Source organism: Furipterus horrens, unplaced genomic scaffold (assembly GCF_987537825.1).
Source record: "Furipterus horrens unplaced genomic scaffold, mFurHor1.1.pri manual_scaffold_6, whole genome shotgun sequence".
Taxonomy (NCBI): domain Eukaryota; kingdom Metazoa; phylum Chordata; class Mammalia; order Chiroptera; family Furipteridae; genus Furipterus; species Furipterus horrens.
In genome coordinates, this window is record NW_028327176.1 from 26,369,583 (window position 1) to 26,646,327 (window position 276,745).

Here is a 276,745-nt window from a genome sequence, read left to right on the forward strand (position 1 = left end):
CACCAGCACCATGACTGTCTTTCCTGATGGGCCCGCTGGTAACTCTTCTTTCCGTAGTAGCCAACAAGGATAGGAGCCATACTTTGCTGTCTCCCCATCCCAATTACCTCCACCCAGCCCCACAATGTCCCAGGACACCTGAATCCTCAATATTCAGGTAGTTGGGTACTCAACCCCCACTACCATCACCTCCGCTACCCGGGGGTGACCTGATGCATACCTACTTTGAATCAGCTCAAAACCTCCCTCACCACCCAGAGCTGAAAGAGGATAAAACTCTCCCTCAGTTCCCACACAAACTGAGCACTTGCTAGGTGGCAGGCATCTACATAAGGCTTTTCATGCCTTAACTTATTTTGCGATAAAACAGGTCTACAAATTCCTCCCACCCACCCCTTAAAACCGGGACTCCCCGCCAAGCCTTTCCTTCAGCATTGCTCAGCGTCATGGAGCAGTTACTCTTTCCTCGGTGTTACATCTACAACCTTTTCTTCCTCCTATCATTCCACTGTTACACTGCCTTGTAATTACTTACCAACGGGCCTACAGCTGTTACTGGACCAGAGTATCTTGGGATCAGGGCCCAAGTCATACTCATTTTTGCATGCCCTGTAATTGGCATATAATAGGCACTAAATTAATGTCTCTCTAGTTAAATTGAATTGTCTACCCAATTCTCTTTTTAAAATTAAAAACAGAATTCCTCATTAGAGCAGCTCCAGAGTAAAGGAGATAGTCCTAAAGAGCAAGAAAGTAAGGAAATGACAATTTGGTAAATCGTCACCAGGTTTCACCTGTTTCTAAGCACTGCTTAATTTTTCCTAGAACAGTTGCTCTGAGCCTCCTCACCTTGATTCTTCCCTCCAAGATTGCTGGTCTAACCCCTGAGGCCCTCATTCTGAACTCTGGGCAGGATCTCCTCCCAGATCTCACCCAAGAATAAGAATGTGTCCTCTCTGCCTTTAAATCTCTCTAAAATTACTGACAAAGATGTGAGGGAGAAGGGGGGGCCTTATAAAATCTTCCTGGGATGCAATTTGGTGATGTGTATCAAAATTTTACAAGTACATAAACTTTGACCCAACTATTGAACTTCTAAAATTTTTTTCAAAAAAAAGAATTGAACAAGTGCACCAAGAAATCCACTAAGATGTTCTTTGCAGTGTTGTTTATAAAACACACACTCTGAGCCTTGTTTCTGTACCATCTTTACTTCCTAAGTTTTGGCTGCTCTGGCTTTCTTTCAGTTTCTTTCTTCCTCCTCTTTCTCTAATATTCTGAAAGTCCCCACATCCTCCCACCTGAAAGTCCCCTCCTCCATGTCCCTTGCCCCATTCTAATTTCTTCAACCTTATTCAGATTCTCCATAAGCCACTTAGAGACAACTACATTGGCTGCCTTGGAGAGAGAGCATCCTTGTGAAGGGCACACAGAATAGAGCTTGTGAAAAACCCTTCCGGGGGCGAGTCAAGAGCAGCTTAGGCAGCTTGCTGACTCCTGGCTTCCCAGTCTAACTCCTGCTCTGGCCATACCACTCAGCCTAAACCAAGGCAAAATTTTTCCTCCTGAGTTCACCTAAAATAGATCGGAGTTTTTCAAAAGCAATTTTAGTGGGCTTCTTTTTCTTAAGGGGAAGGGAGATAAATTCTGATATATAAGAAGGAAGGAAGGAAGGAAGGAAGGAAGGAAGGAAGGAAGGAGCAGTTGGTATGTTTCCTACTTTAAAACAGCCCTGGCTCCATGCCCTTCAGCTCCGAATATACACCACTTCTCTTTCCCACCAGGACAAGTGGTCACCTTGGGTGAATAATGGAAATCCCACCTTTCTTTGTGGTTGTTGTTCCAAGTAATACTGTATTTTATTTTATTGTACTTCTTCATTTTTGAAGTTACTCCCTGATCATGTTTTAAATGTTTTTTCAATGATACCAAAGCGTATACAGTGAAAAGACTTGCACCCTCTCATCCCTAACCCAGGCAACCAGCTACCGTTCCCAGAGACAGACACTGCTCCCCGGCCAGCATGTATAGAGATGTGCATGTGGTAGCACACTGTACACCCTGTCTCCCTCCGTGCCTTTTCATTTAACAATATATCTTAGAGATTGTTATGTAACATTCATGAAGATTGGCCTTATTCTTATTAGCTCTATGGGTGTGCCATCATCCATACACCAAGTCCCTCATTGGTGGACATTTAGCTTGTTCCCAGTCTTTTGCTATTATGAATCTGCTGCAATAAATATCTCTGTAGGTTTCCCTTTATGTATCTGTTAGAGAACATGCTAGAAATGGAATTTCTGGATCCAAGCAAATGTGTATTTAACCTATATATTTGATTACTCATTAGTAAAATGGGTATCATGATAATAACACATTCTTCACACAGTTATTGTGAAAATTAAATGCATAAAGACGAAGTTCTATATGTGTTATCATTATTATATTTTCATAGTTAATGACCAGTGTATTTTTCCCGTGGGAACTGTCTATTCACATCTTTTGCCCATATTTCCATTTTTTTCTGAAATATAAAAGCTCTTTATATATATTTAGGAAATTAACCCTCTCTCATTTATGTAGCAAATATTTTCACTAGTTTGCCCTTGTCTTTTGACTTTATGGCATTTTTGCCATGTAGACATTTTTAATTTTTATGTAGGGTTAAATATGTCAACTTTTTCTTTTATGACTTTTGAACTTTAGGTTAGGCTCCAGAAATGTCACATTTCTTGAAGTATGAATGAATCAAAACTAGAACTCCTTCTTGTTTTCACTCTCTGCCTTTCTTCCCCTTGCTCCCTCCTCGTCCTGTGAATAAGTCAAAGTTGTCTCCTAATACCTCCTCAGCAGCTTTTCCACATTCAGTCTCTCCTTGCATTCATCTGAAGTCCCTCAAGAGTAACTCCAATCAGGGCACTTCCCTGCTCAAGAGCGTTCAATAACATCCCATCTCTGATGGCAATAAGAGCAAGCTTCCCTTTAGAGGCATCTGCCTAGGTGACACCAATGTACTTTGCCAGCTGATGATCCCTCTAAAATCTCCTATCCTTCAGTCCAATCCAACCCCACTTTTCAGTGTTCTCCAAATAATCATAGTGTGACTTTCATCACACTGTGTCATTTACCTGTAAAACCTTCTGTCCATCTCTGCCTACCCAAATTCTCATCTCTCAAGACTCATCCCAAACAACCCCTCTCCATAGAGTCTCCACCAAGTCCCCAAACATCAGGTGTAAGCTCTTCTTCCCTTGCACTCTCAAAGCACCTTGTTTCTTCTTTTCCTGAGACATGCCCCTCGAGCTGCCTTAAATAACCCAATAAATATTGGGGCGGGGGGGGGGATATGAGCTGTGCTTTAGTCATCTCTGCATCTGCCACAGCTCCTTAGTCTTTTGTTGAAATAAATTGCAGACACAAGTAATCAGATTGATAGGGAGAAGAGATTATGAGAAAGTTACTATTCTCTAGCTAAACCATAATATCCAGACATCTGGGCTGGAGGCTGCAGGCCTGTCTTCTCCGGTCAGTCTCACCTGCTGTGTGAGATGGTGGGGTTTAGTTAACTTTCTTCCAATTGTTAGGTAGATTCAGGGGTTGTGATGTTACCACAAGCCAGTTTTTCTCCCCAGCCCTCAAACTCACTTCCTGTGTATTGGCTCCATTATCAGACAGGCTGTTCCCTGTGGCGGCAAGATGGTGGCAGCAGCTCAAGTGGTCTCCCACTTCATCTCAAATTCAAGTTCAAAGGGAAAAGGCAAATGCCTACTTCCTAGCAGGCAGGCCTACTTCCTAGCAGGCAGGCCGAACAAAGGTCTCATTGCCTTTCTCTGTCTCCTAGTGGTTTAGATGCCCACCTCTGAGCCAATCATTCTGACCACGAGAATGTATTGCTCAGACTGGTATCAACCCTGAACACATGTCCACTCTGAGAGCCAAAGGTTGAGTGGATTCTAGGAGCACATGGGTGCAGAATTCCACAGGAGGAAATTAACATCCAGTTACCAAAAGAAGGAAGAATAGATGCTGCTGACCAAAACCACCAAATATCCGCCTCACGGAATGCAGAACACTACTGCCCTCCTGGAGGAAGGAGATGGGCCTGAAGCCCCAACGCTGAGCTGTTTCTCTCCTTCCTGCCACTCTCCCCTACCCTGGAGGCAATGGGTCTAGCTTCCAAACACAACATGGTCCCCCAAGGTTTGTGGCTCAGCCGCAGGACCAGTGCGAACAGATCCTAACCAAACCCCAGACCAGGCGATGGCTGGCGTGGTCCAGCCGGCTCCAAGTTATTAGAACCAGGAGTCCCAGCCTTAGTCCCAACAGTTGTAGGATTGTTTATCTTTGTTGGGGAAAAACTGCAGCCAGAGCCATAAATCACTGCCCAGCTGGATGGCTGCACTGAAATGTTTGTTTAAACAATGAAATCTCCTGACGGACTAAAAATATAGGATAGATCACCCTGTCCTTCTCGGGCCTAGTCTCACAGGCTGGAGCCTGGGGCCTGTGAGGGGGCTCAAAACTGACTTCCCACACTCACTCTCCATTCCTCCCACCCCCAATATCAGCCCTAAAGAATGAAGCCACAGCATAGCTAATCTGAAACAGCAGATAATGCAAAAGCCATGTCTATCAATCTTTGAAATGCAATCTCTGGAGTGGTTTGCATTGGACGTGCCTTCCTAATGGAAGTAGCATTTCTTGGCTAATGTGCACAAAGAGGCTGCTTAAGGGGTGGTCTCTGGCAGGACGCTGCGGGGAGCATGAGAGATCTGGCTCTGCCCTGACTGCTCTCTGGGCCTCAAGTCCCTTACTTCTTACATGAGAGAGTGAGACTTGGTCTTTATGTTTTCTTCAGCTCTTGCCTGTTCAGTGGGTTTACATTCCCAAAAGAGGAGGGGGCAGGGAAAGGAGAGGGAGAGGAAGAAGAGGAACATGTTGATCTCAATGATTCCCTGAGATCCCTTCAGGCTCTGAGGTCCCTTCCAGCCCCGAAGTCCCTCCTGTGATGTCTGGCCCTTCAGAGGAGAGAGGGGAAACCTCTAAGGGCCTCCCAGGGGACCAGCTGGCAGGCCCGTAATCAGAACCCTGATACACTCTGAACAGGAGATAAAGGGGTGACCACCAATGGGTGTGGATGACATGGGCCACGTCAGATGGCAGGACTGGGGCCTGTGCCCAAGCAGTACCTAGCTCATAGAGGAAGGGAAGGCCCCTGTCTGAGCAGATGGGGCCCAATGAGGGGAGGAGAGCATCCAGAGAAGAGCAACTTCCTTCTCAGCCCTTTTGTTAAAAACAAAAAAAGGTAGCAGAGGCCTGAGCCTTTCCAGTCTGAGGGCTGTAACCCTGGCTCTGTGATGGGAGCCATGACAGGCCCGTGATAGAGTCTGAGATGCAGGGTATTGAGTGGTCTGGACGCTGGTTTGCCAAATACTGTCAAGGCCATATTACTTGTTGCTAATACGGGAGGCTTTGGGAATGCAAAATGAATAAAACCAGGGTTCTCTGAGAGTTTGGGATGGGATATTCCAAAGGGGTGAGTGATGGGATTTACAACAAGGATTGTGTAGGAGACTGGGAAAGAATTGTAGAGGGATTTACTAATGGTTATATGAGGGAGGTATAAGGGGTAAGGTCTGCAGTGGGGGTTGTACTATGGGGAGTATGATGGATGGTTGGGGGGCTCAGTCAGCTCTACAATGGGAATATAATGAGGTGTGTGATGGAAGGTGTAACGGGGATGTGAAGGAGTGGAGATTGTTAGGGTATTGTGATGGTTTATTAACAAAGCAGCCTTTCCTGACAGCCCAGATGAGATCACATTCTTCTTCTTAAAATGGTCTCAACAGCACTTTATGTTTATCATTTATAACACGTACCACAATTGAAGTGAGGCCATCGTTTTATAATTATTTGCCTAATTCTTGTCTCCCTTACTAGGCTGTCAGAGCTGGGGAAGGAGTAGCCTTGTAGGACCTTAAATCTTGTTCACTGTTAGACCTCCTCACTCTACCACAGCCCAACACATAGCCCAGGGCTGGGCACATAGTCAGGTCTCAATAAATGTTAAGTGAACAATAACTACATGATAATAATCACGTCCCCAAATCCTGCACAGCAGCTGGATGTCCTCTGAATAAGGAACAATTTTGCATTATCCAGAGTAGGCTGACTTCTGTTTGAAGGGAGGTTTCGCCATCTGGTGGTAAAATGGAAAAATACACCGAGAAGGCTCTTGCTTCCTGCCCCAGCTCCAGCTTTCACTGGCTGAGGGGCCCGCAGCCAGCAGCCTCCCTTCAGCTTGGGTCCCAGCCCCCAGCCACACAGAAAGCAATGTCACTGGCTCCAGCTTTCCCCACTGCCCTAGGATTGGAGCAAGACGGGGCTAGAAATAAAGATCATGGAGGCCCTGTGCTGAACTGCCCCTTGGTCAAGTCATAGATCCCTCCAGCAACCTTCAGGTCTCTGCACATCACACCAGGCAGCCCTGCCTGCCTTGGGCTGGGCTCAGCCCCACTTCCCCCTAACTCTGAACTTAACCCTTCATTCTTGGAAGCGACTAGCCTGAGTAAGTGGGTGGTGCAAATGAAGCTTTGATCCCATGGCTTCCCTGTGAAAATTTCTCATCCCCTGAGGTTTGACTTGGACCAAAACTTGTACAGAAGTAGGACAGAGGGAGGCAGCTTTAATCAGGACTCACTGACCTTCGTGTAGAGCACAGGTGCTGCCATTTGTGTGAGAACCTGGATTGATCCACCCTGGGCAGTGGGTGCTGGTGAAGTTGTTTGCAGATACAGGACTTCTTCCTGCCTCCTCTCGTTGACAGGTGAGCGCACTCCAGAACACTGACCCTCTCCCTCTCCTCTGTCCTGCCCTTGACACCAAACATCCTTGGACTCACATTACAACTGGGCCCAGATGTTTTAAAAGTTCAACATTCTGGCCAAACTTATGAAACAGAGAAAATGGAGCTTTACATACAATATAAAGAACTTAGTTGCTTTACAGCATCACTCATTCAGCAAATATTTGTTGCACACCTACTGTGTGCCAAATACTATTCTGGGCCCTAGAAAATTGGCCACGGAGAAAACGGGCAATAAATAAACAAACAAAAACAAAAACAAAAAAACCCTCTCCTAGGGAGCTTACCTCCTACTGGAGCATCCTTTAATTACATAGCATTCCCACGGAACTCCTCATCCTCAGCTATAAACTGGGGTAACGCCATCCTCCCGGCTACCTCACAGAACAATGCGCATATGGAATGTTAACAGGAGAATTGCATATTGAAAGGACTGGTTCACAGGAACACAGATACCCTGTCAGTTGAGTTAATAATACTCATATGTGTTTTATACTTGTCTTTTTATGATTCCATGTAACGTTTTGTTTTCACTATTGCAGTTGGATGAGGGGCAGCAGCAATGCCCCCAAAACCATCTCATAAAAGCATGCCAGCTGAGTCCAAACAATGCCTCTGCTGAGCAAGCCCAGATGCACCCTTTGCCACACCCCACTCAGGCCCCTAACCTATTCGACGTGCGCATTCTGGCCAGGGATGTCCCGCTATGGACACAGGAGCACCTCTGAGTGTCTTCCATCAGCATGCTCCCCAGTGGATACACAGCATCCCAGGCAGCTCACAAGTAATGAAAGATTTCCTTCTCTCCAACAACATCACTCTCTGTGGGTGCCCAGGTGGCCCAAGTCAAACACGGCTCCTAATGCAACAGTTCTCACGAAGGTGGGGAAAACTCTCCCCCAGCACATATGTCTTTTTGCATTATTCTCCCAAAACAGTAGTCTGATTTCTTCCATTTCACCAAGCTGCTTCTTTTTAGTAACTTTTAAACTGTTCCCCCAAGGCAAAGTTGAAGGACACAGATTGCAACTCAGTAATACCACCTGACAGCATCCTGGTGGAGCAACCCTGACTCACTACCTGAACTCCAGTCCTGCCCAACCTCAGGGTACATCCTCACCCCTGGCCGAAGGGACAATCAGGGCCAAGAGAGATTGCCCACAGCCTTGTCTCTCACCTTCTTCATTCAACTTTGGTCCTGACCATTGGTCCCAAATGTTTCATCACCATTTCTCTCAAGGGGCCCACAACATCTCACCCATGTGTTCTACAGTTCTCGTCACAGGTGTGTAGGGTCAGCCTCCGCAGGGGACACTTATTATAGATAATAGGTTAGGTAAGTAGAAAGGACCTTAGATTATTAACACAAGTAAGTAAAATAAGATGAATCAGAGTAAAAGAACAATGGGTGGATTAATAAAATAACTCTGCCAGGTTGAAACACACATACTCACAGCCCTTTCTCTAATGAAAACATAAAAGTGAATGTCCTGTGTTTAAGGTGACAAAACTTGTATCCTTGACAGGGAAAGTACTGGAAGGGCTAAAAGGGATGGTAAGAGCCACATCAAACAAGCCTGGCCTGACAGAGCACAGTGGGCCATGGACCTTCAGATCCCCTCACTGGGCCCACCTCAGGCCAAGGGCACAGACACTAGACATGAGCATGTGCGTGTGTCACAGAACAGAGAAAACTGCATTTATCAGAACGCCTCTCAGGGAGAGGTCAGAAAGAAGCTGCTTGGGTGGAGGTGTGAGCAGGGGGTGGCGAAAGTCAGACCACTAAGGGCAACAACAGACGTTCAACTGACACAGAATGGAGGTTCAGCTAGGCTCTAAGGAGACAGGCTTTTTTGTGTGAGTGGTGGGATGTGCACATTTGGGGCCGGAGTGCAATTCGTTCAGGACAGTGGAGGGGAGGCTGAGGCTGCACAAAGAACACATGTGGGAGGCAGACTTCTAAACAGAGGAACAAAGATAAGAATGGCATCAGAGACCCTGCAGGCCATGCAGGCGTGACATAATTTAAAAGCTGAAAGAAAGAAAAAAGAACTGTCATCCTAGAATTCTATGCACAGTAAAATATTTTTCAAAAATAAAGGAGAAATATAAAAATTTTTTCAGACAAACAAAAGCTCACAGAATAGAATATCACAGTAGGTCTCTGTTTATGAGAAATGTTAAAGCAAATATTCCAGGGAAAACAAATACCTATCAAACAGAAACTGGGATCTACACATGTACACACACACACACACACACACAAAATCGGATCTCCGGAAAAAGTTGCAATCAGAGTAAATACAAAAGATTTTTTTTCTTCATTTATAATCATTGCAAAAGATAATTGATTGTCTAAGCCAAAAATAGAATTAAAATATTGTCTGTTTATAGCATAAAAGTGAAGTGGCTGACAATAGCCTGCCTAAAAGTTAAAAGGAAAGAATTGGGATTATGTTGTTGAAGGTTCTTCTATGATAGATGAGGAAGTATAATGTTACTTGGAGATAGGCCATGATTAATCAAATATGTATATTTTAAATCCTAGGGCAACCTAAAATTGTGATTAATTAAATATGTACAATTTAAACCTGAGGGCAACATGAAAATTTTTAGAGTATAAATAATAATACAATAGTGGAAACAAAAATAAATGATAACAAATTCTTAATCCAAAAGCAGGCATAAAAAGAGGAAAAATTGAAACAAAGAACAGATTAAACAAATAGAAAACAACCAGAAAGATGTTACGTTTTGATCCATATGAATAGTCTAACAATCAGATTAAAAGACAGAGATTGTCATCAGATAAAATAGTGAGATCTAACTATATGCTGTCTACAAGAAACCAACTTTAAATAGAAAGGTATGCATAGATTAAAAGAAAAAGATGGTAAAAGATACACCATGTAAACACCCACAAAAAATGTAGTAGTTATATTACTATCAGCCAAAGTAGACTTCGATTCAATAAATATTACCAAGGATAAAGAAAAGTGCTCCTTAATGATAAAGGGGTCAATTCACCAAGAAGACACAATAATCCAAAAACTTTAAGCACCTAACAAATAAATGAAAGCTTGCACATACACGAGGCAAAAACAGATAGAAGTGAAAGGAGAAATAGATGAATTCACAATTACAGTTGGAGGCTGTAATTAAGTCATAAAATAAGTAGAAAAACAGTAAGAATGTAAAAGACTTAAACATCACCATTAATGAATTTGACCTAATTCAATTTATAGAACACTCTACCCAATGATGGCAGAATTCATATTCGTTTGAAGTGCATGTGAAACTTTCACTAAGACAGACCATTTGGGGAGGCATAAAACAAATCTCAACAATTTTAAAAGACTTGAAAGTATACCAAGTATGTTCTCTGACTAAAATGGAGTTAAACTATAAATTAATAACAAAGACCTACGTGAAAAATCCACAAATATTTGAAAACTAAATGCCTGATGGGAGTATTTACTAGGTTATTGTTCTTTGGTATGAGATAAAAGCTCCCTCTCCACCACCTCACTAAAACCTGTAGTAAAACTTGCATGGCTTACTAGTACGTTAACCCAGGGGGTGGCAGCCAATGGCCCACAGAACAAATCTGGCCCTTGGCCAGTTTTTGTCTGACCTGTAAGCTGAGAATGGCTTTTACAATTGTAAGTAATTTTGAAGAAGGAGGAAAAGATGGAGGAGAAGGAAAAGGAAGAGGAGGAACAGCAGCAGCAGTCTAAAACAGTCTAAAATATTTGCAAACCACCTCCCTTAATCTTATAAAATGAGTTTGTGTTTCCTCCTCTCTTTTCTGAAAAAGTCTGTGACACGCTAGTATTATTTTTTCTTTGAATGTTCGTTCACCAGAGAAGCCTGGTGTTTAAGGTTTTCTTTGTGGGAAGGTTTGAAATTATAAATGCAATTTCTTTACCTGATATAGAGCTATTCAGGTTTTTATTTTTTCTTTTGTCAGCTTTGGTAATTCACCCCTTTGTGTTAATTAAAAGTTTCCATCTGGTATCATTTTCTTTCATATCTCATGTAGTGCGTTTTTTGAAAATGCCTTGATTTCACTTCCATTTTGAAGGATAGTTTTCTGCTGGATAAAGAATTCTAGGTTGAGTCCTGGCTGGTGTGTCTCAGTGGCCTGAATGGCGACCTGCAAACCAAAGAGTCACTGGTTTGATTCCCAGTCAGGGCACATGCCTGGGTTGCAGGCCAGGTCCCCAGTTGGGAGCGTGTGAGAGGCAACCACACATTGATGTTTCTCTCCCTCTTTCTCTTTCTCTTCCCCTCTCTCTAAAAATAAATAAATAAAATCCTTCAAAAAAGAATTCTATGTTGACATCTTTTTTCTTACAAAACTTTAAAGATATCATGCTCCTGCCTTTTGGCTTTCATTGTCCCTAAGGAGAAGTCAGTGTTCATTTTTTACTTTCTGTATATGATGTGTCTTTTTCTTTCTCGTTGCTTTTACAATATTTCTCTTCATTATTAGATTGTATCAATTTGATATGATGTTTCTTGGTGTGGTTTCCTCTGTGTTTATTCAGTTAGGGTTTGTTGAGATTCTTGGATATTTGAGTTTGTAGTTTCCATTATATTTTAAAATTTTCAGACATTTTCTAATATATTTCTGCTATACTCACTCTTTTTTCTCTTTCTAGAACTCTAATTACAGGTTTATTGGACTGCTGATATTCCCACAGGTCGCTAATTTTCTAGGGGCTGCAGTTTGGATAGCTACTATGTTTGCATATTGATAGATAATTTCTTCTGCAGTGTCTAATCTATATGCTATTGAGCTCATTCAGTGAATTTTTGACTCTGGATATTGCTTTTTTTTCAGTTCTCAAAAAATATGATACTTTAATTCTTTTTAATTTTATATTTCTCTTCTCATTACATTCATGTTTTCCTTTAAATCCCTGAACATCTTCATAACAGCTTTTTATAGTCCTTCTGTGCTAATTTAATAATCTCTGCCATTATGGATCTGGTTCTTGTGATTTTCTCCTGCTTATGAGTCATGTGTTCCTGCTTCTTAGCATACCTAGTAATTTCGTTTTGTTTTGTTTTTGTTTTAATAGTAAAAATTAATCATTTTTTAAAAACTGTTTTTCTATTACAGTTGTCCCATTTTTCCCCCATTGCTCCTCCCCACCCAGCCCACCCCTTCTGCCACATACCTAGTAATTTTGATTGGATGCTGCCAGACACTGTGACATTGGTGGGTGTCTGAATTTTGTTGTCTTTCTCTGAAGAGCGTTGAGATGAGGGGGAGGGTCAGATAGGGCTGAGTTACTTACAGATAAGCTAAATGCTTTCGAGGCTTGTTTTTGTGCTTTGTTAGGGTAGGGTAGGTTGGGTAAAATTTCCCCCTAACCCACACCCCCAGGATTTTCACCCCCTGAAAATATTTTTGAGTGCCACAACCAGAAGGGCACTACTTGCATGTAGTGGTTAGAGGCCAGCGATGCTATTCAATATCCTACAATGCACAGGACAGGCCCCCAAATGGAGAATTATTCTTCCTTAAAAGGATTGATTGTGCCAAGATTTAAAAACTCATGTCCAGAGTAACTGGCCCTAGGACCGGTGTTACCTTCCTACCAGGGTCTCTATTCCATCCATGCCCCAGACATTCAACACTGCCTCTCTACTCTCCAGTCTGGCTAGTTGGAATGTGACCATCTCCCAATCTGATGTGAGCTCTGGAAATTGTGCAGCTTCCAGTTTCCTGGTAGTTGTTTTTCCAGTAGTTGCCCTTTGCCTGGCTTACTGGAATCTTAACTCACATACAAACATTTTAGTAGTTAGTAAAGTCTCAAGGGAACCCATGCAAATTGCTGAGGCTCCTTCTCTGCATAGCTTCCTCCTCTCTAGTACTGTTACATTAGTTCCAGCCACCTGAGCCTTCCTGACCTCTACTCTCTGACATTGCAATTAAATGAGATCTCCAGGCTGTTGGGGTTGCCCCTTCCCTGTGCTTGGTCTATAGAGTACTTTCAGGCAGAAAACTTGGGTCATCCAAGAGTTCTCCATGCGTTTCTTCCATTTCTGTGGGTCTTGAAAACCAAGGCACTAACTGCCTTTGATTCTGAATATCTTTTCAAGAATGTTGGTATAGTGAACAGACTTGAAAGATAGAGATAGTGTCTCTCTCTCTGGAGCAAAGGGCAGGTTTGTGTACTGTCCAGTGTTATAAAGATAAGGTCTCCCTGTAAGGCAAAGGTCAAGTAGGCTTGCTCCCCATTATAAATGATTCTGGTTCTCCAAGCTCATTGTTACTCTTCTGTAATGCAACTTACTACATGTAAGTGTGTCACCCGGACCTCTTCACATCGCCCCATGCGAACTGGGACCAGAGGAACCAGTGCAAATGCTGAGACTCTGGCCATTGCTATTGCTGTAATAAAGTCCTTTGTGACTTAGGAGTCTTGTTTCTTCTGCCTGCATCATAAAACAGTATAAAGATAATTTTATACTGTTAACTTGTAAGTAAGGTAAAATCTCAGACTCCTTCACAGTTCTTGACACCTATTTTGTACTAAGCACCATGCTAGGTTCTGAATATAAGAAGTGGACCACACACCAGAAAAGACATAATCTGCTCTCCTGCAGTCTATACTCAGTGAAAGACACAAAGATTCTTAAAGACAAACAAACATATAATTTTTAAACAGCAACAAGTATTTAGAAAGAAATTACAAGAAAATGACAAGGGGACAATTTTAGATTAAATGGTTGGGGGATGCCTCTCTGAATAGGAGACATTTAAACAGAGCTTGAAGAATGAGAGAGAAAAAAAAGAAAGAAAGAAAGAAAGAAAAACAGAAGTAGGATGAGCAAGGAAAATATTATTCCAGGCAGAAGAAATAGCATCTACAAATGTCTTGAGGCAGTGAAAACACAGTGAGCCATAGTCATGGTGGTGCTAGGCAAGGATGGAAAAATAGGCAAGGTCTTAATCAGAGGTTCTCAACCCTAGCTATACTTTCACATCTACTCCAGGAATTTATCTAAAAATCAGTACCCCAGGCCCCATCTCATTTAAATCAGAATGCTTGGGTGGGGGGGGGGGCTCAGCCACTGATCATTTAAGAAAAATATTTCAGGTGATTCTAATGTGAGACTGGGGTTGAGGACCCCTGATCCGGACCCTGCAGATCCTTGCAGAAGTTTGGGTTTTATTGAGCAGTTTGATTGCAAATCAAAGTGTAATAAAAAGCCACTCAAGGGATCTAAGCATAGAAAAGACATTGGTTTTGATTAATTTTTTTTAAAGACTATGGCTGCTGTGAGAAGAATGGGCTAGTGGAGGTCAGTAGTGGGAGCAAGGAGAAAAATGGGGAACTTATTGCAATTGTTCAGGCAAGAGATGATGGAGGCCTGGGTCAGAGCGTGGTCATAAAGAGAATATTGGGAACACTGGGAATTGAGGCGGAATAAGTAGGATGAGGCCAGTCCCTGAGTGCTCTGCCTCAGGCCCTTTGTTGATGCTGCTCCTTCTGCCTGGAAAGCTCTTTCCCTTGCTCGTCCTATGTCTACTTCATCTCATTCTTCAGGTTCAGTTAAAAAAGTACCAAGTAAAGGGAATTAGACTTTATCCTGTGGGTATTGGAGAAAGGAGGATATTTTAAAAATCATGAGTTCAGGTTACATCCAGATGAAGATAACAAAAAAACATGACTTGAGACTTAAACAAGCAGCAGTTTCCTTTTCTCACATAAACAAGGAATCTAGAAGTGGTAGCATTTGTTCAGCTGCCCGGTGAGGTCACGAGCAACAGCCTGGTCTTGCCCTCACAGTTGCAGAATGGCTGCTACAGCTCTTTGCAACCACATTTGAGGCAACAAGGAAGGAGGACAAGTGGCACCAGCCACAGGCGTCTCTCTTAACAGGCAATGACAGACTTTCCCAGAAATCACTTCCACTCATTTTTCACTGGTTATAACTATGATTCCCTTCCCTACAGGGAGAGAAGAAAAGAAAGGATTTTAGCTTTTTCCACGGGTTATCATGCAAGACAGCAAGAACTGCTGGAGTTCTTGAGCTAGGGAATATCATCAAGGGGGTGTTTGAGGAAAGTGCAGCCTGGGGGCAACGGGAAAGTGGAAAGGAAAGAATTGGAAATGGAGACAAGTTAAGAGGCTATTGCTGTCAGTCAGTGCGATAAAGATAAGAATCAAAATGAAGACAGCAGAAATAATAAAGGGCTTAATTTACGGGGTATGTCTACTCACAGCTATAGGCATAGATATATGTGTTCCTGTGCTGACATATAAATGTGAATCATTTTTTCACAGAGAAATTTATGTAAATAGACATACATTTCTGCATATTATCCTTGTTTTTCACTGTGCCACTTATTCATTCATTCAGCAAATACTAAGCCCCAGCTTTTTTCAAGGCAATGTGCCAGGCACTTTGGGGGAGCACAAACATGAAGCAAGGTCTACCCTCAAAGAGCTTTGAAAGCAAGGAAACACGTCCCCAGAGAGCTAAAATGCAAGTAAGTAATATTATAAATAGCATAAAGTTATAAAAATTCAGAAGAGAACTTTGTGACTTTAGCTGGAGAGATAAGGGAGAAGGTGGCATTTGAACTTGGTCTTAAATACTTAATAGCATGGGGGAAGGAACATAGGCCGAGGGCAAGTGACAATGGAGAATTCTAAGCTAATTGGCTAAAAAGGGAGGTGAAAAATAAGCCTGAAAGAAAGCTAATGTAAAAAAATTTGATTTTAGCCTGGCTGGTGTGGCTCAGTGGATAGAGTGCTGGTTAGGGCACATGCCTGGGCTGCAGGCCAGGTCCCCAGTTGGCGGCATGCAGAGGGCAACCGATCTATGTGTCTCTCACACATTGATGTTTCTCTCCCTATCTTTCTCCCTCCCTTCCCCTCCCTCTAAAAATAAATAAATGAAATTTTTTAAAATAAAGATGAGACCATTCTTTCTTTAAAAAAAAAAAAATATATTGCATTTTCTTTTGTAGGCTGCCAACTATTTATTGGACTCTTACCAAGGGTCAGGTACTGTGCTCGGTCCTGAATCCCTACACATGATTGTGTACGTGTGTGCCTGTTTGTGAACACATGTATGTTTCATAGTGTGCACATAGCTGTGTCTTCCTGTTTTAATAGTCATTTTCTTTGTGTATACATTTATAATCTCTGTGTCTACATGTGGCCAGCAGATGGCACCATAAAATCATAACTAGCCAGGACAATTCTACCTCTTCCAGCCAGGTAGCATCTCAGACCCTATCAGGCTTTGGAGAGATCCCCTTGTAAAAGCTGAAGATTAGTTTATTTATTTCCGTCATTAGCATTGCTCACCATTGTATTCCCATGCCTAGCACAGAACCTGGCAAATGGAAATAATATATATATACAACAAGTCGATGAAATGCTAACATGCCCCGTGGGAGAAATAGGAGATGGGGAGAGCCAGGGAAAGAGGTACAGAGAGAAGGTGGCCCACCAGTAAAGACCCCACAGGAAATGGAATTCCAGTCACCCCTATAAAATCACAGAGGGGTTAGCAGAAGGATGTGTGATAAAACAGTAAACTCAGCCATTCTGTCACCCCAAGACACCCCCTTCCTATAATGTGGCATCTAACCCTGATCCTCCCCTTCAGCCTACTGAGTACTAGGACCTGAGGGAAATACCATCTCTGTTCTCTAGGTGCTTACAATCTAGACAAATAAAGTTTATTTTTAAAAATATAACAACGAATATAATTTTCCCTCTGCCTATCGCTAAGAAAGTTTCTTCCTGTCCCACATGAGAAGTACACACAGAGCCAGAGGAGGGTCCAGCTGGGTCTATTCAGACACTTCTGCCTCGTGCCCCTGCAGCCCCTGGTACTTCCCCAACCCTTCCCCACCCTGGCTGCCTTAGGAGACTGTCTTTCTCTGTCCCACATCTGGGCTAGGGCAGGGCCTCACCCTTTCAGAGCCCAGACCTGGGATCTCTCCCACTCACCCTCCCCATGCAGCAAGCACAGGTGCCCCTCCTTGGCCTGTCCAGAAAGAGGATGTCCTCTGCAGACAATAACTACCACTGTGGTCATTTCACACAAGAGCACAGATACCATCTTCAGCACTCACTTACCTCCCACAGAGGAACCAAGACTCTGCGTTTTGCAGCAAAAACCTTTGACCAACAAAGAACTACTCAATGGGACCAATTTCAAGTTGGCTGCACATAGGAAAGGCATGGAATGTAAAACACTTTAATGGTCTGGCTGCTTCCCTTTTTCTCCACAGTGCTCCCCATTGCCTCACTGCTTTCTCTAAGCTGCCAGCAGCACGTGGTGCTGGATTTGTCATGCCATTGCCGGTCAAGGCCTCCTCGTGGCCCTCTGAACAATCCCACATGCCTCTGTCTGGCATGCAGGCCCTCCACAAAGCAGACCCCACCTCCTGCTCCAGCCCTTTCTCCCATTACTCCTTTGTACCCACTTGTGCCACACAGACTCGGCATCCTAGATGTGCACACACGTTCCCTCCCCTGCACCTCTGTTGTGGTTCCTTTGCCCTGGGAGGTCCTCCTTCCCCACCTCCACCTGGCAAATGCCCATCTGCCTTTCAAGGTCCACTTCAAACGGTACCTTCTTCCTAAGGCGTTTTGTACTCCACTCCAACCTGATGTAGCCTCTCCCTCCTCTCTTGGCAATTATTATTGTCAGCTTCACTATGCTAATGCATTCTTTTTTAAATGCCCATTCCTTTTATTTGACTCTAAGGTCTGCAAGGGAAAAAACTGTCTTTTATTCCCCCAGTACCTAGCAACTTCTCTGACATGTAGTAGGTGTGCAGTTAATGCAGAAGAGGTGATACACCTGAGTGTTTGGTTTGAGACACAGGCCCAAGGAACCATGAACTCTAAGAGACACACAATATGGATATCCTTTCTATGAGGAGAGGAAAATAACACTGAGCACTTATTAGGTAACTTTTGGCCTTAATTCCATCCCCATCAGGCTCCTGGCCTCCTCAATCCTCAAGTACACACCACTTTGAAAATATCTCCCCTTCTTCCCTCCCTCCCCTCTTCTCTGTCTTTCTTCCTTTCCCTTCCCTTCTCTCCCCCACTATTCCATAAAACCCTGGGATTGCTGCCCACAGAATTGTGGGAGAAAAATAGAGGGGCTGAGAGAACACACCCCCTTCTGAACACAGAGATGAGGAAGTGATTATCAGAGGTCACTGTCTTGGTCAGTTCCTGATTCTAGAGCAAAGATGCCAAAATCTGTTCCCTTTTCTTGTGAAAAATGTAGTGGTTTTGACTTCCAAAATTCCCAGAACCAGTACTGTTACTCTGAGCTGTCTGTTTCTGTCTGTCTGTCTATGTGTGAAGGATCTGCTGAGACCTCCTGGGCCTGCTCCTCATTTGTTCAGGGGCAGCCTTGGAAATGATACCTCATTCCCTGCCCCTCCTCAGTTCCACCACCACCCACCCACCAGGCCCATCTGAGGAGGAGCAAGTGCATTAGGACAGGACAGCCTCTGGCCTCCTATCTCCTCCCAGGGCCTTGCAAGAGAGTCCCTTTTCAGGCCTAGGTCTGGCTACTCAGAAGCCTCTTGAGAGGGTGGAAATTTAAGCTAGTAACTTGGACTCCAGAGGTGATATGGATCCATTTGGGAAACTGTCCCTCCCCTGCTCCCAAGCGTGGAGTCATCCCACCCCAGGGGCAAACAGACAGCCATCAGCATCCTTGCCCTCAGCCAGGGCACCATCTTCTGTGCCCCAGTCCTATTTGGAACGGGGACATGGCACCACTTCATGTGGCATCAGACCCTCCTGAGTCCTGAGTGGAGAAAAGAAGAGAGCCTGCATGAGAAATATTGGAGGTGGAGGTGGGGGAGGGTGGGATAGGGAAACAGGTACATATATACTGAGCCAAGCCCAGAGACTAAAGCCAGGGTAAGAGAGTGAGAATGGGCCTTGGATTAAGGATAGGATCAAGATGGGAAGGTCGGAGTGATATGGGGAAGTAATGGTGCCCAACTCCTCTTCTCTCATGGGGTGAGAGATGGCCGGACAGGGCCTAAGTTGCAGATTCTCTGCATAATAGGAAGCAAAGATTAGAGCTTTCTAGCAGGATCCATATTTGGCCTGTTTTTCTTTTGGTCTCTGCTTCTGTTTATACTATGACCACTCAGTTCCTTCCTCTTTCTCTCATTCATTCATTCAATGACATTTAAATAGTGTCTTTACTATAAGGTATGCAACTTCTAAGTCAGTGGTCAGTCCTTGACCTTGTGAAGCTATTGTCTAACTGGGGAGATAAATTTATAAGCAAATATTTGTGATCCAGTGCAAAAGGTGAAATAATGTATGCTGTAGAAACAGATGGAAGTTGTAGAAGACAGTGGGTGTCAAGGAAGAATTCACAGAGAACAGAGGATATTTGAGCTGAAAGTGGGACTCACCTGCAGGAGAAGGGAAAGGAGGACCTTCCATGGTGATGAAAAACAAAAAGTTGGAAAGTATAAGTACTCAGTTATTTGAGTTTCAGAGTATGGGACAGAAGGTAAGGCCCCTCCAATGCTGTTCTTGATTGAACCAGGCACCCCACAGAAGTGGAGGCTGAAGGAGAAGAGAGACCCTGAGTCAACTAGCTCCTGTTGTAGCCCCATGGGCCACCCTCCTAGCAGAGGTTTCATGGGTCCCAACTTAGGGTCCTCCATCCACCATCCCCATCCTCACCCCGATTATGTTTTGGTCCTGTCCAGGGTTAGTGAGGGGTGGTTTTCCTAGGCTATGCTGACCCCAAGGAGGTTTTCTACCCCATCCTCCTGCCTCCACACTCTGGAACAGTGGGAGATGGCCTCATCACTCCGGCCCAGGTCACATACAGTGGCTCGCTCTCTACTACCCTGCACCCTACTCCCAGGTCCTCATACTGCATCACCTAGCTGCCCAGGTGTCAGCCTCTCCCTCCAAGCAAACTCCCTGTCTTGCTCCCAACGCCTGTAGTAACTAAAGGCCTGCACAACAAGCCACAAAGGCCAAGCCTAAAACGATTGAACATTATCCAAGGCCAGGTGTAGGCTGGCGCTAGCAGAGACCTCACTACTCTGTGCCTCTGCATTCTCCTACCCTGGGGCCCCAGGCATGTGTGGGTGTTGAGCGCCATCCCTGAGGCTGAAGGCCTGATGATGCTTGATCAGCAGGAATGCAGGACCCATCCGCAGGTGGTCCAGAGCCAGGTTAAGTGGCCAGGAAGCTGGACTGGGCCAAGGAGTATGCGGGGGAATCCCAGATGCTGACAGTGGTTGGGTGTGCGCTGGGCCGGGAGCACTGGCAGCCCTTGACAGCGCCCCGCAGCGCCTGCTTACGGTCCCACGGTCGCCCTCCCGGCCCCGCCCGCCCCGAAGCCTAGCGAGGCGCCGCGGGAGGAATTCCAGCCATTTCCTCTGCGCCGCGCGGTATGTAGCCTGCTCGCTGCCCGACCGCAGCGCAGCCCCAGGTGGGGGCCCGGCGGCGCAGGCCAGTCCTCTGGCGCGTCTGGCAGCTGCCTCGTCCTCGCCGACCTACTCAGGATTCCCAGCCCGTCGCCCCTCGTCCCAGGCGACCAAACAGGCCTTTCCAGCAGCCCCGGGCCTGCCCGACACCCCGGGCTCCGACTCCTCCCCGCGCAGTGCCGCCGGAACCGCTCCCCGTTCCGTGCGCCCCCCCTCCCGCCTCCTCTGCCCTCGCTGCGCCCCCTCTCCAGCCACCCCACCGCGGACCCCTGGAAGTCCCCAGAATCCGAGTTTGAAACTGAAGTTGGCCCTTGCTACGTCATCTCGGGACAAGTCCCTCAGCTTCCCTAAGCCTCAGTTTCTCCTTTTGTGAAAGGGTAGCTCTAACAATAGGGCTACCCCATTTGTACTGCCCTGGGTTAAAAGAGAAAAGGAACGCTCTGGGCAAGAGACAACGAAGTTTTCTTTTCTCCAGGTATCGCTGCCCTTGCTTTCTTAGATCTTCCCGCCCACCCCGCCACGGCCTCCTCTCCAGTCGAATTTGCGGGCGGAGCAGCCCCGGCGCTGTACAGGTAGGCACCGTCGTAGGCGGCTGCGCCCGCCGGGGCCTGCTCAAGCCTGCTGTCTCCCTGTCTAAAAAATGCCTGAAGGTCCCACAGGGGAGGCTTCTTTAGGATTAAGCACTGCCTTCGAGGTTTTTGAAAAGACTAAAGGCCGGTTATTAAAATTTTTATGTAATGTCACTGCAGTCTGAGAGCCGCCTGGCACGTGGTGATTAAGGGACGTTACTAGGAGGATGGTGCGCAAACGTAGACTTGGGGGTCTGAACACAGGGTGGGCCAACACGTGCTCTCTGGCTTTACTTGGAAACTGCAGAACCCCGGAGAGGAAACAGTCTTTCAGTGTTTAACCCTTTGGGTGAGCAGCGAGGAAAGGGAGAGCCAGAGCCCGGGGCAACTGGGAGGGTGGGACCCGCGCCCCCGCTGCCCACACCTGCCTCACCCACGCCCAAGGCTGCCGTAAATGCCACATGAGGTGGGGCTGGAAAGCCCCGGGTTTCACCAGGCCTAACCACCGCCTGCTTTGCAGACGCCGCACGGAAGAGCCGCTCTCCTTTGGTGTTTCCCCCCAAATGGCCCCTTGTTTTGATTTTGTAACTTCCACTTCAGCTAGAGACCCAAGGCCGAAAATCAGCCCTTGCAGCAAGATATGCCCCCCTTATTCCCCACATCCGCTACAGCCACAGACCGCAGGAATCCAGGTGAACGCAGGGCCAGAAACACAGGTGCTATTAATATCTCCGTCCAGGGGGGAGAGGGGTCTCACTTAGCCCCTCCTCACCCACCCTCCTCTGAGCCCAGCACTTCCCGCCATCGCAGCGCTGCAGGTGGGTCTCCCCGCGGGGCGGGGGAGGGCGGACTTCATCTGTAACAGGCCTGGCTTCCTCTTCCTTACCCGAGACCCCTTCACTGCCCAACCTGAGGGTTTTCCTTCTACTCAGGATACACCTCCCTACCTCCCAATCGCAGACCTCTCCCTCCCTTTCTTGGTACCTATTTTTAGAAGGCCTTTCCTAGGGACCCGGTGCTGTGGCAGGTCTTTAAGAAAGGCTGACTTCTCTCTGGAGATGGATGAGGAAGGCTGCCTTTGGTGGGAAGGCAACAACCGAACTAATATTTACAATGTTAATTTTGATACGATTTTTTTTTTAGTAGCAGTTTTTGTTTGGGGGAAGGAAATAGGCTGGAGGCTAAGTAGATCTAAAAGAAGGGAAAAGAAGCTACCAGTATGTGCAAAGAGGATGGAGCCCACTAAAAAGAGGCTTTCCCAGCAGGCTGGCTCCCAGGAGCTCAGTGGGGCTTCCTGAGCCTGTGGGCAGCTAGAGACTCCACTGGGAGAAAAGGTTAATGAGTACCACCACCTGGGGCTAAGGCTACAAAATTGTCCACAGGAAAAGAGAGATATGATCTCTTGGAGAGAGAGTAGAAAGAACAGGTTTGAAGATACATGAAACAGATCTGAATCACCAGTTTTCAAATATGTTTGTAAAAATAAGCTTTAACTAAATAAATAAATCCCTGTTTTAAAACATAGTGGATAATCCTTCTAAAAATGGAAGTCATAGCTCTCTTCCTATGTAGGAGCTTTCTCTTCAGTCACTGTGCTAAAGAAACACTTTCCAACTTGTATTTTACTGAATCCTACTTAGAATATACTATTAATCCCCCATCTTAATCATGAGGAAACTGAGGGCAGAGAGACTAATTAGCCCAAGGACACCAGCTAATGGAGGAAAGGTTTGAACCCAGGGATCTGACTTTAGTGGTCAGGTGTTAACCTCTGCTGTGACATAATTACCCTGTTGGTCTCTGACCAGAGATGGAAATGATTCCACTACAATCTTCAGGGGCTCTTCACAGGGAGGAAGACCTTCCTATAACTCTCCCTGACTCCAGCAGACCTGAGTGATTGCAGCCTCTTTGAACTTGATGGCTTTCCTGAGGGGCCCATGCACCCTACACCAAGACGCCATAGGAGCAGGATTCCAAATGGACTGGATGCAAGTCACCAAGGTCAGAGTCAGCCCTGGATCAGCCTTTCCTGTGTGATGTCAGGACCACAAGGAGCCCCAAGTGGCCTTTTTACTGAAAAATCAACCATAAAAGAACCATTGTGCTTAACACAGAACCAGATGTGTGCTTAAACTTACAGGTCACCGGGCCATGGGCCAAGGTGACCCAAAGATATATTTTGTCTGGATTTCCTAGCGTTGTTTTGTTGTTGTTGTTGTTGTTGTTTTTTAATGATTTTATTTATTTTTTAGAGAGAGGGGAAGGGAGGGAGAAAGAGAGGGGTAGAGAAGGATGTGTGAGAGAAACATCAATCAGTTGCCTCTCACATGCACCCCAATCAGGGACTGGCCCACAACCCAGGCATGTGCCCTGACTGGGAATCAAACTAGTGACCTTTCGCTCTGTGGGATGACGTTCAACCAGCTGAGCCACACCGATGAGGGCCCTAGCATCCTTTTTTAAAGTTGCGTCAACTACCAAACATTTAACATTGGGAGATTACAAGGAAATATCTGGCTTTTTTAGCTCTCCCCCAAGATCTGAAGATCTGGCCTCATGGGCATGTGTTCTCCACTCCACTACAGTCCCAGCCATCTCATCCTGTCTTTTATCCCCACCCTACTGCTTGGCCCATGGGCATTTGAATTTGCTGACCCCCGTCTCCCTCACTAAAACGCAGATAGTCACTGAAGAGGTTAACACATCCCAGTATGGATATCTTTTTCTGAGAGCTGGTTAAGAGAGATTAATGGTGGCAAATTAAGGTGAAGGTAGGAGATAAAGTATGACTCCCCCAGATAAGGTGTCAGGCCAAACCAGAGCAGGGCAGAGAATATTTCTAGGGTCCTAAAAGACTACAAGATGAGAAATTGGTGTTCAAACGGCTGTCACAAATGTGCAACAAAATATCACCTGTTTCCCAGAAGCTCATCCTTTTGTTTAAGCAAACACCAAGCTTTTATTAGCATCCTGGGCTCCCTTCCCTGAACCTGCTGGAAGTGCCTTGGGTAGTGTCCAGAAGCAAACCCCTGGAGGTGATTAGAGGGCTGCCTACTCAGGCTATGAGCGAACCCGAAGGAATGGGTCTGGCTTTTGACCAGGACAGAGCTAAGCCCAGAAGAGAAACTGAATGAAGATGAGGACGAAGTGATTAACTGGGGTCTGGGCAGCCAGGAACTGAAGCACGAACTCATTCACCAAGATGGTGAGCAGCTGTGTTTTCTGAAATGTGGATTACATGAGGGAAAACCATCTTCCCTGAAGTTGGAAGCTTTTCCTGCCAAAGCAGTTTATTGTGTGGGCAGAGAAGGGAAGAGGTTTTGTATGGAGTTACGTAACGGATGAGATGGCGGTAGACAGACTCTCTGATAGACCTCAGGGCTGCCTCAACCTTCCCCAAAAGCACATCTGGGAGGGTGTTGGCTCTGTGAATATTTGAACTAAGTCTTTTTCTATTTTTTGGCAATAGCCTATGTGACAAAAAAGTAACCCTTGTGTCAACATAGCCCCAGATGTGTACTTTGAATGTGATGAAGTACTTTTAGGGCTTTTAGAGAAATGGCCAGTTCAGTAATCAGACAGGGAAATCTATCTGACCTCCTTTAAAGCCAGTGGATGAGATGGCAGAGTCAATTGTCACAATTGCTGGGGGCAGCCTTTGGAAAAGGTGAAAACTTAGCTGGAGAGGGAGAGTTGTCAGGCTGGGTCAGGGCACACTCAATTCAGAGAACCTCCCCTAACCTCCCCTAACTTCCCCTAACCTCTCCCCATTATCAGGTGGGAAGGGGCTCCTGAAACCTTTTCTGAACCCAACACTTAGTCTTGTCACCATCATCTGTCTTGCATCCAATGGGTCTAATCTCCTGTGTCCTTGTCCCTGTTTATGTTGGTCCAGAGGTCTCCCTGGCTCCCAGATCATCTCATCTCCAGCTCTCTAATCCCCATAATTTGCTATTCTGTGGCCTTCTCCCTCCCTTCCCAAATCTTGAAACTCTTCTTCCATGACCACTGGAGTTTAGAATCCATGTTTCACAAAAATCTCCTTCATCCTCCACTTATTCTCTGAGCATTATCTTCTTTTCTTTTGGAGGACACCTGGTTCTTCCCTGAGTTCACTGTTGTCCCCACAGCCTTCTCAACCAGGGCCAATTTTTCTCTCACAGCCCTCATCATTAGGCATGGAGGGGAGGTCAGGGTCTTCTTACTCCTCATTGTCACTTTTAGAAGTATTCCCTCCCTCTTGTGTAAACCCTCACAGCCTACATTGAATTTCATGTCCTTAGATTATATCAATCATTGTCTCCTCCTGACCCTCAGGGGTCATGTTTCAATTATTCAATTATTCAATTATCCTGGTTCATCATCTCTCTCTCCAATATGGTCTTCACTCTTGGTGATTTTAATATATACATAGATGACCCTTCCAACACCCAGGGCTTTCAGTCACTTGAACTCTCATCCAATGATTCACCCCCCACCCAACTCAACCCACAGTTGGCACTCAACTCATAACTGCATACCTCTGTAATTTGTTTCATGCATCCCACTCTGATACCAACCTCTTATTTTTCAGTTCACCTCCTTTTCCAATTCCAACCATCCTTTGACCCCCAGCAGGACCTCCAATCTTGATCCCACCACCCTTCACTGTGGCCCACCTCTTTGATGTTCTCACTCTTGTAAAGTTCATGATTGGTCATTACAATTATCCCTTCTTCCACACATCGTCAGCTCTTTGCCTCTTATCTGTCATACTCACCTGGCATGATAATAGACCTAGTCAATGTCAACTCTCTGACTACTCCACACCTGGCTATAGAAAAACACACAGCCCACTTAAAATTCATGATGATATAACTCACATGGGCTCTTAATGATGCCCAATGGCCATATTTCCCTGCTCCATTCACTCACCTATGCTTTTAGGTGACAGTTTTATACCTTCTTTCCTCTTCTCAAACCCTTAACATTTTCTTCCCATGCTCACGCTCAGCTGCTAATTGTATTCTTTTTCCCACTGGGAAAATAGAAGCAACCAGAAGAGAACTGTGCAGATCCCCACTGTCACAATTATCTCCTGTCTAGCTGTTGCATTTTCATGCTTTTTCTTTCTACCTATTATCAGAGATGACCAATCCATCAAAATCAAATTCCTCCACTATGTGCTCAATTGAATCCCTCTCACCTACGCAAGGACCTTACTTCAGCAATTCTCTCTTTCACCATATTGTCACTCTTACTGGAGCATTTCCATCAGCATACACATGCTACTATTTCTCACATCTTAAAAAACAACAAAGCCTTTTAACAACTTCACTTCCATTGGCAGCCGTTATCCCATTTGTTTATTCCCCTTTAGAGCAGATTTCTCAAAGGAATCACTGTGCTTGCTCTGTCCAGTTCTTCTCCTCCACTTCTCTCTTAAACTAGCCCCAAATCAGGTTTATAAGCCCATCACTCCACAGAAATTGTCTTTGTCAAAGTTACCCTGACTTACATGTTGCTAAGTCCAATGTTAATTCTCAGTACTCATCTTATTGATTAATAGCATCTGATGTAATTGACCACATCCTCCTCCTCGAAACAGTTTCTTCCCTGGGCTTCCAGACATCTGACTCTTGGTTTTTTCTCCTATCTCACTACTCTCACCATCTTGGTATCTTTTTCTGATTCCTCCTCTTTTTCCTGACCTCTCAATGTTGCCATGTCCAGTGCTAAGACCTCAGTCCTTTACTTTCCCTTATCCATCTCAATGGATGATCTCATACAAATATGTGGTTTAAATACCATCAATACCCCTCATGCCCCCTATTTGTATCTCTAGCCCGGACCTCTTCCCTGAACTCTAAACTCATCTATCCAACCCCAAACTCAAGATGTTTAAAACTGAACTCTTGATATGCACCCTCAAACCTGACCTGTGTGAACAGCCTTTCTCCTCAGAGTTGATGGCAGCTCTATTCTTCCAGTTGCTCAGCCAAAAGACCGAGTCATCGTTGTTTCCTGTTTTCCTCTCACATGCAGATCAGATCAGTCAGGAATTAACTCTGTCTTCCAAAGACATCCAGAATCAAACCATTTCTCCTTTATTGCTGCCATCCTTGTTGAAGTCATCATTACTGTCACCTGGATTACTGCGCTAGCCTCCTGACCAGTCTTCCTGCTTCTATTCTTGCCCTCAGCACAGCAGCCAGAGTGATCTTTTACAGATGAACCTTAGATGCTGTCAGTTCTCTAATCAAAACGCTTCAGTAGCTTTCCTCTTCCATCTCTTTTAGGGTTACTTTACAATAGCTCCTCATTTCTCTCAGCGTAAAGACCAACGTCATTACAATGGCCAAAGGTCCTGCATTGTCTATCCACTCTGCCTTTCATCTGCCTGCCTTTCTCTTCTGATACTCTCTTCCTCACTCATTCTGGGAGTCCAGCCTCCTTACTTGCCCTCAAACACACTGAGCATGTTTTCACACTGAGGTCTCTGCTCTACCTGAACACCCCACCTACACACTCTTGCCCCAGAAGTCTACTTGACTAACTTTTTCACTCACTTAATCTTTAGATCTCAATTTCTCAATGAGGCCGACCCTGACCACCCTGTTTAATACTGAAACTCCCCCTTGCTCCTATACCCCAACACTCCTAATCACCCTTAACCAGCACAACCCTGCTCTTTTTTGATCCCGTGGCACTTACTGCCTTATACTATATAATTTATATATTTGTTATATTTATTGCTTATTGTCTATCCTCCTCCTGCCCCATAGGGATCTTTGTCTGTTTTGTTCACAAATATATTCTAATTGTCCAGAACAGTAGCTGGTATATGGTAGAAAGAAAATACATATTTTTTTGAATGAATGAATGAATGAAAAATATCCAGACAGAGAGGAATTTATTTCCTTGGCTCTCAGAAATGGTCAGGTTTGCCCCAGCTGGTGTGGCTCAGTGGGTTGAGTGCCAGCCTGTGAACCAAAAGGTCCCTGGTTCAATTCCCGATCAAGGCACATACCTGGGTTGCAGGCCGTGTCCCCAGTTGGAGGCATGTAAGAGGCAACCAACAGATGCTTCTCTTGCACATCGATGTTTCTCTCCCTCTTTCTCCATCCCTTCCCCTTCTGTCTAAAAAAAGTAAACAAAATCTTTTTTTAAAAAAAAAGAAAGCAAGCAAGCAATGGCCAGGCCAAGAGCAAAGGGGAGAATGGAAGTAGAAAGAGCAACTGGAGCTGACCATAAACATATGATTCATGAGAAAAGTCAGGTGAAGTTGAAATGAACAAATGATGTACTTATAACGACCAGATGGGTAGATGGATGGATAGGTAGATAGATGGATAGACAGGATCTCCCACATGGTAGGTCATAAAGTGACTTTATTTACCACATATAGAATAAGTAAAGGCCTGGGCAAATGACACTGACCCAGTTCTCTTCATGGCCAGTTGCCTTTTAGCTGCTCTCCTGGCCCTAAGTGAGCCAATCTCATGGTTTGACAGAGAGGCACCAGAGAATAAAGGCAGGACAGGACCCTATGAGTTGAGGTCTTTGAAAAAGGAACTCTCTTCTGTTCCCCTAAGTGCCTTCTCAGTGGAGGATATTGCAGTACCAGATATTCAAGGCAGTCACCTGGTCCATCCCATCAGAATTCTGCAATCGTCGGATGCAGAGGGGTTAACAGCTCTGCAAGCATGGCCACCCGTGCCCCCCCCTCCCCACCAGTTCACTGGTAACAGGCCTTCCGGAGGCCATGCCTTCCTCCCACAGGGACTGCAGCCTCAAGGCAGACTGTCAACATATTCCGTCTCCAAAGATGCCAGTGTGATGCAAGGAGCTTCTGCACCCAGGGTAAACCGAGTGAAAGGAGGCTCCTAAGGCCTTGCAGACATTTTGGTTAGAGACCCTGGAGTGTCAGTGGACTGGCTGCCCCAGGGGCTTTAGACCAGAGCGACTCTGGGGCAGGAGGCGTTACCTGTCCTGAGGAGAAATAGAGTCCCAGAAGCCTTCACAGTCGAGGTTTCGCCTCACAACATGCCTAAGTAAACCCAGGCATCACTTAGTTTTCAAAGGGCTCGGGGCAGAAGCTCCAGAAGATCCCTCTTGACCAGGACATGATAACAAGACCCCAGTTCACAGGAGACACTCAAACCATCTTGCGGTGCCCTATCCAAAAAGGGATGTGCTCAGCTGTACCTTGCAGCGAAAGGAATGTATGTTGGAGGAACATGTTGATGGAAGTTATCTAGTGCTGAGAGGGAGGCCAGTAGGTATTGAAATAGGGTAAGCCTGTGTCCTTTTCTCCGTGAATTTATTCATAAGGAAGATATTCATGTGTGACATGGATAGGGACGCACTGTGTGGTTCAGAGTAAGCACAAAACAGTAGAAGAAACAGCGCTCCTGTAGAAAAATATAATTTAAATCAGTTGAAATATTTATTCAGTCTCATGAGAAAAGGTCAAAGGGAGTGAATAAATTCTCAACAGCTGGTCTAACATGTCTTTTTCCTACTCACGGCTGCCCCATTTTATTCCTCTTCACTCTGCCCAAGCTCAGCTCATGCCCCTTCCCACCCTCTGCATCTCTCTCTGTCTCTCTCTCTGTCTCTCTCTCTGTCTCTCTGTCTCTCTCTCTCTCTCGATGCCTTTCCTCTCTCCCTGGACATTTTCTTTCTTCCATTCTCAGTATGCTGATTCCTGGCCTGCTCAGGCTTTTCTGAAGTCCTAGCTTTTCATGGTTGTTATTCTGATCAGCAGAGCAGCAGACCAGCTAAAATGGAACTTTCTCTAGACACTAGTCAGGTAAAGCTGTACGCACGTAGTCCTGTGGAGGTACCGTGTGATCCTATGCCTTTCTTCCATGTCTCTTTTTAGACTCCAGAAGGTGGTGGCTTTAATACCCACATCCATCCGTATATTCATTCTAGAGAAAAAGCGAGCGAGATAGGGAGACAAGAGGGAGACGAATCAGAACACGTCTGGGGAAGGGAGGAGGCAGAGGTCATCTTGATCTGCTCTGTGTACTCTGCTCAGATGCCCGTACTGGACAGCGCCCAGGTTATCAGTGGCTCTTGGCACATTCCTGTGTTAGAAAAAGAAAGCTGACCACAGCTGACAACAGGTTAAGACACAAAGTCAAAATAGAGAGGATTTTCTGGACCTCTGGACCTAGTAAGAAGCACTTAATGTGAAGGCAGGAACTGAGAGAAGAGAGAAAACATGGAATTATATTTCGGATTTTTTTCTGATTACAATCAATGATCTATGGTCAATGTAGAAAACAGGAAAACAGAATAATTCAAGAAGGGATGGGGAAAAAAATTTGTGATACCACCACCCAGATATAATCAATGTTAATATACTATTTACTTTTCCAATGTTATTTCAATGAATAAATATTTTTAAATCAAGTTATAAACAAAATTTTAGAAATCTTTTTCATATAACAACACATCATAAGTATTCCCCAAGCCATTAAATATTATTCTACGATATGATTTGTTAAAGCTATATATGATTTTTTGCTATGGATATGCTATCATAGATTTAATCTTATATAGACGAACATGTAAGCTGTTTATGAGCATAGAATGTTAACTGTTGCAAGGTTATCTACACAACCCATTTTCAGACATGCTGACCTCTATCCCTTACAAGCAGATAAGGATACCTTTAAAGTTCTACACCCAAGAACTCGTCTGTCCTTGTGTTCTTCAGAGAAAGCCTGGCATTAGGCCGTGAGCATCCTTACCTCTAAATGCCATTCTTGAGCCGATGGAGAGAAAATTGTTTTATTCTAAGTCAGAGAATTGGCTCCATTCATTCAATGCATTATTTCTAAAGATATATATTTTTTGTGCAACTTCTGAGGTAGATATTATAGAGGAAAATATACTGTTTCTACCTTTCAGAAACTTGCAATCTTTTGGTTGACAAATAATAACTGTGAAAGAACTGGGTATTAACATAGACTGTGTGTGCTAACTGCTAACTCTAGTTCAAATCACAAGGGCTTCAGGAGGTGAGAAAAGTATAAGCACAATGTGGAAGTGAGTCATCTGAGAAGACTCCATTGAGGAGGTGGAGCTTGGAGACAGGGTGGGCAAGGAGCATGCCATGTGGAGCACAGCAGCAAAGGAACAGAGTTGAAGCACAGGAGCAAGAAGAGGACTCATCTGGCTACAGCTGAGGAAGAAACAGTCAATCAAATCAGGTCACTCCTATGTGGGGCACATGGGCAGAGGACCAAGGTGATGTTTGATAATTTTTTTAAATATAAATATCAATGCGTTAGGTATGTCCCCTTGTATTGGAGGTGTTACACCAAGAAAGGAAACATGGAATCAAATTCAAGCTGGTTTTTGTTTTATTATTTATTTATTTACTTACTTAGGTTGTGGTGGGTATGATTTATAAGCAGAACTTTTCATGCCTTTAATATCGCTTGTATACATGGCAAAGTTGAAAAGGGAAACTAGGATTTCCCAAGAGTCCTTGACCACAGAACTCTATCTATCATGAAACATCTCTCATGAGACTTAATTAGGAACTAGGGAGCCACTAAAGATTTTTGAGCTGGAAAACAACACGGGGAAAACAAACTTTTGAAAGATTAATCTCATGGTAAAATTCAAGGTGAACAGGAGATGGGTTCAGCCAATACAATTCAATGACTGGATCAAAACTTAAGTGGAGAGGGTAAGAGCATACTGGAGTGGAGAACAGAGAGCAAAAGCATTGATCGAAAGCAGTCTTTTGTTGGAATCTGGGAAGATAACAGCAGTGTCAGAGTTCCTGGGTCTTACAGGAGTTTGAGCATTAATCAGGATTTTGATTGCAAGGCACAGAAATCAACTTGGGCCAGCAAGCAAAAAGGGAATGTTTTTAAGGAAATAGGGATGCTTCATAAAGAACTGGATCCATAAAGATGCTTCATAAAGAACTGGAGAGCTGGCAAAAAGGTTCCTGTCTATCTGGTCTCAGCTTCTCTTTATGTCTGTTTTATAGTCTTTATATTTTATCTCTCTCGTCTCCTCACCTCTCCCCTTCCTTCTTCCCTCTCTTCTTTCTCCTCTCCTCCCCGCCTCTCTCCCTGCTGTCATGTGTGGGAGAAGATGGCTTCGCCACAGTTCATACAATTTCACGTTACACTAAGTTTGGAGGTCATAATTCCAACCATAGCAGAAAGCAACTATCCATTTCTCCTTTCCAATTTCAGATTTCCAGTAGAAACAATCATGGGACTCATTCCACTCTGACTAGGGGGCAGATTTTAAAATACTAACATGGCTGCAGAAGACTTATCCTCTCAATAAGTGTGGGGCCACTTACCAGGAAAAGGTGTCGGCTACAGAGTGGCACTGTAACCTTGAGTTGGAAGTATGCTTCTGGCCGAGTTGAGCTGGAGCAGACTACTGTTGAATAAATGGGGGCTATGAATTTTTAAGGCAATTCAATAGGGAGTTCATATCCTTATCTTTTACCCAAACTCCTGCAGTTCCCAAATCCTGAAAGAATCTGCGGATGAGGGAAGCAGGATAAACAGTGATTAAGAGCATGTGCCTGGGGTTAAATTGTCTGTATTTTGGATCCTGGCCTTGAGGGCTTCAGCAAGTTACGCAACCTCCCCAAGCCTCAGGTTTCTCGCCTGTAAAATGGGTATCGTGAGGATTAAACTATGTGTGTAAAGTACTTAACACAATGCACTCTATAATGTTAGCAACATAATTTTTTAATGAAAATTAACTCATGGGGCTGAAATTTATATCAGCAGGTCCAAATATCTTTGATAGACTGAGCAAAAGAGAGGTGAATTGGCAAATGGGTGCGTGCTCAGCTTGCTTCTCCAGCTAGCCCCATGAAGGTAGCCTCTGGAATAGGAGGGTTGGAAAGAAAAGTAAGTCACGATGATCTTATGGTGCCAGCGCCATAACTGTAGATATCACAGTTCATTTGTTCCAGTCACACTTCCTTTTGTTCTTAGAGATTTGATATCTACCTTCCTATTAAATGGTCATGATTTGGGGAAGACAAGAAGAGGAATTGCTTTCAGCTGGCCCTGCTCTTTAAATAACCAGGGTACAACATTTTTTACACACAACAGAGACCATGTGTAAAACATTAGTAAAATTCAGATATAAATCTAGTTTTTGACCAATGCAGAGCTAATCAATATGCTTTTTTACTCTCTTTGAACTTTGAGTTTTCTGGCAACAACAAAAATCCCAAACCTCATCCAAAACCATCGTCCAGACGCCCAGCTTCTCGGCTCCCCTCCTTCGTGTCACATACTGTTGACAGAACTACTCTCGTTACCACACTCATTCCAGTGGTGATTCAAATTCTTCTGCAGAAATGGACTTGAAAGACAGAAAATTGCTCTTGTAATCACTTAATAAGGAATCCTGGACATGGAATACAGAGCTATGAATGTGGACTTACTCTTAGTTTTTATGGGTGTATTTTTCCTGGTTATTTTCATTGAAACTCATGATGAACTAATTTAAATAGCAAGGTAAACTGAGATGGAAAATTACCCATAATAAGAATTTTGGTGAAAATATAGACTGGCTTGGTTTTAAGTACATCAAGTACTTTGTTTAAATTGCAAGTTCGCATGTATTTGAAACATGTTTTGTTTAAATGTGTCAGTTTTAGGCAAAATTAAATTATTCTGTTCCTTTCCAAAAATCAAGAATTTGCTTTGGAAAAAAATCATACAGTTTGATGTACAAAGCAGAGGGGTATGGAAAGTATGAAATGGGTGAGAAAGACCCACCCAAGGGCTGCAGCCAGCTTTCCCAGAAGACTCATGACCATGCCTCAATATTGTCTGGCAAGTCTTTCCAACAGATTTTACTATAATTCACAATCATTAGAAGCAACTGCTGCTGTTACCAGGACTATCTTTACCTCAAAAAAAGAGGAAAACTCAAGACTTGAAAGATAACCCCTCTCTATCTAAGAGAGAAACAAGCCCCTTTGTCATAGGAACTGAAAACATCAGTTCTCAATATCATACATCTTTTGTAAACCCCCCCCTCAAAAAAGTGGCACACACAAGAGAGGTGGTTGGACGCAACAGTGATAAGTGGCTTAGGCTGGGTTAACTATAATCTACAAAAACCATTCTATCTATGGCAAATCATTAGAACAAATGAATTCTTACCCTTGTCAGATGTATAAATATTTCTATAATGCAGGGGTTTGTTTTATAACTTGGAGAGTGTCATCAAAGGCAGAACTAAGAGTGTTCCTTCCTTTGAGTTGAATGACACCTTTTCTACTAGGGTCATTATTGCTTCATAGTGCCCCAGGGATGAAAGGACTTTGGGAAGTCATTTGCCTTGCATCTCAACTAGCAACATCTCCATTACCAAGGAGAAACTGGTCAGAAAGGCAGAATCTGGGTCTACTTCCCTTTTACTGACTCTGGTCTGCATTTTGACAGGCTCCCCAGGCGATTCATATGCACATTGAAGGTTAAAATATGCCACTCTGGGTCGGTCATTCCCTTGCTTCTGAGCCAAACTGGGCACGATAAATACACAGGTCTCATTCAGCCTATTTCAGGTCCTTTATAGTTTGTCCTATTTGAGTCATTGAGAAGAAAGGGGAAATAGACTTATTCAAGGAAGTTTTCCATAGCATAACAAAGTTAGCAACTTCTTAAATATGTTCAAATATTGAAGCCCTGCAGATTAGGTCAAAGGAAAGAGAAGCAGAAAATGGAATTGGTTCAAATAACAAATTCTGATAAAGTAAGGGTAGTACAGAAGCTGAGTTACAGAAGGGATGGGAGGAGCAATTTCACCAAATTGCCAGTTCCAAAATATCATCTCTGTGCTGTGAGTGATTTTCAGCCCTGGAAAATTAAAGGCTTGAGTCTCTTGCTGTATTTCATTTCAGATTAGTAATTTTTTATCTAGTACTTCCCTGCAGCTTAAAATGAAGGCCCTGCAACAACTAAAGTAAACTTATCTGGTGATTTGTATGTTCATTCTTTTATCCTGTCGGTTTCAGATTTGTAACATATCTGGAATCTGAACAATAGAAAACTCTCGGTGGGTTATTAGCAGATGAGAAACTTAACTGCACATGAGAATCACATGCATAACATTTTTTAAAGAAGAAGAATTTTTTAAAAATTTGTATGTATTGATTTTAGAGAGACAGGAAGGGAGAGGGGAGAGAGATCTGTTCCACTTATTCATGCATTCATTGGTTCATTCTTGTATGTGCCCTGACTGAGGATCGAACCTGCAACCTTCGTGTATCCGGATGATGTTCTAACCAGCTAAATTGCCCGGCCAGGGCTTAAAACAGCATTCTTGAGTTATAATTGACATACAACAAGCTCTGCATACAAGCTCTGTAATTGCTTGAGTTTTGATATATGTTATGTACCTGTGAAACTTATCATCACAATCAAATTAATCACACCCAGAATTTCCCCCTGCTCCTTTATAATCCCTCCCCTCATCCTGCAACAACTTATCTGCTTTCTGACCCTGTACATTATTTTGCATTTTCTAGAACTTTAGGTAAATGGAACCATACTCATTTTTGTTTTTTGGTGGTGGTTGTTGTTTTTTTGGTCTGACTTCTTTCATTCACCATAGTTATTCTGAGATTCATCCATGTTTTGAGAGTTTGTCCTTTTTATTACAGAATAATATTCCACTATATGTATGTGCCACAGTTTGTCTAACCTTCATCATTAAAAGACATTAGGGTTGTCTCCAGTTTTAGACAATTATGAATAACACTGCTATAAATATTTATGTACAAGTATGAGCATATACATTTTCACTCATCTATGTAAATACTTAGAAGTTGGTATGATAAGAATGCATCTAACTTTCAAAGAAGCTAATAAATTGTTTCCCAAAGTGGTTGTACCATTTTGCTTGCCCACCAGCAATGTGAGTTCCAGTTGCACCACATCCTGTCCAGCAATTGGTATTGTCAGTATTTTCATTTTATCCATTCAAATAGATGTGTAATGATATGGTATTCATTTGCCTTTTCCTAATGACTACTGATGTTGAGAATCTTTTCTTGTGCATATTTGCCATCTTCACATCTTCTTTTATGAAGAGTCTTTCAAATCTTTTGTTTATTTTTAAAATTGGCTTGTTTCATTTTCTTAATTGTTGAGTTTTAAGAGTTTATTATATATTCTAGATATGTCCTATATGTCAGATATATGATTAGAAAATATTTTTCTTCGAATCTTTTTATTCCTGTAACAATGTCTTTCAAAGAACAAAATAAAATTTTGATGAAAATTTATTAATTTTCTTTTATGAATTGTGCTTTTGGTGAAAGTTCCAGAAATCTTTAACCTAAGGTCACGAAGATTTTTTTCTATGTTTCCCTCTAGAAGTTTTATAGTTTTAGGTTTTATATTTAGGACTATGATCCATTCTGAGTTAATTTTTATATATGATGCAAAGTTTGGAATGATGTTTATTTTTTTGCATATGGATATCCAGTAGTTCCTCCACCATTTATTGAAGAGACTGGCCTTTGTACCTTTTTTGACAGTCAATTGATCATATATTTGTGGTTCTGTTCTAAATTCTCTATTCTGCTCCATTGATCTAGTTGTCTATCTTTCTATTAACGTAACATTGTCTTGATTACTATAGCTTTATTATTAGTCTTGAAACCTAACTTTGTTATTTTACTAAGGAAAATAAGAATTTTAGAATAAGCTTAAATTTTAGAATGCTTGTCAATTTCTGGATTATAAAAGCCCAGTGAGATTTTGATTGGTATTGCTTGAATCTGTAGATCTACTCAGAGATAATTTCTAATCCATGAACACAGTGTATCTCTCCATGTATTTAGGTCTTCTTTTATTTCTCTCAGTATTGTTTTTCAGTTTATAGCTCTTATGCTTCTTTGATGAGGTTTGTCTCTTAAGTATTTGATACTTTTATGTTCTTGTAAATGCTAATGTTTATATACTTTTAATTTCTGTTAAAACTACTAGAAATGTAGTTGTTTTTTAATATTTAAAAATATCCTATAGCCTCACTAAAGTCATTTATTATTTCCGTAGCTTTTTTGTAGATTCCATATAATTTTCTACATAGATAATTATGCTATCTGAAAATACAGTTTTACTTCTTCTTGCCCAGTCTGGAATCTTTTATAGTTTCTTTCTTGCCATACAGCACTAGCTAGAAGTAGTACAATATTGAATAAATAGAGAGTGTGGACAACTTTGATTTGTTTCTGGAAAGTGATCAGTCTTTTCCATTAAGCATGATCTTAGCTTTAGGTTTTTCATAGATGCCCTTTCTCAAGTTGAGAAGTTCCCTACTTTGCTGACAGTTGCTTTTTTAAAATTAGAGATGGAGCTTGGATTCTGTCAAATCCTTTATCTGGTTCTATTGAGATATTTATATGGTTTTTCTTTTAAGTCTTTTAATATGGTAAATTACATTGGTTGATTTTCAAATATCAACCCAGCCTTGCATTCCCGAGGTAAACTTCAGTTGGTTATTATTTATTATCTTTTTAATATATTGTTAGGTTGTATTAGCTACAATTTGCTTAAGAATGTCTGCATGCGGTCCCTGCCAGTATGGCTCAGTTGGTTGGGCATTGTCTTGGGAACTGAAAGGTCAGGACACATGCCTGGGCTCCAAGTTTGGTCCCCTGGGGCATGTACAGAAGGCAACCAATTGATGTTTCTCTCTCACACTGATGTTTCTCATCCTCTCTCTCTTTTTCCATCCCTTTCCCTCTCTCTAAAATAAAAAATAAAATAATTTTTTAAAAAGAATTTTTGCATCTATACTCATGAGAACTATTGGTCTCTGGATTCCTATAATGTTTTTCTCTGATTTTGGTATTAGAGTTATGTTGGTTTCACAGAATGAGTCTGGATACAGTCCCTCCTCTTAATTTACATGAAGTGTTTGTAGAATCTTTATTATTTCTTCCTTAAATATTTGGTAGTAATCACCATCTGGATCTGAAGTTTTCTTACAGGAAGATTTTTAACCACTAGATTCAATTTATTTAATAGATGTAGAGCTGTCCAGGTTAGCTACTTTTTCTTGGATAAGTTTGCTAATTTGTGTCTATCAGAGAATTTTTCCATTTCCTCTAAGTTTATCTTAATATTGCCTTATAATAATTTGAATATCTATAGAATAAGTAATGTTATCATTTCTCTCATTTTCAATATTTTTGTTTTATATCTCTTCTTTTTTTTAAAGATTTTATTTATTTTTAGAGAGAGGGGAAGAGAGAGGGGGAAGAGAGGGAGAGAAATATCGACGTGAGAGAGAAACATTGGTAAGTTGCCTCTTGCATGCCCCAAATTGGGTGCCTGGCCCACAACGCAGGTATGTGCCCTGACCTGGAATCAACTGGTGACCTTTCAGTTTGCAGGAAGATACCCAGCCCACTGAGCCATGCCAGTCAGGGCTGTCTTCTCTTTCTTCTTGTCCTGATCAGTCTGGCTGGAGGTCTATCAATTTTATTGATCTTCTCAAAGAACCTGCTTTTGGTTTCCTTGACTTTTCTCTATTGTTTTTCTGTTTTCTATTACACTGGTTTCTTCTCTAATCTTTATTATTTTCATTCTTCTGCTTAATTTATATTTAATTTGTTCTTTTTCTAGTTTAAGGTGGAATCTAAGATCATTGATTTGAGACCTTTCTTCTAAGTATTTAGTGCTATAAATTTTCCTGTAAATATGTATGTAGTTTCAAATATTTTGTAATTTTCCTTTTGATTTCTTTGACCTGTGGGTTATGTAGAAGTATGCAAGTTTTTCTCAAATAATTAGATATTTCCCAGTATCTTTCTGTTATTAATTTCTAGCGTAAATACATAGTGGTCAAAGAATATAATTTGTCTGCTTTGAATATTTTAAAATTTCTTAAGTCTTGTTTTATAGCCTAGAATATAATCTATCTTGGAATTTCTTCTGTGCACACTTGAAAAGAATGTGTACTCTGACATTAAGTGGAATGTTCTTAAAATATCAATTAAGTTAAATTGGTTGATAGTGTTGCTCAAGTCTGCTATATCCTTACTAAATTTTTATCTACTGTTCTACCAGTTCTTGGGAGAAGAGTATTGAAATCTCCAGCTATAACTGTGGGTTTGTTTCTTTCTGTTTTACACTTCTAAATATCCACTGCCAAAGCCACACATGATACCAATTAATTTAGAATCTCTGGGGGTGTGACTCAGGCATCAGTGTTTTTGTTAACTCCCTGAGTGATTCCAATGTGCAGTCAAGTTTGAGAACCACTGACTTATGCAGTCCACGTAATGGATTCAGCAGATTCTCAAATGCATTATCTTATTTAACCTTCATACCTGTCTTTGAAGTAGTCATTATTCATTCCCATTTTGCATCTTGGACACTTCTTCAAGGTCATACAATTGATCGGAGAACCTAGCTGGAATTTAAACCCAGGTTTCCTAGCTCAAAGTTTAATGCTTTTAAAATATATTGTTCTATAAGGTATGTTAATTGACTTGAAATTTATCTTTATTTCTTCTATCTTATCCCCCTAATACACTGTTTTGGATTGTGGGCAAGCGCCATGTCTAACCAGACCTTATAATTTTCACTGGACCTACCACAGTGTCTGCACCCTGGAGATGATTCTCAAGCTTTTCTTTTTTCTCTTGGAAGATCTAAGTATATGGGTTCATTTGACCACATAATAGTCATCACTCTGCCTTTTTCATGGTCCATGCACAACCTAAGGTTTAAGTCAGGCTGTGATTAACCATGACATAGGCACTTCTCCAAAAACCTCAGGCTACAGATTGTCAGCCTGTGTCATTCCATTAATACATGACATTGGCAGCCAGGGAGAAGATTTTGCCCTGAGCTACCCACACAAGTTTGGTGCAAGATTATGAGGGAAGAGCATCTTGGGGTGGATGCATCTCCTATGTGTAAAGGCTCTTTTGTTTGAGTGCTTTCAAGTGCTGGTACATTATGGTTAATTAAGTTGGCCAAGGATTTATTTAAAAATAGGGAATTATTTGAATTATTCCTCCAGGTGAATGGCTTAGCTGCCTCCAGGGAAAGGATCAATAAAAAAAAAATTTTAAAAAAAGCGAGGGTGAGGGGGGCAAAAAGAGAAAAAAACTAAAAAAGAAAGGACTATTAATGTTTTAAAGATAATGTGCATTCCAAAGACATATACAGAATGATTAAGGAACTGCATCTTTGTCTCTTTTTCTCTCCCCCTATCTCTTGTATTTATTTAATTATTTTTTCTTTTTTCTTTTTCTTTTTAGTTCTCAGGTAGCCTCTCCCTCAATATAGACTAATGAATTGATATTTGTTCCTTTTCATAAATATTCAACTATGTGAATACTTCCCCCAAAACTGCCTTTTTGTACCTATCTCTTTGTTATCTTCAGATGCCCTCACCTGACTCGTATCATTATCAGTAAGTCACATTCTGAGTTCAAGACTTGATAGTTGCTGATGTGACTGCCTCTGTTTTGAATGTTTTCTCACTTATGGTCCAAAGTAAAAAACAACCTCAAGTTAGGGAGCATGGGCATTTTTTTAAAGGAATTTTTTATTACTAAGACAAGTCTACAATAACACTAAAGGTGTTTAAAAATTAAAACATCGCTCATTTTTTCATCACTTAACACAACCACTTTCTCTTCTCCCAAAATTTCCTTCCAGTCTTCAGTCGGATAGAGAAATATTTTACATAATTATAAAATCCACATAATTTTTTTTGTTTTCTTATTTAATATCAATTAATAACACTTTTGTTGATCTTGCATAATAGTCTTCCTTTTTAAATTTCTTATTTATTGATTTTTGAGAGAGAGAGAGAAATACCAATTTGTTGTTCCACTTATTTATGCATTCATTGGTTGACCGTTGTATGTGCACTGACCAGAGATCAAACCCGCAACCTTGGTGCATCAGGACAATGCTCTAACCAACCAAGCTACCCAGCCAGGGCACACAGTCTTCCTAAGTATCATTTTTTGTGGCTGTATAGTTTTCCCTAGATATGTCATAATTCATTTAACCTTTCTTCTGCTACTGTACATCAAGTTGTTTCCAATTTTAACTGTTATAAGTGATTCCCCATAAACATCTAAGGACATATGAAGATTTGTCCACTTCTTCTTTTGAATTATTTTCTTTGTAGGAATTTCCAGGAATATTATTACCATGCCGAGGGGTTTGAATGACGTTAAGGGATGATGAGCCCTTAAAAAGGCAGTACCACAGAGTTCATAGCCCATGTCATATCTTGATTTTCAAAATTAATTATAATACAGAAGGGCCAAGATACTTCCAAAAGCATCACTCACTGTCCAGCCTCATCTCACAGAGTGGTCCAAGCAATGCCAGATTAATGTATCTCCATGATCTTATTCTTTAGTGCACTGAAGACCACTAAAAAAAAAAAACCAAAGAAGAAAGAAAAGAAAAAGAACAAATTCCTCCCACATTGTAAGTGATGAGCTTTGGGAATATATCTTTAGAAGCTCCTGAAGAGAACCATGGGACAAGTCAACAACACACTTCCTGAGATAAATTCTGTCTTAGAAATGAAATGAAGGCATAGAGTGTGTGTTGCAGGAGGGTGGTGGGGAGGGGGTGCGGGTCAGGTATGATCGGAACGCCAGTGGCACAGTTGTCCCTTGCAAACTGGTCTCTGTGAGCTGGGTCAAGGCAGCCAAAGCCAAACACAGACAGCAGCTGTTGAGGATGTGAAGTCTCTGGCCAGAGTGGATAGGGAGCTGGGTGTGGTCACCGGAGGCCAGTTTCCACCCCACCCTCCAGGCACAGTGACAGACTGAGAAGAGAGAACTTCCCAGTGCTGCATTCCAATGCTCCTTTCTGGGCTTAATGGGAATGCCTCTGACAAGTCCAGAGCCCAGCTGAGATTCCCCGCTTGCACTGCACACGTCTCCCTAAAGAGTATCCACCCCTGGAAGACCCCAAGCCTTCTGAGAATGTCATGCCCAGGGAGCCAGGATGCAGGACTGACCTGAGTCTACTGCATGGTCTCGGCTATAGCCCTGGGTATAAAGTACAAGTAAATCCCACCACCGTGGTCCTCAGGGGGCTGAGCCAAACTGCAGGAGCATGTGGGTCTTTCCTACATGGCACCAAGTAAGTGCCGAGCCACATGGGCAACACCAGCCCAAGGATTTCCCAGGATGTTTGACAAGAGCCCACCCAGCTACATCACTGTGCAAGGAATCCGCATTATTCATTTCAACATCACTTTTCTTGGAAACCCTGACTGCTCCACTCTCCAGAAATAATACATCAAACTTTTCTCTTTGTGGAAGTCATACTGTGAAAACTCCCATAATCAAATTTCCCACATTAGGATCCCTGCTGATAATTATGTAACAACAGAATCAAGAGGGGAAAAGAGTGGGTCAGATGCTGGCATCTTTTATTCCTTTCTGTCTGTCTCAACTTTTTATCATAAAACTTTTCAAACACACACAAAAGGAGAAAGGATGAAATAATGGCCCCCATGTCCCCACTATACAGCCTGAACAATCTCCACATGGGCCAGTCTTGTTTCATCTATCACTCTCCACCCCATTCTCATCCCCCGACAAATATGCGCACTTTTTTTATTAGCATTTTGAAAAGCAAGTCCCAGATACTGTCATTTCACTCATAAATACTTCCGCATGCATCTCTAACTAACAAGGACTTACTTTTTTGACATAACCCCTGTTGGCACTAGTATTTATTAACTACTGGTATTTGTTTAGCATTTAATTTTTAGCGCAAGGTATTACAGTAAGACTCTTGACACAGTTAATTTCATGAAATCTCAGGTCATCAGAGAAACAGCTTGGAAATTCACAAGCACCATGAGAAAGAAATGCCCTGGCTTTAAGAACATTGCTATTTGCTCATGAAGAAAACTGCTCAACCAAGTCAAGGTTAGCTGTGGCAAGGCTGCGGTCTGGGAGCTGGCAGAGCTTAGAACAGGAGGCATGCCAGAGCCTGACTGGCTTCATCCCCCTGGGGATTCAGGGTAATAAAAGAGTACTGCTTCCTCATCTGAAAACTGCCTTTTTTTTTTTTTTTTTTTTTTTTAACTACCTTATTCCTACCACTTGAAGTTACATTGTCAATAGAGAAACACCTGGCTTCTTGAAAAGATTATACCTTCTATAAGACATCATTCGGCAAAAGAGTTTCAAAAATCTAATCTACGTTTCTACTCATTGGGTGTCTGTGCATAGGGAGCACAGGGAAATATGGTTTCAGGCAAAAGCAACCTCAGTAGAAGTATTTCTGTTTGCTATGCAATCCCTGCACTTCATCTAAATATCTATGCTCAGGAGATTTAGACAGAGTGGCTACATTGGGTTGACTTACCCCAGTAAAGGTGGGGACTGCATAAGCAGAGCCTTGGGATGAGTCTTTGCCTAAAGGACAGACTGATAAACCCACTGTCAATCACAAAGATCTCACACAAACTTTGGGCTTCTGCCTGTAGCCAGACCTTCTAACCCTGACATCCTATACTTAAAACCAAGGCTAGCCCACATAGGCAGTCACAAGGTACCACTGATGTTCCCTTGTGATTGCCCTCCTGCAAGTTCTCACCACTGTAACAAGATTACTACACCACTTCTGTCTTGGACTCTGATTGGCCCAGTTTGGATGTGATTCCCTCTTCAGGTCCAGTCAACTGTGGCTGGAGATTAGGACAGGCTGTATACAAAGAAACTGCCAGGAGCTGCAGTCGTGGGTAAGGACTGTGCATAAAGAGGGATGGATTTTGTGAGCCCGGCCACGTCTATACACAGTGCCCACTAAAAACAGAGCTGATTTTATGTGCTTTGATAGATGTTCCCTGCACCTGAACTGCCCCTCAGATGTCTATGTGGCTTTCCCCTTTGTCACCTTTACTTTTTTCAGGTCCCTGCACATTATTACCAGGAAGGCCTTCCCCAACCACCTACACCCAGTAACACACCCACTGCCACTCTCAAGCCCTTAACTCTGCCTCATGTGTCTTTGTAGGTACTCCTTATCACAACCTGACACATAGCTAATATTTGCTGTCTGTTTTGGTCACTATGGTATCCCCCAAATCTAGAACAGTGCCAGGCATACGGCAAGGATTCAACACATTTGTGCAGAATGAATGATCTCCTTAAGAACAAGGTCTTGTCTTCTACCACACATGATTGATTAGAGTGGGCACTGATGACAGATGAATAGAGACTCCACAGGAAATTTATGAGGAGATACACAGCAGCTTTCCAGAGGCAGCACTCACCCCAAAAACCTAGCAGATCTAATAGGAATGTCTGTTTATTAAATATGTATCCTCAGTGACTGCTGTAGAGATTGTGACCATCAGCTCATACTCTGCTCTTGCCCATCAGGGTCCATGTGGACCTTCCCAACAGCCTAACTCTAAACTTTCAAGCACGTCCACTTTAAGAATATGTGCCTTTCAGAGCTATACCACTGGAAGGTGTGCCTTCAACAACAGAGAGGTTTATTACTTTCTTCCCCCACAGAAAAACCACAATAATATTTCCTTCTTGACTGCAGCACTGAGTTCCAAGTTTCATTAAAGAACCGGCCAGATGCTTCCTCCTAGCTTGTGTGGGAAGAAGTTAAGATAAAGAGCATTTGAAACTCTACCTCTGCACACCTGCCTCATACCTTATTCCCTTCTGACAGGTCTTCTTGTTTCCCCAAGTTCAGGGATGTAGGGCTATGTGTGACCTGCCTCCCCAGACAGCTGGGGCTCTGGGAGCCCCTTAGCCCCTCTCCTTCTGGTATTAATAATAGATGGTTCTTATTGAATTGTGCACCTGCCATAAACCAGGCCCTGCACCATGCAAATTGTCTCAAATTCTTCACCCCCAAATGGGAAAAGAGCTGTAACCTGAGTGTCTGCCATAATAGCAGAATCTATTTTTTTGCCTCTGTCCCTGAGAAACACTTTCCTCCAGTATATTTGCAAAGAGGAAGCTGGTCTCTTCATCTCCAAAACCAGGCCAGGCTACAGCCTATTCCTCTGCTTTTACCTGCTCTTAAACGCCACACTTAGCCAAGGTCTCTGCTCTTGAAGTGTGTGTGAGTCCTGCCATGTGCTTTGCTACTGCCATCATCCCTTGACCTGACACTGAAGTGGCTTCAGTCATGCAGTAGGCAGAATAATGGCTCATGAGAATGTCCACATCCTGGAACCTGTGAATATGTTACCTTACAAAGGACTTTACAGCTGTGAGGTGGGGAGATTACCCTGGATAATATGGGTGAGCACCATGTAATCGTGTGTCCTTATAAGGGAAGAAGGGAGACAGGAGAATAGCGTCAGAGAAGGAGGTGTGGTGATAGAAACAGAGATCAGAGGGATATGAGAAGGGGCCAAGGAAGGCAGGTAGTTTTTAGAAGCTGAAAAAGACAAAAAAACAGATTCTCACCTCGAGCCTCCAGAAGGAATGCAGCCTTACTGACATGTGGATTTTCGGCCCTCTGACCTCCAGACCAGTAAAACAGTAGGTTTGTGGTATCGTTAAGCCACTCAGTTTGTAGGGACTTATTACACCAGCAGCAGGAAACTGATACAAGATTGGATGCAGGGAAGCCACGTTTGCCTTTGCTGTCTTGCCCCTTAATTCCACACATCTTACACGTATGTGTAAACCGCTTGATTGAAAGTCTGGCAGTAAGGAGCAGGCAACAAAAGAGCTGCGTATTAAATATGATTGCTTCCAGAGCCCAAGAGAAGGCAAAAGCTTTAGCAGGTTCTGCTCATGGCACACCCCATTTCCCAGCCTTGCTGACCAGCCCCAGTGCCTACCCTCTTTTTCTTCTTTTCTTCTGTGAGCCAGCTTTCTCTTCTGCATGGCAAAATTCATTCATTCAGCGAGTATTTACTGAGTAGCTACTGTGTCCCAGGCACTGTTCTAGGTGCTGGAAATAGAGCACTGAACACAAAAGAGAAATAATACAAGCTATCACAATGCTTACAATTCATGATACCCCCACACTACCCTTACCCCCTACCTTAAATAGGATAATCTGTAAAATATGAATAATCCACAGCAATACATCTCTCAACATATGAGCTACGCAATTAGGAATCATGCCATGTAATTAGATGACGCCCAGAATAATCCCTGCAGGCTTCATTTCTCCAGTTCTTGTTCTTGTCAGGGTCCCTCTGCTAACACCAAGTCAAGATATGCGTCCTCATTCTTCCTATGGTCTTCTGATCTCCTGTGAGTAATTCTTAGATCATACACACGCACACACCCCAAAGACAAACCATCAGTCTCAGTCTAAATCCCTATTAAAGAAGGGAGGGAAGAATCTTCCTAAAGGCAACATACTCTTCCCAACTGAATAAAGACAGGCCTTTACTTTTGTTATGCAGAGCTGCTCTGATTCTCATTTTCTCAGACCCCACCTGTAAATTGTGCTCAGGGCCCACCTGTGCATAGGAAATGCTGCCCACTACTGTGTCTTTACAAGTGGAAAGATCTCTGCTCATTACCATTATCCCCTGCTACCCAGAGAACCCGTAGAAGCTGGGTAAAAGTATTTTTTTTTGTTATATTGAGTTACATCAAATTCCTACCCAGGGCTTCCTCTACTAACAAATTGTGCTAGGAAGTGAATCTCTGCCTTCTGTCCTTTTTCCATGGCAGGCCCTCAAGAGTTATGCAACTTTTCTTCTTCTAGTTATAGAAGGGAAGGCTCAAGGGTAAGTACCTCCTTTGAATCTCTTGTAAATGATCCTCTCCTCCTCTCAATGGCCTTTTCCTAACAAAGGACAGACAGGCACCATCAAGCAAATACTTTTGATTAAAACAAATGTTAACCCTCTGGGCACTGGAGAATTTCAGAAGGAATAATTGTTAGCTGTAGATACTAATTAAGCTTACCACCATTCACTATACTATAAAGTGGTTGCAGAGTAATTATTAAAGTATAAGTATGAATACATTGATTATGCATTTACCGGGTGCCAGGGATTTTATTAAATGTTCTTGTATTAGCTCATTGAGTCCTCCAGTGCAGTTAGGACTTAAAACAAAAAAATTTTTTTTAATTTATTGATTTAAGAGAGAGAGAGAGAGAGAGAGAGAGAGAGAGAGAGAGAGAGAGAGAGAGAAACATCCATTTGTTGTTCCATTTATAGGTGCATTCATTGGTTGATTCCTGTATGTGCCCTGACTGGGAATCGAACCCAAAACCTTGGCATATCGGGATGACACTCTAACCAACTGAGCTACCCCACCAGGGCAGAGGTTAGGATTATTTTTACCCATATTTTATGACCGAGGTTAATTGATGCTATGGGGGTTAAGAAAATTACTCCAAGGTCACACCTCAAGTTGATGGCAGAGGCAGGGCTCAGACATGTGTGCCTGCTGGTCCAACCCTAACCACTCTACTATACTGCTGAGCTGTATTTAGTAACTGGAAAGCTTTTCAGAGTGATACCTTCATCTCCATTTCCATTTTTAAGTGAATATAATAAAAGAGGAAAGGAAGGAAAAGACAGATTTCCTGAGCAAATTTGACCACCCTGACAATTAGAGATAGACAAGAGGAAACCTGAATCCAGACAAAATAAATACTTCTAAATTACAGCTAATTGAGCAATGGGTGGGCCTGGAAATTTGTGGTTTAGGGTCAAGGGCAGTGTAGGGACTGGTGGCAGCATTTATTTTGAAAATGTCAAGGGCTGCCACCTCCATTTAGATGCCTTTAATAAGCGAAAGTCTAAAATACTCTAAAGAGAATCCCAGCAGACGACAAGCCAAGAATCCTTGGCTTACAAAAGGATGGAGGCTGCTTCTTCCCAAGTCACCATGCACAGAAGCAAAACTTGGCAGAATCTGAAACAAAAGGATTTTGATGTTGTTCCTACCATTGCTTCCACAGAAGGAAGGAAGGAAGGAAGGAAAGAGAGAAGGAAAGAGAGAAAGGAAGGAAGAAAAGGAAAAAGGAAAGAAAGAAAAAAGAAAAGAAAACAAAAATTAGGTTACATCTACTACTTCTGAGCACCAAGACTCTGCTGGGCACCCTTGGAAGAGAATCCCAACCTGCCCTGTGCCCAGGGAAATCAGCCTCTTTGGAGTCAACCCTCAAAAGACCCAAGTGCAGGGCCCAGATTTTTCTACCTCAACTTCTTTTCTGCAGTTTTGTTTCTTGAGGAAATTTTCCACATAGAGTCAAGCCACTGCACTGACACCATTTTCATTGAGTAATCCCTGGTGATGTCACACCAGCCAGGCACTAGGGGAAGCCCTGCTTTTACGGGTTGGCTCTTAATTTAGAAATTTTTATATTCTGACTCCCCTCCCATTTTTGCTGGACTCCACTGCTTTTGAGCAAGATGCCTGAGTGGTGAAGTGTTGCCTGCTTTTGCAAAAAGGAATTCCTGCTGGTTGAGAGGCAAATGGCTGAGTGAAGGCAAGATGTGTGTCCTGTAATAGTACATCTTAATTGGAGAGCTGGCAAGAGAGGAAGGATGTGTGGGCCTGGTGTGGGCCCTGTGGCTTCTGATGGGGTTCACGGGGCTCAGCTGCTGAGAAGATGGACTGGGGACGGTAGGCCCCACAACCTCTCCCTGGTGCCGCAGTCACGGGTACCTGAGGAGCCCGGCGCCTCCTGCGTGCCACCTGGGCAGCCGCATCTAACCCGCATCCCCACCTTCCTCCCACGCCTCCCGGCGGCTCTGCGCAGTCAGGCGGCAAAGGCCAGCTTGGCAAACCTCGCCTGTGAAAGCCTAATCCAAACAGCATGTCCGCTGAGCTCAGCGGGGTGACTCATGTGCAGTGATGTGTGAGGCCAGCAAGTGGAGATTAGGATCTGGCCCGCCCGCCAGCCTACCCGGCACTTCCTTTGATCAACTGGGATGGTTTTTAGTTCTGCAGAAGCAGCTTCCTGCCAGCGGCAAGCACCTCTCTGCGAGGCTGGAGCCACGTCTGTGCTGACCTACTTGTTGGAGGGGAGGCCGGTGTCTCCTGATGGCATAGGGACTGACACCATGGGCTCACAGCCCGCACGGAGCCACTTTCGCAGAGGTGCCCATGATGACATCAGAAGCTTGCTCCTCAGCCAACACCAGCAAGGCCGCGCGTGTGAGCAGCCTGGGTTCTGAACCTGTTGCTGGCGTTGGTTAGAATCACGGCGTAGTAAAGAAAAATAGGGCTCTCTCTAGGGGACTTCATTTTTTGGTAAACGGGGGCCTAAAGGACAGTGTCTGGCACAAAATAAAGCACTCTCTGGGTTCTTCAGAAGTTCTTTCTCACATCTGTTTTGCTCGAAATGGAACACATTCAGAGTATATTACTTTCTTGAACTTTTTTTCCCTGCTTGAGTGGAATGCGTTTGGCTCTAAGTTCTTCCAAACCCCCTCAATAACCAGTGCCAAGTGGAGCACCTGAAAGGAGGTCTCGTTCTCTCATTCCCTCTCCTCTCCTCTCCTCTCTTGCTCTCTCCTTTCTCTCACTTTTCCTGCGAGTAAAGGAATGATTGTCAGCCTTGGCTGCACATGACAATGACCTTGGGGGCCAGGGGAAGGATGACAGTACACTTTAAAGATCCCATACCTAGGCTCCACCCCAGAATAATTCACTCAGTCTCTGAGGGTGGAATAAAACATCAAAGCTCCCCACTGTGCAGGCAAAGCTGGGAATCATTAAAATGTTCTGGTCCCCTGGCATCAGCTGTTAGCCCTCAGAATGGTTCCTCTTTCCCCGGCTGTCTTCCCAACCACCATTTAGTTTGAGGGCCTTCTGGAGAGCGGTGTGTACTTTAACCAGGTTAAGGCAAGATGTTATCTGGGTGAGATAACTAGCCTATTTATTAAGAAAAATTTGTTCATCTGATTCAAAGTATTTACCATACCACTGAGACTTACTTAGCACAGAGGATGAACTTAAGAAACTGGAATGCAGACTAGATGAGTCTCACAGGAAAAAAGCAGGGCTTCTTCAGCATGCAGAACAATGACCAGTCCCACGGGAACTTTGGGGACGCAGGTTTGTATGTGGTGATGATGGGTTGTGAGCAGGACTTCTAGATAAAATAAGGACCACTGGTTAAATTCGAATTTCTGATAAACAACAAATAATGCAATATCTGGGACATACTTATACTAAAAATTATTCATTGTTTACTGGACATTCAAGTTTAACTGAGTGTTCTGCATTCTATTTGCTAAATCTGGAAATCCCAGTTGTGTATGGCAGGCCCGAGAGAGTAGCTTCTCAGGTATTGAGGGAGTGGTAGCTCTCACCTGGGTGGTGACTGCCCTCCAGGGGGCGTTGTGGAAAATGTGTAGGCATTTGGGGCTGTCCCAATGACGAGATCGCTACTGGCATTTAGTGGGTGTGAACCAGGATGCAAAACTACTGCTGTAGGTGGAAGAGTTCCAGTGAAGACTGTCTTATCTAAAATGCCAAGAGCACCCAGACCAGTCCCACCTACCTTGCCATTTTACTGAGGACTGACCCTATCACCTTCACAAGTTGCTCCCTAGAAAGCAATGCACTGCCCTCTCAGAGAAGTTCAGAACCTGTCCCCAAGAAGGAGCCAACCAGGCAAAGTCCCAGGTACTTTCCCCAATGCCTCCTATAGCCCAACAAAACCATACAGCTGGTCCAATGAAATAAACCCCTGAAACTAACCCGAAGCCTTCATAACTTACAAAAAGTATTGCTTCCTTCAGGAAGCTTTCCGTGACTGCTCCAGTCTTCACTGATCTGTCTCCTCAATCCCTAAAACCATTATTCTTCTAATAGTTACATGTATGCCAGCCTCTGAATTAGTTTCTCCAACTAGCCAGGGAACATCGGGGAAGTGAAATCAAGTACTGGGTGACCTTAGTCACATTACTGATTTCTTGGTTGGTTTTGCTGTTTGTTACACTTTATCTGCTTCCTTCAAACTCTAGTGTGCAATGAATAAATAAATAAGTGAAACAACAAATCGATGTTTCTCTCTTCTCTCTTCTCTCTCTATCTTTCTCCCATCCTCTTTCTCTCTGTCTCTCTCCCTTCCTCTTTCTCTAAAATTAATTTAAAAATAAATAAATAAAAATTTTTAAAAAACCAACTCTGGTGCAGCTGAAATTAAATGTACAGATAAGTGAGGCAGATAAGGATGGAAAGGGAGATGAGTAACCACATAGAGGAAGGGGAAGACCAAGAACCAGAGATAAAGATAATTTTGTAAATGGATATTAATTTTAAGCCTGGGCTCCCTGGCAGTCAAAGCAAAAAGGGAAATACAAGATTACATCACTCTTGTTATCTGAAGAAAAAAAAAGGAAACAATATTACCTCATGATGAAACAATCTTTCTCCTCATGCTAAATTCTAATTGCAACTTGTCACATAGATCCTTAAAGATAGGACTCTGAGAAACATAATGAGTTTTCAGAAGATATGAAAAAGTGGGGGTTTTGTCTATTTTTTAAAAAAGATTTTATTCATTTATTTTTAGAGAGAGGGGAAGGGAGGGAGAAAGAGAGAGACAGAAGCATCAATGTGTGGTTGCCTCTCACACACACACACACCCAACCGGGTCCCCAGCCCACAACCCAGGCATGTGCCCTGACTGGGAATTGAACTGGCAACCCTTTAGTTTACAGGCCTACACTCAATCCACTGAGCCACACCAGCCAGGGATTTGTCTATTTCTTATGTTTGCTTTACAAAAAATTTGAAAGTATAGTATTGAAACTTGGCTCTGTGAAGACGTTTTTTATAAGGCGCTAAGCTAATATATTTTAAGTGTATTGGTTTCTAGTGATATGATTAATAAAGGGGCACTCAAAGTTTTTAACTGACTAGAGCTTTTATGAAGGCTTCATGTGTGGCTCCCCTAGGGGCTTCTGACAGACTTAAGGAAAAGGTGGGATGCTGTATAAAGTAGGGTTGTGGGGAGGGGTAGAGGAAACACAGCTGGGAATAGCCACATTTCACTTCCTGTCCTACCCCCCCCCCCCAAACTAAAGCTGACAGTTGGAATTACCCACCCTGCCCAAAAGGCACTTCCCAGCCACATCCCCAGGAAAAGGATAAAGGAAAACAGTGTGTCACCAGGGCCCCCTCCCCAGGGGTAGGATTCTGAGAAGGACCGAGGGACTGCCTGACCTTGAGTATCATTCTTTAATGAGTACTGCACTTTGGTGTTTGCTGGCTTCTCTACTAAAGGCAGGGAACAAATAATTAGATGACTCAAAAAGAGTTTCCTTTTTTTGGTTTTATTTGGAGCTTTTTTTGTTTTTAAACCAACTCCCCACATGGGTGGGAGATGAACACAAACAAAACAAACCGCAGTCCCCTTTCTGCCAACCCCTCCACCACAGCCCCACGCTGGACAACAGCTGGGAGAGGAAACTGCGGCCTGGGGCTTCGAGGGGTTGCTGACTGACGCACATTCCCTCCCTCTATCCCCATCTCAGGTGCCAGTCCTTGTGCCTGGTGGCTAGCAGTGACAAAATCAACATGACTCACCATATGTCAGGATCCATAGCTACCAAAAGTCTGAGAAGCAGGTCTGGGATGAGAGGTCAAGGTCAAAGGTAAAAGTCTCTGACACAGGCTTTTGTCTTTTGCTTTTAGATGGGAGCAGCCTCTGTCTCCTTTCAGCTGGTGCAGAAGAATGGCTGGAGTAGGCAGAGCCGTTGCAGGTGCTGGTGGAGAGGCTGCTTCAGCAGGAGTGAGTGCTCTTCTCACTCCCAGGGAGCTCCCCACTCCCGCCCCTCCTCACAGAGGTGAGGGGCACAGCCAAGGAAAAGTCCTTCCCGCCTTCCCTAGGTTGTGCTAGCCTTGCTTACTTAGTGCTGGAATGTATACTGGACTCATTTTCAATTCTCTGTCAGGCCAGCAGCATTGACCCAGGCCCTCCTTTTCATATGGGATTAGAGGAAAGGGATTTAATTGGGATTTTTTTTTTTTTCTTTTTGGCTCCCCAGCATCTGAACTCCCTTCCCATGTTTAGAACACCTACCATTCTATGAATCTTGGTGCCCTAAGCAAAAGCCCCAATGGCCAGATATTCTCTTTTCCAGTCCCCTTTGCAGCTAGGACTTAACCAAGAGTTGGCCAAGCAGGTGCACCTGCTCCACATGGAATCCAAAGTTACTGGCACAAAGAAACAGGGACAGTGGAGAATCCTTTCAAGAGGGAACCTTCAGGACCACAAGACTATGCAGGTCCCAGGGCGGTGGTGCTTGTGGCGGTACCAAGTGTCCAGGGTGGAAAGCGGCAGTGCAAGCCGTGCTGCAGTGCAGGGCAGTGGCCACAGGGGTGTCCTCCTCTCACCCGTTCTGCGCGGTTAGGGATCATGCCTATGGCCTTGGATGTGATCCTGAGTGCCTGGTTCTTGTGCTTTCTGAGCCTGTTTCTCCAGCTTTCTCAGTGGTTCTATGAGTTACTCCATAGCATTTCAACAAATTCCTTTTCTGCTGAACTCAGAGTTGGTTTCTGTTGCTTGCAAATGAGAACCCTGACTTAGTCCAACTACAACTGGTTTCAGTCAATCGCTTGCAGATGCTTTTTTTTTTTTTTTTTCCCCTTCACTGCCTGCATTCTTTATGCCTCTGCCTTCCTGGCAGTTCCACAAGTAATCCAGAAAAGGAGGAATGAGCATGCAGAGAATTTGACCACAGCTGGGAAGTGAGCCAAGAGAACTCTGAAGAACTTGAATATAAGATCCCTCACTTCGTTAGGTGGGGTGCATGCAGGATTAATGAGACAGAAGGCTGTGAGCTGTTCATCATATTTTATTTCTTTAATCTCCAACTAGATTATATGATGATTACCCATGGCGCTTAAAGATCCCATGAGGGCGTGGACCAAGTCTGCCTTGTTTTCCACAGTACCTGTGTCATACGGGATATTCAGTAAAGACTAGGAAAGGAATGATGATGGAAGTTTGAGAAAGAGAATTCAGAAGTTTAATCTATCCTTAGTGTCTCTTTAAAAATATAATAGTTTCAACTATGTGGGAGCTAAAGATTAAGCCTGTGAGCTGAGCCAACCCTGCAGATATTTGGTGGTGTTGACTGAAGAGCAAAAGCCTGGAGCTTTAGCCATCAGACTATGAAAGACAGAGACGGCACACTACAGGCGGGCAAAGCCAGACCAGGGTCCAGCCCAGACAGAATGCCGATCCATTTCTTCTTGGAAGGGGGGCCCGGGAGTGCCTGCAAGCTGAACTGAGAGGGCTCTTCAAAAAGTATTTTGAATCAATTTCAAATGCATTGACAGTACTTGATTGAAACCCCAGATCGGGGGGTGGGGGGTGGGGCGTGTTGGGCGACATTAGTTTGAATCTAGGAAATCAAGGGCCGGTTTCCCCATCAGCTACCTTACCCATAAGAGAACTTCCATGCATGTGTTGTCGTGAGGCTGGTTTTGAGCAACACTTGTATTTGGATTTGGGGTCACAAGGATGCATGCGCTACACACTGACTCTAGCTCTTCTTCTCGTTTGTGGGTTGAACCAATGAAACCTGACATTAGGCCAACCTCTTAACTAACTTGTCCAAGTTTTCATTTCCCATATTTAAAAAAAAACCCTAGTTTTTAAAACAGAGAGTTTGGACTATCTCACCCACGTATTTCCTATCTAAAATACAATACTACTGTGATTTCCCTTAAGGATAAGAATCACATGTTCTTCTTAAATATACCCTTCCGTCCAAGCACATTGCACAGACAGCCTGCAGTGTGGCAGTGTACCGGAAAAGCCTGGGCCAGACTCCTCTGAGAACTTTCTCAGGCCAGGATGTAGGGCTAGAAGTGACAAGTTAGAAGTGGGAGAATGCTGGTGTCCTTTGACCTGCAGCTACGATCTGTAACCAGTTACAGGACCTTCTAAACTGCTCGTATCATGCATAGGTTTGCTGTTGGAGCTGAATTTCCAAGGCACCCACTTCCAGCCCAGGCCTATCTTTAACTTCACATAGAGCAGTAGAAGATGGCTAAAGCAAACATGTCCGGTACAACCTGGGACTAGCAGAAGAGAGAATTGTGAAATTTCATACACATGTATGAGTATATATGTTTTAAACCTGTACTGTGCCCTTTGGTTTTAAACTGTGGAATCTACGGAGACTATTTTTGCTTGGTGGGCTTAGAATGATAAGCAGATCTGAAGATCCTAAGTGACAGTAGGCAGGAAGACAGAAGGGTTATCTTAGATCCTCTGCTTCCTCCCTCGGGGAGAGGGGAGAGGACTCCAGAGGAAAGAGAGATGAGAAGGAAAACAAGTAAACCCCAGCAGGGAGGAAAGAGAATGGCCACAGACCGACTGCCAGCAAAAGTCTGATGTCCTGCATTGATTGCTCCAAGCCGAGGAGGCAAGTCTTCCCAAATCCAGGTGCCCCAACATGACTATGAAAGCCACACCCATGAGCCCACAGAATGCCAACACTGCTGCAGAACCAGTGAGATGCCTTGGGGCGCTGCCCAAGTTTCTGGAGGCACCGCTGCAAAAGCTGCCCTTCTCCTTGGTGGATATTTGAACACAGCATAGGATGGCTCACAGCTGCCACAAAGAGCTGCAAATCTGCTTTTATTTTCTTTAAGGGAAAGTTGATTTCAGAAATTTGATCCTAGGGCTAACGAACAGCCAATTCCTCCTCCCGCCAGCAGCCTGCAGGACTGACTGAGCAAGTGCATAGAGCTTTGATGTCAACAGAGGTACGAAGGGCAGGCCCCGGTGGAAAACTGTGAAGTCAGCGTTTATCTGCCGGCACTCCTCCCTTCCCCCTGGCTTCCCCTTTCTCCACCCATTTCCCCCCTATCAGCTTCCAGCTTCTCATGGCCCAGGGGACCCTGGAACATAGGAAAACCAGCCATCAGTCTGCTTTTTTTTCCCCCAAGTCTAAAACAAACAAAGGCATGCATTCCATACATTTCCTCAGAAAAGAGATTGCATACAGAAACCTGGACTTTTGTGCTCTCTCAGTTTCACCCCAAGTTTGAAACTGTCTTCCTGCCTCCTGGGGTTTCACAAAGATTCAAAAGTGCCTCTGACCAATACAGCTGCTTGGTTGATGCCGCAAGTTTAAGCCACAAATTATAAAATGATAAATCTCTGCTCAAGTCTCTTCCAGGAAAGACTATGTTGTCAAGATTAAGTTACAACCTCATGGACGTATGAGTGCGTCTAGCTGCTGACTAACCCTCACCCTCATTTTCCTGCTGGAGATGATTTTTCTTTGTGCACTTTCTCTGTTTCTCTGTTTCTGAACAACTTGAAACAAAGAAAAGGACTGAAGGCAAGAAAAACGTCGGAGACTTTTTGACCCAAGGAGCTTTTCACATGCTGTATTATGTAAAGGCTGCTTTTAGTTTGTGAGAACCAAAGGAAGTTTAATGAATATCTTTTTTCTTGAGCATGTAACTGCCAGACAACCCTGCGAAATATCTTCACGTGGGCAGCTACACACTCACTTCAGCCTCTAGTTGGAACGTGCACTGTTTGCTAAATCAAAGCTGTTTGAAGGAATTTGGGTCTTAAAGTATTTGCTCAGTGATTTGGACAGGGTTGCAACATGAATTACTGTATTTGTTCCCATGAAAATCAATTCTTTGGAATTCTCTTACAGGGTCTTGTCTAGTGACAAGTCATTAAGCCACATGCATGCTTTCCTACAATGACGCTCCTCTCTGCCAGAGCTTGGGCAGGCAGAAGAAAGAGAGATGAAACGTTTGCTGGAGGCACCCTTCTTGCCTCTCCGCAGGGTCTGTCACACTGACCTCATTTTGACGGCCTGGGGCTGCAGGAAGAAACTCAATGGTCCATCATGTTACTCCAACACAATGCCTTGGTCACACAACTATGACCCAGTTTCTCCTAGGACACTCAAGTCTTGAGGACCATCAGACTGAGAGTCATAAGCACTTTAGTATTTACTCCTAAAGTCCCTGTTGTTTATTTCACACCTCAGATCCTTGGGTTTTTGTTTTCTGATGTCATTTCATGGTATTGCCCACGCCAGCCACTGCAGGCCGCGCCACCACTACTTCTGTCTCTTTTTCTGAAGTCACCCTGCTGTCATTATTGCTGCTTTTTCTGGGATACTTCAAGTTGTGGAGAGAGCTCTTTTCCTGTGATTATAGCTTTTTCTTCCAATTTTGACTGGTCTGGCGTCTCTATGATTATAGCTCATTGGGACTCCTGAGGCTAGAGGCGCTTTTTTTTTTTCAATGCAGCCTTGTTTTTATTTTTTATTTTTAATAACATATTATAACATTTTTGCACAGAGGTATAAAGATGAATGTTACCAATGATGGTTATTAATCCTACAGTCCACATAACCCCTGCGAGTATTTTAAAAATAAAAGTAAAATATACACAGGAAGAAAATTGAAACAATTAAGAAAGGCACGAAAGGAAAAATAGAAGTTTCCTCTTCTGCCTCTGAATCCCCTTCCAAATTGTAACCACTATTACTATTTTTTGTGTATCTTTGTTACTACATATTTATGTGAATCCTTTAACAAAATTTTACATTAAAAGGTTCTTATTCTTATTTTGCATTTGCTTTTTTCACCTAAAATGCTCTCTTAGAGATCTTTCGATCTGTGCACTGCAGCTGTAAGCCCTACTTTTAATGTCTGCGTTGCCTTTGTTAGACGAGAACGTGCCCTCCAAATGAAAAAAGGCACTCAGTTAATATAATTCCTGGCACCTTTCTGTCCCTTTACCTTCTCTACTCCCTGAGTCCAGACTGACTTAGCTTACTTAACAGGTTTGGAAGAATAACATAGACATGTTAGGTCAACTCTGCCCTTCCTCCTTAGGATTTAGTTGCCTGTAGGGCAACTCCCCCACCAGTGAGGAGAACTGAATGAATGTCTGCCCGATTCTGGGTTTCAGTAGTGAGAAACCTGTCTGTCTCTCACTTAATGTGAGCTAGCACATGGTACCCCATCCAACCTTGCCTTTCATCCGGGGTGTTTAGGTCTTCACCCGCCACTCCTTTGTTTTATTTCTCAATTTGGGAAAGGAGGCTGCTGTTTATTGGGCCTACTCGGGATGCCCTATTGTTCCTTACTCGGGATATCAAAATTTATTTAATCAGTTTCCTAATGATGGATGTTTAGGTAGTTCTAGCTTATTGCTTAAACAAACAACGCTCTATCAACATCTTTATACGTACAGCTGGCTGTGCTTTCTGCAAGCACATCAATGGGAAATACATTACAACAAAAGTGCTGGATCAAAGGTATATGCCTCTGTGCCCCAAATAAAGGCGTGTGAAGAAGCCCACCCCCAACCTTAGTGGGAGTTGGGAAAGGGGTGCCTAGGTAATATATTAATAATTATAATGGCTATAATCAACATGTTTATTTCTTGCTGGATGACAGATTCTGTGCTAAACACTTTACATATACAAAGGTTTTTTAAATCCTCATAACAGTCTTATGAGGTGTGACTATTATATTGAGATCAAAATTGTTACTTAACTAGCCCAAGGTCATAAAGCTAGTAACAAGTAGAGTTGGAATTCAAGTCCATGTTTGTGTGATTTCAGAGCCTATATTTGTGACCACCTGACTAAACGGTGTTTCCATAGCATAGAGTGATGGTAGCCTGGTTTAGCATTTGAAAATGTGTGAGGACCATGGGTGTAGGACTCAGCTCACACATGTACAGTGACGAAAGCACAGGATCTGTAGTCAGACTCTATGGTTTCAAATCCCAGCGTGGCCTCTTAACAATGTTGTGATGTATGCCTCGGTTTTGTCATCTGCAAGATGAAGATTGTTAAGAGAATTAAGTCATTTAATATCTGTAAAGGCCTAAAAACAGTTCCTGGAATAGAGCAAGTCCTTTAAAATTGCTTGCTAAGTAAAATAAATTCATTTATTTCACAATTATGTTTAATTTCCAAACAAATACAAATATGAATTCATATTTGTATTACACTAAATAATTCAAATAAAATAAATATATATTTAATAAAAAGTGAAAGCCCCACCTCCACCCCCCACCCCCGCTTCTCCTTAAGCATCTGCCTCCACTTGACCTCATTTAATTCCACTCCTCTCCTTAGGGGTTAATGAATAGTGTCTGTGTTTCCAGACCTTGCCACACACACACACACACAGTTTTATTTGTACACAACTGGGATTATACCACTGGGAGAAAAGTTTAACATAGTGATTAAGTAATGGATGTTGGAGCAAGACTATCTGAATTAAAAGTCCTAGCTGGGTGACCTTAGACAAATTATCTAACCTTTCTGAGACTCTATTTTCCATAATGGGGAAAGAACTGGTACCCTTTCTTTGTGTGTGGAAATTAGGTGAGTGAATATATATATAGCTCTTAAAATGATTCCTGATGAATAAAAAATACACAGTGCGAGTTCTCATAATTATTTCTACATGTGTTGTACTGGGACTTGCTCTCTCCCTTACCAGTCAGTGTGTCTTAGGGAGTATACCACAGCAGTATACTGTATATAGATTTGCCTCATTCTACAAGTGGCTAGTATGGTGTTTCATAAAACAATCACACTGTAGTTTATTTAGATGTGCCCCAATGTGGGCTGTTTCTAGCATTTGGCCCTTTCTCATCAGAGAATAGAGTCTATCAGCACAAGGTTCACCTATCATCAGTATATTCCACTTTGTTTATTTAACAAACACATATGTTGTTTATTACCTGTCACACAATGTCCTAATTATCTCTAAAATGTTAACTAATTTAATATACATATGACACTACTGAAGTAGGGGCTATTTAATCCCCACATTACAGATTAGGGAACTGAGGCACAGAGAGATTAATTTACCCAAGATTGCAGAGCCAGGAAAGGAAGCGCTGGAAGTCCAGTCTGACTCCAAAGTCCATCCTCTTAACCTCTCTGCCCACACTCTGCATCTTTATCCTTTGTTCTAAGACCTGTGACATCACTTAAATAAGACCCTGAGCCTCACCTTGTCACATTTTTTATGCCCATGTTATGAGTGGGAATTCAGCCTCTTTGGGAATATGCTTAGGAATATACAGGTAATCTAAAAGACAACATGACTTGCTAAATCAGCCTGACTCCTTCAACTACCAAGAGCCAGTGTTTCTAAGGACTGTTCCTGACACGAGCCCACCAGCACTGGGAAAGTCGTTCAAATGAGATCCCAGCACATTGCCTTCAGAGGCCCCTAGTCTGGGGTCTCAACTCTGCCTCTCTGTGCCAGGCTGGCCCCTGAGCAAACTCACAGTGCAGGTCAGCAAGCAACCCTAAAATAAGCAAACATGTTTGTGTTTTGCCTGGTTATGGAACAGTGCATATCCAATTAGGTGGTGCAAAACTCGTGTAAATAGACTCTTTCTGATTCCTGCTGTGTAGGCGTCTTTTACAACTGGCTTGGCCAACTCAAATTCCTAAAATACTAAGGTTCAGAAAACCTGGTCAAAAGTTTGCTAGTAAAGTATAAAACCTAGTTTCTCAGTCCTCCTTTACTGCCTCATCCCTACCCTCAAGCTACTTTAGCTTTTAGACATGTGTATAATAAATGTCTTTTTCTTTAAAGATATGAGTGAGATATTTCTTTTGGAGTATATCCAGACAATCTGGCAAATCCACACTTGACATTAGCCACAGGGAAAACATATTTTAATAAAAACAGAGGAACAAGATATAAAATAGGGCAGACTGTGGGCCTACCCTCTTTAGAAATCAGAATATCTTTTCAAATGAAAGACATCATAAAACTGAATGGGTTTTTAAAAAATGTTTTGCTTTGTGAGTAAGAGTTTAAGTTTTCATTTCAAAAGTTACTGCTCACCCTAACATACTAAAACCTGCATTTTTCCTTGTATAAATAAGCTTTTATCTCTGGGTTCTATCCTCATAGAAAGAACATACTTAAGGCCAGTTTTCTACCCATCTCGAAGCTTCAGTTTTGGCTCAGGGAGCCGCCTCTCCTGTTCCAGCTGTGACATGTTGAAAGTAGAGCTGGCAATTGTGCACAGCTTGTTATACTTTTTGAGCTTTTGCTGTGGCTCTAGCCCTTTAAGTTTTAGGAAATGGTGGAAGGTAGGGAGAGAATGGGAAGGTGGGAGAGCTGTGATAGGTACAGGAAATGGGGTCTTCTCAGGAATTCCTTTCTAGTCCTTTACTCTTCACATCGCATCTTTACCACATGTCTAGTGGTAACAACTGTAAACCTACTGTAAACCTACTTTTGCTCCAGCCTGTATATCCTGGCAGAATTGCTAAGACCAAAAACAGAAGTTAATTGGAAAAGAGATGCTCCATTTTTCATTAAAAATATCGATCTCACACACACAAAAATCAATTACCATGTCCTCCTGTCCCAGGAGCATCTAGTGGGAACTGTCCTAAGCCCTGGTCCCTGCTGAAGAAGTAGGTCTAGCACCATGTTTTGTGTCACATGATCCATCTCTCTGATTTCTGATCTTCTCATGGCTGATTGGATCAGAGGTGGGCACCTCATTTAAGGGCAGTTAATACATAGATTGACTACATTCCCGCGATCTGAAGCCAGGTTTGACAAGACATGCTGAGCCAATCAGAGTCCCTTCTCTCAGACAGGTGGCATGAGAGCAAAGAGAGAAGTTACCAGTTAGTATCAGAGCAGAAGGGAGTTTGTTTGAATTGTATTTATAATGATGAAATACCATGAACACCAATGAATTTCTATTGGTGAGGTCTACAGAGTCACTTCAAATTGAGGACTAGTTTTCAGCCCTAGTTTCTCTGAAGCCACCCCCTTATGGTTCCTGTTTTGGGGTTTCTAAAAGCTTCCATTATCTTATCATGTTTTTTCTTAAAGTTCTTATACTTGAGCTAACTGCAATGAGTGCTTGATACTTGTAGCCAAAATACATAAATAACTAAACCAAAATAAAACATTATCAAATAGACAGGCAAAAATAGAGCCAAAATAAAGGGGAGTAAGGAATCAGGAAAGTCTAAAGTAGAAACAGCAGGCATTGGTGACTTGGTTAAGCCTGTTGATGTTGCAAATAATATTATTGAAACTAACTCAACTTGATTTAAAAAAAAGGAAGAAATTCATATATTTATGTAAAGGATGGTAAAAGAGCTCAAGGACAGCCAGGATTCTTTAAAACTAGTGTCTGTTCCTCAAAATATTCATCATAGAGTCATTACCATATGACCCAGCAATTCCATTCCTGGAAAATATATGTGCACACAAATACTTGTACACCAAAGTTCATAGTGGCATCATTCATAATAGCTAAAGATTAGAAATAACTCAAATGTCCATCAACTAATGAATGCATAAACAAATTGGTATGTCCATACAATAGGATATTATTTGGTCATAAAAGGAAATGAAGTTCTGATACGTCACTACAAACAGATAAACCTTGAATAAGTGAAAGAATCTAGACACAAAAGGCCATATATTGTCTAATTCCATTTATATGAAATGTCTGAAATAGGCAAATCCATAGACACAGAAAACAGATTAGTGGTTGATAGGGTCTGAGTAGAATGAGGAGTAGAGAATGACTGCTAATGGGCCTGAGATTCCTTCTGGCAGAGATAAAAATGTTTCGGAATTAGACAGTGATGATGATTGCAATACTCTGAATACACTAACAACAACTGAATATAGTAAAACATTGTATACTTTAAAAGGCTGAATTTTGTGACATAAATTATATCTCAATGAAGATGTTATTATAAAAGTTGTATATATGAAAACAGGACAAAGCAAAACAACCAAATAAAAAAATAGTGCCACAGTGCCACAAAGTAGAAAACCAGGAAGAAACCATATAATTCACTCTCTCTCCTTCACCTTTGCGTTCCTGGGGACGTCTGCTTCATTCTTGTCTCTACAAATCAGCTTTCTTCATGCTCATAGTAAACTGATTATGAACCCTACAATTCAAAACTTACATGTTGTGAACGAAACTAAATAGATGGTCATTTATCCTTGTTCTCTTCTTTCTGGGCATACAACTGGATTCATTTCCCAGCATCCTTTGTGGTTCTGTAGCATCAGTGATGAGTTATGATCAGTAGAATGTGGGCAGAAGCAATGCATACCATTTCTAGGTGTGCACCCCTTCATCCTCTCCCTATTGCTTTGACTAAGGCCTTAGAAAAGAGCTGAGCCACTAGATGGAAGGAGCCTAGGTACTTGATTAAATTTGTGGAGTATAGCATTTCCCCATCTCCATTCCCTACACTGTGCTATGATATGATTGAGAAATAAGCTTAAGCTCCTAAAATTTGGGGATTGGTTGCTATAGCAGTTAGCCTACTCTAACTATATATGTCCTCAAGACTAACTCAATTTGATTGGCTGGCTCCCAAGTCCAATAGAAATCATCAGGTAAGAAAATTGTATTGGCCCAAAGTGAGTCAGGTGGTCTTCTAAGTTTAGTCAACTGAAGTGAGTGCATGAGGTCACAGAACATAACCATAGTCCCCTGGGGCCATATTAATGGAAGTGAGTGGCATTTTTTAGAGAAAAGATGTCTACTATGGTGGTTAAGTAGGAAGGGTTGGTGTGAATTAGAAAGATGAATATGTGATGCCCAGAGCAGCTTTTTGTTTCACTCCCCAACATGTTCATAGGTATACAGTCATGTGCCGAATACAGTCACATACTGCTTAACAATGGGGATATGGACTGAGAAATGGATGGTTAGGTGATTTCTTCACTGTGCTAACATCATAGAATACAAACAAACCTAGGTGATCTAGCCTGCTACACACCTAGGCTACAAGCCCGTGTGGCATGTTACTGTATGAAACCACATGAGATTAAATCAAGTTCAGGTGCAAAACAACAATAAAATAAAATATTTTTAAAAAGAAATGGACAAAGATTAAAAGAATAAAACTATAAAATCAAAAGTTCAAGTACAAGAGAAAGTGATACACAGTCAATAGCTGTGGTAAACATGAGATGTGTGAGGTTACTGCCAATGTAATGTGGCACTCTGTTTTACAGCAAACTATTTTTTTATGAGTGGAAAGAGTACACTCTAAAATAACAAAAAATTAAGTACATAAACAAGTACCATAATCATTTATTATAATTTCCAAGTATTATGTACTACACATAATTGTATGTGCTATACTTTTATAGGGTATATATAAATGCAGCTCTATATATACACCAACATCACCACAAACACGTGATAATGTGTTGTACTGTGAAGTTACATAAAATGTCATTATATGGTGCATGACTGCAGATATCGATGAGGATATGAATATAAATTATATAGATATGCATATTCTACTTCTTAATTCTAAAGATAAAGTTCCTTTTAGGCACTTTGAAAGACACACACACACAAAATCAAGTCACCATTTTGTAATACTTCCTATCTTCCTTTACCTTCCAGTTATTTCCTTCCTCCATTCCCGATAGGCATGATAATGTAGTAGCTAAGAGTGGTTAAATCTCTAAAATGAGACTAGCTGGATATAGCCTTGCTTTACCACTTTCTGGCTCTGTGACTTTGGGTAAATTATTAAACTGCTTTCTGTCTTAATTTTCCCATCCAAATGGAGATCTTAATAATAGCACTTATCATGGAGGAGTCTCATGAAGATTGATAAGGTAATATACATGTTCAGTGTTTAGTATAGGGCCTGGTACATAGTGAGAACTTGTTTACTGTTTGTTATTATGTATGTGAAACTGCATTCCATGGAAGGTGGATTGGCCTGGTACATAGTGCGAACTTGTTTACTGTTTATTGTTATTATGTATGTGAAACTGCATTCCATGGAAGGTGGATTTTGTCTTTAGTGAGAATTGTTTTTATGTTCTTGAGGATCCAAAAGAAGTAGCAACCAGTTGTTTTGGGGGCCATCCTGAACCCATGGAGGAATCCAAATACAGATGTTTTAGGTGGAGATGCTGAGGTTTCTGTTTAATAATGCAAACAGCAATTTTTATTGGGAGCAGGTATACCTCTGTCCAGATAATTACAATGTCTCTGTTGAAGGTCAGAAATAAGAAGTTAGGGGCCCACAACTTGTATCAAGACTACCAGAAGAGACTCCGTTCAGGAGGGTGCGGCAGGCTCCAGCACCAGAGTGGCCGGCTAAGAGCTAAGGAGAGGGACTGTCAGGCAGGAAGAGGCCCTGGAAAGAGCCATTAGAGGGAACTTTAAGGGCAGTGATATCAATATCCGCTTTCAAATTTTCTTTCTGCACTGTACTTTTCTTATGTAATCCTGAAGACTTCCTAAAGTTTGTTAAAATTGCAGCTTTATGTTAGCTGCTTCTTGGGTTTTCACATTTCATGTAAGGTAGATATTAGAGATTGACAGGCAGCTGGAATAGCCATCATGAACTGGACAGAGGTGATTGGAAGAGAGTCCTGGAGCAGGCTTGCTGAAGTGTAAGGTGATCACTGGAAACCAGTGTGGATTGGTGAATATGTAAACACTGCTGGAGGTGTTCAGAAATACCTGGAGAGATGATTGAACTTCTTGTGGTCATGTAAGGTGGAGAAATGAGTTATAGAATATGCATATAAAAAGAAGGTAATCCAGTAAGGCTGGACAATCTCCTTTCTTTCTCTCTCTCTCTCTCTCTCTCTCTCTCTCTCTCTCTCTGTACACACACACACACACACACACACACACGTGTGTGTATACAGATATCCCCTGCTATCTGAAAATGGAGTGCTCCTATGAAAACTTTTTTAAGCCAGAATGGCATAAAGTGAAGAAACAATTACCATTAATTTATATGGAAATATTTTTGAGCATTCCCAGACCCCAAAAATAACCTGCCAAATCATACCAAATATGCTTAATAGCATCCAATTTGAGCTCTCTTAGGCTTTTCTGATACCTTAGGACACATCTTGCTAACAGATGCACAAAATAAATCGAGATAAAGCACAGATGCTCACAGACACAGTTCAAAGCTATGGCGCTTGCTCCCAGGGAAGGAGTTGGCAGGGCCACTCTCACTCCTCTGGGTGGGCACTGCTCCCATACCAGCTGCTGCAAAACAAATGCTGAAATCATTTGTGCTTTTCACCTTTTTCTCTTATAAAAATGAAAATCCTCTTTGGCTTTCTTTGTGTTATTAGAAACAGTTACTATAAGAGGTCTTTCATAAAAGCAAAGTGGCATGACTCAAACTTTTGAAAAGTGAGGGATACACATACATATAAACACAAGGTGTGTTGTGTGTGTATGTGTACATAGAATATACATCACCATTGGGTTTAGAGTATGTATTTTTTCAATTAGCTTTATATCATAAGCCTTTCTTAGTGTCCTCACATAAGTACATAACAAGTACATAATGAATAATGGCCTCTTAGTAACATATGGTATGATTATGCTGTGATTTATTTAATTAGTTCCAATCACGGGACTTTTTTTCAGTTTTGAACTTTTGTAAATAACACTGCAATGAACATTCTTACAGTCTTTGCATATTAAAAATTATTTCTGAAGATAAGTTCTCAGAAAAGTATTTTCTCTGGCACATGGAATGAGTAGTTTTAGGATTTTTATATAGATTGGCAAGTTGGCCCCTGAAAAGATCATACCCAGAAAAACACCATAACCACCTCAGCCCCCAACCCCCAGAATTGTATGGGTGTCTATTTCACTCCATCTTGGTAGGTGTAACTTGCCCATTTGGGGAAAAGAGGCTTAAGGTGACCAACACAGGAATGCATTTGGTTTTTACCAAAGGATTTAACCAAGAAAATAAGTCTCAATTTCCATGTCAAAAGAATTGCCTTTTCTTACCTCCACAATCGTCTTTCTTTAGCAGGTTTGGCTGTGAGGAAACATCAATATTCCTTACAGAGAGAACTCTCTAGCTTATTCTTAATTCTCCCCTTTCTTCTTTGAAGGTAAGGTAAAATGATCCATTTTCTGGAGACGTGATTGAGGGAAAGCTTTGTCTCTGACTCAGAGTTACCCTGGCAAGTAGGCATCCTGGCTCTCATTAAATGCCAGGTTACATACCATACTTACAGTGACCATGGTTTTAAATACAATTATGGGGAATATTAATTGAAAAATGTGATGTTGGCATGGAGACCATTTACAGGAACAGACTGACTTATCTACTGTCCACTAGAACATGAAAAGTTTCAGGGTGGATTCAATGTCATAGCCATAAGAGGACTGTTACAAGTGATGTGCTTACAACCAGCTGTCCTGGCTCTCCTGTAAGTGCACCCCTCAGTTCAAGGATAACCATGAGCAGCTAAGAGTTCCCAGCACCCAACATGGGCAAGAATGTGTAGGGCACAGTACACTTGGGAATATCTACCCTTGTGCTGGCCCTGTTCCTTGTGGGTCAGGGAAGGTGTCTATGAATGCTGTTCAATTTCTCTGACTATTAGTTCATGGGAAGTCATTCTCTGTAGACACTAGGGCTCTGTTCTGCACTTTAAAAACTTGACATCGCAAATCCTCCACTGAGCAGATATAAAAACTAAGCAAGAAGTTTAGATATATCTCCTGAATCATACTTAAATCATAAAAGAACCTGAACTAGTGCTGTACATTTCTTTTTATTTGTCTTTAACAAGACTGATGGTCAAAGTAATGCATGTGCATTGTAGAGACAGAAGAAATACAAAGAATAAAATAATAATCACTCAGAATTCCACAACCGGATATTACCACTATTAACATTTTGGTAGATTTTTTTACCCATGCTTTATTCATAGATCTATATATAATAATCTCTTTGTAATACTGAGCTCATACAGTGTTATTTTATAATCTTTCTTGTTGTAGGTGTTATCTGATTTTGCACCATTAAAAATAATATTGTGAGGAGAACTTTTGGTAGATATATCTTTGTACATTTGGGCTAATTTCTCAAAGTGAAGTTGCTAAGTTAAAGATAGTCATATTTTGGGGCTTTTGGTAAATGAAGTGTTCACCATTTTACACACCTATTAGACTTATATAAGACTTTCTGTTTATTTATTTATTTGGATTTCAAATAGATTTTATTATACTATTTGGAATATGTCATCTCATAACCAATGCAAATATGAAATCCTTAAAGAGTCAGGTTAGGCCTTGAATATCATGATATAGGCTACTTTTTGTAGACAGTAAAGTCTCCCAACAACATGACACTCAGATTATCTCTAATAAAAGAAAAGATGAAGGGAAGAGCAGATTATATGAAAAACAGTAATAATTGCTGCCATGTATTGGGTACTTCTTATGCAAAGTGCTTTACAAATAGTAGCTCATTTTATCCTCTCAACAACCTTTGGAAACAGGAATACTTATTATGGTCTTGTAAAATGTAATTCTTTTGATTAAATACTGGTTCATAAGTAAGTACTGCTTCATCCTCTACACTAAATAGTATTTTAAAAACAAAACTTTCCCAATTTGATTTCTGGCAAGTGGTAGCTCATTTTAATTTGTACAGCTTTTAAAATATTTTTGTTATTATACAGAATTATTGGTGACTTGTATTTCTTCCTTTGTGAAATGCCTATTTGTGTGCTTTGTTGTGCCTACATTTCCTGACCTGCGGTGGGGCCCACATGGCAAGTCTGGTTTTGTGCAGATGATGAAGAATGGCAATTGCTCCACACTGATGAGAAGATGCCTTTCCCACACCTTCAGCCCTTGGAGGCCCCAGCGCTCTTCCACAGAAATGACTTCTTGCTTATCGGTGAGAACAGCCCAACTCACACCATGGACTCTCTGTACCTGAGCCACATCTCACCATACAGCCTTGTACAAAAATGATGCCATTTTGAAATAAAGGTTTCAGGTAGGAGTTGATCTCATGTCATTTTAGTTCATAGATTAACAAATTCATAGATCCTCCCAAAACTTCAACCATCACAATTTAATTAGAAGGGAAGTGGCCAGGGAGGCCTTATCTGGAAATGACCATTCAGTTAAGTACAAGTTCCCAGGTACCCAAGACTTGAAAACGCCTATTGTGACTGGGAGGACTTTGCTGATGAACATCATTGGCCTATGCAACCAGAAATGCTGTGCTATTACAGACTATTCACACCTTGATCAAGCACTCTATGTGGGAAAAGCCAAGTTTTAGACTAGGAGGAGGGTGATGAATGATACAAAATGCTTTTTGACCACCTATCTGGAGACACATACATACATACATGCACATAAAATTATTAAGAAATCATTAAGAAAAAACCTTAAAGGGAATGACATGACCAAAAGCAAATTATTCCTTTTATATTTCTTCCTGTCTTTTTCTAAAAGTAATTCCAGACTGCCTAAAGATAAATTAATACAGTATTGCCCATATAGTTTACTCCTCTGATGAACCTATGATAGGCACTTGAAGACTGACTTCTTCAAGTTTGCAGATAAAAAACAAAAACAAAAACAAAGAACTGCTTCTTAAATCCATTGGTAAAGCCTTATGTGCTTTAATTACATCCATGAAGAACCAGAAACTAGAGATGGGAAACCTCCAGGTCTTCAATCTTATTATTATAGTCCAAGTGTATTGCACTTGAGAACCACTTATGTCTTCCTTTTTGTTTTTAAGATTTTACTTATTTATTTTTAGAAGAGAGGGGAAGGGAGAGAGAAAGACAGGGAGAGACACATCTTATCCATTACCTCTCACATGTCCCCAAATGGGGACCTGGTCCACAGCCCAGGCATGTGCCCCGACTGGCACTCAATCCACTGAGCCACACCAGTCAGGGCACCACTTATGACTTCTTAAATTTCTAGTTACAATTTATGTCTTAAATTCTTGTTCTTTACAAAGACTTCTGACATTTGGAGAGAGAAAAATTGAAAAATAAAAAGAATAAGTCTCATATTTTATGTTTATTATTTAAATCAGATGCTATTTAAACTGTATGCTTTTATATGCTATAATGTTTTGATACAATAACCCAATATTTCATTATTTGGTTATTGGATTTAAAATTTGGCATTTTAAAGGACCATAGATAAGTGAATTTCTAACAATGTGCAATTGAGATATCACTTAATAGTACACCTAAAATTCAGTTTCTAGTTAGTCACACTTTGTTTGATTGGGTCATCCACAATAGTTTATTGAGGTTCTACTGTCCAATGAACAAATAAATACAGATGAAGAAGATTTGACTTGACTCTGTGTGGGACATAAATTAGTAAAAAAAATATAATATTCTGAGAATAAGAAGTAAGGATGGCCCCTTACAACATAATAGGAGTGACAACTCTACCTAAGACACAGAGGCAAACACGCACAGGAGACCTCCAGCCAACATGGAGGCTTAGACTGACACGCTTCATCTCTCTCCACAACTAAGAAGGAATACAACTAGCGCAAGACCAGAAATAACCAGAAGTTCCAGAAAATAAATGGAAGTCCAACGTATGAAGTTATAAAGAAGTGGTGCTCGTCCAGATGAATAGGAGTGGTGAAGCCGGGGCGGAGAGGTCAAGCTGTGTTGGTGGTGGCAACAGTGGTGATGGCAGCAGGACGCCAGTAAGCACAGGCATCCATATTTAAGGGGAGGTGAGAAGCACCTGGGTAGCACCCCCAGCTTCAGACCAGACCTGTCAGCTTTCGATTCCAACACCGGGGAAGGCAGACACCCATTGCCTTGAGCTGTGAGGCCCAGAGGGGTGGGGACAGAGGAAGAGGCTCCTGGTCTCTCAGCGGAGAGTGAATGGCAGTAATCAATCTTGAACCCCCACCCCCACACAAAATGCCACAGCATGGTGAGAAGGGTCGCCCAGCTGTGATGAGTGCACGGGGCTCCACCCCCTATAGCGTAGGAGGTGTGACAGCCCCCCCCCCCCAGGAAGCAAAGGTAAACACAAAACTGTCCGGATGGCACAGATCATGATAGAGATCGAAGTGACACAGCTGACCAGACAGCAAATATCTAATCTAATGAAGCAGCAGATAGGAAATCTTTCTGAGGCTCAGTTCAGAGCTTTGGTTATAAAAATGCTTACAGACCTAACAGCAGATCTAAAACAAGACAGGGAGGGAATGAAGGCTAGTCCTGCTGAAATGAACAAAAGCACATACGAAACTAGTGTTGAGGGAAAGAAAACCAGGGATCACATCAACAAATCAGAACATAGGGAAGGAACAAACAGTCAACCAGTGCAGAAAAAGGAAACAAAATGTGACGAAAATGAGGAGAGGCTCAGAAACCTATGGGACAGCTATAAGTGGGCCAACATCCAAATCATAGGGTTGCCAGAAGGTGATGAAAAAGAACTAGAAATTGAAAAATTATGTGAAGAAATAATGAAGCAGAACTTCCCGAACTTGGGGAAGGAAATAGACTTACAGGTCCAGGAAGCACAGAGAGTTCCAAAAATACTGGACCCAGGGAGAACCACACCAAGACACATTATAATCAAAATGTAAAAAATTAAGAATAAAGAGAGAATCTTAAAAGCAGCAAGAGAGAAGATAATTACATACAAAGGGGTCCCAATAAGACTCTCAGCTGATTTCTCAAAAGAAACTCTGCAGGCAAGAAGGGACTAGTGAGCCCTGGCTGCTGTGGCTCAGTGGATTGAGTGTCGGCCTGCGAATCAAGTGTTGCTGGTTCGATTCCCAGTCAGGGCACGTGCCTAGGTTGCATGCCAGGTCCCCAGTTGGGGGGCGCATGAGAGGCAACCACAAATTGATGTTTCTCTCCCTCTTTTTCTCCTTTCCCCTCACCCTAAAAACAAATAAAATAAAATAAAACAATGAATGTAAAAGAAAAAGGGGGGGGCTGGCAAGAAATATTCAAAGTAATGAAAAGCAAAAGCCTACAACCACGATTACTCTATCCAGCAAAATTGTCATTCAGAATAGAAGGGCAGAGAAAGTGCTTCCAGGACAAAGTAAATATGAATGAGTTCATCAGATCCAAACCACTGTTATAGGAAATGTTAAAGGGACTTGTTTAGGAGAAAGAGGATGAAAACTATGAACATTAAAATGAAAACCGTATCACAACAACCAACAACAGAAGCAAGGGAACCAAAACAAAGGCAAACTAAGTAGGCAACGAGAGTGGGAAAAGAATTATAGGTATGGGGAACATTATGGGGGTAGGTCCGCAGGGAGGGGGAAGGGGGGGAAAGAAGGGACATGGTACAGGAATTAAGAAGCATAGCAGGAGGCAGTGGAGTAGACAGGAAGAGGTTGAGAAGAACTATATGCACAACCAATGGGCATGGACTAAGGGGGTGGGGACAACTGGGAGGGGTCACTGGGTGGAGAGGAACAAAGGGAAAAGAAATTGGGACAACTGTAACAGCATAATCAATAAAGCATATTTTAAAAAGAGCATGAAAAGTTATTTAAGGAATGGTAATTACATTAGCTTATAGTACAAACTAAAGAGTGGAGTGAGGGGGCAGTAGTGGGATGTAGTGGGGAAGAAGCATCCAGCACATAACTTGGTAGAGAATCTAGGAAACCAGGTTCTCCAGCCCAAGGATGAAGTAGGAGGAAGGATGTGGTAGTGTTACAGAAACAGGGGAGTCCAAAAATCCCTGGAGTTTGCGGCTGGGGGATGGGGTGAAGGAAGCAGCTTTCAGAATGCCTCCAAATGCCTGAGGCTGATGGCTGGTGTCTTTCATTATGCAAAATTGCTTAAATGCTTCCAAGGCCTCAGGTGGATGGGAGGAGCCTTGAACCAGGGGACGGTATGGAAAGCACACAGAGCCTACGTGGGGTTCAGTGAATGGTCAGAACTGTTGGCAACACCCACTGCATCAGAGGACGCAGTCAGGGATATATAGGCAGCTGCGAACACTTTAGGGGGCGGCGCGCTCTGGGGCTGTCTCCCTGCTGGCGGGTGTTCGCAGGGGTGCTCTGGAGGAGGAGAGGAGATCCACGCGGTTTACAGAAAGAAGACAGTTTGCAAGGAGGCTGAGAATCCCGGCGGTTTGAGAGTTGAAGGGCACCACAGCACAGAAAGGACCTCCCCAATCAGATTGAATGATTGGCAGCCGCTGGTAAAGCTGAACTGTGTTTGGGAAGTAGGGAAACGGTGTTTCTGACCTTCCTAAAACTGGCTAGGTTTGGTAGGGGGGAGGCAAGGATATGTGTAACTGTTAAATAAACAATTTTCTTTTCACTCAACTGAAGTATTAAGAGTTGTAATTCTGGCGGCGGGCAATTGGGCCCCTAACTAAAGAGCCCGTGGGTTTGTTTTCAGTTGGAGCAGCCCAGGGGTTCTGTAACAGTAGCCCTGGCTTGCAAGCATACTCAGGTGTCCCCAAATCTAAAAATGTGCTCCCTTACCATACTTTAACCCAAGTTAATTTTCTGCTTCTGCTCTTCATTGTCCATTCACTTAACAAGTACTGTATTTATTGAGAACTTGTCATATGCCAGATACTTTTCTTGGAGCTGAGAATACGGCAGTGAACAAGACAGACAAAATCCTGCCAAACTTCTTTAAACTGTAGCCTATATTTTCTCCTTCCACTTTCACACTACCCTCTCAGTCTTTACACCCATGTAACCTGATTTCTTTTCCCACCATCATCATAAATAGCTTTCTAACGATCTGTGGCCTTCTAATCTATCAGTTTTTTTCCACTGAAGAACATAATTGTATGCTCTTGAGGCTCATTTTCCTGGTCTGAAACAATGGAGATAAAACCTATATCCTTTGGCATTTTAAGGCAGGTCTTTAAAAGCTGGAATGGTTTTGTAAATTGCATTTAGGTTGCAACATCAACTCACAGATGCTTATACAGTGGAACCTCAGTTCTCCAACTTACTTGTTCCTGAAGGCTGTTTGAGAGGCAATTTGCTTGAATACCAAATCTCCTTTGTTTGTTATTTGAGAGACATGTGACTAATTGTACAGGTATCAGCATGAAAGGCTGGTCAAGAACCGAAGTTTTGTTCGACACCCAAGACATTTTTTCAGTAAACAACTTGGTCAAGAACCAAATTATTTGAGATGGGAGACATTCGAGAACTGAGGACTGACTGTGATAGACAATATTCAATTACAGACCTGTCTGGTTCAAACCCTTAAGTAAGATTGTCATGATCGTGGTAGCAATACAGGCAGGTTGGGATCAGCATGCTACATGGTTGGGAGCTAAATGGCAGTCTATCCACCATTTTTAGCCTCGTGCCGAATTTCAAACAGCTGACTTACAACCTTTTTGAAATATTTTATTTGCAAATAGAGAACTTCCAGCGTTATTAATTTTTAGAGCTGAAGTTCCCCAATTGGCTGCTTTCCATTATAACATTGCTATTTAAAAGTATTTCCCTGTGGAGTTTCAATTTTGTGAGAGGCTGCTATGAATTCCTTTGTGGGGAAAAAGTATATAGTTATGGTGAAGAGATGAAAATTATCAGTTATTATTTTTAAGGCTTGCCCAACATGCAGTAAATGTGCTGAAGCTCTAGCACATAGAAACTTTATTGGCTCTACAATCTCAGTAAGTTTAGGCCCCACATCATGTCGTAAATTCTGGGTGAGCACTAGGAAAACACAGTTCCACAGCCCAGGCTGGGTCTCTTCTCTTTACTAGTCATGAATGGCACTATCAGAGCTACCAAAATTACCCTGGGTCCATATTAGTTCACTCACTCATGCATCCATGCAGCAAATCCCCCTAAATGAAGCATGCTTTGTGATTCCCAGAAGATAGATTTCAGCCTCATAAGCTCTTGCCAAAAATTTACATACAGCACTGCTAATTGCTTGATTCTTTTCTGAGGTAAGTCTAGAAAGTCTTAGTGAAAGATAACACTCATGCCCAGATTGGTAAACCAGTTATTTAATAACCATGATATTTTAAATCTGTCTCTAAAGATACAGGTTGTGGGCATGTGAATTAATATGCTCTGCAACATACTTTGTTTTTGCATCTTTAATGTTTTTTTTTAAGATTAACACATTTATATCATTAAAATAATACAAAAGTGAACCCCCCTCTATCTCTCCCTGCCTTTTTCTTTTCCCACTCAATTTCATTTCCCAGAGGCAACTACTTTTTTTTTTTTATTTTTTTTTTAACACTTTGGGATATATCCTCTCACACTCTTTTTTGTGTCTATTGCAATAATTTAAAAATTATCCCTGGGTATTCTTTGTGGTTAGGAGGAGCTAGAATAACCTTGCCATTTAGCCTCTTACAAATTTTGGAACTTTTTCATACATTGCTTGTGTTAAACATAGAATAAAAACAAAGAACCATTTTTTCCCACTCAGATATAAACTTTTTATTTTAAAGGCCAAAGAAAAACATTTCAGTTTTTTTTTTCTCTATCATACTTATGTTTATGTGGACTATAGGTTCATGGAATCTATACAATTCCATAACTATTGGGTTTAGTTTGTAAAATAACATTAAGACAATGAAATAAAAGGAGTGGAAAGGCCAGTATACTTAAAAAACCAAACCTAACTTAATTACTCTGATAACACTTAAAATGTTTGAGGGAGAGAAAGTCAAGAAGCCAAAAGGAGTTTATAGTTTACCTTCCAAGGTCATCTAGCTAATGAGAACAAACCAAAGAAATCAGTACAGGAATCTTTTTTGACTCCAAATCTTAGGTCAAGGCTTTGACAATAGGTGTTGTGTATCTTCACAAGCATTCTGAAACCCCTGCCACAAAAACTCATTTTGACATAAACGGGAAGGTAATTGCAGTCAAGATTCTGTGTATGAAGGGAACACTTAAATTTTTTATTATTTGATATAGCTATATTTAGCCTTTTGCAATAATTAGATTCTTGGAAAAATGGTACATATTATGTTGTACCTTTACCTGAATGAAATTGCATTTAAAGGACTCAAAGTGAAGGACAAAGGGAGTCCTGTATTTAAAGTAATCTAAAGATAAATCCTATGTCAGAGTGAAGAATCTAAACTACTCAGTAATTTGTAACTGGCTGGTATTTTGGATTTTTATGTGTTTGATGATCATGGACAGTTATATTTTCACTTTGAGGGATTTATATTAAATCTTCCATTTATTATGGTATTCTTAAATAGTTTATAAGATCTAATTTTATAGATGTTAAGCAGAAAAATTAATACTGGCCACTTTAAAACAATTTGGCACTAGTTGTTGAAATCATGTATTCAAATTGACTAGTTTTCAGAGTTCTATGTTTGTTAAATATTCAGTAAATATTTATTGAACATCTACTCTGTAATAGCCACAGAGTATATAAAGGTGAGCAAAAACAGACACTATGCATGCCCACTTATAGTAATAACAACAGCTAATACTTACTGTTCCTACAACATAATGGACCTTGTTCTAAGGGCTTTATGTGTAACATTGGAACCTCCCAGTAACTCTAGGAAGTAGAAATGATATCATTCTCATTTTACAGATGAAAAAAATTAGGCACAGAGTGATTAGGTAATTTGTCTAATGTTCAATATCCAGTAACTAGGGAGTTGGGATTTGACTCTAGGCAGTAAGAACCCAGAGTGTGCAGTCTTAACCACTGGGATGTACTTACTAGGTAGTAAGTACATTCTAAAAACTCCCCTTGTAGTGTACAATGTAATGGGTAAGATACATTAAATAATCATTCAAGTAAATAAACATTTATAACTCTTATAATAAGTGCCATGCAGAGTAGAATGGCAGAAGCTACTATTTGGTTCATTGTCACCAAAATGTTTCTCTTTTCCTTCTAGTTACAGAGTTAGAAAATATTTCCTTGCCTTACCTGCCATTAAATGTGATCATGCAACTAAATTCTGACCCATGGACTATGGATAAAAGTGAGCTACACACTTTTGTGCCTAGAACAAAAAAGCTTCCTGATTGATGCTCCATGTTCTTCAACCACTACTTCTATTCATTGGCCGAAAATAGTGGAGCTCAAGATACAAGAAACCTGGGCCCTTGAATTACTTCATGGAGCCGAATGCCTTGATGATCTGCTTTGGGTACTGGTAAGAGTGAAAATTTTTTCTTATATTAAACCAAATGAAAGTTTGGGATTGTATGCCATAGCAATCAGACTATCTTGATTAATAAAGAAAATGAGCCCTACCATTGCTGGTGTGGCTCAGTGGACTGAGCGCTGGCCTGCAAATCGAAAGTTCGCCAGTTTGAGTCCCAATCAGGACACATGCTTGGGTCTGTCACACATCAATGTTTCTCTTCCTCTTTTTCTCCCTCCCTCCCCCTCTCTCTAAAATAAATAAATATTTTTAAAATTATTAGAAAAAGAAAATGAGACCTCCTTGAAGTTAAATGCTATTTTAAGGAAAAAAGAACTAAAACATGTGACCTTGAATTCTTCATTGGTTCAGGAATAGCGTGAAAACAGATTGGAGGTTGAGTTATTTGAGAGCCCTCTTATGTCATGGCAAAAGATTTGCTACAACTGTTGCTTGTGACAATTTAGAAGGCGGCACACTACTTATGTAAGTAAGCTTGTAGCTCTAGAGGAAGTTTTGGGAAAGAGAATAATAGTGTGTGTTGGCTACTGTTTGCTAACTTGAGTAAAGCATTACAAGAAAGAGAAAAGATCAAGCAAGAATGGACTGATTTGCAAGCAGAAATAAAAGGGAATTAAAGAAAAGTCCAGAAATTTTGGGGTTAAAAGATTAGGAAGCTGACTACTTCTAGATATCCAGATAGAAAACAAAGTATCTATTAACAACTTTGAGTAAGGTGCATTTAGACCCAGATTCACATCAATGATCTGATTAAGAGTGTTCTCTTCTTATCCAAGTCTGAAGATAGCCCCTATCAAATTGAAAGAGAGACAAAGAGAGGAACTGGGGAAGGAAAGCAAAGATGTAGATCATCCTTGAGAATCAAGTATAGGAAAGAACTTTGGGTGTGACTACTGGCACATGTTGCTGACTGGAAGTAAACAAATCAGAGGCCTATCAAGTTTTTGAGGGATCATGTTGTCAAACAAATCCTTTGATTACTTGAGTTGGAAAGTAAACTTTGGATCTCAACTTCGTACCAGTAGGAAGCAAGCTGAGCAGTCTTTAGGGAAGGCATATTCCCCAACACCCTTTTGTAGAATAGCAAAGCCAGGGACCATGGAGTACAATGAACAAGGGAATCCTTGGAAAGAAGAGTGAGATTTAACTGAAGAATTTTCCTTACCGTTCACAATACTTATCCCAGCAGGATTCCGGAATTACTGTGGACACATGAGTGCTGTATTTCTCCTCCTATTTGTTCTTATTATGATTGAGTTTTTATTTCATAAAGGTCCTTGCCTTTTTTTATTATAATTATGAAATATCCTTTTGGTTGGCTTCACTATTTAGGATGAGCATGGATTATTTTTGTAAAAATAAGAATAACTACAACAGGCATAAGGTCCATGGGTCTCTTCTAAGGCTCTAGGCAAGCATGTCCTTCCACTGCAATCTCACTTATACTGAAGTTATTGCTGGCCGTCTTCATTTAGCAATAGATTCCAGGAATACACCAATGACCCCGAACATCCTGTAGTGGAGGTGCAGGGCTATAGGTTATAATGTGATATGAACATATGGCTGTCACTTTAAGTATGTGGGTGTTGTGGCAGAAACAAAGTTTGAAACATGAGCCAGAAGCTAGTCTAGGGAAAATTCTTCTAATCATCAGATATGTATAATTTTAAGTGAAGGGCAAGAAAATTTTGGTTTTCATTGATGTCAAACCACAATGGAATTCTATCCAGTCAGGAATATACTTAATAATGCAGTATGTATAATTTAAAATTCACCATACATTTTATTTCTTTTTAAAAACGGGAATCAAGTGAAATAGAATCAGTCAGAATTCCTGAAGCAGTACTACAACAGCCTGTACATATGAAGTGATTTTTTATGCTCCCAGCTATCAATAATAAAGATGAATTAACTATGCTAGAAATTAAAAAGTAAATTACCTTATTAAAAGGTTATTTTAAAAATCACTGTCATATTCATAATACTGATCTCCTAGGCTTGCTGTGCCATTGAAATTAGGTTAGGTGTATAAAGCACTTGAGTAGAAAACCTGTCATATATCAGGATCCCAGCAAAGGATATCTATTAAGAAAAAAACCCCATCATATTAAGAGATAATCAAAGAGTATGCAGCCAAGAAATTTAGGGAAAATCATTAGAGGTATGTTAGGCAGTTAATTAAATGTTGTATCTCTCAATTTTGTAATGTCTGTAGTATTTACAGGCTTCTTAAAATGTGTAATTTGTTGTGATTTCTTTTCTCAGTCTAAATAAATACTCCATTTAACCTAATTTGTATTTGTAATATTTGTATTCATTTTTCACAAAGGGGTCTCACAAATAATAAAACCTTCAGGCCCCACAAAATGTGGATCTTTCTCTGAATTAAAAATAATACATATAGCCCTGGCCTGGTGACTCATTTGGTTGGAGCACTGTCCCTTACACCAAAGGGCTGTGGGTTCGATTCCTGGTCAGGGCACATACCTAGATTGCAGGTTTGATCCCCAGTCAGGGCATGTATAGGAGGCAACCGATCAATGTTTCTCTCACATTTGATGTTTCTTTCTCTCTCTTTCTGCATTTCTCTCTAAAGTCAATAAAAACATATCCTCCGGTGATGATTAAAATAATAATAATAATAATAATAATAATAATAATAATAATAATACATATACATCAATACATCAATCCAAGTTCCTTTTCTTTTAATTGACCTAAGACAAAGGGGGTTGTATGCAGTTACATAAGAGCAGTAGTCAGAATCAAGGCCTTCTTAAACATTAAGTGGTTAGACTTAACAGAAACTTACAGGAATGAAAATGTCCATAGCAGGGGAAACTTTGGGTTAAAAATTTAATTTTGAATAAGGAACTTTAGGAACCATTTTGTCTGTAACCTGAATTTATCTTGGCTGCCTTATGGCCAGTCTCCACATAATATAGTATTAAGAAGGAACACAGGTCTGATAGCCAAAAAAGACATGAAAAGTAATTTAGATTTTCAGGGGAGATTTTTTAAAGAGGCATCAAAGGGGAAAAGTATACTGCAAGACAGCAACAAAATGTTTAACAATCCTTTCAAACATCTAATTTCTCTCAGTCCCTGTCATTATGACAGTTGCTACCTCTTATTTCTCATCTCCCTTCTTCATTCTGTTCCTCTCTCCTGCAACTCTGTGTAGAACAACTTATTCTTCCCTTTCTAGCGGAGTTCTTTATTATTGTATAGATCAATTTAATTCCTGAGCACGTTAAGTTCTCCTCTTTATTACTCTGATCCACACAACCAAGTCCCAGGAGGGCCTTCAGAAACCTCAGGAAGGTCTTTAGAAGGATGGAATAGGGGTGGGTGGGGGAGGGAGGAGGAAGATAAAAGCTGTGTATTCTTCCATATTTTGGTTACAAGTCTAGTCCTCCCATTTGCAAATAAATAAAGTGAGGCCCAAATACGTTTAGTGACTTGACATTCACCTGCTGAGTCACATGGAATTGAGCCTAGAACTCAGGTTTACTTCATTTCAACCCGTCGTTAAAAGACTTCCGTAGTAGGCAATCCTATTACCATATAAGAGGTCGCTTTACACCCCTGGTATTATAGAGGGAACACCAGCAGGAGTTAAGAAGCCTGGGTTCTTGTTATGCTTCTACCAGGCTCCACGACCATGGGCAGGTCATGGCCGTTCTCAGGTTCAGTGTCCAACTTAAAGGGGAGGCAACTTGAACTCTTGGGTCCTGTCCAGCAGCAACATTTCATGCTTCTGGTTGTCTTGGGTCCTGTGGCTGCAGCAGTGGTGGCCTTGAGCTAGTCAAGAAGACTTGCCCCTATTTGTCCTTCATCCAACTGGGGCAGAGGGTCAACCATGGGAAGAAGGGATGCTTACTCGGTTGCCCCTTAAGTGTCCTAGCAATATACAAGGGGGTGACCATCTCCTGATAGGGGGGTGCTCCTGACTTGGGCTCCCCAGGGGCTGCGAAGGGAGCGAATCCCTTCATGAAGATCCCAGGCCGGAGGCCCCACCTTTTCCCACCCATTTGGAACCAGCTTCTAGACCCACGTCCGAAGTCCTCAGCAAGCCCAGTACGCAAGCGCAGCCACAGTAGGAATCCCAGTCTGAGGCAAGGTGAGAAGGAAGGGTCTCCAAGACCCCGCCTCCGTATTGTCACGTGGGAGGCGGAGTCGGAAACGTGACGGCGTGCGCGGGGGCGGAGCTAGCGCTGTGCGCGGAGTTAGCGCTGTGCGCTGGCGCGGGGGCGGGGCGCGGCGCGGTGCTCACGGCTGCTGCCTGGGAGGGAGGTTGGCCAGGCGGCAGAGCGGCGCGGCTCTCAACCTGACGGGGAAGTGGCCCTGGCGGCCGCGACTGACTACCCCGAGGCGGACGGACGGACCAACGGACAGACGGACGACGGGGGCGGAGGCTGGGAGCCGAGCCGGGCGACTTAAAGAGCGAGCGGGTCAGGCTCAGCGTCGGCCACTCTGTCGGTCCGCTGAATGAAGTGCCCGCCCCGCTGAACCCCGAGCCCGGCGCTTTCCCCGCAAGATGGACGGTTTCGCCGGCAGCCTCGGTGAGTACGGCAGGGAAATCCTCCCTCTCGTGCGCACGGTGGAAACCTTGTTCCTTCTACATCCAGCCAAGGCCCCGCTCTCCACCCTGCCCCTCGGGATGGCAGTAGTTCCCCTGCACATGTTCCCCTCGAGGCTGCCGCCCCTCTACAGGCTCCAGTGGATTCCGAACCCCTCCCCCCTTGCCCAGCCCTCCGGTGTGAGACCCTGCTTTCCTCCCAGCACCTTTTTCAGTGCCTGGCCCTCCTCTCCCCAAAGGGGGAACCCCTTCTCTCGGAGAGGCCCCAATAACTTAACACCTCTCCGCATACGCTCACGGCTCCCCCCACAGACCCACCTTCATGGTTGGGACACCGCTTCTCACACTGACCCCTCTTCACAGTATAACATTCCTCCCATTTTTCCACACCCGAACTCTCGGAGTGAGGACACCCGTTACCCACGCAGAGGCTTTCTTTTCGTGTAGGGACCCCGTTCCTTCTCAAGAAGGGGGCACCCCCGCCTCCGCAGCCCTCACTTTAAATGTGGAAACTTCTTGCATCTCTCCGTAACTGGCAACTTCCCTTCACTTCTCTGAACATTCTGCAGTGGTGAAGAGAAGCAGAAAAACTGAAGCATCGTTGGCCTAATACAGAAATGGGAGAGGTGCATCTGTGTTGGGGACCCTCTTTAAGAGGAATGAAAGCAGGAGTATTTTCTGGTTCTGCAAGCATGCTCGGGAGAAGTAATCCTGCCCAATGAATGCATAGGACAGGGGGCCTCTGTCAGGGAAAGAAAGGATTCTCCATTTTTGGAATATGTTGTGTTTGTGGAATGGAGAAAGGGAGAGGTTATTAAGTAGGCTCAAGTATCCTTTGTGTCCCCTTTCACCCAAATAAAGGTAGTAAATTTTGGAGCCGGCTGAGGGAATCAGAACTCGAGACTGGTACTTGGGGCCCTATCACCTGTGTCTGGAATTACTGTTCTTTGAGGCCATGGAAAGCTGGTCACTGTAAAGATTGAGCTCGATTGTTAAGATGGTGAGAGAAACAGTTTCTGCTTTGGCTGAGACTGCGGTTATGTGATACCTGCTGCTGGATTTGTATTTTGAGTATTATATTTGGAGGTAGCTTGTATTCAGATGCCTTTCTTTTGCATTTCTTGATAATAAATCCCTAGTTGGTTCATGTTCATGGATCAGTACATGATCTGGCCACAGGCAATACTTTATTCAGACATGTTGGGATTAGATGGAGTTTTTAATATAAAAAAGTAAGTCCAAGAGTAATTGACTCATTATAAGTATTAAATAGTAAAAACAATAATTTTGGCCCTTTCTCTGGGAAGAAAAAAAAGCACACATTAGTGTGTGTTGAGAGTGAAATCCTAAAATAGGCAACTGAGTGTTACTCTTTCCTCTCCAAAGGCACCTGTTGTCCATTATCTAACCTTTGATGTCTCATATATTATAATTCCTTACATAGTGGGGTTGTTTCATTCTTGGGCTCCTTTTAAAGAGACATCAACTTTTCACTGCCCCCCCCCTTTGTTTTTTTGCCTCCTGCCCCAGTGTATTTGCTAATTGGACTGATAGACTTGGCTTATATGGTCACAAATGGGTGATCATATACTAGGGCAAAAATTGAGTGTTTTTAGGGGTCTTGCAGGGGGCACTGAGCTGTCTGTTCTGTTGACTCCTCAGCCTACAGGAATGCTCACAGTAGGATGAGTTGTTCTGCTTCCCTCCTGTTGCTTCTGAGGACTTCTGGAAGGCTGGCCCAAGCGTCCTCTTCCGTGCGTGTTGTGAGGAAGTCTTTCTCACCAGTTGGGGCACTAAGGTTTATTTTGACATTGTGGATATACCTTGTTAAATAACTTTATCCCTTCCTACCAGTTCATGAGGCAACTTATGTGAGAGACCGAAAGATGCTGAATTTCAGTTAGGGCTCCCATATTTCATAAAGAGCGTTAGAGCTCACCCCAATATTGGATGTTTTCTTGTTCATTTGATGCCATCCTGGGGTAGGACATTGATGCACCATTTTCCCTTTGTTTCACTATAGTGTTGATCAGGAACAGGGGTGATGCTGGTCTCTAAAGAGAGGAACCTGTGTCAGCAGAGGGAGTGTTTCTGGAGCTGCTCCTGAGGAAGATACTTCTCAGCAGGAGCACGGTGCTTTCTCTTTCTCTCCCCCTTGTAGGAGTAAAACTAGGCCCCATCTTAATTGAAACCTTAAAGGGTTGAGGTGGGGGAGGGGTTGTGCTGGTACATTTTACTGGTAGCCTTTAAACAGAGCTTTCTTTGCTCAGCTCTTGCCAAATTGCTTGTTTCTGTTCCCTGCAGTTCGTTAGTCTAGAGCCGAGAGTCACATTGATCTTTATTTTATCAGGAGAGCCATGAATGTAAAGGCAAGCACTGGTATTCTAGTAGATGCCTAAAAACTTTTATTTAACCAAACAAGAATTCAAAACATGTAAAGATCTTCTGAGGTCACAAGTATTGAAAGCGCTTTATTTATTCTCAAGGAAGTGTACGTGCTAGACGGGCTCTTAAAAAATGTGAGAAAACTATATTTTTATAAACAAAAGTTAAGTGCTTTATAAACAGAATGATTCTAGATAAACTGATTATTTAAGGGAATCTTACGGTGCATCATTTTGCAAGTGAAAAACAAAATTTAAATTGTACCCTTGATTGCCGATTGTTTAGATAAGAAAAACACTTATGTGCATTTTATAAAATATCTAATGACAATTAAAACTATGTGTAGTGGTTTTTGAAATCATTGAGAGGAATGTTATATGTGCCACATTGAAATTATATATCTTTTGGATAACTTTGGTTTTACGTAAAAACAACTGAAGGATGCTTTTAATTCTGCAGCTGATGAATTTCAGGCAGCTTGGCTGGCAGGTGCTTGTACTCTGGAATTTCCCTTAGGTTAATATCCCTTAGTTTATGAATTAGGGTAATTAAAAATGGCAACACTTTGGAAACAATTTTTAAAAAACTTATTGGGAGTCAAGTACCCTAAACAAACTATCTTGATGTCTGCCTCCAAATTGCTATATACATATACACACATGTACAAATTGTATATACAGTATATATTTTAAATCTCAGGTATATGTTCAAAAGTGGGAAGCTATTGACATGGCTTTTTTTATTAATTTTCATAAGGCAGGGGATAGGCGCATTTCATGCTTAGTCTTTTTAACATCTTTTATTTTTCCCTAATAAAGGCTTTAATTTTAAGTTTTACCTTGGGATTTACTAGAGGTTAATAAGTCTTTACACTTTAAAGACAACATACAGTTAACTATGTCAGTTTTAACTGTTTCTGCTCTGAAGATTAAAAAAAGAAAACGAACAAAACAACTTTTTTAAAGAAAAATTGTAATGAATGAAATTGTAGGGTTAATTATGCATAAGAAACAACATTTTTGGTTCAGGGTATGTGAACAAATAGTAGTAGTATACTTCAATTTATGAAATATCTTTAGAAAAGTTTTTCACATTTTAAGAACTTCAGTTGTATACTCTTGCTTTTTTAAAGGAACAATGCAGTCTGATTTTTACATACTCTATCTAAAGCATTCTTTATATATTTAGTCACATAAAAATGTTTCTCATGTAATAACATTGGGGTTTTTTTCCTTAACTTTTAATTTCTTATTGGTTGTTTCTTGTAGGGCTGAAGATAGGCTTAACTTATATAACATGACATGAGAAGTAACTCTTACATGGTCAATAATAATACCTATAACATGAGTTAGCTAGAGTATATGCATGTAGATTAACACCTATTTTGTGACCTGTACTATGTTTGGTTGTTCTTATGGGAAGGACAAATATATGACAGGCTTCTTGCCTTTTAGCAGCTTACGCTCTGGTTTTAAATAGATACCTAGAGATGTTGAAACCTAAGGGGGGAAGCACCATTTAGAATGCTGTACCATTAATGTATCAAGCATGTAACTTCTGAGAGAACATTTGGAGATTGCTAAGTTTGTCTCTACAGAGTCTGGCTTTTTAAAACAATGGAGTAGTTTATTTAGCAGTTCCAATGTTAGGGAATAATATTACTAGGTCTCTCTCCGTTTAAGTTTGAATAACATGTAACAGTACTCTTATTAATTTTATGTATATGAGTCCATTTCTGTAACATGTAAAATTTCAGTGTTCATAAGAAATTTGAAAGAAAATTTTGATTTTAAAATAGATTAAATCTAAGATATTATAAAAGTAAGGAAATAATTTACTTCATCGGCTATTGCCTTAGTGTGGAAGATTCCCAATCTATAATATATTTCCAAATCTGCATACTGTAGTTGTAGCTGCCTCAGACTGTTGTGATGCCTTAACTTTGCTTATTGATACATAGTTTACAGAAAGCTTTATCTCATTTACCCTGCACACTAACCTGGGGAGCAAAGAAGCTCACCTTATATAGATGAGGAAACTGAGGTTCAGAGAGTTTACAATTTTTATAAAAGACTATTTGAATCCATATTTTTTCTTCTACTTTATTTGGGGGATGAGTGGGAGACATTTGTCAGGTTTGTATTTATATTATTTTAAATAAAGCAGTACAAAAGGAGAAAAGAATAAATTATCTTATTTCTAGCTCATGTGTATGCATCTGACATTAACATGTCGATATACTTGTTTTTAGTCTTTTTCTATGCCTACTTTTTTTTACATAGTTAAAATTATACTGTAGATAAAAGTTTACACTCTGATTTTTTGCATTGGACCCTCATTTTCTTTTTTTTACTTGAACTCAGATTTTTCTGATGGAATCCTATATTCTTTTCTCTACCCTATTACTGACTTTTCTTAACCCACTGGTACATCAAATCAAACATACCTGAATCTGAACTATTTTTCCTCTAACCCAGCTTCTTTTTCTTATTTTCCACTGTCTTTAAGTATTGCTCAGGATTAAAATCTCAGAATCATATTTGATTCCCTGCCGTTTTTGCCTACCACATTAAATCTAAGACTTGTCAATTTTTGTCACTTTTTTCCATCCCTTACTTGCATTTTTCACCACCACAGTTCAAATACTTACTATTCCATGTTTGGATTATTGATAGCTTCAAAATTCTCCACCTGTTCAATTTATTGTGGGGTATGGGTCGGGGAGAGGAGCTTCAAATTAATTTTCCTAAAGCAGTGATTTGATTGTGTCATTCACTCTCAGATAGCTTCATTGCCTTAATAACTAACTTCAAATACTTTAGCCTTAGTCTCAAGGTCTTCTGTTATTTCTTTCAGCTATCTTAATATATTCTGGCCAAAATGATGTATTTCTTGTTTCCTGAATTTGGTTGGTATTTTTTCATCCCTGTGACTATTCTCAGTACCCATCAAGGCACAACTCAAATATTCCTTTGTAAACACCCTTCTTTATTTCTTCCTTTTATTCCCAGCCAAAAGTTTTTACCCTTGAACATAGGAGCATTCCTCAGGTACTTATCACAGAATATCTCTTCTTATAAGGTATAAATAATTATTACAAGTCTTAGAATTACTATAAGTCTCATTACTCCAGCAAGTATAAACCTGTTGAAGGCTGACACTCTCATGTGTCTCTGAAATCTCACAGCAGAGCAGTGGCGATTTCATGATCTAGTAAAATCTGGGGAAGAAATTAGTTGCCAGTATATAACTGACAACTTATAACCTTCACTTTCACCATTGTTTCATAAGAGAAATAACTTTGAAGATCAAAAAATTATCATACAGTCTCAGAATTGAGTCCTTTAAAAAAATTAAATAACTCATTATGTTGTTCTTATTTTTCTCATTTCACCTAAAATGAGTGAAAACTTTGTTCCAAACTTTGTTGGCAATCTGATCAAGAGCTCTGTGCCAGGTTTTCGGTAGTGTTTTTCAAGTGCAGATCTCATGTATGACCTATTATTATGGAGTTAGAAGTTGATTTCTTTGGGATCAAGACAAACGCTAAAAAGGAGGAGGAGGAAAGAAAGGAAGAAAAATTATTAAAAATTGGTGATTCACGTGATATTGCTTCAAGACGCTTTTCTGTTTTATATTTTTGCCTTAGAATTGCAATGTAAAATTTATTTCTTACTCCGGTTAACAATCAGATGAAACATACACTTGTAATGGCTAATCCCTATCCTTAAGAGACTAGGTGAGAGGCTGACAATATAGATGAAGAGGTGGATGAACAATCAGAAGTAGTTAAATGAATTGTCTCTGTTTTTGAAGTTTTTCGAATCTAAATATAATTAGAATATAGTTCATATCAGTAGCAGCAAAAATATATCTGTAGTTCTAAAGTCAGTTAATTGAGGCAAACTCAGTATGCAGAAATGCGGTTTTATAAAACTGATAGGATAGGATATGTTATTTACTTAGCAAAAAAAAGGGGTTTTTTTTGTAACATAATTCATGATATTGTGTTTTTTAGCTTTCCTAATGAAGTTGTTTGTTTCTTGACTGGTTCTCCCCCTCATTAGCTATTTAAAATGTATGTAGTCTTTAAGGCATGGCTCAAGCACACATTTTCTTCCTGGAAGCTGGGCCTGACTGATGATTCTAGTCTTGCACGCATACATACCATTGCACTGTGGTGCTCCTAAAGTGGAGGAGACTGAGCACTTTCACCTAAAGGATCTGGGAGTGTAACCAAAACTTGGAGTTTATTTAGCTTAAAAATTCATATGATAATTTTGCATCCATTGTAATGAGAATTGATTCTAAATCGAGGGAATATCTCCATGAAGGAGCAAGATGTTTGCATAGTCTTAAATATCTCCCTATATGTTGCTTATCAGTTGCAAGGGGAGAAAATAGTAACATTATACAGTGGTGAAGTCGGTTAACACCTTGAGTTCCTGATCAAAATAAATAGCACCAGTGAACATTGCATGCCTCTGAATGTGCTGCCCCGAGAAGATATCATTACGTAGTTCTCCAGCCAGGAATGGATAACCTGAATCTAATCATGAGGAAACATTGAATTCTAAATGGGGAACATCCTATTTTTTAAAAGGGTGAGGAGACTGTACTTTTAAAAAATGTTATAAAGACAAAGAAAGGCTGCGGAAATGTTCCAGATTAAAGGAGACTAAAGAGACATGACAACTACTTGCAGTACCTGATCCTAGACTGGGTCTTGTGTTAGAGGGGATAATGCTATAAAGCACCGCTTGGCAAAATGAAAAGGGGGATAATAGATGAGGTAAGAGTATTGTATTAATATTAAGTTTACTAAAGTTGATAACTATCCTAAGGGTTATGTAAGAGAATATTTTTATTCTCTGGCAATACATACTGAAGTATAACAATCTCAAATGGTTTAGGATAAAATTGTGTTTTATATGTGTAAGTCTTATATATGTATGTATGTATACATAGCCATATGTGGAGAGAGGAGCGAGCAAGAGAGGATGGGAGGATGCTTGAGTACAAATAAAGTGAGTAAAATGTTAAATGTAGGTCAATTTGGTAATAACTATTGATGTTCTTTGTACTATTGTTCTTACAGCTTTTCTGTAAGCTTGAAACTACTTTCAACTGAAAAGTTTTAAAAAGTGATGTGAGCTTTGCATTCTACTCCATAATATAGCATTTTAAAAATATGGAAATAGAAATATCTCCCATCCCAGAAAATTCCAGGCAAACTCTTGGGATAAACTGTGGCTCCCAGGAATATGTTCCATGTATATCATGTGGTTTCCTTTTATCCCTAGGACTCAGTTTGGGAAACATGCCTCTAGGCCAGAAGCAGCTGTGGTTCAAATTTAGCCGACAGACATGTTTTGTTTGGCCCTTTTGAGTGTTTTAAAGATTGGGAAATTTCACATAAAAATCTGTATCTTTGGTTTCCCTTGGAAAAAAAAAAAGGAATTATCTTCCCACTCTGGGCTTGCATTCCATAGATGATGTATATACTCATTAAGTGGTGTGTCAGGTAAGCAGCTTCAGTCCCTTACCTTACACGTAATTTGTTTCAGGTATTTATCTTATTATCTGGCCTCTACCTACTGACCCATGTTTGCATCCTCTATCTAACCCATGAAGTGGGAGTGTCTGTCCTCTTCACGCTCTTAACAATTTCAGAATTAAATTGCTGAAATGATTGATGTCTTCTGACCTGCTAACATTTTAGTGTGTATATCCTGTAAACAGGGAAATTTGACATAACCATACTACAACCAAGAAAAACAGGAAATTAATAGTTACATTACTACTATCTAACCCTCAGACCCATACAAGTTTTGGTACTTGTCTTATGTCTTTTATAGCAAAAGAATCCAGTTCAGAATCAAATGTTGCATTTAGTTGTCCTATCTGTTTAGTCTGCTTCAATCTGGAACAGTTTCCTTAGTCTTTCCTTGGGCTTTGTGATCCTGCCACTTTGCGAGACTACAGGCCAAGTATTGTAGAATGTCCCTAAATTTGATGTTCCTTCCTGATTAGATACGAGTTATGTATCTTTGGCACAAATGCCACAGAAGTGAAGCTGTGTTTTGTCTCATTGTATCCTGTCGGGTGGCACACAATTTTGATTTGTCCCATTGTTAGTGCTGTCCATTTTCATCATTGTATTAATGTGGTGTCTACAAGGCTTCTCCATTATAAAACTACTGTAAAAAATTTTTGTAATTAATATGTATTCTGTAGGCAGTGCTTTGAAACTTTTATAATTGTTCTGTTTCTCATCAGACCTTCAGTTTATTGGTTTATTTATGTCTGGATGGACTCAGATATTCTTTTTATTTTTCAATGGGTCATGATCCATTACTAGTTAGTTTGAAGCCCAAATTGGCTTCATTTTGGCTAGCGGGTACCCATTCATACTGGCTTCTGCATTGTTTTTGACATGTTCCCATCATTTTTTGAGGACTGTCTTGCTTTTTGACACAGTGAGACAATTCATGTCCACAATTCAGTCCATAATCCCATATATACTTAGTATAATTTTAAGTAGGGTTCAAGTTTTGTTTAATTCATTTCAAGTTAGTGAACTTTTTTTATGATTCTTTTATAATTTTATAACTATAATGTATCTTACAGTTAAACATTGTGTTAAACACAAGGTCTAGATCATTAATGTAAATTAGTTTGAAGGTATTTACTGTCAATGAGAAATCATTTCTTTTAACCTTAACTCTTTCTAAATTTAAACAATCAGCAATTGTTCTAGAGAGCAAGGGATCGTTAGGTGGGGTGTGTGTAAGGGAGTTGGTTAAAAGAAGATATATTTAACAGCAAAATTAGTCATTTTTTTTCCTTTTAAAGTGTGATTTTTTTCTTTTCAGCAAATACAAATATAAACTTCAGTGCATCGTTATGTGGACATCTGGTCTTCTTAAGCTGTGTATATAGAACATAATTTAACTTATTCTTGTTGACTGATGGTAGTTATTATGAGCATTAGACATGGGTCTGTGTTGTAATATTTGTGTAGGGCTGTTTGCTCCACACATTAAATGACTTTAGACAGTTATAATTTCCTTCCTTGCTGTTGTTTGTCACATAGTGTCGGTGTGCTTTACCCTTTTCTCTCTTTATTATTTTAAAAAAACATCTTATTCATATTTGAGCCTGTATCTCTTGAAAGATAGGACTCTTCTTTCATTATCAGGCCTAAAATTTGACAGTAATTTCTTAACATCAAATAAACAAGTATCCCTGACTTTCTCATATGTGTCATTTTACCGAGGTTTGTTTAAGGATTTGAACAAGATTTATACATTGTATTTGGTTGCTGTCTCAAGACTTTTAATCTATTTATTTCCCTTCCCCTTTTTTTTTCCCTTTGCAATTTGTTAAAGAGACTAGACATTTTGTCCTATAGGGTTTACCGCAAGTGCTGATTGTATCCTTTGGTGATGTTTAACATGTTTGTCTTCTATGTATTCTATAAATTGAACCTTAATGGATTTTTATATATTTGCTGTATTTCTGTCTGCTGCAATTAACTACTTCTTTTCTTTTCTTTTTTTTTTTAATGCTCAGATTTTCCCGTCTTTGGCCTGTGGGAGCATCTTCAAATTGACTCCTGAGTTCAATCCTAGTGGTTTTTGTGGGCTTTCTTGCTTTCTGACATGACGAGATGTTCAAACTTTTCTTTCACACATGCTGGTCTAATTCTGCAGTTAGTTATTTCTTTAAGAAGTTCTGGTTCCTTTTGGCACAAGATGGTATTTTAGATTCTAGAGGTGCTCATTGTTACTGGATTGGTTATTATTTCTAGTCTTTCAAAAAAAATTTCCAATTTTAAATCTGCTGTAGGGCTTGGAAACCAAATAACAAAGCTGGTTTGACTTATATGTACAAGGATTGTTTTGAACCTCAGAAAGGAAGAACCCAGAGTTCAAGAACTATATGTATTTAAATTGTGTGGTGTCACACCTACAGGGACAGGATCATAACTAATAAATATTGCTAATGTTGATGATACTGTGAATAACAGGATATGAGATGCTCCTCAGAGTAAAATAATACATTTCTGAATGAGGACCGTAATATAAAGGCACGAGCTATTAGTTCACAAACTTGATGATACATATATGTTTTATATTATAGACCACTTATGCGCCCTGTGTTTTCTTTTAAGGTTACCTTTTCTTCCACTTCTTTTGTTAAGATTAATCCTTGGATCAGTGAGGTGTTATTATATTATAGAGTCAAATTACACTGTACTACATTTGCAGTATTCCATAACAATGCACTTTTTTTCTTAAACATTTTTTTTCCTGAGAATGCACCTTTTCTGACTTTACAAAATTGATGACTTCCTGTTTTAAAACAGAACTGTTTAGTGTTGATATCTGATATTTTTCCTTAAATTATTTTTTTACTCTTGCGTACTGTTCTCAAAGTGTCTAATGCTGATGTTTAAATGACAGTAATATCCTGGTCTTTGACACATCAGAGCAAATGGCAAAATTGGTTTGCATTTTTCTTTGAGCCATTTGTTCCAGAATCGTGTCATAACTGATTTCTGTTGATGAGTGAGTAGGAGGTTCTTTTTTTTTTCTTTTAAAGTTTGAAGGATATCCTGTTTTCAGTTCAGTTGAGGCATCGCCTTTATTTTTTTTTTTTTACTGCTTTGTGTACCTCTTGGCATTCATCTTTAATTTTCTCCAGTTGTGGTTAGTGTGGATGTCTTTGGCACAATTTCTTGATTTTTAAGGATCTGGTATTGTGTATTATTTGAGATAAGGCATTGGGAAACAAAGTTTAGAATAAAGGGCTGATTGGGAAAGTAATCAATATTTCACTTTTCTTGAAATTTTTGTTTGTGAATGAAATTTAATGATTATATGCACACTGAAACTTCTTGGTTCATTAGTGCATAATTTAATTGGGCTAAGGTTATAGATTTGAGTCTCATATAGGTCATTTTTTGTTTGTTTCTTGGTCATAAACATGTTCAGTAAGTAAATGGGTTTTGATTAGCTTCTTTGGATCACACTGTATACTAAGTGCAGTGGTAGATTGGTGAATGAGACCCTCGAAATCCCTGCTCTCATGAAGCTTATAATTCTGTGGGGGATTCAGGCTGTATTTATTCAGGAAGTATTTATTGAATGCTTGGTATGTGCTCAGTAGTCTTCCAGCTATAAACAAAGCTCTTATGGAGCTTATAATGTAGGCCTTTAAAATACAGTGTAATAAGAACTGTGATGGTAAAGTATAGGAAGCTTTGGAAACATGCAGGGCTACCTTAAATCTCCACCATTTAGCCTATTATGTTTTTTCAAATGCATGTCTTTGTTTAGAGTATAAGCAGAAAAATAGAGATTAGGTCACAGTGGCCCTGTCAGCTCTTGGAAAGAGTTTAAAGGAAGGACATTGACTTTTTTCCCCTACTCCTGTACACCTGAGAAAATGACAAACTATCGACCTATAGAGCTCAATTAGGTTGCATTTTTTTTCAACCTATGGAGGGGCTATTGTCATATGTACCCTCCTGGTATCATTCTAATTTAAGGCGATGAATTCAATGACTTCTGTCCTCTCTGTTGCCTATTTAAGTGTTAAGTATTCTAAGATACTTGCTTTTTCTGTGTCTTAATATGGAGTATATATATGTGTCCAGTGATTGTTTAGTCTATGATCTACAGTTTATGTATTTGCTTTAGGACATAGTAATCATTGATGCTGTAGTTTTTGGACATTTCAAGACATTTGGTTCACATTGATAATTTTTGAAAAGAGATAGCAAGGCAAGGGCCTTAACAGGACCTGGCTGTGTCAGACAGTTTACATAAATTAACTAATAACTTTCTAAAGGACCAAAACATCTTAATTTTAGCTTTAAAAATACCCTCAAAGGTAACTGTTGGGTAAATGGAATAAGATTGAACCTGTTATCATAACTCTTCATATGAGGATGATTATAGTAATTATCTGTGGCAGCTTTTTGGTGACTGAAATGACCTATCTCCCAAAACTAAAATCTAATCAGCGAATATTTATTCAGCAACTGCTACACACCAGGAGTTGTTTTCATATGGGGACTATATCAGTGAACAAAAGAAACAAAACTCCCTGCTCTACTGAAGCTTATATTATAGTGAGGGGAGATAGACAATAATGCAGATATTAAATTATTCACTCTTAGGACATCAGTGACTCCTGTATAAACATTGATATCTGCACTGTCAATTAGAAACATACTATACTACCCTTTTTGTCATAGCATAGATGGTGCTATAACCTATGTGAGGTTTGGTTGTATCCACAGAAACTTAGAGCAAAATAATCTTTAGGGTGCCAAAACAGGTAAGTAAACATTGACATTTGTGCTAATGCTACTTTGTTATCATACATCTTAGTCACTGTATCAGATCTTACAAGGTTTTGGAATCTGTATATTTTCTTGGGTATTCATTCTCAGATTCTTAATTTGTCTTTGTTTCATTTATATTTATGATTTTCTTGCTTATTAGTACTTTTATATGTTTGGGCATGTATTTTTTTTTAGTTTTTCTTGTGGAAGAATTTGATTCTACTTCTATAAAATTTATTTTTTTTCAGGTTAATTATTGTAGGTCACTATTTGTCAACCTGAATTCAGGACCCCTATTCAGTTACTAAGGAAAATTCCCAGGATGCTGTGGACGTTTCAAAACAGCTGTTTGTGGGTGGTGGTGATGGTAGAGGCAAACAGTGGCTTGTGTGACTAGGATGAGGTCACCTTTTTTACTTTCTGGCCCTCTTTCTTTCCGGACCTTAATACCTACTTTGGTACTTAAAGCAGTTCAGGCTGTTTGCTGTGCTCTGAACAGTTGTTTAGTAGTAGCACCTATAAGATGATGTTAGATGTTTTTGATTAAGACTCACAGCAACAACAAAGAAGTTGTTTCAGTAGTTGGAAAACCATTGATATAGTTTTAAGTGTTGTGACCTACCTTAAGCAATTGTTTTACTGTCTAGAAAATAATGGAAGAGGGAGAGAAACAGTGATGTGAGAGAGAAACAATGATCTGTTGCCTTACAAATCCACCCAACTGGGGACCTAGCCTGCATCACAGGCATGTGACCTGACTGGGAATTGAACCGGCAACCTTTTGGTTCACAGGTCAGCACTTGGTCCACTGAGCCACACTGGCCAGGACTTATTTTGGAATCTTACGTGGATCCTCTCTTCTTGGCCTCATTTCTTATCTTGTTTCATCTTATATCATTGTTATATTATGTGTCACGTATATCCAAATATTGACAAAATTGCCATATACCCTAGGAAAAATGAGGGAGTTTTAAAACCATCAGATAAGATAAAGACACATTCCTAAGAGCTGTAGAGAAAGTGTCTTTCGAGCATGGTTTTGAAAATTATTTTCTTCGCCTGCTTATTGTCTGCTTATTTGTTCTTACCTTTCATTACTGATGTTTTGTGTATCCTTGGATGGGCCCCTCTGCTATTTTGTATTATTGGACTTCTTTAAAATTTAGTGTATTCTGTTCCTTTGGGAATTTTTCTGGCATTTGGTTATCAAATGAAATGCATTCTTTTTTTCAAAGTATATTTTATTGCTTATGCTATTACAGTTGTCCCAGTTTTTTTCCCTTTGCTCCCTCTACCTGGTAGCCCCCTTCCCTACAACAATCCTCACCCTTAGTTCATGTCCATGGGTGGTACATATAAGTTCTTTGACTTCTCCATTTCTTTTACTGTTCTTAACATCTCCCTGTCTATTTTGTACCTATTAATTATGCTTCTTGATCCCTGTACCTTTTTCCCTTCCACCTCCCTGCTGATAACCCTACACATTGTCTCCATATCTATGATTCTGCTCCTGTTCTAGTTATTTGCTTAGTTTGTTTTTGTTTTTTAGATTAAGTTGTTGATAGTTCTGGATTATTTTTTGTTTTTGTCATTTTACTGTTCATAGTTTTGATCTTCTTTTTCTTAAATAAGTCCCTTTAACATTTCTTATAATAAGGGCTTGGTGGTGATGAACTCCTTCAGCTTTACCTTGTCTGGGAAGCACTTTATCTGCCCTTCCATTCTAAATGATAGCTTTGCTGGATAGAGTAATCTTGGTTGTAGGTCCTTGCTTTTCATTGCTTTGAATACTGCTTGCCAGTCCCTTCTTGCCTACAGTTTCTTTTGAGAAATCAGCTGATATTCTTATGGGAACTCCTTTGAAGGTAACTCTCTGCTTTTCTCCTGCTGCTTTTAAGATTCTCTCTTATCTTTAACCTTTGGCATTTTAATTATTATGTGTCTTGGTGTGGTCCTCTTTGGGTTCAGCTTGTTTGGGACTCTGTGCTTCCTCGACTTGTATGTCTGTTTCCTTTGCCAAATTAAGGAAATTTTCTTTTGTTACTTTTTCAAATAAGTTTTCAATTTCTTGCTCTTCCTCTTCTCCTTTTGGCATCCCTATGATTTGAATATTGGCACTTTTGGAGATGTCCCAGAGCCTTCTTACTCTTTCCTAGACTTTTTTTTTTTGAATTCTTGTTTCTTCACTCTGTATTGTTTGATTGTTTATTTCTTCCTTATGTCCCAATTCATTGAATCCTGGCTTCCTTCCCTTCACTATTGGTTCCCTGTGGATTTTTTAAAATTTCACTTAGTGTAACCTTCATTTCTTCTCTTACGTGTTTGCCGTGCTCAGTCATTTCTCTGAGCATCCTTATCACCAGTGTTTTGAACTCTGGATCTGATGATTTGGCTATCTCCATTTTGCTTAGCTCTTTCTCTGAAGTTTTGGTCTGTTTTTTCATTTGGGCCATATTTCTTTGTCTTCTCCATTTGGCAGCCTTCCTGTGTTTGTTTCTGTTAAGTGGAGCTGTTTTGACTCCCTGTATCGGTGCATCTGTTACATTGTAAGGGGCAGAGCCTTAGGTATTCGTCAGTGTCCCGGGATCCATTTCACTGCTTTGTATGTGGGGGAGGGGTTAGAGAGGGAACAATGCCACTTGCTCAGCGTTCACCTCTTTTCCAGGCACTTTTCCCTACTTCTGAAATGCATTCCCGATAGCAGATTCTCACAGTCATTTGTCTTAAGACATCACAGAACATCTCATTATCATATCTAGATTTTAGTGAAAAAGAATAGAACTACAGAGTAATTTTGAGATTTCAAATTTTTAAAATCAGTTTTATTGAGCTATGCTGTCTTTATAATAAAGTTTACTAAACTTAAGTGCATAATGGGGTCTTGAAAATTTTATATAGTTGTGAATCCACTACCACAATCGAGATATAGAACATTTTTCTATTAATCTCAAAAAGTTTTCTTGTATCTCTTTGCAGTCAGTCCCCTCTTTACCCCTAGTTACTGGCAGCTGCTAATCTGCTTTCTGTTACTACATTCTCTTTTCTAGAATTTCATGTAGCTGAAATCTTACACTCTGTAATCTTTTGTGATTTTCACATATCATAATGCTTTGAGATTCATTTATGTTGTGCATTTCAGTAGTTCCTTTTTATTGCTAAGTAACATTTTATTAGTTTACCTACCAGATCATGGACATTTGGCTATTCTGAATAAAGCTGCTATGAACATTCACATACATGTCTCCCCACAATCACTAACCTGCTTTCCAACTTTATGGATTTGTCTGTTTGGTGTTGATTTATTTTTAAATTGTGTTATTTATCTTAAGTTTTGAGAGTTCTTCCTATACTCTTGATGCAGGTCCTTTATCATGTGTTTTGTAAACATTTTCTTCCAGTGTCTTTTGAAGAGTGAAAGTATTTTATTTTAATGAAATTCAACTTTACCAATTTATTTTGATAAAGATCTTTTTTTCCTTTTATAGTATGTATATACATTGTGTGCCCTGTTTAAGAAATTTTTGCCTCACTCAAGCTCACAAAGATTCTAAAAGAAAACCATTTTTTCTGCTCACAACACTTTTGACACCAAAGTATGAGTTTTCTACACCAGGCAATTCTGGCAATTCTGACACTACCTGGAGTTGATGTAGATCTTACAGGTTAAGGTTTCAGTCCCACAAAACTGCATCCCACTCTATATGCCAATTTCAAGTTTAGGTCTCAAGTACTTCTGACTGACCTGTTATCAGTGGGAGATTCCCACAGGCCTCTCCTTGGGTTTGATAATTTACTAAAATGGCTCACAGACTCAAGAAAAACACTTCTTATATTACTGGTTTATTATAAAGAATACAACACAGAAATATCCAAATGGAATAGGTGCGTTGGACAAGGTACGTGGGAAGGAATGTGGTGCTTCCAGGCCCTCTCTGGGCATCTCATTCTCCCAGCCCCGTGATATGCTCATTACCTTGGTAGCTCTCTGAGTCCCATCATTTAGGGTTCTTGTGGAGGTTCTTTTACACAGGCATGATTGATTAAATTATAGACCAGTGGTGATCGAGTCCATCTCCAGTTCCTCTGAGGGGTGGGTTGGAAATTCCCACCCTCTGATGTGGTTGATTCCTCTGGCAAGTAGCTCCCACCCTCCGAAAGTCATCTTTTTAGCATGGATTCAGGTATGGGTGAAAGGAACTCCTCTCATCCCTGTTACTCAGAAAATTCTAAGGGTTTTAGGAGTTTTATGCCAGAGACTAGGGGTAGAAATGAAATAGGTATTTCTTATATCACAGTTCCTCTTCTGTTATTTTCTTCTAGAAGTTTATAGTTTTAACTCCTTTTTTAAGGTCTGTGATCCCTTTAGAGTTAACTTTTGTTCATGTATGAGGTAAAAATCAAGGTTCATTTATTTGCACATGGGTACCTGTTTTTCCAGTACCATTTGTTAAAAAGATTAGCCTTTCTCTATTGAATTGACTTGGCATCTTTGCCGAAAATCAGTAGACCACATGTGTTGATCTGTTTCTGGAGTCTGTATTTTGTTTCATAGATTGCTTTATTTATAATTAAGCAAATAGCACACTATCTTCCTTGCTATAGCTGTGTAGTAAAGATTTCAATTAAATTTTTTAATCTCTGAAAAATAATTTAGAGGAAATAAACATAACTTTATACATTAATGGCAAAGGTATTTCAATAATTGTTAACATTTTATATTTATTTTAGAGTTTGCTTTTTTAAATTACTTTAAAAAAATATCTTTCTTGATTCACTAACAATTTTAGGAGTTAGAGCAGGCATTATTATCTGTTTCATAAATGAGGACGCTATAAGATTTAAGAGAACTAAGGTTGAGATGGTACATTTAGTGTGATGAAATAAGAAATAAAACCCAAGTGTCATGCCTTCAAAAATCTAGTATGCTTTTCTACCACACCACACTATTTCCATATGCTACTGTTCTCTGAAGTTGAATATTGGAGAATGAGTGTTTTATGAAACATTTAATCACTAAACTTTATTTAATTAAAATATAGAGCTATAGGAGAACCATGAATTCATTTTTCTTGGTCACCAATATCACAAGACACATTAGGAAGTTAAAAGGGGCTTTATTTTACTTTTTTGGTGGTGTGTTTTACAACCAGAATAGGTATTTGTGGTTTCATTTTAAATAAGAAATGAAAGAAAGAGGCAACAACTTTGTTAAATGAAAGCAGAAAGATTCCTTCTTAAAAATCTGTTTTGAGAATTGAGGATATTCTTTCCAAAATAAGAACAAGAATAGTAAAACTTAAATCTTAGAGTTTCTGTGTGCGATCTCTTGTAATGCCAAGCTTACTGCCTTAAGTCTCTTCCCCAAAACCCCAACAACCTGCGGTCATATTTAGGAGGTTTTTGGAAGACTACTGGTGAAAGATGGTGACTGCTGGGGTTTGGTAGTCGTTGTGAAAGAAGTGCTAACATCTGTAATGTATTTGAAGAGCCTATGAATGTGCTGTTGGATACCTGTAAGGGATGAGGAGAAGGAGTGAATCACGGATAACCACTAGTTTTTTAGCCTGATCAACTTGGTGCTATTTACTTGGTGTGGGGAAGACTTAGATGAATTAGTGCTGCACATGGAGGAAGGGAAATCAGAAAGAAGCTATTATAACTTTTTTTAAAGGTTTATTTATTTTTAATCTTCACCTGAGGATATGTTTATTGTTATAGAGAGAAAGAGGAAAGGTGTGGGGAGGGGGAGAGAGAGAGAGAACCTTGATGTGACGGGAAAGCATTGATTAGCTGCCTTCCGTATGTGCCCTGAATGGGTACCCATCCTGCAATCCCGGCATGTACTTTGAGAATCAAATTGGCAACCTTTTGGTTTGCGGGACATTGGCCAACCAACTGAGCCACACTGGCTGGGGCTAAAGTTTTATTTTTATAAAAAGTAAAATCACGTATCAGTTGGAAGATAGAAATAAGATGAGATTACTCATGATCATCCTACCTTCCTAAACAGTCATTTCCAGTGTTTTGATGTGTATGTTTACAGTCTTGTAGAGGGAATGGCAAACTTTCTTTAAAAGCAACCATTCAACTCTATTGTAGCATGGAAGCTGCCATGGACAATATATAATAAATATAGTAAATGAGTGTGTGTTTTATTTCATCGTTTTCAGGTTTTTTTTCCACCTTATTAGAGACCCTGAGATTCCAGGTACAGTGTAAAATAAAAAAACATTCAGCATTTTTCTAATCAAGAGGAGTGATAGGTGGAACCCAACAGGAGTAAAAGTATTTTCCGGGCCCTGACATAGTGGACAGTATGGCTGGGAGGCTGTGGGAAGTAACACGTTTGATTGGTTAGACCCATTAGCCACCTGAGAGCATGCTTCTTAGCAAATAGTACATAATGTGTACACAATTTATTCTACTTAAGGTAAAAATAAAAGGCACTTTGGGGATAAAGAATAAAAAGAAGAAAAGTATTTAGAGTCACATCTATTGTGTAAGTGTTTAGATTGACATTGGAGAAATTTCTTTGGGAAGATTGTTGCAATTTTATTTCTTAGGGCCAAACCGAACCTAATGCTGTAATAACTAAAATGATTTAAATTCTTTTAAGTTTTGGCCTTTTTACGTCTCTGAATTTTCTTAAAGGGATATTGTTGATATACTCTGGTTTAGCTTTTCACATGTTCTTAATTCATTAAGAGTCATTGGATGCACTCTTTATTTTTAAATGTATTGATCTTTATTGTCAGATGGTTGTAGGATTACCCTTCTGCCATTTTTAGGGCAATTTATGTTTTTCTGATTTAAAATTCTATTTATAATATATTATTTTTATAGTCTATACACACAAAAATATATCGTAAACATTTTTCTGATGTTAATGGTTTACTTAAAACTGGAATGTCCTGCAGTAGTTGAAGAAAAGTAAACTTAAAAAAAATAATATTAGACTATATTTATATTTTTTATAATTATTTTTCACTTTACCTTTTCTGTTTATGTTTTTATTACTGACATGTTGAACTTACGTACTATGAATACAAATCCTTTATCATACATATATGCCATTAATATTTTCCTCCATGTTTTGGCTTCCCTAGTTATTTTCTAAATGGCGCCTTTTAATAAGTAGGAATTTTAAATTTTTGATGAAGTCTAATTTATTGTTCATTCCCTGTGGCTGGTGCTTTTACTTGTAGGTCTTTGATTTACTTCAAATTAATTTCTATATGTGGTATAAGAGTTAAAGTTTGTTTTTTTCACTTATGAAGAATAACAAATAGCACTGTTTGTTAAAGACTTTGCTTTACTTCTCAATTACATTTTGAATATTACATTATAAAATAATTAGATCTCCAAGTAGTTATATGGTTAGCTAGCTCATTGATTATCAAAGCTGGGCTTCTGGGGTCAGAATTACAGATTCATTTACAGGATCCAGTTAACTTCGCCTTGTTTTGTTTGCCTTGTTTTGTGGCCATAGAATATATTCCTAACCTACTTTAGCCATTTGTTTGATTTGTATTGTTTTTCTGAAGTATGAGGGTATAGGGTAACTCCATTGTGTTATCAGATGAAATATTAGAGCATGTGTTCTACATGATAATTAATTTTGTGTGAGAGATAGTACATTACATTTTTAAAGGATATAGTATTTGTAGCAATATAATGCCTAATGTGGCATGTTCAGTTTTTATGCCATACTAAAACAAGCAGAAATACATGAATTCTAGTGAACATGAGGAAATAATTTTCCTGAATTTTGTGTAGAGTAAGAAATGATATGACATTATGAAGTTCATTTGTTGTTAGGTTTTGTGGGTAAATGATAATTATAAAAATGTAAAACAGCAAAATTCAAAATGTAGGTGTACATATACTTGTGTCAATATATAGACATTACATAGACCCAGCCATTGACTTATATTCTGAGATATGTTTTAAACATGAGTTATCTTTTAAGAGGGTGAATTTGAATTATATTACGCTGGTAGCATTTGTGCCAGCCTTTGGCTAATCATTATTTTGTTGATTATGTTTGGTTCAAGATGACTCATTTTTTAAGGAGCTTTATTGCAACATTGCATATTTACTACAGGAAGTCTGGATGGAAATGGAGCATTGGGTCATTGGAAATTTTTTTCCTCCAATCTTAATTGCACCAAGTGTTATCAGAGTTAATTTTTTCCAACAACTGAATTCTTTGTAGACCCTACTATTTCATTAACCAGATGTTATGGGATCAGTTATTCCTTTGTATCTTTGATGATTGTTTATATATTGATCATGCTTTGTATCATGCTTTGACTCCATTTAGATGAAATATTTTGTTTTCGTTGAGAATTTTGGAATTACAGAAATTTGAGATTGAATCTTACAAAATTAACTAGCTTTGGAAGCTTAGACAAATTACTTAACTTCTCTGAGTCTTAGTTTTTTTATTAACTTAGTTATCTTGCAAGATCAGAATTAAAAGGACATATAAAAATATCTTAACACTTAATATGCGCTTAATTCAGTGTAGTATTATGATGGTCATCACCTGCTGACAGTAGTTTGTACTAAACATTGAGGTTGGGGTGCCAGTCATTTCACATCCCTTCTCTTTCCAGGTTCTAACAGATAAATAATGGATGTAATATAAGGCAGATGCCCCCATCTCCTTCTGAAATTTAGGCTGCCTGATAATATTGGAATCTGAAACTACAACATGCATTTATGGACAAATTGGGAGTTGGCTGCTGTCCTTAACAAAACCCCTGTGGGGAGAGCTCAGTCTGTTGTGCCTCTCTGCATACACTCACCTGGCAGCTAGCAGGGAGATTCTAGTCTTGCTTTGCACACCTTGTTAACAGCCCAGGGGAGAGCCTGAGCAAGACTAAGCTTGAGAAACAGGATGATGGCTCTGTTTTCTGTGCAGTAACCTCATTTGTTTTTGTCAAAAATGAAATCTAAAGAAAGCTTTGGACTCTACCCCATCAAATTAGCAGCTCTTCTTCTTCCTTCCCAGGATGAAGCACAAGTTGTAGTGTAGGGAGACTGGAAGTTTTCTATAATACCTGATACATTAGCCACTCTTGCCTGTTGCCCCCAACTCTGTGGGAAAGAGAAGGGAAATCCCATTCATTATCTTTACAATATGAGTTAGTATAAGTATGTCTTTCTACTTTGAAAAAATAAATTTTATTTATTTAGGTATAGTGTTTCTGTAGGCTATAGAACAAATATGTACAAGAACTATGCAAAAATGAAAAGCAGCCACACTAGACTAATCTAAGTAAATGTTGGCCTAAGGAAGTAAATTGTGTCTTTTTACTTATGAATAGAAAATTATAGATAAGCATAGTCAGTAAAATGAAAAGTTACCTATTGCAAGCACTTGATAAAAGTTCTGTTTCCAAAGATACATTTAAAACATCTACTTAACCAAATAATGTAATATAATTTTTAAAATAATTAGTAAATCAAAAACAATTATCTTTAGACAGAAAGGAAGGTAAGCAGTATAGTAAATGCAACATAAATTGTAAAGCTTTTAAGTAAATGAGTAGTTTCAAATAACTATATTGTAGTGAATGTTTTATCTTAAAAAAATTTTTGAAAGTAATCATTTTTTGGTACTTCAGAAGAAACTAGTGAACATGTAGCAGAATAATGAATAATTGTCAGTTAAGCCATTAAGTGTATCATTACCTATCAACAAAGATTACAGTTATGGAAATAATTTAAGAGGTGCCAGCTCCTCTCCAACTCCCCCACCCCCTACTCCTCTGGCCAGGATTTATAAGAGACTTAGAAGAATAATATGTGTTCCTGTAATTTAAATGTACCTTTGTATGTACTTGTAAGATAATGGTTAAGAATTGGGACTCGGGACAACTGTAATAGCATAAACAATAAAGCATATTAAAAAAAAATAACATCACTTAAAAAAAAAAAAAAGAATTGGTTCTCTTGTGAGAGTCACATTGCCTGGGTATAAATCCTGGCTCCCACAATTACTAGTTTATGTCCTCAGGCAAATTATTTAATCTTTCTGTGCCTCATTTTTTAAATGGGGGACAATATAGGTATCCAGTTCATGGTGCTCTTATGTGGATATGATTAGGTTATTAGTGACTGTAGTGGAACTATAAAGACCAGTTTGCTACAGGGTAGGTGGTAAATGGAAAATGCAAATGCAAAAACAACTCTAGCTTACTCCTAACAGAGCTTTCTTGTGGAAGTGAGAGAAGGGAGTCTGACTTAAAATAGAGCATGAATTTTTTTAAGTTGATAGAGATATGAGTATATATATATATATATGCATGCTGTGGGCAGAATGTTGGGTGGGGACATAATGTGGATATAAAATCTACACATAGTGGTAGGGGATGTAGTAGGGATGTGCTGCAGAGCACTGGGGGAAGGATTAGTTCTTAACCAAACTGTTTCACTGAATTTGGAGAAAAGGACGTAAGGATGCTAATTTCAGGAGGGGTAATTCTACCTGAAGTCTGTTATTTTTTCTTTTTTTCTTTAAGATTTTATTTATTTATTTTTAGAAAGAGAGGATGAAGGGAGAAAGAGAGGGAGAGAAACATGTTGTGCAAGAGAAACAATTGGTTGCCTCTCGCACACCCCCAACTGGGGACCTGGCCTACAAGGCAAGTGTGTTCCGTGACCGGGAATCATACCAGCAACCTTTCGGTTCACAAGCCAGCACTCAATCCAGTGAGCCACACCGGCCAGGGCTATTGTTTCTTTTTAGGAGGAGTTGAGGACACATTCTGAGAGTAAGTATGAGATAGAAGTGATAGAGTTGAAAGCTGGAAGAGTTGTGAAGATTTTAACTAGGTATTGAAGTTTACTTGGGAAATGTACGGAGACTAAGGTGAGTTTGATGGCTGTGGATTTTGTAGTGGCCTCGGTGGTTGCTCGCGGTTCTCTTTGCAGTACTCTTGTATTAGAAGGACAAGATTTAAGAAAGAAGGATAATGATATGAGAAAAATCAGGAACAAGTAGTAGAAGATATTCTAGTGAAAGAGGTTGAAAGGATTTATCTTGGGAACCTAGGCTGAATAGGGAAGGAATTGCAGCCAGGGCTGATAGGCAGGGAGAAAATGGAGGAGCAAACTCAGTAGTGTCCATTAGGTTAGAGAGCAAAGCATGATGGGAAAGAAGTGAACAGATAAGAACTGGTGGTTATAGGCCAAAGTGATGCATTTTAAGACTTCAGATGAGTAGTATTCTGGGTGATAAGGTCTAGAGTGGTCATAGAGGTGGATTATTGGGTTGCATATTGGAGGTAAAGACCACTGTAGTTGACTGTCTCTTTAGTCCTTAAGACTAGGATACTCATGTGGATCTGAAAGTCACCAAATTGATACCTGAGAAGGCAGGTGAGATAGTAAGACTTCCTTTCTTCTTCATAATGATGAATCTTAGGTAGAGCGTAAATACAGATAAAGAAGAAAGGTTACAGCAGGAGACTTGAAGTAATCATATGTGTGCCATTATAGAGAAAATAAGAACATGCTAATAATCTCCTCCTGTTGTATGGGAGCTATGGAGAAAGATATGTAGAGTGTGGTTCTGAAAGGTATCCAGAGAAGTTTATTTATACAAGAAGCATTGCAAAGGGCACAGTGAAAAACATTGGAAAGGAAAATAACTTATTAGGAGAGGGGTGTGTAGGAAAGAGACAGGAACCAGGCTTCACAGAAATTCAAGGCAGGCAGTGAATGTGTTTGTGAAAAAAAGTGATATATGTGTTACTGTGGAAGCATGGAAGGAGGAGACCATTTGCTATAAGGTGGTGACAAGTATACATGGAACATCATTTATACCAGTCTCAAAAAAAAAAAAACAATTTTGATATGGTATCCTTTCTTAATTAGATGAACAATGCATGGGTAAATAAGGTTGCCAAGATTTACAGCAGACATATCTATACTGTGTAGAGATGAGTAAGGAAGCAAGAATTTCAAAGGTAATTATGGCCTTTGTTATACACATGGCTACAGCCAACAGTCTGAATTCAGTGTAAATGCTTATATAGATAAATATTAACTTGTGGTTGCCAGGCAAATTTAATTCATTCAACAAAAATATATTGAATTTTTATTTGCTGATCATTGAAATAAAAAACTATCTCTCTAGCCCTGGCTGGTGTGGCTCGGTGGATTGATTGGGCACTGGTCTGTGAACCAAAAGGTTGTAGGTTCAGTTATGGGCAGGGCACATGCTGGTTTGTAGACCAAGTCCCCAGTTGGGGGCATGCAGGAAGCAGCCAATCTATGTTTCTTTCCCTGTTTTTTCCCTCCCTTCCACACTCTATAAACAAGCAAACAAACAAATAAATAATAAATCTATTTTTAAAAGCTCTCTCATTGAAGAATTTCAGCAATTGTGTTACTAATTCAGGCTCAGATTTTCTCTGTAGAAACAATAATTTTCAAGTACAGTCGGCAGCCGTCCGTCTCGAGAGACGATGGTGTAGCTTCTTAAGTGTCTATCTGCACCGCCGAGAATGGCTGTGCAGTCCGACTCGGGAGTGACACGGCATCTGTCTCCTCCCGTGTTGAATCGACATCTTGCGATGACGCTGGAGTGTCCTCTCCAGTGGAGCTGAAGCTACAGAGCCTGGGCAGGGTGATATGGAGGGTCTGCTGTTGCCCATGCAGCAGACCCCCCCTCTCTTCGCAGCTGAAGGGTCCAAGGGAAAGACGGAGTCAATACAGCTTGGCTTCAGGTGCGCCGCAGGAGTTGCCGGTGTTGACTACAACGTCAAACCGCCTTAGGGACTCCGGCTCCGGATTTTCTGTCGGGGTTTACTCCCTTAGCCTTTCCCCAGAAGAGGTATGCCGCAAGGCAGCGGAGGTTTTTTGGAGTCAGAGTTTTCCTTCTCTGATGTACCCTGACTGGAAGATCGAACCAGCGACACTTAGCTCGCAGGCCGACGCTCAATCCACTGAGCTAAACCAGCCAGGGCTCATTTTCAAGTACAGTACTTCGGCTCTAAATGTCGTAACAATTCTAACTTCAGACCTAAAGAAATGTTTTAAATCTTTTTTGGCATTCTAAGAGCTTTTGCAGACACTCATATGATAGTATTGGCATATCTTTGTTTGAATGTTTGGTGAGAGAAGATAACACCTAAAGCAAAGCACTGAAATTTCCAGTGCTTTGCAAGGGAGTGAGGGGAAACGGGCAGGAAGTGAGGGCCCACCCACAAACTACCACATCATAGTTTATTTCAGGCCTTTGCCACCTCCCCTATTCTTGGATTGCCTGCTCTTTTCTCCTAGGGATAACACAAGTCAGCGAAATGAATCGCACCCTTTTGATTGTTGACTGCAGCAACAACATGGCAGTGGTATAGTAGTATACTTCCTAAAGGTTCTGATTTTAAAAGATGACAACCTTTATATTTATGACTTAGTTTAATGTTTGAAATCCATATAATTAAATTTCTTTTAAGTGGAGGACACATGTATTCTGATTTTCATCAATAGAGTTGAATTTCTGAAGATTCTATGAAGTGTCATTTTCAGAGTTTTTTTTGCTTACATGCTAGCTAGGAATTATAACTGAAAGCATTCCCTCAAAATCTAGCTATTTAATTAAATGAATATGTAATAATAATTAACATTTATTGAGCACCACTGTTTATCAGGTTATATTTCAAGTATTGAACATGTATTGACTGAATCCTCACTATACATTTATGAAGGAGTTAGTATCTCCATCAGAGAAGGAAAACTCTGATTCCAAAAAACCTCCACTGCCTTGCGGCATACCTCTTCTGGGGAAAGGCTAAGGGAGTAAACCCCGACAGAAAATCCGGAGCCGGAGTCCCTAAGGCGGTTTGACGTTGTAGTCAACACCGGCAACTCCTGCGGCGCACCTGAAGCCAAGCTGTATTGACTCCGTCTTTCCCTTGGACCCTTCAGCTGCGAAGAGAGGGGGGGTCTGCTGCATGGGCAACAGCAGACCCTCCATATCACCCTGCCCAGGCTCTGTAGCTTCAGTTTCACTGGAGAGGACACTCCAGCGTCATCGCAAGATGTCGATTCAACACGGGAGGAGACAGATACCGTGTCACTCCCGAGTCGGACTGCACAGCCATTCTCGGCAGTGCAGATAGACTCTTAAGAAGCTACACCATCGTCTCTCGAGACGGACGGCTGCCGACGAGTATCTCCATTTTACAGATGAGGAAACTAAGGCTTAGGTTAAAAGGAACTTGCCCAACTCACACAGCTAGGCTTAGTGTGTGTCGATTTTTAACTTGGTTTATGAAGTTGAACTTAAAGGTAAGTTTTTTGTTGTTGTTTTTTTCCATAATCCAGTAGACATAGTTTATCTTTCCATGTGTGGTAGCCTTTTTTTCTTTTATCATAGGATCCGAAATTAAAACCTTTTGAGTCTATATTAGATAACTATAGTTTTTCTGAACTTGAATAAATTTGGTTTGTCATTTGTTAAGCAAACCAAATGTCTTGACATAGCTATAACTAAAGTTAATATAACAGTTCACTTGAGAGTTATGTGGATTTTATTTGTGGTACAGTGATGGTATCATTACCTGTGGAAGTAATTCTGCAGGGTGGCTATGAAGTCTGGAATCACGTTAATATTATGAATCATTTATATATGTACTTACGTTTCCAGACTTCGTGGCGACCCTGTATTTTAAAATATAAAACTTTTCTGCATGTTTTAACGTGAGTTTTAGTTGCCTAGAAGTAAGGAAAAAAAATAAGAGCAGAAGGTAGGTACTCTACTTTCTAACTATGCACATGCATAGTTACAAGGAGGCCTGGGACCCAACAGTTTGATAGAAGAGTCCCCTGTGAATATAATATGCTGGTAATAAAAGTACAGTAATACTATTTAATGTTTATTTAGTGCTTACTATGTATTTTTTAATATGCTTTATTGTTTATGCTGTTACAGTTGTCCCAATTTCTTTTCCCTTTGTTCCCCTCCACCCAGTGACCCCCCCCTCCCTCCAGTTGTCACCCCCCTTAGTCCATGCCCATTGGTTGTGTATATAATCCTTCAAACTATGCATTATGTATAATGAGACCTTTATATGTGCTTATCATTTTTAATCTTCGCACAGTCTTATAAAATAGGTAATATTGTCTGTCTTTTCTAAAAAACTTAGAAATTCAAGTTTAGAGCCATTTAATTACTGGAAAAGCTACATAATTAGTGACAGTTTTTGAATCCAGGTTGGTCTGAATCCCTTGTCTACTCTGCTCTATGTCAGGGATTGGCATACTTTTTCTATTAAATGTGCCCAGGTAATAAATATTGTAGGCTTTGTGGGCAGAATTACTCCACTCCGCTGTTTCTGTAAAACAACCTTAGACAATATCTAGAAAAATGGGTGGGGTTATGTTCTGATAAAACTTTATTTATGGACATCAAATTTCATATAATTATGGGTCCTGAAATACTATTCTTTGTTTTTCAGCTATTTTAAAATGTAAAAAATCATTATTAGTTTGCTGGCCCTACAAAAATGTGGTGGGATCAGATTTGGCTTATGAGCAGTAGTTTGCTGACCTCTGCCAAACGGCTTGCTGTAACTGTTCTTTCCCCACCAAGGATAACGGAAATGGAGAATTCTTCTAATAGTTTTTTAGAATAAACTGGTGGTGTGAGGTACAGTTATAAGTTAGAAGTGAATACAGGTGAATATTTTTTGAGCTAAGATATTCATGAAAGGCCAAGATTATGAGACCCTTTAATATTTTAATTCTTCCCATTATCATACCATATGCTTTTAGAAATCATAAATATTCAGCTATTAGTTATTCCTCTTAAATTGTCATTTGTTCTAGAATCATCATAAAAATGAATGTAGGCCCTTTTGCATATAAGGTGCTGAGGTAATTTGATTCTTATGGTAAGGGAAAAAGGGTGTTGGAAATACAATGAAGAGTTCTCAAAAAAGATGATTCATACAGACTTTAAAATTTGGCATCTTAGATTACAATTTGTCATCTATAAATTTGACTTTGTAGAGTGAATTTCATATGAATTTGGCTTATGTGCAACAAAAAATACTTCCAGATGTGATCACTGATACCTGATTCTGAATTTAAATGCTTAATGGAAACTTATAGTGTTGACAAATCAACAGTAATAAAAAACTGTCCCCATAGTAAAGTTTTAAGCAAACATTTACATTTTAATATTTGGTAGCAAGAAGAGGTACACTGAAACTAAATTAATTTCAGTTTGACCAATAACAAGTATAGCTGTAGATGGTATTGAATTAAATGGCTCCTTATAAGGACTATATGGTTGATGCTGAATCAGCCTTCTTGGCTTGTCTAATCCACAATAAGCACTCCATAAATGTTTGATGTTAAATTCTGTATAGTGTGACCTAAATAAGCAGGCATTCAGATGGAGGAATCAGAAGATGTTTTAGCACTAAAGGAAAGGTTCTTTTTAGGAATTGTCAAATTGAGTGAATCAGTCAGATTCTAAACAAATGGAGAAATTGTTTGTATTAATAATAGTGTGTCAGAATCACTTAGTGGTTGGCCATTGTCTGTAGTATGAAATCCAACTTTCTTGGGGGTAGGATTCAAAGCCCTTTTAATTTGGCCTAGTCGCCTTTTCCAGCCTTGGTTTTCATTCTTCAGTGGTAACAGACTGTACTCAGTCTTTTACTATTCTCTCATTTATCCACACATATTTTCCCACTGCAGAATGTTACTTCTTTTTTCTGCCTAGCCAGGTTTTGCTTAGACTTTAAGACCTGAATAAAACCTCTTTTCTTTCAGTAGGACCACTCTTATCCATCATGATCTTTTTTTCTTTCTAAATTTCGAGCACTTAATACCTGTCACTTCTTTGGTAATTACTCTTGTACTGCTTTGTGAAATTTCTTACAGAAATATTTGCTTTTATCACCCCAGCTAGATGTAAAACTCCTTAAGAATAGAGACCATATCTTGTACTTGTTTTGACATGTCTTAGAACTTGTGAGAAAAGTTAAAACTGTGAATCCATGTTTGTGGTTTTGAAATTTATTTCTAAAATTCATTATTTCTCCTTTTTCTTAACTTTTATTCTGAAATAATTTCAAGTATAAGTTATAAGACTAACACAAAGAACTCCTGAATATTCTTTACTCAGATATACAGTTGTTAACATTTTGCCATATATGAGGGGGGACAAAATACTTATAAAAAATTGTGTATTCACTGTTATATGTTTAAACTTTAGTCACCTTCAAAGTACTCACCATATGATGCAGTACATGTATCAAGTCATTTTTTTCCACTTTCACCTCTTACACATCAGCAGAACATTTCCCTTTGAGGACTTTTTCATCTTTTATCCAGGGGGCGAGATCAGGTGAATAGGGAGGGTGGAGCGTGGGAATCATGCCATTTCATGGCTGTTTGTTACTTGACCATAAAAAAGAATGAAATCTTAACCATTTGCAAAAACATGAATGGACCTAGGGGATAGATATTATGCTAAGTGAAATAAGCAAGACAGATACCATGATTTCACTTATATATATAGTGACTATTATCATGATACTTGACTGCTTAAATATTAGACTTCCAAATTGACCTTTCATTACCGTTTAAAATTTTTCTTTAACTGGTTCACATTAAAGGGAAATAAGGGAAATACATTAAAAATAGACTCTGTAACAAATGTTTTTAGCTACATATGTTATTTATAATAAGTCAGAAAGTTACAAATGAGTGTTTTCGGGGTCATTTTGGAAAGCTCCCATTCCCCAACAAGTTGCTGCTAAAATTCTCTTTTATTTTTCATTAGAACATTTTTCTTTCCAGTTTACAGATGTATTGACATGACATTGGCAGATACATTTACTTATGTGTACATCACTTAGTACTGTAGTAAGGCAGTGTTATTATTCCTTTCATGCATTTCTGTATCTTCATAATATTTTCCAGTGTTTCTTTTAGAGCGACATCATAGTGATACCATTATATTGTTCAGAACTTGGGGGTAGGAAAGCATATCTGCAAATATTTTTAAAATAGCTCCTTGGGAAAGAGGAGCTGGCAGTTTTGTATAGCAGTAAAGCACAATAGGATTTGGGGGGCTTGTATTCTAGTCCTGCTTCTGCCCTGTGTTATATAATCTTGAAAGTCAGTTCTGCATTCTCATTTGACTTACATGATCTCCAAAACACCTTCTATAATTCTGTCATTTTGTGCCGTGGCCCTGCAAACAAATGAACATATAGGTATAAAAGAATCACGAACAAAGTTTTAGAATACCTCTCCTTCAGAGGTAAAAATGTTAAAATCTTACAGCCTCCCCCCTTTTTAATGTAAATTTAACTGAAGTGTAGCATAAATACAGAAAAAGTACACAGATTACGAAATATTACCAGAATCCCAGAAACCCCTTTGGTGACTCCCTGGTCACACCTCTTCGTCCCCTGTCTATGGGTAACCGTTATCTTGACATCGAACACCATAGATCAATTTTTGCTGTTTTTTGAAATCATTGAATATGGCATCTTATATCTGGCTTCATTTTCTCATTGCTATGTGGAATTACTTTGTATAAATATACAGTTGATTAATCCAATCTCCTGTTTTGGATCAGTCATAAAGAAAAAGTAGAAGTAAATTGAACTACATTAAAATTAAGAACTTCTGGTAGTTTTTTAATCTTCAGGGATTGACTCTTTCCAATTTATACTTTTATGTACTATTTAAATGACTCTTCAAGTTCAAGTGGGTACTTCAACTTAGTTAAATTAGTCTAATGTCTCCCTTTTTTTCTTTTTCACAGCAGCCATATGAATATTGCCTTGCTACCTTTACTGAAAGAAAGGAATAGTTTGTTGTTTTAATAGCATGAAAAAAAAAATCCTAGAAGCATACATACAAGAGAATTAAAGATTATAGAGACAATAATTTAATGCCTTCTCAATATTCAGTTCTAGGACAGATACAAGAATTGCAGCTTTAATTCATATTTTACAACTAATTAAAAGGTACTTTTTTGTTTTCTTAAAACTAGTATAAAATTTAAGGGTATTGATGATGAAGTTATTATTTAGATACATTAGCTTAAGTTAATCTTCATAACATTCACACAATTATATAAGCTGAATGTGTAGGATTTTTATATTCATTTCATCAACATTTATCAGGCAACTATTATGTATATAACCATAGAACTTTGTTTTATTGGCTATATCAAGTATTATGTTACATGGTAGATAACACTATACAAGTTTGTGATCCCTAAAATTTTTCCCAGCAAGTCAATAAAAGCCTATTGCAGAAGATGACATTTTACCATTTTAAATTCAGTTCATTCTCTATTAACTCTTTATTAAGGCAGCAACTTAGGTGGGTGTCACGGACCACTGACAGAATATCAGGCAATGGATTCTGTATGAACTTAAAGCAAAAATTGTATCTGACACATTGCTCTTCTATAAATATCACCCAAAATGGAAACATTTTTAAAGAAATGTTCTGTTATTTGTTGCTTATCTGAGATTTTAATATACAGGAAAGTTTGTATATTTTATTAGGATAGGCAGAGATATTCCTAACTACTCAGGCTTTTCCTTTATCTTTTTATTGTCACCTGCTTAGCCTAGAATTTACAGGGTTATTTTTCATTTTTCAGTTCATTGAGAATGGATCAGTTCATGAAAGCGAAGGATTTGGTTAAATATTTATTGTTTAAGGGGTCTTGTTTATTCTGGTTTAAAAAAAAATCACCAAAAACTTAGTGGCTTAAAACAACATTCAGGTTGTTGTATCTCACATTATTGTGGGTCATGAATTTGGGCAGAGCTTAACTAGGTATTTCTTCTCTATTAAGGTCACTTGATGATACTCAGCTACAAAGTTAGAGTCTGTTACATTTCTGGGTGGCTGGCAGGCTGGGCTTAGCTGGAACTGTCAAACTGAGCATGTGTATGTGGCTTCTCAAACATGGTCTAATAACTACACTGTTCAGAGTAGTTAGACTTCTTAAGTGGCAGCTCAGTACTCCTGGAGAAAGAAAGCAGAGTCTTACAGTCTGCAAGACTTATTAATACCTAGTGCTGAAAGTTATGCAACTTCTGTTAGTCAAATGCAAACCACAGGGCCAGCCCAGATTCAAAGGAGAGGACTACACAAGGGCATGAAAACTGGAAGGTGTGGTTTATTTTCTTTTTTAGTTGGGGGGGGGGGGATTATTTTTGGAAACTTGCTATACTGTGTGATCTAAGAATCTATATCTCTGCATAGTACGTATAAAGCTTATTTTTTTAACTGAATGGTATTCAGATCGTATAATCCAAGCTGGTTTTTGTAAAATTCAGCTACCTTTATATTTTCCTAGGAAATCTTCCAGAGTACTCTGCAATTTATTTGTATTTTCCACTAGAAGTGTGTCTGCCTCAGATATAGTGTTTTCTGTTTCATTGTGAAAAATATTTAATATACAGAGAATATCAAAGATTTACAGTGAACACATACATCTACCACTTAGATTTTGTAATTAACATTTTGCTGTACTTGGGTTATCATATGTCTGTCCATCATTGATCTGTCTTATTTTCTGATGACTTTAAAAGTAAATTGCAGGTACTCAGATATAGATTTAAGTTACTTTTTCTTTTTGATCCTTTTCCCTTGGAGTATAGTCAGAAAATATAAAGCATCTTATTACTCTGTCTTCTCTGAGAACTTATTTGTTGAGAACTATTCAGCCTATCTTATTCATTATATATTCAGCCAAACTTTGGTTTCGTTTTTCACAACTCTTACTCCTGGTAGTCTCACTAAGATTTTTGGAAGAAAAGAAGTCATTTTTTTAATTGTAAAAATAATCATCAAAATCCCAGCATAAACAGAACATTCATTTATAAGTTCCCTGTTCTTTTACCCATTTTATGTATTTTTATAGCTATTGCTTATGTGCATATAACTTTAAAATATTTTTTTATAATATGTGAAGTTTCTAGATTATTATATTATAGCCTGGTAAGCGATGAGTGCTTGATAGTTCATTAAATGGCTGGATGACTATTTTTAATTGTGCTACTGTTGGACAATTAAATTGCGTTTCAATTGAGAAAAGCTATTGAACCCAATGAAATATTATTGCTTATTGTCTGAAAATGGTTATATGCAAAGTTTATCCTATCCCTCTGACTAATACAATTTTAAGAGTTGAAACTGATTCAGTCCTGGTTGACTTTGACTTTGAAACTGCATTAAGAGCAAATAAGGAAGTCTAAAAAAAGTTACATTTCACCTTTGAAACATTTTTATCAATTAAGTAAATTTTCATTTTTACCAGTATTCTGGCAGTTATTATCAGAGTTGGGCTGAGTAAGTTTCCTATTTAAAGTTTACCTGCAAGCTTAAGGATATTAGAAACTTTTGGGTCAAGTATTAGGAATAGATATGCGTATTAAATTTCCAGTGAATTTTATTCCCATTTGTTGTGGAATTCCTGTGAACTCTTTAAGAAGCAGTAACCAGTTCACTGTCATTAGCTAACGTACACTCAAATAACTGTTATCTCATTGTTCACTTACTTTGATCATAATTAGCTAATTAGAGAGGGATAGTCTAACATTGAATTCTATAATCTTAGGTATACAGAGTCTTGTAGAAGATTATGAGTCTTATAGTGATACAAAATGATACTTAACCCATTAAAGCAGTTGAATCTCTTGTTTTATTAGAAGTGTTTTCAGAGAAAGCTGTTCTTGATTGTCATAGTTCATTCTGTCTAGTATTAGCCTTTACTGTAAAAAAAATAACTTATATTCTTGTTATATATTAAATAGATTTATATTTCATCTTGTTTGGCCCTTTGTGGAAATGGATGGTTACTATTTTCATATAAGTTACTTTAGATATTTGAAATCTAACAGTTACCCTTTTAGGGTTTGCTGTATTTGAATTAAATTATTTGTAGAATACAGATTGACCTAAACAGAGCTTTCTGCCCATGAAAAGGGTGCTCTTTGGCGATTATTAAAATATGCTCTGTACTATGTTTAGTCATGTTTGTGTGTGTATATAATCATTGTCTTAATGAGCAGTTAGGTAATTTGAACTACATTGCATAATTGCTGGGACTGTCTTTAGAACATATGCCAAAGTATAAGATCTATCAACAATTATTATAGCAGAATGCCACACTAGAGAAAATGGTCTGGATTTAACCTGACTTTTGATGATGTAGATTTGCTTTGGGGAAGACATGGGGAATTTGATCTGGTCTCAGATCGTTTCACTTTTGGCAAATTCTTGGAAAGTTAGATGGATCCTGGGATTAGTTAGTTTATGGGTGTGAGTCAGATCTGGGGCTCTAGAACATCCCATGTATTCTACACTTGAGACTTACTACTTGGATCTCTCATTTAAAAAGATTTCTTCAAAGAAACCATAGAGTTAAGATAACACAGTAAGTCAAGCACAGGAGAACAATAAGAAAATGGCACAGCTGATCACTCTGTTCTTAATTCAACCCTTTGTCAGCCACATCACAGGTTTAAAATCAGTGATCCAGTTTGTCAGTTAAAAAATGGTCTTCCCACTGTCAAAATTATTGAGAAGACTTGTTTGAAATACAGATGAACCTTGCTCTAAATATATATACTTTAAATATTAACTAGTGATTGAAAAACCAAAAAGTAGTTTATTTCCCATGTCTTAATATTATTCACCACTCCAGGTTTGCATAAAATGCAAATATAAACTTCTTAGGAGATTAAGTCTTATTGAAAAAATAAGGGAATGTATTGGAGTGAGTGAAAGTAATAAAAAAATTACAACTGCAGGATTAAGATATTTGCTTTACTTGGAAGTAATAAGGATGCTATTTTCCAGCATACACACACACTAATGAAAGAATGAAACTATTGCTATTAGTAAGACTTCTAAGATCTCATTTATTTTATCTTTATTCCATATCTTTAAATGTCTATTTTTACATGTTTAATATTCATAATATGTTAGCACAATAGGATATGTATAAAAATATACATATAAGGTATGTCTGGAAAGTATCCAGCCATGTAATGTGAAAAATGGAGACATTTATTGAAGAAGATACAAGATGCAAGAAACATTGTGCATAGGACAGTGACGCCTCAGTCCCCTTCAAAGTAGGCACCTTGGGACCTCACACAGTTCTCCCAGCATCTCCTCCACTGTTCAAAACACTCTGCATAATCCTTTGTTGGAATCCCATCAGCTATCTTGTTGTGTTTTCCTGAATCTCATCAACGGTCTGAAATCTTTCCCCTTTCAAAGGTGATTTTAGTTTTGGGAAAAGCTCTGAGTCACCTGGGTAATTTGATGTTTCACCAAAAAACACTGCAGGAGACATGATGCGTGAGTGGGCATGTTGTAGTGATGAAGCTGCCAGTCACCAGGTGCCCATAGCTGCGGCCGTTTTCGTTGTATTGCATCTCTCAACAGAGGAAGAACATTGAGGTAGTACTCCTTATTAATTATTTGGCCTGAAGGGGAATACTCATGTTGGACAACACCTTCCCAATCAAAAAACACAGTTAACATGGTCTTGATCTTGCTGCGACTTTGCCACACCTTCCTGGGGTATGGAGAACCCCATGACTTCCATTGGGACAACTGGGCTTTATTTCTGGATCATAGCCATAGACCCACAATTTGTCTCTGGTTATGGCCTTCTTGAGGAAATCTGGTTCATTGGTAGAGGTTTGAATCAAGTCATTAGCAACTGCAGCACAAAGTTCCTGCTTGTTGTAGGCCTTCCAGAACATGGATCACTTTAAACAGATTCTCGACCATCCTTGAAGCATTTGTACCACATATTTGCGCTACACTCATTCCATCGTCCCCAAAAGCCTTCTGAGTCATCCAAATAGTTTCTGTGGAGGAATGTTCAAGCTTACGCAAAGTTGGATGCAGATTTGTTGCTCTACTCAGTCATTTTTTTTAAAAAATTAGTTTTAGAGAGAAGGGAAGGGAGGGAGAAAGGGAGAGAAACATCAATGTGTAGTTGCCTCTCGTGTGCCCCCAACTGGGGATCTGGCCTGCAATCCAAGCATGTGCCCTGACTGGGAATCAAACTAGTGACCCTTCGTTTGCAGGCTGGCACTCAATGCACTGAACCCCACCAGCCAGAGCGCTTTACTTAGTCGTTTTGAATGCAGCAGCCACAGAGTACACATGCTCACTCAACAGCAGTCAGTGAAGTAGTCGTTGTTCATGCATGTGCATTCCAGTCCACTCTCCTTGGCTGCCAGATTACATTGATGTCACACAAACCATTCTTGTTACATTAACAGTGGCTGGACTTTTTCCAGATACTGGGGGTATGAGCTTGACATTTAAAACCCTTTTGATTGCCATATAACACATGTAATTACAATCTAGGTCAAGACAGAGGACGTAGCCAACACCCCAGAAGACACCCCCCTTTATGCTTGACCCAATTACTTCCCCCTTCTCACATCTCCAGAATAATTTCTATCTTCATTTCTGATAATATAGTGTAGTTTGTAGTGCATGTTTTTATAGTTATAGTTTATATAAGTAGGATCATAATGCACATATTATTTTATATCTTGTTGCTTTTGTTCACTGTTGTTTGTGAGATTCATCCATATGTTGTTTGTGGCTGTGTTTCATGCAATATCATTGCTGATTATTTGGTTAAATGAATATCCCACAATTTACTCATATTTGGTGTGTTTCCAATGTTTGACTGTTAATGGATAATGCTCTGATTCCTGTACATATCTCTTAGTACATATGTGTACACATTTCTGTTGGGTATAATCATTGGACTGGAATTGCTGGACTTTAGGCAAATAGATAATGCCAAATGGTTTTATATAGTGGCTATACCGGTAGGTAGTCCCACCAACAATTTCAAGAGTCCTTCTTGTTCCACCTCTTCACCAACACTAGATATTGTTAGTCTTTTCAATTTAAGCTGCCTGGTGAAGATGTAGTGATTTTTTAAAATTGTGGTTTCAAGGTGGTGTTCTCTGCATTTTTTATTGTATTTTTTTTTTCATTACCAATTATCCCCCCCATACCTTCTTTTCAACCCCCACCCACCCTCCTGCCTCTACAATGGCCACACTATTGTATGTGTCCATGATCAAATCTTTCCTTCCTTCCTTCCTTCCTTCCTTCCTTCCTTCCTTCCTTCCTTCCTTTTTAGAAAGAAGGGGAGGGAGGGAGAAATAGAGGGAGAGAAATGACAACATAAGAGAAACACTGGTTGTCTCTTGTATGACCCTGGACCAGAGAGAGACCAAACCAGCAACCCAGCCATGTGCGCTGACAGGGAATCTAACCAGCGCCTTTAGCTTTATGGGATGACACCCAACCAACTGAACCACAACAGTTAGGGCAACTCTACTTTCTTGATTACTAACAAGGTTGAGCACCTTTTGGTATATTTATTGGCCAGTTGGATGACCTCTTTTGAAAAGTATTTATTCAAGTGTATTTCAAATTTTTCTATCAGACTGTCTTTCTTATTGATTTGTGGTATTCTTTGTATATTTAGGATCTGAGCCCTTTGTCACTTTTATGTTCCAACTTATATCCCTTTTTCTGGCTTTCCTCTTCATTCTTAATGGTATCTTTATGAATAGGCATTCTCGATTTTAAGAATGGTCCTGCTATCAGTCTTTTCTTTTCAGTAGTGATTTCTGTGTCTTGTTTAACTATCTTTAAAAACTTTGTTGTCTTTCACATTTAAATCTGCAATCTATATAGAATTGATTTTTTGTATGTGCTGTGAGTTAAAGGTCAAGTTTCTGCCTCTCTCCCTTCATCCATCCTTCTCTCCCTTCCTTCCTTCTCCACATGGAGATCCATTTGACCCATCATTATATATTGGTGTGACTCTTGTTTCCCCAGATCTCTAAAGTGCCATCTTTGGTCTTTATATGACTGTTTATTTTTAGGTTCTCTTTTCAATTCTGTGAGTTCATTTGTCTATCTTTGTCTTAATTACTATAGTTTCACAATGTCTTGCTATCTAACAGAGCAAGTGCTCCTCCTTTTTCCTTTTCTTCAAGAGGGTTCCAATTATTCTTGACCCTTTGCATAATTATTTAGGCCTTCCATTTCTCTTGACAAAATTTACTAGTTTTATGTGGGGAGGCCTTGAACATTGTTAATTATTTTTACTCCTAAGTATTATTTGTTAGTACTATTATGAATGATATTTTTTTAAAAATTCTTTCTCTATTCATTGCTAAGATACAGTAATGCAGCTGATTTTGTGTATTGACCTATGTTTAGCCACCTTCCTATACTTGCTATTAATTCTGATAACTAGTAAATCGCCCATATATTTTTTGTCTGTGAATGATAGTTATATTTCTCTTTAATCTTATTTCTCTTGTCTTGTTGAACTGAGTAAGACTGCAGCACAGAATAAAAGTAGTGAGTTTTCTTTTTTTCCTCATCTCAGAAGGAAAGCTTTCAGCATTTCAACATTAAGTATGATGTCATTTTTGTGGGGGGTGTATATGCCTGTTCTGTTTACTATGGCTGCATAACCAATTAAGATTTAGTGGTATAAAGCATCCATTTGTTATGATCATGGATTCTGTGGATTAGGAATTCAGATAAGGCACATTATGAAAGGCTTATAATGTGGCGTTCGAGGGCTTGGCTGAAGACTCATTTGAGCCTCATTTCCTCTCCACCTGAGTCCTTCCATGTGGTCTCTCCTTGAAGGCTAGTGTGAGCTTCTTCACAATATGGTGGCTGGTTTCTCCTAAAGCAAGCACCTCCAAAGAGAGAAAACCAGGTAGAAGTTGTGTCCTTTTACAACCTAGCCTCAGAAGTCATATATGTATCACTTTTGCCATACCCTGATTGGAGAGGTCAGAAGCCCCCATCCAGATGCAAGAGGAGGGAACATAGATCCTGCTTTTTGCTGAAGGAGTGTCTTATCAGAAACATTGTAAGAAGAGCACTTGGGATGGCATACATACATACATGCATACTTACACGTACATATTTTTATATGTGTGTCTAGCCAGAGAGAGAAAATGCAGAGCATATGATTTACTATAATGTCTTTTGATCAGATTTAAAATATTCCCTTCTCTTCGTAATATATATTTAACATATTTTGTTTTGAATGGATATTAAATTTTATAAAATACCTTTTCTGTTGAATTGACCATGATTTTAATTGTTAATGTGATAAATTTTATAGGTTGATTATAATAAATTCAGCTTGGTTGTGGTTTATCGTCTTTTTCCTATATTACTGCATTTGGTTTGCTAGTACCCCCCCACACACACTTTTTTTTATTTGAGGATTTTTACATCTTTGAAAGCTTGAGGGTAGGGACCAAATTCCATCCACTCCTTGGCTCTTAATGCTGCTATGAACATCCAGGTGCAAGTTTTTGAATGGACATGTGTTTTCATTTCTCTTGGATATATAGCTAGAATTTGAAATCCTTCCTGGTTATGAGGCTGATATACCACATTTCTTTTGTGTCATTGTATTTCCCAATATGTCTGCTTTTATTTTACCTATGTGGTCTCACCTGAATGCCCTAGTTTCACATACATTGCACACTCTCAGCACACTTCTGTTAATCTTTCAAATGGATCTTAGACTTTAGTAAATCTCTGCCAGGTATTAGTTGAAAATATTTTCCCAAGTCTCACTTTAGGAAACACTCTTGTTATGAAGTCTTTTTGTTAATATGAATCTGGATCATTTTTCTTCATTCCTGTCTTTTATTGGCTTTCTGTTTGTTTATCCTTACCTCAGTCTTTGCAGCACAGCTCTTAATGTTCAATTTGGTTTAGTTTTCATCCATTTCATAGTATTTGGGGGGATATGTGTGTTTATAGCAGTCACATTTCTGTTTTACTTTGAGTTGGTTTAAATGTGCTTTTCTTAGTTATAAAGCTTAAAAGCAGTGAATTCAAGAGATAACTGCTGATAGGTTGTGTTTTGTTTGTTTGTTTGTTTTGGACACTTACCTCCTTGAATTTGTTCTTTGATTAGCCTTAGGAGTAGCATTAGAAGTAGTTATCAAAAGAATAAATACATGTGGCATTCATTAACTTTCACCTGGTTTTACGTGGTTTTGTATGACAGAATAAAGATATTTATAATTTGAACTACTTTATACATTTACATTATTGTAAGCATGAGTGGTTTAAAATTGGAATATTTGAACAGGTGTAAATTGTTTATTATTATAGGTTACTTACTAGTGTTGTATTATTTCAAAATAATTTGGAAATTTAGTGAAATAAGAAAGTTGACTTCTAATTATTAATTGCATTCATTTTTTTAATCTTTAGTGAAATGGTGATAATCAGCTATTTTTAAAACTTACATTTTAAAAATCAATGGCAAGTGATAATTCTGTTTCTTTATAATTTGTGTGGATTTCATTTTAACAAAAGCCAAAGGAAAAAGGAAACAGGACTTGCCACTTCGCACATACATTGTTTATTTTATTTCCTAGGGCTTTAACTTTGCTATTTATAGAAACTATTTAGTATGTTTGGTGTTTCAGTTTCAGAAGGCATCTTACCCAAGTAAAAGATCAGAAAAGTAGTGCCCGAGGACAACCAAATTACTGTAGTGAATCTTTGCGTGGTTCATTAATTCCTGTGTTTCTGCCTAAGCCTGGAGCTTAGCCACTCCCCAAAGCAGCCTAAATTTTCTGTCTGTATCCTACCCGCTTTTGCCTGCGTGCTCTGTCTGCTCTCTCCTTCGATTTCTTTGTCTCTCTATAAATAAGTAGAAAACCTTTCTTTAGTTCAGAGAGCAGAGGTCCAGAAGAACTATCTTAAGAAGTTTTTATTTGTGCCAACTAGGATTGCTTTGTGGTAGGCCATCTGAACTGGAGGATTTCCTCAGAATGTAAAGTATGTCATGAGATTCAGAAGGCTGGGATTTGCTCTGGAGCTGTCTGGGAAGGCATCAGGAAACGTAGACAGAACTGTCTCATATTGCTTGTGATGTAGGTGGCAAGAAGGGAAGACAGCTTGCCTGGTCTCTCACTTCAGTGTGTGGTTCCTCTGCACTGGGAACCTATCTCCTTTCCTGGGAATTCAGACCTGTCTCACAATCTTGACTCTGTGACAAAAAAAAATCTTAAGGAGTTTGGAATAAATCTAGATCCCTTCATTTTTTTAATTCATTTTCCCTTTAGAAATATGTGTCAATAATAGCATAAGTATTTAAGACTATAATCACTTTATAAATAAATATATTTGTGCTGTGAGGGCAGAGTGGGCTTTGCTCAACTTGCCCTTTTGTTACAGAGCAAAAGGGGGTTCTTTCACGTGGCGCCTTGGTGTAAAACCCAACAACTAGTGTTGAGGAAAACGGGTCTTTATTTACAGTATTCCAACCTGGGGAGGGCAGTGAGCACTTCAGCTCAGAGCCCTGTTCTCCCACGGGACCCAGCACTTCCCTTGGTCCCCAAAAGGCTAGAAGCCAAAAACAGGCCCAGAAGTTCCCCATCCCTTATCTGTCAGCTCTCTCCTGCGGGATCTGGGGTACGATGTCATCAGCCTCTGTATAGCAGTCGAGGCAAACGTGTGCCATGTTGCACTGGATCACGCATGGTTCTCCCTTTGCCCTTTCAAAGCCGCATGATGTTCTCCCTTTCCTTGCAAACCGTGTGGATCTCCTTTCCTCCTCTCAAAGCCGCATGATGTTCTCCCTTTCTTTTCAAAACCGCATGGTATTCTTCCCTTCTCAAAACCTCATGGAGAACTCAGCTAAAATGTCTGCTGCCTATTTTTAAACCCCTGACTGCGTCCTCTGACACAGTGGGTGTGGTAACCAGTTCTGACCATTCACAGAACCTTACACAGGCTCTGTGTGCTCTCTGTACCATTCCATGGTCCAAAAACCCATCCCAACTTCTTGGGGCCTTGGAAGAACCAAAGCTATTTGTGTAACAAAGACACTAGCTACTAGCCACAGGCATGTGAAGGCATCTTAAAAGCTGTTTCCTTTCCCCATCCCCCAACCTGCAGGCTCTGGGGCTTTTTGGAGACCCCCATTCTGTAACGCTTTCCCTGTCTCCTCCAGAAAGATGGTCATTATTTTATTCTTGAGGGAAAAAATTAAAACAGTAGATTTTATTGGAAAATAATCAAAATGTCTCTCAAATAATAGCAAAATGGAAATTGTGTAATTAAGCAGGACATTCACTTCTGTGAAGCCTAACCAAAAAACTTCATCAAAAGCAGTCAGTTATCTTAATATCTTTTTTTTAAAGATTTTATTTATTTATTTTTAGGGAGAGGGGCAGGGAGGGAGAAAGAGAGGGAGAGAAACATTAATATGTGGTTGCCTCTCATGTGCCCACAGCTGGGGACCTGGCCTACAACCCAGGCATGTGCCCTGACTGGGAATCAAACGGGTGACTCTTTGGTTCACAGGCTGGCGCTCAGTCCGCTGAGCCACACCAGCCAGGGGCTGGATATCTGTTTTTAATTACGTGGTAAATTAAGACCTTGAAAAATGACCATTTTAATTGTGAATGAATTCTGGTGATAGAAGGAAGTAAAGTCCTTCCCTGGTACTAATCGTCATACTCATAGTACTGTAGCAAAATGCTTAATTTTTTTAAACACAACTTTTCTTTTATGCTAACTAGTAGATAAATTTTTAGTAAGAATATCTTACAAAGAAAATACAAACTTTATTTTTAAAAATAGAAAAATAAGTCAACAGTATTATTTGTGTTATCTCATTGAAACCAGAAATTAGATAGACTTCTATATAATCATATTGCTGGATGGAGGTAACTAATATTGTCATTTACTAAAGACATAAAATGTCTAAGCTTTAATAGTTAAAATGTTTTCTATAATTTAAACTTCTTTGAGAGAAAAAGGTGATTAAGAAACATTAATTCCTGCATAAATATAAATATCTAAATATGAAATGCTGCTTTTATGAATGTATTTTCTTATGGTTTAGCTGTTGTAGAATACATAGTGCATGACTTCTTGGTATAGTACTTAAATATTTCTGTCTTTCTGTGACAATATTTGAAGACAACAAATTCCATTTTAGAACAAAACTAAAAAATCATTTAAAGTTGCTAAATGTTTTTTTTAATTGTTTTTAAAGATTTTATTAATTTATTTTTAGAGAGAGGAGAAAGAGAAGGAGAGAAGCATCAATCACTTGCCTTTCACGTGCCCCCAACCCAGGACCTGTCCTACAACCCAAGCATGTGCCCTGACTGGAAATTGAACCAGTGGCCTTTGGGTTCGCAGGCCAGTGCTCAATCCACTGAGCCACACCAGCCAGAGCTATATTGCTAAATGCTTTTAGCAACTTAATTGATTTTAGTATTATGATTCTTACATTCATTATGCATACAAACCTACAAAATAACCAAACTTGAAAATTTGGGTGCATTACTAAATAGGTTCACATCACAGACTACACTGGGGAACACAATTTTTGTTGAGTTAGATCTGACACTTGTTTTTGACTAACTTTTGGCATCTGAATCCAAAAATGACCCCAGTTTTTCTCTATCACGTCAATTTTTTAAGGTACAGGATATCCTCCCTTTGTCCCAAAAATCATACAAAATGTACATACAAAGGAAAATAAAGAAAAAATTACCTGAATATACTGTTTATTTAGAGTTATTTTATTCATATAAAGGCTAAATATTGTTACTGTAAGTCAAATTGTGTACAGTAGTAAAGTTCTACCAAACATACATATTAAGGTATTTTATCTTTTCAAAGAACAGGCTAGGAAATGCCAAAATGAGATACTTGAAACAGTCTCCTTCAGTTGGCAAAGCTTTAACCCTTTGAGTGCCAGCATCACTCCCATCTACTATTTTTGATGGCTATAAATATAAATAACAATGGAATAATATGTATTTTATGTTTTGTTTTGTTTTTTGTACCTCAGGTTATATATTGATATAACATTTTCTCATGTTGATCCAAATTTCAAATTACACGTGGCACTCAAAGAGTTAACAGATTGCTTCATGAGACCCAGTTTTATGTGCAGAGATGGGAATATAATGTTCTTTGTGTCAAGTGGTTCATGTAGAATGTTTGGATCACCAGGTTTGGGGCAGATCTTGGAGGCCAATTCGACTTCACCCAGTGCTTCTCACGAGCTCTGCTGTCCCACATACACGGAAAACAGGGATACTTGGTGTATCTGTGTTGCTGACCAAGAAGGAAGCAGACCATTTTAAGGTCAACACAGATGATCCAATTGTGCTTGTGATATTGCAACAGATCAGTGACTCTTTATGTCTTCATATTCTTCATGAAAACAAACTGAATGGCCAGTTGGGACTGCACCAAATAAATTGCCATGTGGAGGAGGACACACTTCAAGCTCTGCTTTGAGCTATCGATGAACAGTCTCCATTCAGTTGCGTTCTAGATTGGAATTCCCAATTCCTCCATTAAACCATGTATGTTATGGCAATACACAAAGCCACCATCACTTCGAAAGTACTGCAGAAATGCACTCTCTCTTGATCAAAAGTAGGTTGCCTTTGCTCCTTTTTCAAGCAATTTTTTCTTGTGCAGTCTTGATGCTAGGAGTTCTGAAGCCTCTTTGGATAGTTGCAAATCTCATGCCAAATCATTCAACTCATGCTGATCAAATCCCCTGTGAACTGAGTCATCTTCAGTTTCAAAATTTTCATCATTGCTGTTACTTAGTTCTTTACCATACTCCTGTTTTTCAAAAGAGGGTAATTCAATGAAAACTGGCACTGGGATTTCAGCTAAATGAGGCACTGGGCGTATAGCTGATGTCAGATGAGGATACTCTAGTTTACATTTATTTTTCTTGTTCTATCCTGACGTTTTCACTATACAAAAGTAACAGTCCCTTGAATGATCTCTGGGCTCTTGCCAAACCATAGGTATACCAGATGACAATTTATCACGTGTTCCCTTTGTCCACATCCGTAAACTCTCAATACACTGCTTGCACACCTTGTGAGGGGCCCAAGACTTATCTTGATCACCAAGTTTTACTTTAAAATATGCAAAATAGGCTTGCCTGACAAATGTACTGTTTGTCCTTTGACTGGGAATGGTGAAACTGCCACAGATATAACAAAACGAAACAGGGTTGTTCAGGCACTTACAATGAGAAATAGCAGAGGCAGACATGATGTGAAGGAAAGGAAATAAGTACGTATGTAAATTAAAAAGTAAATTCTGCTAACTCCTTGTACATAGACAAGAACTTGGACTACACTTTGGAATACGATTCACTATATAGAGCGGGACACAACCTCTCACCGCACTGTCTTATGTGTTACCGAATAACCTAGACAAGTATGAACCTGTTGCTGGTCTCCAAGGTCATCCCCCACCCCTCCCCACTCGAGGTAGGTTTGCTCTCAGCCAGTAGGAGAGTACTAGTGCTTCCCTCATTCCAGGCTTGATCCAGCCTGGAGTGGTCGGTCACATTAAATAAGCTGTATGGGGGGGGGGGGGGGACTTGACGTGATAGAAGAAAACTAACTGCAGTTTTGAAATCAGCATGCCTATTTAAGTCTAAAACAACTGAAAAATCAAACTCAACAGAAATTATGTTAAAAATTGTTCCCCTGTGATTAGCTTTTTTTTTTTTTTAATTTAAATATTTTTAATTGATTTTAAAGAGAGGAAAAGAGAGAAAGGGAAACCGATTTATTGTTCCACTTCTTTGTGCATTCATTGGTTGATTCATATATATACCCTGACCGGGAATCAAACCTGCAGCCTTGACATATTGGGATAATGCTCTAACTAACTTTACCTACTACCTGGCCAGGGCAAAAATAATTTAAATTTGTTTATAAAGTATTTTATTTTGTAGACAGTTTATCTAAAAGAGTATAAGAAAGAAAAAAATCCTCTGAAGTTCTACTTTCCAGAGACATGCCTCCATTCTTTCTGTACATTTGTATGTGTATGTATGCCCATGAATATATGGTTCTACATGGATACAGAATACACTATAAATGTTGCCCAGCAAATTTTTTCTTTCCATAGTATGTTACTCCTATAAAACTTATTTATGATTGTAAGTATCAGGTACACCATCTTTTTAAAGACATACATAGTATGCCATCGTACAACCATTTATTTAATCAGTTGCCTATTAATAGTCCTTTAAGGTAGTGCTTTTTTTGGTTTGTTTAGCTATAAACAGTGCATGGTATTGTTATTTTTTTCTCATGGTTCTTCACCCATATTAGCTTTTCTGATGTTCTAATCCTCTGCCATCACCATTCTACACAATGAGGTCTGCCCAGTGTCTTAACATAGGTGCTTTAGGAGGAGGAGAGTGGAGACAATTCTTTTTTTTTTTTTTTTCTATATTTATTTTTTTGAATGGTATTTTTTTGTATCTTTTTTGAAATGTACTCCCCCCCCCCCAAAGATTCATAGGTAACAACTAATCTTAGGGTCATACTGTTAGCCATCAAATCTATCATAAAATCTATCTAGTTGTTTTTATGATACAAAACCTCAGGATGTTTTTGAAAGAGCTACTCCATTTTTATCTGTTTCAGAATTTACTTCTCAAAAAGGTTTTATTTCTCCAAAAAATAAAGTAAGCATATCATTTCTGTAGTCTAGTCATCCTTATCGCTCAGCCTGTCTCAAAAGAGAAAAATCACTCAGCGTCTAGGAGTGGCATTGCCCTGCTATAGGTCAGGGTTTATATACCTAAGAATGAAATTGCTGGGTCATAGGATTTGTGCATCTCGAGTTACACCAGATAATGCCAAAGCGCCCCTCTGCCCCCCCCGCTCCCCCCTCCCTTGAAGCCATTGAAACAGTTTACCTCCTACCAGTAATATATGAGACTGACTTCATGTTACTCTCTATCCTAGGGAACACTTGATACTGTCGGGCTTCAATTTTTTCTTCTACCAGTTTGGTGCTCATAAATGGTATTTCATATGGTTTTAATTTTCCTTTCCAAGATCATTAATGAGGTACTTGAGCCTCATTTTGTATGTTCATTGGCCATTTATGTTTGCTTTTCCACGAGGTGTTAGTCAAGGCTTTTGCCAATTTTCCTACAAACTTGTTTGTCTTACTGATTTATAGGAATTCTTTATTCAGGATACTGAATCTTTACCAGTTATAGTTATTACAACTATCTTTTCCCAGTTTATGAATTGCTTTTTCTCTGTTGTGTCTTTCAGTGAGCATGCACTCTGAATTCTCCTGTATCTTATTTATAGGAACCTCCTCTCTACTTGCAGGGATAAAGATACTCTATTATATTTCTAAAGGTTTTATAATTTTGTCTTTAGTTCTTTAATTTGATGTGTGTGTGTGGAGATAGGGACTTCAATATACAGTATTCCCTCAATTATCGCAGGTATTACATTCTAGACCTCCCCGCAATAGGTGAAAATCCACCAAGTAGCGACCTTACATTTATTTTAGTATTTATATATATTTTAAGGCTTAATAAACCCTTCCCACACACTTATAAACCATTCCCAGTCCCTTATTAACCTGTTCCATACTTTTATAAACACTGCTTATGTCCTTAAACATATTCTACGCTCTTAAACCTATGTAACTTGAACAACATGCATACAGTACCACAAAATCCCACGATATAGCGAAAGATCTGCAATAAATAATTAAATATAATATTTTTAAAAATCCTGTGATACACTGAGGCCGCAATAAGTAAACCGTGATATAGAGAGGGACTACTGTATACCTAATTATAATGAATTTGTAAATTTTAATTTAACTTGGGAAGTTCAGCCATTACTTCTTCACTTTTCTTTCCCAGCTATAATCTTTTTCTGCTCTTCCTCTAGGACTCTTACAACACAAATATTAGGCGTGAGTCTGTGTTCATTTTTCTCTCTCTTTAGGTTGTGTAAATTATATATATGATCTATGTGTATATATTATACATTCAAAATATACTTTTTTTAATGGAAAAGATCCTAATTTTAGAGGTTATTTTCTCTTCTTATAAACAATTCAAAACACGTGATTTTCCAGTAATCCATAATGTAGGCAGTTATATTGGAAAGGATTGTTGCTCTAGACCAGTATAGTTAATCCTAACTGCAAAGAAGGTAGCAGGAAAGTTACCATGGAAGATTAGAAATTTGAAAATGTAGTACTTTTAATTATTTAATTAGAAATATTGTAGCCTCTAGGGCATTATTTTATTATAGTGCTTGCAGCACAAAGTAAGTAATATTCTCAGTGAAAACCAAGTCATCTAGAAGTGAGACTACATTATAATTTTATGCCCTTGTTAGGAAGACACAAAATAAGTATTTCATTTTAGAGTGATTTACATAAAATCATTGATATTCATAATTTTAGAATGTTATAGGCATATCATTCTAGTATACTGGATTGCCAACTTTTGCATATTTAGAATACAATATATTTATCTCTGCAAAGGTAACATACATTTTTTGACAATTCAGAAGACAAATTAGCTATGGTTCCTTTAGTAAAAGCATAATGAACAGGTGCCATTGTAGTTTTAAAACGATAATATTGAATATTAAAGGTTACTAGTTACATTCAAATTTGCTTGCACCTCTAATAAAAAGACTCATATATCCCAATAAATAGAATAGACTGATGGATAAAGATTTATGGACTTCCTTTCTCCTCCCTCCTTCCCACCCCCTTGTGAATTTAAGAACCCTTGAGAAATCACTTGTACTTTATATTTTAACCCTGAAGACTAGAAACTATTTTTAAAGGGAGCAAAGAAATAGGAGACTACCATGATATAAGGAAAAGGAACTAATATACTTGGGTTAAGAAAAAGGAGTATAAAAAGTCCTCCAGGAAATAAATGTTCTTTTTACTAAAAAGTTTATTGTGAATGAGAATGTGTAGGTGTAGTACATTAGAGATTGGGAGACAAAAATTAAGAGAAAAAAGTTTTCTAACTGCAAAGGGCAAGAATGATGAGTTCTATATAGAGTCTGAGAAGGGAATTTGAATCCCAATTTGCTATGTGAACATGAGTAACTCAGATCATTTCCCAGAGTCTTAGATTACATCTATACATGGCAGGAGGGTATGTTGGTCTTTAGGATAGTCTCTTTTCTAGCTTCACTAATCAGTGAGTGCAAAGTTAATTGTCTTATACTCTTAACATATCCCTTTATAAAGTTTGAACACACTGCCTGAAGAAAACTTGCTTTCAAAAAGTCAAGCTTAGAAGTAATTCATTTTAGCTTAAATGTAAGTTTAGGTGTCATATGATATGTTTTTGTTTGCAATTCAAATGATATAGAAATACACTAAAAAGCAAAACTTTCCCTTTACCCCTATCCTTCTAATCTCACTGTTACAGTCAGAAGCTACCCCATCACCTGTTTGATGTTCATGCTTCTGTACTTTTTTTCTGTGTTTACATTATATTCATATGTACATATGAAGTTTTTGCTTATTTTTTAGAAGTATGTTTTCTTTGGGATGTGTGTTTTTAAATTATTCAGTACATATTATTTTGCAATTTGCTTAGTCCATTTAAATTGTCTTGTGGATCTTTCAATTTTTTAGCTTATATATCTACCACATTGTTTTGTAATTGTTGGATGGTATTTTTGGTGTGAACATATAGCTTATTAACTCCATTCATAAACTTCAGGTTGAATTTTCAATTTGTGATAATAAACATTATAGTAAAGAACACCATTATCCAGGATAATAACTTACTGAACCCTCAGTATACGGCAGTGCTGTGAATTATTTCATCAAATAATCCCAAGCTTGAGATAAGTTACTAATTAGCATGAAGAAATTATACATGAGGAAACCAGTCACACAGCTGCTAAGTAGCAAACAGATTTACTCAAGCAGTGTAACACCAGAACTCAAGCACTGTTCTACCACAGCTTTTATTGGATTCGAGACTGTGGCTCCTAAAAAGGTGAAGAGCCAAGATTTTCGACAGGAAGGTATTACAGAATTTTAGAGCTATATGGAACTGTAGAAATCAGCTGCCATACACCTTTGTATCTCCATTTTGACCCTGTAATCAGTTGTCCAAACTGGGAAATTGAGAGTAAAAGGAGCATTATGATAATATTTATACTAAGATAGTAGACATATTTTTCCCTGGACAAACTGAGGCACGTGGACACCTTAGCCTAGGCTGCCATCACCCTTTACTGCAATAGCATCCTGCCTGGAAATAAGGATATTGTTAATAGTTAACTTTGTACTTACTAACTATGCCCTTTGAAAATTTTTCCTTGTGTCTTATCACAGTATTTAACAGGTAGTGGTACGATTTGTACAAGCTGAAACACCTTTCATGTAACTAAGTTTCACAGAGTAAAAATCTTAGTCCTTTTTAAAAAAATCAAAGTTAATAAAAGTTGAGTGACCTGCCAAAAGTAGAAGCTAATTACCATGTCAGTATTAAAGCTCAGGACTATAACATTGGCATTATAGGCTAAATAATTTTTTCACCAGGCTCTGCTGCCTTCCCAAAATAGTTAAGAAGGTATTAAAACCACAAATATTTTATCCATGATTTTAATTTAAATATATAACTCATTTGTTGTAATTTGAGAATAATTTAGAAAGGCATGTTCATCTAATTTACTGATTTGAGACCTTTGGCTTACAAATGATGGCTTGAATAGGGGAATGTATTAGATGATATAATTAGGTGGGAGGAATATTACAGCAGTTCTCAGAATTGCTGGTTCAGGGCTTTAGAGACTAGACCTGGAGCTTGGGGTAGTTAAGACTTTTTATGTCTTATAGCCCTAGGTTTGGCAAACCAAGCAGGATGGGGCTACACCTTTCTTACTGGGAAATTTGGGAGAACTCCATTTGGCCTAGCCCATATCTCACAACCATCCCTGTAGTCGTATTAGATTGAACCATGCAAAATTATTAATAGTCAATCATATTTTTACCAACTTAAAAAAGCCATCTCATATGGTCCAACCTATTAATAATGCAGAATGGTAGAGAGGAGAATGAGGCATAAGAGATGCGCAGCCCTAATAGAACCTCAAAAGATGGTGTAGTTCCAAAAACAGAAGAGCAATTGCTCTTCCAGCCAGAAGAGGGATAATGGCAAAGCATTGTGGGCAGACCCAAGAAATAGCGACCATAATATAACACACACACACAGTGTGGATCAGCTAGACTTCAGCTAGACTATATAAAAATTTCTAAAATGAGAGTGTGAATTGCTCTTACTAGTCCTTTTCTTAAGCATCTCAAAGTTTGATAAATCTGCCTTTTATGCAACAAATGTGCCCAAAGCTCTCAAATTATACCTTCTGTACTTGGCAGTTGTGTGTTAAACATTTATTGAATGTCATACATGTACTAGGTACCTTTTTCATAATAATCCTATTTAAAGATGAAGAAATTGAAGTTCAAAGAGGTAAAATAATTTGCCTGAGATTATACAGTTCATTTGTATGGAACCAAATTTTGAAATCTAAATTGAAAATTGAACCCAACTTTTCCTTCCATACTTGTACTCCTCAGTGATTGTCATTGAAATATATCTAAAAAAGTAATAAATAAAAAACAAAAATAAAAAATAAAATGCCTGTAAAGACAGAAGAGAATATATATATATATATATATATATATATATATATATATACACACACACACACACACACACATACCTGCGAGGTCTGTAGGCATCTATGATCTTAAATATGAATATTGTTTACTACTCCATAATAATAGTGATAGCTTTGCTTTTTCAGTGCTGAGAGTGTTTATTTTATCTCAAATTTTGAGTTAAATTACTTTTTTAAGAAGATGTATGAGAAAAATGGCACACTCTACTTTTGTGTGAATGAGTCACCCAGTGTATATTACTCTGGCCCAAATCATTCTAATGTAAGATCTGAATTCCCTCCTGAATTTTTCTGCTTATAGGGAAGTAGTCAGTAGTGATTCATCTTTCTATGCATGTAGATTCTGATTGACCTAATAGTGTGCTCTAAAGTTGCATAGCTTTGGAAGTAGTTTGTAATTGCAGTATTATAGCTAAACTTTATTTAAATAGTCTTTTTTTATTGTTACATACTTAAGGCAGATGTTAGCTCTGTGCTTTATGGAAACCATACCTTTTCTTCAAAAGGTTGAGGCATTGGGGAAAAGAAAGAACAACAAAAAGTCTTTTGCTATTTACATAGCAGTGTTTTGTGGGGTTTGAAGGAATATAATAAGAGTTCTTTCTGGTCATTGATGCTGAAGGTGAGTGGTTCTTGACCTCATACGTGAAGCAAAACTGAAGTGAGTTGTACTGTATTTTTTGCTTTGTTTTTCTTAATTTTCATAGCGAAGTATGAGAATGATATGGTAATTAAAAGGGATGCTTTGCATAGGTTGCTCTCTGCAAGTTTCCAGAAGTCTATAAAGTGATGTATTTAAGGAACATTTTGGTGGGAAAAAAGTTAGGGCAATGGTATAAATTGGGAAATTTTGACCTTTTAATTTTGTCAGATGTATTAAGGTTAAATAGCTATATAAGTTTTTCTAGAAGTTAATCTGTACAAATCATGAGATTCCCCCTGCCGCCGCCCCCGCCCCCCCCCAATTTTTCTCATCTTTTAAAAGACTTATCTGGTAAAGTTCCTATTTGTCATTAGATTCTTTCTTAAGCAGTTAAAATATTGCCTATTTTCTTTATTTTATAGATGATAGTATATCTGCTGCAAGTACTTCTGATGTTCAAGATCGCCTCTCAGCTCTTGAGTTACGAGTTCAACAACAAGAAGATGAAATCACTGTGCTAAAGGCAGCTTTGGCAGATGTTTTGAGGCGTCTTGCAAGCTCTGAAGATCATGTATCCTCAGTGAAGAGATCAGTCCCAAGTAAAGGTAATTGTGTTGTAAGGTAGAGTCTTGGTTTTTGCAACACTTTCTTTGCAGTAATATGTAAAACTATAATTTCTCTTGGATTACTTGTGATTAAAGTTTGATTTCTATTTCCTTTTTCTTTATTCCCAAAAAATTCTGAAAGTTTATTATTTTAAATTGCATATTTTTGTGTAGTACCACTAATTGTATTTATAGGCTTTTATGTCATAGTATTTATGTGAATTTAGTATTTCATGAGAGCAGAAATAGAATTTCTTTTCATGTTTCACATTGTAGCATTATATCTTGAACATAGCAGGTAGGCACTTATATGTACTTTTTGAATCAATCCTCTTATTACAGAAGTAATTAAAATTATTATAGTTTATATACCTTCATTCTAAGCCCTCTGTGCTTTAGCCAGCGAAATCCTGAAGAATTTAAGCTCTGAAACTAATGCTAACTCCACAATACAATGAGAATTTTAACTTTCAGTCATGGAGAGTTTTCATAGGTTGAGAGAAAGTCATTAAGACCTTGGCTACTCTTGAGTTTGGAACAAATGTAATATGTGGCCTTTCCTTTTCTCCAATCGCCCAGAAAGAATTTAAAATTTTTTGACACTAATCAAACAATGGAACATACCGTTTGCTATATCTTACTGATTTCTTGGTAGAGTAGGTAGACATAGCATGATTGATTATCTCCATTTTGGCAATAAGAAACGTGAGGATAGTCATTGGCTTACCTCTCTACTGTAATATGTCAGTGCAAGTTAGTAACCTAGGGAGGAGTCTTACGTAACTCCTACTAGGTTCTAGGCCAGAAAAATTAGGAATTGAGTTTCTTAATGTTGAGTTTGAGATATGTATAGTATATAGATAAATAACTTAGATAACTGAATTATACGCCTTAGTGCTCATTTTGGTCTTGGCTAGAATAAGATTTTGGAAATGTTCATATTGTGGATGATAGTTGAAGCCATAGAAAAAGGATGTAAAATGAGAACAAGGATCAGGATAGTTCTGTTGAGAGCTCCAGTATTTCATCATAGCAAAGAGAGTGATTTGTGTTGCCAGCTGCAGCAGAGATATCAGAGAAAACAAAGACTGAGAGGTGATGTTGGATTTGACATTTTCAGGATTATTAGAAACTTCTCTAAAAGCAATGTAAATGGAGTGATAGGATTGCAAATCACACTGCAGTATTTTGAGAAGCAGCAATTGAGGAGAACTCTGGAATTGAGAGCAGCACTTTCAAAAAATTTGCCTGAGAGGGGAAGGTGGTAGTAGTTAGAAGATGCTAAATTGAAGGCCGTTTTATTTATTTTTATATTTTTAAATGTTATGGACTTGAGCACAAAGATATGTTGAGGACAAAAAAGCAGCAGAAAGGGAGATGATATTGGTTATGGTAATTGATGAGGCAAATTTCCTGGGAGTTTGAGAAAGGATCTTAGAGAAGCAAATAACTATTAGTCTTAGAAAGAAGACTTATTTCTCATGCTATCTCATGGAAAGAGATAAAACTAAGTGAATTTTGCTATATATCACAGTTGTTAGGGCCTGAACTTCCCTTCCTTATCACTTTCTCGTCAGGGGACACTGATGTCCTTTAAGAAAATAAGACAGTTCCTGGATGATAGGGAAAAAAGGGAGTTAATGCTTAGAATGGTTACAGTAGAAAACGGAAGGCCATAGACCTATGAAAGAGGTGTTGAATGACCTTGAGAGCATTGAGGTGGGAGACTTTGGGGAAGGGGCGTTTGTTCTGCCTGGGTTTGTGATTCCTGTTCTTACACCTTGCACCCTCAAGCACGCTGGGCCTAGGAGTGGAGACTTAGAGGTGGCAGAATTCATCTTTTCCATTAGTGGTTAGTAAGATAAATGACAAGGGATAAGGAACTTAAGAGTTTGGCAAAAGACTTGGTGGAAACCACTTTAGCCAATAATGTTATATATGATTTTTAAAATTTTTTGAGAACCAACTTTGAGTATTGCCAAGATTATGCCAGGTAAAATTTATTTTTATAAGAGGATTCTGGAGTTAGAGCAGAATGAGGAGCAGATCAATTAATCTATATGAGTTTCACAGAGAAGGTAAACTTGGCATAAAGAACAAGTTTCCTATCTATAATTGGTATACGTACCCTCAGCCTCTGACTCTGTATTAAGTATTTTAAACCCTGTAACAGAAAATGATATGTTTAGTTTTTAACCACATATTTTTAAAAGCTTGTTTTAAATAGTTTGTAAGTCAGAAAAGACAGTTTTTTTTACTATGGTAAAACAGTAGTACATTGTAATCTTGTATTGAAAAATTTAAAGTTTTATATTTTTATCAAGGTATTTCAGTAAAGGACTATTCACAAGGTAGTTTAAAGACTGCTTTTAAAAAATTTGGTACATGGACAGTATTTTGTATGACACATCAGTTACTTAGCACCTACCTTTGTCAGTGTCATAAAATATAAATGCAGTTAAATAGCTGTAGTTCCTGTTTCCCAGGATCATGGCTTTTGTAAGTTATCCTTTCTAGACTTTTTCCTAGTTGTCCTTATTTGTAATTCCTTTGTATTTAAAGTGAATTTTAGATCAGTTTTGTTAAAGGCTCTTTAGTCTAGGATTACCCAGTTCTGGAACCACAGAACCTCCTGGAGCTGCTACATTCAAATTTTTTCTTTTCATATAGTACATACTCTTTAATTCTTATTAATAACTTTATTAATTGGAGAGATACTAAGTTCCTTTAGTGATTTTACTTCATAAGTTTACTTTGACTGCTATTCTTAATGCTAACATGGTTACATTCTGAAATGGGATCCACTAGTGACTATTCTTTCTTTTTTTGTGTTTTTAATCCTCACCTGAGGATATTTTTTATTATTGATTTTAGAGAGAGAGGAAAGAGAGAGAGAACAGTGTCAATGTGAGAAAGGAACATTGGTTGGTTGCCTCTTGTATGCACCCCCACAGGGGATCAAACCCGCAACCTAGATATGTGCCCTGATCAGGAATCAAACCCACAACCCTTTGGTGTATGAGATAGTGCTCCAGCCAACTAAGCTACCCGACCAGGGTCACTAGTGATTCTTCTTTTTTTTTTTTTTAAGTATGTTTTATTGATTATGCTATTACAGTTGTCCCAATTTTTTTCTCTTTGCCCCCCTTCGCCCCCCTCTACCCTGTACCACCCTTCCCTCCAACAATTACCCCCTTAGTTCATGTCCATGGGTTGTTCATATAAGTTCTTTGGCTTCTCCATTTCCTTTACTATTCTTAACATCCCTCTCTCTATTTTGTACCTATCAGTTAATGCTTACTAGTCCCTGCACTCTGCCATTGTCTGTCTTCCCCCTCCCAGCTGATAGCCCTCCAAATGAGCTCCATACCTATGAGTCTATTCCTGTTCTGGTTATTTGCTTAGTTTGTTTTTGTTTTTATTTTTTAAATTCAGTTGTTGATAGTTATGGTTTTTTTTGTCATTTTAATGTTCATAGTTTTGATCTTATTTTTCTTAAATAAGTCACTTTAACATTTCATGTAATAAGGGCTCGATGATGATGAACTCCTTTAGCTTTACCTTGTATGAGAAGCACTTTATATATATTTTTCCCTACACATATATACATACCTATGATAAATTTAATTTATACATTAGTCACAGTAAGGGATTAACAACAATAATAATGAAATAAGAACAATCATAACAATATACTTTAATAAAAATTATGTGAACATCGGCCTTTTCTCTCCCAAAATATCTTATTGTACTCACCCTTCTTGTGATGATGTGAGATGCTACAGTGCCTACGTGATGAGATGAAATGAGCTACTCAGAACAGCATGCAATTTAAAACTTAAAAATTGTTTATTTCTGGAATTTTCCATTTAATATTATTGGATTATGGTTGACTGTGGGTTACTGCAATCTTGGAAAGCAAAACTGCAGATAAGGGGGGCCTATTAAAAGCTAAGCTTCATTTTTTTTTCTTGGGTATTTAACAGGTAGAAAGTTTTCCCAGTAGTTTTTAAGGTGCCAGTCATTTAAATTTCTCATATACGTTCTCCTCTGTTGGAGAATTCTTTCCTTTTGACAGCATATGTTAATAATATATGCACCAGTTGCAGCTGAATCCCTGCCAAAAGAAAAAAGAATTACCTGTACTTGCAGGGAAATGGAAGGCCAGGGAACACTTTGGCAGTTTTAACTGCTAGGAAGACAAATTATGTCACAGCTGGTGCCTGGGAAACCTATTAAGACCTTTTGAGGTGACCAAATGAATGTAATTTGAGAATATAGCCCTTTGGCATTATGTGAAGAGGAGGCTACTGGTACACAATGGTGTAAAAGCAGAGGAATCAAATTTATCCAAGGATGGGAATCAGTGGTTGAAAAACCAGGAGACCGCTGACAAACCAAAAATATCAAGCATTGTAACTGCCACTTGAGAAATGAGAGAACCCAGAGGCAAAATTGGACTGAAGAGGGTGTCAGTTCTCCAAAAGAAACATTCCTAATTATGTAGACTCCGGGATGGTGTGTTATCAGCACAGATCTGTATCATTTGGCTCTTACTCCAAGTAAGGTTTAGAAGACAGGGATTGTCATGGGTTTTTTGTAAATGTTGTTGATAGGTAAATATGTTAATCTGGGTGGAAGGTGTGAATTTCCTTGGTGGGGCCCGTAGGCTAAAATGAGTGACTCATAATTGTGGTAGGGGATGGGAGAGTGTCTTATTATTTTGACAACAGATCAAAGACTTCTAAGCTGCTTTTTGTATATAGAAGTATTTGGTTGGATATTACCTCAGACCAGGCAGCAGTTACCATTTACAGAATTCTACTTCTTTATGTGAGTCAAATCCTTCTTTGGTCATTTCTATTCAAAATATACTTTTAAAAAATTAGAGGCCAGTAGTTAACAGGACTAAAGTACACCTTCCTAGAAGATAAGAGTAAAGGAGAAGTGTACAGATAAGATTCCAAATGGAAAAGAAAAAATTTGATGGAGTATATATAGTCTTCAGTCTTCTAAAAGAATGAAGAGATTGAAACAAGGTGGCAGGGAGCTTGAAAATATGGGGAGAGTAGAAGTCTGCTGTTGGAGCTGTGGGGCATATGACAGGGACTCTGAGATGAAGATTTTGAGTATCAACTAAAGTTCTTTCTCCATCGACCATATTTACCTTTCTCCTAATCAAAAATTTTTCCATCATTAAGGCCTCAAATTATTTCCTGAACATGATATTTCCAGTTTTTGTTTCTTACTGGAATTGTTTTAAAATTTTTTGTATGTCTCTTTTAGTATATTTGTTATTTCTGCTAGATTATAAACTATTTTTTGAAGACAGGAACAGTTTCTTACTAACACAGCCTTGGAATGACTCAATAAATTCAAGTTAAGTTCAATATGGGAAGAAGACAGTTGTTGAAACAGGAAGTTGTGTTTTAAAAAATTACTGCTTTAGAGGGAGGAGTTGGGATAGATGCAAGAATAAGAGGATGTTATGGATGAGGGTAGCCAGGATTTTAGGTTTTGGGATTTTGAATATGCAGCAGTTCCTAGTGAGAACTTTACTGTGTGAGTCTTAAGAGTACAGTGAAATTCATTAGTATTTATGAACTGTCAAGCTAAGGTGTCAGAAAGGTCATCTGCTTAGGACTTCATCAAGGAATATAAACCATTCATGTCATGATAAAGTATAAAAATTATCATTGGTTTCCACCCTTGGGATTATGATGGTTTCCACAGTGATTAAAACTAAATTGATATATGTCTGGTTTGCTGCTCAGAAAGAGAACTACTACTTTATCTTTGGGTACTAGAGGTCACTATTGCTTCTAGTCTTGCAGGCTAATCTCTTGAGAGGGTTGTGGTTCAACCTTAAAATGCCCAAGCCCTGGGGGAGGAAGATACATACATACACACATGGCATATATATCTGAATTTGTATAACTAATCATTTTTATGTTCCTTTCTTGCAGTTAAGTTTCTAATCTAAATTTCCAAGAATATGCTTTAGATTTCTCAATTGAAAAACAAGCATTCACTCATAGTTCTCTTTTGTTTTTCTGCCTCTGTTTATTTTCTCTGCTTTAGGTGATCAATCACTCTTTTATTCCAATACGGAGGATTCCCAATACTGAGAGTTATCTCAAATTAAACTGTAGTATTGAAAGTGGCCTATTATCTACTTAGATATTTCCTTGCTCCCCACTCCCTCTGATAAATTGCTATCTGTTATTCTGGCACAGCTCAAAATGTTACTTTCTCCAAGGCAGAATTGCTCCTTTCTACTTATTTACCTACAGTTTCTTTCTGGACTCAAATCTTCATTTCACTGCTTACTACAATATAAACTTGAGCATGTTATTAATCTCTGTAGGCTTTAGTTTCTTCATCGGCATGATAATAGTAAATCCCTTTTAGGATAATGGTGATGGTTAAAGGGTTTAACAGTTACAACGTACTTAGGAGAATGCCTTGCACAAAGCAGGTGCTTGATAATAATACTCCACACCATTTACTGTATGGACAGTTGTCTGTTTCCTACATCTTTTCAATGTACTAGCCACTGTTTTAGGTTCTGGAGATTAAAGAAATAAATGATACTATATTTACCTTCAAAGGACTTTAGATAAAGTAAGAAACAGATAAATCAATAAATACAGTACTGTATGATAATTGGTATTAAAAAGGTAAATTTAGGGTGCTGCGAGAGTACCTAGGATAAATACCTAACTCCAACTGAAGCTGAAGGTTTATTGCAGGAAATGACATTAGCACTCATCTGCCTTCATGGTCTTAACAGCTACTTATTCGTGCCAATTTCCAAATTGTCTATATTCAGCACTTAAGAATTAACTATGTTCTAGAGTGTTCTGCCTGTATGCCCCTCAAAATTCATAAATTTAAAATGTCTCCAAACTGACCTCATCATTGTTTAAGCCATCAGCATTTCTTAAAACTACTTCCTCCTTTCCATTCATGCTACTTAGCTCTTGTTTCAGGTCCCCATCATCTCATGCTTAGACCATTGCCCTGAAATCAGCTCTTCCTGTAGAGCATTTTCTCTGAAATATAAATTGACCTAAGTCCTTTTTTCAGCTTAAAACCCTTTAGTAGTCTCTATCCTCTAAAGGTAAAGAAGTCTCTGTCATCTAACTCCTATTTACCTCGCCCACCTGGACTCACTTCTCCCATTTGGACTCTGTCCTCTCTTATTCTACATTCTCACTACATAAAGACCTTTTTGTCTGCCACTCATGCCCCACACATACACACCCCACTTTACTGTTACACATTCTTTCTGTTCCTTTATACATACTGGAATCAGATCTCAGTATCTTATCTCTATTTTACCTGACTACCTGTTATCTTTTAAGACTTTATTCTGCATTTTTTCTATGAAGCCTTTCTTGAGCTCTGTGTCCCTAATTATCCTTACAGAGTTACATGTCTTGTCTTTGTACTTCCATGATACTCTGTTACTGTACTTAGTTAGGTTTTCATTGCCAGTGTAATTTCTTCTGCAAGATTTTGAACTCCTTGATGCCAGTGGCTGCTTTGTATTCTTTTTTTTTTTTTTTTTTTTTTTTTTTGCTTTGTATTCTTTTGTAAACACAACGCTACGGTCATGATAGGCCCTGAGTGAATATTGGATGGGTAGGTGGATGATGAATACATATTAATTTAGGCATGCAGGGCTGACTAGCATATGCCAGCGAGAAGGACCGTTTAGGTGCAAAGGCACAGAATAAAAGTACTTAGTTTAGGAGTTCAGAATACACTGAAGCATGAGGTGTAAAGTTGGGAGTGTCAAGAAATAAGCCTCAACTGGTAGATAGAATCCACAGTAAAAGGTTTTTTTTATGCCTTGCTGAGGAATTTAGTTTTTATCCTGAGGGCACTAGAGAGCCATTAAAGGATTTTAAACTGAGGAGTGACAGGTAGATTTACAGTAATCCATTAATTCTAAGAGGCCTGTATTTTTTGGATTTTAACATCTCTGAGATTACAGTGCATCTTACAATTAATTGTCTTATAGTTCTCATAGGCAACACTTCTTCCAAATGGTATTCAAGATAATGGTGCACATTACAATTGATGATATATTACATTTAAAGACATATACAGTATGTTTTAGAAACACCATACTGGCACAGTATAGAAAATACTTTAAGAGCAGGATAATACTGCAAAAAGGGAGTCCAGTGTATAGGCATAAATTTAGGAACATAATCCAGAAGGGAAATTTTAGGCAGTAGTGGTGCAGATGCATTCATTTAGCCATTTAGATATTAAGTGCTTTGTTTGTGCCAAGCCCAGTGCTAAGAATGGTGAAATATATACAAGAATCACAAAAGAAGGTTTCCAGATAGAGTTAAGAATCATAAATGGTGATAAGCACTGTGAAGGAAGTAAAGAGGTTAGTGAGAAAGTAAACTAGGAGAGGCACTTTAGATAAGGGAATCATAGAAGCCTTTGAGGAAGTGGTATTGAGTTGAAATTTAAAAGATGAGAGTGAACCTTCTAGGTGAAAAACTTTCCAAGTAGAAGAGCAAATGAAAAAATCTTAGTGCAAGGAAGGATAGGGAAGAAAAATTTAATTCAAGATTTTGGTCATATGCTCAAAAAACAAGTCCATCTTGACTCTAATCTTACACTGTATACAAAAATTAAGTCAAAACAGGTTATAGACCTCAATATAAGGGCTAAAACCATAAAACTTTTATTTAAAAAATGTAAGAGAAAATCTTAGAGACACTGGGTTTGGCAAAGATGGCACCAGTACAAATAAAAGAGAAAACTCAATTAATTGAACTTCATCAAAATTTAAAAACCTTAAGCCCTGGCTGCTGTGGCTCAGTGGATTGAGCGTCGGCCTGCGAGCCAAGTATCACTGGTTAGATCCCCAGTCAGGGCACATTACTAGGTTGCACATCAGGTCCCCAGTTGGGGGCGTGAGAGGCAACCACACAGTGATGTTTCTCTCCCTTTCTTTCTCCTTTCCCCTCTCTCTAAAAATAAAATAAATAAATTATTAATAAAAAAATAAAATTATTTAAAAAAATTTTAAAAATCTTGTTCTTTCAAAGCTGTTTAGAAAATATGCAGGTAAGGTACAAACCAGGAGAAAATATTTGCAAAATATAACGTTTGTTGAAGAATTTTTATCTATAATATGTAAACTCTTACAACTCAATTAAGAAGACAGCCCATTTAAAAAATAGGCAAAAGATTTGAACAGACACATCACCAAAGAAGATACATGGATGTCAGATAAGCACATGAAAAAATATTTAACATCTTTAGATATTAAGAAAATGCAAACTAAGAACACAGTGAGATACAACTACACGCTCAATAGGATAGCTAAAAGTAAAAAGATCAATCATTCCAAGTATTTTCAAGAATGTGGAGCAACCTGAAACTCATGCAGTGCAGGTGGGAATGTAAAATGGTATAGCCACTTTGGAAAACAACTTGGCAGTTTCTTAAAAAGTTAAACATTCACCTACTATACAACCCAAGTTATTTACCTTTAATAAATGAAAGCGTATGTCCACACAAAGACTTGTACATTTAGTTTATTGCAACTTCATTTATAATAGTAAAGAACTGGAAACAACCCAAATGCAGCAGGTAAATGAATAAAACATGGTGGTATATTCATTTAATCAGATAGTTGGGGGTCTCTCTTGGCAGTAAGAAGGCAAGACTGATCTTCAACAAGGAAGGTAGAGGTACAACCAAGGTGTAAAGGTGAGTCAGGGTCAGATAATGAGTGCTGACTCAGATAATGAACTTAAGTTCTACAGGGATTACCAGGGATCTTTGATTTAATTTTTTAAATAGATTTTTAATATTAATCACATAATTTACCAACATTGAAGGAATTTTAAAAAGAAAAAATGACGCACAATTCTGTAACAACTTAGGTTTCTCTTTTTCCCACTTTCATCAAAGGCTTTAACTTACGGGAGTACACATGATCAGATCTAGGTCTCAGAAAGATAAATTTGATAAGAGGGATAGGAGAAGCAAGGCCAGGGTTATGGATGAAGGTGAGCCATGGTAGTGCAGAATAGAAAGATGGAGGTCGACCTGGGAGACACAGAGGAAGAGGAACCAGTGAATCTGGAGATAGAAGGGAGAGAATCAGGAACAATTGACTTATAACTTGAATGACAGGATAATTAGATGCAATTTATCTTGTTCAGTGATATAGCTAATCAAATGCTCATCTCATCCTAACCCACCTTTATACCATAGGACTGCTGAGGCCCATCTCCTACCTGCCCCTGAAGAGACCATGTTTCACCAACTATCCTTTCTTTAACCTCTTCTAACCATTTTTTAGATTCTTCATCTGTGATGTCTAATAACTGCTTGATGTAGCTAAGTAGTATTCAAAAACTTATTCTCCTGTGTTGGGTGGTTTTATTATTGTAATCAGAAGCACCTACACTAAATGGTAACCTATAGGAGAGAAGGAGTGAGGATGTGTGTTCCAGGAGGGGTGTACAGAAACTTCAGCTCTAATGGCATATATTTATATTTTTCAAAAGTCAAGGCCAGGGCTACTGTGGCTCAGTGGATTGAGCGTCAGCCTGCGAGCCAAGTGTCCCTGGTTCAATTCCCAGTCAGGGCACATGACTAGGTTGTACATCAGGTCCCCAGAGTGAGAGGCAACCACACAGTGATGTTTCTCTCCCTCTCTTTCTCCTTTCCCCTCTCTCTAAAAATAAATAAATAAATAAACAAACAAATTATTTTTTAAAAAGTCAAAATCAAGGTTTTGCTTCTGATAATGGCAGAATAAGCTCCATTGTTTTCCTTTCATTATAAATTTAATAGCAGTTCTTACAGAATGGGGTAATATAAACAGGATTATAATTGGTCACTTTGATTTTTTTTCTGCACAGTATTTTAAGTAATGTTCAGTAAAGGGTTATATGGTGACTCAGTCTTAGAAATATATTAATATTCAGAAGAGCATATTTCATAATCAGTAACTAAAATTTCAGTATAGTATAATTGCTGAGTAAGAAATAATATTGTCAACAACAATATCAACATGCAATGTCAATTTAGGTTAGTAAATGCTAGAAGTACGAAGTTCAGGTTGATGTACCATTTGAGGCATTGATACGAGAATGGTAGTTATTTTTTAAATGATATTTAAGACAATTCAGAACATTCAAAATACAATGGAAACAATTCCATTAAATATGAAACTCAGATTATGTATTTATGAATTATACAACTATATATGTTTTGATCAGTGCCTATAATTTGTTGGTGTTTAGTGAATAGAAGACTCACTGATTATTAAATTCCAAGTGAGTTACAGAGGAATTAATATTTCTCATGCAGATTGTAACTCTAATCAATATTTAGAAACTCAAGCAATTATTCCATTTATACTTTGCAGAAAAATGTGTTTGTTTTTCCGTTGGAGACAATTGCTAACTTGGTGTGTATGAAATACGATCTCTTCTTTCTTCTTGATCTGAAAGAACATGAAGAAACTTTGTTATGTATTTGTTTATAAGAGAGGTTTGGACATAATTTAACATAGGAAATTCAGAAGTAACAGGCCTATCTCCCTGTTGTGCTCCAATTCTTCAGAAATAGAATATTCATACTTAATGCCTCTCTGAAAGGCTTACATCATGTGTATATGTTTAAGGGGAGATTCTGATAAATAAAAAAGATAAAATTATCATTTGTACTTCAGCTTTTGGTGTGGCTCCAAAATTTCTCCAGTTTTTAAAAAATTATGATTTCTTTCACTAGTGACTATACAATCAACAAATCCAATGGGAGTTCAGTTTAGGCAAGAGATTCAGTTTAGGCAAGAGATTTGTTCTTTTCAACATATAGTACTATAAAATTGTCAATTATATATTATGTTTTTGAGACCTGCTTTTTCATTCACACCAGCACCTTCATTTTTCTATTTTTTTCATCCATTTTACATAATAAAGGTAATATAATATTCAAATAATTGCCCAAACACGTCTGTTTTTTATTGTTACTACTTTATGGAGTAAACTTCATAACTGGCTCAGTAGTTGGAAGCCATTACATGTAGGCCTTGAAGTGGACATGAAAAGATGTCTTTTTGAGTAAACATCTAGAATGTGAATAGAGAGCCTACTCAGACTATTCAATACGATGAGATATGCACTGCCATCTAATCATATCTGGCTTTTTTTGCTTAGAAAAACATCTTCAAGGTCCATCCATGTAATAGTGTGTTTCACAACTTCATTTTTTTAGGCTGAATAATATGCATTGTGTGTGTGTGTCGGGGGGTCTTATCTGGAGAAAGTCCAGCCATTGTTAATATAACGAGAACGGTTTGCATGACATAAATGTAACCTGGCAGCCAAGGAGAGTGGACTGGAATGCACATGCATGAACAATGACTACTAGTTAGTGGGAGCGGTAGGTGCCGTTGAGTGAGCCATGCATATTATGTGGCTGTCACATTCAAAATGACTGAGCAAGTAGAGCAACAAATCTGCATCAAATATTACATTAAGCTTGAACATTCCTCCGTGGAAACTATTCAGATGATTCAGAAGGCCACAACCATTGGCAACTGGTGATTGGCATCTTCATTACAACAATGCGCCAGCTCAAGCATCACGTCTCGTGCAGAGTTCTTTGATGAAACATCAAATCACCCAGGTTTCTTAGCCCCTGCAAAAGTCCAGATTTCTGGCTTTTCCCAAAACTAAAATCCACCTTTGAAAGGGAAGAGATTTCAGACCTCTGATGAGATTCAGGAAAATAGGATGGGGCAGCTGATGGCGATTGGGAGAACTGTGTAAGGTCCCAAGATGCCTACTTGGAAGGGGACTGAGGGAGGCATCATTGTCTTATGTACAGTGTTTCTTGTATCTTGTATCATCTTCAATAAATGTCTCTTTTTCATATTACATGGCTGGATACCTTCTGGACAGACCTCGTATACCACATTTGGTTATCCGGTCAGTGGACATTTGGGTGGTTTCCACTTTTTGGGTATTGGGAATAATGCTGCTCTGAACATGTGTGTACAGATATCTGTTTGATTTCCTGCTTTCAATTCTTTTGGGTTTATGTATACAAAAGTGGTATTGCTAGATCATCCATGTTCAGTCTTTTGAGGAACAGCCAATACTGTTTTCCACAGCACCTGCACCATTTTAAATTCCTACCAGAAATACACAAGGATTCAGTTTCTCCACATCCTTGCCAATACTTGTTATTTTTTATTGTGTGTGATTGTCTTCTTCTTTTTTGATTTTTAAATATTAGTTGTCCTAATTAGTGTGATTGATCTCTTTAGAGATGAGGTTTGGGAGATTGAAAGAGCATGGGAAATTGATTGCAGACTATATGATTTTTATATAGTGATTAATGTATTTGTGTGTGTGTATAACAAAAAGTAAAAAAAACAATTATATTTTAAAGACTAGCTATTGATACAGGAAAAGCAGTGCTCAGAGGAATGGTTATGTTAACAAAAAAAATCTCAAATCAGTAACCTCACTTTAACCTTAAGGAAATAGAAAAAGACGAAATAAATCCAGAACTAATCAAAACCACAGGAGATAGCACATAATACTGAGAAGGCTATAATTTTTTAAAAAAACTGAAAATAACAAGTGTTGGCAAAGATGTGCTAAAACTGGAACTTCCATACATTGTTGGTGGGATTGTGAAATGGTATACAGCTGCTGTTTGTTGGCTCCTCAATATGTTAAACATAAAATTACCATGTGACCCAGCAGTTCTACTAGTTGTTTACCTAAAAGAATTGAAAAGAGATGTTTACATGAAAATTTGTACGCAGTTGTTTATATGGCAGCATGACTCTAAATAGTCAAAAGGTGGAAACAACCAGATGTCCATGACGGATAAAAGAACAAACAAAATGTGGTTTATTTGTATATACAATGGAAGGTTTACCAGCCATAAAAAAAGAATAGAGTACTCATACATGCTGCCACATCGATGGACCTTGAAAACATTGTGCTAAGTGAAAGAAGTTGGATTCCCTGTATATGAAATATCTGGACTAGGCAAATCTACAGAGATAATGCAGGTTAATGGTTGACAAGGGCTGGGGAGAGGAAGGAAGGAGAGGGGGATAGTGACTGCTTAATAAGTACAGGGTTCCTTTTTGGACGATAAAAATATTCTGTGACTGATTAATGGTAATAGGTTATGCAACATTGTAAATATACTGAATGCTACCAAATTGTACCTTTATAAATGGTTAAAATGGTAAATTTTATATTATGAGTACTTTCCATATTTTTTTAAAGCTGTAATGCAACCAGAAGTCACCAGTTTGGCAAACTAGCACTAGACCTGATGACCAGTGATATTAGCATAATTCGTTGGGGGAGGGGGGTTGTACCCTTAAGTGAAAAATTTCCTAGGAAGTTTCAAAAAATACATTAGGTCTCCACCTTCCTCTCTTCTGAGTCATTTGGTCTGAAGGTAGGGTCTAGGAATCTATATTAACGTAAAACTTCAGATGGTTATGATGCAGGTGCCCCTACAACCTTATTCATGTCGAAATGCAGTGTTATACCATCATGTATGGAACACTCTAGGGTGCCAGATATTTTAAGCTCCATATATAAGTTTTTTACTTTATGCTTTTATGAAGAGAAGCAAACAAACAACCGTGAGATTGACCATATTGAAAAGTTAGATTTTGTTGTGTGCTTGTGAGAAAACTGGGTCCAGAAGTTCAAAACTATTTACTAACCCCAAATCTAAATAAACTTAGCCCTTGAGTATATATATGTGGGTGTTTTATCTTGTGATTTTGAATCTTCCTGACCACTCTAACATAACCATAACATTTATTCCAATCCTTCTACTGTATAAATTTAAAAAGCAGAGGTTACTTTGTATACTTTGATTTATTAATATGGAATAACATACTAACATTGAACATTTATGATTTTTAGGATTTCTAATTAAATTTCAACAGAGCCTGAGACTCTTTCTGAAAATCAGTGATATGGGAGTTTGTGGTTTAATTTGAAGCACAACTTAAAATCAAGCACTTTAAAGCTGCAGTGTGTGGAAAGCAAACCATTTAGCTAGAGAGTGATCTAGCTACAATTTAGCATAGTTTCTCTATAAATTTGTTCTGATGAGATTAAATTTTGAGACAAGAATAATGTATGCTGTATACCAGGGGGAGCAATTTGCTTACTAGCTCCAAACGCCAATAATTTAATTTTTTAAACTACAGTCTTTGAGAAATATTTTGAAGTTTGATGTAAAAATATTTTTCTTAACCACCTTTAGGTCAGCCAGGCATTCGAGAAGCTATTTCCATGTCCTGTATAACCAATGGGAGTGGTGCAAACAGAAAACCAAGTCATCCCAGCTCTGTCTCAGTTGCCAGAAAAGAAACACTTTCATCTGCTGCTAAAAGGTATCCATTTGTAAGGGGGGAAGGGGGTGAAGCTAACATTTTTAAATGGTTGAATGTGATAACCCAGTCTGTTTCTGAAACAAATATAAAATAGAGCTTATGGAATTCAAGTGAGTATGGCTTTTGAATTCTTTAGCTCTGAATATAGAGACATCTAGCCTATACTCAGTGTGCATTTATTGTAACTATGGAGTTGTGTGAGACAGCTTTTGGTTGGCATCAAAAAAAGAGAAAGCAGTTGCATTTCCTGGTTTGGTTTTGTTTCTTTTTAATAAAAGCGTTTGTTGATGAAATAAGCATCTCTGTGTTTAATGTAATTATATAAGTGAATTTTCCATAGCTAGTGATACATTTGTTAACAGCAATTAATTAATTAATTTAGTAGTAGTATAGTGAACATGCAGTATGTTAGTTTCAGATATATAACAGTTCAGCATTTATATCCCTTAGGACATGATCACCACAATAAGTCCAGTAAACATCTGTGAGCATGCAAAGTTATTAAGATATTAATGACTATATTCCCTATGCTATATATTACAACCCTGTGACTTATTTATTTTATAACTGGAGGTTTGTACCTCTTATTCATCTTTACTTTTTTCACCCAACCCTCCACTCACCCCCTTCCTTCTAGCAACCATCAGATTGTTCGCTGTATCTGAGTGTGTTTTATCTTTTAGATTCCACATAAAGGTGAAATCATGCAGTATTTGTCATTCTCTGATACAGCTTTTTTAAAGGGGAAATAGAATCTTTGATATATATCCACATTAGTGGGAAGTTAAAACTATTATAACTTTATTCTTTAACCATAACTATAAAATTAAGGCTATTCAAAATATTATAGTAGTATGTGGTGTGTGTGTGTGTGTGTGATGTAGGGCAGTGGAAATATTACAATGTAAAAGTTTCTGTGGATTACAGATTTACATTCTGTATGTTGTTTTCATCAGTTAATTCATTTAATGAGTTGTTTCAACAAAATTGCTTTTGTGTAATTCCTAGCAAATTATTCCCTATATAGTTTGGAGAGACCACAAGAGATCAACTACATAATCTTAGAGCTGTTTTCTTCAAAGAATGATTGAGGACCTTAAGTAATAGAATAATATTTAAAATGTACTGATAAAAAAATAATTGCCTCAGTAAACTAATGCCAGTGACTGAATTACTCACCAGAGTGGCTAAAAGGTATTCATTTGTAAGCTGGGTGGGAGGTGGAGGGAGTTGGAAAGCCGGGTGAAGTTAACACCATTCCTGTTAACCAGAAATGATGAAAAAATGGCAAGATCTTTAGGCCTTTTAAAAGCCCTTTCTGTAATGACAATAAAGTCATTGTCATTATAGAATCTAGACTTTCTTCTCCAAAGCATGCCAAAATTTATTACTTGTGTTCCACTTTCAGGAAAGAAAAGGACAAATTATAAGAAAACAGAGTGGAAACTTTTAATATAATTCTTAATCAACTTCCTTGTACCAGTAATAGTTTCCTTCCATAGCTATAGTTCTGTGCGGTGATCAGTATTATGCATAATAGTGACTTAGCAGCCTAAGACCAACTGACTTTGTTACTTTATGATGCAGGTTCTCTGTAGTACAGTCATACCTTGGTACTCGTCGACTTCAGAACTCGTCAAACACTGTACCTGTAGCATTTTGACAAGAAAAAAGTGTTTCAGCACTTGGCGCTTGCTTGGGACTTGCTAGAACTTGCATGAGTCACAGTGCCACCCTGCAAGAGAAAATGCTTATTGTTTGGTACTTGTCGATTTCGGCACTGGTCACAAGTCCCAGAATGAATTAATGAGTACTGAGCTACCACTGTATTTTGCTTTTAAATAACCGAGGAGGAAAATCTTATAAGTTGTACTGGGCCCGCATAAGAGTAGTGACCTGTGCATTCAGGATAGTTTGAAGAACAAAAAAGTAATTTCTAACTCACATATAAATTTCAAAATTAATCTGATATTTTTGAGGTAGAATTGTATTTCTAAGCACAGACTTCAGAAAACTGAACATGGAATAGACAGTCATGGGCCAGTCTGAAGATATCAGAACGAATCAGATTAAGAAATTCACTGTCAAAATAATATTTTAACATTTTAAACTTTTATAATGTGATAAATTGTATATACTATGTATATTTTCAGAATTTCTTAAACGTGCTTTCTTGTAGATTTGTAATCAAATTGCAAAATGTGCTGTGATTAAAATGTGTAGACAATTGATTGTTTTCTACCTTTTCAACTCTGGAATGCAAGTTTTTGATTTATCTATTTTGTAATATTGTCAAAGTGTTTGTGCAATAGAAAGATTCTTATCCCATGTGATTGGGAATGGCAGGTGCTTCATTAATCAAGGGTCAGTGCAGAATCACAAGAATTTATTACACGTATTTTAACATAAAATATATTCACATATTTATTTGTCAGTTTGAATGAGCCTTTCACCCTTCTCTAAATATGTATCTCATTAGATTCCTTGTTGATGATCTTGCATAAAATACAGCCATAAATCATTTTTTATAATTTTTAATTTCATTTTTTAAAACAGAATGAGAAATTTAAAACTCTAGCGAAACAATATGAATTAGAATCCATTTCTTTCTCTCTGTTTTTTTTTCCCCACAATCTTTTATAATTGCCTCACTTATACAAAACTTACGGGCAATTTTTTTTAGTAACTCATTTCTATGGAATCTTTCCAGAGCACTTAACTTAGTGTTCATAGAACTTACAGTTCTGTTTTCTCTGTATATCTTGTCAGTTTTCTTTGTATTTAATTATAATTAAAATAACAGGTACAACTGGTATAACAAATTCAGGGGGAAAAATACAGTGGACTCTTGGTAAGTTTAAAACTCAGCTGGCAGGAGTAGAAGTACACCGAAGAAATGGGAATTAGAGAATAACCTACGAAACATGATCATTCATTGTGTTTTGGGTGTCAGTATGTATTACAGAGGTAATGGAAAGTGTCACTAATGCTCTCATTTAGGTAAGTTAAAGTCAGATCCCACCCAAATCTGCTAAAGATGACAAACTTCTTAGACGTCATTTTGGTCCAAAGGAACAATCTTCATAGATACATTACCCTATTATTATTAAATTCTTCACTGAAGATTTTAATAGCTTCCAGAATTTTCAAAGAAACATATTCATTATTGAATGAAAGCAATGTAAATTGTATTAGCTATATGGTTTAGGATTTTGAATTATATAATAATCACTTTTCCCATCATTTGATATATCTTTTTTGTTTAAATTTGTGTTGTTCCATGTTATACTTTATTTTACAGTGGTACAGAAAAAAAGAAAGAAAAACCACAAGGACAGAGAGAAAAAAAAGAGGAATCTCATTCTAATGATCAAAGTCCACAAATTCGAGCATCACCTTCTCCCCAGCCCTCTTCACAGCTTCTCCAAATACCCAGACAAACTCAAGAAAGCAAGAATTCTACTCCCACCAAAAGGTTTTAATTGTCCCTGAGTTCAGAGCTAGGGAATGGTTGTAATGATACCTAAATTTTTCGACATGAGTAAAAGCTGACTATCCATGGATTCCAAGAGAAAGCCTAGTGGCTTTTATTTTTCTTTCTTTGTTGCTATAAGCTATAACCTTTATTTTTAGCACATTGGGAAATGAAGATTTAAGGTCAAAATTTCTCAGTTAAAACTGGGGGGGAAAACTAAGTTTTAAACAGTTTGATGAAAGGAAGGCAGAGAAATAAACTACTCTAAAACCCAAACATTTTTCTAATAAAGTTATAGAATATTTCTAAATTATATATAACTGCATAAATGTAAAGCCATGGATAGAAAAGTGCAATATGTAATTATCCTCTTCATATTTTGGCATCATTACAACCTTCGATTTTCAAGGGCCCCTCTTCGTTGTGACTGCATCTCAGTTTTAGTTTTGGGTTTTAGGAGGATAAGTTCTTGCTTGAGTAGAGAAATGGATCCATTTCACTTGGTCTTTTCTTTGCTAAAGGCTTGCTTGAGGGCTTATCTCTGTGTCTGTAATAATTAATATTTCAAAGTTATGAGAATGAGAAGGGGAGAATGAAGAAACATTCTAACAATGTGTGTAAGCCTAAATTGGAGCGCTAAACCTGCATGCTGGGAGTTCAGTGCTACAGCTGCCTTGTAATCAAATATTTAGACGAACTTAATGAAATTTGCCTGCTTTAGAAGTACTGATATCAGCTGTATGGATAGGTATAGTTATATAGGGTGGGCAAAAGTAGGTTTACTGGTGTTCATATGGAAAATAATACAATAATTAATAATAGTACAAAAATAAACTTTTGCATACTCACAGCTATAAACCTACTTTTGCCTACCTTTGTATTTTATCATACTTGTCTTAGAAATCTTAGGAAAATATTAAACAATTCCCAGAACTGGCTAGGATTTTAGTAAATAAATGACAACCATTCCTAAAAGATTTATAATGTATTTTTATTTGATCAGTTTAATATTTTGCCTCAAATCACTAATGGAAATTTGGAAAACAAAAAATTCTTCACTTGATTGATGCATGTTTAACATTTTAAGAATGCTTTGTCTGTCTCTCACACAAAATCTTCTGCCTGGTCTCATGTGGAATTTTTCTTGAATATAGCTTATTAATGTTATGCATCTTTGAAGTGTGCGTGGTTAAAGGTGGCCTATTTTTATAACTAATCTCTTAAAGGTTCTGATTTGACTTGGAGTCTTCTTTGTCCCAGATCTTTTTTTTTTCCAGCGTATTAAGGTCTCTTGGAAATGTGCTTGCCATTCTAAATTGCTCATTGGATACACTGTTGCAAGAAGTCTTGAAGACTGGATGAGTTAGGATAGTTAGCAAAGCAGCCAAAAACTCATTTATAAATCAAAAAATTTCAGTTACAAATAAATGAAATTAGTGTTGATAGTTCTTATGTTACATTGTGTTTATTTCTGGTCATGGTAAAATTGTCTCTAAAAGATGTAAACAAGAGTTTAACTTTTAGTCCTATAGTTTTAGAAATTGTGATTTGTACCATATACAGTGAGACCATAAAAATGAAAATAGCAGCTTTATAATGACTTACGGAAAAATACAGGTTTTTTCCACAAATTCACAGTTTCACAAATTAGGAGAAATAGTGCTAGCTACTTGGAGATTTAAACAAATGGTTTGTTTTCTTTTTCTATTAACAACAAAAAAAGAACAGATTATTAAAAACCAAATAAGGTTTCTCCTAATGAATCTTCTGAATAATAGTGAAAACTATAAAACAATCTTGGTAATTGCCTTGCTTAACTCCTTCACTCATCCAGGAAGAATCTTTCAACTAATCCTTCTCTTTTCTGGATTAGCTTTAAGGAAATGTTAATTGCTGCTTTTGTGTTCTATATAAACTGTCAATTACAAGTCATTGCTACTTACAGGATTTTTCTCTTAAGAAATTAATATGTTTCTTACAGCATAAAACGACCACCAACAGCTGAAAAGTCACATAATTCATGGGAAAATTCAGATGATAGTCGTAATAAGTTATTAAAGGCAGTTTCAACATCAAAATTAATATCTAAAGTTATTAAAAATACAGACAAGTAAGTATTACACTTTTTCAGTTATATCTGAAAATTAATTATATGAATGTCATTTTTGCATGTACAGTTGAGTGCCTTGTTTGAGTTATTTATTTTTTAAACCTATATTATTGATACTGACAACAGAACAGCGTAGTGATTACCAGAGGAGGAGGAGGGTTGGAAGAGGTAGAAGAGGGTATAGTGGGGATAAATGGTGATAGAAGAAGTCTTGACCTGGGGTATGAACACAGTACAGTGTACAGATGATATAGAATTGTACACATGAAAACTATATAATTTTATTAACCAATGTCACTCCAATAAATTCAATAAAAAAATAAAAACCTGTATTGGAATTTATCTTTTTTCTTCTAAGTGTATTTTTTCTTTAGTGTTCTAAAAAAGGCTACATTTTCATGTTAATGCTCAACTCAAATTGTAAATTTCAGTGATCCCATGAGTATTTTTTATAAGTTTCTAATGTTTTCACTGTTCAGTTGATTTTATGAAATATCCATTGTTTTATAAAATAGTATGTATTAGTGGTTGAGACCAGTGAGAAGCTTTTTAAAATGCTGATGCCTGAATTTCACTTCTAGAGATTTATGTGGGGTATGGCCTAGGCATTGAAGCTTTTACAGTTTCTTAAGGTGGTTCTAATAATGGTCAGCCAAATACAATTATAAAATAAATGTCTTTGAATTTCTTTTGTAGGCATAAAGATGTCATCATCAACCAAGGTAAATTAAAAATACTGTTAAAAAATATTTATGTTGCTTTTCTATATCAGTTATATTTTTTGCTAATTGATAAGTATATCGATTATTTTCATTCATTGTACTTTATCAGCTCATAGTAATTAAAGAGAAGTGCATTGCTGTAGTCATTTAAGACAATGCCCAATTTTTATTATAAGATAGGTCATTTTTGTCTCAACCAGCAAAAATGTCAACTCATCGGAAAAAAAAAAAAAAAGCCAAGGTAAGAATAACCTGCACAGTTGGTTGTCTAATGAGTTAATTTCTCCCTGGATCTCTTTATTTGGCTTTTCATTATTTGTAATACCCAACTTCCCTCTTAATGAGGGAAATACCTGTTAGATAATTTGAACTAGTGAATCCAACTATCCAACTATTCTAAAAATCCATCTTATTTCTGTGAGCTCTGAAGGTTCAAGGTCAACAGTAGAAATAAATACATCATTACAAAGAGGTATAAAATGCTTAAGGGAATTTACCTCTTAAAAAACAATAAAACTTGTACTTAGAAAAAAGCCAATTAAAAATTGATAAATTTTGCCCTGGCTGGTGTTGCTCAGTGGATTGAGCGCTGACCTGCAAACCAAAAAAGTTGCTGGTTTGTTTCCCAGTCAGGGCACATGCCTGGGTTGTGGGCCAGGTCCCCTCCAGTCGGGAACATGTGAGAGGCAACTGATCGATGTAGCTCTCGAACATCAATGTTTCTCTCCCTCTTTTTCTCCCCTTCTTCCCCTCTCTGATAAATAAATAGATCTTCAGTAAAAAGGATTGATAAATTTTAACTCAGTTTCCTGTCTTGCCAACTTCATTGCAAATAATTGCTCATTTCTTGAAAGCTCAGACTGAAAATATGAGTCTAGCAAATCCATTTCCTCTTAAATTTTTTAATATTCATTGTAAATTCTGGCTACTTGCTGTTGTTGGCTTGTTCTGACCAAGAAGGAGAAACTTTCTGTAAATGTGCATTTAATTTAACTGCCAAGTGGGTAAGTTTTATGCATCAGTTTCACATTCTTCTTAGATTGCCTTCAAATTTAATTGCTCTCTAAATGAAAGCATGTCCTATTTTTGCATGCAATTTACAGGTCATTTCTATGTATCATTATTTTTTGGCTATTAGATACAATACAGTTAAATATTTTGTTAGAGATTTAACTTGATTTTTACTTTCTTTGATTTTAATATGAAAAGAAATATTTATTTGTAATCTTTGGATTATTTGGTTTTACATAGAAATTTTAAACGAAGTTGATTTTAGCTGGCATTCTTCATCTTCAGTAGGTCTTTCTCCTTTTGTAAAAGTATAGACTTAAGTAATGGTTGAAATAGTTTAAGGAAAAAATGAGATTTTATTTACAAAGATGATTCTTATTACTATATATCAAAACATTTTTTAAAAATAGAAGTCGTGGTGCCCTGGTTGGTGTGGCTCGGTTGGAACGTCATCAGGTAGACCGAAAGGTCGTGGATTGTAGTCCCTGTCAGGGCGCATAACTAGGTTGCAGGTTTGATGTCTGTCTGTCTGTCACTCACCCCACCCCACCCCGCCAACTCCCCTCTCTCCCTTCTTCCCTCTTTATGAAAGCAATTATGAATGTCTTTGGGTGAAGATTTTTTAAAAAGAAGTGGTGGTATGTAGTGAAAAGGGCAGTGAATGAAGAATCTTTGTGTTTAGTGTTTGCTGTGACTTAGGCAAAAACGATGATGTCTCTTAGAGTTTTCTAATCTGGGAATAATAATTATAAAGCTTATGTCACATGGCTGCTGAACGATCAAATAATATATATGAATGTACTTTAAAAATAGAAGAGACTATTAAAAATTGCTGTTGTTATTACAGTTTTGCTGAAGACTTTAAACTTTAGAAAAATCCTTATACAGTGAATGAGAAATGGCTATCTGCCTCTTTCTCACATTGTGCTGTGTTCTTTGGAAGAAAAAAGGAATTTCAGATTCCTGTATAATAAGTGAGTGGTTTGAATTGGTGACAGTTTTCAATACTGTTCGGGTATGTAGGTAATAAATGTATTTAAAAGGGAAAGGTTCTGCTACAGAAACATCATTAAGCAGGGTTTTAACTCCAGTGTCTGGAAAGAAGGATGATATGAAAAGCTGGGAAAAGATGTAGAAAAATAAGTTAAATACTGTTGTAAGAACTTTAACTTAAAAAGATTGTCCCACTTCCTGCCAAGATGGAGGCGTAGACAACTAAGAAGGAATACAACGATCTCAAAACTAGAAACAACAGAAGCTCCAGAAAATCAAACTGCATGGAAGTCCAGCAAACAAAGATATAAAGAAGAAATACTCATCCAGACAAGTGGAGAGGATGCGGTGTGGCGGCGGCTGCAGTGGCAGCAGTGGCAGGCCGGTGGAAAGCGCAGTCACACGTTTTAAGAAGTTGAGAGGGACACCTGGGGAGCGTTCCCAGCTCCTCATGGGACCTCACAGCTCACGGTCCCAGCACCAGGGAAAATCAAGCCTTATTGCTTCTGACTGTGCAGATCAGTGGGGGTTGGGGTGGAAGCAGAAACTGCTGGTCTCTCAGCAGAGTCTGCTTATTTAAAGGGCCCCCACGGTCCTAGAACATCTGCAGACCCACTCACTCTGGGAATGACAGCCAGGGCAGCAGCTAGAGGGGCGCCAGTCTGCCGCGGAAGTGGGAGAGGTGCCTGGAAAAGGTGCGAGTGCCGGGCAAACGGCATTGTTCCCTCTTGGACCCCTCCCCCCCACACAGCACCGCAACGTGGTGAAACAGGTCACACTGTACTGACGAGTCTGTAAGGCTATGCCCCTTACAACGTAACAGGAGCAACAGTTCTACCTGGGATACGGAGGCAAACAAACTCAGGAGCCTGTCAGGATGATGAGACAGAGAAGTATGGCCCAAAAGGGGGAACGGATCAAGATTCCAGTGGGAGAACTAAACGACAAGATGGCCAACCTAACAGATGATGAGATAGACAACCTAACAGATGAAGAATTCAAAACACTGGTGATAAAGATGCTCACAGGCTTGACAGATATGCTTGAATACAGCAAACGCATAAGAGAAGAAGTGAAGGCTATGCTAAGTGAAACAAAGAATCCACACAAAACCAATGGTGAAGGGAAGGAAACTGGGGTTCAAATCAATGATTTAGAACATAAGGAAGAAAAAACAGTCAACCAGTACAGAATGAAGAAGCAAAAATTGAAAAAAATGAGGAAAACTTCCAAATTTTGCAAAGGAGATGGACATACAAGTCCAGGAAGCATGGAGAGTCCCGGGTAAGCTGGATCCAGAGGGGACCACACCAAGACACACCATGATTAAAATGTCAAAGGTGAAAGATAAAGAGAGAACCCTAAAAGCAGCAAGAGGGAAATGGAGAGTTGCCTACAAGGGGGTGCCTATAAGACTACCAGCTGATTTCTCCAAAGAACCTTTGCAGGCAAGAAGAGACTGGCAAGCAGTATTCAATGTGATGAAAGGCAACCTGCACGCAGGATTACTCTATCCAGCAAGGCAATCATTTGGAATGGAAGGGCAGATGATGTGCTTCCCAAACAAGGTAAAGCTAAAGGGGTTCATCATCACCAAGCCATTATTATGTGAAATGTCAAAGGGACTTATTTAAAAAAAGATCAAAATTATGAACGTTAAAATGACAACGAACTCCCAACTATCAACAACTGAATCTAAAAAACAAGAACAAATTCCAACTAAGCAAACCAGAATAGGAACAGAATCATAGGTATAGGGATCATTTGGAGGGTTATCTTTTGGAGAGTTATCAGAAATGGGGATATAGTGCAGGGATTAAGAAGCATAATCGGTTGGTACAAAATAGACGGGGAAGTTAAGAATAATATAGAAAAGGGTGAAGCCAAAGAACTTACATGCATGACCCATGGACATGAACTAAGGGGGGTGGGATTGCTGGAGGGAAGGGGGATACTGGGCAGAGGGGAGCAAAGGGGGAGGGGGGAATTGGAACTATTATAACAACATAATCAATAAAATATACTTTAAAAAAATTGTCCCAGATGTTGGAATTTAATAATATAAATTGTTGCTTGCATTCAGCTTAGTTTTGGGATTTGAATCTGTTTTTTTGCCACTTTAATGAGTTGTATTCTGTCTACAGTATACTTTTATCACTAGAGTGTATCTCTTGTGCTTCAGCCTGTTAGGTGGTTCAGGCCTGACCGAAATTGAGGCAGAGTCTATAGAAAGAAGTAGTTGGATTCTGATGGTTTAGGAATAGTTGGGGAACAGAGGGGAATTTATGAAGGCTAGCTTGAACAACTAGTTGAGAGACGTCTACTAAAATAAGGAACATTTGAAGAAGAGTAGATGTACGGAAAAGAATGAGTTTGGTTTCGGACAGTTACACTTGAGTTGTCTTATTATAAGACTTAATCTACTGTGTAGCAAGCAAAATAGTGTAGACGTTTAAACATGCATTTTGGAATCCAGGGACTGCATTTACCATTACTTAGCTGTGTGACCTTGATGTAACTTCATCTGAAGTTTTTTATTTTCTCACCTATAATTGAGACAGTAATAAACCTTCAAAGATAATAAAGTGTTTATAGTACATGGCACATAGTATCAAGTAAAGTTTAGTTTTTACTATATGCATCCGCCTATAAATCCTTGCACTCAGATGTGTAGAGTAAGATGAAAAGATGGCTGTTAAATAGATGACCTTTATTTGCATAGCATATTTCACAACACATTTACTTATACTTTAGGTATTAACCCAAAATACATGTCATTTTTCAGTAATCTTTTAAAAATATGATTTATTGATTTCTTTAGCTCTTTTTTCTTTTTCCTTTTTTTTTTTTTTTTGACAACAAGTATGATGTGCTCCAAACCAATCTTCTTTGATTTGGGAAGAAGCCATTTGGTACATTTAAATGAATAGTAGCAGGAAAAACTACCTCAAAGGCCTGTGTTCTGCTGCCACAGCAGAGTAGAGAAGAGCTGTAAACTGCTGGTCAGCACTTAGTCAGAAGGAAGGAAACTGTGGGTGAAAGCAATAGGAGGTGGAATGGGATGTCCACGGGGCAATCTGTAATGCTAGGTGTGGGTGGAAGGACAGGTTATACCACTAAAAAGAGGCTCTTACTGACATCTGTATCTACACTCAAATCCCACTGCAAGAAAAATGAAGACTTAGCACATCGTTTAACTGAATAAGTTTTTCTGTGGGACTATTTATTATTAAATGTAGCAGTTAGGTTAAAGTACAGTACTAATCATTTGATAACTTATTGAATAGGAAGTTTTTTGAGCTAACTTGGGGGACTATAAACTTTTATAAAATTATACATTGGGAGAAACAGATAATAGTCTGACAACTTTTATAATAAGCAAAATGAGTACACCTTATAAGCTTATCCTTATAGTTATCAAGTAGATTACATTTTTGAAATGTAGAAAATAAGTGTCACATGACCTTATTTTAGGGCAGAACCTGAATGCCCTCAAGTTATTGCATGTTACTGGATTGTTTTGTGTTTTTTTGTTTGTTTGTTTTTTAGGCTTGAAAACCCTTTTATCATTTCTCCATTGTAGCATCTTAAACTAGTGCTATTTAGAATTAGCACATAATTGTCTGATCATTTTGAGAACCTAAATGTCTGAGACCCTGCTGGAGAGAAATCTGCTTAATTGAGGAAAAGGGAACTCCATTATGATCACCAAACCATGATCTTATAGTGGGTTGCACGGCTCTAAGATTAGATTTATTCTTGCTTAACTATCAAATCAATGCAGTAATATCTTAACTACAGGTATGTTTAAAGGGAAGAATAGTTTTAATATCTTAGAAAATTGAGACATAATTGACTATTATTAGCTACCTAAAAAACCTGTCTAAAAATGGCTTCAGATGAAAAATACTTTACAAGCCATTTTGAAATACATACTGTCTAAAATCCTTTGGTAATTTGTTGTAGCCAAACAGTTGTTCACATAATCTAAAAATGTAAATATAAAATCATTTACGAAATTGGAGGAAAAAACTCTAATCTTGTCATTTTAAAAGTTATTCCTGTTCTGATGTGTTTCTTTATTATCAGATACACATTTTAAATATTCGTTTAACAAATACTGAATGCTTACTTTGTCAGAACCTGTCCTCGGCACTCAGGGATTCAGCAGTTACAATGTCTGAACTTTGTGGAACTTATATTCTACATATAAGAAGCAGATAATAAGACACTTAATATGTCAGGAGGTAAATTCTATTGGGAATGAATAAGAAGAGTAGAAAACTATTTTATAGAGAGTAGTTAAAGAAGACATTTGTGATAAAGTGATATTTAAACTTCCTGAAGGAAGTGAATGAAATATGTGGCTATCTGGAGAAAATTTCATGAGCAGAGAAATCTAGAAGTACATGAACTCAAAGACAAGAGCTTTCTTGCTGTGTTAAGGAACAGCAGGGAGGTAATTGATTGTAGTGTGCATAGAATTTCATATTTGTTAACCATTACATTTATAAAGTACAGATTTATTCTAAGGAGCAGAAGCTTCACTAGGCACCTCACTTAGGAAAGGGTAGCAGAGTGGTGGAGCGGAAAGAGCGAAAGAATGAGACCTGGTTAGGGGTGAAGTGACCTGTACCACAGAAGTTTAAAGAATCAAAATCCTATAATGATCAAAATTATTATTGTAACTTGTGGAGAATTTCAAAATTCCATTTGCTGAAAGAAATTTTGAAAAAAGTGAAACGTTCATGTTATAATTTTTTTCATATGACTGAGGCCTCGGACCTCAATTTCTTCATGTATAGTTAGGCTTATACTAGATAGCACTGAGGGCCTCTTGAATAACTTTTGAAAGCTCTTTCCTGCATCAAATATAAAATGGAGGACAGCCCCCCATTCCTTCATTAACATGTTTTAATCTTCCTTTTAAAGAATTTGAATGCAGGTGCTTTTGTTCAGTGCCTTGTGTTGTTTTCTGATCTGTTGACTCCAGGCATGTTCTGTCCCCAAACCTGATCATACATGTGCAAACTGAGCCTTGTATCGGAAAGAGTAACTAATAAAATTTACCTATAAGGTATATAGGCTAGCAGTCCTACTGATACTGTCTATATATTGTTACCTATTGAGAGGAGGGAGTACATTCTTACCTACTAAGAGAGTGTGCAGGAGGAAAAAGACCAAAAAATGTTAAAAAGCCCTTCATTGAGCTACAGATGGTATCTTTCCTTGTTACTGAGATGGAATCCAAAACTTTGCAATTTCAGAATTTAGGACAAAGTGGGGGATACTCGCTTTGTCTGTCTTAGTGTGAATAGCAGGAAGGGCAGGAAACCAAATATTGCAGTAAAAAAAAAAACACCTTATAAAACTTAGGTATTGGGCATTTTAAAATGGGCTGTATAAACATTCCCTACATTTCTAGGTCTGGGTGTATCCAAGTATTCTCTGTATTTTTAAAAATATTTTATTATTTTTAATCCTCACCCAAGGATATTTATTATTATTGATTTTAAAGGGGGAAGGGAGAGGAAAAGAAGAGAGAAACATCAATGTAAAAGAGAAATATCAGTCAGTTTTCTTCCATAAGCACCCCAACTGGGATTGAACCTGCAACCTTAGGTATGTGCCCTGAACAGGAATTGGACCTACAGCCTTTTGGTGTATGGGATAATGCTCCAACCAACCGAGCCACCTGGCCAGGACCAAATAGTCTCTATATTTTAAAAGGAGACAAAAAGGGGCACATTTTCTCTGTTAGAGATTTTTTAAAAGCCCTATAAAAGCAAAGGTCTGACTTCTTGATGTTGTTGCTAACAGTCATCTAGATTAAAATATTTTTGAATGCTGTTCCAATTTCTTTTTAATATAAATTGTCCCAACTTTTAATAATACGTGTTAAGACACTTTTCCCTTATTTTTCTTTTTTTTAACTGAGAGAAAAGCCCCTACTACCCTTTGGACATGGAGAATATGACTTTTAATAAGAGAACATCCTAGTCTTGCATATTTATTTTAGTCTGGTTAAAAATTTTTCACCCATACTGTATTTTCAGAACCATAGACATAAGTTTAAAAAGTCTAAATTAGAAAATGTGATTAAACAGAAAATCTTAATTCCACAGGCATGACCATTGACTGAGATGACATAGTTAAAAATCTATTTTGTCCAGAAAGGCAGTTAGACTCCATAAAGCATTGCTCACTTCTTTTTTTCTAAGCATTTGCTTGCTTTTTTTTTTAAATTTATTTGTTTGTTTGTTTGTTTTTAGAGAGAGGGGAAAGGAGAAAGAGAGGGAGAGAAACATCGCTGTGTGGTTGCCTCTCACTCGCGCCCCCAACTGGGTCCTGACGTGTGCAACCTAGTAATGTGCCCTGACTGGGAATCGAACCAGCGACACTTGGCTCACAGGCTGACGCTCAGTCCACTGAGCCACAGCAGCCAGGGCCTAGGCACTGGTCACTCTTAAATTAACAGTTATTATTTTCCTGAAGTACTTTGAAAAGAATTTTGAAACATAATTAGATTTAGTAGAAAAATAGGTACTATTGTTCAGTAATATAAACCAAGATTGCAAGAAAAGGCATAGTAAATCATGTGCCACATTCCTGAACTATACTCATAATTGGTTCCTCGGGAACCATTTCACCAAAAATATTCTGTTGATTATTTCCTTTAATAATACTTTTAAAACTTTTTAAAGATTGTGAAATACTTTAATCTTTCTGAAAATGTAAGCAAATAATATAGCAAGCACCCATATACTGACCACCCTGATCTGTGAGATCTTTATATTTTGCTTTATTTGTCTTGTTTTTTTTTTTAAGAAATAAAGCATTAAAAGTAAAATTGAAACCTCTTTTTAATCCTGTTTAAGTAGAATTTCATATATAAGTTTTTATTGTTCCTCTGGGGGCTTCTGATTCTCTTTCAACTATAGTTGAGAAGGAGCTAGGAGGATAAATATTTTGATATCTGAAGTTTACTTTTTGAATTTCTTTCAGAAAATTAAATACAACTTGGTAAATGCAGATGAAAAATTTTTCATTTATTTAGCACTTAAAGTAAGTTTTCCTGTGTCTTATATTGTTGGAATACGCTTCTTTCCTCTTTTCCCAAAGAAAAACTTTTCCAGGGAGTAAAAATAATCTAAAATGTTTAAGCAAACTTCCATAGCTGATATTTTCAAGTAATTAATAACAATCACAATTGTAAACAAAACAGCAAAGATAAATCTAATTAAAGGAGGTTTAGATTCAAGACAGTAGTTAACTTAGTTTATTACAGTAATTAGTATAGAGTTGATTAACAGATGTGTAAAACTTGATTATGTCTCTGTTGTAAGCACTTAAGAGGCGAGGTTCACATCTTTTATTTCTTCATTGTGCACCCCCACTCCCTGCCCCCATGTAATGAAGAATTCAGTAAAATTTACCAGCTGCCAGAACTGTGCCTGTAGGACGAAGAAAATTAAGGTAGTATGATACTTCAGTACTTGGTCAAAATGTTCAGACCTGGTTCTCGTTCTAGCCAGTAAAACTAACTGCATAATATTTGGCAAGCTCCACAGCTAGAAATTTTTTAATCTGTGAAATAAGATTAGTTAATATTCTGGTTAATTCAACCCTCTTTTTAAATTTGGGGATCTGCATTTTTTGTGGTCTATTTTTACAGTTAGACCTTTGAAAGGAGTAAAATTTAGACTTTATGATAGTACAAATCAAATTCCTTGTACAAAGTCCAAAGATCCTTACAGATTACATTGTTTCATTGGAATTTAAAAATATTAAGTCATTACTGCAGTATGGCTGTACGTTTGAAATTAATTGGGATTTGAAATCTTATGTTTGAAAATAAATTGTTTTTAAGAGAAGATTTTAACCAGCCTAAAATGTTCTGACATTGTAATCAATATTTCTGACATCTTGTTTATAAGTTGTTTAGCTCTCTGATTTGGGGGACTACCATTGTTAATGCATGTTGACCAGTCACAAAAAAAACTCATTTTTTTCAAGCCCAAACATTGTTGACCAGTAACGAGTTAACTCATGTTTGTACTTGAATTACCTTATACAATCTTTAAAACTGAGAGTAATATAGGATTTTGCAAAAGTTTTCTTAATTTGTGTTCAATCGTGTTCATTATTAAAAAAGTATTTTTCTAGATACTCTGGATTTTATCACAATTTTAGTATTGCAGAAATTTCAAATACGTCACGTTGCGATGGTGAAGAATTTTTCAATGAATTATGTAAAGACTTTTTCTGATTGTCTGAGTGACTTTGAAGTACATAGCAATGATGTGGAAGATGATAGTCTGTCAGAAGATAGTTATGAATCTGATATTAGACTACCAAAATGGCAAAAAAGAAAAGTGCAGCGAAACTAGGTATATTTGCAAAACGTGTTATGTACCATTGCACGTAGTTGAATGCTATAGAGTTTATCATATCAAAAAAAGTTATTAAAAGTTATGTAGAAGATATATACAGAGTTTCATTTGAATACATTATGTATAAATAAAGTATATTGAAATTTATTTAGATTATTTTATTTTTATATTCAATTACGAAAAAATAGCCAGTGATACGGATAGCTTTTGTATAAAATTACTGGTCAACAATGTGCTAATATCAGAGAAAAAACTCAAACTAAGTAAAGATTCTTTAATTTTCTGTTTGCTGGAATTAGGTAGCATCACACTATAACTACATTCTAGTTCAAGGTAAAATGCAAATACCAGTTTTGATGGGCTCTTCAGTTCTAAAGATTGTAATTTTTTTTTTTAAAGACTTTGAAAGTGAAAAATTTGGGAAGAAAGATGCTTTAATGTGTGAGCACTCTCTCAAAGTTTAGAAGGCTTTCTATAGCCAGCAGTAGCCATTACACAAAGTAGAGTCATGACCCAAACTCCTAAAGCTCTTGCTGTTGCCTTTGAAAGGCTGATTTTTTTTTATTGTTGTTGTTGCTTTATGTTTTAATTTCAAAGTCCAGAAGTAGGGCAAGATATGAGAAAAAGAACTGGAGGAACTGATCCTGGAGCAGAGTTGTCCAGTACTGACTTCCTTTTCCACTTTGCCTGAAGTTTTCCTTTCCCTTTCTTACAGTCTGTGAAAGATTAATAAGCTTTGATAAGCATCTTTTAAATGTATAAACAACTTTAATAGTCAGTTATGTATATCAGTGTGAATCATTTTGGCAATGCTTCTTTTCTCAGAACACCCGAAATAACTATCCCAGAGTTTGAAGATCATTTCGCAATTTAGAGCCCTTTGGGGGGGACAGGACCACCTAGGGCAGATGCTAATGTAGAAGATTAACAAACCCTGAGGAGACTGAAGAGGAAGTGCTAGGAGGTGGAGAGAGGGACAGAGAAAGGAAAGTGTAGCATCAAGTATTTCAAAATTTTGACCAGCATTCACTCTTTTCAAAGATAATAAAGCAGAAACATCTTCCTCTTCTATTTTCTACTATTGGGATCCAGAGCTCAAGCTAGTATTACTTGGATTATAAGTAAGTTTTATTGTCAGGTAATTGGACTTCTGTGGATTGGCCTGAGCACCTCACCACTTGTCTGAGCAGTACTGTCCGGTAGAAATATAATGTATAACACATCTCTGACTTAAAATGTTCGAGTGGTCACATTTTAAAAAGTAAAAAGAACACAGGTAAGATTAAGTTTAATATATTTAATCCAGTCTTATCATTCATCCAGAATATCATTTCAATATGTTATCAATATAAAAGATCATTACTGAGTAGATGTTTTTCTTTTCTCTATACTAAGTCTTCCGAATCTAGTGTGTATTTTACACTTAACAGCATATCTCAGTTAACACTAGCCACATTGCAAGTGTTTAAAAACCAGTGGCTGTCATTTTGGAGAGTATGGATACAGAACATAGTTTTAGAATGAAAATGTTTCCCAAGTTCTAAATAATAGACAAAATTTTGGAATACAGTCTAAAAACTCATTTGACCTTTCTGAACCTTGGTTTTCCCTTCTGTAAAAGTGGAGAAATGGAGTAGGTGAGCTCTAAGATTTCTTTTAGTTCCAACATTATGTGTGTCTAGAGAAACAAATTAATGGCATTTATGGTATTTTTATTAATAGTATCCCACAGAATTTCTTCTTTTATAATTAAGCTATCATTGAGCAGATTCAGTTAAGAATATTTTTTGGAGCATAAGCTAGTAAGTGGTAAAGCTGGGATTCAGACCAGTCAGTGACTAAGCTTGTGTTCTCTCCACTGTACTGTGTAACCTCCCTCTCAATCCCAGGAACCGTCACAGTGCCAGGATAGGAGATAAAATGTTGAGATTTCTACATTTCAGGAAGCAGCATCTTTATTATTAATTACTGATAGCCCTGTACTGTGTTTACTAGTTGTTAGGAGATAGTTTAAGGATTTCTCTTCCTTAACATTCTTTTGCTGGACCACCAGGCCTTGTTTTAATGTTACAAATCATACTCTTTCTTTGACCAGTCCCATGGACCATTCCATCCCCTTGACTCCCATGGTACTTTACAGTGAGGATCACCAGAATGAAGCATTGGGGTAAAATAAGCAGATTAACTGTGAAGTTCTTTGACTGTAAGGTCAAGAGGCTTGACAGCCTCAGAATAAAGTCTGCAGTGAGAATTTGACTCATCATGATTGAGAATAAAAGAGGCTCCTCTTCATTTATATATTTTACCTGATTCCCAAGGTAAAGGCTGTCTTCTTTAAAGAAGAGGTTGTAAACTAGAGGCCTGTGTGCTGTATGCAGGCCAAGGGTGTGTTTTCACATGATATTTTCCCCTTTTTTGGCAAAGGAGTGAACATTTTAAAGTTAGGAGGTTTTGCAATAAATTATAAATTTCCTACTCTTGAAAAATGAGAAGATCTAGCAACACTGGGCCCACAGCTTCCATGGAGTTGACTAGCTGCTGCCTCCCTGAGTTGAGGCATGAGGTATACAATTGCCCGCCCCCCCCCCCCCCCCAGCATCCTGTATTCTCCCATTGCTCTCATTTTGCATTTCCTGTCTCGGCCGTAGATATTTGTGCCCACTGTTTTAAAGTGTACATGCTAGAATCGGCAGAATTCTAGCTTATTTGCCTATATGTAATTATTCTGAGGACAGTCACTTTAAAGCTTATAATGAGATCTTATAGTGTGCTAAATATTGTATTATAAGCAATTCCTAGACAGTGTTTAGAATGATCAGAAAGCCTTCTCAAAGGGGAGGTAATATTTGTCGAGGATCTCATATTGTAATTCATAGTGTGATGGCTTCCTTAATCGATTATAATACGAGCAGTAGTAGTATATTATGTATTAGAAAAATCATGCTGAGTCACACAGCTAGCAAGTGCCCTGATCAGTCTTTTTCCAAAGGTAATATTCTTTCCACTATCATGTGTTACTTCCCTCTCAGTCCCAGAAATTATTTGCAGTGCCTAGGTTACATACTTGGCCTCCAGTCTATATACTGCCAGTTTACAGGCAGGGAAAGCATTTTTATCCTAACAGTAGTTCCTTTGCTTTTATTTAGTTGCTTGTGCTGCTTAACAGTTGATAAGAAATCAGTATGGTATTCTATTAGCAAAGGAGAGCTTTTTTTTTCTTTGGTACTATGCTTAACCTATTCCCTTTGCTGGACAAAACAGCCTCCTCTAAGTGGTGATAGAAGCATCTATTAAATGTTTTATTTTTTTCATTCAGAAAACATTTATGATATGCTTCTGTGATCAAAGATTCCAAAGGACAGGATATCTGCCTTTAAGAATTTGTGTTCTAAAAAAAAATGAAAATTATAAACAAATTCACATCAATGTGAAAGTAAACTTAAAGGACAAGGAAATACAGATAAAGATGATTACAGAAGGGAAATAGTTGCAGTTGGTAACCATTTAGTTATCAAAGTTCAGCTATGCTAAAAATCATCAGGAAGCAGAGCCCACTCTTAGATTCAGAAGTCATAAAAACATACATTCATGTGGTGGTAAAATCATGGTGTAGGAGTTGTTAGCCTGTTCTTAGATCTCAGAGGCTGAGCACACTATGAGTAATAATAATAAAAATAACTTGAACTTCTCACCCATAACAAGCACAGTTTTTAAATCTGACTCAGAAGAAATGCTTGCAGACATTCAGAAAAGTAATGTCTCTCTCCTCCTTCTTCCATAGTTTGAATTAGCAGCCGAGGTCGTTATTAGAGCTCCCAAGGTTATATTAGCCTCTAATTGATGACCACATTTTCGGTCTCTTTCTAATGCTGTTTTCATATTACATCAGACAAGTTGGCAAGTGTTAGACACTTCCGGTGCTTTGTACTCAGTCCCTTATTTTCTCCTTCTCTTTGAGGATTTTTATAACCATTTCACAACCACTATCTATTAAACCTATCTGTATATAGGTGGGAATACTGGGGCCAGGGATGGGTTGGTTTTTTGGTTTGGTTTTTTTTTAAAGGCATAAGAAGCAATCTCATTTGTTAATATGTTGTTCCTATTTGTAAAAGGTGTATAATAAATACCGATTTGATTGTAGAGTTGTCTTTTTGACATTTTTAGACTATTGTGGATCTTATAAACAACTATTGGTTTATATAAATAAAAGATGTTTTGAAACCTATGCTGCTAATTAGAAATCGTTTTCTAGCACTGTCTTTAAAAATACTAGTGTATTATTATTGAATTTAACTGCTTAGACCCAAGGCTGATTGCAGTCACAACTGTGAAGTGAGAGACATTGGTCCTCTTCCCCTCCCAGCTCTGTTCACAGCCATGTGTAGCAGAGCTCGTAGGCTCTCTCCCTGTCCTGGCTTAGGAGGGCATTTGACTCCTCTCTTTGTGGTATGTAAGTCATTAAACATCAGTAGGTTGATCAAGTAGTGTGATAGACATGGTTTGTCTGCCCTAATAATCTCTTTCTTCTTTCAACTGCTAGAGAAACTTCCATGACAAAATTATTTTATTTTGCATTTTTGTACCTCAGCCTTCCTGGCCTTGTTAAAATGTGTCAAGTTAAACAGATAAATTATATTTTAATAATGAAAAGTTATTTAAGGAAATGACCATTGGTTTTTTACTACAATGTTTTAAACTAGATCTTTACACAAAAAGACAGTGGTATATGATGAGACTAGAACTCTATATAAAGTAGCTATTTTTTATCATTTTTATTGTATCACATTAATTACTTTGCTGTGGTTATTCAGAAAAGACATCTGACTTAATTTTTGTCTTGTGTTTCAACAGAAGGAGAATATGTTAAAATGTTTATGCGAGGTCGGCCAATTACGATGTGTTTTCCTTCTGATGTTGACAACTATGATGACATCAGAACAGAACTGCCTCCTGAGAAGCTCAAACTGGAGTGGGCGTATCCTTTTCTACCATGACAGCAAGTTTGTTTGCTTCTTTTAAGAAAAATTAGTTTACCTAACCTCTACCGAAACGACTTTTATCCCAGAAAAGTAAATGTAATAAGCTTTAACAGCCACTTGAGAAAGTAAAGAGATGTCATCTCTGATCCTACCATATATTTTATATATTTTGCTAATAGCAATTTAAATGACCAAAATTAATGTCTTTGAGTAGGGGAAGCAGTATTCTGTGATCACCACAGCAGGATTTGTGATGTGGTAGAAAAGGCATTGCACTGGAATTGGAAGACTAGGGTTTTCATTTCTGCTCTGCCACTTACTCCCAGCGAACCTCACTTTCTTCATTTATAAAGGGGTTAATAACTTCTACCTCACAGGCCTGTTGTGAGAATTAAGTAGAAAAATATTGGTTGAAGTATTTTGTAACCTGTGATATAATGTGAATTATTAAGAGCTCAAATTATCAAGGTTGCTTTTATCATAATTCCAGAATGAACTTCTGTTCTCAGCCAGACTATGTAAATTGGAGCTCTCTCCCTGGTCAGGTAACTATGTTGGTTATAGCATCATCCCGATACACCAAGGTTGTGGGTTCTCTCCCTGGTCAGGGTACATACAGGAATCAGCCAATGAATGCATAAATAAGTGGAACAACAAATTGATGTGTGTGTGTCTCTGTCTGTCTGTCTCTCTCTCTCTCTCTCTCCCTCCCTCCGACCCCCTTCCTCTTTCTCTCTAAAAACAATTTAAAATTTTTTTTAAATAGATACTCTGCCTACCAAACTGTGCCTGGCTATCTCTGATATATCATTTAGGTCAAGTATAAATGTCACTTTCTCAGATAGCTTTTCTTTTGATCCCTGTTTTTCTCTTCACTTAAATGATGTCCTCCTTTTACAATATGAGTCTTCTAGCATCCTCTTATTTTTCTTTCCACACTTTCTAATGATATAATTGGCATTTAGTTTTGTCATTTCTGCCAGAGTATAAACTCTAGGGACACAGGCCCCACATTGATTTTTATGTTTAGCTCTGTGCCTGACACATTGGGAATTCTATATGTATTTGTCTGGTGAATGGGGAAATTAAGATTCAAACACATCGGCAGACATGAGTTTTCGAGTTCCAGTCCAGTCCTCTTTACATTATACCTTTCTGATTCTCTTAAGTATCCTTGACAAAATTGTTAATTTAACACTTGGAAAATTATGTTTGTTAAAAAACTTGACTTTCTTTTAAGATATGGTTATCGAGGAAAGGACTGTCGAGCTAATGTTTACCTTCTTCCTACTGGGGAAATAGTTTATTTCATAGCATCAGTAGTAGTACTATTTAATTATGAGGAGAGAACTCAACGACACTACCTGGGTCATACAGATTGTGTGAAATGGTTAGTATCGTTTAACATTGCTCATTTTTAATTTCATGCTCATTTTTGTTTTGGTCTTTTTTTAAATTTTGGTTTTATTGGAAATATCTTGTGGAGAGCTCAGAATTTAAGGACATTATGGGCATTCTGTAGGATATATTTTGAAAAGAAAAAAGGACTTACAGGCCTCCAAAATAATTGGTGTGATATCAGCAGCCATAAAACAGATCACCTATAAATTTCGATTGGGACTTCTCTGCTTTCTCAGGTCTTTTATGATCCTTTTCTTCCAGCCTGTAGTATCAAGTGTATGTGGGGTGCACTAGACTTTTAAAGATATGAGAACAATTATTAGTTACTAAATATTTATTAAGGATTTAGTCTATGCAGATAGTTTTTTGGACTTGATTTTCTTTTTGGGAGAAAGAAATAATTGAGTATGCATCATAAGTATCTCATAGGGTATCAAACTGTAAAAATGTGAGAACTTTTAAATGCTTAGGCATGTTTTAAAATTACTCAATTATTTTTGCTTTTTAATTAAGTTCAATAGTTTATTGCTTGTATTTATTACTTTCCAACATTTAAAAGCTTCTCTATGTTCATACTTTCTTGTAGATGTATCTTTATCAGAAAAAGTTTATGACTATTAGAATATTACTTAGATATTGTTAAACTTTTAGGGATGATTAAAATATTGCCTTTTACACTGGAAAACTAACGTATAGAATTACTTATTACAATATGTTTGTGATAGTAAAAATTGGAAGTAGCCTAAATATCACTTAACTGAGGACAATTGAAGTTGTAATGTATCTATAGGTTACCATGCAGCTATAATATTTTTTAAAAAGCATGAGGAAGCTCTTTATGTACTTGTATTAATATGCAAAGTCCTTTAATATATACTCCAAATTACAAAGCATAAAAGCAGGAAAATGTGCACAGTGTTGTACCCTGTGTAAAAGGGGTGTGCAAAGTAAATATCTTGGCTTCCACATATGTGAAAAAATTCCAGAATTAATAAGAAGAATAAACGGATTAAGATGGGGCAGAATAGGAAAGGGACTTTTCTTAGTATGTCTTTATATAGCTTTTGTCATTTGAACCATGCAGTTGTATTACCTAATCCAAAAATTGTACTTGTGTGTGTGTGTCTAACTATAAACTATAATTGTCATTAAGCAGTCTTGACGCAACTTCTTTATATTCTTAGTTCCATTCAGCTAGCCTTCAGATGGTTCTCAAGGGTGATTGTTCTGTAGTAATTTAGTCGTAATTTTGATGTGGTCATGAGAGGAGGTGAGCACAGCGTTTACCTATTTTACCAGCTTGACCGGAACTCTAGAAATTTTACTTTTTAAAAAATATTTTTAAAGATATTCCAAATGTTAATGTTACATTTTTAGTCACTTTTAATGTAGTTGACCTGAATAAAGGACATGAACTATTAAGTAAGAAGAAATAGTATTAGTTAAAGAAACATATTGATAAATTCTAGCCTCCTTCCTTATCAAATAAATTAAAACAAGCTATCATTTATATCAGATTACCAAGGTATCTTAAAAGATATAATTCTTAATTTGGGAAAATTATAGTGAAACTTTTTAAACACTTATTTCTCATGCTATTTTAAATTGATAATTGGTACTATTCTTCTGGAAAGCAATGAGCAATACATACAAAGAACAAAAGATGTATATTCTCAAGTTGAGCTTGCCTCTCGGTTGCAAGATGTAAAAAGATTCTAGATATGGACATGAAGACATCTTAAAATTTTTGTTAGTTACTTATAGGTTTAGCATGAGGAATGGGGGCATAAATACTATACTATTTTCCATCTGTACTTAAAAGTGTTTTGCCCAAGTTTGACTGTAAGAGTTTAGCCTTAAAAGAAGTTGGGAGCACTAGGTTTGAAGATGTTCACCATTGTGTTCCTTTGTGGAAAAGTAGAAATGATAGAAGAGATGTTAAGTTAATATGTATAAGCATTATATAGCAACATAGAAAAATGCTTATGTTTTAATAGGTTGAAATTACAATGTAATATTGAATATTGTAGTAAGACCATGTGACTGTGTATATAAACATAGATGCAGGACTAGAAAGGAACTCGAACAAATAAAAACAGATTAAGTGATAGGATTAAGCAAAAACAAACAAAACCAACCTCATAGACCCATAAAACAACATGGTGGTTACCAGAGAGAAAGAGGGCGGAGAGAGGTAGAAGAAAAAGGGGGACAGGGATTTATTGTGTCACAAGTCTGAATAAATATTTTCTTCAGATTTAAAGTTGATTAATTTGTTAAGTTTAACAAAGAAAGAAGTATAGCTGAAAATTTAGAAAGGAAAGCCTTTGATACTTGATGTTTATTTGATTTGCTAAAGAAATAAAATAGGTCACAGTGAGATTTTTTTAATAATTAAAAAACTTTTTAAAATGTTGACATTAAGGCATATTTCTGCTATTTCACATGTTCTTCCTATATTTAAAATGTTGTTAATACTGCTTTTTAGCCTTGCTGTGCACCCTGACAAAATTAGGATCGCAACTGGACAGATAGCTGGAGTGGATAAAGATGGAAGGGTGAGTGGTATATGCCCTTTGTACCTAGTGATGGTGCTGTTAGAATGGAATTGATGGTAATTTTTATTATTTCTCATTTTTGTTCTAAAATTTGACTACTAAGATTTCTAGTATAAGCAGGGAAAAATATTAGAATATAAGAACATTCCAAAAAACAAGAGAATCATACTACTTAAATATTTTTTTCTAAAAAAATATTTTAAAATAGTTTCTGAGGAAACAGTTTACTTTATAAAATGAGAGGACTGATAGGATTGTTATTAATTTCTTTGCATAGAATAAATTATCAATGTGTGCCAGTGGTACTACAATTTCCCTGAATTGAAGGACCCCTTGATTTTATATATGAGTAGCACTGATAACAGTTAAAAATTTTTAGTTGCTATTCAATAATACTAAATAGGCTTAAATGACAAATCCCTTATTTGTAAGGATCAGCAGTGACTGTTAATGGTGAGTGACTAGTAGTACCTCACTGTACTTACGGATTCTCTGGCTTCAGTTTCTTTTATGAAAAGGAGTTGGAGGGGTTATAGTAGATGATTTACAAGACCCCATCCAGTTCCAGATTTTGTTTTAAGAACTGTTTGCTTAACAGTTTATTGAATACTAATTTTTAAAAGTGTTATTTTCCCAGAAGTAAAGGTAATGCTATAAAAGCAGAGTATCCAGAACAAATTTTCCTGGGTTGGAATCCTAACTCCACCTTTTAATAGCTGTATAACTTTGGGCAAGTTATTTAAATCTCTGTATCTCAGTTTCCTCACTTGTTAAATGGTGATTCTAATATAAATAGTACATAGCTCATAATAGCATTATGAAGGTTAAATGAATTAATACATGTCATGGACTTAGAATAGCGTATGGCACTTAGGAAATACTCAACTCATCTGCTGCTACTACTATTATCGCTGTTGTTACATCCTTATTTTCGTGGTGTGAGAAAATAATACCTGCTCAAGATTCTTTGGTGGCATGTCTAAATGTAGTAGCTATTTTTATTAGATATTTGTTTATCCCTGTTACTTTCTAAAGATAGCAGACAGTTCTGTGCTGTGGTGGTATTTGTTGGAATCCACCTGTATACTGATTAGTCCTGTTGTCTTGTGTTTTTCTCCTTGTTTTTGCAGCCTCTGCAACCCCATGTCAGAGTGTGGGATTCAGTTAGTCTATCTACACTGCAGATTATTGGACTTGGAACTTTTGAGCGTGGAGTAGGATGTCTGGATTTTTCAAAAGCAGTAAGTAACAAAGAAGCTGAAAAGAAGTTAAGCTCAGTTTTATGTATGTGTGTTAATATAAAGGGATAACTGAATCGAAATATGAGATGTTAGCCAGCATTTTAACCTAAGTACTGAAGTACTTTGGTTTAGATAGGATTCAAAATATTACACTTAATTTTAGTTAATTTCGTTCTGTCCTGAAATAGAATTCTAGTGTAGTATCAGTCATTAGAGGCATACATGCATAGCATAGTTAAAACAAGCAATAAGAGGTGCTTTTGTTTAGTTTGAATGTTGGAGCTCTCTATTTTATTTAGAAAATTCACAGACATGAAACTTGGCTGATGATGCACAAATACTATCTTTTCTTAACATCATGTTGGAGCCAGATCTTTGTATTCACTAAAGTCAAGAATTATCTTGGTTCTGAATTGAGGACAACATGAGTTTAAAATTTAGTACTTAACAATCTTACCTAATACTTAATTCTGAGGGGAAAATAAAACAGACTGTTACTCATTTAAACTTTCTATTCACTCTTGAATTATATGTAATTATTACAAAGTATGTAGGAGACCTACATTTTAGGGTCTGTAATTTTTAATTTCAAATATAAACGTTCCTCCAGATTTTATTGGGTCTCATTTATACTTTAGAATATATATGTATTCTTACCATCTCTTCAATTCCTAGCTAACAGCAGCTGTATTCTGGATTATGGGAGTTTTGTGGGTCATGGAGGAGGAAGAGACATTTTTAGAACAGAAAGATAAATTTGGGTGGATATAGTAACTTTGCTAGCTTGAAGGCACTGAATGTCAAGGGTCAAATGAGTCAGGAATTGGGAGAAAGGCATTCAGAAAAGGAGATAAAAGGACAGAAAGGAAATACTTTTACTATCTTTTTTTTTTTTCTCCCCTGAAAATCTCTGTAGCAGGAATTGTTGTCATCTTGTTGATAGCATTGTTACAATGTTAAGGCTCTCGATTGCCTCCTACTCTGACTTTTCCTAGGTTGGGTAATCATTCCAGTGCAGAATAAAAGAAAGATCAAGAGAAGAGTAAGCTCTGCCCTTCCTCAGTATGTTTCCTCTTCACCATAGTATTTCTTTGTTCCATAGACATCTATGGCATATGCTGCAAATGCTAATTGGAAAAAAATTTTTTTTGAAAAATATCATCCACAGTTCCTTTTCTTAAACTAGGAGACTTAAATGATGTGAATGAAAATCATTTTTGGAAAAATAAATAGGAATTTTGTTTAACTCATATTAATATATATCATGGAAAGCTAAAATTGCCGAACTTTAAAATAGTCATTGATTTTAGCTTGTTCCATTAAACTGTCAAAACTTGGGAGCAAAGTTACAAAATTATGTACATTTCACTCGTACTTCAAGGGAGTATACTTTAAATACAAGAAGGCAAGAGAGAAGCATGAGGTGAGAAGAGACTAGGGATCCTCAAAATGAATTATTTGCTATCATCTCTGAGTAATAGAAGTGACTAGATGGCAAGTAGAAATCAACTTAGGAGAAAAACTTGAAAATAATTTTTAAAGTATCATTTCTGAGGAAAATACAGTCTTAGTAACTAGTATATTTGTTATAGTTCAAGGAATCATAAGTTTAAGGGATTTTTGGGTTATCTTAATGTTGGCAGTTTTAATAATATGGTATTTGTTCTTAGAAATCAGCCTTATCTGAAAAATTTAAAAGGTGTTTAATTGACTTTTCTTTAGGATTCAGGTGTTCATTTATGTGTTATTGATGACTCCAATGAGCACATGCTTACTGTGTGGGATTGGCAGAAAAAGTCAAAAACAGCAGAAATAAAGGTAAGTCAAATATTTGCTCGATTATTATCTTTTAGAACACATTATTTGTTTTGCAGATTTTTGGAAGTACATTGTATATCCTTAATTTGCAACACTTACCAGCTGGCCAAATTAATCAGATTTACTGATTTGTCATTATTTTATGGTATTATGGTATCCTTAAGATAAAATATTAGTGATACTTCACACACATTGTGCTGCTGAAATGCAAAGTTGATGAATATCTAATCTTAAAATTAATACTGAATACTACTCAACTACTGCTACTTTTTAAATAAAATGTGTTATTTCATTCGGTCTTTAAAGCTTTAAACATCTAAAGGAAAATTTCGTTCCTAGGAGTATGGCTAACATAACTTTCTGAAAAGCATGTGTAATGATAAGCTTATTTGTCATAATTATGTTTGCTGGATTATTACAGCATATTTTATAGTTGCTGTTCAATAAGGTTGATTCTTTGTGTGGATCAGGCCATAACTTGTAAAAGAAGAATGTAAGGTTAGCATTGCAACTGCATGCACATGGGTCAGAAATGGCCTTCCTCTGACAGGCTTTCAAAGGGAGTCAAAGTGACAGGATGACTAAAAAAAGCCTATGACATATTTGCTGTACTCTTAAATAACATCACATTCCTCTTCAGTTCCTCTTCAGTTGCATGCCGCTCTGTCTCAGCAGTTTTGTTCTGTATAAGTTTCCAGCTTTCAGCTCGTTGGTCCAAAAGAAGTTATGTTTTTCAAATAGCATAAGTTAATATTTTGAAAGAAATAGAGTAGATTTGATTGTACTGTAAAGGAATATAAGAAGTCAAAAAACCTCTAACTTCAAAAAATATATAAAAAACTCATGGACACAGACAACAGTGTGGTGATTGCCGGGGCGGGGTTCGTGGAGGAAGGTGTAGTGGGATAAATTATGATGGACAGAGACTTGACTTGGGGTGGTGAACCCACTATACAGTGTACACATGATATATGATGGAAGTGTACACCTGCAACCTGTATAATTTTGTTAACCCATGTCATCTGAGTAAATACAATAAAAAGGAAAAATAAAATTAAAATAAATAAAAAATATAAATGAAGGTACAGATAGTCTTTTAGCCATCATTCAGAATAATTTAACGTTGAAACAGGGAAGTTAACATCAAAGTGCAGAATGTGAATTTTGATTCTTTGTAGTAAAGGTTAACAGATGAAGCCTTGTGGTTTTCTTCTTCCTGGCCATTCCTTGGTCTCCTTTTCAGGACCTTAAATATTGGTATTCCTCAGAGTTATATCTTATGTCCTCCACTGACATCATATACTGCTACCATGGCCTCAGTGGCTGTCTGCTGTGTCCCACATTGTTTACTTGCAGCTCAGATCTCTCTCACAGATAGTAACCCACAATTCTTCTCGCCTGCCTGGCATCTTTATTTGAATGTCCTACCCCACAAGTCAGATCTATACTGATCATCCTTCTTAGCTCCCAGCCAATTTCACCTCTCAGCGATTAACACCATATTCCACTTAGCTGCCCAAGATAGATAGGACTCCTTGTCCCTTGCTTCTCGTACCCAGTCATTCAGCAAGCTCTCCAAACTGTATCCCAAATGTCTGTATTAGAACTCTTTCCAGTGCAAAACAAGTAAAGCTATCCTAAAGAGAATTTATTGATTGGTGTTTAAAGAAGGAAAAAACCTTCTAGTAAAGGTCCTGGGTGGATTTTGCCTTTGGAATGACTTGATTCAGGGGCTGGATCACTGAATCCCTGTCTCTTCTTAGCTTCTCCCTGTGTATTGACTTTATCCTTTTTGTAGATAAGCTCTGTCCTTGCTTAAGTCGCAAGGATTTGGAGAGTTGATTCATAACTTGCCAATGTATGTAACTGTAAATTTTCAGTAAGACAACTTCAAAACCTTACTGGCAGAAGTTAAAGAAGACCTAAATAGATGGAGAAATATTCAATAAAAACAGAGGACAGTATTATAAAATGTTACCTTTCTTCATATTGTTCTATATGTTTAACATAGTGAAAATCCTAGCATGATGTGGGTTTTGTGTGAGTCCATTTAAATAAAACATACAAAGCTAATCTGTGGTCTTAAAAATTAGGATTATGGTTATTTGAGCAGGCGGAGGGGATAGTGACTAGAAAAGGGATCTGTGGTATTTCTGAGATGTTAGTAATATTTTCTGTTTTTGTTCTAGGTGCTATATAGAGGTGTGTTAATTTGTGAAAATTTATCAAGCTATGTACTTAGGATTTACGCACTTTTCTAGATAATGTATACATTAATAAAATTAAAATATTCTGTAAGGCTATAGTTATACCCAAAGTAATTTAATTTCATAGATAACTTCAATTTGTATCTTGAATATCTTTATCACCAGCATATGTTTGTATACTGGGAATATTTATAGTTAATTTTATAATCCTTAATCAGTTTGCCATAAGCTTAAACTGTGAAATAGTTTTGATTTTAAGTGAAAACTAAGGGCTGTTCAATCCGATTTTAAAAGGCAACATCATCCTGGAAGAGAGATGATTAATTTTTGCTTTGTTAATTAACACATTATCTTTAAAATATACTTTGACTTGCTAGGTTTTTATAGTTCCATATCAAACTATAGAACAAGAAAAAGTACTATCCTTTTCCTTCATTTTATAACCCAATAAGGGGAGAAAGCATTCAGATTGAATTGTTTGAGTTTTATTTATGTGTCTGTACAAGGCCGTTGAGCCCAGATGTTAGTAGTAGAAATATAAAATTTAAGGGAATACAGGAACCATGGGGGACATTTTTAATTAACTCAATTCTTTCAAGTGTCATTTTATTAATGTAAGAATATGAAAGGTATTATGTTTAACTCACTTTGTTTATAAGATTACCGTGTTTACCATGTTGGTTTGTAATGAAGAAATGCTTCCATACACATGGAGTTCTTTGCTAAGTTAAAAGAAAAAAGGTATTTTGGATCACCCTGCAGGTGGACACCTCTACCAGTAGACAGCTTTACAAGCATGTAGATTTCACCTTACTGCTAAGTTTCAGTAGGTGCTATTACCATAAAACATCAGTTTAGTAAGAATTTAGTATTTACTGAACATATTGAAATACAGTGTTTTTAATCATCCTCAATTCAGTACTTTCAGTGAAAAAAACTACTGGTAATTCCTTTGTACTCTCATGCATATTTTCAAGTGAATGAGTGGTCAGTAATAGTACAAAGAAAGATAAGACTTTTTTTCAATCAAAATGGCAATGTCTTTAAGATAGATGTACACTGCTCTTGCATTTGATAGTTTTAGTGTACTTTTCCCTAAATGTGCAAGAAACTGAAAAACCTAAAACTAATTCATATGTCTTCCTAATGCAGAATTATTATATATAAATAGTATAAAAGATGATATAGTATAAAGACATCACATTTAAATGATTGTTATAAAAATTTATTGTTAAAAATGTTCAGGAAAACAAGTCTAGGAAGAAAAAGGCATTTCCTCAAAATGTATTCCTAGCTTTCATTATCGGTAATTATAATTGGGACTTGATGGAGAAAAGAATATACATTCATCTAAGGCTTCATTTCTCTTTCCACAGACAACAAATGAAGTTGTTTTGGCTGTGGAGTTCCATCCAACAGATGCAAATATCATAATAACATGTGGTAAATCTCATATTTTTTTCTGGACCTGGAGTGGCAATTCTCTAACAAGAAAACAGGGAATTTTTGGGGTAAGGATCAGAATGTTACAAATTCATTATAAAACTTTGATTGTTTAATTGTTGAGTGAGCATGAAGTCACCATGTCAAAGGGAAAACTGAAAATTCTCATTGTTTCTTTGTAGAAATATGAAAAACCAAAATTTGTACAGTGTTTAGCATTTTTGGGGAATGGAGATGTTCTTACTGGAGACTCAGGTGGAGTCTTACTTATATGGAGCAAAACTACTGTAGAACCCACACCTGGGAAAGGACCTAAAGGTACAGTACTCTGATATTAACATAATTCCTTTTTAATTTACATATACAGTTCTTGCAGTCCTATCTCATACCCAGACCAGAAGAGAGCTGCAGCGGAACAGTATGAGAACCACTAACATACCTCATGTTTTTAAGGTTCTTCATGATGAACTCTTTTAAATTAAAATATTTACTCAGCCATTAAGCATCTATAACCTAATATAAAATAATTAGCAAGAGATGATATAGATATATATCAATTTAAACAGTATAAAGATTAAGAGACAAATTACCCTGATGATCTGAGTTTTATGATGCCTTCACAGAAGAAATGATATTTTAAGAGTAATCCATAGTGAATGTATAGGAGTACAAAAAATATGGAACTTTGATCCCAGTTTATGGAAACATTGAAAGCAAAAACAGACAGATGGACATGAATGTGAGGCATTCAGGGTAGTGTGAATAAATCTGTCATGTAAAACTGGTAACAGAAAAAAGAGCCAACTTGAATGAAATAAGATTTTTAAAATAGTAGTGTTTTATAATTATTCTCAGTTTAATATATACTAAGTTACCCTGGCTGGTTTAGCTCAGTGGATTGAGCATCGGCCTGCGAGCTAAGTGTCGCTGGTTCGATCTTCCAGTCAGGGCACATCAGAGAAGGAAAACTCTGACTCCAAAAAACCTCCGCTGCCTTGCGGCATACCTCTTGAGGGGAAAGGCTAAGGGAGTAAACCCCGACAGAAAATCCGGAGCCGGAGTCCCTAAGGCGGTTTGACGTTGTAGTCAACACCGGCAACTCCTGCGGCGCACCTGAAGCCAAGCTGTATTGACTCCGTCTTTCCCTTGGACCCTTCAGCTGCGAAGAGAGGGGGGGTCTGCTGCATGGGCAACAGCAGACCCTCCATATCACCCTGCTCAGGCTCTGTAGCTTCAGCTTCACTGGAGAGGACACTCCAGCGTCATCGCAAGATGTCGATTCAACACGGGAGGAGACAGATACCGTGTCACTCCCGAGTTGGACTGCACAGCCATTCTCGGCGGTGCAGATAGACTCTTAAGAAGCTACACCATCGTCTCTCGAGACGGACGGCTGCCGCCGAATATATACTAAGCCATTGAAAATTCACATAGGGATTTAAGATCCAGATTTTCTCAGTTATCCATAAGAACCTTAAGACTGGTTGAGTTCACCATGTAAGAGAGAAGAGCTCTGAGGCCAAGGACAGTCTGTTCCACAGTTAGATGACCAGAAAAGAGCCTACAAGAATTACAGAAGTGAGGTAGTAGGAAAAAAAGTTAAGATCATCCCACCCAGTTTATGGGCCCACCCAAACTGTTAACCATTACTTTTCCATATGAATGGCTGGTCTTGGCTCATGCTTCACAATTTCCTAAATCCTATCAAACAAAGAAGCAATAGCCAGCATCACCAAGCCCCCACCTCCACCCTATAACTTGCTAAGTGGCCCCAGGCCTGGCATTAGCAGCAGCCAGCCTAGATTCACAGCTTGGCTTCACTTGGGACTCTTCAAGGGCAGCACAAGTAGCAGTCATCTCAGATTGCTCTATAGCTCAGGCAGGGTGGCCCTGGATGGAACACAGGTGGGGGCTGACATTGGCCTATACCACCTAGGAAACCCAAGAGCCTGCTACAGACCACCTTGGAGCACCACCACCCTGCCCCTGCACAGCTGATTCTCTACAGAGGGTGGGGTTGGTGGTCAGTGGTCACAGCCAGTCCTTGCAGCTGACTGGCCTGGGTAAATCCTTCCCATTGACATGCCAACAGCAATCAAGGCTTAACTACAAGAGGAGGGTGTACTCAGCCCACACAAAGGGCACACCTCGAATACCAAGCTTGGGTGATAGGGGAGGCTGTGCCACTGGACTCTACAGGAGTCCACACTACCAAAACAGGGAGTCATAGCAGCTCTACCTAATACATAGAAACAAACACAGGGAGGCTGCCAAAATGAGGAGACAAAGAAACATGGCCCAAATGAAAGAACAGATCAAAACTCCAGAAAAATAACTAAAAAAAATGAAGATAAGCAATTTATCAGATGCAAAGTTCAAAACACTGGTTATGAGAATGCTCAAGGAACTTAGTGAGGACCTCAACGGCATAAAAAAGATCCAGTCAGAAACAAAGGTACACTAATTGAAATAACAATTTACAGGGAAACAACAGTAGAGGGGGTGAAGCTGAGAATCAAATCAATGATTTGGAACATAAGGAAGCAAAAAACAACCAATGAAAACAAGAATAAAAAAAGAACCCAAAAAATGGGGATAGTGTAAGCAGCCTCTGGGACCACCTGAAGCATTCCAGCATTCACATCATAGGCCTGCCAGAAGGAGAAGAGAAATAGGAAATCTATTTGAAAAAGTGATGAAAGAAAACTTCCCTAATTTGGTAAAGGAAATAGACATGCAGGTCCAGGAAACGCAGAGAGTTCCAAACAAGATGGATGCAAAGGGGACCACTCGTTAAGACACCATCGTAATTAAAATTCTAAAGGTTAAAAATAAAGAGAGAGTCTTTAAAGTAAGAGAAAGGCAGTTAGTTACCTACAGGAGAGTTCCCATAAGACTCTCAACTGATTACTCAAAACAAACTTGGCAAGATAGCAGGGATTGGCAAGAAATATTCAAAGTCATGAAAAGTGGGAACCTATAGCTGAGATTGCTCTAGCCAGCAAAGTTATCATTTAGGATCGAAGGGCAGATAAAGAACTTCTCAAACAAGAAAAAAACTAAAGGAATTCATCATCACCACACTATTATCATATGAAATGTTAAAGGGACTTAAGAAAAACTGTGAACAATAAAATGGCAATAAATACATATCAACAATTGAATCTGAAAAATAAATGAAACAAGAACAGAGACAGAATCATGGATACAGAGTTTTGATGGGAGGGGGTGTGGTGGAATGGGTAAAGAAGTGAGGGAATTAAGAAGTACCAATTGGCCCTAGCTGCTGTGGTTCAGTGGATTGAGTGCCTGCCTGGGAACCGAAAGGTTGCCAGTTCAATTCCCAGTTGAGGTATATGCCTCGGTTGTGGTTCTGGTCCCCAGTTAAGGGTGTGTGAGAGGCACCAGTTGATATATCTCTCACACATCAGTGTTTCTCTCCCTCTCTTTCTACCTCCCTTCCCCTCTCTCTAAAGATAAGTAAAACCTAAAAATAAATAAAAGGACAAGTTTGTAGTCACAGAATAGCCTTTGGGATGTAAAGTACAGTATAGAAGATGGAGTAGCCAAAGAACTTATATGCATGACCATGGACATGAACGATGGTGTGGGAATTGCCTGAGGGAGAGTGAGGGGTGCTGGGGTAAAGGGGACAACTGTAATTGCACAATCAATAAAATATAATTTAAAAAAATAAAATACTTTTCTGGTTGGTGGAAGCCACTGCTCTAAGTACCTACTTTTGTCCCAGTGCCCTCTCCTGTTCCTCATGTCTCAGCAAATAAATAGGGTAATCCTTGGCTTTATCTCCCTGGAGTCTCTGCATCAGACCATGGAAATCACATGTGATTTACAAATAAGGGAGTCCATGTTCCCTTGCTCAGACCCAATTTACATGTTTGACTTTCCTAGTGGATTTTCCCAGGACTAACACAGTGTCTGGCATATGTTATTAACTGTTGAAAATTATTTATTAAACATTTTCTTAAGGAAATGACTTGAATCTTACCTTTGAGTGTCAGTGTAGAAGATGAGTGGTACTGATTAAAGCACCATTTTCACTGAAATGTGGAATTTGAATAGTGCATTGTAGATGTCTTATGATTGTGAAGATTCTTATGCTGTATATTTTAGAAGATATACTACATTCGTGTTTTCCATACCCACTCAACTGTATTTCTGAGTTTTGCAGTTGAATTAAATGTATTAAGAAGTTTCTTTTTTTTAATCCTTAAGTTGTATTACTAATGACCCTGATTTCCATCCCTGGCCATGCTATCATAAGTCTTCAATTCAGTTTAGGCTGAAAATTCACATATCACAAAAATGGCAGTGGGTTGAAGATTCTTAAGAAAAGGAATGTTAGAACAACTATATTTATTAGCTACTTTCCCCACTTCTCAGAATCTGAAATGCCCAGAACAACATTGTATTTCAAAACTGTGACTTAAATTGTTGACATGTTACCCTCTGATCCTGAGCAGAGTTTGAGTGTAAATGTACCCTTCTAATTAGCTTAATGTATGTCAAGGTGGGAGAGGCAGGGGAAGTTTCAGAGGTTGTTTTTTATTTTGGTTTTCATCTGAAAAAATTCTGCAGTGAAAATCGGCATATGCAAACACAGGAAGTCTAATCTTGTAGACCACTGGGACGTGAAATGGCCTGTGTTGTGCTCTGCTGCAAGACTGACCCTGTCATAGGCAAACTTTCTAATAATTTTGTTTCTTCCTTTATATATTAGGGGTTTTCAGTTCTGTAGATGTGGCTGGGAAGGATTTGGTGCATACAGTGAAATAAATGTATAAACCCAGATCACAACAGAGTACAAAGTTTCCATTTTAAAAGTCTTGTCAAAAATTCAATAAATTGATCCGATATGTATATTCCCTAATAGGACATTTCTGCATCCATAGCAGTCTTATCAACTAAAATTTGAGTATACTGTGGTGTCATGTGCGATAAGGGACATTTTTGGATGGCACAAGTGTAATTTCATAGCTAATCCTTTTACTCTAGTATAGGAGACAAGCCAGAACTGTATTCTGTGCCTCATAAGCTCTCCTGTATATTTTCTTGCTTCTATACCTTAAATATGAATTAACAGGAATCTTCAAAGTAATTAGTATATTCTATTTTTTTCCCAGTTTTATTGAGCTATAAGTTACATTTAACATTATATAGTTAAGGTGTGCAGCATGATTTGATATACATTGCAAAATGATTAACATAACCTAACATCCATTCTCTTAGCAACTTTCAAATACACGATACAGTATTACTAACTTCAGTCGCCATGCCGTTCATTACATCTCAGAGCTTAATCATCTTAGAACTGCAGGCTTGTACCTTCTGACTACCTCTACCCCTTTCCCCGCCCCGGCCTCTGGCAGCCACCGGTCTATTCTGTTCCCACAAGTTCATTTTCTTAGATTTCATGTGTAAGTGAAATCATGTGGTATTTGTACTTCTCTTATTTCACTTAACATCATGTAGTCAGGGACTATTTATGTTGTTGAAAATAGCAGAATTTCCTTCTTTTTTATTCCATTGTGTATGTATGGATCCATGTGCATATGCACACAGACTACATTTTCTTTATTCATTTCTCTAACAGTGGACACTTAGGTTGTTTCTGTATTTTTTGTTTCTTGTGGGGTACAAGGTATTCTGTTATTTCCTACTTTTATGAAATAGTTTAATTTTTATTATATTAAATAGTCCATAATTTTTAAGTGGGGGAAGGGGGTTGATTGTATCTACAACACCATAAAAATGTTCATTATTCTTACATCTAAGTTCCTTTTAGTAACTAAGTAACACACCATTTTACCTGCTCTCCAAATAATCAACATGGTCCTATTTGCTCAGTGCTAAGAATATAACATAAATTTCAAAGTCTCCCTGGCATTGGATTCTGTAGTTAAACAGGCACAGAAAGCCCTCTAAACATCTTTATTTGGCAATCAAGGTAAACTTGCTTTTTATGGAAGCTTTGTTCTGTTAGAGATGAGAGAAAAAGGGGAATTTGCGGTTAAGCTTGGATGTGGCAGTGATTACACCTGGAGGTACAATTGGTTTTTAAATTTAAGCATAATTATTTTTCTTGGCTGCTTTTGCAAACATTATTTGGCTTGAATTAGAATGTCAGAAAAACGGGCTCCCTGAAGCATTTGTTCTTCGGTTTTATTTTCTATTTGGTAACATTCCATCATTCGAGGAAGATCTTAAGTGTTTGAGAAGATCTGTCATGTTTAAAAGTATGGAGAACTGAATTAAAAGTAGAAACCTGTATTTCATTTTCCTACCTTCTGATGGAGGTCTATGAACCTCCACACCTCTGCTTTTTGTAATTTCTTATACAGTACTTTAAGACTACTCTTGTTAATTTAACTATGCGTGAGAAAATATCACACACACCCCTTTCAATGCTCAAGTAAAGCCAGCAGTACTCAGAAAATTCACGTCTCGGATGTCCTTTCTCTCTTGGTCACACATTATAGGTAATTGGCTAGCTATCCTACTGGACCCAGTTATATTGTTCAGTGTTTAAAGTGTTTCTAAGTGATGACTGTTGGTGCGAGCTGAAGCAGTCGACCTCAAGAGCCAAGTTTATTGGAGTTCTAAACTGTACAAGCTTTACTCCAAATCAGTCCAGCCCTTTTCTGTCTTCCTACAGCGCTCATGATGACATACCCATCTATTAAGTATCTTTACCACCAGCACCCTCACACTGAGTAATTTTTAATCAGCTGTAGGTTTTTTTTAGGATACCAAAGCCCTACAAATTTTAGTCAATTTTTAAATTATAATGTCAGCTCAAATATTATAGAAAAATGAGTAAAAGTGAACGAGTTCAATAACAAGTTTATTGCTATATATAAAATTCCCCCTGTTAAAATATGCAGTTCAGTGGTTTTCACTACATTCACAGTTATGCAGCCACCACCACTAACTTCAGAGCATTTTATCGCCGCAGGAAGAAACACTGCCCATTAGCAGTCACTTCCCATCCCTCCCGCCCCTCAGCCCCTGACAACCATGTGTCTACTGGTGCTTTCTGTGGGTTGGCCTATTTCATATCAATAGAATCATACACTTTCACTTGAACCTTAATGTTTCAAGGTTCATCCATGTCCTGTCGTGTATCATACATTCTTTTTTATGGCTGAATAATGTTCCATGGTGTGGACATGGCCACATTTTGCTTATCCATTCATCAGTGGATGAATGGTTTTAGAAAATGAACATTTTCCCAGGTTTATTGAGGTATAATTGACATATAACATTGTATAAGTTTAAGGTATACAACATAATTATTTCACCACAAGTTTAGTTAATATCCATCGCCTCACACAGTTAACGTTTTTTCTCCTGTGATGAGAACTTTTAAGGTCTGCTATCTCAGCAACTTTCAGATATACAATACAGTGTTGTTTACTACTGTCACTGGATTCCCAGAACTTCTAACTGGAGGTATGCACCTTTGACCACCTTCACCCATTTCCCTCAATGAACAATTTTTAAACTTATAATTTCATTTTTCTAAAAGATGTAAGGTCTATTTATTGACCGACTTTGGCCATATTTAAACAAGGCCGTTTTGAACCTGGTAACTAATTCTGCAAGATAATTTAGCTTCCAAAAAGCTTTACTCTTGCTCTACCGGTCTCACTAGCCAGATAAGGAGCCTCTCTGAGTAAGGCATGATAAATAATAAAGGGGCTCGCCGACTAAAATATTATCCTCACCTTTAAGAAAGTGTGTTAATCTCCACATGGACTTTACTTAAAATATTTTTAATGTACCTGCCTTGGCCCTCCCTGGGTACTTGTAAAGCACTATAAGTGTATAAGAAAGCTGGTCTGTCATTCAACTGTCCTATTCATACAGTTTTTTAAATACTGAAATAGTTCTCTGGTTGGTCAGGAGCCACTGTTCCAAGCCTTCAGTGTCCACTTCTGCCCTAGTGCCTTTTCCAGTCCCCTGTATCTTAGCAAATCAGGGGGGTAGTCCTTCGTAGAGCAGGTAGGTCACCAGTGTTTGCCAATTTTATATTTTACGAGTGTTACCTCAGCTGGAAATGAAAGCTTTTTTGCAAACTTAAGAGAACATTGAGTGAAGAAACTTGAGCTCTATTCACAGCTTTGTCACTAGCAAACTGTGGTCTTGGTTAAGCCACTTCTAAACCTCTGTGTCCTCAGCTCTAAAATCAGAAAAGACTACCCTAAATATTGTGTAAAATGATTATAAGAGATTGTAAAGTTCTGAGTATCGTCTGTTGTCTATAGAGTTACTACTTTTTTACCCTTTTCTAAGAATGTATTTTGAAATATTTTCAGGGTAACTAAATATTAACATAAATGCAAAAGATTGTATTAAGCTTCACTACCAGTCTTGTACAACTTATTGAAAATAGGTTTCTGATTGTTGAGTCATTGTCACTTTTGATTATTCACTGTATACAAATGGTCCCAGCTTACTATGGTTTGACTTACAGTTTTTCAACTTAAAAGTGGTGAAGAAACAATATGCATTTCAGTAGAAACTGGCTAGGCTACGCTATGATGTTTGGTAGGTCAGGTATATTAAATGCATTTTTTACTTACAATGGGTTTATCGGGGCATAACCTCATCTTAAGTAAAGGAACATCTGGAGTTCTGCTCAGGTTTTCTTCCAGAAAGCCACTAAAGTGTGATGGAAAACGTTATCACTGGTGTTTTTATTTTTTCCTTATCATATTAGGTGTTTATCAGATCAGCAAACAAATCAAAGCTCATGATGGCAGTGTGTTCACACTTTGTCAGATGAGAAATGGGATGTTATTAACTGGAGGAGGAAAGGACAGAAAAATAATTCTATGGGATCATGATCTGAATGCTGAAAGAGAAATTGAGGTAAGGATGGAGAAATGAAAATTATAAAATATTAAATCCTCTAAGCTAATGTCTACTGTCTCACATTAAGATAACTTACACTTTTCTGGGAAATTGATGCATGGCCTTTTCATTTCCTCAAAAAGAAAAGAAAAAAGGGGACCAATCATTAAACAGAATAATTTGAAAGAATAAAAAAAAATTGCACAGAATATTTATTTTTATTTATTTTTTAGAGAGGGGAAAAAAAGTTGATTTCTCATTCCACTTATTCATGCATTTATTGGTTGCTTCTTGTATGTGCCCTGACTGCAGATCGAACCTGCAACATTGGCATATTGGGATGACACTCTAACCAACTAACCTACCTGGCCAAAGCCTGTCTTTTGGGGGTGGCGGGGGGATGATCCAAAATATAACCAAGCTATACAAAATGACCAATTCAGTTTTAAAACTTGAAAATAATCAGTTCAACAATGGGCTTAATGATAATAGCTAACTTTCTATGTATGTGTCTGCTTCATGGCATGGACACAAGTGTATCCATAAAACCTGACAGGTATTTTGTGCTCAGTGAAGGTATGCTAACTGAATTAAGTTCTCAGGAAGTAAAACAGTTAAGAATTGTATTTTAAAACAATAATTCTCAAAGCAAGGAAAAATCTCAGAGTTTAATATTGCCTCTTTTTTTTGGTGACTTAAATTTTGAACTTAGGCTCAGTGTTTTCTACACATAATATGTTTTTAGACAAAATCTCTAAAAAAGAGGACCCTGATAGTACTGCTCTTGCGTTTTATTTCTAAGAAGATAGATAAGAAAGAATTGCTTTATCTCAGCCTTAAATTCATGCTATTTCTTTTCTTCACAGATAATTCATACCCTCTAATCTAAAGCTAATACCATCTGGTTCATCCTCCCCTTACCATTTCTAACAATTTTGGATTATTTTTAGAATTCAGTTTTTTGTATTTTTAGGAGTAATTTTGGATCCCACTTCATAAAGAAGAAAGAATTGCATTATTTCAGAAAGAGTAGTTCTTTGAGCTTATTATATTAATATAACATTCACTGCGAGTGTACCGTGTAGTGGATTAAAAGAGATTGATCTCCCAAGAGTCCTATTAAGGAGTTATAACACTTTACAATATATTGCTTTTTAGTTTACAGAGAAATCTCACATGCACTGTACTTATATTTTGATTCTTAAAACAGTCAAGAGTAGGTAGGGCTTGTATTCATTATCCCCATATTACATGTAAAGAAATTTGTCTTAGGCTAAATGATTTACCCCAAATAACATAACTAGTAAGTAGCAAAACCAGACCTTAATTCTTCATGTAATCCAATTTCTTTTCCTCCCCTCCTAACCCTTAACTCTTAAAATTATATAAAATATAAATTTAAAATGAACCGAAGCAAAGGATGTTAATACATGATAACTTCTGTGTAATAAAATGTAATTGAACATTTCAAATTTGGAATTCTGGCATTTATTACCAGTTAATTTCTTTCAGCTATATATGTAGACTTCAGCTAGTAATTAATGCATGTTAGTATGTATATGGTGACATTACCTTTTTTTTTTTTTTAAAGGTTCCTGATCAGTATGGAACAATCAGAGCTGTAGCAGAAGGAAAGGCAGATCAATTTTTAGTAGGCACATCACGAAACTTTATTTTACGGGGAACATTTAATGATGGCTTCCAAATAGAAGTCCAGGTAAACTGTGTGATTTTAACCATTAACTGAATATTTTTTATGATTACTTTGTTTCTTATAACAATAGGTATATTTTATTTTCAGGGTCATACAGATGAGCTCTGGGGTCTTGCTACACATCCCTTCAAAGATTTGCTCTTGACATGTGCTCAGGATAGACAGGTGTGCATGTGGAACGCAGCGGAACACAGGCTGGAATGGACCAGGCTCGTAGATGTGAGTAAAGCAGAATGTGATTGTCCCCGCCCCACAAAAACGCCCCAGGCTAGCAGTTGGGAGCAGCAAAGGAGAAAACTCAGCATTGGTTAAAACAGTGTTTAGTAAACAGAGAGTGTTTAGTCACAAAGTATAACATGAACCCACTCTGAAGAAGTAAATCAGTGCAAAAGCTCCATTTTTCCATCCATTTCAGTAGTAAAAGCAAGATGTCACATATTTACATATTTATGAGCATTGTTATGGAAATGTCTGGGCCTCTGTGGTGTTGCAGTTGGCTTCAGTAAGTGCTGCTCACTGACAGACTCCTTTTTGAGTTGGTCTTCTACTATATTTTCTCCCTATGCCACTGAGTTATCCACCTTTTCTAGCCCAAAGGTGTGTTACGTGTTCTTTGCAGACTGAAAGAACTGTACAAATGTTTGGTGTTATTCTTACTGTTATTTCCCTGCCTGGCCACAGCTGGCTGTCCTCGCCCCTCACCGCTCTGCCAGCATACCCCTTCCTGCTCTGAAATGCCGCCTCCTCATTTCCATTTGGCCACAAGGAAGTTGATTATAATTCAGTGTTCATATGAAACAAGTTATTTTCAAATATGTTTTTGCCACCATTCCCATAGACCTAGGGAGACTTTCTCATGTACTCCCAACAGCTGTCTGTCTCTCTTCTAGGAACCAGGACACTGTGCAGATTTTCATCCAAGTGGCACAGTGGTGGCCATAGGAACGCACTCAGGCAGGTAGGGTCTTCAAGAGTAATCGTCGGCAGCCGTCCGTCTTGAGAGACGATGGTGTAGCTTCTTAAGAGTCTATCTGCACCGCCGAGAATGGCTGTGCAGTCCAACTTGGGAGTGGCACGGTATCTGTCTCCTCCCGTGTTGAATCGACATCTTGTGATGACGCTGGAGTGTCCTCTCCAGTGAAGCTGAAGCTACAGAGCCTGGGCAGGGTGATATGGAGGGTCTGCTGTTGCCCGTGCAGCAGACCCCCCCTCTCTTCGCAGCTGAAGGGTCCAAGGGAAAGACGGAGTCAATACAGCTTGGCTTCAGGTGCGCCGCAGGAGTTGCCGGTGATGACTGCAACGTCAAACCGCCTTAGGGACTCCGGCTCCGGATTTTCTGTCGGGGTTTACTCCCTTAGCCTTTCCCCTAAAGAGGTATGCCGCAAGGCAGCGGAGGTTTTTTGGAGTCAGAGCTTTCCTTCTCTGACAAGAGTAATATGAGTTAAGTAATTTGAAGTGGTGAAGTGTTTAACCATTGTTCAGGAATGTTGGCAATCTGATCTGGAGAACTAATCTTTTAAATGGCACATAAATATGCTTGTTGCTCTTTAATTGTTATATTTCCTCATTCAGTCATCAGTGATTTTTTATTGAGCTCTTTGTTAGACACTGTTGTGGGTGTTTAGGCTGCATCAAAGTGCGAAACAAAAATTTCTAACCCTTGTGCAGCCCATGTCATAGTGTGTGTCAGGGATGGAGGCAGAATAAAAAAATAAACTTTATAACTAGGTTAGAAACTGTTAGGAGCCATGCTTGGCGAAGATTGAGCATGAAGTTGTTTGTGCTATAACTTTTGTCATCTTGTCTTTTTGAATGCTACACAGCTAGATAATGAAGGTATATTTCCTGAAATTATTAATTACTTGTCTCTGCAGACCTTGTATAGTACCTTTCCAAGGTTATTAAGTAACGTATATTTATCATTGTATAGTTTTGAGTCATTTTATTGCCTCTGCTAATAAGTAGCCCTCATCGCAAATAATTTGTCTTTTAAAGAGGCAGGATAAATATGAAGTCAATTTTCAAAAGTTAAATCCATAGAAAATGTGGAATGCAGATTCCTGATAAGGTGAAACTATTGTGAACACACATTTAAGAAAAGATAAACTTTGAAATGTGGGTATGTAACTAGAGATGCTATTTCAGTGGTTCTGAAATAATTGAATTTTAGAATTAGGCTGCTTGAGGAGTAATTGGTGATAACTTGCAAATATAGATGGCTCTGCTATCTCAGGTTTCTCAAATTATGTGTCAGTATTAGGTTATTACTTAGACTTGGTCCAAATAGGTGTATGGCAGGTCACTTTGTAGGAAATTATTTTCTATTATAACTCAAAAAATTAATAGAGTGTGAGAAACAACCTGATCTGTAGTATTGAACGGGTTTTCAGAAAACCCATGCAGGAGTTTACTTCAAATCTATTTTTGAGCAGCTGAACAGATACCACAAATGCTAAATTCAATGAAATAGTATGAGTTACCATTTATCCATTATCTGATGATAGACCTTGTACTAAGTTTTTTATTTAGAATACAGCAGAGTATTTATTTCTTCATTGCACAGACAGGAAACCAAGACCCATAGAGTTTCAGTCACTTGTAACTGAGTTTGGATTTGAACTCAGATTCTGTATGGTTCCAAAGCTTGTCTCTTTCCATTATTCCACCAGTACTCTCTGAGAGGTGCTTATGGCGTTATTAGTATTACTCAAAAATATTGTAAGGAATGTTTATCTTTGAAAGTTAAGTCACTGGCTGACATTTTAAAAGCATTTACCATATATATGAAGGAGTTAAACACTGAATGGAGTGTAAGGGCTAGAGGGATTTGAATCATTAGGACACACCACTTGATTGGATTAGGGGTGTGTGTGTGTGTGTGAAGTCATTATTAACAAGCTTAAAATAAAAAGTCACTTAATTTAAGTGACTTAAACCACTGTTAAACCAGGAGTTGTGAGGAGGAGGAATCTTATAAATGAGAGTGATGTGTCAGCTAAATAAGAAGTGCTGGCGGTTGGTCCTTTCTGGTGTGGAGATGGGGGTTACAGTAGTCCCTCTGTAGATCATGGTTCACTTATCGCAGCCTCACTGTATCGCAGGATTTTTAAAAATATTATATTTAATTATTTATTGCAGATTTTTTGTATATCGCAGGATTTTGTGGTACTGTATATGTATGTTGTTAAAGTTACGTAGGTTTAAGAGTAGAATATGTTTAAGAACACAAGTAGTGTTTATAAAAATGTGGAAAAGGTTAATAAGGGAGTAGGAAAGGTTAATAAGAGACTAGGAACGGTTTATAAGTGTGTGGGAAGGGTTTATAAAGCCTTAAAATATACATAAATACTAAAATAAAGTAAGGTTCCTACTTTGCAGATTTTCACCTATCGCGGGGTGGGGGGTGTCTAGAATGTAATACCCGCAATAAGTTAGGGAATACTGTATTTAGAATCTAGGGGAGATGTAATTATTGACATAGATCCTGTGTTTGGTTTCACATCTTGGTTAGATTCTATTGATTCTTGGAGAACTTCCTCATTTTCATTTTTTACACGGGTCTGTGAATACCTGACTATACTGTCTAAAACTGAAAATTCCTCAGTTTAGCCATTCAGATTATTATCACTAACCTTAACCCTGAAAAAAAAGGTCACATTTAGGGCAAAGAAAAAAAATTTTTTTTTAAGTCTAAAGCAACACACATCCAATTGTGCATAATCCAGAAAAGGTGACTTGCAAACTATTTAAAGATGTCTCATGTCTGGGCTAGAAACCTTCTACTTCTTATGATCAAGAAGTAAGCATAGGTGAGATTAATTATTAAAGTGATAAAGAAAACTACAATTTTAAAAGAATGTATTACGAATATAATTTTTAAGGGAAAAAATTAAATGCATAGCCCTAAGTGAACATAGTACAAGTGAACATAGTACTCCCTTAACATGCTAATCCTTGCATAGTAAGGATTCATTTTTAACAGCTATATTGAGATATAATTCATATACCATAAAATTCATCCATTTAAAGTACACAAGTCAAGAAATTTTAATAAGTTCACAGGGTTGTACAACCATCATCACAAGCTAATTACAGAACATTTTCACTAACCCAAAAGAAACCTTGTGCCTATTAGCAGTCATTCATCATTACTCCTGCCCACTTCCTCCTAGCCTTAGACAGCTGATCTACCTATAGCTAACAAGTTACTAAAATTCAGTCACAAATGTGTTTAGAGAGGGATTTCATTGCTAGGTGAACAGTTGGGATCTTTTAGTCTTTCATCTCCTACCTTGAATAAACTAAGATATATGAAATAACAGCACTAAACATGATATTTTAAAAAAAATTTAAAGCGCTTTTCTCTCATGAATAGTATTTATTTTAACCTGAAAAAGAAATGGTTTCTTTCCAAATATTAGTTATATAATTAGCTTCAAAATGAAAAAGAACTGTCATTATGATTTCTGGTACTGGCTTATTGTAGTGGTGGAATTTTTCCCATCTGAATAATTAAAAATAAAACTTGCTGCCCTTGTGCCATCCCTTTATATGAGATTAAGATAGTGATTTGATTTTTCTAGTTTTGTTCCATTTTCGCAACCCCAACCATTCATTTCTTCCTGCACACTGCACTACAACTAAGGAATTCTTGCTAAAACTTGATTTTTGTCATGCTCAAGACTTATTTTATATTCATTTACTCATTTTACAAATGTTTTTAGTGCCTGGTCTGAGCCAGGCAGTTCTCACATCTGCGCTCCTATAACCAGCTATGCGTACTGCCTGTAACCTGCCTCCTCCCTGTCGTCCAGTCTTTAGTTGTCCTTCCTTAGTCCCCAGTCTTCTTCATACCCCACATCCTGCCATGCTCTTCTGAAACACCATTTGTCCCTCCCAGTGTTCTCAGAAAAAGGGCTGATAAGAGTCATCTATTATGTAGCTGGATTTAAGTCATTGGTTTACCTCTCAGGAGGCGTTTTATATTTTGACTTTTTCTATAAATGTGAATAAAAAACTGTCTCAAATTTCGTTGCTGTATGCAAGTGTTGGAAGTATCGCTGGTTCCAAATGAATGGCCCTCGCTTTCCTCTCCCACCTTAACAACTGCATGCTCCCTCCCACGTAGGCCTCCCTCTCGCCCGCTGCCTGACTGCTGTACTTCTTTCCCTCAGAGTTCAGCCCAACCAACATCCTACATCCTAGCCTCCCTAAAGGTTTTCCTGTGTCTGCTACCATTCATTTTTCTCATGAGAGTTCCTCTACTATACAGGGTGGGACAAAAGAAGGTTTACATTTGTTCGTATGGAAAATAATACAATAACTAATAAACAATAATATAAGAATAAATTCTGTGTTTTGCATACAACTGTAAACCTACTCTTGCCCCATCCTGTACATAGTCACCATCACTTAAATATTATTACGTATATTGGATGCATAGGTTCAAGGTCATGACTGGCTGCACATTTGTATGTGACTAATGTCAAGCCATAGTGTTTAAGCCATAAATACAGCTTCCTCAACAAGCAGAAAAAGGAAAAGATGTGTTGGGTGCTGTGTATCAAAAACGAGTCGCTTATCAAAGTATTTTTGCAAGTGTTGTGAGAAGTATTTATGCTTGAGCATAGCAATATTGTTTGTGATGACTGTTTATAAACATTTTGCAAAGCCAACTATTGAAGATTCTGATTAATTAAAAAGACTTGGTATATTTTTTAGCAATATCTAAGTTTCTGTTATTTGAAAAAGAAAATTTTTATTTTATTTTTATATTTCTTTAATAATTTCTAGATTTTAACTGAAAATAAATTTAAAATCATGTATTTTATTATATAAATAAGATGAATGCAGATTTGCAGTGTTTTTATTTTTATTTTTTTGCATTTTAGCACGTAGTAGTGATGAATGTATCTCTTAGATACATGCAGCTTCTATGCTGTAATTTTTTTGACATTTTGCAAAATGAGTTCATCCTTCTTAGTAGGAAACATGTCATACGTAAGGGCGTTAGTAAAATTCCTTAATTTTTAAAAATTAAAGGGGAAAAAGGTCAGCAACCGTTTTTTTCCCTAGAAGTGCTAATATCTGAACATTTTTTAATTTTTCCCTTCTCAACAGGTGGTTTGTTCTGGATGCAGAGACCAGAGATCTAGTTTCTATCCACACAGATGGGAATGAACAGCTCTCTGTGATGCGCTACTCAGTAGGTAGGTGGATTTACCCACATTCTGGAGTCCACAGCATTTCTCTGTGGCTGCATATTTTCACTTGCAATCGAGTTGGCTACTTTTTCCTCTAGAGTTGTTAAGTGTTGAATATGTTTCTCCCAACATCAGATTAAATTCTGCTGCAGGAAACTGCAGATCTGCTAAAGTTAAACATTTTGAATCAACAAGCAAACATCATTTTATAACAAACTGTTACAACTGTATTTGCAATTGAAAGCAGAAAACAGTGCAATCAACTCCCCCTCTTTGGGGGGGGGGGTACTATACATACTTAGAATTTCAAATAGGTGCTAGGCTGAATGTTACATCTACTTAGCAACCTTTTCTTTGTATACAAGAGAATATAAAAGAAATTATAATAAATATACACAAATTTTACAGGCCCTTCAATTCTTTAAAATCTAGTTGCATTGTTACTGGTTACATAGTAATGATTGTTTTGTTAATTAAATGAAATGCTCAGCAACTCATAAGAATTTGATAAATTTGTTTAGCCTTGTTTGAATAATTCTTTGTACTTCATTCAAAATGTTAAGTTTCTATAGTATTCTATTTCCGTTTCCCCTTATTATGGTTTTGTATCATTCTCCCCTTGGAGTTAAAGTGACATTCACTTATATTCAAAAACACATTCCGTTAGTTGTTGGATCAATATGAGATCCAAAGAATCCTTTTGTTATTTCTACGTTGTTTTAAAAGGAAGTATTGAATACTATTCTCTGAGTTGAAAAAAGAAGGAAAAGTATTTTCTTCAGACTGTAAGTGTCAAGAGTTGAAGCAGAAAAGGTTTTCTGTTTTGGATTGGCTTTTTTCAGTACTGTAGTTACAAATAACTACTGCAAATGTAGTGATTAAAACCCAAGGGTCACTTGTACTTTATTGACCATCTGGTACATGGCAAGTACAATGAAGGAGACCATAGAGAAGAGAACATGGTCCCTATCCAAAAGAACAAATTCTGTATTTGGAGAGGTCATGTGTGCTCAGCTGAAATGAGCAATTGTTCGCTCAGTTTGCTGGAGGAATACTGTGACTTAGACCCATCAGAGCAGATTAACCTCCCTGGGGCCCGATTGTACCGAACTAGAAGGAGACTAGGCTAGAATGTGTGGAGTCCAAAGCCTGGGAGTGTGTCCAAGAAGGGACTGTGGACTCATCTAGATGACCCTTTGTTTTCCAAGTGTTCCTAGTGATGGAAGGATTCATAAAATGACAGTTAAATTGATGGTAAATAACAGTAAATTATCAATGTATTTCTCTAGTCAACAGTTTCTCCTGCTTCATTCTAGATGGCACCTTCCTGGCTGTAGGATCTCATGACAACTTTATTTACCTCTATGTAGTTTCAGAAAATGGAAGAAAATATAGCAGATATGGAAAGTGCACTGTAAGTAGTGAAGTAAAATAAGTTGTGAACTTAGAAATTTTTACTTCATTAAAGAGAGTCAGATGTTTACACTGATGCATCTGTCCCTCCACTGCTTTAAAACTTTTATCTCTGTCTCTGAAAGCTGAGATTACGCGACAGCAGAGCATGGCAGTTCCCTGTGTGCCCTATGAAGCTTTCTCCTTTGGTGGGAGTTTAATACTTGTCTGTCTCTGGCTGATTTTAGAGTTTCCTAAGCTATTTACATCAGAACCCCTTAGAGTAAATACACTTTGATAATGGAGTGAGTCCAAAATGAAAGGGTAAGTCACTTTTAATCCCAGTGCCCCATGTTCCTGCCCACCCTGACACCCTGCAGTTTCTTGTATCTCCTGTGCCACTAAAATAATTTATATAGATATTTGTCTTTTTTAAGAGAATTAACAAACATTTTCTTTAATTTGTTGCCCATTTCAGATTGACTAGGTAATCACTTTAAGGTGAACATTAGATTCAGTTCTGTAGATACATTGGTGGTCACCTTATGGCAGGTACTCTATGAACTAGAGACCTGTTCTGGGCATCTTGATGCGCTCACCAGGCACACCACTGACTGGCCCGCTGCCCACTGCCTGCGCGGGGCCTCCTTCCTGTGCTCGGTGCCGGTCATCCTCTCACCTGGCGTGTCCACCAGAAGTGATGCCCTGAAGGGGGCAAGCTCCAGCTGTTTGGTTAAAATTTTTTAGAGGGACATCTTGTAAAATTCTAAATATGCTTCTGCAGCCACTATGGTCACTGAAATACTGACTAATGATAGGAAAATACTGGAAATAAAACAGAAAACAGCATCTGTACTTGTGAGAAGTTCTAGTAGCCACATTTTAACAAAGACCCAATCTTTAAATAGCAGTACGACAATCACAAGTTCCACGGAAGGACGTAAGTCTTGTTATCTAAGAAGGCAGTCAGAATAGGACAGTAGAGCGCAGCGCAGGACTTGCTTCTTACACATTAGTGCTCACAGATGCCGCCTCAGAGACCCAGGTGACGAGTGAATGTGAACGTATTTTCTGCTGCGGCTGCTCCGTTGTGTGGCAAATGGTACCTTCTCTCAAACACCGCAGGCTGGTTTACTGTGCACAACTGGTCCTGCCCGCCTCTTTGAAGGAACCCCAGTGATCTTCCAGAGAGAGTTGCTCTCCGTGACCCTGAGCTCTCGGGGCTGGCTGAGGAGTTGAGGGGAAGAGGTGAATGGAGTCACCCCATGCCCCGTTCATCCATGACAGCCTTTCACTTCCTCTCCTGCAGCCTGTCCACCCTTGCAGCTCCCGCGGGCGCCTGCAGGCACGCTGCCCTCTTGCTGCCCTCGGGTTCTCCAAGTCTCTCCCCAGCACACACTGCAAACCTCCTCGGCCTCATCTGTGGCACTTTGTTCCTCTTATTAGATCATGTGATTTTAGAAGGACCTTCCCAATTTCTTTTACTTCCCACAAGAACTTCCATCTTAGTGTTTAGTAAATATTTTTAAAAGTGGTTTGACTAAATGATAGGATTCATGGGCTCACGCTTGTATCCTATATTCCCTCTGTAAGCAGTTTGAGTTAGTAACTGCTGCTATAGAAAAGCTTTTAAGGCTTTGAATTCAGACGCTCCTTCTGTCTTCTGCAGAGCCCCCGGATTTGGGGTTGGGGCTGAGGGGCATGCTGGCAAGGATCTCATTTTATTTGCTTTACATATTGGACTTCTCAAGTGAGATTAATATGACAGAAGGATTTATAACTAAAATGAATTTAAAGACTGCTAGTTGATTTTCCCAAAGATTCCTGAGTTGTACGTGTTTTTAGTGTGTGAAGTTTTAGTTTTGTTGCTTTCCAGTGTTTCTTAACCCCAGCCTTTCCTGTATTGTTTTGATAAGATAGCGAAAAGGTCCTTGATTACTTATAAACTCCTTTTTAAAAATTCTACTTTTAAATTGCTTTCTGTTCATCTTCAGTGTTACAGAAATTAGTGAAAGATAACCATGATTTAAATGCTGTGTTCAATTTGGTCCAGAATTATCTGACCTGGGATTGAACTCTTGCTCCACCAATTCATTATGTGACTTCAGAAGTTACTTCATCTGTCTCCGCTTCCTAAATTTCTTTACCTACTAAAGTGGGCATCCTCAGTTAGGGTTGCTATGAGATATAGAATGGATAGTGTATGTAAACTACTTAAACTTAATGCCCTCTACATAGCAAGTACTCAGTAAATGTTAGGTGTTAATAGAAGCGGCACTAGCATTATTCTCAGGAACTAGATGAGCCCTGGGTTGTACTTGGGGGTGTTGTTAACGTGAACTTAACCTAAGTCTATGAAAGTTCAACATAATTTTCTAATATGGAAAATTGTGTATTTTCCTTGAAAGAGTTTTAATTGACCTAAAGGTTCTATTCTGTGTGCAGTAGAATTAAGGTTAATTTATTGTGCACCTCAGTGCAGTGTAATGGCTTTCTGTTTGATTCATTCAAATTCCTGTGCAACTTTTTAATTTTTTTATTTTTTTAAGTATATTTTATTGATTATGTTGTTAGAGTAGTTCCAATTTTTTTTCCCTTTGCTCCCCTCTGCCCAGTAACCCCCTTCTCTCCAGTAATCCTACCCCTCTTAGTTCATGTCAATGGGTCGTGCATGTAAGTTCTTTGGCTTCGCCCTTTCCTATATTATTCTTAACATCCCCCTGTGTATATCGTACCAACCGATTATGCTTCTTAGTCCCTGCACCATATCCCCATTTCTCCCCCTCTCCCCTCCCAGCTGATAACCCTCCAAATGATCCCCATACCTATGATTCTGTTCCTATTCTGGTTTGCTTAGTTGGATTTTGTTTTTATTTTTTAGATTCAGTTGTTGATAGTTGTGACTTTGTTGTCATTTTATTGTTCATAGTTTTGATCTTTTTCTTAAGTACCTTCGACATTTCATATAATAATGGCTTAGTTATGATGAGCTCCTTTAGCTTCACCTTGTCTGGGAAGCTGTCATCTGCCCTTCCATTCTAAATGATAGCTTTGCTGGATAGAGTAATCCTGGTTCCAAGTTGCCTTTCATCACATTGAATACTGCTTGCCAGCCCCTTCCTGCCTGCAAAGTGTCCTCTGAGAAATCAGCTGATAGTCCTATTGGCACCCCCCTATAGGCAACTCTCTGCCTCTCTCTTGCTGCCCCCAGGCCTCTGTCTTTATCTTTCACCTTTGGCATCTCAGTCATGATGGATCCTGGTGAGGTCCCCTCTGGGTCCAGCTCACCCAGGACCCTCCGTGCTTCCAGGACCTGTATGTCCATCTCCTTCACAAAATTTGAGAAGTTTTCCTCATTTTTTTTGCTTCCTCCTCCTGCACTGGTTGACTTTTTTTCTTCCTTATGTTCCAAATCATTGATTTGAACCCCGGTTTCCTTCCCTTCACCACTGGTTTTGTGTGGATTTTCCTTTGTTTCACCTAGCATAGCCTTCACTTCTCTTACACGTTTACCATACTCAAGCATATCTGTCAAGCCTGTGATCATCTTTATCACCAGTGTTTTGAATTCTGTGTCTGTTAGGTTGTCTGTCTCCTCATCTATTAGGTTGGCTATCTCCTTGTCACTTAGTTCTCCCGCTGCAACCTTGATCCATTTTCCGTTTTGGGCCATACTTCTCTGTCACCTCATTCTGACAGGCTCTTGTGTTTGTTTGCCTCTGCGTCCCAGGTAGAGCTGTTGCTCCTGTTACGTTGTAAGGGGCGGAGCCTTAGGGATTCGTCAGTACAGGGTGACCTGTTTCACCATGTTGTGGCGCTGTATCATGGGGGAGGGGTCTGAGAGGGAACAATGCCGCCAGCCTAGCACTCGCCCCTTTTCCAGGCACCTCTCCCACTTCCGCACCAGACTGGTGCCTCTCTAGCTGTTGCCCTGGCTGTCATTCCCAAAGTGGGTGGGTCTTCGGACGTTCTAAGACCATGGGGTCCCTTTAAACAAGCGGACTCTGCTGAGACCGGTGGTTTCTGCCTCCATCCCAGCCCCCACTGGTCTGCACAGTCAGAAGCAATGAGATGTGATTTTCCCCGGTGCTGGCACTATGAGCTTTGAGATCTGGTGAGGAGCTGGGAAAGCTCCCCAGGTGTCCCTCCTGACTTTTTAAAACGTGGGGACTGCGCTTTCTGCTGGACCACTGCTGCTGCCACCAGACCTCGTCCTCTCCGCCCCGGCACCGCCCCTCCTACCTGTCTGGATGAGTATTTCTTCTTTATATCTTTGTTTGCTGGACTTCCATGCAGTTTGATTTTCTGGAACTTCTGGTTCTTTCTAGTTTGTTTTTTTGTTTGTTTGTTTGTTTTTAAGTATATTTTATTGATTTTGTTGTAACAATAGTTACAGTTTTTTCCCCTTTGCTCTCCTCTGCCCAGTACCACACTTCCCTCCAGTAATCACCCCCTCCTTTAGTTCATGTCCATGGGTTGTTTATGGTTTTGAGGTAGTTGTATTCCTTCTTAGTTGTGGAGGGAGAAGTCTCCTCTCCTGTGCAACTTTTAACACTAGTACTCAAAGATCTTAGTCTAGGAGTTATAGTGTATGGAAGTTGCAGTGATTTACTAAAACTCAAAAGCTTTACAAAGTCAGGATAGGCAAGAAGTGCTGGTAAATTTTTTGTAACTGAAAATATATATCAAAAAGAAAAGAAGGGCAAAAGACTTAACTGTCTACCTAGAAATCAAGAAAATAATCTATAAAACTGATGCAGTATTTCAAGACGGCAGTAGGATTCAATACTACTATAATAGCTTGGTGACTTAAAAGAGCCATGTGTTCTCATTTAAGACAGTCATCAGGGACTCAGGATCCGTCCTTCTTTCTACCCCATCATCCTCAGTCTGATGCTTCTGGGACTCCAGTTATCATATCCCAGTTCCAGAAAGAAAGGAAGAGCACAACGGGGTAAGGAAGAGCACTCCTCCTGCTAAGTCAGTTCTCTGCAAGTTTTCCTGAAAGCCCCACTCAGTGACTTCTGCCACCCCTAGCTGCAAAAGAGTTTGGAAAATAGCCTTAACTGGGCACTTACCAAAAGGGCAGAATATGAATTAAATAGGCAACTAGCAGTCTGCACTCTAATGATCAGCTTTCTCTCAAACCAGCAAAAGCAGATCAAAACTGCAGTGGGAAAAAGTCCTATTCATAAGAACAACAAAAACTGTAGACTCTTTGCAAATAAACATAGCAAGAAAAGCACAGGAAGCTAAGTGAAACATGACTGAAAGATGAACTAAGAACTAAAAAAAGTAGAGGCATAACATATTTCTTGATGAAAAGACGCTAAAAGTATCTGTTCTCCGCAAATTCTTATCTAAATTTGATGCACTTGACCTTAGATTTTTCAACATGACATTTATAAGCTTAATAAGGTGCTTCTGAAGTTTATCTGAAATTTTCCACATACCACAAAATTCTCACAGTTGGCTGGGATTAGGCAAGTAGACTAATGGAACAGAAAGGAGACTCCAGAGTACTGCTTAAGTGGAAATTTGCTAGGTAGTAAAAGAGGTATTTGAAATCAGTAAAGAAAGAATGAACTGTTATCTACCTGCGTTATCTAGAATTGTAGCTACTAACCACAATTTGTGATTATGAGGTTAAATACAATCCAGTTCCCTGAAGTACTAACCTCGTTTTGAGCACTCAGAAGCTACAGATGGCTAGTTGCTAGTGTATTCAGCTGCAGATACACCACATTTTCATCACTGCAGAAACTTCCATTGGACAGCACTGTTGTAGATGGTGAGAGGACATCTGGATGCTCCTAAGGAAAATAGTTTTCTAACTCTGGGCCTTCATACTTTTTAAAAAACTTCCCAGGTGTTTTTAATAAACTGCCAGGGTGGAAACCACTGACATAGATGATCCTCCATGCAGTTGACAAAGATATAGCTAAAATATTTCTGATTTTTGCCAAGTAGTATTTTGGGCTTTGTCATTTGTGACTATTGTAGTTACTCCTCCATTCAGCTACTTAATGGCAGTAATGAAAGTGCCAGCTTAGAATAGTTTTCCTGTTTCCTTTTAAGGAGATATAGACTAGGTTTTGTTCCCACTGTGTCTCTGGCCTCAGGATAATGTCTGAGGCTATTTCGCCCCAAGCTGTGCATGTACCTCCCATGGCCTATGAGTTGGGTAGGGCAAGGACACTCTGAGATGGTGTGTGGGAAGGTAGCAGTTGCATTTAACTTTCCTTTGCTTAGATATTGGAATCTATACCAGGGAAAAAATACTTCACTTTACAATATGAATTGATAAGTTCCCCAAGGTCTTTGCTGCTTTTCCTACTCAAGAGTCTTTTGAGAATACTTTATATTGATTTGCCTTCTTAAATATGTTGTGTCCAACACAGATGTGAGTTACATGAATATTATGCATATGTATTTTAGATCTTCTACATAATGCTGTTAAAGGCTTTCACAGAGATTCAGATAATTTTATATACTTCTACATTAGGATTAATACTTTTTGGTACTTTGTCATGACTAATCTGGTTAAATCCTTCACTTACGTAGCAGAAGTTTTCTTTATCTTAGAAGCATGGCTTCCACATACGTCAGAGCCAGGCATCAAATTCATGTGAACTATGAAAAGGATTTGTGCGAAACCCGTCCTTCTGCTGAATTCAGAAAATATCCAATGACCACATGTGTCTTTCTAGCTTGGAAAACTAATTTATTAAGTTGGTAGGTCTGTTTGTCTAGCAGGTATTGCCAACCTGTTTTCCAGTACACCACCTCATCTCCAGTCACTTCAGAAAGCTTCCATTCTCAAATTCATCTAATTTAAATTTCATTTAAATGTATAAATGTATGTATTTGCCATGCAGCACTGTGGGGAAGATCACAGCTCCAGAGAGGTTGTAAGACATGTCATTAGACTTCAGAAGAGTAATAGAGTAATTAAAATACTTTGTATAAATCATTAGAAACTACACCTAAGATATTTTGAATTTACTAACTTAAAAAATAAAACCATAGGCACAGAAAACTGGTAATTCAAAAAGTACATTAGAAATTAAATGTTTTACCACAAACTCCAGAAGATGATAAGTGATTTTGAGTCTCCTTCGGCTTGTAAACCAGTAAGACCCGTGTGATTGAAATAGTTGATTGGAAATCATCAACTGCTTACATACCACGCCAACAAAATATAGGATGTAGGAGTTTTTAAATTCCTATAGTATTAGTAAAATCTAAGCAGAAAAAGATCACTGTCTTCCTGTTTAAGCAGTGTTTTAAGGAATCAAGTCAAATGTCTCCAGACTCTTTTTAGATTGTATTGGATCCAGCTGTTCTGGAGTACAGTGTTGGGTGACTCTTCTCCCAGAATATTCTTTGGAGATAGTTTTCCTAGGAGACCCCCATATGACTGTTGTATGAGATCTGTCTAGAAAAAGTCCAGCCATTGTTAATATAATGAGAATGGTTTGTGCAACATCGATGTAACCTGGCAGCCAAGGAGTGGACTGGAATGCATATGTGTGAACAATGATGACTTCACTGTACTAGTGAAGGAAAGTAGACGCCATTGAGTAATCATGTGTACCGTGTGGCCATCCCATTCAAAATGAGCAAGTAGAGCAACGAATCTGCATCTGATTTTGTGTTAAGCTTGAACATTCCTCAATGGAAACTATCCGGATGATTCAAAAGGCTGCAGCTATGGGCAACTGGTAATTGGAAGCTTCATCACGACAGTGCATCTTGTGCAGAGTTTAACAAAACATCAAGTCACCCAGATGATTCAGGTCCCCTACAGCCCAGATTGGTGCCCTGCAACTTCTGGCTTTTCCCAAAACTAAAATCACCTCTGAAAGGAAAAGATTTCAGATAGTCGATGAGATTCAGGAAAATACAATGGGGCAGCTGATGGCAATTGGGAGAACTCTGAGATCCCAAGGTGCCTGTTTGGAAAGGGACTGAAGGCATTATTGTCCTATGTACAGTGTTTCTTGTATTTTGTATCTCCTTCAGTACGTGTATCTGTTCTTCATATTACATGGCTGGATAACTTCTGGACAGACCGTGTACCTGTGCCATATTTCCTCAGCCTCTGGGGTGTACCTTGGATGCTCAAGCAGCAGCCCAGGAAAATTGTACACTGTGAACAACCTGGAACCAATATTTCATTCTCAAAAATGAAGTCACTAACGGGGACATCAATGATTTGAAATATGGCATGAGGGCATGCTACCTGTTGCAGTGTCTTTTTAAGGCACAAGTTTAAGAGACTCTTTCTTGGAAGTCTCTAACAGACAGTAGGTGCTTGTTGCTGGTATCTTAAGTGGAGAGGCCAACAGGATACTCCCAAGTTGCAGGTGCTTGCCATTTCCACTGTGGTGAGACCTCTTTAGCTCCGAAGTTCTACTCGAACTCATCATGTATCACTGGCATCTTCGGCTCCCAACAAGGTAGAGCAGAAAAGGACTGAAGACCTGCCATGAGCCCTGCAGTTCTATAGGTTGTGGTACTGCTCTTGATACATTAGGAATGCAAGATGAATGGCTATTCAGAAAACAGGGCTGGCTATTAAACTATTTATACAAAGCTCCAAATGCTTTCTAATACTTGATCCATCTACTGTTTCCTAGGGACATTCCAGCTATATCACACACCTTGACTGGTCCCCAGACAACAAGTATATAATGTCTAACTCGGGAGACTATGAAATACTGTACTGTAAGTATGAACGATCATGTATGGCTAAGATGTGTCTGCCAGGGGCACTAATAAGCAGGCTGTATGGAATCTGAGTTGTGCTGAGTATGCATGTTGGCCTCTCTAACCTGACAAAGTATATGTTACTCTGAGCTGTCTAAGGCATGAGAATCTCAAATGTGCTTCACTTCTCCAAGAAAGTAATGAGTTAATTTTTAAATGTGTAGACATGTAGTCATAAGAAATTAACTCTGAGGTTGATACTACTATGAATGGTTCTGTATTTAACAGCAGTTTCTAGAAGCAGGAAAAAGTATAATGGATGGTAATTTATGCTTCTTAAAGAGAAATGAAAATTTCAGTGGGTAGTTCCATAAACCCTGTTAAAAGTAAACACTTTCTTTTCCTTTTTAAATGTGTCTTAATGTTTTTCAGTGTATGGATTATAAATACAAGTAAACGTGGCTAGTTTGAATCAAGATGCACGTTCAGATACATTTATACACAAGCACTATGATTATACTTCCTGTTTCTAAATTTAAAGGGGACATTCCAAGTGGCTGCAAACTAATCAGGAATCGATCGGAGTGTAAGGACATCGACTGGACGACATACACCTGTGTACTAGGCTTTCAAGTCTTTGGTAAGGACATGACACCTGATGGGCAGATGCTGTCTGTGAGCTTTTCCATATAATAATTATTTGTCTAAATTCCTTAATGAAACAGCCCACATGTGTTCTTTAGTGTTTTCACTGTTAATACCAGATTCAGAGAAATTAAACCCCAGTATGAGGTTTGTTCTCTGCAGAATTCAGACTTTTGATTCCCCACTAAAAATGAAAGACAAAAGGAACTTACATAATAGCACAGATCGCCTCTCCATTTTTTTTCCTCGAAGTGAAAATTTAAACTTTAAAATTTGTAAAGGCATTTTAAAAACAGCTTTATTGAGATACCATTCACATAACATAATTCATCTCAAGTGCACAATTCAGTGGTTTTAGTATATTCACAGCTGTGCTTCCATCATCACTAATTTTAGAACATCTTCATCACCCCAAAAAGAAACCTCCCCACCCATTAGCAGGCACTCTTCACCTCCACCTCCTAGCAACCACTAAAATCTTTCTTCCTCTAATGACTGGTCTATTCTGGATAGTTCATATAAATGGAATCATATAATATGTGATCCATTGAAACTGGCTCCTTTCATTTAGCATGTTTTCAAGGTTCTTACATGTTGTAGCATTTTATGGCTGAATAATGTCCCATTATATGGATATACCACATTTTGTTTTTCCATTCATCAGTTAATGGACACTTGAGTTGCTTCCACTATTCAGCTTCTATAAATAATGCTGCTATGAACAGCATATGTAAATTTTTGTGTACACGTTTTCATTTCTCTTGGGTATGTACCTAGAAGCAGAATCGCAAGATCATGTGGTAACTGTTTAACCTTTTGAGGAACTGTCCACTGTTTCCCAGAGTGGTTGCACCGTTCACATTCCCACCAGCAGTAGAGGAAGGTCTGGTTTCTCCACATTCTTCTCAGCAGTTGTTATTTAGTCTTTTCATGTGGCTGTCCAGTTGTCCCAGCACCATTTGCTGAAATATAAAGACATTTTTAATAGACGTTATTGAAAGATAAAAGTAGAAAATCATTCCTAATCTGATGTTTTGGACATTTCTATGAATCTGCCCTCTGTGACAGTTTTCTAAGCTTTTCCTAGTCTGTAAGTATCCTTCTGAAGAAGTTAGAGGGTAAATGGAGAAGTTAAAATAATAAAGCCTTGTTTGCAAAGAATTAAAAAAGAGATGTTATACTCACTAAATAGAATAATTAAAAGCATTTGGCACCAATACCTAAAGCAGTACTTTTCCTTTAACAATACATCTCTGCCCTCCAAAAGCTGGACTCACACCTCTAGCCCAAGTACAAATCTGAACTTCCTTAATGTTGTGTGCATTAGAAAAATAATCCATTGTAGGTGCTTGTTCTAAATACAACTTAGAGAGATGGAAAAGCCTCCTAGGCCAGGAAGAAATTAGAAGCAAAATAACCCTGACTAGTTCATAAACAATTTCATTATTCTTGGTGAAACTGAAATAGTGGCCAGAAGCTGGTAACTATTTTAATGAAGTAATATACAATACTCATAATTAAGAGATGTCATTTCAGCAGTGTTCTGTTTGTTTCAGCAAATCTACCACAAAACATACCTGTTCTCTAGAATAGCATTGAACCACAGGAGGCCAGCATCTCAACACTTATATATTCCATAGTTGTAATCTAGTATTATAGAACATATTCACCAGTGCCTCATAATGATTCAGAATAATTAAATTTGCTATGTCTCGTCTTCAGACATAAATAATAGTTACAAGAAAATTCTATGGGATAGCAGGTAGACTAGAATCTCTTTGAGGTTTTCTTTGACGTGCTTGCCTGAAAGGGACCAGTGAAAGAGTATGTAAATCTTACACAGCTTACCCAGTTTGAAGAATTAGTGCTATGGCTTCATTTCTGCACCTTGCCGTACAAGTAAATGAGAACTTCCATTCTAACTAGAAATTTGAAAAAGGAAGACCTTACTGCTCAGACGATGAAGCTTAAAACTAAAGTTATTTTAGCACCACCTGCTGGTTACTAGTGAGTACTTTTGGGTCATTAAACTTTCCATCTTGAGGCTATTTTGATTTATCACTTTATTATTAGTTAGACTTAGGCTAAAACTTCATTTGAATGAAGTGTTGGGCCACTAAGAAATTTGTAAGGGAAAATGTTAGCGGCTAAGAGTTTGAACTAAAATTAAATAAACCTATGTAGCATCACAATTACATTTTTCAGGCTAATTCTTCTGCACCCTTATCTTCCCATATCAAAGGTGTCTGGCCAGAAGGATCTGATGGGACAGATATCAATGCACTGGTGCGATCACACAATAGGAAGGTGATAGCTGTTGCTGATGACTTTTGCAAAGTCCATCTGTTTCAGTATCCCTGCTCCAAAGCAAAGGTAAACTCAATTTAATAAAAATTAGCTTTGTGGGGCATTTTGTTTGGGGATAATTCCGTGTCAATGGCACGAACACATTTGTAGGGCTGCTGGTGACTGTCCATGGTAACTGATGCACAGGGGGAAACAGGGCCATCTACAAGCATCCAAGCAGACAGTACTGCTCTTTCCTCAGTAAGGTCAAGGAGAACATGATTCTACAAGGCAGTTGGCGATGTTTTATTCCGTTTTAGTAACTATCTGTTTATTTTTATTTTGGGGCAGTTTTAAATTTCTCCTGAACGTATGAAAATATTTTGTTACACGTATGATCAGCATTGTAAAACTCATGGAATGTTTCCCAAATCACCTGTAATCCTGCCAACCCAGTAAATTCTTCCCTGGCATCCCAAAAGAATAATTACTAAGTACACCAACCTGATATCCAGAAGAAACTAGACTTTCTAAGAAAATTTTTTTTAAATTATAAAGAGGGGAGGTGGGGAAGAAAGAGATAGAAACATCAATTTGTTGTTCAACTTACATATGCATTCATTGGTTGATTCTTGTGCATGCCCTGACTGGGGATTGAACCCACAACCTTGGCATATCGGGATGCTGCTCTTACCAACTGAATTACCTACCAGGCCAGGGCCTTATTTTTTTTTTAACATATAGTCTGAAGTATATATGTCTGTTATATTTTGTTTCTCCCATATAAGTAGTTGTTAAAAGGAAATTACTGTTAGCTTATTCCTCAGATTTGATGACTTGTGGCTTTGATTTGAATTACCTGTAGGCAGGCATGTAAATAATTCACTTTTCTTGTCTGATTTATTTCATATAGGCTCCCAGTCACAAGTACAGTGCCCACAGCAGTCACGTCACCAATGTCAGTTTTACTCATAATGACAGTCACCTGATTTCAACTGGTGGGAAAGACATGAGCATCATTCAGTGGAAACTTGTGGAAAAGTTGTCTTTGCCTCAAAACGAGATTGTAGCAGATACTACTCTAAACAAAGCCCCCATCTCTTCCACTGAACGAGGCATGCAATCTGATACTCCCACACCGCCTCCTCCCCAGCCCTTGAATGAGACAGCTGAAGAAGAAAGTAGAATAAGCAATTCTCCCACACTTCTGGAGAACAGCCTGGAACAGACTGTGGAGCCCAGCGAAGACCACAGTGAGGAGCAGAGTGAAGGGGGCAGCGAAGACCTTGGTGGGCCTATTTATGAAGAGCTGTCCAATGAGATGAGCGAGGAGCGGAGTGAAGCCGCTCTTCCTGAGGACCAGCGAGACCCTCCACCTCTATCCTAACTAACACCAGGGCTTGAATGCTTGTGACCTTGAGCTAGAGTTCAGATAACAGGCCAGGAAGTGATGGAGAATCATTACTGACCAAGATTTTGGTTTCAGCGTGATCTGTTTTCTTCAGTAGTCTTATCAGTCAGTCAAATGCAGCCAACCTAAAGGTTCAGTTTGGTGTGTTTTGAAGATTAACCAAACTTAATAATAGGAAAGGCTGAAACATTAATTATGCCTCAGAAAGTACTGTGTACTTGAGTGATAAGATGTTGCTGAAAGCAAAAACAGCAGTTGTATTGATTTAAAACAAATCCCTTGTTATCTGAACTTGTTTTCTTTAGAACAACCAGAGGCATCATAGACACTTTCTCATCTACTGGCTCAGACTGAGCTACTACTTTCCTGATGCAGAAAAAGAAATCAGAAGAAGAAAAAAATGCTTTCTTATTGAGAGATCCTCCTACCCCAAATACCTAGAGGAAATTTTTTAAGAAAACCTTCAGTATTGCCACAGGCAGTGCTGTTGCCTTCTTGAATAATAATGCCATTTCCTACACTACTGGTAGATGTCCAGGTGTGCTTGTTAGTCTGCTATATAGGTGCTGCCTTTCCTAAGTCGTAATAAGGAACAGTCTCTTAATTTCTTGTGTGCAAATCTATTTTATCTTAGAATGAGAAAGCTGTGGTTTGTAAGAGAGCTTTTAAGTGTATATTAAACCATTGATACTCAAAATAATGGTTTCCTCCAAGGATTCCTTTACTGGCCTGAACATTTTTAAATGTTCGGCATTTAAGGGAAAAAAACCGCATGCCTATAAAACTAAACTGTAATAATTACTAAGCTAATTTTAGCTCAGCCTTCAACATAATCTGTTCCCTCAGTAGTAGGAGAAATATAAATACAGAATTGGTGCTTGAAGTTCATTGGCTTAGTTGTAATTTTTATACAGATTAATTATATTGAGGGATAAGATACTCAGCAAATTGCAAATTCTTTTTTACAGAAGTGTGAGTAACAGTCATAGTAATTAAAATCTTTTTATACATCGCATACTTAACAGACTTGCTATATATATGGTAATTTTTCTCTGGTGGATTTGCTATAAGCCTTGCAATTCTAATGTGGTTATCCTCTGCTATTTTGGGCAATGCATGTATTATTATGCATTGGACAGTAGTTTTTTTGTTGTTTTTTTAAGTTTTGTCAGATGACTTTGTTTTTCTTAACTACTTGTTTCTTTAAAAATAGTTACTGACAGATATGCATTTCCTATGTTTGTTTATACTTTGGATTATAAAAAACTTGTTTTGATTTATTTTTTAACTTGCTGCATTGTTTTGAAATATTTTTTTGTTAGATCATGTTTAGAAACTTTGGATGAGTTCAGAAGTCTTAAGTATGCAAGTGTTTACGTGATTGTGCCATTCCAAAGTGCATCAGAACTGTCATTCCCTTCTAGTATCTTCTCAGGAGTAATACAATCAGGTATTTCATCCTCATTTGGTAATATACAAACTCCAGTGAACTCCCAAGGCCACTCACAACATTAATATTCACATGCTATATGTAAGGGTGTGGGTATGTGTGAAGGAGTGAGTGTAGATACTTACTCTGTGTTTGTGTGTATCTCTATAAGCAGATATACGCCACACTGAAAATACTCAGTGTATATCTCTAAAAATATAGATATAAGTCCGTGTATATCTTTCCTTTTGTTTACAACTGCTCAAAAAAAAAATCCTCAAAGGAGCTCTCTTCAAAAGAAGAGATATAGATTCCAAGCAGCCCATCTATTTTCAGTATGTTCTGTACATAATTATCAGAGTATCAGGCATATATATTTGCCTGTTAGCAGTGCTGACTAAATCATCCCTGCGAGAAAAGTACTGAGGTGAACAAGTAGTTCTCAGAGCAGAAACAGCTTTCTTCAAGTTCTCCATGATAAGCAGGGAGTTGATGTAGGGACATTGGTCACCTCTGGGGTTGCTGTGTACAATGAGATTTAGAATCATGATACTCTTGGGTGGTAGTTTCAAAAGACACTACTAATACGCAGAAAGCGTTCCAGCGCTATTGCTGGCAACTACTGTTTAACAGTTATTCAAATCTGTGATAATGGTTGGAAGTGGGTGGGATTATGAAATTGTAGATGTTTTTAGAAAAACTTGTGAATGAAAATGAATCCAAGTGTTTCACGTGAAGATGTTGAGCCATTTCTATCATGCATTCCTGTCTAATGGCAGAATATTTTGACGATTAAGAATAAAATAATCAAAATGTTTCATTTGTCTCTCTAAATGTGCAACTCTTTCTTCACTTACACTGCTAGTTCCCATGACTCTGTTTATTAGAAAACATAATTATCAATTGATTATAGTTGTTGTTATGGATACAACCATTCCAGTAGTAACAAACTCCATCTCATAATGTTACAGGAAATTACATCTGATTTATGCTTCCATTTAATAGGGAAATAGCTCATTTTAATATTTGACATCTGTATTTTCTCTAATGTTTGATGTTGGATAATCCTAGTGATCCTGATTTCCTACCTGACCCAACTCTGCTGCCTGCTGCTGCCTGCCCAGTAGTAGCCTTTGGGAACTCCTGGAACTCAGGAGGACACTGCATCCCTGCTTTCTCCATCTCTTGCTTAGTGACAAGGATCCTGTGTACACCACAACCATAAATAGGCTGCTATAAATTTTTCTTTAAGTAGAATTAGATTGAGAGTATTCCATACATTCCTAGCTTTAAAATCATGGAAATGATGGGGGATTCATCATTACGTTATTCATCTTTGGTGAATGAATATATGTTCACAGTCACTCAGATATCCAACCATATCTCGCTTTAGCGCACTTCACAGATGGTTTTTTTTTTAAACAAATGGGAGATTTGGCGACCTTGCATCAAGCAGGTCTATCAGTGCCATTTAACAGGTTCAGATGATGGTTAGCATTTCTTAGCAATAAGGTATTTTTTTAATTAAGGTATATATATTTAATACATACTGTTGTACACTTAAGAAATTGCAGTAGAGTATAAACATAACTTTTATATGCACTGGGAAACCAGAAAACTTGTGTGACTTGCTTTATTGCAATGGTCTGGAACCACACCTGTAATATCTCCAGGAGACACCTATACTGATCATGAGAGGCTGTCCCAGAGTAAGAATTTCTCTTTCACCAAGTCTGAGACAAAATGGCTGATAGGCACCAGAACAAACCCACTAAACAATGGAATTTTTACTCTTTAACAAAAAAGGAGATCCAGCCCTGGCCAGTGTGACTTGTTTGGAATGTCATCCTGTACACAGAAAGGTTGTGGGTTTGACTTCCAGTCAGAACACATACCTAGGTTGCAGGTTTGATCGTTGATCAGGGCACATACAGGAAGAAACTTATTGATGTTTCTCTCTCTCTGAAAAGTCAATCATTTTTTTAAAGTATAAATCAGTTTTTAACTAAAGGGGATCCAAAAAAATGTTTATGGTTAACTATAATAGTGAGTTAAATTTTGGATATATTGAAGTGCTGATATAAATTATAGGAGAAACTAGTTTTCCAGCTTAAAGCTGGAAGTAAAACGGAGAGGACACATGGTTTAGGACAAAGAAGACAGGCAGCCATGTAGGGCTTGGAGCAAGAACTGACATCGGAGGAGTACCTGTGCGGCCAAGCACGCCCCAGACACCCTGGCTCTCACTTCGTGATGTGGGGGAGTGTTAGTTACCATGTGGGCAAGGAGATGGGTTGGGGGAATTAGTAACTGGCCCATATTAATTTACCCAGGTAAGAGCCATACCAGGACTTCATGTTTTATAACTTTAAAGCTCACACTTCTTCCACTTAACGCTAGGAGAAAGACATTTTTCAGAAACAAAGCAAGTGTGAAAGGATGAAGGCAAAGACTCGCAGGGATTTTGGAAATATGTAAGGGAAACACAAGAGGGCCTGTGTTGGTCTCGAACCTCAGTCCAGCAGTGGGAGAAGGCACTGCATATCTGTCACTGTCACAGAAACCAGGCCCTGGTGGAAAGCCTCCTTTGTCTAGGATGCCCAGGGACAGTCTTCAAGGAGTGTAGCAAGGTCTCCAGGCATTCCTTCTGCCCAACCCCCACACCCCAAAAATATGCAGCCCTATGTAAAGAGGCAGCTCCTGCTGTCAAAAGGTCTCAGATAGTTTACACCTCCTGGGCTAATCTGTTCACCTTTCCAAAGGAAACCTGAATTTCTACTCTCCCCTCATTAATCCATACAATAACCTAAAATGCTCTGATATAAAGATAAAATGGAGTAAAGAAAGTTTCACTATCTCCTAGAAACGCTAGAAATGCCAGCTTGTTTCATATTTGTACCCGTGAGTGGTGTCCTCAAGAGACCATGGCTTACTGAACACATTTTTGTTGGGTTTTCTTTTTTTAATTTACCAATCCAGAAATCTGGCAGAAAAATTTAGGATTACCACTTCTATATCTCAGAGGACAAAAACATGAAGAAACATGTAAAAAAAAAAAAAAAATAGTGCTCAATGATTAAAATATGGCACATCCATAGAACTAAAAGCTATTCATTGATAATAGCTAACACAATATAACACAAGTGCTTTACATGTATTAACTCATTTAATCCTTTCATGATCCTAAATTCGATTATCTCCACTTTACAGACAAGCATCAGGAACAGAGAAGCCAGGTTACATTAATAGCAAGTAACTGCACCGAGATTTGAAGCCAGGTCCTACACCTCAGAGTCCCTGTGGCTAGCACACTACAGCTGGTTACTGTAAAGCAACAATCTAGTGATTTTTATTAAGAAAGAATGAAATGGGTAAACTTCTGGTAGGAAGGATTTAAGACCAGCATAAAGAAAAACTGCAGAAAGTGGTTCGGCTTCGGAAAAGGTGGCTTTGGGATCCAAACAGTGTCACGAAGCTGAAGGGACCCTTCTCATGCACAAGTCCCCCCGTCCTGCCACCCCTACAACCAGAGCACAGAGTGGAGGAGCGTCCGGGCTCTCACATCATACTCTGACATCTGCTGCCAGCGACTGCCTGCTCTTCCTGCCTTCATTGGCCGTAGTCAGACACATGACTGTTCAATTTAAACCTATTTGTATGGTGACACTGCTTCCCTATTTTCCAACCTTGGAGCAATTTTCATTTCACCAAAAAAGAAGCAATGGTAGCTTCTTTCTGTCACCTGCCAAGTGTTTTTCCACTTCGCCTCATTCCCCATCTTACTTCCCGAGGCAAGCCTGGAGGCTCTGCCAGCCCCATGCTAGTCCACAGCGCCTGGGTCTTGCATTTCCTTTCCCTCAGCCATGTAAACACAGTCCTGCAAATAGATTTCACCAGGGAGCCATCTACTGACAGAGATGAATACAGATAATTACTTGATGCTGATGCCAGCAGGATTACACAAAACTGGCTCCAGACGTCAATTCCAACTCCTGGCAGAGTTTACTTTCACCAGATTTCACTAAAGGAACTGAAAACAAAGGTGCTAAAAGAAATGGCCTCGGGGAGGAAAAATAACTTCTTAATAAAAAGCAAAGCCTTCATACCTGGTCATCCATCCTCATTCTTGATGTTCACACAGCCACGAAGCTAGATGTGTCCTCGGAAAGGTCACAGGATACTGGAGCCTGCCTCTGCATGGTGATGTCCATTTAGCCAACACTGACTTGGAAACCTGGTTGGAAGCAAAGAAATAGAAGCTGATATCTTCTTACTGGACCAATGGCAGAACTATTTCAATTAACAACTGGGTAAGTCAGATGCCCATACATGGCAAGTCCTCTTCCTTCTGTAGACTTCAGTCTCTATAATGGAGATGTATTGTGCTGCCAACACTTTCAAAATGGCAGCAGTCTGAATCCTATGGAGTTTCTGTGGGACAAGGACCCAAAGAAGTCATCCGTTGATCAGGTATATGTTACAAACCTACCTCATGGAAGGAACGGTGCCGGGCCCAGCAGGGAATTCAGCGATGACAAAGATACAGCCCCTGCCTTCATGGAGCATGTAACCTGGAACGGTGGTAAAGACCACCTTTCTAACTTCCCTCAAAATTAGAAAGTCCTCACTATATGCTATAAAGTGTACGGTTTGAAATGTGAAAGGTAAATATTTCTACTAAGGAATTTTGGGTTGTTAATCTATTGAAACCGCCTACCCATTGCTTAAATTCTATTAACAACATCCAAAAGGGTTAAATTTTGATATTTAAAAAACAACGTAGAACCCATACAATGCAATACTACTTAATAAAAATGAACAAACTATTGATACATGCAAAGTTGGATGGAGCTTAAGGGTATTATATGTAGTAAAAAAAAAAAGTCAATCTTAAAAGTTTACCAACCTTATACTTCCACTTATATAACATTCTCAAAATGACAGAACTATAGAATAGTAAATGCCAGGGAACAGTGCAGGGGGCGGGGGTGTCCCTATGAAGCGTCAGCATAAGGGGGTTCCTTTGTGGTAATGAAGTCTGTCTCTTGGTTGGGATGGTCGTTACGTGAATATCCAGGGTGTCCCCCCAAAATGTATACACACTTTGTAAAGTGGGTGTTTATTAAAATACATTTCATTTTCAAAATGTAGTAGAATCTACAGACATTATTTGTTTTGTCAACGCCTGTTTTCAAACTGACATCCGTTCTGGTCCAGACACTGCTGGCAACGCAAAGCAATGGAATTGCAAACATCATACAACAGCAAGATGGGGCACCCCCACACTACCATCACGATGTTAGATCCTACCTTGATGAGATCTTGCCAAACAGGTGGATTGGACTAAGAAGGGGTTTCGTAGAATACCCTGCACATCCACCAGACCTCACACCACTAGGCTTTTTTTTTATGGTGATACTTAAAAGACAAAGTCTGCGCTATGAAACCTGCAACAGTCGCCGAATTGAGAGCAGCCATTGAACGAGAACGCACACAAATAGCAAACGAAATGTTCCACTGGGGGAAGCCGAGGGAGGGGTTCACCAAACTCTACTATTTTTTCAAACTTCCTGTGATTTTGTATTTCAAAATTAAAAGTTTAAAAAGTAAAAATGTAGAAACTTTACCTTCCTTTTATGCTTTTGAAGAGAATGTGGAAAAGAAAATGAGCCAAAAAAGAAAATGAGCCTCACGACAACAAAAAAATTTTAATACAATTTCTGTCTTTGTGCACTTGAGGGTACTCCACCTACAGGTCAAATAAAACACTACAGATTATGAACCTGGGTACTCTCCGCAACTCCCCTGCTGGTCCCCCACGGCGCCCCACTTCCCACTGAGGCACTGCTGTACAACCACCAATGGAGGGAAGGAGATGGCCTCTTGGTGTCCTCTCCCTTTATTTAGGCATTCTGTCCCCCTCTCCCTACTTGTGTTTCTGGGACTCGCTCCCTTTCTTGGAAACTGCAGAAGTCACCCCCCCAGCTGCCCTCCCTCAGGTGCTTGGGCTGAATCACCTTCCTTTATTCAGAATTCATAAAATGACAACAAGAAGAATTCCACCCTTTAGCAGGGCCCTCGTGGGATTGCTGCAGAACTGAGATTAGGTGATCAGGCTTTCTCCTAGGAGAGAGACAGGCCCCCAGGCTGCATCAGCAAAATCTATTTTTGCGTGGCCTACTGTTTGGCAGGCTTTGACATTTCCATTTAGAAGATGAATTAATTCTGTGCTTAGCCAAGAGTCCACTCTTTTGGAAGAATGTGTTAGGACTCAGGCCGTCACAGGACCCTGGAGCATCCATGAGACCCTACCCCTTCCCTACTTGATGATGGGTCAGCTTCCCTGGGGAGGCGGGGGAACGGCGGGGGCGGGAGGGTAAGTGAGGAATCTGACACAAACTAAGGGCTGCAATGAAAAAGCCAGCTTTGTGGGCTTAGGTACTATCTGTGCTATCCCAAGGCCCCTGTCCGTGGTCTCAGTTTTAAAGAATGAAGGCCTCGTTCACCAAGGGTATGTCCACATGGGAGACAACCTGGTGAGCTCATGGGCTCTGCTGCCCCTGTTCTGTGAAGGCCCAGCATTTAAGAAGCTTGAGAGAGAGGATCTGCCCCTGCATCAGGGTGCAAGGAAGGCTGAGCCTCCATGACAACAAACAGTGTTTGCACGGGAAGCGATGAGCTGTGCGACAGATTGTTAGGAAGGCTTGCAGATGGCTGCCTTAATAAAGCTGCCATTCACAGGCACCAAAGCTGAAGTGGTTTCTATGGGAAACCCTCACATTAAAATAGAAGGAAGTTCTTTTAAACTATAGTAATTCCTTTTTTTATTAAATATTATCACAGTTAAAACACAGGAATTCATCTGGGAGAGCGCTCAGAAAACCACAGGCGTGGCCATCCGCACTGCAGGGCGCTACGGACAAAGCATGGGCGCTCTCTTAGGTATGGCCCTCACCGAGGATCTTCGCTCTTCCACATTCTCATTCAGTGTTAGCGTCTGTGCTGAGCCACTCATTCAGCAGCACTGGGGACACACACCACTGAACATGGGAGGGCTGGTCCCTACTGCTCAACACAGAATCTGACAGAGATTATACAATGAATCGTTTGTGCCCTAAGGGTTACAGATGGGGCACGGTCCCAAGTCTGATAAGGAGACAGGGATGCCTGTCCTCAGGTCCCCCCAGACCTGATCATGGGAAAGCCCTGTGGGAAAGGACAACAGGGCACCAGGTAGCCCATAAGGGAAGAAAGGAAAACTTGTGGGAAGCCAGAGAGGGCCCGGGGCACAAGGGAATCAGGAAAGATAAGAGCCATCTGGACTTCAAGACCCAGATCAGAAGTGGCCAGGTTAGGGGAGAGCACTAGGAGACCCCAGGCCAAAACTGCTCTTGGGGACAAAGCTTGAGGCAGGACTGTCTTCACAAGGGGTCAGTCTGCCCCTCTGTTTTTAGTGGCATCTGCCCAGATCCCAAACCACAGTGAGGTTCTTCTGGACCCAGAGCACAGCATGGAACTCTGCAAAGACCAGCAAGTGTCCCCACCACACACTCACATTCCCAAGATACATAAGCAAGAGTACTCTGTCCAGACCTAGAGCGAAGCAAGCCAATCTCCCCTCCCCACTTCCTGAGTTCGGGGGCCCTGGCACTGTCCACCTTGAGGAAACGTGGGTTAGCTTAGAGTGTCTTTCTTGGTTACAACACATCACATCCATAATCACTCAGGGAAATAAAGAGAAAAAATATGCTGGATGACAAGGGACAGTAAGTCCCACAGCAGGGACACAGAGCTTTATCCCCCCACACCCTCCCCCATCCCTCCTGCTATGGCCACGAGACAGAAACCTGGGAGTGCTTTTTCAGGAGACTGAGGCTGCAGACAGGCCCAGATGGGGACTCTGCCCCACCACTTGGCAGGAGCAAGGCCACCCCCCCCCCCCAAGGCCTAAGGCTCAGGGACAGCTAGGTCACGGTATCACCACGGGCAGCACACTCACCTCCCGACCCACAAACCCTTTTGGAAGACCATGCCTCACCCCAAGAGACCTCCCCCAAGACTGGCCCAAGCTGGCCTGGGCTGGGAGGGTGACCTTCACTCTTCCTTAGCTTTATCTCCCACAGCCACAGGACATGTGTTTGCAGGTTACACCCCAACCCCAACCACCAGCAGTGACCGCTTACCCGGTCCCTCCCGCTGCAGTGACAGCCTCCTTCCCCTGCACCATCTGAGGGAAGGACACACAGACACATACATAGACCGATTTTCTACAGGACTGTCTGTCCTTCAGGAGGACGTAATTCCAGGAGGAAAGGGGACACCAAGTATAAACAAAGGCTCTTCTGTGTGACTAATTAGTGACAACTAACTGAAAGCAATTTAATGTTTGTTCATGAAAGGTTAATGGAACTCATGTTTTCGAGATGCAGAATGTAACACAGACTTGGTCAGAAACACAAATCTTATCTTCATTCTCTGTATTTGGTCAGAATAATTTCCTGAGGGCAGGTTTAGTCTCTAGATGGCTTTAATTAAACACCCCTGAACCTTGAAGTTGACATCAACTCATCCAGCTACAACTCCATTGTCAAATTAACCTGCTGTCTAACACGGAGGTTTTGTGGCCTAAGCAGGGGTGTGGTGGGGCTGGGGAAAACCGGCTTGGAGCCTGACAGGCATTAAGCAATTCTGGAGCATTTTCTCCTTCCCTGACCCTCTCCAGTGGCCGGGAACTCCTGTAACCTGTCCCGGACCTCCCTAGGCAACCAAGCTGCCTTTCTTGGCTTTTCTCATAGTCCTGGGCTCAGGCTCCACTCTCAACAATGTCAGCATAAGCCTGGTACAGCCAGACCCTCGAGTGGGCCCTGGGCCCAGCAGGCCCCTGCCCAAGAGCCTCCACTCTCCTCCTGCCTACCTGCTTCTTCCCACTCCTCCCCCTCCCTGGCTCAGCGCCCTCAGGGAACACCCCTACTTCCTGAGCTGACTTGCAGCACCTCACCCAGGCCCCAGGTACCTGCCTCACTCCTTTCCTGCCTTTGAAACCAAGGTCCCTGATTTTGTCAGCCGTTCTTTGTAGTTACACAAGGCCCTTCTGCAATGAGTTTCTGCTTATTTCTGAAACTTTTCCCCTGCTGACTGGGAGGTTAACCCACCATTTCTCATAGCCTGGGACAGCTTCAGTGAACTTCCATCAGAATATGCTATTTGGAGTTGGCAGAGGCCTATCTAGCTAGTACATGTTGGGCAGTGTGAAGGACCTATACTTCGGCCTGTGGTACAGCCATGTGACCATGACAAAGCTCCATGTCATAGACAAGGTCAGGGCAAGAGAAGGCATGATGTCCCAAGAGGGCTGTGTAGAACTCGAGGGAAAAAGTATTATCTAAATGCTATTCGCAGCCACTCGCGTGACCATTTCCATAAGCACCTTGCGGCAGCTCCTGAGCGACAAGCAGCATCCGGTCTCAGTCTGCCCACCCCAAGCCATCCTGCAGCAACATGGCGCCCTGTGCACCCTGGAGCTCACCAAGCTCAGGATTCCTGATTCGAGCTTATGCAAGTAACAGCTGCTGATGGCAGAGGAGACTGCAGATGACCCATGTGCTCCAGTGCTACCTGGGGAGGTGGATGAGCCACCGCAGCTGCTGTGCATGTAGTGAGAGCAAGGTCACAGCTATGAGGGCTGACCTGCTACAATCAAGGCGCAACATGTTTCCCAGAAGAGAAGCCACAGCCAGGCTCCCCAACCTGCATCCACGCAGGGGCAGCCTGTCCTAAAGTAATCAAACCCCACAGTTGGAATGGGTGAGGGATAACAGTGGAATTCTTCCACAGCAGCAACCTTTCTTAGCCAAATGGTTTACTAACCCTAAGAGATGAGATAAGCCCTAAAAAAGACTTAAAAATAAATTCTAAACCTTAAAAACAATATTTAATTTTGAAATAAGAGTGCTTACTTACAACGGCAAAGGTATCTGATTCATCTTTGGATCCCTGCACCTGATGGTGTGTACTTTTTGCACACTAATTAAATAGCTGAAAGAAGCAGAGGGTTAGTGGCACTCCTCGATGACCATGGGTCAGAGGCCGTAGATAACCAAGGATGACAACCAACGAACCTGACGAGAGGAGCACTAAGGACAGAACCCCACTTCACAACCAACCCGACATGCGCAGCCTTTGGTGATAGATTAGAGTGATCCAACAACCCAGGATATGTGCAATCAAATGTATTAAATCACTGGGACCAGACAGTATCAGAACTTCTAAGTAATCAATCATTATTGCGCCTGGTGTATCCTCTAGCTACTGAAGATCAATGAGCCAGAAAGCCAGGCAGCCTGCCCAAAGCCACACTCATAAAAGGAGAAAAAGTATCTAAATCAAAGCAAGCCAGCCGTGGTTCCAAAAGTCACCCTGACATTGACAGCTTCACACCAGAGTCACTCTGGAGAAGGAAAGCTACTCAGAACCTGAAAGAGCATCTGACTGACAGAGAAAGCAAAGGAGGGATAAGTGAGTACTTCTTTGAAAGAACTGTCAAGTAGCCATTTGCAACCCTGCTCTTGTGCACCTTGAAGAATTTTGAAAATCTGTGTACCCTTTTGCATATGTAAGTTCAACACCTAAAACTTTTCACTGTAAGTTAAAAGAGTTGCAAAGAGTACAGTTTCTGGTAAATTGTAAATAACTGCTTAAACCACTAAGTCATTCATAAAAGTCTTCAACGGAATGCAAACACCACTGCAATTAAGACACCTAACTGCATCTAGTTAAAAATACAATGTCTCCATAACAGTCAGAAACAACTTCTTGAACTTATATTTCCCTTTCATTCCTCCAACTAGAATTTTACCACCCAAATTTTACCGTAATATAACATATTTTTAGTTTTGGAAGTCCCTTTTTATAATTCTCTGTAACATTAAATTTGAATTTGGTTAAATTTTCTGTGACCATAAAGCTCTAAGTGTTAAAAAATATTTTATTCTGAATTGCATTACAATTAGTATATATTTGATCAAAATATATATAAATATTGATAATTATTAAATGTGAGCAAAATTTCATTCAAAGTGCATCCCAATTAGCAGAGAGGGAGCTGGTTCATGTTTCCATGTTTCCATGGATGAATCTTGGTAACCGTTAGACAGTTTCAGCACCAGTTCCTTTCCTTCTTAAAATTTCTACAGCTATTAAGCACTGAGAAACCTTGTTCTCATAAATAAATATGGGAATGGAAGTTTTGTAATAGCACTATCTCTGAATTCTTTGAACTCCTGTATTATATACCAAAAGTAATATAGTGATCTATTACCAAAATTATTTTTGATGACAACTCAATTGTTTCTTCCTTCAATTCTGTTAAAAGCAACAAAAGACTCAGAAAACCTGAAACGTGCAAAAAAGATTTCCTTATCCAGTCATTAGTTATATTCTCAACATTACCAATACTTGGAATTGTTCCCATGGGCCCCCAACCCCACCCCAGAGGTGGTTTTTATATTCCAGGGTAATACTCCATGGTCTGACTAGAACGGGTGAGGGGTTTGCCTTCCTTTCTTAGAGTGGAAAGATTATAAGGCATCCTTGAGCCAGATGTGTTCTCACGCTGCTCAATTTGAGGAGGGTAATGGAAGCTAAGGACCTAAAAAATGACTGCCTTAAAACTGTAAATTGGCTGGGTACCCCATGGGATCTTCCTACCCCCAGGGATATGTGAGCCCGGACCACTACTGTCAAGTTGTCAAGAATAACCACATGGTCTGGGGAAGGTTAGGGGAGTCCATGTCCCTCTGTTTCCAGCCTCTCTTCCAGACGGCATTAATGAGTAGGATGGTCCCTCTCTGAGTAAGCCAATCAACCTAGCAAGAGTTCAAATTAAGTGCTAAGATGGAATAATACTCAGAGTATAGTGAGAGGCTCAGAACCATCATTTCAGACCCAGAAACAGGCCCACCGGAGCTCCTTCTCTGCATACCCCCCCCCCGCCCTAGTCTGGCACCAATAATACTCTCTCCCCTAAAATTTGGGGCTGATTTCCAGTGGCTGCACAACCATTTCCTACCATATGCGAGGAGAAACAGAAAAAACTAGTCCAAAGAAGCAGAATTAAAACAGCTACACAGCCGAGAGTGACAAAAAGGACAACCACCTCAGTCCCAAAGTTAGTCCTTATGAGGCCCAACAACGCTTGGGTTCTGGAAAACGCCCCTTTCTGCAGAGGCTGGTTTGAATGAGTTTCTGGAACCAGTAATGAGAAGAGGTGTGGTTCAGTCAGCAGCCAGCAGAGATGGCTCCTGAGGAAGTCAGCCTGATGGACCCATGACATTAACATTAATGGCACTATCAAAAAGGACCTGGACACAAGCGGGCAAAGTACATGGATAGACAGCCCTGCTCCCAAAATTAATAAAACTTACCTTTAAAAATAAATTAAAAATAAGGTTTTAAGAATTAAGAATAAATTTTAAATAAAAGATATTCAGTATCACTAATTACAATAAAAAGGCAGTTTAAACCAAAGAAATTGTATCACTTACCAGATCGCCAAAGAACAGGTACCCTCATCATGTACACAGGAACATACCTCAGCACCGTCTCTTTTAGTGAGAATAGCTATCAAAATAGGGAATGTACATTCTCTTTGCTTTGTAAGTCTCACTTCTAGAAATTATCCTACAAATATACTCAATTATATAAAAGATGACATAAAAAGATTATACATTAAAGCAGTGCTTGTCAAAGCAAAAAAATAAAACTAACCATCAAAAGGAAACTAAATAAACTATGGTGGATTCATAAAATGGAATACAATGCAGAACAATAAAGCAAAGGACAATCTCCAAACTCTGAGTAAGCAGTAAGAATAGATAGTTCCATGTAGGCAAAAATAAAACAGTCAGAGAAGAAAAATGCATCTATGTATACGAACAGACATACCTGAAAGTAAGCAAAGGAAACTGGGATAGGGAAAAACACAAGGTCAGCATGGAAACATCTCATGTGTCAGAAAGTGAAGAAATGCTCAAAAGACTGACAGGGGCATGTCAACAGGACACAGAAATCAAATTGGGGCTGAATTTGAGCATCGGAATGAATGAGAGATGGTTATCACACTGCATGAGAAAATTACACTAAAACTTTTTAAAAGAGGAATATTCATCTTCACAGAAAAATGTCAACATTGTAGAAGAAATTATGGAATAGAAAATTATTTTTACAATCGCCTAAGAAAGAAATGATTTTTAAAAATCACAAATGTCAGCCTGCGAACCAAGTGTCGCTGGTTCGATTCCCAGTCAGGGCACATGACTAGGTTGCACGTCAGGTCCCCAGTTGGGGCGTGAGTGAGAGGCAGCCGCACAGTGATGTTTCTCTCCCTCTTTCTCCTTTCCCTTTTCTCTAAAAATAAATAAAAAAATAAATAAATTTTTTATAAAATCACCAATGAACACTAAAACTTGAGTGCAAAACTACTGAAAATAAAATATTCCCAGTCTTAAATATCACCCCATAGATTACTTATTGATTATAAAGAAGAAAAGTTTTCTTTACAAGGGATAAATCTGACAGACAGCATCTGAAATATCTAGTTCAAATCATCAATAAATGGGACAAACTGGTATCGAGGACCACCTGATACAATAAAGATACCACACCATATATGAAGAATTTCTGACAAAAATGTTTAACATGAATCCAATCATAAGGAGACAACGAGACAAATCCACACTAAAGGATATCCTGCAAACACTGGCCCAAGCTCTTCAAACAGGTCAATGTCATGAAAGACACTGGGAACTGTTCTGGGTAAAAGAAGACTAAAGGATATCACAGCGGAATGTAACGTGTGACCCTTGAGTGGTTCCTGGACCCAAAACAAAAAAAGCCAATGCCTGGTAGGAATGGTACATCTGATTTACAGTCTGGCAATTCCTCAGAAGTTACATATGCAGTTTCCACATGACTCAGCATTTCCAGTCCTAGGTATATACCAAAGAAAAATAAGACAGCATATCCATACAAGAGCTTGTATACCAACATTCATAAAGCATTATTCACAATAACCAAAAAGTGGAAATAACCCAAATGTCCATCAACTGATGAACAGATAAGCAAAATGTGGTCGTCGTCGTCGTCGGCAGCCGTCCGTCTCGAGAGATGATGGTGTAGCTTCTTAAGAGTCTATCTGCACCGCCGAGAATGGCTGTGCAGTCCGACTCGGGAGTGACACGGTATCTGTCTCCTCCCGTGTTGAATCGACATCTTGCGATGACGCTGGAGTGTCCTCTCCAGTGAAGCTGAAGCTACAGAGCCTGGGCAGGGTGATATGGAGGGTCTGCTGTTGCCCATGCAGCAGACCCCCCCTCTCTTCGCAGCTGAAGGGTCCAAGGGAAAGACGGAGTCAATACAGCTTGGCTTCAGGTGCGCCGCAGGAGTTGCCGGTGTTGACTACAACGTCAAACCGCCTTAGGGACTCCGGCTCCGGATTTTCTGTCGGGGTTTACTCCCTTAGCCTTTCCCCTGAAGAGGTATGCCGCAAGGCAGCGGAGGTTTTTTGGAATGTGGTATAACCATGAAATGAAATATTATTCAGCTATAAAAAAAAGGAAGTACTGATATATACAACACAGATTAACCTCAATATCATTATTACACTGATAGAAACCAGTTAGAAGCCAGTTACACAATATCGCACTTTGTATGATTATTTTATATGGAATTCCCAGAAAAAACAAATCTATAGACAGAAAATAAATTAGTCGTTGCCTAGGGCTAGGAGGTAGGTTGGGGAAGGGGCGCGGCTGCTAATGGGGCAGAGGGTTTTCTCTTAGGGTAATAAAAATGTTTTTAAACTGAATTGCGGTATTAGGGGGTGGAAGGACTTAGCAAAAAGGAACAAGGACTCATGGACATGGACGACAGTGTGGTGACTGCTGTGAGGGGGTGTAAGGGGACTAAATGGTAATGAAAAGATGAAGATTAAACAAGAAAAACTGGTTTGTAGCAACGATGGCACAACTCTGAATATAGTAAAAACCGCTGAATTGTACACTTTAAATAGGTGAATTGTATGCTATGTAAATTATATCACAATAAAGCAATTATTTTAAAAAATGTAACTGCAAACACCACATTATTAGGATACCTGGGAAAAATTAAATACAGACTATCTATTAGATATTAGTATTGTTATCAATGTTAAATTGGGTGTGACGACTACATTATATCCTTATTCTTAGGAGATGCTGACCAAGGTATTTATGGCTGAATCATAATTCTGTAGCTTGATCTTAAATGATTCAGCAAAAACCAAATGTGTACATGGACGTACATTGATTGTGTAACTCTGCTTGTGAGAAAGCAAGAAAGAGCAAAGGTCAAAGACATGGATAACTGGTGATCTAAGTGAAGGACGCACAGGTGTGTTTTGTACTATTCTTACAATGTTTCTGTAGTCTGAACTTCTCAAGATAAAAACTTGGGGGAAAATACCAAAGAAGAATAAAGTTTAGACTTATACAGACAGAAACAGCTTCCTAGCCTGTAAGAATGCTATTGTTTACAAACATGATTTGGTCCTCAGTAAGAAATCACTATTCTTTGCTATGGTAAGATACAAACCACCATTTCATATATAATAAAATTCCACTTTTTTTCAGCATTAATATAGGGTATGTGAGTCTACCAATTGGGACAGCACAAGACATTAATGTCTAAATGAACTGTGTATTATAGACGCATTTCACTGAGGAGCAAGCAGGTTTCCTATAAGGAACCATATGGTCAGCACCAATATGCCACTAGTTTCTTATTACTTGACTTTGAGGAACCATTTAGTAAAGTTTATGTGGTACCAAATTAAAAAGAAAAATCAGACGCGGGCTTAAAATGCTTCTAGTATTCTGAAATTATTTTGAAAGATCATTTAAAAAACTTCAAACGAGATTTTTCATTCATGTATTTATTCCACAATCAAAATATATCATAATTTAAGTCATAACATTTTTAAAAGATAAAGAAGACTTTGTGGCACAGCTTCATTAATAAAACAGACATCGGTCTAAAATGCAATGCTAAACAGGTGTTCTGTTCCCATGGTGGAATAAATACATAAAATTACACATAAAATTAATTAAAGATCTGAGATGAGGCAAATAACCCTTTGAAGCAAACTGCCCAATAAATAGAGGCATGCTGCAAATAATTTCTATTAACATTTATTGCAAGATGGAAAAATCCCCAAGGTAACTACAAACTCAAACCCTTCATTCCATGCACCTGGCCTTGGCTTTTGTCTTCCTTCCTCAAATCAGAAAGGCTTTTGCACCCCATGCTCAAAAAGGCCACCGTAAGTCCCGAAGGACCTCAGCACAGACCACCGTTAATGAGCCTATATGCAACCTTCATCCAGAACCTCCAGGGAAATCAAGAGCCCAAACTCAAAGAGCAGCAGCATTTCTTTGAACAACAGTTTTAACTGTTGAATGAGCTCTGAGAGGCCACGCACATTTCACAAACAAACCAAAATATTGTCTTTTACCGTTCTTTTTTCTTGCAAAATGTTGACAGGTCTTTTGAGTAAAAAAAAAAAATTACAGAAACAATAAAAATTCAAAGGGTTTATGCCAAAAATCTAACCAGTCCTTTGCGGCCTAACTCATTTGTTTCTGGGCTGTGAAGCCATGTAGAGGGCGATGAGGCAGTAGATGGTCCCCCCCACCGTCAGAGCCATGGTGGTCCGGTAGAGCATTTGGTCTGGCAGGCCACGTTTCAGGTGGATGGGCACACCATCAGATTTCTTGAAAGAAAGATCAAGGATATGGTTGGTAAGAAAAAGATGCACAATTTAGGCTAATAAAGATCAAATGTCTCTGCTTGATAACTAAGCCATTAACACATTATAGTGGAAAAGGCCCTAATCCATTAAAATGCTAATTAAAATACTAGTATATTTTCTTACAAATGTAACTACAGCTTGTAAATCCAGTCATTCTCCAAAAGTGTCAACACACACATGCAATAAATCCCAAATTTCTAAGGAATCTGTCATATTGCTTAACTAGGAAAGAAGAACTGGTGAGTTTTAAATGTAAAGGTAACCAGCCGCTAACCAAAGAACTATAGGCACAAGAAATGCTCCACATTTACTTTGACTTCCTGATCACTGGTGGATGAAGTCTGAGCACACCAGGTCAGTTAACAGGTTCTAATCCATTTTTGTATTCAGCTGCCTTCTTTCCATTAAGGTGTTAAACCCCTATTTAATAATGAGACTCCATTGAATGTTTAATCCAAAATCCCTCACCACTGCAGCTCAAGATCCCAAATGCCCGCTGAAGACTTACTTATCAGATAATAATGGATTAAACTGATGAGTCCACAAGCCAGTCCCAAAACTGGACATATTTTTGAGAGGGAAAAGCTACCTTCCAGCAGCAACACTACCTCTCCCATGGCACCTGAGACACAGTCGGGTCACTAACCTCTCAATTATCTATACACAGATTAATATTAACAATATATTTAAATCCCATTTTAGCTTCTCTCTGGTGATCAGCAAACCCAAGAGAGCTTCTAGCAACAGCTCAGTGCATTTTAGTATCAAGGAGGCAAGAAACTAGTAGGAGAACACCCGATGCCATGTGTCACAAAACCAAATTTATACTGGATTATTCATAATGTTATTATACATTATACGTGCTACTGCCTCCTCCATCCAATATATGCAATTTGAAAAGCTGCACACCCTCAAATACTGATAAGGAAATTAATCGCCCTCTCTCACACAGTTTCTACCTACACAGACTTCTACTAGTTTATGGCTCAAACTAAAATCAAGAGAATTCTATTAAAGGAAAAGAGAGAAGGTGGGTAGTAAACAAAGTCTCAGTTTCAAAGGGTTTTTTTAAACCTATGTATTTCACAGGCTTCTCTGTTCTAGAGTGTCTTCTCTCACCTGGAAAAACTTCTGTAGTTCTGGAACTTTGTTCTTCTCAGCATAATCATATGCAGTATAATCGGAAGTCAGCTTAGTTGGTGTGGCAAATATGATGGGCGGTGCTTCTGTGGAAACCGCAGGCTTTAATCCCTGCAGGAAAAAAGGAAAATGTCACGCTCAAGTATGTCTGGCCATCTAAACAAGGCTTGCAAGGAGCAGGCTGTCTGGAATAGTGGAGGCAGTCATTTACCACAGGAGAGAGAAGGAAAGTCTCTCCGCTCTGCCTTACAAGGTCTTTAATTTTTTAAGTTTAAGGTTTAAAGTCTGTAGACTTTCAACAAAGCACTCCGGTCCACTTTCCCAGCAACCGTACCAAAACTCCCTGTGGTTGAGGAGGAGGAGGGGTAAGGGGGGCTTATAGGGAGAGAGGGGCAAACAAAGGCCTGATCGAGCTTCTAGAAATACCTATCATGTCTATCTTCTTATTAAACCAGTAAAACATTTGTACTCTGTATGAACTTTGGTTTGATTTCAAGAGACCTGGCTGTCCCTCTTCTTCCCTTGGTGAGCTGATGGACTAACATGGGACTCCAATCCCAGAGAGGACTTCAGATTCTTTCCAGACACACAGGAAAAAAATACTCAATCTGGAAGAGCCTGTGATGGTAAAAGGCTTGTCTTTCAGAACCAATTCAATAAATAAAGTTGTCAGACCTCTGTTTCCTGATCTCTTCAAAGAAATCTAAATTTACCCATAACTGACGAAACCTATTCTAAAAATCAAATATTGAAAACCTCAATGTTACTCGCACCAGGCAGGCATTACAATCAACAGGCAACAAAAGGTATTAAAGTAAACTTGGCTTCTATTTGTTCAGAAACAGTCCTGTAAATGGGGCTGAATCACGGCCTTTATTCTGTACTGCATTTACTCATTCACATATATTACTGAGCACTTAAAACTCTATACTGAAAACATACAATGAATAAGACAGATACAATCTCTGCTATTATGGATATTAACATTATGGAATAACAGCAGCTAATATCTGAGCCCTTATGTGTCCAGTATCATGTTAATTTAAGCATTTCACACACATCGTCTCATTTAATCCTGACAGCAACCCTCAGAAGATGTTACTATCCCCTTTTTCCAGAGAAGACTGGATCAGAGAGGGTAACATGCCTGAGATCACACTGCAAAGAGACAGAGCCAAGTGTCAAAACTCAAGCCTCTCTAAAGTCCAAAGCCTTAGATTTTAAATATTTCACTACCTGCTCCGGTCACTGCCCCTCAACTATTGCTTAAAAACAACAATCCATTTGAAGAGAAAGTTTGGTCAATAAAGTGTTAGCCTCCATGTGGTGTATGACACATTCAAACAGACGCAGCAGGAGGAACAGAGGACCCAAACTACTGAGATACCAAGGCTTTGAATGGTCTCTCTTTGAACTGGAGAACTTTACACACTCCCTTACTCTGTAAGCAATTTTAGTTTCTCGTAATAATCATTTCCCCTTGAATGAAAGACCCTTCTTACCAAGCATCCCCAAAAATGGTCTGAAATTAAATTCATGTTTTGACACAACGAACGTGAAAGCATTTTTAGACAGGATTATACCTAATTGCTTTGTCTGTTCACCCACCAAATGATTCAAAGCTACAGCAAAGGTTTTGAATGATACCATCTGAAAACAGTAGAATCAACCACCTTAACAGTTTTAAACAGCTTCGTATTTCCATTTATAATACTGTAGAAGTTTAGAATATAGAATTCTAAAGTTATCTATCATCCCATTATCTTATCCCATCAATTACTGTAAATTGTATATTCTCCAATCTTTACTCAAAGGCATATTTTAGTATCTTTATAGTCTTAATGTAAAATCCTACATTCTGCTTTTTCCATGTCTATCTCATAAGCAGTTTCTTCAGGTTCTTAGACGATCTGCATAACTAAATTTACTCTCCACGTCAACCCTGTATTAGCAGCCCATGTTACAGATAATTAAAAGAAAGTTCAGAGTCCATAAGAAACATAGGATTCAAACCCACACATTTTTATTATACCATAGTATCAATAATTCAGCTGTCTGCCAAGATATAGGTAAAAGGAGTGAATGTGATGGAAAGGAACTTCACCTACCCATCATTAAATCTAACAATTTTTTAACCAACACAAAAGATCAATTGTGATATATTCATATAATAAATCCTACACAACAAAAGGAACTGACTACTAATACATGTAACATGAATGAACTTCAAAAATACTGAGAAAAAGAAGCCTCACACAGAACAATACTGTGTGGTTCCATTTATATGAAATTCAAAAATGGGCAAAACTATCTATTTATAGTGATAAAAGTCAGAGTAGGGAGGTGGACAGGGATTGGCAGCGCAAAAGAAACTTCTTAGGGGTGATGTGTGTTACAATTCATCAAACTGTAACATTTGGGATCCATACACTGAAAAATGCTCTCTTTACAGAAGTAGGTATGATAGAAATGGCTATTTTCCTATAATCTGTGAAAGAAATCACTGCAAACAATTCCTTCTTTAGACCTAGTTACCAATTTGGTTTCAGTTGACATCACACTGATTCCCCTTGAAATCCTGGATTGTTCTTTTAATGAATTTTCCAACTCCACGCTCCCATCCTGTTTCTGTAGTCCAATTATATTCCCACCTTTCTTCCCTAAATACTCCCTGGTGATCCAACACCACCAGAGTCTATTACCACCTACAGGCTGAGTATGCCCAGATCTATTAAACTCTGTATTTGCAAATCCAGCTGTTACCAGGCATATCACAAGCTCAACATTTATAAATTTAGACCCTTCAACACCAACCCCTAACCGCCCCCCCCCAAAAAAACCTTGCCCTTCGTATCCTAGTTAATAGCACAGCTAATCTTAGATGAAATCATTCTTAAGCATGCTCCTCCTTGGGCAACTGGCAGTGTCCCACAGAAAAAGAGGTTAACAATGGAGCATCCTTTGACCCTGCCTAGGCCCCTTCCTATTGCAGTCCATTTTTCCAACTGCTATCTTACCAACCCTTCCCACACCACCCTATGAGGATGAGAAATGAATATAGTGGTAGCTCAGACTCAGCTTCTAGAGAACAGCTACCCCTTATCCAGTACCAACCACCTGCCAAAGGCTGCTAGTCATTTTGACACACACCTCATGTAATCTGTACACCGCTGCCCTGGAGGAAACTGGGCTCAAAATTAACTAAGTAACTTGGTCAAGGTCATAAAATAAAGCAGCAAAGCCAGGATTTGAGTACAAATTAGGACTACGGGACTCTAAAGTCCCTCAACTCTACAACACAAGACGGGAACTGAAACTCCGATTGGCAAAATCTAAGTGAAATCGGAATACTTTTCAGACAACTCATATAATAGGCGTCTGTCAACCATTTTACAGTTGGGAAAGTGCAAACTCGTCGCATGTAACTACCTAGACTCACCCGAACATTTCAAGGGACCCGTTAAGTCTCCCAATTCTGGTCATACAGCCTCTCCTGGCCCTACAGATTCCCCCGGTGCTGTCATTCCAGCTCTCCGAACTCCTGCTTGGTTGGACTGCGCCAGAGGGGTGACAGTGGGACACTGATGAGAGTGAAAACAGGGCCTCCTTTAAAAGGACAGGGCCGAACCTGGGACTTGGTCGGAACACATTCTGAAACAACACACGAGCCACACGCAGCGAGTCCGAGGGTCACCTTGACCCCTGCTGAGTGCCAAGCCCCACTCCCGGCCAGGCTAGCTCCGCCGAGGGAGTAACTACAGAACTAGGAGCTTCCTAGGCCGCCGCAAGTAGATGTGGAGAGGGGCCGGGAGGTACAGGGCGAACTCAACCAAACCGTGGGCAGAAGCCTCCCCCGGCTCCGGCGCCGCAACTGCCTGGCGCAGAGGGTCAGGCCACCACTTCTCCTGTCCCAGCCGGCGCGTTGATACCTGTACCTGCGGGTTATAGGCATCAAAAGCCCCTGCTCCCACCAATTTCTGCGTGAAACCACTAAACTTGTAGTACATGACGCCCAATGTCTGGCTACTCGCAGCCGTTGCCTGCGCGACCGCCTCAAGGAAGGACCCTGCCTTCCTTGCGGAGGCCCCTAGACTTAACCCAAGGACCCTCAGGCAGAAGACCGGCTGCCCTGAGATCGCCTAACTTAAAATATGTACTTTTAAGTCACATAGAAGAATCCGGGTTCTCAGTTCAAATAAAGGAAAAACAACGTGTAGGAGGGAGGGGAAAGTCGCTAGAGCGGGCTCTGTAGGAAATACGAGATTCCCGCATTCCCCACATTTGGATTCAGGCAATGCCAAGACGACCTAAGAACTGCGCAAGCGCCCTGAGGACAAGACCTGAGGCTGAGGGACCTGCCGGGGAGGAGTAGGGCGGACTCTGGGCGGGGCCTGGGCGGGGCGACTACTCCCTTTGAACGGGACAGTGCTTCGGGGCCTCCACTTGGTGCGTTGAGTTAAGGGCTTCTCTTCCTTTACCAAATTAACTTACTTCCCCTACCTGCTGCCTGGCTCTTACTCAATCGGCCCAAGGGTAGATACCCATCAGCCAGGCTTCTCTGGCAACCCGGGAGTGGGGAGCAGATAAATTTGGAAGCACCCGTTGAGAGCTGTTTGGTACAGAGGGCTGGTGTGAGTTTTGCCCAATAATATGAAGATAGCCTCCTGGGCTTTATGTAGAAAAGCTGCGCAGTGACCTAAACTTCAGGCACCAAGACGTAAATTTTGCAGTTTTCCAGAACTAGATTTTACTCTGTGAACTAGTTACTCATCCTTTTCCTAGCCCCTGCGCTTTGAAATGAGATGGAGAGTGGAGGGAAGTGGACTAGAAATACTTGAAAAATCTGAACCTTTAACCTGAAAGATGTGGGACTACAACTTTCCGTTCCGTTCCACTTAAACATGTTTTTTGAGCCTCCACTATGTGCAACTGTATAAAAGGAATATACTAGTTTCCTACCTACAGTGGTGGAACAGGGCTTTTCTTAGCTTTATCGTCTAGCCAAAGGTTTTCAGAGGCATATTATAGGTTCATTTATCGTGCACTTATAAAAGCACGTGGCATACTTAATGGGTGATGCCCCTATATAACATTTTCCATAAATACACTCATTTAATCCTTACAACAGTCCTATGAGGTAGGTGCTAGTATCGTTTCCATCTTTCAGTACAGGAAAATTAGGCCCAGAAAAGTTAAGTATCTTGCCCAGGTCAACTGTTAGTGGCAGAGCTAACCATCTGACTCGAGTCTGTACTCTTAAGCACTACATTATAGATAAACAGGGATAAATCCATTCTGAGAAGAGGAGGATGAAGTGGAGTGCTCCAGAGTCAGGGTGTACACCAGCATCCCGGCTCTGGCAGGTGTAAGCTCACGGGCCCCACCTATTCAGCAACGTCAATGCTGTGAAGAGTCAAGGTTTCAGCTTATTCATACGATCAGCCAGTCCAAAGTCGCTGCTTTCACAAAGCCGCTTTGTGACATAATGAAAAGACAATGGCGATGTGGGTTTGAGTCACCATTTTTTCAAGGCTGAGAGATATACAACTAGTCCTATCCATTGTCTGAGCCTCACTGGCCTCTTCTGTAAGTAGTATCATTATCATAATAGCATCCCTCCCTAGTGTTCTGAGCATCAGCAGTTCAGGAGGTTTTAAAGCTCACGCAAATGTTACATTGCAGATCTTAACTTCCAGTCATTTTCCTTTTTCATGGTTCTTGGCTATATATAAGAATCTTTGTTCACTTTTCTTGGTTAATCTCATTTTAATTAATTAATTGATTGATTGGTTAAATGTCAGAGTCACTTGTACCAAGAAAGGGGAATGAGCTTGCTAGCAATTACTGAGTGGAAGAAAATGTCTCTCATAGAGTTTAGATTGAAAAGAGAAATTAAATGATTTAGGACATCTCTATGTCCATCCCACTGTCTTCTAGACATATTTTGGAAGAAGAAAGTAGAGAATATTACTCGACTTTTCGCAGCACAAAGGTGTACCAGCTTCTTGAGGTACAAAACTGCCTGCCGACACTGGTTATTTTCTTAAAGTTTCTGCCATCTGATTTTAAATCCTGCAAGACATAAATTAAGAATCCTGAAAATGTTACAACAGCCGAGCTGTTCAGTGGGAGATAAAATGTCAGTAGCAGAGTGTGGGTTGGGATGTCACATGGAGTGGTTGATCAGAGGAAGATTTTGTTTCATTTCCCAAATAAAACAGTGCACGCTGACGGCACTGAGGCACCCTTTTCTCACTCTTATTTGCATATCCCAGCCAACAGCAAAGCATGATCTTCCTTTATATCATGATTCCCTGAGGCTGGACCCTTGATTCTATCCTGGGGGGAAGCGACCACAATTCCCAGTGCAGGGAAGCTTGTCATTCGCCAAGCGGTTTGTGTGCGTGCAGATGCCAGCCTGGCTCGTGAACCGCATGCGGCTGCTTCCCCATTCGTGAGGGCTGTGTGCTAATGGCCTCTGGCAGGTCGCTCCCTGAAAGCACTTGGGGAGGGAAGACCCATATAAATTTTAAATTGAGTTGTACTGAATGTAGATGGGAACTGCCTCCTTGTGAAACAGTTTTTACTTTTTTTAATTCTCCAGGTTTCTCAGAATCGACTTGTTAAAAAATTGACGTTTGGTGTGTCTGGCAGTTAAAGACTGTGGGTCCTGTAGTAGTTGAGGTCACTGTGGGCTCCTCCATTTCCTTCCATCCTTCCCTGTCTTCAGAAGGACTCATATATGCCCTAGCTTTGGTGTCACCAGCTGGGAGCAGAAATATGAGTGATGAGAATTTGTTCTGATTTACCAGGTGGCGGGCATCTCCAGGATATAGGGCTCCAGGAAGCCCTGCTTTCCCCCTCTTTACTGATTCTTTGCTGCCAAATCTGCAAACTGAAGGACCTTTCTACCCTTGGGAAACATGTTTACGCATGTGGATTTTGCCCATTCTAAGCTAGATTCCCTGAAGGAAAACAGACTACAATACTGCCATGTTATAGTGCACTGTTAGCTTTTTTATTGTGGCTTTTGTCTACCCTCTCTTTGGCAAAAAAGAAGGAAGAAGGAAAACATTTTCCCCAGCATTTAAAACTGCTAGTAATATCCCCAAGAAAAGCACCCCCAATAAAATATTGGAAAACAAAATGGAGATCTACACACACTTTATGATTCTCAGAACAATGACACCTGTCGTGCAATTATTCAGTAATTTTCATGTAGCAGAATTAGAAATCTCAGCTGTCATCTCTTATTCTTTTTGTCAAATAAAGCCCTATCTGGTGTGGAAATTTTAAGTTTGTCTTTGAAACCTGCAATCTAGATGATATCAATATTATTTAAAAATAATTAAACCTTTGTTAAAGCATGGCATTTTTATAGCAAAGGAGTTGAGGGTCTGAATGGTGCATGTCTCACTCAAAAGAGGGGAAGTGGCAGCTGGGATTGCAGTTTCTGGGACAGCTTTATTGCAGTACGGGATGAACATATTGACATCAACTCTCTGCTCTGACCTTCTCATTGTTGAATGTCAATATGGTGTGTGAAGCTGCCTCACTTTTGCCTGCCTAGTTTTCGTTATGTGCAAGTCAAAAGCACAGCCACAGAGATTATGGATTTAACTCAATTTTGACACATCACATTTCATTTCACTGGTTAAGAAAGGCTGAGCTATGACTCATAATTTATTTTAAATCGTTTCAAATACACTTAATTATGCTTAAAATTTTTTTGAGATCCAGAACAAGAGTCATGCAATTTTACATTAACAGCATCTATAAAAATATAGTATATACAATATAGAATGAAAGGATTAGCAGTGGCCTTCTCCTGTTCGGGCTCAAAGGGTGGTGCCTCGCTACTGGAGATTCCCACTTTCTGCACCATATATGTCTGAAATAATAGAATATCTTACAATGAGCATGTATGGCTTTTGTAAGCCCATATACACACAAATAATATAAAATCCCCAATTAAGATTTAAAAATGTTTCCACATACTTACCACCCAAATTACCAATTAATTTAGAGTATTTTTAATCACCCTCTGTGCAGATGTAAAGAGACTGTTAAGTGATAGTTTCTAGTGTTAAGCCACAGGAAGGGTCATTCAAGGGCCCTTCTGTTGAAGAAATGAGTGAATAAATAAGTCAGTGGGTATATGAATGAATGAACTAACAACAAAGGAACATCATCTTGATACATTACTGTAAGAAATGCACAACCATCCTGGGTGGTTATTTACATGAGTCATTTGATTTCATGAAAGTGGGTGATGAAGTAGAAAAGGAAATTAAGAACCATACACCTGGGTCTCAAGAGGGTGAATGTTGCTGGATCATTTTCTTTTAAGGTAGCAGAATTTTTTGTCTTTGGAAAAGCCTAATTCTATCCAATGTCAAAACATGGGGTGTTCCATAGCCATTGAAGGTCAGTATGTCCAGATCACTAGCCTGCACTAAATTTGTTACCTTAGACTAGTTTCTTAACCTCTCTTGGCCACAGAATAAACATTTCAACTTAACACGGTGATTGCAAGGATTAAATAAGATGAAGGAAATATGTAAATATATAAATGTCTACATGGGAAATAAGATTCAGTAAAATAGTAAAGGGGGTCAAATATACGGTGACGGAAGGTGATTTGACTTTGGGTGGTGGGCACACGATGCAATATACAGATCACGTATAAGAGAAATATACACTTGGAACCTACATAATCTTATTAACAGATGTCACCCCAATAAATTTAACAACTAGAGCTACAGTCACTGATAGAAACCCAAAGTTAATTTAGCATAAAAAGCATTAGAATTGTAAGTCTGTTGAATTTTGTGTCCGTGTAACATAGCTGAGTCTAATACAAATTATAACCTAAAAATATTTCCATTTTCTCAGTCCCCAACCCTTTGTCCCTTTCACTCTTCCCTCTCCCTGTCTCCTTTCCGCAAGAATAGTAAATATTAGTTAGGGCAAGAGCTGTCAGGTGGAACCAGTATGAAAACAGCCCCCAAAGATGTAAAATCTATCTTGAAAGCTCGAAGGCCAAAGAGAGGAATTGTGTGTCCCACTAAAATAACAGCCAACCTTTCAGCATCCTCATTAAAATTAAAAAATGACATCATTTTCAAATGCCAAATCCATAATGTTACTGGCCTCCCCTTCTGCCTCAGATTCTTAAACAGTAGAAACTTGACATTTCCTTAGCTCTGCTACCTAGAAACCCAAAGTCACAGCCCTCACTTCAGATCACTTTCTGAAGAGGGTAATAGGTACATAGGCTATAACACCAGGCCAGCCTGATTTTGAATTCCAGCTCTTCCTACTGACAAGCTGTTACCTTTGGAAAGTTTCTTCTCCACTCAGCATCTCAGAGGTGAAATGAAGGTACTAAATCACAGGGTTATCACTGGATAGCAAAGGTACCAGCCTGTGTGTTCATTAAATACCTGGGCTCTGCCTGCCCGGTGATTCCAGAATGGGTAACTTGGGGAGGAGGAATGGCAAAGTCCGCCTGGATCTTCTTCCAAAACTTGGACAGGCCTATGACAATCACCATTATAGTCTGGGAAGCAAAGCCATGGGAAAAGCAGTAGGAGGAAGTTATAAATATGAAGCGTCTAATGCAAGGCAAATTCCACCCCACTCCTACCCCCCACCCCCTTAAAAGGGGTCTAGAGAGAGAGTAACATTCCCCAAACCACAGCTGAGAAACTCAGAAAGCCCAAGTCAAGTGGCATTGGTTCTGGGCCTGGCAGCCCCCAGCGGAACCCCTGCCCTCCGCTGACGCTGACCCAGGCGAGGAATTGCCAGAATACCCATCCAAACAACCCTAAGGTTTCCAGCAGGAGACTGACATTGAAGCCCAGCTTTGTAACAGCAGGGACAGCTGGAAGAAGACATTATTGTTGGCGTTTAATTGTGTGCTCCTCACATCTCCTTCTGCCCCCAAACTTCCAGCCTACCCTGCCCTCTTTCCTGGTGCCCACTCTTATATCCTAACAGGCCATGGAGGCATATTGGAGAACAGCTGCCCCTATTGTCACTTAAATCCTGGTAAAGGGAAAAATCAAATCAAGGTGTGAGTGTTCTCTCCCCTGAGGAAAAGCAAGCGCTCTGCAAACACACGTAGCCTTGTTTCAGCACAGATGTCAGGAACGAGGAGCCTGTGAATATGCCCAGGCAGTTCTGTTCCTGAATCATTAAGAACAACCTAGTGGGTGGAACAAGAACATGAAATTGCTGTGTGCACTCATGTTTTGTTTATGGAGCAATCATTTCTAGATGTGTTTTCTTTTTTGAAGAAGAATCTTTTCTGTGTTTGCCTTTTAACACCCCACCTTCCTTCCTGCCCCCAGCTCTCCCACACTCAATAAAAAGAAACATTGAGAACGTTACAAAAGTGTCCACACGTTTAAAGAACAGGTTGCATTAAGTGTCTCTCTGAACCAATTCCATTTATTCAACCGAAATAAATGATTTAGTAATAGGAATCACACAGGAAAATTCTATATTGTTTAAACAGCTCATAACAACAGCTCCCAAATCATAAAAATCACTTTCTTCTTTCTGTCATTGGGCAGTGAGGACCTTGTTAACCCACTGAATTGAAAGTTCTGTGGCGCCAGGGATGTAAAGTACACCATAGGAAATAGAGTCAATAATATTCTAACAACTATGGGTAGTGTCAGGTGGGCATTAGGCTTCTGGGGGTGGGGAGGGATTACTTGAAACCAATATAATATTGAATATCAACTGTAATTAATTTTTTTAATTAAAGAAAGTTCTGTGGTGCTAATTATCATCAGGATTTAATTAGTTTATGTACCCGTCACAGCATCTTTCACTTCACTGTGCCTCAGTTTTTTATCTATAAAATGGGCATAATATCCACTTTATGAGGATCAAGTGCCTGGAATATAGTAAGCACTCATTAAACTATAACAGTTACTATTAGTACTAACAGTTGTTGCAACTGGGCCAACAGGATAGTAGGCTTTTGCCAAATCCAGTGACTCTTTTTCTCTGATACACCCCTCCCCCAGCCATGGCACAAAGCCGACATCCAACAAATGATGGCTCTCAGACTTCTCATGGCAATAAGAACCCCAGTTAGTGCTCCAGGCTTCCAGGACACCTAGCACTTTCTGTCCATGTCTAAACTGCCTGCCCAACTGCTCCCCTCAACTCTCTCCACCCTAGAAGGGGCGTGTGCGTTTGGTGAGCTCTGATGTTATGTTTACCAACTGGGTGCGTCTTACTGTACTGGTTTCCCTCTCCTTGTGTTTCGCCTCTGGGCATTGTCCTGTCTGGCACTCACCCACAGACGTGCACTCTGTGGCACCTCCCCATGGCATCCCGGTGTTCCAGGCAGCTGGCTTGCTGCTAGAGGGGAGGGAAGGGTGGCACCAGGTGCTTTAAAAGAGAGAGGGAGCGATTGCATTCAATTTTCTCTCAGGAAAATGAGCTTGGTTTTTAAAAAATGTTCCATGGAACAGATCTAATAACTTAGTTCCATAATAATTTCTCCTGTCTGCTCTACTTGCAAAGATTCTTTCAGAAACAATAGAATATTGCTGCTTTTCAATAGGCTAATGAGACCGCATTTCCAGAGTGCTTTCATCCAGAGGAGGGCTTTGCAGATTTTACCCACAACATAAACTAGTACAGGGAAGCCTCCCAGCCAGGAATTGGATAGGGTTGTGGGGGTAGGGGCGATGCAAGAACAAGGCCAGTCCTAAAAAAGCCTTAGGAGGTCCCTTGGGTGCCACAAGCCTCCAAATCCTTCCCTGCCCAGGAGCATCACAGAGGTACTTTGCCTTTTGACTGAAAGCATGTCCAGCCAACGTCCAGTGTCCAGGACAAGTTCTTAACTACAGGAATGCTAACCAGGCCAGCAGGCCTACTCCTTCAAGCTCTGGGAGTGAGATGGGGGCAGGGTGCTGTTCATCCCCAGCCTAGCCCACTGCAGGAGCCGATCAAATTAGAGAACTGAGAGCAGCAGCCACAGACTTCTCCAAGAGAGCTGTAATGCTGTCAGTCAACTAGCACTTAATTTCCAGTGGGTTGTAAAAGTGCCATTTATCCTTACGAGCTTCAGGGCCAGCAGCCGGGTAGGATTCTAAGTTAAATGAAGCAAAAGTAACTACTCTCAGTGAAAATTTTGTGCGCCAAATTAAAAAAAAAAAAAGCCCTTGCTGGTGTGGCTCAGTGGATTGAGCATCAGCCTATGAACCGAAAGATCGCTAGTTCGATTCCCGGTCAGGGCACATGCCTGGGTTGCAGGACAGGTCCCCCGTTGAGGGCATCAATGTTTCTCCCCCTCTCTTTCACCCTTCCTCCCCACCCTCTAAAAATAAATAAATAAAACCTTTTTTAAAAAAAGCAAAAAAAAAAAAAAAGGACTCAGCCTATTCGCATATTGATTGCAAATATTGCCGCAAAGGACTCACTGTCCATTACGTTTCCATGATGAAGCACGTGTAACCTGAGCTGACCACTGCAGGCCGACAGCCATTTAGCAGCACCTCGTGGGCACAAATGTAGCTTCACCCTTATGATCTGAGCAGGCTGCTCAGGCCAAGTTTTAGCCACTTAGACACTATGCCACCAATTAGGGTGGCCCCGGGGAATATGGGTGGAGTCAGGCTGAGAAGAATCTGCGGTGGCTCCTGGGGCAGTTGAAAGGAAGACAGCAGCAGTGGCCCTGACAGAGGGAGGCAGCTGGCTGAAGGACAGGCAGATACCGGTCTTCTGCCACCAGACATTTATACCCTCTCCTGGGCTTGGAGACCACTGATTTAGAAAACCATGGGGAACTCCTCATTTCTAAGAAGGGCCATGTAAGAAAGAAACAACTTCATGTTGCCATGTAGCTGCGACATTGGCTAGTGGTGTCTGTGTGTGGTAGGATTTGGGGAGGAGGAGATTCAGGGGAAAAAGTGAAAAGTGTTTCATTGACTTGTTATTTAAATTACTTAAAGAATACAAAAATGCTGTTCAATAAATATTACCCAAAAATGGGTAGCAGTTCAATAGAACGTTCTGCGGTGACGATAATGTTTTATGTCTGTGCTGGTCATGTGCAGTTACTGTGCACTTGAAATGTGGCTATTCCAACTGAAGACCTTCATCCGTAATTTTACGACATTGTAATTTTGTAATTTCGACAGCCATGTACAGTAGTGGCTTTGGTTTTGCACAGCACAGGTTTAAGGAAACCAAGGTGGGAAAGAGAAAGGAGACATAGGGACAACTTTCCTGTTTGTCTGAGTCCTAAGAGAAGGAAATCCAACTCATTTGCTAATCAATTCAGGCCACGGGAGTAAAAAACTAATAATTTCAATTTGTGCTTTAATGCCTGTCTGAATGGTGAACCATAATAGCTTCTCTTTTGTATAATTTCAGTGGGAAAAATACCATTTTATGCTTCTGAAAAATGGCTGCATTGTTCTTGGCATGTGTCCACCATTCATATCTCCATCTTCCAGCCATGCAGAGCTCTGCTTCTGTAGGCTCCTAACATTGCTATGATTTTCACAGCCCGAAGCATCAAGTTCTTCTACTGCTAATACAACCATACCATCTGATAGTTCAATGCATTTCAACGTTTCTCCTGGTGAAGTGACGACTTACTCCACTGAGAGACTTTCACATGCTGCTGACTGTGGTTCAGTAACCAGCTCATGTCCCACATTTGAGCACCACCCCTGGGCCTGGGCAAATCCCCTGAGGATGAAGTGGCTCTGCCCACAGACAGCTGGCACTGGGGAAAAGACAGTACAACGGACTCCTTACCACCTACCCACAGCCTAAGCCCCCTGTGGCCCCTGTGGAGCAGACCAAGGGCAAAGGTCAAGAAGAGGGGACCTGAGTGAGGCGGAACAAAAGGAGTCCCAAGCAGGGCACAGGCTGGGAAGCAGGAGAGGAAGAGGGGGTGAGGCTTTTCTGGTTAAAAACAAACTACTGAAAGATCCAGTAAGCCAGCAGCTTGGAGCCTTGAGTCTGAGCCAGACAATAAGCTTTTAAAAATCCATGAAGTGCAAACACCGCTCAACACTCTCTGACGTCAGAGCTCTGCCCCAGTCCTGTGAAAAGCTCCAGGGCCCCTAAGTGGTGGGGAGGGAGGAGGGCTATCCCAGCCAGCCAGCCAGCTCTCCGGTGGGAAGAGCACAGATAGGCCAGGTCTGGACAGGCAGTTCAACCAGGCCTGCTTAATTGATACAGGCTCCTAATGAGCAGGATAAACACCATTTGGGACCATTTGCTGTGAAATGGACTGAGGTGTATGAGAAATCGGCCTCATATGAGCAGAAAACACATACGTTGGCAGAAAACAACGTGCTGGAAAAGTTTTAAATTGAAGGCGTGCCGTTCTGAGTCTGCAGAGGCGTTAATGCTTATGTAATTAATCATTTCACATTTGAAGATTGGGATTTTTTTTTCCTTTTAATTAATTAGCCAGTAAACTCATTATAGTACAATTTTTCATGTCAAAAACACAGTGGGTTCTAAGAGAAGGGAGGGGGGCCGTGACGACAGCAGTAGTGGTAGTGTGCTGTGAAAAGTACGGGGAACCACCGTCACCTTGGCCCCAACGTTCCCTGTGGGGTCCCAGGGACACAGAACTGGTCAGAATGCATGGGATTTTTCCAGTCCCACGAATGCACGGCTTGCTGGTGCTCACCTTTTCAGAACAGTTTTTTTTTTTTTTTTTTTAGCCCCTTTCCAAGAGTTCTGTCCTACTCAACCAATGGACTTGTCTTTTCCTGGAAAGAGGGGTAGCATGAGGGCTAAAGATGGGGCTCTGATGCCGGCACTGTGGACTCCAGTCCTGACTGTACCTTCTTAGCTGAAGACTTTGAGCCAGTCACTTAAACCTCTTTGTGCCTCAGTTTCCTGCCCTGTACCTCAGGGTTGCGAGAGGAGAAAATAAAATAATGCATATAAATGGCTTACTTAAGTGCCTGGCACACACTGAAGACTCAAAAATGGTTACGTCTTATTACTAGAAGAATATATCTTTACAAAGCTGAGTGTGTATGCCCAGTGTGTATACCATGTGTGGTATAATAATACATAATGTAAAATTTTTTCATTGTTTATCTGAAATTCAAATTTAAATGGGTGTCCTGTATTTTAACTGTTAACAAGTTTTTATTTTTAATTAACCTGCTATATTAGTTCCCTATTGCTGCTATAGCAAATTACCAAAATACTGGCTTAAAACAATATAAATTTACTTTTTTCTGGAGGTCAGAAGTCCAAAATCAGTTTTGCTGGACCACAGTCAAGGTATTATTGGTAGGGCTGGCTCCTGCTCCAGAGTCTCGAGGATGCCTTCATTCTTCGGCTCATGGCCCCTTCCTCGGTCTTCAAAACTGACAACACAGTAGCATCTGTACATCACTCTCTCTGCTCTGACATTCTGCCTCCCTTTAATAAAGGCTCTTGGGATTATTTTGGGCCCACTTGGATAATCCAGGATAAACTCCCCATCTCAAAACCTGTCATTTAATCAAAGCTACTGTCTCTTTTGTCATGTGAAGTAACATATTCACAGGTTCTGGGATTAGGATATGGACACTTGGTGTTTGGGGGGGAGGTGCATATTCAATCTATTACACCTGCTTGACAACCATCATACATTATGTTATTTCTATTACAAAAGGAATTCTGAGTTCCAAACTCCAACACCAACTTTCTTCCTCAGTGTGTGTGATAATAGCACTTCGCATACTATGTTGTAACTATTTCACAAATGTCTCTGTCTCCCTACTCCCTTGCTTCGAGGCTAGAGACAGTCTGCCCTGTGCTTGACACAGTGATGATTGACACATGTGCTTGAGCAAATGATGACAACACGTATTACCTTGTAAATTAGGGTGTGCTTCTAAAATAAATTTACATTAAGGAAATAAACAAGAAGCGCTGTGCTGGGTGGGAATCTGACTCATTGGGATGAGCACTGAGGTCTGGACCAGAGAGCTGAGCAGCAAACGGAGCACACTGAGCAGAGAGGCCTGGGGAGGAGAGAAAAGAATGAGGCGGAAGGGCAAGAGTATCCCAAAACCTGGTCCCTCCCTGGATCCCAGGTGCAGACAATATAAATCTAGGAGGAGGTTATGAGTGTGGTAGGGCTCCCCAAGTACACCCAGAAGCAAGGATTTGGGTGCAAGCATTTTGTCAGCGAGATGATCAGGAAGCACAAAGAGGGAGTAGGGTGATGAGGCTGGAAGGGAAAAAGTCAACTACCAATGTGTTGATGGGCACCTACGGCTCAGCCTCCTGCAGGCCCTCAGAATTGCCTCACAGAGATGGAGCTACAGGGACATGCATTGCCCCTTGTTTGGGCTGTGCATGTGACACCTGTTACAGGTAACCCAAGCGAGGGCCCCAAGGGATATGGTGCAACACCACGTTGTCTGCTCAACGTGGTTATGACTGTGAGGTGGGGTTATGGGTGTATACCTTCAACTTTATTTACTTTTGTAGTATTCTAATATTTTACAAAAAAAGATAAATAGTCCCCTTTGGTAAAAAATATAATTTAGAAAATAAACATTCTCCATCCCTTAAGGGCCTGGTCTGCCATTGGGCCCCTCGAGAATGACTGGTTTTCAGTCTCCAAGGCAGCTGCCACCTTGATTCTCCTAGTCTGATATTTGTACAAAAACCATGCACTGGCATATGACTTTCATCAACTAAAATTTTCCTCCTTGTCCCCTGTCCTCTCACGTGCCATGATCTTCATACAGCTTCCAGTCACAGTTCATCAGAGGCCATCTCTGATAATTAGTTGTCTTTTCTCAAAAGAAAATAAATCTCAGTAATTATAAATTCACGAAGTTCATACTGTTAGGATAAACTTTTTTTCTCTTATTTTCTTGTTATAATTAATATTTTTAAATCTGTTTTCAGACAATTAATACCCCACACTGGGACTTGTCTCTTTGAGTATCTGCATTCACTCCTTGGTTCTTGTTTGCAGGTCATGAATAAAAAGACTGTCAAAGGACTTCTGGCCAAGATGGAGGCATAGACAGACATGCTGTCTCCCCGTCCACAACTGAGAAGGACTACAACTACCTCAAAACTAGAGATAACCAGAAGTTCCAGAAAATCAAGCTGCATGGAAGTCCAACAAACAAAGATATAAAGAAGAAATACTCATCCAGACAGGTAGGAGGGGCAGAGCCAGGGCAGAAAGGACGTGGTGTGGTGGTGCTGGCAGCGGAAGTGGCGAGCCGGTGGAAAGTGCAGTCATACATTTTAAAAAGAGGAGAGGGACACCTGGGGAGCATTCTCAGCTCCTGACCAGACTGCGCAGCTCATGGTCCCAGCACCAGGGAAAATCAAGCCTCATTGCTTCTGACTGTACAGACCAGTGGGGGTTGGGGCAGAGGCAGAAACTGCCAGTCTCTCAGCAGAGTCCGCTTGTTTAAAAGGCCCCCACGGTCCTAGAATGTCCGCAGACCCACCCAGTCTGGGAACAATGGCCAAGGCAACAGCTAGAGAGGTGCCAGTTCATACGAAAGTGGAAGAAGTGCCTGGAAAAGGGGAAAGTACTGAGCAAGCAGCATTGTTCCCTCTTTGACCCCTCCTCCACACACAGTGCCACAACATGGTGAAACGAGTCCCCCTCCACTGACGAATACCTAAGGCTCTGCCCCTTACAACGAAGCAAGAGCGACAGCTCTACCTAAGACACAGAGGCAAACAAACACAAGAGCCTGTCAAGATGAGGAGACAGAGAAGTATGGCCCCAAAAGGGGAACAGATCAAGGTTCCAGTGGGAAAACTAAGCGACGAGGAGATAACCAACCTAACAGATGAGGAGCTAGACAACCTAACAGATGTAGAATTCAAAACAGTGGTGATAAAGATGCTTACAGGTTTGACAGATACGCTTAAGTACAGCAAATGCATAAGGGAAGAAGTGAAGTCTATGCTAAGTGAAACACAGGAAAATCCACACAAAACCAATGGTGAAGGGAAGGAAACCGGGGTTCAAATCAATGATTTGGAACTTAAGGAAGAAAAAAACAGTCAACTAGTACAAAACAAGGAAACAAGAATTGAAAAAAATGAGGAGAGGCTTAGGAACCTCTGGGACTTTAAACGTGCCAACATTCAAATCATAGGGGTGCCAGATGGAGAAGAGGAAGAGCAAGAAATTGAAAGCTTATGTGAAAAAATAATGAAGGAAAACTTCCCTAATTTGGTGAAGGAAATAGACATACAAGTCCAGGAAGCACAGAGAGTCCCAAACAAGCTAGACCCAAAGAGGACCATACCAAGACACATCATAATTAAAATGCCAAAGATTCAAGGTAAAGAAAGAATCTTAAAAGCAGTAAGAGAAAAGCAGAGAGTTACCTACAAAGGGGTGCCTATAAGACTATCAGCTGATTTCTCAAAAGAAACTTTGCAGGCAAGAAGGGACTGGCAAGAAGTATTCAATGTGATGAGAAGCAAGGACCTACAACCAAGACTACCCTATCCAGCAAAGTTATCATTTAGAATGGAAGAGCAGATAAAGTGCTGCCCAGACAAGGTAAAGCTAAGAGAGTTCATTAACACCAAGCTGTTATTGTATGAAATGCTAAAGGGACTTATTTAAGAAAAAAAAGATCAAAACTATGAACACTAAAATGACAACAAACTCACAACTATCAACAACTGAATCTAAAAAGTAAAAACAAAATCCAACTAAGCAAACCAGAATAGAAACAGTATTATAGCTATAGGGATCATTTGGAGGGTTATCAGCTGGGAGGGGAAAGAGGGAGAAATGGGGAAATGGTGCAGGGACTAAGAAGCATAATCAGTTGGTACAAAATAGAGAAGGGGAAGTTGAGAATAATATAGGAAAGGGTGAAGCCAAAGAACTTATATGCATGACCCATGGACATGAACTAAGGGGGGTGGGATTGCTGGAGGGAAGAGGGGTACTGAGCAGAGGAGAGCAAAGGGGAAAAAAATTGGAACTACTCTAACAACATAATCAATAAAATATACTTTAAAAAAAAGATTTCATAGATCAAACCAGAAGCATCACAACCCAAAGGCATTGCAGTCACCTCTCCTGCCCAGTTTCTTGAAGAGAAAGAAAGAATACAGAAAACTTTTTTTCATTTGTTCATCTCAGAAATTCTTCTTTAAAGATTTTATTTATTTATTTAGAAGAGAAGGGAGAGAGAAAGAGAGGGAGAGAAACATCAGTGTGTAGTTGCCTCTTGCTCACTCCCAACTGGGGACCTGACCCACAATCCAGGCATGTGCCCTGACTGCGAATCAAACCTGTGACCCTTTTATTCACAGGCCAGCGCTCTATCCACTGAGCCACCCCAGCCAGGACTATCCCAGAAATTCTTGTTTAGCATCTACTGGGGGCCAAGCATTATGCTAAGTATTCAATCAATGATTAAATGTGAAATGACTCTTCCCAGGATAAATAAAATGTGTGATACCTGGGATGTTAGTTGGTTGGCTCTGAAATGGAACAAATAAAGGTGGGAAGGAAACAGAGAGAAAAGGGAAGAGGGAGAGACAATCCCCACCCGAGTAAAATACGAGTCACAGCCGATGCGTTCTGCTAGTGACTGACAAAGTTCAGAAATACATGGATGTCATCGCTTACTATCTAAAACCTTAAGTGTTTCCAGAAATAAGCCTCACTCACTCACACACGCACACACACACACACATTCCAGAATGCTCTACCAACCTGTCACATACAGTGGAGAAGAAGGGTTGAGTTTTTGTTTACTCTGGAGAATCTAAATTTAGCCCTAGAGTTCCATCATCTCAAAACCAGCTTCGAAGACCCCTGGTCCCTGTCATATCCCGCATGTGTGTCCCGCATGCAGCAGGCCAACCCACTAACACATCTAGAGCCCAGGCCTGGGGCCCCCTGCCAGCTGTCCTCGGACTGCCCACAACCCTGCCCTTCAGCTGCACAACCTGTCTTTGCAAAAACAAATGGCATTCAGTGGTCAGGGGATGAGCACTAAGTGCAGGATATTTACCATCCAGAAGTTAAGCTTTGGCACAAAACTGGTTGCCTCCTCATCTTAGTTGTTCATTGTAATAAACAGCGAAGCCCCCCTCTGCCCACATCTCTGTGAAGGACTTCAAAGGAGGGCGAGGTGGACATTTGGTAGGATTCACCACTGGCAGAATACTGCTGCAAGACGGTCACCTCCTCAGGGGTGGCTCTGCCTCCACATTGACTTCCACTAAGGGTTTTGTCCCCTCTTGCCCTCCCAGCACCAACACTCAGCATTCAGAGAGTGGCAGGAGGCCACCCCACTCTGACAACTTTCTCCACCACTGACATTATCTCCTAATTATCTTCTCAGCAGTGATGGCTGCGTACCAGTCCCCAGCTAGTGCAAGAAGATTATAATACTACCCGATATAATTGGAAGGAAAGGAGAATCTGTCATCCTTTGAGTCTCTTGGAACCTTCCTGCTTTTCCAAAGGAGCCTAAATGATATTCACTACAATCAAAAGGGAAAAAACACACTCATTACTTCAAACGACCATTACTGAGAAAACAACGGCACACATTTTTCAACCAGATGAACATGTTTGTGTGACAGGGTAACACTTGTCCTCAGCAGAGCTTCCAAGAACCAGAGCCATTAAGTCAATGGCCTGAAACAGAGCCCAAAGACTCGTGTGTGTTCTCCGACACGCACCCTGGGCGTTGAAATGCACTGCAGTCTTCAAAAAAAGGATCTTTATATTTTTAGAACAAATGACTTTTTTCCTTCAGGCTTGAGATATGCAGCTACCATCCCTGGCAAGCTTTATGAAGGAAAATGGCCAGTTTGGCCTGGAAACCAAGAGGTGCTGTCTAAAGGTTGACTTCAGTGGGTCTGTTATTGCCCTGTGTCCACAGAGAAGGAAGTTTAGTAGTCACACCCCAAGTCCCCTGCCCAGCCTCAAGCCCCTTCTCTGGTCTCTGGTGACTCTGGTCACCTCTCGTGACCAAAGACAGTTTCTGTGACCTAAGCCCCTTTGTCTTCTCCGCTGCCAGGATGGAGCCAATTGGTCAGCTACATGGAGCCTGGAACCCAAGTCTCCATTAGCTCCTCTTTGTTTCATAAGGCCGGAATCCTGGCCACCAAGCTGGTCATGTAGGGGAGGCCAATACAGGGCCAAGAACAGACTTGTGTTTCCACACCATGGAAACGCCACTCACAGTGTTTGTAGGCCTGACCCACTGCAGGCTGGTTAGCTGCCCTTCTCGACTCTCCTCTCTGGAGACAGGCCCCGGGAAAGGCGAAGGCCTGAGCATTTGGTGCCAGGTACACCACAGTGCTCCTTAGTTCTTAAATACACGGCAACAGCTTTTAGACCTCCAGACCACGGCAGCCTCGTGGGGTTCCCATCACTGCGTGTTGGAGCTGAGTCCCTTTCTTGTTTGACTCCAAACCTACTGTGCAGTTGTCTAAATACCACCTCGTTCATGGGGGCTGCTTTCTTTCATTCTACAAAAAAAATGAAGTTATTAGAGCAACACCCCCAAGCCATCAGCTCACTGGTCATTTAACCTCAGAATTGCTCAGGTGAAAGGGACGGTCTGAATTAAAAGCTATCATTAAGGATTCTCTTACCGGCTTTATGAGAGGAAATGTTGGAGGAGTTTGCCATAAGCCTCACACGGAAAAGCTCCCCTTCCAAAAATACAGCAGTCAGTGCTTCTCCAGGCCTTCCCCTTCCCTCCTGCCTGCCTGCCCTTCCCAGCCCTGCCGGGCACCAGCCTTGCCAGTGTTGGGGTTTCTAGAGTGTGATCCTGAGCAAGGCTGAAGCTGCTCCACCAGAAACATGGGACACGCGGGCCATCGGCTGGGCTGCCAGCTGCCATTTATAACTTCAGGCCTCTGCTAGTTCTTGTAAATAACTGGGGGAACAAATGTCTCCCTAATGCTTGTCTTTCCTCAGTCCTTCCTCAAATCAATTCAACAAAGATTTTTGGCCAGTTACTGAGTGTCACACCGCAGAGGAGAGAAAAATGTAATCCCAGTGAAGAAATATTCATCTTCACTGAGGCTATGCCAGGCACCAGGGTAGGCCCTGAGGGCTGACCAAAGACACAGTCCTCACCCTCAATGTATAGCCCCAGAGACAAATGGTAGGTGCTAGACACCCCGTGAAGACACAGGCGGAACAGGCAGGGCCACGGCCAAGGCAAGAATGGAGGCAAGCTTCAGGGAGGCTGAGGCGTCTGAGCCAGACTGAGAAAGATGCATAGGGTTCAGCAGTGGAAGGGGTGACACAGGAATGGGATGCAGAAAGTCCCAGTGTCAGCGACAGGCAGGAGGGTTTCAAGGAAAACCAGCAGGGATCATGGAGAGGAGCAAGGAGACCTGGGCTACAGGTCAGGCTGTTCAGGGAGGGTCTAAGAGGCCATGCTGAATCTGATTCTGATGTAATGGGCAGCCAAGGGGCATTTTAGAGTAAGAAAGGTCTCCATCAGATCATTCTTGCTTCCTCTCACTGAAACCTCCCTTCCCTTCCTGATGAGGGCCTCTTTGCCTTCCAGCAGGAGCAGTAAGGCAAGAAAGGGCCTACTGGCCCAGCCTCTAGCTCTCTCCACGCCATGGGAGGGGTTGGGGCAGGCCGAGGCATGGGTTTGGACTTCTAGCTCAGTCCCAGCTCTGATCACATTGCCCCGCTGTGTGACACCAAACCAGTCCTCCTCTGGCCTGAATTTCCTCCTCTGGAGATGAGAGTGCTGAGCAAACTGACCAAGGACATTCCATTTGGGGACAGGGTGGGAGATGGGCTCCAGCTTTGCCTCTTCTAGTTCCCCAGTAGGAAGGAAGTTCAAGTGGAAAAAAACAGAAATGTCCTCTCGCAGCCACTAACATGCCTATGTATGCCAAAGCACACCAGTTTGCACGTTTATGGTTAGTTTTATTAGCCAGCAGCTGGTAGTGGTAGCTAAAGAAACCTATAAACCCAAAGCCACAACCAATAACAACCACTGTTTACTGGGCCTGTGCAATGTGCGCTGGGCATTCTATATACATTACATCTCATTTAAACCTGACAACAATTTGTGTGCTAGGTATTTTGCAAATGAGACAACTGAGGCCAAAAGAGGTAAAAAAAAGCTGCCCAAAGTCACAGACCCCGGATGCGGTGGAGTAGACTTCTCTGTCCCATCCTGCACACCATGCCTAAAATCATCCTTCCTAGGCACGATTTTGCTCTTGTTTCTGGTCTTGCTCATAAACTTCCTTCTAGAGCCTACCCACTCCCCACGAAATAAAATCCAGACTTCTTAGCATGGCACTTCAAGACATGTTATATGTTCCCAGTCTTAGTTCCACTTCCCAAACTTTGAGCTACCTATCATTCTGACCCTGTGTTCTGTGCGTTCTCACATATGGCTCTGGCTCACCTTGCCCCTCCTCTGGCAATGTCCTTGTGCCAATCTGTGCCTGTCAGAACCCCACCCACCTGGCAGGCATCAGCTCAGTGGCTCTCCCCAGACGCTCCAGCCTCTCCACCCAGCCCTGTGCAGATCCTTTTTCCAGATCATCACTCAAGACACCCTCAGCATTTTGAACCAGACAATTTTGGTTGGATGGAACTCGTCCCAGGAACGTCCAGGACGTTCATCGTCCCTGGACTGCCCAAATGCTAGGAATGACCCCCCAGTGACTATGACAATTAAAACAAACCTCCTCACCTGAAACCATAAAATTCCTAGAAGAAAAAAATAGGCAGTAAGTTGCTTAGCATTAATTAGTCTTGGCGATGATTTTGGATTTGACCCCAGAAGCAAGGCAACAAAAGAAAATATAAAAAATGACACTATATCAAACTTAAAAAGCTTCTGCACAGCAAAGGAAACCATCAACAAAATGAAAAGGCGACCTACTGAATGGGAGAAAATAATTGCAAATCTTACATCTGCCATGGAGTTAATATCCAAAATATATGAAGAACTCATACAACTCAATAGAAAAAGAGGAAAACAATCCAATTTAAAAACAGGCAGAGAATCTGAATCCAAAGACATTTTTCCAAAGGAGACATAGAGATTGCCGACAGGTACGTGAAAAAAGATGCTCAACATAACTAATCATCAAGGAAATATAAATTGAAACCACAATGAGATATTAACTGACATCTATTATAATGGCTATCATCAAGAAGACAAGAAACTACAGGTGTTGGCAAGGATGTGGAGAAGAGGGAATGTTTGTGTATCATTTGTGGAAATGTAAATTGGTGCAGCCACTGTGGAAAACAGTATGGAGGGCCTTCAAAAAATTTAAAAATTGAACTACCATATGATTCAGCCATTCCATTTCTAGGTATTTATCTGAAGAAAATGAAACACTAACTTGAAAAGGTATCTGCACCCCCATGTTCATTGCAGCATTATTTAGAATAGCCAAGATATGACACAACCTAAGGGTCCTTCGATGGACAAATGGGTAAAGATGTGGTATAGATATATTATCCAGGCATAAAAAAGAATGAAACCTTGCCATTTGGGAGAAAATGGATAGAACTTGAGGGCATTATGCTAAGTAAAATAAGTCAGACAGAGAGAGACAAACACCATATGATCTCACTTATATGTGAAATCTAAAAACAAACAAACAAAAACAAAACACCCGAGCTCATAGATACAGAGAGCAGATTGGTGGTTGCCTGAGGCAGAGGGTGGAAGGTTGGCAAAATGAGTGAATGTAGTCAAAAGGTACAAACTTCCGGCTATCAAATAAATCATGGGAGTATAATGTACAGACAGCATACTAAAGCTGTATGGCATATTTGAAAGTTGCTATGAGAGTAATCTTAAAAGTTCTCATTACAATAAAACAAATTTTGTGTAACTACATATGGTGGCTGATATCACCTAGACTTATTGTGGTGATCATTTCACAATATATGTTAATGTTAAATCATTATTTTGAGCACCTGAAATGAATATAATGTTATGTGTCCATTATACCTCAATTTTTAAAAATCTCATGTGAAAGGAAATAAAAAAATTGCCCTCACATTTCCAACCACCTTTTGGGATTGAAAACCTGACTGCCATGGGCAATGATAATGTGCATGCATGTCTACCAGTGGACTGGAGGCATCTTGAGAGCGGGTATTATTTTTGTATTCAGCTTAGCGTCTGCTATGAGCCTAGAACAATCTTGCACATTTCAAGCACAGATATGTCTGTTGAATGTGCATATGGTACAATGTTCTTTTTATTTTCCTACTTTATAAGTAAACTGATGTTTTTAAGTTCCACAGTCAAAGAGAGAAGTAGGAATCCCCATGCCAACACAAACTCTTCCTGATACTTCCATTTAGTCGCCTGAATTTCTACTTAACTCTCTGAAGATTAAGTGATCTAGCAGAGTACTGGTATCTGCAACTGCTCTCATTCACTAATGCAAAAACTGCAAGATCCCAAAGAAAATTTAAAAATGTTTATCCAATGTTTGCCAATGTAGAACCAATAGGTAATTAGATATGAATCTAGATCCCAACATGGACAGGCCCCGGATTTTTCCAACTTCCAACTTCCACAGAGCCATTTGAAGAAAATACCATCTTCCTTCTGGGGCCTAGGGTCCAGGCTTCACCTTGCAGCCAGGTTGAATGCACAGGATAGATAAGTCAAGGCTGGATGCTTAAGTCTATCAAAGCCATCCTGGTTGGTGTGGCTCAGTGGATTGAGTGCTGGCCTGCAAACCAAAGAATCACCAGTTCGATTCCCAGTCAGGGCAGATGCCTGGGTTGTGGCCAGGTCCCCAGTTGGGGGCATGTGAGAGGAGGCTGGTCAATGTTTCTCTTCCTTTCTTCCTCTCTCCCTTCCCCTCTTTCTAAAAATAAATAAAATCTTAAAAAAAGAAAAAGAAAAAGACTATCAAAGCCTATACAGCCTTTGATATTCCGGAAAGCACATGACCTAGGAATAGCTCATGATTGGCATGGATGCAAGAGAATGGAACATCTTTCTATTTCCAACATGAAGTATATGAGGACCAGAATTTGCCTGGGGTGGGCAACCTGGAGGACTGAGACAGCTCTCTGAATCTTATTCATGATGTGGCCCAGGACAGCTGCAAAAGAAACAACTAGACAGGCAGTCACTCATAGCAGAGATGAACCCTGGTCTTGGAGTCAAGAGGCCTGACTTCACCACCACTAGGTATGTGACATTGGGCAAGTCTCATACCTCCCCAAACCTTGCTCATGAGGAGTTATATTACCTGTCTTGCTTACTACCTATGGTAGTCAACTACATTTATATATACATATATGCATCTTAAACTACAAGTCAGGTACAAACTGAACTATAAATTACTGACCATGACAGCAATGAAGGGGGCCATCCCCTCCCTGGGGACCTGGGCAAAAGGAGCCTCATAGCAGACTGACTCCATGAGGGACAGGACCTTGGTGATTTTCCTCTCCCTGCTCAAAGACTATTTCTGAAGGAGACCTAGGCAGTTGTGCTTCTTTCTGTCAACAGTAAAGTGAAATTCTAAGAATAAAAATTTCACACATATTGGTCTTCAAATAATAAAGTGATTCATATGAACTATAGAAAAACAAGTCAGCCAAAACAAGAAAATGTAGAATATACACGGTCTTAGTCTGCTCAGGCTGTCAAAACAAAATATTCTACACTGGGTGGCTTAGACAACAGAAAATTTATTTTTTTCTCCCAGTTCTGGAAGCTAAAAGTCTGAGATCATGGTGCCCACATGGTACGGTTCTGGTGACAGCTCTCTTCTTGACTTGAAGATGACCCTCTGCTAGCTGTGTGCTCACATGGCCTTTCCTTGATGCATGTGCATGGAGACAGAGGTCTCTCTCTTCCTGTGTTTATAAGGCCACCAATCCTTTAGGGTTAGGTTCCCATCCTTATGGCCTCATTTAATCTTAAATACCTCCCTAAAGGCCCCATCTCTAAATAGATAGTCATGTTGGGTGGGCATTAGGGTTTCAATATATGAATTTGAGAGAGACACAATTCAGTTCATCACACCCATAATCTCACTCAACTAAAGAAAAAGCGCTCATTATATTTGTTATATCTTCTCCTATTCTTCTAAGCACACAGATTTAAGAGGGAAAAGAATGAGACCATACCATGCAGAATACTTTGCAAGCTGAGTTTTTCACTCAACAGTATATGGTGACAGTCTTTCCACATCATAAAATTTACTTCTCTGATATTACTTTTAGTAACTTCATAAATTCCTTGGTGTGGTTACATCATGGTTCCTTTAGTCCCTAATTTTGGCCTCGTAGTTCATAGCCAACCTTCCCCATTAGAGAGCCGGGATGAGCACCCTTGACTACTTCCGTAGGACAAAGTCCTGGGAGTAAAATTACAGATTGGTGGGCATGCATATGTCTAAAACTTTTCACAGGTAACGTCCAAACATTTGTACCCATTTATACTCCCACAAGGAGCAAATGAAAATGTGACCTAAATTAAAAAAAAAAAAAAATAAGCTTTTTGTTTGGAATAAATGTATTATCTACAGAAGAGTTTCAATGACAGTACTGAACACAGAGAATGTCTATATGCCTTTCATCCAGTTTCTCCAAATGTTAACATATTACCCCACCAGGGCGCATTTGTCAAAACTAAGAAATTGACATTGGCACATTACTATTAACTAAACTGCAGACGTTATTCACTTTTTACCGCTTTTTCCACTAAGCTCCTCTTACTATTCCAGGATTCAATCCAGGACACCACATTGTGTTTTGTGTGGCATCATTTTTTAAATCTTACATTTTATCAGCCAAAGGAGAGTTCCTGGTGTTTTGGGGGCTTGCCATCTCTAATGCTAACTAGCAGTTATTGTGCATTGCTTCAGGGTATGACTTATTCCATCAGTGAAGTTACTGTTGTACAGGGCGGTGAGGGCAATTTAGAGAAATTGGCCATTGTGGTTTATTTCCCCAAACTTTGTGAAGAGCAAGGGGAAGGCGCTTTATGTGGGAAAGGTCATGCCTGTGTTCCCGCGGGTCTCTCATGCCAGTATTATGCAGGAACATAAACAGCCCCACAATTGGATTTTGCTCTATATTTGGAAGATTTGGCCCTTCATTACAAAGCAGGCTGATGCTATCTTATTTAGTTCATTCTTTTGCTCATCTCCTGTAATCATTAAATTATAGAGCCATATTTCCAAAGCTCCACGGAAAAAAACAGATTAGGAATAAAATCTTTGAAGCTCCTGTAGAAAGGCTCTGGGTTCATTTAGGAATGGTGGGTGCAGAGCTCGGGGAATGATCTGTTCTGAGCCGTCCTAGATGACTGATTTGCTTCATTTTCCACAGCTCTACGATGTCCTCTCCTTAATGCGGAACAAGGATCTGTTCCTGGATGTATTCCCGATTGCTCTGTGATGCTGTCCCCAGGGTAAAAGTGAATGAAGGGACGAGAAGTCATGAAATACAGAATGATCAGGAGGGAGAAAATAAAGCTGAGAAGAAAAGGCTGCTGGGTTGTTCCCCTGAATAAGGCCATTTTGGTCTTGTGGAGTAGGTCTGGGTCTTTGTCAGAACTGCCTATTTAGGAATCTTCATTATTTCCTGAGGTGATTCAAAAAGGTGAGTATTTCATGAGTTATCAGAACAGTTCTTGGACCAGCATTTGTAGGCTTAGTTATCTACTAAGCTCCAAATCTGTCTGAAACCATGACTGATTTACTTAAATTTTTGTTTTCTCTCATTTTCTCCTTGAGGACACCTATTTGTTTCTCTGGGAAGTCCAGTTTTGGCTTAGGGTTTGCCCCAGGCTGCCGCCATCCCTCTCATTCAGAGAAGTGCTGTGGGCAGAGCTCATGGTTCTCCTGGGGAATCTTCTAGAAAGACTCTTCTGGTGAGAGCTGTTACAACTGTTTTCTCCCAGGGCAGCTATACCAGATGTGGCTCTGCAGGACAAATTTGCATTCCAAATGCAGGGCTCATTTGCTTCACCATATTTGTGTTTTTATTAAGAATGAGGGGGGAACCCTGGCTGGGGTACTCAGTTGGTTGGAGCATCATCCTGTGCACCAAAAAGGTTGCGGTTTCCATCACTGGTCAGGGCACATACCTAGGTTGTAGGTTTGATCCCAGTTGGGGCACGTATGGGAAGCAACTAATCAATCTTCCTCTCTTTCCATCTTTGAAAAAAAAATCAATTAAAAAAAAACCATATCCCTGGTGAGGATTTAAAAAAAAAGAAGAAGAGGGGACAAATCAGAGCAGAAGAGCATTGCTAAGATGGTGTTATTAATCCTATACCCTCCTCATGCACCCCTACAAGGAGCCTGCCCAACTCCACCCTCCTCTGTGACCAGAGGAAAGACCCTGAGAGCTGCCTAAGGACCCAGAGCAAACTGACTCACCTGGCACAGCCCCGACAACTCCAGCTCAGCCCCAAGCACCTTCTAGCTTGCAACGGTGTCCTTATGGTGGGCCTGCTTACAATCAGCTTGGTGACCCAGGACTGGAACTTAAGCCCAAGCATTGGAAGTTTCAGACAGACAAGGTGGCAACAAAAACAGCTCACTAAGAAAGCTGTACCCCTGGGCCTCCTCATTAATCAAAGGAATGAATGTCTCTTTTTAATACTTTATATCTTGTCTTTGATTAAGTCAATCAATAAAGATGGCTTCATGAAGCCAACTACTCTTACTAGTAAATTTGGCCCCTGATTTTACCTATGAGGGATAATATAGCAGACTCTGTGGTGATCACTTTATTCAGAATGAGTAGAGCATCTAAAATTGGCTATAGAATTCTTTCATCGATTTGATTCAAATGAAGTCTAGATGTACCAAAGCCCACACCTGGGAATCAGTCCTGAGGAAATGATGTTAAATGTTGGAAATGCTCTGTAGGCATGACTGCAAGCGTCTCTTTCTGCCGCCTTCCTCTCACATATTTAGGGAAGTGTGCTCCTGGTCCATGCCGCAGCCCACATCTCCCTGCCTTTCCAAGTCACCTGGTTCCTCCTGCAGTCTCTGCTTCTCCTTGGGCCTTTGCTCACACCACCAGTCACAACCTGAAACTCCAGGATCTCCTTCCCTCACATCAGCCAACGTCAAGGGACGGGCGACTGGGGGCGTCAAGGAAGCAGGTGAGAGTGTGCTCACTGCCTCCTGTCCTGTACATCATTCACCAGAAATACTGTGACTCACCGATAACACATGACTGAGGCGGTGGCAGGTTCTGAGGTGCACAGCACCACTGCATCAGTGAGGCCGCATTCATGCAGTACAGCACAGTGCTGACAAGCCCAGACTGCCTCGTTTACGGGCCTCAACTAGCTGTGGGACTCTAAGCAAGTTAGTTAATCTCTCTGGGCCACAGTGCTCGTTTGTAAAACAGGAAATAGTAGTAACTACCTCATAGGGTTAGCGGTGTAAAGAGTAGTTTATAAGCCATGCACTTTGGACACTACTTGGCATATGATAAGTAATTATTATAAAACAGGGATGGGGGAACTTAAAGGATTTTATTTGTCTTTTACATTAAAAAAAAGTCCAGCCCTGGCTGGTGTGACTCAGTGGCCTGAGCACCAGCCTATGAACAGAAAGGTAGCTGGTTTGAGTCCCAGTCAGGGCACATGCCTGGGTTGTGGGACAGGTCCATGGTTGGGGGCATGCAAGAGGCAACCAACTGATGTTTCTCTTGCACATTGATGTTTCTCTCACACATTGATAATTCTCTTCCTCTCCTTCTCCCTCCCTTACCCTCTCTCTGAAAATAAATAAAATCTTTAAAAAAAAATGTTCAGAGGTGAGTAGTCTAGACCTGGTATCACAACTTCAAGGTATTATTAGACCCAGACTCCTATCTTTATATTCCCTCCTAAAGATTACCTCATACCACAAGATGACTGCTGGAACTCCAGTCATTGCATCCAAATTGCAGTCTGGAAGAAGAAGGAGAGGCAGATGGGCAAAAAGAGGTTATCCCAACTGGGCAAGCTCCCCTTTAATTAGCCTGCCTAGGATTCCAACCTAACACTTCAGCTTATATTTATTGGCTTGAACTTAGTCACACTTCTGATAACTTATTAGCTAGAACTGGGTCATATGACCATGACTAGTTGCAAGGGAAGCTAGGAAATATGCTCTTTATTCCAAGTGATAATATACCTCACTAAAAACTGAGAAAGAAAGGGAAGAGTAAATGTAGGGGTAACGGTTTCTGCTACAACACCACAGTGCCACAAACAGCCGAAAGTTGGATGTTAAGCCTGTTTTTTCCCAAAGCTCCTCAGCCAGTCCCTCCCACAGGAAAGCTTTCATTAACACCCTTTCTCTCAAAGGCACTAATTCACTGGCATTATTTCCTGTCTCTCTCTAGACCTTTGTCACACCTGCACCTGTCTCACATCATCCCCTTTCTCCCTAGTCTCAGACCACTCACTTCTCTCCAGAAATTCAAAATTCTCTTCACTGTGATGCTGGACGATTCAGCTTCCCCTTGGCAGTGCCCTCACCTGTACCTGAATGCCCTGCGGCCCTGCTATGGCTGGGGGCAAGTCTTTCTCAACCACAGTGCTCATCAGACCAATCAGATTATTCTTTTAAATCAAAGAATGAACAAAGTTGGTGGATAAATGCACCTTTATCCTGCTCCTTCCTCACACTCCTCTAAAGTATCAGTAAAGAAACTTGTAAAGAATACAAACCCACGAGGACAAGAGGATGAGGGAAAACATAACAGCAACAATACTTTGGAAGCTGGAAAGTAAGTGGAAAAATGGTGAGTGCCTTAGGAAATTCTAAGAAAGCTGAATTATAAGCTGGCAGGAGGAAAAACAAACAGAAATCCCTTTTATAGTACACCCCAAATGGTCAGGAATTAGCAGAACAGGTAGAAAAGGCACCTGTAAATTGTGTGGGCCAGAGCCTTAGGTATTCGCCAAGGTGAGGCAACCTACCTCACTGCTTTGTGGCTCTGTGTTGGGGGGAGCTATGAAAGGGGACAATGCTACTTCCTGGCTTCTGGAGGCCTGCTCAGCACTTGCCCCGCTTCCAGTCACCTCATCCATCTCCTGCATGCGACTACCACCCTTCTAGCTGCTGCTGTGTGGTTTTCGTACATTCTAAGCCCATGCGGGCCCTTTAAGTGGCGAAAATCCAGCAGTTTCTTCCACCACCCCAAACCACACTGGTTTTTACAGCCAGAGGTAATGGGGGTTTATCTTCCTGGTGCTGAAACCATGGGCTCTGTGGACTGGCTGGGGGCTGGGATCGCTCGCTCCTGAGGTATCCTTCCTGATTTTTATCTACCACACGTGAGTGTGGGACTGCCCATTCTGCTGCCAATGCTGCTGCTGCTACCTCCTCTCTGCGCCACACCACCTTTCTGCCCCATCTTGGCGACTCCACCCCTCCTACCTGTCTGGATGAATGTGGCTTCCTTAGGTCCTTGTTTGTCAGACTTCTATACAGTTCAATTTTTTGACTGTTCTGGTGTTATTTGTTTTGAGATTTGGTTGTACAGTAGTCCCTCTCTATATCATGGTTTTCTCATCGCGGCCTTACTGTATCGCAGGGTTTTTAAAAATATATTTAATTATTTATTGCAGATTTTTCGCTATATCGTGGGATTTTGAGGTACTCTAAATGTATGTTGTTAAAGTTACGTAGGTTTAAGAGTGTAGAATATGTTTAAGAACATAAGTAGTGTTTATAAAAGTGTTGAAAAGAATAAGGGAGTGGGGAAGATTAATAAGGGACTGGGAACGGTTTATAAGTGTGTGGGAAGAGTTTATAAAGCCTTAAAATATATATAAATACTAAAATAAATGTCAGGTTTCTACTTTGCAGATTTTCACCTATCGCAGGGGGGTCTAGAATGTAATACCCGCGATAAGTGAGGGAATACTGTAATTCTTTCTATGCTTGTGCAAGGAGGTGAAGCCTGTCTACGTACACCTCCATCTTGACAAGGAGCCACCAAGGCTTTTCTTTTTTTAAGTATATTTTATTGATTATCTTGTTACAGTAGTTCCAATTCTTTCCCCTTTGCTCTCCTCTGACCAGTATCCCCTTTTCCTCCAGCAATCCCACCCCCTTAGTTCATGTCCATGGGTCGTGCATATAAGTTCTTTGGCTTCACCCTTTCTATATTATTCTTAACATCCCCCTATTTTGTACCAACTGATTATGCTTCTTAGTCCCTGCACCATTTCCCCATTTCTCTCCTTCCCCCCTCCCAGCTGATAACCCTCCAAATGATCCCCATACCTATGATTCTGTTCCTATTCTGGTTTGCTTGTTGGATTTTGTTTTTATTTTTTAGATTCAGTTGTTGATGGTTGTGAATTTGCTGTCATTTTAGTGTTCATAGTTTTGATCTTCTTTTTCTTAAGTAAGTCCCTTTGACATTTCATATAATAATGGCTTAGTGATGATGAACTCCTTTAGCTTCACCTTGTTCGGGAAGCACTTCATCTGCCCTTCCATTCCAAATGATAGCTTTGCTGGACAGAGTAATCTTGGTTGTAGGTTGCTTTTCATCACATTAAATGCTGCTTTCCAGTCCCTTCCTGCCTGGACTATCAGGTGATAGTCCTATTGGCACCCCCCTGTAGGCAACTCTCCGCCTCTCTCTTGCTGCTCCCAGGACTCTGTCTTTATCTTTCACCTTTGGCATCTTAATCATGATGCATCCTGGTGTGGTCTCCACTGGGTCCAGCTCGCCTGGGACCCTCCGTGCTTCCCAGACCTGTATGTCCATCTCCTTCACAAAATTTGGGAACTTTTCCTCATTTTTTTAAGTTCTTGCTTCCTCATTCTGCACTGGTTGACTGTTTTTTTTTCTTATGTTCCAAATCATTGATTTGAACCCCGGTTTCCTTCCCTTCACCGTTGGTTTTGTGTGGATTTTCCTTTGTTTCACTTAGCATAGCCTTCACTTTTTCTCTTATGCATCTGCTCTACTCAAGCATATCTGTCAAGCTTGTGAGCATCTTTATCACCAGTGTTTTGAATTCTGCATCTGTTAGGTTGTCTGTCTCCTCATCTATTAGGTTGGCTATCTCCTCTTTGCTTAGTTCTCCCACTGGAACCTTGATCCATTTCCCCTTTTGGGCCATACTTCTCTGTCTCCTCATTCTGATAGGCTCCTGTGTTTGTTTGCCTCCTCGTCCAAGGTAGAGCTGTCGCTTCTGTTACATTGTAAGGGGCAGAACCTTAGGGATTTGTCAGTACAGGGCGACCTGTTTCACCACATTGTGGCACTGTATGTGGGGGAGGGGTCCAAAATGGAACAATGCCGCTTGCCCGGCACTTGCCCCTTTTCCAAGCACTTCTCCCACTTCCGCACTGGATTGGCGCCCCTCTAGCTGCTGCCCTGGCCATCGTTCCCAGAGAGGGTGGGTCTGCAGATATTCTAGGACCGTGGAGGCCCTTTAAACAAGCGGACTCTGCTGAAACCGGCAGTTTCTGCCTCTGCCCCAACCCCCTCTAGTCTGCACAGTCAGAAGCAATGAGGCTTGATTTTCCCCGGTGCTGGGACTGTTAGCCGCAAGGTCCAGTGAGGACCTGGAAACGCTCCCCAGGTGTCCCTCCTGAGTTCTTAAAACATATGACTGTGCTTTCTGCTGGCCTGCCACTGCCCCGACTGCTGCCGCCACCACACCGAGTCGTCTTCACCCCAGCTCCACCACTTCTACCTGTCTGGATGAGTATTTCTTTTTTACATCTTTGTTTGCTGGACTTCTGTGCAGTTTGATTTTCTGGAACTTCTGGTTGTTTCTAGTTTTGAGGTAGCCGTCTTCCTTCTTAGTTGTGGAGAAAGACGCAGCATGTCTGTCTATGCCTCCATCTTGGCCGGAAGTCTCAAGGCTTTTTTTTTTTTTTTAATTATAAAGCTATATAGAGAGCAGAGATTGAAAACTTTCTTTTTAAAAAAATTTACTTATTTATTTGTTTATTTTATTTGTAGAGAGAGGGGAAAGGAGAAAGAGAGGGAGAGAAACATCTCTGTGTGGTTGCCTCTCACTCACGTCCCCATCTGAGGACCTGATGTGCAACCTAGTTATGTGCCCTGACTGGGAATCGAACCAGCGACACTTGGCTCACAGGCCGATGCTCAATCCACTGAGCCACAGCAGCCAGGTCAAGGATTATTTTTTTAATTGTATGCAGAAGTATTTAGATATGAAGCATCGTGATGTCTATAATTTTCTTTAAAATGGCTCAGGGAAAAATATACATAGATGAATCAAATATGGTAAAATATTAACAATTTTTAAATTTAGGTGAGAGAAGGTATTGGGTTTCCATTTTTATTCCTTCTCTTTTGTTATGTGTTAGAATTTTTCATAATAAAAAGTAAACCAAATCAAGCAAAAAGCAATCTGGGAATGAAAAAATAAACCGTGGTGTAACCTCTTCAAATTCTTCAGAAAAAAAAGTTGGGTGGGAGATGGGCATTTTAACCTGGGTCCACGAAATGTAACGAGAGCTTCAGAATTACCAATTGGAGACCTCTGGGAAAGTCAAGATTCTAATCCTGGAGAACCCATGCCCAAATCTCAAGTTGAGGGCAGGCGAGACTCAGTTTGGTGTCACCAAAGTAGGAATAAGAATGTGACAGAATTCAGAGCCAGAGGATACAGGGTTTCAGGTAACTGCTTTGAAAACCGATGGACAGGTGAGGTTAGGCACATTCTGTAACCATTCAAAATTACATTTATGCAAGGTTATTCACTGGGGCATTATTTGTGATAGCATAACATTTAAAGAAATGTAAATGTCCATCATTTAGGGAACTGGTTGAATAAACTAAAATACAGCCATACAATGAAGTTCTGGGCAGCCATAAAAAACAATGAGGAAAAACTCAAATTGCTGATACAGGATGGTCACCATGATATACTATTCAATTAAAAAAGCAAGGTACAGTATATAGAGTATGTTACTTTTCATGTGGGAGGGAGGGGAAAGTGCTAACATATATTATATAAGCACTGGAAGGACAATTCAGAGATAAATATAAATGGCTACCTACGGGGGAAGGAGGGAACAGAGTGGGAGAGGAGAGGGGTTGATGCTTACATATATATGCCTATTATGTAGTTTCAACTTTGGAATCATGGTTTACATAATCAAAAAATTAAGTTGAAAAGAAAAAACAGATTGACAGAGAGTGAAATAATATGGGAAAGTATTGTGAGATTAGATATAAAGGTGACATACAACGTCGTACGTTCCATGTTTACAGTAGCATGAAATAAGCCTAAGGCTTTGAATAGAATAATGAACGAAGGACATACACATTCCAGTGTTATACGGTTACTCTAGATGGTGGGATTGAGTGTTCACCTCTTTCTACTTGCTTGTATTTTCAAAACTCTCTTCCATGAATCTGAATTCACTTACTAATGGAAAAAAGAGGATCTATTTTTAAGAAGACATGGCCAACTATGCTATGTATTAGAAAACATTGCATTTGTGTGGCCCTTTTGGTGTCTACCACATATGTATCTCATCATTTAATTCTCATGACGACTCTAACAGGCAGATTTTGTCTTTAAAATTAAGGCAAGATAATAACATTTGGACTTGGACTCAGATCATTGCTCTTTGCCATGGCTGCCTCTGTTCTTCTGGCATTCTGGAGGCCTTCGTTTTGCTCAGCCCAGTCTTCTGAGAATCTATCTTCACCTCTGATCAGAGGAGAGATGACAGCCCCCCAGGAAAAGCCTGGGGACTGCAATTTGGTTCTGCCACCCAAGACAAATCTTAAGTTCTACCATGAGTTTTTGAGACACACAACATTATGGAAGACTCAGAATGGCTTTGAGTCTTGGCCAGGTAGTCCAGTTGGTTAGGGCATCAGCACAACATGCCAAAGTTGCAGGTTTGATACCCAGTCAGGGCACATACAAGAATCAACCAAAGAATGTGTGAATGTGTGGAACAACAAATCAACGTTTCGCTCTCTCTCTATTTCATTCTAAAATCAATTAAACAGACTTTTTTAAAGAATGGCTTTGATAATTATTATAACCTTCCAAATTAGATGCACAATCTTTCACCAGAAGTCAATCCTTTGGAAACAAAGAACAACAACAACAACAACAACAACAACAAAAACAGGCTGAGAGATGTAGCAGCTGCTTCCAAAGGAAACCACATTGCATTTTAAAGCACTGGGTATTTTTGACACATATAATCTGGTTATTAATCCTGAAGTGGCCTTGGAACAACACACTCTACAACAGTAGAAGGTTTGTCCCTTCTGCTCTGCAAGTGAGGGAACTCAGAAGATGCCAACAAGTGCAGACGAGCATACAATGATGGGGAATAGGAGGAGAAAGGTTCCCATGTGTCTGGGGGCAGAAGAGGGGACTTATTCTGGGGATTCAGGGCCAACAAGACAGACCCTCAGGAGTCTGCCTGCTCTAAGATCCCAAAGCTCCTCAGAGAAATGGGAAAGGAATCTGTGACACGTGGTGCCGTGAACAGTACTCACCCAAGAGGAGAGACAACAGCATCCCCAACTTCTGGGAGCTCTGTCTGGGCAGGAACTTTTTTTAGAAGTCTTACTTTTTTTAAAAATTTAATTATTTATTTGTTTATTTTTATTTTTAGAGAGAGGGCAAAGAGAAAGAGAGGGAGAGAAACATCACTGTGTGGTTGCCTCTCACTCACGCCCCCGACTGGGGACCTGACATGCAACCTAGTCATGTGCCCTGACTGGGAATCAAACCAGCGGCACTTGGCTCACAGGCCGACGCTCAATCCAGAAGTCTTACATTTTGATGTTAACTGTATTGTTTTTGTCCTCATTGTTTCTCTTCTTTGTATTTTTTAAGAAACACTTTTCTTTTCTCAATCCAGAAGTCTTACATTTTGATGTTAACTGTATTCTTTTTGTCCTCATTGCTTCTCTTCTTTGTATTTTTTAAGTAAACACTTTTATTTTAATATTATTAAAGTTTTGTTTTCATGCTCAGCTCTTTAATTCATGTGGAATTTACTTTTCATGTATGGTATGGAATAGGGTTTTTTAAAAAACATTTTACAGAAAACCAATTTTCCTACTGCCGTTTATTAAACATCCAATGATTTTAGTGCTGATTAGTGAGACCACACCTATCATACACCAAGATCTCATATTACTTGAGCTCTTTGTTTATGGGCTCTCCGTTCTGTTCCATTCATCTGTTTGCTTATTCCTGCATCCATATCTACCATTTAAATTACACTAGGCTTAGAGTGCCTTGACTTCTGGTATTTACTTTTTTTAATCAGAATTAAATTTAGATTGTCATAACCACTAATCTTCTATATGAATTTAAGAAATATCTATCAAAAGGCCACAAAAAAATCTATTGAAAATTTATGTTAGGGTCACATTGAATGTATGGATCAATTTAGACAGGATTGCTATTTTAAGATTACTTGAGTCTTCCTTCCCATAAACATAATTTATTTGGTTATTATTATATGTCCTTTAAATACATTTATATAGTTTTTTAATAGGAGTTTGTATTTCATGTCTAAGTATCTTATTTATCTTGCTAATGATAATGGTATCTCTCTCTTTTTTTAACACGTGTTCTAATCGGTTATTTCTCACCCAAAGAAATGTTATTGCTTTTTTTTATGTTGAGCTTGAATGCAGCCACCTCGTAAATGCCATAGTAGTTCTACTATTCTCCCGGTTTGGGGGTTTACTGGTAATACCATGTGACTAGGACCACTAGCAGAGTGCTGTCCGTACACTAGTAACAGCCACAGGTGTCCCTGTCCTGACTTTAGTGGAAATGCTTCTGAAATTTAAACACTGAGAATGACGTTTGCTGTCAGCTTTTGGCAGATATCTTTTTATCAAGTTAAGAAGGCCCCTTTGATTCTTCATTTTCCAAGAAACGTAATCACAAATGTGTGTTAAAATTTGCTCGCTGCCTTTTCTGAATTTATTTAAATCATATGGTTTCTCCATAAGGAAGACATTGAGCGTATGGTCCAGGAAGTTGAAAAGTACAAAGCTGAAGATGAGAAGCAGCAGGACAATGTGTCTTCCAAGAGTTCATTTAATCCTATATATTCAACATGAAAGCAACTGTTGAAGATGAAACACTTCAAGGCAAGATCAACTGTGAGGCCAAACAGAAGATTCTTGACAAGTGTAATGAAATTATCAGCTGGCTTGATAAAAACCAGACTGTGGAGAAGGAAGAATCTGAACATCTGCAAAAAGATCTGGAGAAAGTCTGCAGCCCCGTCAATACCAAGCTGTAAGGACTGCAAGCAGGAAGGCATGCTGGGAATGCCACGAGGCCTCCCAGTGGGTGAAACCCCTCATCTGGTGGTGCCTCCTCTGGGCCCACCATTGAAGAGGTTGACCAAGCCAATCTGAGCAGAGATTTCACATTGCTTCACACAATAAAACACCAAGGAACCAAAATTTGTGGCAAATTCAATGGCAGTTTTAAAGTGGAAAATGCAATGTGTTAGATAAAACTGTGCTTAGATTGAGCATCGGCCTGCGAGCCAAGTGTCGCTGGTTCGATTCCCAGTCAGGGCACATAACTAGGTTGCACAGCAGGTCCCCAGTAGGGGGCACAAGTGAGAGGCAACCACACAGTGATGTTTCTCTCCCTCTCTTTCTCCTTTCCCCTCTCTCTAAAAATAAAATAAACAAACAAATAAATAAATTATTTTTTAAAAAGAAAAGAAAAAAAACTGTGCTTAAAGCTGGCACCAAAGAAATCTGTTAATTAATTTTTATATATTTTTATTAATTTATTTAATACATTTTCTAATATTATCCTGAAATAGACCTTGCAAGATCATGATGGTCTTTTAAATACAAGACTATGTCTAATGTGCTGATAATTTAATTAAAAGTTTTGCATCTGTGTTCTTGAGCTTGGACTTTAATTTTTGTTTCTTGTCCTCTCCTTATCCAAATTATACTCTCTTCACAAAATGAGTTGAAGCAACCTTCCCTATTTTCCTTCTCTCTAGAACAATTTGCATGACACAAGGGTTATCTTCTTTCTTGGAAATCTGGCTCATATAACTGTTTAGACCTAGTAGCCTTTGTATGAGTTGGGAGGGGACCCAGCAGTTTTGACACCTTCTTCGGTTTATTATTATCATCTATTCAAGTTTTCATTATTTCTAGGATGCATTTTAGTAATTTATATATTTTTAGGATATTATACATTGACTAGTTTTCAAATTTCTTGGCATATAATTATTCATAGCTACCTTTTTGTCTGTTGTGTCTCAATGCAAGGAATAGGAAACGCTAATTTAATCCAGGGAACTGGGTGCTTACAAAATTCAGAGGGCTGGAGAGAGAAGTTCTGGGTGGGGCCTCCAGAAACAATTCCCTGCACAGCCTAGAACTGAGCCACCAGAAGAACTGCCAACTGCGCCATCATTAGGAAGGTGGGGGCCAGATGCTGCCATAGGGACAATGGAATTCAAGAGCACCCCACAGTGGCAGCAACCCAGGGTGAGGAAGCCAAGGCTAAAACTGCCTCCCAACCCTCAAGCTGTGATTAGCTCGATACACCTGACTCCAGCTGCTGCCATAGCTACAGTGAACTCTTGACACCCTCAAAGCTGGATCCTGGACTGGGAGTCTCCACAACCTTCTTTGGCAGGAAAAAAAAAGTAAGTCAATCTGGTTGGAAAAGGTAGAGACTGAGAAGTACAAATTGGTAGTTATAAAACAGTCCTGGGGATGTCAAGTACAGCAGAAGGAATAGAGTCAATAATAAGTAATAACTATGTGTGGTGCCAGGTGGGTGGTGGGTATTGGGAGTATCAGAGGGAACACTTTGTAAAGCATATGATTGATTGCCTAACCACTATGCTGTACACCTGAAACTAATACAAAGTAATATTGATTGTAGGCTGTAATTGAAAAAAAATTAAATAAAATGAAATAAATCAAAAGCTGCCAGATTATGGCCTCTGCTTTCCTGCTCCAACCAAATCTCACACAAGTGCTGTGATGGCAAAACTAAACTGTCATCTAGAAACCTGGCTGAAATGCAGTTTTCAGCTTCCTGGCCTCTGCAGTCAGGAAGACACACTTGAAGAAGGTGGAAATAACTAACACATGTCATGATTTTTAAAGATCTGTACTACCCATGCATCTATATGCACTGTTCTCCTAATATTGTTCATCTCTGCTCCTTTCCTTTTCCAATTGGTTTGCTTGATATCTGCCTATTTTATCTTTACAATAACGCTGCTTTTGGTCTTATTGATCCTTTCTTTTGTCCTCTTTCAATTTGTGCTCTTATCTTTATGCTTTCATCCCTTCTGCATTTGTTTGGTTCAGTCTCTAGCCTTTTCATTCTCTAGCCTTTTCATTCTCTAGCCTTAAGGTGAACATTAGGTAAGTTTCCAATCTTTCCTGCTTCCTAATAAATGCACTGCTATATCTGCTTACTTCCATGTTTGGTATTTTGTTAATGTGATTTATAGGGGTTTGTTGTCATCCAGTGTTTTCTCTTAGTTTCTCATTTGGCTTTTGACTTTAGTTTGCTTATGGTGGCCTCTCTTTCTCTGCTTTGCAGAACTTTGTGGTCAAATTCAAAAAGACCTTCGTCAGTCTACAGTTAGGAATTTTCATATTTTCCCTTCTAGTACTTTTATACTTTTGTGTTGTACATTTATCTTTAATCTTTAGCCACTTCGAAGCTTTTATGGTGTATGCTTTGTGGTAGGGATTCAGCTTTTTTTTTTCCAGATGGTTCCCTGATTGGTCTCAATACAATTTATTGAATAATCTTTTTTTCCCAACGATCTGAGTCCTTTTAACATACATACATATTCTTATGTATTTTATTATTTTTTATTCTATTTCATTGCTTTGTGTCTAGTCACCCATCAATCCTCTATTGTTTTCTTTTTTGAGAGTTTGTGTGTTTTAAAGTCTGGAGGGCTAGTTTCCATTCATTGATCTGCTTTTCAGTTTCCCACACTGTTCCTTTTTCTATATGAAACACAGCATCAGTACTTCTGGTCCTAAATAAATGTTAGCATTTTTATTGCTTCTGCATTACTTTTATAAATTAACTTAGAGACTTGGCCTCCTTATAATGCTGAGTTTTCTGACCCAAGAACATGGATTGCTTTTCATTTGTTCAGGTCTCCTATGATGCTCTTCAGCAATATTTTAAAGTTTTCTCCATAAGGATATTACATATTTCTTAATAAGACGATTCTTAGGTATTTGTGTTTTGTGCTTGTATAGGTCAAAACTGGCACCTGACATTCATTCTCATCTACTTTGCTGTTTCCCCTCTGAATTATAGAGGCTGAAAGGCAAAAAATAAAAATAAATAAAATAAAATGACACTAGCCAGACCAGGACAGCTAGAGTTCTGGGTGTGACTGGGCTTTGACTAATCACATGCATGCATGCAAAAGCAGGAAGGTGGAGACAGGTCAAGACCCTGCTGCTGCCACTGCTGCTGCTGCTGTTGGAGTGGCTGGCCGGCGAGGCTGGCCCGACACAGTGTTCGCAGACCCTGGGCTCAATATTTCAGTATCTAGTCACCACCTCTATGGACATGAGAGAATTGTGGCGGCGGCAGCAACAGCTTCCTAGCCTCTGAATTATGGCTACGATGACTTAACTTTGAAATTATTAATCTCATGACAGTTCTCAACTTCATATACCTTTTAAAATTTTATGTAGCCCTGGCTGGTGTGGCTCAGTGTATTGAGCACTGGCCTGTGAACTGAAGGGTCGCCAGTTTGACTCCCAGTCAGGGCACATGCCTGGGTTGCAGGCCAGGTCCCTAGTTGGGGGCATGCAAGAGGCAACCACACATTGATGTTTTTCTCCCTTTCTTTCTCCCTCCATTCCCCTCTCTCTAAAAATACATTTATTTTTTGTGTGTGACTATTGAATTATAAGGTCTCCTTCTGTCATTACATCTTCTGTTTATGTTTGTAGGCACAAGGATGTATCAATTCTTCAGATAACTGTGTTAAAATTTCCCATTATGATTGTAAACTTGTTGAATTCCATTAGCTTTGCTTTATATATTTTAAATGCTCTTTTGGAGGGTATAAAGTACATGGTTATTATTTCTTGATAATTGTTTAAATAGTATAAAATAACCTATGTGCATTTTAGTTCCCTTCTCCTTAAATGATATTGGGTCTATCATTGTTATATTGTTACATATGATTTTTTTTTTTTAAGAGAGAGAGAAAGGGAGATGGAGAGAGAACATGAGAGAAATTAATCAGTTGTCTCCT

General features: G+C 39.3%; 2 protein-coding genes and 1 long non-coding RNA gene across 4 annotated transcripts; 2 read left to right on the forward strand and 1 right to left on the reverse strand.

Annotated features, from left to right (window-relative positions):
- Positions 1-81,084: 81,084 nt before the first annotated feature.
- On the forward strand, positions 81,085-215,037 carry EML4 (EMAP like 4). The gene is made up of 23 exons (XM_090281209.1): positions 81,085-81,392; positions 134,849-135,031; positions 150,344-150,473; positions 153,775-153,948; positions 155,930-156,058; positions 156,755-156,780; positions 172,032-172,155; positions 173,400-173,549; positions 176,049-176,118; positions 177,249-177,359; positions 179,082-179,177; positions 182,761-182,895; positions 183,010-183,145; positions 191,571-191,722; positions 193,296-193,421; positions 193,506-193,637; positions 194,309-194,376; positions 199,539-199,627; positions 200,938-201,035; positions 209,656-209,743; positions 210,267-210,365; positions 212,613-212,743; positions 213,570-215,037. The coding sequence occupies exons 1-23, from the start codon at positions 81,368-81,370 to the stop codon at positions 214,041-214,043; spliced, it is 2,946 nt and encodes a 981-aa protein (XP_090137335.1). The 5' UTR covers positions 81,085-81,367; the 3' UTR covers positions 214,044-215,037.
- Positions 215,038-215,275: 238 nt separating this feature from the next.
- Positions 215,276-219,734, forward strand: LOC150005872 (uncharacterized). Its single transcript, XR_016511902.1, has 2 exons — positions 215,276-215,517; positions 219,638-219,734. It is a non-coding gene; the product is annotated as an uncharacterized LOC150005872 (long non-coding RNA).
- Positions 219,735-231,703: 11,969 nt separating this feature from the next.
- COX7A2L (cytochrome c oxidase subunit 7A2 like) lies at positions 231,704-237,566 on the reverse strand. 2 transcript variants are annotated; one of them, XM_090280230.1, is made up of 3 exons: positions 237,409-237,566; positions 233,459-233,590; positions 231,704-232,300 (listed from the first exon to the last, which is right to left on the reverse strand). In XM_090280230.1, exons 1-3 carry the CDS (start codon positions 237,484-237,486, stop codon positions 232,160-232,162), a joined length of 351 nt encoding a protein of 116 aa, XP_090136356.1. In that variant the 5' UTR covers positions 237,487-237,566; the 3' UTR covers positions 231,704-232,159. The 2 variants fall into 2 exon arrangements, with proteins under 2 accessions (XP_090136356.1, XP_090136357.1); XM_090280231.1 differs by having other exon boundaries at positions 237,415-237,564.
- Positions 237,567-276,745: the final 39,179 nt, after the last annotated feature.

Excerpts from the sequence above, each read along its gene's own strand:
- EML4 (XM_090281209.1), top strand. The coding sequence starts at position 81,368 with ATGGACGGTTTCGCCGGCAGCCTCG. Across the intron at positions 156,059-156,754 it reads GTTATTAAAAATACAGACAA|GCATAAAGATGTCATCATCA; the intron begins GTAAGTATTACA and ends TTTCTTTTGTAG. Across the intron at positions 176,119-177,248 it reads GAGTGGATAAAGATGGAAGG|CCTCTGCAACCCCATGTCAG; the intron begins GTGAGTGGTATA and ends TTGTTTTTGCAG.
- COX7A2L (XM_090280230.1), bottom strand. The coding sequence starts at position 237,486 with ATGTACTACAAGTTTAGTGGTTTCACGCAGAAATTGGTGGGAGCAGGG. Across the intron at positions 233,591-237,408 it reads CCTATAACCCGCAGGTACAG|GGATTAAAGCCTGCGGTTTC; the intron begins GTATCAACGCGC and ends TTTTTCCTGCAG. Across the intron at positions 232,301-233,458 it reads AACTACAGAAGTTTTTCCAG|AAATCTGATGGTGTGCCCAT; the intron begins GTGAGAGAAGAC and ends CTTTCTTTCAAG.